This window comes from Somniosus microcephalus, chromosome 11 (assembly GCF_052327205.1).
Source record: "Somniosus microcephalus isolate GS21.2 chromosome 11, FLI_Smic_1.0, whole genome shotgun sequence".
NCBI lineage: Eukaryota > Metazoa > Chordata > Chondrichthyes > Squaliformes > Somniosidae > Somniosus > Somniosus microcephalus.
The window spans coordinates 104,226,705-104,515,062 of NC_140997.1; the positions used below are offsets into that span (position 1 = coordinate 104,226,705).

At 48.3% G+C, this 288,358-nt stretch overlaps 2 protein-coding genes across 8 annotated transcripts in view; one reads left to right on the top strand and one right to left on the bottom strand.

Annotated features, from left to right (window-relative positions):
- Nucleotides 1-26,029, top strand: part of get4 (guided entry of tail-anchored proteins factor 4) — an 83,438-nt gene extending 57,409 nt beyond the window's left edge. For 3 of the 7 annotated variants that reach the window (XM_086001176.1, XM_086001171.1, XM_086001172.1), the window contains exons 4-9: nt 688-837; nt 1,535-1,673; nt 3,706-3,846; nt 3,968-4,043; nt 11,087-11,159; nt 25,295-26,029. In XM_086001176.1, coding sequence (XP_085857302.1) covers nt 688-837; nt 1,535-1,673; nt 3,706-3,846; nt 3,968-4,043; nt 11,087-11,159; nt 25,295-25,386 — 671 coding nt within the window. In that variant the 3' untranslated portion in view covers nt 25,387-26,029. Of the gene's footprint in view, nt 1-687; nt 838-1,534; nt 1,674-3,705; nt 3,847-3,967; nt 4,044-4,380; nt 4,511-6,006; nt 6,074-7,995; nt 8,061-11,086; nt 11,160-25,294 lie in introns of those variants that run through there. The other 4 variants (XM_086001170.1, XM_086001169.1, XM_086001174.1 and 1 more) reach the window with 4 other exon arrangements.
- A 4,073-nt stretch (nt 26,030-30,102) lies between these two features.
- On the bottom strand, nt 30,103-168,169 carry LOC147110814 (arf-GAP with dual PH domain-containing protein 1-like). Its single transcript, XM_085999965.1, has 8 exons — nt 168,105-168,169; nt 162,724-162,859; nt 144,650-144,796; nt 139,985-140,068; nt 43,582-43,644; nt 36,831-36,902; nt 34,302-34,530; nt 30,103-32,366 (listed from the first exon to the last, which is right to left on the bottom strand). The coding sequence occupies exons 1-8, from the start codon at nt 168,167-168,169 to the stop codon at nt 32,338-32,340; spliced, it is 825 nt and encodes a 274-aa protein (XP_085856091.1). The 3' UTR covers nt 30,103-32,337.
- Nucleotides 168,170-288,358: the final 120,189 nt, after the last annotated feature.

A 288,358-nucleotide genomic window follows, 5' to 3' on the forward strand; every position in this document is an offset into this window, starting at 1 on the left:
TCTGTGATACTCCAGGTACGCCAGTGTTGGCCATTGCGCACCTTTTGTTATACGCAGCGCAACCTACATTATCCGCAGTATCTTGCTTTTGCTTTATTACTGTTTCTAGTCTTTAGGTGATGAGCACAAAGGGCTTTTTTTGCTCAAATGTATTTTGAATTATGTGGAATTAATACTTGGATTTGTCCAGTTAGTGTAACTATCCAGAGATTTTAAAAATGTATTTTCCCACCAACTAATATATAAATAATGTTAAAAAAATGTAGTGTTTTATTGGTTTCTCCAAACTGGATAACTGGATGGTCACAGAAGCATTTAACTTGCCATTTTCCAAACCTCATACTTTGTGTTTTATACATCCGATTTTTTTTTTGAAATTGCTTATTCCTATACTTTATGTGAGGATAATGAAAATGTTGCCAAGCCTCCACTGAAGCTCAAAGAAAATTTATTTCTTCCCTTATTTCGGCAGAGCCACATACTGGTTTTTGAAAGTGTTTAGATACTGTCACATTTTAGATCCTTTACATAACTGCATTTCCTCCTTCATCTAGAAAGGTCGGACGATTTACTTGTTTCATGTACTTGCCCAAGTGCAGATTTTGGCATGATGTAATATTTTGTCTTTATTTCCAATCACCCTGCAGAATTTAGTAAAACAGTTGCAAAACATTTTATGTCTTTCAGAAAATCTTGGTAAACTTTTTAGTCTAATGGATCCACTCTCTCCTGAGAGAGCAGCATTTGTATCCAGAGCTTTGAAGTGGTCCAGTGGAGGTTCAGCCAAACTCGGCCATGCTAAACTACATCAGCTGCTAGCAGTCACACTGTGGAAAGGTGAGGCTAGGGCGAGCAAAATCCAAGCTGCAGTCATTCTGCCATTTCTGTGTTGATCTGAAGTGGTTTCAGGTGACAGTAGAACTCTGGTGTCAGGTTTTTATCTCATACCCAAGCACGCTAAAGCCAAGCAATGAGACAGCCTGTCCAGGAGCCAGCGCACACTGCTCGCACTTCCTACTGGATGGGGTCAAACTCCCAACTAGTGTGAAGCTAGGTTTAACAATGGCTTGTGGTCTGTTTGATCTCAGGCACTTTATTATAAATTTAATCTTGAGTCTTTTTAATGTTTTTGAGAAAGTGGATGCTGCTGCCCACACTCTCCAGCCTTCACACAAAATAGCCATTATATATATCCTGCATGAATTACTTATAATGCTCATCATTGTACATTGGAAAAATTAGTGGATAGCAATTTTGGTATTTTGTCGCAGCTTATCTCTGATTCAATTTAAAAATACAATATTGGTCCCAAAGTAATGATGAAATTAGCTACCATCCTTTCTACTGCCAAAATATAGTTCTATATAAGGTTGAGTTGATAGAATCTGATGAAATCATTAAGTCTCAGTGGGAAGTAGTGCTCAAGCTGTTTACGTGTTTAGTTATCGTATACATAGACAATCAACAGAACATGCTTTAAATTATTTTGTCAAATTCATTGCTTACATACAATGATTTTACATTCTCTTTCCAGAACAAAACTATAGTGAATCTCGGTATCACTTCCTGCATTCAGCAGATGGGGATGGATGTGCAAACATGTTAATAGAATATTCTGCCTCAAAGGGCTACCGGAATGAAGTGGACATGTTTGTGGCTCAGGCAGTCTTACAGTAAGTATTTTGTAAGCAAGCAAGAAAGAAAGGTGTAAAAGATGTTTCTTCTAATTTCAATATGCTAGATTGCCCTCTTTATAGTGTAATAATAGCCCTGCGCAATTGCATTTATATTATTGAGTGATCCTAGCTGAATCTGACTCCCAGATTTCTATTGTGTGGATTTTTTTTTTGGCTTCAACTCCGTTTGGAGCTGTACAGCACAGTGGCATAGTGGTTAGCACTGTTGCCTCACAGCGCCAGGGACCCGGGTTCGAATCCAGCCTCGGGCGACTGTCTGTGTGGAGTTTGCACATTCTCCCCGTGTTTGCGTGGGTTTACTCCGGGTGCTCCGGTTTCCTCCCACAGTCCAAAGATGTGCGGGTTAGGTTGATTGGCTATGATAAATTGACCCTTAGTGTTAGGGGGATAGGGTGGGATATGTGTTGGTGTAGGGGTTACGGGGACCGGGTGGGATATGTGTCGGTGCAGGCTCGATGGGCCGAAATGGCCTCTATCTGCACTGTGTGGTTTCTGTGATTTCTGTGATCAGGCTGATTGTACTAGCTTGGTGCAAATCTTGGCTCTTTTAACCCAGGTCCACACTGGAGAGTAACATGAGAGATAATTGTACTGCAGTGCACAGTGGACTATATTCCCCTGGAGAGTTTTCTACTAGGCACTTGAAAGGATACCAGCAACAAAACAAGAATGCAGGTGGACTCGCATCATTATACAGCCAATGATCTTCATGCACTTTGTAAATTGAGTGTGTTGGGATTTAAAAATGCATTCCTTGAATGTGCTTAGACAGATTAAGTCACTAAAAATATATTAATAATGAAGAGGGGTGGGAGGAGGCTCGAGTGGAGCATAAACACCGGCATAGACCAGTTTGGCCGAATGGTCTGTTTCTGTGCTGTAAGTACTATGTACTTCTATGTACTTCATTCGAAATTCTCCGCTCAGGGCTGCCTTTTTTTAATGTATCTTACATTTTTGGAAAAATATTTAGAAAAGCCCATGGTAACCATACCACAGCTGTTTGCAGTTTTACTTGGGCTTTCACCTGTACAATTTATAAAACAACACAACAAAAAAGTACACTGAGCGTCTGGTATAAAAAAGGTAAAGTACTCTGTGTGTGTTTTCAATCAAAGCCCTCAGATCAAAGGAGTCATTTGATTGTGCCCTTTGAACAGTATCCCAATGAGAGTTGGCATGTTCAGGAGAGGAGCAGAGAAAATTGTCATTTTCAAATGAATGGAGTTAACAATCCTCTATTACTTGTTTTTGGGTGCCACATAAAAGCATACAATAATAATGATGTTTCTTTTCTCTTAGTAGACTGAGTCACAAAGTTATGGTGTGTTCTCTACAGTGTTGCAAAGGCCAACTGTATGGTTTCAGCATTGCTGATGTATTGCTTTTGTTATTAGATTGGTATCCTGACCATGTTATACACTGAATCATAGCCATGCTCCTACTGTTTATTCAGCGTGTGGTGCCATTCAGTGGAAGAGCTCCACTGAGACCGAACACTGTTTTCAGGAAAATTAAATGATGTGAATTCTAGATTTTTACTTGACACTTTTAAATGCAAATTTTGCAGTTGTCCCCTCCTTCTCCTGCCAAAGCTTCAGATTCATGTGTAATATGCTGGTAGCTCAGATTTACTACATTCAACACAGTAGTACATTTGACTGGTAACTTTTTTTTTCCAGAAAGCTCATATAGCTGCTGTTAACAGCGTTGATATTCTGTGACTTTGGAATGTAGAATATTTTTAAGTTATAAAAAGAAAGTAACATTTGCACATTCATAAATATCCAAAAACCTTTACATTTTTGAGTTGAGTTGAAATTCTTTTCTGGCCATTAAAGAGTTAATGTACTGTATAATTGAATCCGGTATGAAAGTGACACTATGCTGCATGTTTATTCAAACGTCAGTAAAACAGTCTCGGTGTCGCACATTTGTTAGTACTAATGCCACAGATGAGTAGAAATGCCTTTTCTGAATATGATTCTGATTTTTATTATTTTTTCAGATTTCTTTGCTTAAAAAATAAAAACACTGCATCACTGGTCTTCACAACTTACACAGAGAAGCATCCTTGTATAGAACAAGGACCTCCATTTGTACAGCCTTTGTTAAACTTTATTTGGTTCTTATTACTTGCTGTTGAGGGGTAGGTATTTTCTTTATATAAAAGAATGTAGTACTTAAAAAAAAAAAAAAAAAAAAAAAAATTAAAAAAATACTTAAGCTTGCCCAACATTCTAATCGTTGTACTTTGTTTTACGCTGAAGGGGGAAACTAACCGTTTTTACAGTGTTATGTGAACAGTATCAGCCATCTTTAAAGAGAGATCCAATGTACATTGAGGTGAGTTGCTAACTATTCCCATGCTGCATTTGTTCAAGTTGAGTGGAACCAAGATTAACTTTTTTAATTGTTTTGTAGGAATTATGTGAATGGAAAGCAAAATAAAAAAGCCTGAGCTTTTCAAAACACTTCATTCAGGCTCGTATCTGAATGCCTATCAGCAATACCTTAAATAGGCACTTCTGAAAATATCCTAAAAGAGTTTAGGAAAATTAAGAGATTAGCTTGGTCTGACATGCATAGCCAGTTAAATTATTACTTTCAGAGATTTAAAAATATATATTACCACCCCACCCCCCTGATTAATGTTTGTCTGTGGAATGTTTTACACCAAAAGTGGAAGAATTTACCAGTATGTTAACCATCGTAAGGACTGTGGTGCGGTTGTTGAGTTCCCCAACAAATTCAAGGCCAGTTTTTGTACAAGTTGCATATTCGCAGGTACTAAAATGCAGATAACCTTGTAGCTTGTGTGTGTTAGATTTGATGTTCTTATCTCCTTCTCAGGACTCCCCCCCCCCACCCCCCCCCCCCTCACAAATGGAAATTCACCTCCTGCTGTATGCCTGAAGAGAAAAGAGAAATTCAGGCATCCCTGATCCTCCTCATACTCGTAGCTTTTCCTTGATATAGTGAGATCATGACTGTGTACAATATAATCTTTTTATTTTTTCAGCCCTGCAGCAGTTTATTTCATGTGACACAACTTCTGCTTCATAAAGAACCTGAGAATTATTAATGGCAGATAACGGCCCATCTCTTTATCAGAGAGATACCCCACCTACCCACCTTCTTACAATATTCATCCTTTCTCTGTCCAGAAATGCATCATTGTTTTAGAATTTCCAGACTAACACGAGTGCAGTGCAGAGCAAGGCTTTTTTCTAAAACAAACCGTAGTGAATGACGGGACCTCGAGTTTCTGTTTTGGAATCTCAAGGTCAGTTGCTTTTACACACCCTTTTTAACTCTCATCACTCCCCCGCCCCGAGAGACTTTCATTGGTGTTGATGTCACTCCTCAAAATGCACTGAGGTCATAATCTAATAGGTGACTGATCAACAGAGGGGCACATGGGGCCGACTTTCCTGACCTTTGGCCCTGAGGGGTGCCTGTTTCCAGAGCGCAAAGATCAGAAAAAAGGGGGCGGGAACCAGTCTCATTGGGTCTCTGTTCTCTTTGCATTGTCCTGTAATTTCCCGGGGGGTGGGGGGGGGGGAATCGAAGCTGAGCCTGTGTCTGCAGTAGGTGCAGGCCTCAGAGGCGTGCTGTACCTACCTGGGGCATGAAAATGGCCCCATTTCCAACTAAGTCTATTAGCTGTTGCACGTCATAAGGCATAGGTAAAGACCAAAGAGCAGATTGCTTCTGTGATTGGGCCTAATTCTTTTTAATCTTGCTGTCTCCACTGATTATAGGCCAATACTGATCCAGCACCAGATACTAGAGTTTTTGTTTCTGCTCTCCACCATTCCCCATTGCTGTTTTGTGGAGGATCTACTTTCAGTATGAGTTATGTATTTTTGTTTGGAGATCTGAAAAGAAGTGATGAAAGTCGATTGCTTACCTTGCAATGCAAAGATCTTCACAAACAATTTTACGCAGTGAGTTGTTATGATGTGGAATGCGCTGCCTGAAAGGGCGGTGGAAGCAGATTCAATAGTAACTTTCAAAAGATAATTGGATAAATACTTGAAGTGGAAACATTTGCAGGGATATGGGGAAGAGCGGGGGAGTGGGACTAATTGGTAGTTCTTTCAAAGAAATGGCACGATGGGCTGAATGGCCTCCTTCTATTCTTTGATTCTATGTACACAGCCAATTCCACCTATCTCTTGCTGCAAGCTATTTGAATTCCTAAAGCTAGTAACATAAAAGTTGGATCATAATATCAATGGGGGAAAGCATAATGAAGAGGATTAGGAAGCCCTTATTTCCTCTTTCTCCCATTCACACATTTCAGGCTGCAACAGGACGCAAATGCCCATTTGAGTATGGAGGAGTCAGTCCATTTGAATGAGGATTGTAAGGTCAGTAAGCTTTAATACAACTAGTGCATAGCAATGTGCATTTTCTGTTTATAGATACATGGAAATGTTCATCGTAAAACTGATGGAAACCTCTGGTGGACTGAAATAATTGTCAGTTGCTAATAGTGTTGTGACCATGAGTGATTTCTAGAAACTATTGGGAAGATTTCCTGTGCATTGTGTGTTTAAAATGTCATCCGGCATTGCTCAATAGAAATCTTCCCCATAATTGTCTAATTGATAGGGAGGATCACTGATGAGATAACCACATTAAACTATTTTTATTGATTTGCTACAACTAGAGAAGACTTTAATAAAACTTTTTCCCCAGGTTATTTTTTCTATCATTACTGCCTTAATGGATTAAGCTCTGTACCAATAAATTGATGAGCTGACAGATGGCGGTTTTTGGTGACACTATTTGAATAAATAAAGCATAGGGGACAATCCAAAACTTAGGTTGCATTATATAAATTGACATCACTTGACCTTTAAATTATGGGGTCTATTATAGCTAAAAAAGGGTAAGTGAAATCATCTCATCGTACTCAACGTTTTGGTTAAATGGAATTGTAGGCATAACTGAAGTGAAGCCATGCTAATGGAAAATGATATAAAAACAGAAAATGCTGGAGATACTCAGCAGGTCAGGCAGCATCTGTGAAGAGAGAAATAGAGTTAACGTTTCAGGTCCTAACCTTTTGTCAGAACTGGAAAAAAGCAAGAAATGGAACAGATTTTTAAGCAACTGTAGGGGCTGGGAAAGGGGGGAGGGGATGAAAGAACAAAAGGGAAGGTCTGTGATAGGATAGAAGGCAGGAGAGGTTAAGAGACGTTAAGAGATATTCAAGGCAAAAGGAGATGGTAATGGGACAGGTTAAGAAACAAAGGATGTGTAAATTGCGCTGGCAGAATGAAAGACAGCTGCCATGTGGGAGAGAAGAACAGAAGGCACAAACAAAAAGTGGATAATAAAAAATATATATATGATAGGGGCCGAGGTTATGATCTGAAATTGTTGAACTCTATGTTGAGTCCAGAAGGCTGTAAAGTGCCTAATCGAAAGATGAGGTGCTGTTCCTCGAGCTTATGCTGAGCTTCAGTGGAACAATGCAGGAGGCCGAGGATGGTGAGATCTGAGTGGGAGTGGAGCGGAGAATTAAAGTGACAGGTGACCGGGAGCTCGGGGTCCCCCTACCGACTTAAAGGAGGTGTTCCGCAAAGTGGTCACCCAATCTGCGTTTGGTCTCCCCAATGTAGAGGAGACCACATCGTGAACAGCGAATACAGTATACTAAATTGCAAGAAATACAAGTAAATCGCTGTTTCACCTGGATGGGGTGTTTGGGGCCCTGGAGAGTGGGAAGGGGGGGAAGTATAAGGGCATGTGTTGCATCTCCTGCACTTGCACGGGAAGGTGCCGGGTGAAGGGGAAGGGGTGTTGGGGGTGATAGAGGAGTGGACCAGGGTGTCGCGGAAGGAGTGGTCCCTTCGGAATGCTGAAAGGGGAGGTGAGGGGAAGATGTGTTTGGTGGTGGGATCATGCTGGAGGTGGCGGAAATGGCGGAGGATGATCCTTTGAATGTGGAGGCTGGTGGGGTGAAAGGTGAGGACAAGGGGAACTCTATCGTGGTTCCGGGAGGGAGGGGCAGGGGTGAAGGCAGAAGTGCGGGAGATAGAACGGACACGGTCAAGGGCCGTGTCAACCACAGTAGAGGGGAATCCTCGGTTGAGGAAAAAGGAAGACATGTCGGAAGCACTGGTATGGAAGGTGGCATCGTCAGAGCAGATGCGACAGAGACAGAGAAACTGGGAGAATGGAATAGAGTCCTTACAGGAGGTTGGGTGGGAGGAAGTATAGTCCAGGTAGCTGTGGGAGTTCGTGGGCTTGTAGTGAATGTTTGTCAATAACCTATCCCCAGGGATGGAGATGGAGACGGAGAAGCCGAGGAAGGGAAGGGAAGAGTCGGAGATGGACCAAGTGAAGGTGAGGGAAGAGTGGAAATTGGAAGCAAAGTGAATGAAATTATCTAGTTCAGGGCGAGAGCAGGAAACGGCACCGATACAGTCATCAATGTACCGGAAAAAGAGGTGAGGGAGGGGACCTGAGTAGGACTGGAACAAAGAGTGTTCCACATATCCCACGAAAAGGCAGGCATAGCTAGGACCCATGCGGGTTCCCATAGCAACACCTTTGATTTGGAGGAAATGAGTGGAGTCAAAGGAGAAGTTGTTCAATGTGAGAACAAGTTCAGCCAGGCGGAGGAGGGTGGTGGTGGATGGGGACTGGTTGGGCCATTGTTCAAGGAAGAAGTGGAGCGCCCTCAGGCCATCCTGGTGGGGGATGGAGGTGTAGAGGGATTGTACGTTCATGGTGAAAAGGAGGCGGTTGGGGCCAGGAAACTGGAAACTGTTAAAGTGGCGGAGGGCATCGGAAGAGTCACGGATGTAGGTGGGAAGAGACTGGACAAGGGGAGAAAAAATAGAGCCGAGATAGGAAGCGATAAGTTCCGTGGGGCAAGAACAGGCTGAAACGATGGGTCTACCAGGGCAGTCCTGTTTGTGGATCTTGGGAAGGAGGTAGAAGCGGGCTGTGCGGGGTTGGGGAACTATGAGGTTGGCGGCCACGGGGGGAAGATCTTCAGAGGAGATGAGGTCAGTGACAGCCTTGGAAACGGTGGCTTGATATTCGGTAGTAGGGTCATGATCCAGGCGGAGGTAGGAGGAGGTGTCGGAGAGTTGGCGTTCAGCTTCCACTAGGTGGAGGTCGGTTCGCCAAATAACAACAGCACCACCCTTGTCAGCAGGTTTAATGACAATGTCGGGGTTGGATCTGAGAGAATGGAGTGCTGCAAGTTCAAAGGGAGGTAAGTTGGAGTGAGTGAGGGGAGCAGAGAAATGAAGACGGCCAATGTCACGGCAGCAGTTTGCAATGAAAAGATCTAGAGAGGTTAAGAGGCCAGAGGGAGGGGTCCAGGTAGAACGAGAATTCTGAAAGCGGGAGAAAGGGTCAGCTGTGCGGGGGGGAAGACTCCTGGTCAAGGAAGTGGGCGCGGCGACTAAGGCGGTGGAAAAAGAGCTCAGCATCGTGCCGAGCTCGAAATTCATTGAGGTGGGGGCGTAAGGGGATGAAGCTCAGGCCTTTGCTGAGGACTGATCGTTCGAGGTCAGAGAGGGGAAGGTCAGAGGGGATAGTGGAAACGTGGCAGGGGGTGAGATTGGGAGAAGGGATGGGGTCAGAGGAAAGTGAAGGGGAAGAAGGTTACGGAGTGGCGTTGGTGTCCAAGAGTTGTTGAAGCTTGCGATCCTTGACACCCGAAAGGAAGAAAAAAAGTTTTTTGTTAAAGCGCCGGATGAGGCGAAGGATGAAATGGAACTGCGGACCAGGACAGCTTTGAGATAAGTGAGTTGGTGCTGCTGAAGAGAGAGGTCGAGAGTGTTCATGTGGCTGCGCATGGCATTCAGCGTGGATCTCAGTGGTTCGAGGAAAGCTGAATACAGGAAACTTTCGATTTACCGGCACCTAAATAACCGGAAATCTCGGTTAACCGGCAAAATTCAGGAGTAGGTTTTACTTCATATTGACGCGTTCCTCCATCTGTTGCTGTGCAAGGGTGTGGCTGCAGCTGTTGCTAAGCTACAGAGATGCTTGCAACTTGTGGCCATTGTTCTGAACTTGTTGCTAAGCAACAGGGTTTGTTGCTTTATTCGGAGCTGTCAGCTCTCCGTATCTTTTACTATAGCGTTCGGTTATCCGCAATTTCTGATGAACCGGTCCCGTCCGTGCCGGATAAAAAAAAGTTTCCTGTATCTTGGAGATATCTGTAGTCCTGGGTGGATCCAAAACACAAAGGGTGGAATTTCAGTTGGAATCCACGTGGAGTAAGTCGGGGCTGGAGACAGTTGCTGAGGAAATATACGTGGCTATGAAAGCGAGTTTTGGTAGATACCTGATTAAACACGAGAAGGGAGACAGAAAGCAATGACGATGAACAAGGTAAAAGAGATAAACGGAAATCCCGTCGGAGAGAAGAGCAGAACTTCTTCAAGGTGGGCATTCCTGAAAGAGAGGTGGCAGTGAATTAAACACTAATACAAAAAGAAAATACTGCAGATGCTGGAAATCTGAAATAAAAACAAAATGCTGCCAGCATCTGCATTATTTTCTTTTTGTATTAATGAAAAATGATGATGTGGTTTTTTAATAAGCTATGAAAAATGTGTCAGGGAGCAGAGAGGCAGATGTGAATTAACAAAAGTTGTAAAACTGCTGGGAAGGAGATGCAAGATGGATGTGAAAGGGGTTAGATATGGTTGCACATTAAGTTTGAATGACTTATTGCTAGGAGAGTTTGAGACATTCAAGGGGTTCCAAGACTGGATTAATTGTATTACAATAAAATATGTTTTGCAACTTTAAGAAACGGATATGTGGCTTTCAGTGTACTCTTACTGGAGCTATATGTTATGCAACTTCCTTTGTATTCGTACAGCATGTAAATTAAAAGCAGTATATACTCCATTTTGTGCCAGACATGTGTTGATGTACCTGTTGGGCTGCAATCCAGTGAACACTAGCTGAAATGGGCATGTCATTTCAACTTGCTAGATAATATTGTATGAATTCTGTTGTTACACTGGGATATCTATAATCATTTCAGTGCATTAAAAATTAATTATTTCCAGTAGAACAAAGCATAGTACTTTTAAAACACATTCAATCAGATTAAAATTCATTTGTATAGTTTTCATTTTTTGCAGTAACAAAAGTTCCATACAGTGATGTGTATGAAGCATTTTACACGGAATCAAATTGTATATACAGTGTGTTAATCAAAAGTAAACTGTAACCATCAGGATAGCAATACTATATTAAATATGTGAAAGCGTTCATTTCGGAGAATCCCATTTGTCTGTGTAGCTACTGATTGCTTAATGCTCTTTGTTTTCTTGCCTTTCAGTTCAGTAGATTAAGTCTTCAGGTTTTGATTTTGTACTTTTTTTAAATTCTAGTACCTTGACCGAATAGGTCAGATCTTCTTTGGAGTTGCACCAAGACAGACTTCCTCATATGGGGGATTATTAGGTAAGTTAAGTATAAAGGCATTTACATTGTAAATTAAGTGATTAATTTTCTTAAGCTCTGTTTAATCCACCTGCATCCAACATGTATATGGCAACTGTAACTCATGTTCACTGAGATGTAGACAGGGCAGTTAAAGAACCAAATCATATCGTCATTAGGTCATTAGGGTCACTGTACCTACAAACTGCAACCTCTTGGAACAAAGAAAGGATTTGCATATATTTCTTTGAATTTTATGCTCATCAAGGCTGAAGGATATTACTGTCAATTTGCATTTCAGGGAAACACTGTCAGGATCAGGCAATAGCTGGTCAGGTGTAGCACAGTTAGATGGTGTTGAACTCCACCTACTCTGCCCCAGGAGTCTGTCTTAGTCCAACCTCAGTACTGCACCAGTGTGACATTTTTTAGTTTCTCACATCGGCCATCCTGTGGCACTCTTGAGTGTCATAAGGGTTTCGAGTTATCCATCCCTGCCTAATTGGGTTTGTATTCCCTTGAGTTTAGAAGGTTGAGGGATGATCTAATCGAGGTCTTTAAAATGTTAAAGTGATTCAATAGGGTAGATACAGAGAAACTATTTTCTCTAGTGGGGAATCCAGAACACGGGGACACAATGTTAAAATTAGAGCTAGACCATTTAGAAGTTAAATCAGGAAGCACTTTTTCACACAAAGGGTATTGGAAATCTCTCCCCATGTTGGGGGTCAATTGAAATTTTCAAGACTGAGATTGATAGAGTTTTGTTCGGTAAGGGTATCGAGGGATCTGGAACAAAGGCGGGTAGATGGGGTTGAGGTGAAGATCAGCCATGATCTAATTGAATGGCGGAACAGGCTCGAGGGGCTGAATGGCCTCCTCCTGTTCCTATAAGTGAGATTGCTGAAAGTTATTTTACAGCCAGAAAATAGAGGAGACTATAATCCCATCTATTAAGGGTGGATTTGAACAATCTAACACCTGTGCTCAGCCACATTCCCATGTAAATGTTTTAATTAGCCTTGATAATATTTTCTTTTATTTGTTCTTGAGATGTGGGTGACGTTGGCAAGCCTGTGTTTATTGCCCATCCTTGTTGCCTTGAGCAGGTGGTATTGGGCCATATTCTTGAACCGCTGCAGTCCTTATGGTGATAGTGCTTATACAGTCGTGTTAGGTAGGCAATATTGACCCAACAGGGATGAAGGAACAGCGCTATATGTCCAAGTCAGGATAGTGTGTGACTTGGTGATGATGGTCTCCCCAAAACATTGGTGTTCTTTTTCTTCTTGATGATCGAAGTCACAGGGAAGAGAAGTGCTGTTGAGTGACCTTGGTGAGTTGCTGCAATGACAGTACATACTGCAAACACCTCTACCAGTAATAGAGGTGATGGACATTGAGTCCAGTGGCAGCAGCACTGATCAAGTGAACTGCTTTGTCCTGGATGGTGTTGAGCCTCTTGCGTTTTGGAGCTGCGAGTTATTACTATTCCATCACACACCTGACTTGAACTTTGTAGATGGTAGAGAGGGGTCAGGAGGTGAGCCACTCATAAAGTGACCTCCCGCTTTTCCCACCAACTTTAGCAAGGTCCTCGGCAGGTGCATCCTAACACTTGTGTTGGGATGTGCCCCCTGGATCTGGGAGCATTGGTGGATTGCTCATTAAAATTGGCAGCACAGTGTGCAGCAGCAATAGGGAAAGTTAATTAGATCATGGGTGGCATAGCACAGATCCCATCAATCTGTACAAGTTACTGCCACGGCTACACTTGGAGGACTGTGAACAATCCTGGTCTCTGTATTACAGCAAGGATATTCTGGCATTGGAGGCAGTGTAGACAGTAGCAAAAGAACTGAAGGCTGATTTATGACTCTGAGGAGGGTTGATAAGCCTGGGATTGTTTACTCTGGAGAAGAGAAGACTCAGCGGAAATATTATTCAAGCATCCAAGATTTAGATAAATCCTGATATGTTCAAGAATGCCACAAACAATGCTAGCATTTTGCTGGCATTTGTGAGGTATAAATTATGTAATCATGTGTCTTATTTCCTTGTCTCCGCATGTGAGTTTTGTAAAGCCAACAACATCTTGCATTTATATAGCGCCTTTAACGTAGAAAAATATCCCATGGTGCATTACAGAAGCGTAATAGATGAGAATCAACACCGAGCCAAAGAAGGAGATATTAGCTTGGTGACTAAAAGCTTGGTCAAAGAGTTGGGTTTAAGGAAGGTCTTAAAGGAGGCGAGAGAGGTGGAGATGTATAGGGAGAGAATTCCAGAGCTTAGAGCCTAGACAGCCGAAGGCCTGGCCACCAGTGCAGGGCAAAGGGATTTTGGGATGTACAAGAGGCCAGAGTTGGAGGAACGTGGAGTTTTCAGAGTGTTGTAGGGCTGGAGAAGGTTACAGAGATAGAGGGGCGAGGCTATGAAGGGATTTAAACACAAGTGTGAGCATTTTAAACTTGAGGTGTTGGGGGAAGGGGAGCCAATGTAGGTCAAGAACACAGGAGTGATGGGTGAGCGAGACTTGTTGTTGAGGGATAGTATACGGGCATCAGAGTTTTGGATGGGCTGAAGTTTATGGAGGGTGAAGGATGGGAGGCTGGCCAGGTGAGCATTGGAATAGTCGAGTCTGGAAGTGACAAACGCGTGGATGAGGGATTTAGCAGCAGATGGGCTGAGGCAGGGGTGGAGACGGGTGATGTTACAGAGGTGGAAGTAGGCAATCTTTGTGATGGAGATGATAAGCCCAGCTCAGGATCCATTAAGATGCAACGTTGCAAACAGTTTGGTTCAGCCTGAGACAGTGCCCGGGGAGAGGGATAGAATCGGTGGCAAAGTAGGCTAAGCAGCAGGAGACAGAGTGGGGATTATGGACAGGTACTCTAATTGGCAGGATGTGACTAGTTGTGTCCCGCAGGGATCTGTCCTGGGGGCTCAACTATTTATTAACGACTTAGATGATGGCATAGAAAGCCACATAGCCAAATTTGCCGATGACACAAAGATAGGCGGCATTGTAGGCAGTGTAGATGAAAGCATAAAATTACAGAGGGATATCGATAGATGAAGTGAAGCAAAACTGTGGCAAATGGATTTCAATGTAGGCAAATGTGAGCTCATCACTTTGGCCCTAAAAAGGAGAGCACAGGGTACTTTCTAAATGGTGAAAAGCTAAAAACAATGGATGTCCAAAGAGACTTGGGGGTCCAGGTACATAGATCATTAAAATGTCATGAACAGGTACAGAAAATAATCAAAAAGGCTAATGGAATGCTGGCCTTTATATCTAGAGGACTAGAATACAAAGGAGTAGAAGTAATGCTGCAGCTATACAAAGCCCTGGTTAGACCACACCTGGAGTACTGTGAGCAGTTCTGGGCACCACACCGTAGGAAGGATATATTGGCCTTGGAGGGAGTGCAGCGTAGGTTTACCAGAATGATACCCAGACTCCAAGGATTAAATTACGAGGAGAGATTACACAAATTAGGTTTGTATTCCCTAGAATTTAGAAGGTTAAGGGGTGATGTGATCGAAGTTTTCAGGAGATTAAGGGGAACTGATAGGGTAGATAGAGAGAAACTATTTCCACTGGTTGGGGATTCTAGGACTAGGGGGGCATAGTCTAAAAATTAGAGCCAGGCCTTTCAGGAGTGAAATTAGGAAACACTTCTACACACAAAGGGTGGTAGAAGTTTGGAATTCTCTTCCGCAAATGGCAATTGATGCTAGATCAGTTGTTAATTTTAAATCTGAGATTGATAGCTTTTTGTTAACCAAAGGTATTAAGGGATATGGGCCAAAGGTGGGTACATGGAGTTAGATCACAAATCAGCCATGATCTCATTGAATGGTGGAACACGCTCGAGGGGCTCAATGGCCTACTTCTGTTCCTATGTTCTTCCTATGTAAAGTAAATCGTTTGTGGCGAGGGCTGAAGGTGATAGCTTTGGTCTTCAAAATGTTTAAATGGAGGAAATTGCAGCTCATTCAGGACAAGCATCCTGACAACACTGAGGCAATGATTTAAAAAATAACATTTAGAAGATACGCATTTTGAACCAAAACGTGCATGGATTTTGCCAATATCAGATGTCTGATGCATTGGCCTCTTATTACGGTGAAATTTTTAATTGGCTCCCAAACGTAGCACTTTTGTGATTAAAAATTCTACCATATCTTAGATCCATGGAGTTGACTTTTGTTTTGGGGGGCGGTGGTCGGGGAGCAGGTCTGCCCCAGTGCACTAAGACAATAATTGAACAATTATTAAATGTAAGCGTTACATTTGTTCTATTTTACATTGCATGGGTGCTGGAACTGTAATGGCCTTTCCCAGGAAAGAGCTGTGTCCATCAAATTTAAATGTTTAAAAAGCACGGAGAGGAGGCTCTCCGCCAACTTGAGGTTAGTTGGGTTGACAGAGTTCCTGGCGGTCCAGTGGACCACTGATCACTTTGTAAACCAGGTTTGGCACTGCCCTGAATTTACACTGCATGCAACGTCAAACAGGACTGGTGTGAGACCAGCCTCTCCAACAAGTCTCCATCCGCTTCTCTTTTGAGACAGTTGGGGGCCTGAATCTTGACACTTCCAATTTAGCACCATTGCAAAGCCAAGTTACTTTACACCAATGTTAAATTGAGAATCTATATACACCCTTAGAGAGTGTTAAGAACTAGTTGCCAACAATAGTCAAGGCATTCCAAAACTGAAAACTGGCTGTATTTGTTTTTAATAAGAATTAAAAGTATGGGCATTATCAGCATTTTTAATGTGATTTTATTTATTTGTTCTCCTTTCCCTTATCCTGCTTCTCCTGTATCAGCATATAGAAACTGGGTTTCAGTTGAACTAGATTTAGATGGGGATGGGCTAAAACATTAGCAAACAATGTAAATGATTATTGCAAATGGAAATTACATTCAGGTTACGAGAGAATGCAAATATGAGTTCAAATAAAGGTAAGGATTTGAAGGACAAGCCTTTACTTCTAGGCAAGGAACATTGGGAATAGACTGCTGGGGTTTGCTGTATACAGTGCTAGGTGAAGGTTAGTGACACTGGTGTAACAGAAACCTGACTGCAAGCGGAACATGGACAAGACATTGACCTAAGATGCTGTGGAATAATGTGTAAAGATAGTCCAATCAAGCTGCGTGACATTGTTGGTATGGGATGACATCATCTGTCGGAAGAAAACAACAGCAAGGGGAGAGATGGAAGAACAATTTGGTAATGATAAGGGTAACAAAATAGTAACTGACAATACAAAAGCAAAATACTGCAGATGCTGGAAATCTGAAATAAAAACAGAAAATGCTGGAAATACTCAGGTCGATGACCTGAAACGTCAGGTTCTGACGAAGGGTCATCGACCTGAAACGCAGGGCCCGATTTTGTGGCTTGTGTGGGAAATGGTCGGATTCCCCCGAATGTGGGGTTCTGACACACACAAAAATGTGTCAGCCAGCTCCACGCAATTTTCCCTCAAGTGGCCAATTAATTCCCAGCATGTGGGCAGCCTTGCTAATTGTCCATTTCTAGTCAGAAAGCCCCACAGTATGATGTCATCATTCGTGGTGCTTTCAAGGTCCATAGCAAGCATTGCATCCTCTGAAGGCTTCCAAACGAACCATACAGGATGGCAGAGGAGCCTGCAGCAGCTGTGGCCAGTGCCAGACCCCGAGCTGCCTCCAAATTCGACGAAGCTTCACTGCAGGCATTATTGGATGGGGTTAGGGCCCACAGGGAGGTCCTCTTCCCTAGGTCAGGAAGAGGCCTCCCACTGAGACCAAGGCTGCATGGATGCAGGTGTCAGCAGATGTCAACTCAAATGTGCATGTCGCCTTGGCATCACATCTCTTAACTCCTTCCTTTACTCCCCCACAGTACCATCCAGAGCCCCCATCCTCACTGTGGAGGAGGAAGAGGCTGTGCAGCCAGACTCCTCAGAGGAAGCTCCAACCTCTGAGGGCGCAGCGTCAGCAGAAGTAAGCACACCCAGCACCAGCGCAGACACTCGCACCTCGGGGGGACCTTCGGGACATAGAGTCGTGTTGTCACCTGGTGTTTCACAGCTCACAAGTGAGCCTCAGCAGATTCTGGAGACAGGGACAGCAGTGGAGAGTCCTCGTCGGAGGGCGCAGGACTTTGCCAGCTCAGCTCAGCTGCGCTGCATGTCGACCCTCTGCCTCTGGGTCCATCCGCAAGAGAAGAGGTGATGGATCTCCATGCACAGATGCAGGAGTCTCTGGCAGGTTTTGTCTCCAGGGTCGCTGCGAGTGTGGAGCGAATGGAGGAGTCCATAGCGACCATGAGCAGAGCCTTTGTGGAGTCATTGGCGCATGAACGCATCACCATGGAAAGGTTAGCAACCTCCATGGAGGAGATAACTCGCCAGGGTACGGAAAACATGGTGAGTGCTCATAAGAGAATGACATCTCTTGAGGAGCGTTGGCCATCTATTGAACAGAGAAACCAGATCTTCATGGAAGTCCTTCTGAGTAGGACTGCCAGTGCAGAAACGGGTCCCCATGGCCCCCTAAAGCGCAGCAAGGTGCTCTCAAGCCACTTCCAAGCGCTGGCCCCTTCTGGCCTGTGCAGCTTCAGGTGAGTGAGCAGCAGACTGGTGCTCCTGGTGCTCATCCTGCTGTTCCTGGTTCTGCTGCTGCCGCCTCTGCTGCTGGAGACCCTCTAATGGCAAGAAGGGAAGGAAAAAAAGGCGTCCCATGCTTCTCGTAGATGCCTCCGCTGAGGAAGCGCTGAGTGAGGGTGGCGAGAGGGGCTTCCCAGGAGATCACATTGTAGAAGTTTGTGAGGCTCCAACCTTCCACAGCTGTGCCTAAGCCTTGAAGAAGTAGCCCCAAGCCTTCAGCAACAAGGTACTTCAACATACAAGTGCTGTCCCTTTAAATCGCAGCTTTTCCGAATGACCTGCAGCTGACAGCAAGCAAGCCGGCAAGCTTCACGCCAGGTTTCATCAGCGGGGTTCCCCGCAGGTGTGTTTGATGTGGGCAAAGCCCCAAAATCGCAACGGCCCCTGAAAATCGACTTAAACAAGGTAATAATTGCTCATTAGTGTTCCGATGGCCAGTCCTGCCAGCGGCGGGCGGGACTGAAGCGGGTCGCAGAGAAACGGCGGTCCGAAAGTCGGACGGGACGGGGAATCAGGCGGGGGGGGGGGGGGGGGGGTGGGTCGCGACCCGCTTTTTTGGCGATTTTCGGCCCCCGGCCGCCTGAAAAGCCACCCGATGGCTGGCAGAAAATCGGGGCCGTTAACTCTGTTTCTCTCTCTACAGATGCTGCCTGACCTGCTGAGTATTTCCAGCATTTTCTGTTTTTATTAACTGATAATGGCTATTGATTCAGTTCAAGATGGGCAGATGAGTTTGGTTAATGACTGTGACAGCATTGAAGCACCATTATGTGGCATTGCGATGGGACAAGATTTGTGCCCATGATTGCCCAACACGGCCAAGCTCCCTGCCTCAGCCACATCGCTGTGGAGAAATGCCAAGAGCGGCCAGGCGCTGCCCCACAGGAGGAAAGGCAAAGCCATCTGCGGGTTGCTCTTGCACATCTCTAGGACACCGATTACAGAGAGGCATTGGCAAAGGCCTGGGACCAGGGAGCCAGCCACCCGTTGCTATTTGTGTAGTGATGGCATTCAAAGGGATTTGGATAAAATGAAATGGCCTGATGCGTTAGATGACCTTTGACCGAAAGGGAAAAAGATTTAGGTGTGATTGTCAACCATACGCTGACAATATTCAGCAAAGCTAATCAAATACTAGGATGCATTTCAAGGGCATTTGATTCTGTCAAAAAAGGTTACTCCAGTCGAGTATAGCCGTTTAGTAAGGCTACATTTTGAATATTGAGTGCAGTTTTGGACATGCTATCTTCATAGGAGACTGAGGACATTGGTGAGGGTTCCAAGAAGATTTGCCAAGGATGAACTTAGCTGCCCCTTATGATGAGTAGCTGACAGAATCAGACTTGTTTTTGATGGAGAAAAGATTAAGGGAGGCTGTTATCCAGTTCTTTAAAATGCAGAAAAGTGTGGATAAAATGCTTATCAAGTAGCTGGTTGAAAATCTGCTGAAGGGTACGACAGGTTGCCCTAGTATTCAAGCATCGTGAGGATTTAATGTCACCTGTGGAATGATGGATTGGTAATCTGGTGTTCTTACCTCAGACATATTAAAACTTTATCTCGGAAGTTTTGCTTTTGATTAATCAGCTTCAGGGGATTAAGTTTCGGGGTGGAGGGTGGGGTCGACGCCAGCATAGATTATACGTGTTCTGTAAGACGAATTATAAGTTGAATAGGCTTTTTGTTATTCCATCTATCCCTCTTAAGAGGATGACAGTGCAGCCTCTAGCCAACTGAAGAGGTATGCTCTGTGTTTCTGCTATTTCTTGCCAGAATGTATATTTGTCGCAATATTAATTAAGGAGTCAATTACTGCAGTAAGGAGGGATGATATATTAGCAGGGTCCTCTAATGAGGCCATATGGGTGGAGCTTAAAAACAAAAAGGGGGCAAGCACTTTGCTGGGAGTGTACTATAGGCCTCCAAACAGTCAGGGGGAGATAGAGGAACAGATATGTAGGCAAATCTCAGAGAAATGTGCAAATAATAGGGTAATAATAATGGGGGATTTCAACTTCCCCAATATTAACTGGGATAGTCAGAGTGTGAAAGGCTCAGAGGGTGTAGAATTCTTAAAGTGCATCCAGGAGAGCTTTTTGAGCCAGCATGTAGAAAGTCCTACAAGAGAGGGGGCGGTACTGGACCTAATTCTAGGGAATGTGGCCGGCCAAGTGGAAAAAGTGCTAGTAGGTGAGCACTTTGGTGATAGTGACCATAATATGGTAAGATTTAAGGTGGTCATGGAAAAGGACAGGGATGGGCCGGAAATAAAGGTTCTAAATTGGGGGAAGGCCGATTTTAATAGGATAAGGCAGGATCTGGCCAAAATGGACTGGGATCAGCTACTTGTAGGAAAATCCGCATCGGAGCAATGGGAGGCTTTCAGAAGGGAGATTGAGATCATACAATGGCAACATGTTCCCGTAAAGGTCAAGGGTGGTTCCAAAAACCACAGGGAACCTTGGATGTCAGGGGATATACGAGAATGGATTAGGAAAAAAAGGAGGGCTTTTGGTAGATACAAAAGGCTAAAGACGGAGGAAGCCCTAGAGGAGTACAAAAAGTGCAGGGGGATACTTAAAAAAGAAATTAGGAGATCAAGGAGGGGCCATGAAATAACACTGGCGAGCAAAATAAAGGAAAATCCGAAGATGTTTTATAAGTATATTAAGGGTAAGAGGATAACTAGGGAAAAAATAGGGCCCATTAGGGACAAAAGTGGCAATCTGTGTGTGGAGCCGGAAGATGTAGGAGGGGTTCTAAATGAATTTTTTGCATCTGTTTTCACTATGGAGAAGGACGATGTAGACATAGAAATAGGGCGGGGGGACTGTGATATGCTCGAACATATTAACATCGAGAGGGAGGAGGTATTGGCGGTTTTAGCTGGCCTAAAAATGGATAAATCCCCAGGCCCGGATGAAATGTATCCCAGGCTGCTGTGTGAGGCAAAGGAGGAGATTGCGGGGGCTCTAACACATATATTCAGGACCTCTCTGGCCACAGGGGATGTGCCAGAGGACTGGAGAACCGCTAATGTAGTACCATTATTCAAGAAGGGTAGTAGGGAAAAACCGGGGAACTACAGGCCAGTGAGCCTAACATCAGTGGTAGGAAAATTATTGGAAAAAGTCCTGAGGGACAAAATTTGTCTCCACTTGGAGAGGCAAGGATTAATCAGGGATAGTCAACATGGCTTTGTCAAGGGAAGATCATGTCTGACTAATTTGATTGAATTTTTTGAGGGGGTGACTAGGTGTGTGGATGAGGGTAACGCAGTGGATGTGGTATACATGGATTTCAGTAAGGCCTTCGATAAAGTCCCGCACAGGAGACTGGTCAAGAAGGTAAGAGCCCATGGAATCCAGGGTGCCTTGGCACATTGGATACAAAACTGGCTTAGTGGCAGAAGGCAGAGGGTGATGGTCGAAGGTTGTTTTTGTGACTGGAAGCCTGTGGCCAGTGGGGTACCACAGGGATCGGTGCTGGGTCCCTTGCTGTTTGTGGTCTACATTAATGACTTGGATATGAATGTAAAGGGTATGATCAGTAAGTTCGCGGATGATACAAAAATTGGTAGGGTGGTAAATAGCGAGGAGGGTAGCCTCAGTCTGCAGGACGATATAGATGGGTTGGTCAGATGGGCGGAACAGTGGCAAATGGAATTTAACCCGGAAAAGTGCGAGGTGATGCACTTTGGGGGGACTAACAAGGCAAAGGAATACACAATGAATGGAAAGACCCTAGGCAAGACGGAGGGTCAGAGGGATCTGGGTGTGCAAGTACACAGATCCCTGAAGGCGGCGGAACAGGTGGATAAGGTGGTAAAAAAGGCATATGGGATACTTGCCTTCATTAGCCGAGGCATTGAATATAAGAGCAAGGAGGTTATGATGGAGCTGTATAAAACACTGGTTAGGCCACAGCTGGAATACTGTGTGCAGTTCTGGTCGCCACACTACAGGAAGGATGTGATCGCGTTGGAGAGGGTGCAGAGGAGGTTCACCAGGATGTTACCAGGGCTGGAGCGCTTCAGCTATGAAGAGAGACTGGGCAGATTGGGTTTGTTTTCCTTGGAGCAGAGGAGGCTGAGGGGGGACATGACTGAGGTGTACAAAATTATGAGGGGCATAGATAGGATGGATGCTGAGGAGCTTTTTCCCTTAGTAGAGGGGTCAATAACTAGGGGGCATAGATTCAAGGTAAAGGGCGGGAGGTTTAGAGGGGATTTGAGAAAGAACTTTTTCACCCAGAGGGTGGTTGGAGTCTGGAACTCACTGCCTGAAAGGGTTGTGGAGGCAGAAACCCTCACAACATTTAAGAAGCATTTGGATGTGCACTTGAAATGCCATAGCATACAAGGCTACGGGCCAAATGCTGGAATATGGGATTAGATTAGACAGGGCTTGATGGCCGGCGCGGACACGATGGGCCGAAGGGCCTCTATCCGTGCTGTATTACTCTATGACTCTATGGGCACTATACGAAAGGATTCCCCTCCCAAGTCAGATATTCTGCCCCTCTTCCCAATGTCCTGACTGAGATTGGAAAAGCTTGACCTCTGTGGGCACACATGTACATGCGTATACACACACACACGCACATTATTTGCCATACAGAAGAGCTGGGAGTTGAAAAACGGAGGTGTTACAGTGCCATCACTGGGGGGAGGACGTGATTACAACATGAGAAATTTACATAGACAGTTTCCATTCTAAATGTGGACACAGGAATTTATAATAGAGTTGTTGACACAGGAAGTGCATGGAGATGTAAGATTTTTACATAACATAAGAATTCGGAGTAGGAGCAGGCCATACAGCCCTTCGAACCTGCTCCGCCACTCGGTATGATCATGGCTGATCCCGCCCGATCCCGATATCCCTTGATTCCTCTAGAGTCCAAAAATCTATCTATCTATACTCAATGATTCAGCATCCACAGCCCTTTGGGGTAGAGAATTCCAAAGATTCACAACCCTCCGAGTGACGAAATTCCTCCTTATCTCAGCCTTAAACGGCCTGCCCCTTATCCTGAGACTATGCCCCCTAGTTCTAGACTCTCCAGCCAGGGGAAACAACCTCTCAGCATCTACCCTGTCAATCCCCCTCAGAATCTTATATGTTTCAATGAGATCACCTCTCATTTTTCTAAACTCCAGAGAGTAAAAGACCAATCTACTCAATCTCTCCTCATAGGACAACCCTCTCATCCCAGGGATCAATCTAGTGAACCTTCATTACACCGCCTCTAAGGGAAGTATATCCTTCCTTAGATAAGGAGACCCAAACTGTGCACAGTACTCCAGGTATGGTCTCACCAAAGCCCTGTACAATTGTAGTAAGTTTTCCTTACTCTTGTACTACAACTCCCTTGCAATAAAGGCCAACATGCCATTTGCCTTCCTAATTGCTTGCTGTACCTGCAGGCTAACTTTCAGTGTTTCCTGTACGAGGACATCTAAATCTCTCTGAACACCAACATTTAATAGTTTCTCACCATTTAAAAAATATTCCGTTTTTCTATTCTTCCTACCAAATTGAATAATTGAAGGATGTTCTTGCCATGGAGGGAGTGCAGCGAAGATTCACCAGGCTGATACCTGGGATGGCAGGAATGACGTATGAAGAGAGATTGGGTCGATTGGGCTTATACTCACTGGAGTTTAGAAGAATGAGAGGGGATCTCATTGAAACTTATAAAATTCTAACAGGACTAGATGCAGGAAGGATGTTTCTGATGGTCGGGGAGTGCAGAACCAGGGGACACAGTCTAAGGATAAGGGGTAAGCCATTTAGGACAGAGATGAGGAGGAATTTCTTCACCCAGAGAGTGGTGAGCCTGTGGAATTCTCTACCACAGATGCAGTAGAGGCCAATTCATTAAATATATTCAAGAAGGAGTTGGATGTATTTCTTAAGGCTAAAGGGATCAAGGGATATGGAGAGAAGGCAGGAACAGGGTACTGAATTTGGATGATCAGCCATGATCTCATTGAATGGCGGAGCAGGCTCGAGGGGCCGAATGGCCTACTCCTGTTCCTATCTTCTATGTTTCTCCCATTTCCCCACATTATACTCCATCTGTCACCTTATTGCCCACTCACTTAACCTGTCTATATCCCTTTGCAGGCTCTTTGTGTCCTCCTCACAGCTTACTTTCCCACCTAGCTTTGTATCGTCAGCAAACTTGGATACATTGCAGTCAGTCCCCTCATCTAAGTCATTAATATAGATGATAAATAGCTGAGGCCCAAGCACTGATCCTTGCGGCACCCCACTAGTTACAGACTGCCAGTTGAAAAATGACGCATTTATCCCTACTCTCTGTTTTCTGCCCGCTAATCAATCCTCTATCCATGGTAATATATTACCCCAACCCCATGATCCCTTATCTTGCATAGCAACTTTTTATGTAGCACCTTATTGAATGCCTTTTGGAAATCCAAATATACTACATCCACTGGTTCCACTTTATCTACCCTGCTAATAAATTTGTTAAACACGATTTCCCTTTCATAAAACCATGTTGACTTTGCCTAATCATAGTATGATTTTCTAAGTGCCCTGTTACCACTTCCTTGATAATGGATTCTAGCATTTTCCGGATAACTGGCATGTAGTTCCCTGGATTTTTTTCTCCTTCCTTTCTTGAAAAGCGGTGTTACATTTGCTACCTTCCAATCCGCTGGGACCGTTCTAGAATCTAGGGAGTTTTGGAAGATCATAACCAATGCATCCACTATCTCTGCAGCCATCTCTTTTAGAACTCTAGGATATAGGCCGTCAGGTCCAGGGGATTTGTTGACTTTTAGTCCCATTAGTTTCTCAAAGTACTTTTTCTCTACTGATATTAATTACTTTAAGTTCCTCACTCTTATTTGCCCCTTGGTTCCCTGCTATTTTTGGTATGCTTTTTGTGTCTTCTACTGTGAAGACAGATACAAAATATTTGTTTAAAGTCTCTGCCTTTCCTTATTCCCCCATATAATTTCACCTGCCTCAGCTTCTAAGGGACCAACGCTTACTTTTGCCACTCTCTTCCTTTTTACATACTTGTAGAAGCCCTTACACTCTGGTTTTTATATTTCTTGCTAGTTTACTCTCATTCTATTTTCTCCCGTTATTTATCAATTTTTTGGTCGTCCTTTGCTGGTTTCTGAAACTCTCCCAATTCTCAGGCTTACTATTATTCTTCGCAACATTATAAGCTTCTTCTTTCAATCTAATACTATCCTCAACTTCTTTAGCTAGCCACGGATGGATCACTTTTCCTATGGAGTTTTTATTTCTCAATGGAATAGATTATAGATACATCTATTAATATAACATAGATGCTTTGCACCGTATTAATTTGAAGCAGTTTGTACAGTTTTGGCCATTATCCAAAGAGAAATGTCATTTTCAAAAATTACCCAAAAAGCCAGATAAACTACAATTTCTCTGCAAAGTACTGAATGTAAATAGTTTTTATATTCTCTTTGCAGGAAACCTTTTGAACAGTCTGATGGGTGCAGGGGATGAAGATGAGGTGGATGGAGAAGGACCAGAAGATGTCAATCCAATTGATCTGGACTAAGAAGAAAATGAACTTTCTGATGCAAAGGTCTAAAGACAATATTCCACTGAGGTGTCTAAAGAATGATCTGCTTATCCAAGAAAAAGAAACGGCTATACTGTGGGACATTTTACATGACAGTTTCACACCTGAGCATCTGCAAAGGGCTCTTTCCCTTTCTATTGAAGGAGGTGCAAAGGATGGTTCCTATTACTGTCTATATTGGAAATGCTGTATTATTTATGTTAGTAGATATTTCATGGTTTAAAGAACTGGTTCCAATTGGCTGTGTGTTGACTGATGTAATAAGTTTTGTCTTTCTCGATTATTTTACATAAGATATAAATACTTTACAGCTTTGTACTGGGACACTGGTCCACATGGCACTACACATGAATGGCCTCGGCCGTGTGATGTAAAACCATGCACAAGATGCTCATTACATAGCAAATTCTGCCAACAGGAGCCGAGGCGTCTCAAATTGCTAAAACTAGCTCTCGTTTAACATGTCAGAATGGTTGTCGATAGGAACAAAAGAAAAGTAAGGATCAGCAGCACTTGATTTAATTTTACACAATTGGTGTAGCTGTTGCACACAGATTACAAAGGATCATGCACAAAAATGAACTTAATTATTCTTGAACCAATAAACAACATTAAAGAAGATTGTTGTCACCCTTATTTTATTTGAGGTGGTAATTTATATCCTAATATGTGAATTGCATACAACTACCACAAGAATGCTGTGCATGTTAAAGGTTTGCATGCCAGTAACTTAAATAGTTTTTAAGCATTGGAAATTTCAAGTGCTGGAACTTGTTAAAAATGTGTACAGTGATTCCATAATCAGGAACTGGGTTTGTCATGTGGCAAAATGCTAAGACCTGATGAAATTGGAGTCAGTAACACACAAAGTTTAGAGTAATTGTACATTATGCTTTATAGATCTGGTAACCGTATCTGTTTTTCCACCAAGCGCTCTCTGTAATTCATGGCCTTTGAAATGTTCACAAAGGTTAAATCTAAAGGCAGAGTACAGAATGGCTTCCTCTAATTTAAGTGATATTTTTGTGCATAAGTTGGACTGTAGCTTTTTTTAATACCTGTATTTATAATTAAAGAAAAATAATTAGTCCCTTTGGTACAAAGTCAGAACTTTGCATCGAGATGGCATGTTTGCTCCTTTTTTTTTAACATGATGAAGCTCAGTTAACTACAGTTACGTATTCACATGGGACATTGATGTGCAAAACACAGGGCTCACCGTGGTACCTTGTGTGAAATAAGGAGCTGTAATATTTCCAAGCTTGTTGCACTTCGTTTTATTTTAAATTGAACATCTGACAAATCATTTGTTTCAAACAGACTTTGGGGGGGGGGGGGAAGGCTTTGTTAAAATTATGACCAGTGTAGAATTAACACGTCAGGTGTACAGGTCCAATCTAGCTAGCTTCCACAGAAATAGTTTCTGTATGATGCTTCCATTCCCCTGTATTAAAAGGCTGTCCTGTGCAAGCACTGTTGTGACACCTAGATTTGTTCTTCAAAGATTCAGCAGAGGGCGCTATCATTTGACACAGATACATCTTTGAGCACACCTACTGCATGAGGCAATGCATTCAACAAAATCTTTCAACTGAGCACAGGATGATATTTGTAGCTTTTTGATTTTTTTTTTGCATATTGGTCTCTGTTAAATCACACATTAGCTCTGATTTTTTTCTAAAAACATGGATCTGTTCTAAACTGTCAAACTGGAAAATGCAGATGCTGTCTTCAAACATGTTCTTAATGGAAAAATGGCAGCTTGATTGATCAGTTTGTCAAATGTGAGCTTTGGATTGAACATAAAATGATACAGCACAGAAGGGGACCCATTGTGCCTATGCTGGCTCTTTGAAAGAGCTCTCCAATTAGTCCCGCTCCTGTTATAGAATGCATCTTATGCAAATTTATTCAAATCTGCAATAAATAGCAAGTCGCAATAAATAGCAGCACCAGGGCCCTAAACAGCACTTTATTTCCAAATACACTTTACAAATTGGAAATTAGTTTTTTTTTTAAATGGACAAATAAAGAGCAAAATTGAGTGTTGCTCATTTAATGAAAATGTTTACTGGCTTATAATTATTGCAGGATTCTGACCGCATGGTATGCAGGATGTGTATTACCCTTATTTGCTGAGTCGCCCAAAAATATTTGTGTGAAGAGGAAGCAGCTTGCACAGTGGAAAGCAAACCCATCACCGCAGAGCATCACTTGTTCAGATGGTTTGATGCCAATTTGCTCAAGATGAGTCGCAAGTTCTAACCAGAGGCGGATTAGAAGCTTCTGAGCAGTTAATGACGCCCAACACTTGGTTCCATGACTACAATTTGCAGTTCCACTGAGGCAGAGGCAATTTTCAGCAAAGGGGGATTGTATTCTGAAAGCTTGAATAGATAAATGATCTTAAAAAGAGAAGGGGATTAAATGGCAGCCTTTTAAACAGTTGCTGAGCATTACGCTTCACTGTCACACTGCCTTGTTCCTTGAATTCTCTGTTTAAAGGGGGAACCTGTCAGCTAAATCCTGTGCAGCATTAACCTACACAATCTGAATGAGCTGTAGACCAGTAAATGGGAACCCAAGATAACTGGTCAACTTTTGTCCATTTAATTTCAGGGTATATATCTTTGAGAGGGCAAATGCTCCTTACCTCCTAAAGATGAGTGAGTGGCCACCAGTGTCTCTCCCCTGCCACCAGTGTCTCTCCCCTGCCACCAATGTTGCCCCCAGGAGGCAAGTGAATGTTATTCCATGAGTCCCATTTGAACTGAAAGTTGGGTCACATGCTTGTTAAGGATTGATAAAAGCAATAAAGATTTGCAGTTATACAGCACTTTATCACATCACTTTGAATTATCAGTATCTCACACATTGGATTACTGTTGGATAAGTAAATTCAGCAGTAATTTTGTGCACAGCAAAACTCCACATGAACAGCGATGAGATAAATGACGGTTCATTTATTTTTTGGGGTGTTGGTTGAGGGAGGAATGGTGGCCATAACACCAGAAGAGCTCGCTGCTCTTTAAATAGTACCATTACATCTTTAAAATCCACCCGAACAGATAGTAGGGTTTGGGTTAACATCTCATCTAAACAACGGCACTGCAATGAGAAAGTCTTTGTCCTGCATCAAGTGGGGAGGGGGTGGAATCTGTATTTGATATTACATAATTTTAAAACAACTACTGTTGAGATGGAAAAATGAAAAAAAGTCGTATTTCTATAGCACCTTTCATGACCTCAGGATATCCGAAAGCTCTTTACAGCCAATGAAATATTTTTGTAAGAAGCCACACAACACCAGGTTATAGTCCAACAGTTTATTTGAAATCACAAGCTTTCGGAGCGCTGCTCCTTCGTTGGGTGGTGTGTGACTTCTTACATTTGTCCACCCCAGTCCAACACCGGCATCTCCACACCAGAAATACTTTTGGAGTGTAGTCACTGTTGTAATATAGGAATCTGACTTCCTTAGTTAGAAAGGACTCAAATAGATGGAGTGGGTGGTACAGTGAGTTAGCACATTGCTTTTTCACCTCTGAGGACCTATATTTGAATCCAGCTCACACTGATGGGTACTGCTACACAGAAATTGTTAAGATGAAAAAAGACCCAAGGTCCATCTAGTACACCTTCTACCATTGTGGCTGTCACCCGATCGTTGACCAATTGCAGTCTACAACAGACCCAGACATGAGGTGAGGCCCCCTCCCCCAGTATGGAGAGCTTTGAGAACCATAGGAACAAAGTCACTTGTTCCTTCCAAGTATGCTGCACTTAACCACAGGCCATGTCTCAAATTACTCACATACATGATGAGTTTGGGCAGTCTCATTTTAGCTTGTAGGGGTGTGAGCCCTTAATTTGGAACAGTCTCATTTAGCATAACTGGTGTGGGGAAATACCAGAAATGTGCTGGAAATGGTGCTCGTTTGAGGTTGGTTATGAGATATATTGTTGAGGCAGACAATAGAGGATTTTGTTCTATGTACAGCCTGTGCTCTATTGTATCTGGGAGCCTGATGTTGACATTGAGTGGCTGAAATGGGAAAGGTTTCATTTCCCAGCATTAACATCCCCCATCTTGATAAGCACAAAAAAAAACTTAATAGCCATCTTCCAAGAAAACAGACCATGTCAGCCTGCAATATTTGTTTTATAGTAATGGACTACGCCCCTACATTAATGGTTTTAAAAGATGTAAATAGCCAGGAACAAGGCCAGCATTTATTGTCCATCCCTAATTGCCCTCGAGAAGGTGGTGGTGAGCCGCCTTCTTGAACCGCTGCAGTCCGTGCGGTGAAGGTACTCCCACAGTGCTGTTAGTGAGGGAGTTCCAGGACTTTGACTGAGTGACGATGAAGGAACGGCGATATATTTCCAAGTCAGGATGGTGTGTGACTTGGAGGGAAACTTGGAGGTGGTTGTGTTCCCAATTAATAAAATATTAAGCCACACATTTCTCAAAAGAAATGTTTCAGTGATACTGAAAGCAGAATAAATGTCATTGGAGCACATAGTTCTGCCTTTACTACAGTGTTCTTTCTTTAAAGACTTTCATTCCACATTGAAGAAGTTAAAATTGGCCTGAAGGGATAGCATGCAATTACTACAATACAACTTGTCTCATTTGTGCAACACGATCAAGATCTTTTTAATTGAAAGTAATCAACATACAAAGTCTGGTCTGGGACATCATGATAACTTTTTATAAGTATTTCATTTCAGCACCATTTTCTCCACTGTACATTATGCATGATTTCCATAAACCAAATGCACACCATATTAAAATAACACAAATGGAATGGACATGAACATGTTTATGCTTCAAATAATCCTATGCTTTGTATTACTCCTCGTAATCATCAGGATCTTAATGTTTGGTTATCCACTTAGTGTTTTTGCTAACATTCCTATTCAAGTATAGTGCCTGCTATTTTAAAACTTACTAGTAGTTAGTTCTGCTCCTCTATAGCTAACCAGTGCGTACTTCATTTTAATTATTGTTAGCAGCATAACGTTTAATATTTCCAAAAACCATATACAAGTTACCATAAGGACCAACTGCAAAAATACCAATGACTACAGAAAAAGAGGAACAAACCAACTGCAGGTTATGTTACTCTCAATATATTATTCTTTAGCTGCAATCCCGTTTGACATACTGGCTGCATTAAACAGGGAGGTGCAAATGAAGGAAAAAGAGGCTGAAACAGCACAAATTGCACATATAATTTCAAAGCAATATATAAATTAGATTCTGAAAACGTCATTCCGTATTTGGAATAAAGAATATAACTTAGACCATTTGTTTTCCTTCACTTAATTCACATCTGCTGGTACAGAGAAAGGACCTTTCTGCCCTGACAAATCTGCTGAGGCTCATCATGAAGTGCTGAGATACACAGTTGCCAAGTGTGCTGTCAGTGACACCTGTAGAAGCAGCTTCCCTCGATGTCAGTTGACATAATCCAATTTTCACACCATCAATCTGTTATAATGGACCCCTCACACCAACTCGCTTTCCCTCTGAAGACTGGAACAACCACATACAAGAGAATTCTTCCACTGACCTTTTTGTGAAAAAACAAATTACATCCACTACACAATCATGTTTAGTCTCAAGACCTCTGCATGTAACAAGTTGCAGTACATTAAGATTCTGTCTGTGGATGTTATTTTGTCAGGTACCTTAGGGATGGCTTAATGTTTTGGGTTGAGATTACATCTCAGAAAAGATTACTGGTCCCATCATTGAGGTACACTTTAAAGAATGCATTTAGTGTAATATTTAATGCTCCTGTACTGTCAAAGTTACTGTATACTGGTGAATGGAAATGGATAGATATGGTTGGTGGATTAATTGCAGGAGTTCATTCACAACTTTGCTTAATAAATTTCTGATTTTTTCGTCAGTTCTAAAAACAAATGCATATTAAAAAGCTGAGGATACAATTTTAGAAGAATTGTTGTAATGGAAAGGCTTTTTACATTGTTTACCATGATAATTATATATTACACTATAATCTGGCACAGACATCACAGAACACAACATAACACTAAAGTTTAACCTTAAACTGAGCAGTACGGAGTAACTAATTATCATTGAACTGTTTTACTGTAAATGGGGAACACACCCTCTGAAAACAGCTAGACACAAAATTTAATTCAAGCAGTATCTTTGTACAGAAGAAAGCGGAACCACTGTGGACAACAGACTGGCTTTTATCAAGTGACAATAATTTCAGCTTCACTAACACTGGTATGTTTCTCCCTTTGACAGTCTGGAGAAAATGCACGCATTTAGGAGAAATAGAAAGCAATTTCAAGTTTTGTAGGTGAGTGAGGACACAATCACAACGAACACAAAACATCTGTATGGACATTGGAAAAAGTTTCTCATGTGGAATCACTGCTGGTTAATGTCTGTACAGCTCATTTTAATTTTTACTTCATACACTTAAATACAGTTGTTTGAAGACTATAAGAACAATGTATATTTCTCAATGCTGACCAACAGAGAATTGGCACATGACCAGCAATGGACAGTTAGAGGCGGGTACATGAAACAAGAGACTGAATTTTAAAAAAAACTTCAGCTTTTCATGTTGTATTTATAGTGTCCTATTGCGGTGGGATTAAATATTAATGAATAAAAATACTCATGCAGTGTTGTTGTGTGAATTGAACCATAAGTTCTGGCAGTTGTCCCAAATGCCGAGGTGAAATTCATGCTCTTTTAATTTTACAGTTTAGCGACATGCACATCAGTTTCAACTTCACTTTCTGCCACAGTCCAGTGTTCTTCTGGTGGTGACACCTCATCCTGGGGGGTGGGGGAAACAGACTGCTGCGCAAACACCGAATAATTCATATTTCCAAAAGAACAGTGACGAGCGGCCTCGGGAATCCAGGGTCCTTCTACGGTTTGTGTTTAAAATGTGCTTCCACTGAAAAAAAACAAAGGGCGGAGGTCTTTGACAAATGCATCTTTGACAAAAGCTTAGTTTTTTAAAACGTTGAGTCCTTTGGTCTAAAAACAGAATACTCAGCAGGGCAGGCGGCGTCTGTGGAGAAAAATGTTTCAGGTCAATGACCTTTCTTCAGAACCGGAAGATGTTAGAGCTGAACAGCTTTTGAGCAAATACGGAGCCTGGGAAAAGGAGGGACAGGAAAGGAACAAAAGGGAGAGGGTCTGTGAAAGGGCGGAGGGCAGAAGTGATTAATTGACAAAATGCTGATGGTGCTAGGCAAAAGGGGTGGCAATAGGACTCATAGAATGGGATGTTCTTTTCCCTCAATCTGATTGGGCGAATAGCTGAACAGAGCATGTTTTTGCAGTCTAATTGGTCAACATTGAAGTTTAAATTCCTGCAAATTAATTGAGCCATATTGTTGCTTTAAATAATGTATAGTAAAGGCTAATTCTTACGAGTTCTTGAAAATTATTAAGGGGAATTAGTATGTTGGTGCACGAGATACAGCAGGGTTTTTCTCCCCTGTGTAGATTATTTCTTTAAATTTCTCAGGAAAACATTTTAAACAAATGCAGGAAATGGGAAAAGGGACAGGAGCTTGGATATTCTGCTATTAGATATCATCACAACAATCTCCAGCAGGCTGGTATCAAATTCCTCTCTTCGTTATGTTTCCCCTGGCTGGAAAGTATAGAACACAGGGTCACAGTCTCAGGATAAAAGAGGTTGGCCATTTGGGACTGAGATGAGAAATTTCTTCACTAAAAGGGTTGTGAATCTTTGAAATTTTTTACTCCAGCGGGCTGTGGATGCTCAGTAATTGAGTATTTTCAAGACAGAGATCGATAGATTTTTGGATATTAAGGGACTTAAGGGATATGGTGATAGTGGGGGAAGGTGGAGTTGAGGTAGAAGATCAGCCATGATCTCATTGAATGGCGGAGCAGGCTCAAAGGGCCGACTCCTGCTCCTAATTCTTATGTTCTTGTGTTAATGGAGGACACATAGACTAAATGAGAGGACACATTTCAGGAGAATAAAATGCTGCAGGTGCTGCAAAACAGAAACAAAAAAAGAAACTGAAAATGCAGGAAACACACAGCAGGTCCACCAGCATCTGTCAGACAGAAACAGTCAAGGTTAATGTTGTGGGTGTCGAATCTTCTTCAAAAACAAGCTTTTGTTACAAATTTGAATTTGAATACATGAAGCATTTGTACCATATAATATGACACAGCATGATGCTGAGGTGACTGTATGAATTATTTAAAAGGGGAATGTCGGTACATACACAGAAATATTCAGCACTATGCAGATATTAATCTTTATCCTGGTGGGCCAGTTTCAGAGCTATTCCATATGAATGTAGAGAGTTGGATAGCAGGCAGATTGACCCCAACTACTTGAAGCCGTATAAATGTAAAGACAGAAATATTTGTCACAACCCTTTATAGCTTTCAGAATCTAGTGAATCTAGAAAACCTTTTAAACATCACCCATGAACTCGCTGACCTACAACGCCTCAAATTTTTAAATTCTCATCCCTGTTTTCAAATTTCTCCATGGCCTCACCCTATCCTATCTCTGTAACCTCCTCCAGCCCCACAACCTCCGAGATCTCCGCGCTTCTCTAATTCTGGCCTCTTGCGCATCCCCGATTTTAATCGCTCCACTATTGGCGGCCATGCCTTCAGCTGCCTTGGTCCTAAGCTCTGGAATTCTTTCCTTAAACCTCTCTGCCTCTCTCTGCTCCTTAAAACCCACCTCTTCGACCAAGCTTTTGGTCAGCTGTCCTAATATATCCTTATGTGGCTCGGTGTCACATTTTGTCTGATAACGCTGCTGTGACCTTGGGACGTTTTACTAGGTTAGAGGTGCTATATAAATACAACATCTTTTGTTCCTTACCTGCATACTCCTGGGGCAACATTGCCCGGTCAATAACCTTCTGAAAGGCTTCCATCCAAATGCGACGTTCATTCTCTGTTTCACATGCGAACAGGAACTTCCTGTCAGGAGTCACTATAGTAATTCCATATTGCCAATGATTTCCTTGGGTTGCTGGAGGAAGACCATCTAAAACGCTATAGCTATTTTCCTTACTCCCAATGAACACTTCACCCCGAGCAAAGGCATCCTGCAATGAGAAAATGTGGATGATTTTTTCTTCTCTAGCATTGCACTGCTCCATTGTGTAAGTGCAAACATAGGCCAAGTGAATGCGATTGGGCCATTTGTGCTGGGGTACAGTCCCATGGTTACTGGCTGCCTTCCTGTGGCTTACCCAAGTTCTCAGCACCATCTATAGCATCAGCCATGGCTCAGTGGGCAGCACTCTCACCTCTGAGTCAGAAGGTTGTGGGTTCACCCCCCACTCCAGAGACTTGAGCACAAAAATCCAGGCTGACACTCCCAGTGCAGTACTGAGGGAGCGCTGCCGAGGGGCTGTCTTTCGGATGAGACGTTAAGACGTCTGCCCTCTCAGGTGGACATAAAAGATCCCAAGGCACTATTTTGAAGAGCAGGGGAGTTCTCCCCAGTGTCCTGGCCAATATTTATCCCTCAACCAACACAACTGAAACAGATTATCTGGTCATTATCACATTGCTGTTTGCGGGATCTTGCTGTGCTCAAATTGGCTGCCGTGATTCCTACATTACAACACTTCAAAAAGTACTTCATTGGCTGTAAAGCACTTTGAGACGTCCTGAGATCGTGAAAGGCGCTGGAGAAATGCAACTATTTCTTTCATGTGAGCGCCTAAATAGTGAGTGGTAGCTGGCAGTTCCGCTCCGGCTGGGAGTTGGGGAATAAGCAACACAGCTGACCCTAACCCTATCCACAGGTGTTCCATCAGTCAGTGGAAATGCGATTGGGAATCCTGCCTGGTTTTTCCCTGCACCTTCCCTTACCTCTTGGAATTAGAGCCAGGCCATTCACCAGGGGAATCAGGAAGCACTCTATCACACACAGGGTCGTGGAAATCTGGAATTCTCTCCTCAAAAGGCTGTGGGTGCTGGGGGTCAACTGAAATTTTCAAGACTGAGATTGATAGATTTTTAATTCGGTAAGGGTATCAAGGGATATGGATCATATAACCTCCTCGAACCCCCGCCCGCCATCTCCCTTCCTCTGACTCTCTCGTGAACTCCCAAACCCTTTGCTCCACCATTGGTGGCCGTGCCTTCAGCATCATAGGCCCCGCTTCCGAATCCCTCCCCTTCCACCTCACCACCTCTTTAAGACCTTCCTTAAAACTCACCAAGCTTTTGGTTTCCCCCGCCCCCCAATATCCTTTGGCTTGGCATCCTTATTGTTTTTGATTACTGTAAAGGGCCTTGGGATGTTTCTCGATGTTTAAGGCACTAAGATGGCAGCTGTTGTAGTTCCAGGGAAAGGGATAGCGAAGAGAAAGAGGAATGCTTCGTTATCTATTTAAAGAAATTAAATAATTTTGAACTCTTTCCTGAATCTTTGAGGTGGGGGGCTGGTGGGGTAGTTTTACCGTGCAAAATGTTCCTTCCATGGTACTAATGACTTTTAATAAACAGTTTCTATATTTGCATATTCAGAATATGAAAGCAATGTTATACAAACATTGCCAGCTCAGATTTTGCTTAAGGGTTGTGCTGGCACAGAGCAAAATCATTTCATTATATGCAGCCTCAATCAAAATGCAACAATAACATAGATTCCATCACACTCGGAGACTGTGCCTCTGCTGTTAAGCTCATACTGGTAGTATATAATGGGGCCATTCACCCAGATACTGGTTTTTTAAATTTATTTTTAAAAATACGCATCAACCAAACTGCTACTTATAGCATCAAGGCCTGGGAGTGAAATCCCGCCTGCTGATTGTTCTAGAGGGATGGGTATGAATGGAAAGTGGGGAGGGATGAAATTGGTCTTCGCCAGTGGCATGATACAGGCCTCAGAGCGAGTCGGCTGCCAGTGTTACACGTTGCCCATTGACCTCAATAGGGGGGAATGCTGGGCGCCGTGTAAAACAGGCTCCTGATTCGCTCCGAGCTCATTCCCTGCAACGACGAAGACCAATTTCACCCCTGGGATTTCCCATTTTGTACTTGTCGCTTAAGGATCAGTTGGAGGAAACTTGCCCTCAATGACTTTGCACACTATCAGTGCTATGAACTGTAGCACAGGAGGAGGCCATTCTGGCTCGCTGTCAATTTAGGTGCCATTTAATTCCACTTGGCCTCCTTCCGAGGTGGTTTGTACTGAAATGCTTATAGCTGTCACTCAGGTGGCAGAAAAAAGTGCATTTGTTTCATTTATTAAAAAATGACTTGTGCCAGTAATGGACTCGAGGAGGAATCCTGCGCCAGGGCCGCCTGATTATGCCCCGAGTGTTTAGTAAAAGGACCAGGCTTGCTTCTGTAACACAAGAAATGAGTATGTGTGTCCTGCTCCTACCAGTGGGTCTTTAAAATACATCAGCCTCCTGTCATCCAACGTGAACCATCGTTTCTTAAACCCTTCAGTTTGCTGAGGAAACACAGAGCAACGTTAGAAGGACTGGTGGAAGAGACGGGATGAAAATTATTTCTGTAAAATAAATATACAAAGTCATTCTGCAGTCCCTACGACAGTTATTTTACGGTTAAGAGTGTGACCACAGAGAGCTTGAAACAGGAAAGGCAAGACAGAAGAGCTTCCAGGAAGACCAAAGAATAATTAACAGCAACATTTATTTTACAGTAAAGCAAAGCAATTCTCACTGATCACCATTTATAATCTTGCTTGTACAGCTCCGACAAGTCTCCATATACTGTTTCATTAGATTCTTCGTGGTTTTTTTATTCGTTCCTGGGATGTGAGCGTCGCTGGCAATGCCAGCGTTTATTGCCCAGCCCTAATTGCCCTTGAGAAGGTGGTGGTGAGCCGTCTTCTTGAACCGCTGCAGTCCGTGTGGTGAAGGTACACTCACAGTGCTGTTAGGGAGGGAGTTCCAGGATTTTGACCCAGCGACGATGAAGGATCAGCGATATACTTCCAAGTCAGGATGGTGTGTGACTCGGAGGTGGTGGTGTTCCCATGCGCCTGCTGCCCTTGTCCTTCTAGGTGGTAGAGGTCGCAGGTTTGGGAGGTGCTGCCGAAGAAGCCTTGGTGAGTTGCTGCAGTGCATCTTGTAGATGGTACACACGGCAGCCACAGTGCGCCGGTGGTGGAGTGAGTGAATGTTTATAAGGTGGTCGATGGGGTCAATTGGTCCCTAGGTTAAAAATCCTCCCGACACCCCACCCCCAAATGTTCTTTATTTTATTCTCACTTTTACTCACATGCTCTTGCTGTCCATATTTAACCTGTCTTGAGGGCACTCTTTTCTCTCTAATCACCCTCGATCATTCGGGGACAGCCACAGACATGCCTCTGAGACTTGGAAAGGTATGGTATAACTCCAGGAAGTTAGTGAGTAAGGTTTCAGCATAAGTAGTGTGACTTGTTCAGAATTCCTCATTTTTGCCCATGGATTGCAAATCACTGGATTAATCAGACAGAGAAACAGAACTAAACACGGCCCTTCAAATCGCATTGCTGGGCAAGCAATTTCAAAAGAGACTTTTATTTAGTGTGAGTGTGAGCTTCCTGTATGGTCGCCCATTGAACAACACTATCTCCTCACTGCCACAGTAAACAACTTGAACTCTAAGTGAGGATTCAAACATTGTGTCTACTTAAAGGAGTTTTGTGGAAGTGTTTTCTCTGATAAGGAGTGGAGTTTATAAAAGAGCAGAAGCCAGGTGAGAGATGGGTGTTAAGTGACGTCTACTCTGGTTTAATTGGGGAAAATAAAGCTGGGACTCGCTGAATGGTATTGGGTTCATTCAAACTTGGGAGTCCCAGGTTTTTGGCTTATCCAGTACATTTAGATCTGGCTAATCACCAGCCATTGAATTGAGATCTGACTGTAGAAGCTGCTGCTGAATTTAAGTGCTTCAATGACACTGGCCAGCAGGCGGAGCCAATGGGCTGGAAGAGAGAGCCTGAGCTTCCTCAGTGCTGGCCAGAGCTGCTCGGGTTTGTCAGTCCATGGAGCCTGTGACCTCAGCTTTCCCTTCGAGTAAAAACTATTGGTGGTTGTCCCAAGGAGTTTCTATATCATTCTGAGAATCCTGTAATGATACAGTATGTGTGAAATGGAATAAAGCAGACATTTTTTTTGAAAGACATTGATTGATTCTTGGCCTGTGAAAAATACTGTTCTTCCTCGTGAAATAATTACTTTGTCGAAGTACAGCATCATTTATGGGTCTCATAAGTATTCTACGGGTGGTGTTGAAATAGTAACGGTTGTCCTAATATCTCCTTAGGTGGCTCAGTGTCAGATTTTGTCTGATAATCGCTACCAAGAAAGGCCCTTGTAGAAATATACAAGGTAATTGAGTGGCACATTAAGCAGTTTGAACTCTAACTGAGGATACAAACACTGATTAACCTGCCCTCGGCCATTCAATCTGGGGCACGACTCCAAGGCATCCTCAGACACTAGAACAAGCACGATGAGTTCAAACTGGCAAAAGGAATGTTTGGGACAGACAGAAGCAACAAGTTCCATTGTGCAAAGAGCAAGGGACACCTGGACTGACCATTCCGGGAGGGCAATAGAGGAGGGCACCTGGACTGACCATTCCGGGAGGGCAATAGAGGAGGGCACCTGGACTGACATTTCCGGGAGGGCAATAGAGGAGGGCACCTGGACTGACCTTTCCGGGAGGGCAATAGAGGAGGGCACCTGCACTGACCATTCCGGGAGGGCAATAGAGGAGGGCACCTGGACTGACCATTCTGGGAGGGCAATAGAGGAGGGCACCTGGACTGACCTTTCCGGGAGGGCAATAGAGGAGGACACCTGGACTGACCATTCCGGGAGGGCAATAGAGGAGGGCACCTGGACTGACCATTCCGGGAGGGCAATAGAGGAGGGCACCCGGACGGACCATTCCGGGAGGGCAATAGAGGAGGGCACCTGGACTGACCATTCCGGGAGGGCAATAGAGGAGGGCACCTGGACTGACCATTCCGGGAGGGCAATAGAGGAGGGCACCCGGACGGACCATTCCGGGAGGGCAATAGAGGAGGGCACCTGGACTGACCATTCCGGGAGGGCAATAGAGGAGGGCACCTGGACTGACCATTCCGGGAGGGTAATAGAGGAGGGCACCTGGACTGACCATTCTGGGAGGGTAATAGAGGAGGGCACCTGGACTGACCATTCTGGGAGGGTAATAGAGGAGGGCACCGGGACTGACCATTCCGGGAGGGTAATAGAGGAGGGCACCGGGACTGACCATTCTGGGAGGGTAATAGAGGAGGGCACCTGGACTGACCATTCTGGGAGGGTAATAGAGGAGGGCACCGGGACTGACCATTCTGGGAGGGTAATAGAGGAGGGCACCTGGACTGACCATTCTGGGAGGGTAATAGAGGAGGGCACCGGGACTGACCATTCTGGGAGGGTAATAGAGGAGGGCACCGGGACTGACCATTCCGGGAGGGTAATAGAGGAGGGCACCGGGACTGACCATTCTGGGAGGGTAATAGAGGAGGGCACCTGGACTGACCTTTCCGGGAGGGCAATAGAGGAGGGCACCGGGACTGACCATTCTGGGAGGGTAATAGAGGAGGGCACCTGGACTGACCATTCCGGGAGGGCAATAGAGGAGGGCACCTGGACTGACCTTTCCGGGAGGGCAATAGAGGAGGGCACCTGGACTGACCTTTCCGGGAGGGCAATAGAGGAGGGCACCTGGACTGACCATTCCGGGAGGGCAATAGAGGAGGGCACCTGGACTGACCTTTCCGGGAGGGCAATAGAGGAGGGCACCTGGACTGACCTTTCCGGGAGGGCAATAGAGGAGGACACCCGGACGGACCATTCCGGGAGGGCAATAGAGGAGGGCACCTGGACTGACCTTTCCGGGAGGGCAATAGAGGAGGGCACCTGGACTGACCTTTCCGGGAGGGCAATAGAGGAAGGCACCTGGACTGACCATTCCGGGAGGGCAATAGAGGAGGGCACCTGGACTGACCTTTCCGGGAGGGCAATAGAGGAGGGCACCTGGACTGATCATTCCGGGAGGGCAATAGAGGAGGGCACCTGGACTGATCATTCCGGGAGGGCAATAGAGGAGGGCACCGGGACTGACCTTTCCGGGAGGGCAATAGAGGAGGGCACCTGGACTGACCATTCCGGGAGGGTAATAGAGGAGGGCACCTGGACTGACCTTTCCGGGAGGGCAATAGAGGAGGGCACCTGGACTGACCTTTCCGGGAGGGCAATAGAGGAGGGCACCTGGACTGACCTTTCCGGGAGGGCAATAGAGGAAGGCACCTGGACTGACCATTCCGGGAGGGCAATAGAGGAGGGCACCTGGACTGACCTTTCCGGGAGGGCAATAGAGGAGGGCACCTGGACTGATCATTCCGGGAGGGCAATAGAGGAGGGCACCTGGACTGATCATTCCGGGAGGGCAATAGAGGAGGGCACCGGGACTGATCATTCCGGGAGGGCAATAGAGGAGGGCACCTGGACTGACCATTCCGGGAGGGTAATAGAGGAGGGCACCGGGACTGACCTTTCCGGGAGGGCAATAGAGGAGGGCACCTGGACTGACCATTCCGGGAGGGTAATAGAGGAGGGCACCTGGACTGACCTTTCCGGGAGGGCAATAGAGGAGGGCACCGGGACTGACCATTCCGGGAGGGCAATAGAGGAGGGCACCGGGAGTGATCATTCCGGGAGGGCAATAGAGGAGGTCACCGGGACTGACCTTTCCGGGAGGGCAATAGAGGAGGGCACCGGGACTGACCATTCCGGGAGGGCAATAGAGGAGGGCACCCGGACGGACCATTCCGGGAGGGCAATAGAGGAGGGCACCTGGACTGACCATTCCGGGAGGGCAATAGAGGAGGGCACCTGGACTGACCATTCCGGGAGGGCAATAGAGGAGGGCACCCGGACGGACCATTCCGGGAGGGCAATAGAGGAGGGCACCTGGACTGACCATTCCGGGAGGGCAATAGAGGAGGGCACCCGGACTGACCTTTCCAGGAGGGCAATAGAGGAGGGCACCTGGACTGACCATTCCGGGAGGGCAATAGAGGAGGGCACCTGGACTGACCTTTCCGGGAGGGCAATAGAGGAGGGCACCTGGACTGACCATTCCGGGAGGGCAATAGAGGAGGGCACCGGGACTGACCTTTCCAGGAGGGTAATAGAGGAGGGCACCTGGACTGACCATTCTGGGAGGGCAATAGCGGAGGGCACCTGGACTGACCATTCCGGGAGGGCAATAGAGGAGGGCACCTGGACTGACCATTCCGGGAGGGCAATAGAGGAGGGCACCTGGACTGATCATTCCGGGAGGGCAATAGAGGAGGGCACCTGGACTGACCATTCCGGGAGGGTAATAGAGGAGGGCACCGGGACTGACCTTTCCGGGAGGGCAATAGAGGAGGGCACCTGGACTGACCATTCCGGGAGGGTAATAGAGGAGGGCACCTGGACTGGCCTTTCCGGGAGGGCAATAGAGGAGGGCACCTGGACTGACCTTTCCGGGAGGGTAATAGAGGAGGGCACCGGGACTGACCATTCCGGGAGGGCAATAGAGGAGGGCACCGGGACTGATCATTCCGGGAGGGCAATAGAGGAGGGCACCGGGACTGACCTTTCCGGGAGGGCAATAGAGGAGGGCACCTGGACTGACCATTCCGGGAGGGCAATAGAGGAGGGCACCTGGACTGACCTTTCCGGGAGGGCAATAGAGGAGGGCACCTGGACTGACCTTTCCAGGAGGGTAATAGAGGAGGGCACCTGGACTGACCATTCTGGGAGGGCAATAGCGGAGGGCACCTGGACTGACCATTCCGGGAGGGCAATAGAGGAGGGCACCTGGACTGACCTTTCCGGGAGGGCACTAGAGGAGGGCACCTGCACTGACCTTTCCGGGAGGGCAATAGCGGAGGGCACCTGGACTGACCTTTCCGGGAGGGCAATAGCGGAGGGCACCTGGACTGACCATTCCGGGAGGGCAATAGAGGAGGGCACCTGGACTGACCTTTCCGGGAGGGCAATAGAGGAGGGCACCTGGACTGACCTTTCCGGGAGGGCACTAGAGGAGGGCACCTGCACTGACCTTTCCGGGAGGGCAATAGCGGAGGGCACCTGGACTGACCTTTCCGGGAGGGCAATAGCGGAGGGCACCTGGACTGACCATTCCGGGAGGGCAATAGAGGAGGGCACCTGGACTGACCATTCCGGGAGGGCAATAGAGGAGGGCACCTGCACTGACCTTTCCGGGAGGGCACTAGAGGAGGGCACCTGGACTGACCTTTCCGGGAGGGCAATAGAGGAGGGCACCTGGACTGATCATTCCGGGAGGGCAATAGAGGAGGGCACCTGGACTGACCTTTCCGGGAGGGCAATAGAGGAGGGCACCTGCACTGACCTTTCCGGGAGGGCAATAGAGGAGGGCACCTGGACTGACCTTTCCGGGAGGGCAATAGAGGAGGGCACCTGGACTGACCTTTCCGGGAGGGCAATAGAGGAGGGCACCTGGACTGACCATTCCGGGAGGGCAATAGAGGAGGGCACCTGGACTGACCTTTCCAGGAGGGCAATAGAGGAGGCCACCTGGACTGACCATTCCGGGAGGGCAATAGAGGAGGCCACCTGGACTGACCTTTCCGGGAGGGCAATAGAGGAGGGCACCTGGACTGACCTTTCCAGGAGGGCAATAGAGGAGGGCACCTGGACTGACCATTCCGGGAGGGCAATAGAGGAGGGCACCGGGACAGACCATTCCGGGAGGGTAATAGAGGAGGGCACCTGGACTGACCTTTCCGGGAGGGCAATAGAGGAGGGCACCGGGACTGACCTTTCCGGGAGGGCAATAGAGGAATGCACCTGGACTAACCATTCCGGGAGGGCAATAGAAGACGGCGGATAGGATGATGGGGGAGATGGAAGACAACTATTCTGGATTGATGAAGTAAGATCAGTTATCTTGTGATGTAAACATCAGACCCAACATTTCACTCCATGGAGATATGACGATAACAGAGGCATTTGAAGTACAAATATTATCTGGCTTGTGAATCTTTCTCAAGACCCAAAGATAAAATATAATATTTTCAATGATTTAAGTGCCAAAGTCTTACCGACCTTTGGACCAGTCTTCTCCATGTAACCCTCTTTCCCATAATTCCTTGTCAGTTTTGGCACCAACTGAGATATAAAGGAAAAAGTTGCCATTAACATTCTCCCAGGTCTCTCGGCAGTATTACATCTATAGCTCAGACCGTGGGCTGGAACCAACACCGGGTGACACAGCTGGATGCTTCCAGGTGTCACTTGATGCCTATCCCATTACGCAATTTGCTGGAGGCTGCATTAGAGACAAGGCTATTTATGTAGGTTGAGTTGCCTAACCCGCATAACATCTGCCCTACTTCCAGCTGCCTCCTTCTCGCCCTGGTCACCGTCACCAACGGCAAGGAATTTCTCCTTTTGTTTTACTCACGTAACCCTCCAGTGTTCCAGTCCTAACTCCCTAACTAGCTAAACCCAACTAACTCCCGAACTAGCTAAACCCAACTAACTCCCTAACCAGCTAAACCTATCTAACTGCCCAACTAGCTAAACCTAACTAACAGTCTAACTAGCTAAACATAAATAACTCCCTAACCAGATAAACCTAACTAACACCCGAACCAGCTAAACCTAACTAACTCCCTACCCAGCTAAACCTAACTAACTCCCGAACCAGCTAAACCTAACTAACTGCCCAATTAGCTTAACCTAATAGCCTAACTAGCTAAACATAACTAACTGTCTAACCAGATAAACTTACCTAACTGCCTAACCAGATATACCTAACAGCCTTACTAGCTAAACATAACTAACTCCCTAACCACCTAAACCGAACTAACTGCATAACTAGTTGAACCTAACTAATTCCCATATTAGCTAAACCTAACTAACTGACTAACTAGCTAAACATAACCAACTCCCTAACTAGGTAAACCTCACTAACTGTCTAACCAGCTAAACCTATGGGTGGCGGTTGTCCGATTTACAGCAGTTGAATGGCTCAGAGAATTGTGACATCGGTTATATATCTCAATAATTACAGCACTGAATGATATTACAGCACTGACTGATATTATAGCACTGACTGATACCACAGCACTGACTGATACCATAGCACTGACTGATATTACAGCACTGACAGATACCACAGCACTGACTGATACCACAGCACTGACTGATACCACAGCACTGACTGACATTACAGCACTGACTGATATTACAGCACTGACTGATACCACAGCACTGACTGATATCACAGCACTGACTGATATCACAGCACTGACTGATATTACAGTGCTGACTGATATGACAGCAATGACTGATAACACAGCAATGACTGATATTGCAGCACTGACTGATATTACAGCAGTGACTGATACCACAGCACTGACTGATATTACAGCACTGACTGATATTACTGGACTGACTTATATTACAGCACTGACTGATATTACAGCACTGACTGACATTACTGCACTGACTGATATTACTGCACTGACTGATATCACAGCACTGACTGATATCACAGCACTGACTGATATTACAGCACTGACTGCTACAGCAGCACTGACTGATATGACAGCATTGACTGATATTACAGCACTGACTGATATTACTGCACTGACTGATATTACTGCACTGACTGATATCACAGCACTCACTGATATCACAGCACTGACTGATATTACAGCACTGACTGCTACCGCAGCACTGACTGATATTACAGCACTGACTGATATTACAGCACTGACTGATATTACTGCAGTGACTGATACCACAGCACTGACTAATATTACAGCACTGACTGATATTACTGGACTGACTGATATTACAGCACTGACTGATATCACAGCACTGACTGATATTACAGCAATGACTGATATTACTGCACTGACTGATATCACAGCACTGACTGATATCACAGCACTGACTGATATTACAGCACTGACTGCTACCGCAGCACTGACTGATATTACAGCACTGACTGATATTACAGCACTGACTGATATTACAGCACTGACTGATATTACTGCAGTGACTGATACCACAGCACTGACTGATATTACAGCACTGACTGATATTACAGCACTGACTGATATTACTGGATTGACTGATATTACAGCACTGACTGATATTACTGCACTGACTGATACCACAGCACTGACTGGTATTACTGCACTGACTGATATTACTGCACTGACTGATATCACAGCACTGACTGATATCACAGCACTGACTGATATCACAGCACTGACTGATATCACAGCACTGACTGATATTACAGCACTGACTGATATTACAGCACTGACTGATATTACTGGATTGACTGATATTACAGCACTGACTGATATTACTGCACTGACTGATACCACAGCACTGACTGGTATTACTGCACTGACTGATATTACTGCACTGACTGATATTACAGCACTGACTGATATTACAGCACTGACTGGTATTACTGCACTGACTGATATTACTGCACTGACTGATATCACAGCACTGACTGATATCACAGCACTGACTGATATTACAGCACTGACTGCTACCGCACCACTGACTGATATTACAGCACTGACTGATATTACTGCACTGACTGATATTACAGCACTGACTGATACCACAGCACAGACTGATATTACTGCACTGACTGATATTACAGCACTGACTGGTATTACAGCAGTGACTGATACCACAGCACTGACTGATATTACAGCACTGACTGATATTACAGCATTGACTGATATTACTGGACTGACTGATATTACAGCACTGACTGATATTACTGCACTGACTGATATTACAGCACTGACTGATATTACAGCAATGACTGATACCACAGCACTGACTGACACCACGGCACTGACTGATATTACTGGACTGACTGATATTACAGCACTGACTGATATTACTGCACTGACTGATACCACAGCACTGACTGATATTACTGCACTGACTGATATTACTGCACTGACTGATATTAAAGCACTGACCGATATTACAGCACTGACTGATATTACAGCACTGACTGATAACACAGCACTGACTGATATTACAGCACTGACTGACATTACTGCACTGACTGATATTACTGCACTGACTGATATTACTGAACCGGCTGATATCACAGCACTGACTGATATTACAGCAATGACTGGTATTACAGTACTGACTGATATCACAGCACTGACTGATATTACAGCACTGACTGATATTATTGCACTGACTGATATTACTGCACTGACTGATATTACAGCACTGACTGATATTACAGCACTGACTGATATTACAGCACTGACTGATATAACTGCAGTGACTGATACCACAGCACTGACTGATATTACAGCACTGACTGATATTACTGCAGTGACGGATATTATTGCACTGACTGATATTACTGCACTGACTGATATCACAGCACTGACTAATATTACTGCACTGAATGATAATTCTGCTCTGACTGATATTGCAGCACTGACTGATATTACTGCACTGACTGATATTACTGCACTGAATGATAATTCTGCACTGACTGATATTACAGCACTGACTGATATTACTGCACTGACTGATATTACTGCACTGACTGATATTTCTGCACTGGCTGATATCACTGCATGACTGATACCACAGCACTGACTGATATTACAGGACTGACGGATACCACAGCACTGACTGATATTACAGCACTGCCTGATACCAGAGGACTGACTGATATTACAGCACTGACTGATATCACAGCACTGACTGATATTACTGCGCTGACTGATATTACAGCACTGACTGATATTACTGCAGTGCCGGATATGACTGCACCGACTGATACCACAGCACTGATTGATATTAGAGAACGGACTGATATTACAGCACTTACTGATATTACAGCACTGAGTGATACCACAGCATTGACTGATATTACAGCACTGACTGATATTACAGCACTGACTGATATTACAGCACTGACTGATATTACTGCACTGACTGATATGACAGCACTGATTGATATTACAGTACTGACTGATATTACAGCACTGATTGATACCACAGCACTGACTGATACCACAGCACTGACTGATATTACAGCACTGACTGATATTACAGCGATGACTGATACCACAACATTGACTGATATTACAGCACTGACTGATACCTCAGCACTGATTGATATTAGAGAACGGACTGATATTACAGCACTGACTGATATTACAGCACTGGCTGATATTACAGCAATGAGTGATACCACAGCATTGACTGATATTACAGCACTGACTGATATTACAGCACTGACTGATATTAATGCACTGACTGATATGACAGCACTGACTGATATTACAGTACTGACTGATATTACAGCACTGACTGATATCACAGCACTGACAGATATTATAGCACTGGCTGATATTACAGCACTGACTGATATTACAGCACTGACTGATATTACAGCACTCACTGATATTAGAGCACTGGCTGATATTACAGCAATTACTGATATCACAGCATTGACTGATATTACAGGACTGACTGATACCAGAGCACTGACTGATAATACAGGACTGACTGATATTGCAGCACTGGCTGACACTACAGCACTGACTGATACCACAGCATTGACTGATACCACAGCACTGACTGATATTACTGCACTGACTGATATTACAGCACTGACTGATATTACAGCACTGACTGATATTACTGCACTGACTGATATTACTGCACTGAATGATAATTCTGCACTGACTGATATTACAGCACTGACTGATATTACAGCACTGACTGATATTACAGCACTCACTGATATTACAGCACTGACTGATATCACAGCACTGACAGATATTACAGCACTGGCTGATATTACAGCACTGACTGATATTACAGCACTGACTGATATTACAGCACTGACTGAAAATAGAACTGACTGATATTAGAGCACTGATTGATATTGCAGCACTGACTGATATTACAGCGCTGATTGATACCACAGCACTGACTGATACCACAGCACTGACTGATACCACAGCACTGACTGATATTACAGCACTGACTGATATTACAGCACTGACTGATACCACAGCATTGACTGATATTAGAGCATGGACTGATATTACAGCACTTACTAATATTACAGCACTGGCTGATATTACAGCACTGACTGATACCACAGCATTGACTGATATTACAGCACTGACTGATACTACAGCAGTGACTGATATTACAGAACAGACTGATATTACAGCACTTACTGATATTACAGCAGTGGCTGATATTACAGCACTGACTGATACCACAGCATTGACTGATATTACAGCACTGACTGATATTACAGCACTGACTGATATTACTGCACTGACTGATATCACAGCACTGACTGATATTACAGCACTGACAGATATTACAGCACTGGCTGATATTACAGCACTGACTGATATTAGGGCACTGACTGACAATAGAACTGACTGATATTACAGCACTGATTGATATTACAGCACTGACTGGTATTGCAGCAATGATTGATACCACAGCACTGACTGATACCACAGCAGTGACTGATATTACAGCACTGACTGATATTACAGCACTGGCTGATATTACAGCAATGACTGATATCAAAGCATTGACTGATATTATAGGACTGACTGATACCAGAGCACTGACTGATATTACAGCACTGACTGATATTACAGCGCTGGCTGACACTACAGCACTGACTGATACCACAGCAGTGACTGATACCACAGCACTGACTGATATTACTGCACTGAATGATAATTCTGCACTGACTGACAGTACAGCACTGACTGATAACAGCACTGACTGATATTACAGCACTGGCTGATATTACAGCACTGACTGATATTACAGCACTGACTGATATCAACACTGACTGATATTACAGCACTGACTGACATTACTGCACGGACTGATATTACAGCACTGACTGATATCACTGCACTGACTAATATTACAGCTCTGACTGATATTACAGCACTGACAGATACCAGAGCACTGACTGATACCACAGCAATGACTGATACCACAGCATTGACTGATATTACAGCACTGACTGATACCACAGCACTGACTGATACCACAGCACTGACTGATATTACTGCACTGACTGATATTACTGCACTGAATGATAATTATGCACTGACTGATATCGTAGCACTGACTGATATTATAGCACTGACTGATACCAGAACACGGACTGATATTCCAGCACTGACTGATATTCCAACACTGACTGATATTGCAGCACTGACTGATAGCACAGCATTGACTGATATTACAGCACGGACTGATATTACAGCACTTACTGGTATTACAGCACTGGCTGTTGTTACAGCACTGACTGATGCCACAGCATTGACTGATATTACAACACTGACTGATATTACAGCACTGACTAATATTACAGCGATGGCTGATACCAGAGGATTGATTGATATTACAGCACTGACTGATATTACAACACTGACTGATATTACGGCAATGACTGATATTACAGCACTGACTGATATTACAGCACTGACTGATACCACAGCATGGACTGATATTACAGCACTGACTGATACCACAGCACTAACTGATATTACAGCACGGACTAATATTACAGCACTTACTGATATTACAGCACTGGCTGATATTACAGCACTGACTGATACCACTGCATTGACTGATATTACAGGACTGACTGATACCACAGCACTGACTGATGTTACAGAACGGACTGATGTTTCAGCACTTACTGATATTACAGCACTGGCTGATATTACAGCACTGACTGATACCACAGCATTGACTGATATTACAGCACTGACTGATATTACAGCAGTGACTGATATTACTGCACTGACTGATATCACAGCACTGACTGATATTACAGCATTGACTGATATTACAGCACTGACTGATATCACAGCACTGACTGAAATTACAGCACTGACTGATATTACAGCACTGACTGATAATAGAACTGACTTATACCACAGCACTGACTGATACCAGAGCACTGACTGATATTACAGCACTTACTGATATTACAGCACTGACTGATACCACAGCACTGGCTGATATTACAGCAATGACTGATATCACAGCATTGACTGATATTGCAGGACTGACTGATACCAGAGCACTGACTGATATTACAGCACTGACTGATACCACAGCACTGACTGATACCACAGCAGTGACTGATATTACTGCACTGACTAATATTACTGCACTGAATGATAATTCTGCTCTGACTGATATTACAGCACAGACTGATATTACTGCACTGACTGATATTACTGCACTGACTGATATTTCTGCACTGGCTGATATCACTGCACTGACTGATACCACAGCACTGACTGATACCACAGCACTGACTGATATTACAGGACTGACGGATACAAGAGCACTGACTGATATTACAGCACTGACTGATACCAGAGCACTGACTGATATTGCAGCACTGACTGATACCAGAGCACTGACTGATACCACAGCATTGACTGATATTACAGCACTGACTGATATTACAGCACTGACTGATATTACTGCACTGACTGATATGACAGCACTGACTAATATAACAGCACTGACTGATATCACAGCACTGACTGATATTATAGCACTGACTGATATTACAGCACGGACTGATATCACAGCACTGACAGATATTACAGCACTGGCTGATATTACAGCACTGATTGATATTACAGTACTGACTGATATTACAGCACTGATTGATACCACAGCACTGACTGACACTACAGCACTGACTGATACCACAGCACTGACTGACACCTCAGCACTGACTGATATTGCTGCACTGACTGATATTACTGCACTGAATGATAATTCTGCATTTACTGATATTACAGCACTGACTGATATTACAGCACTGACTGATATTACAGCACTGACTGATACCACAGCATTGACTGATATTACAGCACTGACTGATATTACAGCACTGACTGATATTACTGCACTGACTGATATAACAGCACTGACTGATATCACAGCACTGACTGATATTACAGCACTGACTGAAAGTACAGCACTGACTGATATCACAGCACTGACAGATATTACAGCACTGGCTGATATTACAGCACTGACTGATATTACAGCACTGACTGATACCACAGCACTGACTGATATTACAGCACTGTCTGATATTACAGCACTGACTGATATTACAGCACTGGCTGATATTACAGCACTGACTGATACCACAGCACTGACTGATATTACAGCAGTGACTGATATTACAGCACTGACTGATACCACAGCACTGACTGCTATTACAGCACTGACTGATATTACAGAACTCACTGATATTACAGCACTGGCTGATATTACAGCAATGACTGATACTACAACACTAACTGATATTACAGCACTGACTGATATTACAGCACTGACTGATACCACAGCATTGACTGATATTACAGCCCTGGCTGATATTACAGCAATGACTGATATCACAGCATTGACTGATATTACAGGACTGACTGATACCAGAGCACTGACTGATACCACAGCACTGACTGATACCACAGCACTGACTGATATTACTGCACTGACTGATATTACTGCACTGAATGATAATTCTGCACTGATTGATATTACAGCACTGACTGATATTACTGCACTGACTGATATTACTGCACTGACTGATATTTCTCCACTGGCTGATATCACTGCACTGACTGATATCACAGCACTGACTAATATAACAGCACTGAATGATATCACAGCACTGACTGATTTTACAGCACTGACTGATATTACAGCACTGACTGATAACACAGCACTGACAGATATCACAGCACTGGCTGATATTACAGCACTGACAGATATTACTGCACTGACTGATATTACTGCACTGACTGATATTTCTCCACTGGCTGATATCAGTGCACTGACTGATATCACAGCACTGACTAATATAACAGCACTGAATGATATGACAAAATTGACTGATATTACAGCACTGACTGATATTACAGCATTGGCTGATACCACAGAATTGACTGATATTACAGCACTGACTGATACCACAGCACTGACTGATATTACAGCACGGACTGATATTACAGCACTTACTGATATTGCAGCACTGACTGATATTACAGCACTCACTGATATTACAGCAATGGCTGATACTGCAGCAATGACTGATATCACAGCATTGACTGATATTACAGGACTAACTGATATCAGAGCACCGACTGATATTACAGCACTGACTGATCTTGCAGCAATGGCTGCCACTACAGCACTGACTGATACCACAGCACTGACTGATACCACAGCACTGACTGATATTACTGCACTGACTGATATTACTGCAATGAATGATAATTCTGAACTGACTGATATTACAGCACTGACTGATATTACTGCACTGACTGATATTGCTGCACTGACTGATATTACAGCACTGACTGATATCACAGCACTGACAGATATTACAGCACTGGCTGATATTACAGCACTGACTGAAAATAGAACTGACTGATATTACAGCACTGACTGATATCACAGCACTCACTGATATTACAGCACTGGCTGATATTACAGCAATGACTGATATCACAGCATTGACTGATATTACAGGACTGACTGATATTACAGCACTGACTGATACCACAGCACTGACTGATATTACAGCACTGACTGATATTACAGCACTCACTGATATTGCAGCACTGGCTGATATTACAGCAATGACTGATATCACAGCATTGACTGATATTACAGGACTGGCTGACAGCAGAGCACTGACTGATATTACTACACTGACTGATATTACAGGACTGATGGATAGCACAGCACTGACTGATATTACAGCACTGACTGATACCACAGCACTGACTGATATTACAGAACGGCCTGATATTACAGAATGGACTGATATTACAGCACTGGCTGATATTACAGGACTGACTGATACCACAGCTTTGACTGATATTACAGCACTGACTGATATTCCAGCACTGACTGATATTACTGTACTGACTGATATCACAGCACTGACTGATATCACAGCACTGACTGATATTACAGCATTGACTGATATTACAGCACTGACTGATATGACAGCACTGACTGACATGACTGCACGGACTGATATTACAGCACTGACTGATATCACTGCATTGACTAATATTACAGCACTGACTGATATTACTGCACTGACTGATAGCACAGCACTGACTGATATTACAGCACTGACTGACACCACTGCACTGACTGATATTACTGCACTGAATGATAATTCTGCACTGACTGATATTACAGCACTGACTGATATTACTGCACTGACTGATATTACTTCACTGACTGAAAGTACAGCACTGACTGATATCACAGCACTGACAGATATTACAGCACTGGCTGATATTACAGCACTGACTGATATTACAGCACTGACTGATACCACAGCACTGACTGATATTACAGCACTGTCTGATATTACAGCACTGACTGATATTACAGCACTGGCTGATATTACAGCACTGACTGATACCACAGCACTGACTGATATTACAGCACTGACTGATATTACAGCACTGACTGATACCACAGCATTGACTGATATTACAGCCCTGGCTGATATTACAGCACTGACTGATATTACAACATTGACTGATATTACTGCACTGACTGATATTACAGCACTGACTGATATTACAGCAATGACTGATATTACAGCACTGATTGATATTACTGCAGTGACGGATATTACTGCACTGACTGATATTACTGCACTGACTGATATTACAGCACTGACTGATATTACAGCACTGACTGATATAACTGCAGTGACTGATACCACAGCACTGACTGATATTACAGCACTGACTGATATTACTGCAGTGACGGATATTACTGCACTGACTGATATTACTGCACTGACTGATATCACAGCACTGACTGATACCAAAGCACTGACTGATATTACAGCACTGACTGATATCACAGCATTGACTGATATTACAGCACTGACTGATACCACAGCACTGACTGATATTACAGAACGGACTGATATTATAGCACTTATTGATATTACAGCACTGGCTGATATTACAGCACTGACTGATACCACAGCTTTGACTGATATTACAGCACTGACTGATATTCCAGCACTGACTGATATTTCAGCACTGACTGATATTCCATCACTGACTGATATTCCAGCACTGACTGATATTACAGCACTGACTGATAGCACAGCATTGACTGATATTACAAAATGGACTGATATTACAGCACTTACTGGTATTACAGCACTAATATTACAGCACTGGCTGATACCAGAGGACTGACTGATATTACGGCACTGACTGATACTACAACACTGATTGATATTACAGCACTGGCAGATATTACAACACTGACTGATATTACAGCATTGACTGATACCACAGCATTGACTGATATTAAAGCATTGACTGATACTACAGCACAGACTGATATTACAGCACGGACTGATATTACAGCACTTACTGATATTACAGCACTGGCTGATATTACAGCACTGACTGATACCACAGCATTGACTGATATTACAGCACTGACTGATACCACAGCACTGCCTGATATTACAGAATGGACTGATATTACAGCACTTACTGATATTACAGCACTGGCTGATATTACAGCACTGACTGATATTACAGCACTGACTGATATTACAGCACTGACTGATATTACAGCACTGACTGATACCACAGCACTGACTAATATTACAAAACGGACTGATATTACAGCACTGACTGATATTACAGCACTGACTGATATTACAGCAATGACTGATACCACAGCATTGACTGATATTACAGCACTGACTGATACCACAGCACTGACTGATATTACAAAACGGACTGATATTACAGCACTTACTGATATTACAGCACTGGCTGATATTACAGCACTGACTGACACCACAGCTTTGACTGATATTACAGCACTGACTAATATCACAGCACTGACTGATATTACAGCACTGACTGATATTACAGCACTCACTGATATTAGAGCACTGGCTGATATTACAGCAATGACTGATACTACAACACTAACTGATATTACAGCACTGACTGATATTACAGCACTGACTGATACCACAGCATTGACTGATATTACAGCCCTGGCTGATATTACAGCAATGACTGATATCACAGCATTGACTGATATTACAGGACTGACTGATACCAGAGCACTGACTGATACCACAGCACTGACTGATACCACAGCACTGACTGATATTACTGCACTGACTGATATTACTGCACTGAATGATAATTCTGCACTGATTGATATTACAGCACTGACTGATATTACTGCACTGACTGATATTACTGCACTGACTGATATTTCTCCACTGGCTGATATCACTGCACTGACTGATATCACAGCACTGACTAATATAACAGCACTGAATGATATCACAGCACTGACTGATTTTACAGCACTGACTGATATTACAGCACTGACTGATAACACAGCACTGACAGATATCACAGCACTGGCTGATATTACAGCACTGACAGATATTACTGCACTGACTGATATTACTGCACTGACTGATATTTCTCCACTGGCTGATATCAGTGCACTGACTGATATCACAGCACTGACTAATATAACAGCACTGAATGATATGACAAAACTGACTGATATTACAGCACTGACTGATATTACAGCATTGGCTGATACCACAGAATTGACTGATATTACAGCACTGACTGATACCACAGCACTGACTGATATTACAGCACGGACTGATATTACAGCACTTACTGATATTGCAGCACTGACTGATATTACAGCACTCACTGATATTACAGCAATGGCTGATACTGCAGCAATGACTGATATCACAGCATTGACTGATATTACAGGACTAACTGATATCAGAGCACCGACTGATATTACAGCACTGACTGATCTTGCAGCAATGGCTGCCACTACAGCACTGACTGATACCACAGCACTGACTGATACCACAGCACTGACTGATATTACTGCACTGACTGATATTACTGCAATGAATGATAATTCTGAACTGACTGATATTACAGCACTGACTGATATTACTGCACTGACTGATATTGCTGCACTGACTGATATTACAGCACTGACTGATATCACAGCACTGACAGATATTACAGCACTGGCTGATATTACAGCACTGACTGAAAATAGAACTGACTGATATTACAGCACTGACTGATATCACAGCACTCACTGATATTACAGCACTGGCTGATATTACAGCAATGACTGATATCACAGCATTGACTGATATTACAGGACTGACTGATATTACAGCACTGACTGATACCACAGCACTGACTGATATTACAGCACTGACTGATATTACAGCACTCACTGATATTGCAGCACTGGCTGATATTACAGCAATGACTGATATCACAGCATTGACTGATATTACAGGACTGGCTGACAGCAGAGCACTGACTGATATTACTACACTGACTGATATTACAGGACTGATGGATAGCACAGCACTGACTGATATTACAGCACTGACTGATACCACAGCACTGACTGATATTACAGAACGGCCTGATATTACAGAATGGACTGATATTACAGCACTGGCTGATATTACAGGACTGACTGATACCACAGCTTTGACTGATATTACAGCACTGACTGATATTCCAGCACTGACTGATATTACTGTACTGACTGATATCACAGCACTGACTGATATCACAGCACTGACTGATATTACAGCATTGACTGATATTACAGCACTGACTGATATGACAGCACTGACTGACATGACTGCACGGACTGATATTACAGCACTGACTGATATCACTGCATTGACTAATATTACAGCACTGACTGATATTACTGCACTGACTGATAGCACAGCACTGACTGATATTACAGCACTGACTGACACCACTGCACTGACTGATATTACTGCACTGAATGATAATTCTGCACTGACTGATATTACAGCACTGACTGATATTACTGCACTGACTGATATTACTTCACTGACTGAAAGTACAGCACTGACTGATATCACAGCACTGACAGATATTACAGCACTGGCTGATATTACAGCACTGACTGATATTACAGCACTGACTGATACCACAGCACTGACTGATATTACAGCACTGTCTGATATTACAGCACTGACTGATATTACAGCACTGGCTGATATTACAGCACTGACTGATACCACAGCACTGACTGATATTACAGCACTGACTGATATTACAGCACTGACTGATATTACAGCACTGGCTGATATTACAGCACTGACTGATATTACAGCACTGACTGATATTACAACATTGACTGATATTACTGCACTGACTGATATTACAGCACTGACTGATATTACAGCAATGACTGATATTACAGCACTGATTGATATTACTGCAGTGACGGATATTACTGCACTGACTGATATTACTGCACTGACTGATATTACAGCACTGACTGATATTACAGCACTGACTGATATAACTGCAGTGACTGATACCACAGCACTGACTGATATTACAGCACTGACTGATATTACTGCAGTGACGGATATTACTGCACTGACTGATATTACTGCACTGACTGATATCACAGCACTGACTGATACCAAAGCACTGACTGATATTACAGCACTGACTGATATCACAGCATTGACTGATATTACAGCACTGACTGATACCACAGCACTGACTGATATTACAGAACGGACTGATATTATAGCACTTATTGATATTACAGCACTGGCTGATATTACAGCACTGACTGATACCACAGCTTTGACTGATATTACAGCACTGACTGATATTCCAGCACTGACTGATATTTCAGCACTGACTGATATTCCAGCACTGACTGATATTCCAGCACTGACTGATATTACAGCACTGACTGATAGCACAGCATTGACTGATATTACAAAATGGACTGATATTACAGCACTTACTGGTATTACAGCACTAATATTACAGCACTGGCTGATACCAGAGGACTGACTGATATTACGGCACTGACTGATACTACAACACTGATTGATATTACAGCACTGGCAGATATTACAACACTGACTGATATTACAGCATTGACTGATACCACAGCATTGACTGATATTAAAGCATTGACTGATACTACAGCACAGACTGATATTACAGCACGGACTGATATTACAGCACTTACTGATATTACAGCACTGGCTGATATTACAGCACTGACTGATACCACAGCATTGACTGATATTACAGCACTGACTGATACCACAGCACTGCCTGATATTACAGAATGGACTGATATTACAGCACTTACTGATACTACAGCACTGGCTGATATTACAGCACTGACTGATATTACAGCACTGACTGATATTACAGCACTGACTGATATTACAGCACTGACTGATACCACAGCACTGACTAATATTACAAAACGGACTGATATTACAGCACTGACTGATATTACAGCACTGACTGATATTACAAAACGGACTGATATTACAAAACGGACTGATATTACAGCACTTACTGATATTACAGCACTGGCTGATATTACAGCACTGACTGACACCACAGCTTTGACTGATATTACAGCACTGACTAATATCACAGCACTGACTGATATTACAGCACTGACTGATATTACAGCACTCACTGATAGTGCAGCACTGACTGATAACAGCACTGACTGATATTACAGCACTGATTGATATTATAGCACTGACTGATACCACAGCACTGACTGACATTACTGTTTGGACTGATATTGCAGCTCTGACTGATATGACAGCACTGACAGATACCAGAGCACTGAGTGATACCACAGCACTGACTGATATTACTGCAGTGACGGATATTACTGCACAGACTGATATTACTGCACTGACTGATATCACAGCACTGACTGATACCAAAGCACTGACTGTTATTACTGCACTGACTAATATTACTGCACTGAATGATAATTCTGCATTGACTGATATTACAGCACTGACTGATATTACTGCACTGACTGATATTACAGCACTGACTGATACCACAGCACTGACTGATATTACAGCACGGACTGATATTACAGCACTTACTGATATTGCAGCACTGACTGATATTACAGCACTCACTGATATTACAGCAATGGCTGATACTACAGCAATGACTGATATCACAGCATTGACTGATATTACAGGACTGACTGATTTTACAGCACTGACTAATATTACTGCAGTTACTGATATTACTGCACTGACTGATATTACAGCACTGACTGATATTACAGCACTGACTGAAACCACAGCACTGAGTGATACCACAGCACTGACTGATATTACAGCACTGACTGATTTTACAGCACTGACTAATATTACTGCAGTTACTGATATTACTGCACTGACTGATATTACAGCACTGACTGATACAAAAGCACTCACTGATGTTACAGCACTGACTGATATTGCTGCACTGAATGATAATTCTGCACTGACTGATATTACAGCAGTGACTGATACGACAGCACTGACTGATACCACAGCACTGACTGATACCACAGCACTGACTGATATTTCTGCACTGACTGATATTACAACACTGCCTGATATTACTGCTCTGACTGATATTACAGCACTGACTGATATTACAGCACTGACTGATATTACAGCACTGACTGATATTACAGCAATGACTGATACCACAGCATTGACTGATATTACAGCACTGACTGATAGCACAGCACTGACTGATATTACAGCACTGACTGATCAGTAATCTTGTTGTACGGGGACCCTTGGGTCAGAGCGATCATAACATGATCGATTTCTCACTCGAAATGGAGAGCGAAGAAATTGACTCAGAGACTAAGGTCCTGAATTTAAACAAGGGGAATTATGATGCCATGAGACGGGAACTGAGTAGGTCTGATTGGACAACGTTCCTGGGAGGACTGGAGGTAGATAAACAATGGCAAACATTTAAAGATAGAATGACAAAATTGCAAAAATTGTTTATACCAATCTGGCATAAAAGGAAATCTAAAAAGGTGACTCAACCGTGGATAACAGGGGAAATTAGAGACAGCATAAAATCCAAAGATAGGGCGTATAAAATAGCCAAAAAAAGCACCAGAGCGGAAGATTGGGAACAGTTTAAGATAGAGCAAAGGAGGGCAAAGGGCATAATCAAGAGGGGCAAAATAGCTTACGAAAACAAGCTGGCGGAAAATATAAAAACTAACTCCAAAAGCTTTTATAAGTATATCAAAAGGAAAAGACTGGTGAAAACCAAAGTTGGTCCATTGCAGTCAGATACGGGGGAATATATAATGGGAAATAAGGAAATGGCAGATCAACTAAATGCATACTTTGGGTCAGTCTTTACGAAGGAAGACACAAAAAACCTCCCTGGGATATCGGGAAAAATAGGGACATTGGCAAAGGAGGAACTGACGCAAATCAATATCTCTAAGGATATGGTGTTAAGGAAGCTAAAGGGATTGAAGGTGGACAAATCCCCAGGGCCTGATAACATGCATCCTAGGGTACTGAAGGAGGTGGCCCTAGAGATAGCGGATGCACTAAGGATGATTTTTCAGAATTCATTAGACTCGGGAACAGTGCCGATGGATTGGAGGGTAGCTAACGTTACCCCACTATTCAAAAAGGGGGGTAGGGAAAAAGCAGGTAATTACAGACCTGTAAGCCTTACATCAGTTGTGGGCAAAATGCTGGAGTCCATCATTAAGGATGAAATAGCGGAGCACTTAGCAAATGGGGACAGGATAGGACAGAGTCAACATGGATTTACAAAGGGTAAATCGTGCTTGACTAATCTATTGGAATTTTTTGAGGGAGTAACTGGTAGAATAGATGGGGGAGAGCCAGTAGATGTGGTGTACCTGGACTTCCAAAAGGCCTTCGATAAGGTCCCACATAAAAGATTAGCATGGAAAATTGAGGCTCATGGGATAAAGGGGAAAGTTTTGGCGTGGATAGGGAACTGGCTGTCAGATAGAAAACAGAGAGTTGGAATAAACGGCTCATTTTCTGAATGGCAGGCAGTAACAAGTGGGGTACCACAGGGATCTGTCCTGGGCCCCCAGCTGTTCACAATTTACATTAATGATCTGGATCAGGGAGTCGGATGCAGCATTTCCAAATTTGCAGACGACACTAAACTAGGAGGGGGGGTGGGCTCAGAGGAAGAGACCAGGAAGCTCCAGAGCGATTTGGACAGACTGGGCGATTGGGCGGATAAATGGCAGATGCACTATAATGTGGACAAGTGCGAAGTTATCCACCTTGGGTGCAGGAACGGGAGGGCAAATTATTATTTAAATGGCAATAGATTGGGAGAGGGGGAAGTACAGAGAGACCTGGGTGTTCTTGTACACCAGTCACTGAAGGCGAGCATGCAGGTGCAACAGGCGGTCAAGAAGGCAAACGGTATGCTGGCCTTCATAGCAAAAGGGTTAGAATACAGGAACAGGGATACCTTGCTGCAGCTGTACAGGGCACTGGTGAGACCACACCTCGAGTACTGTGTACAGTTTTGGTCGCCTCATCTGAGGAAGGATGTTCTTGCCATGGAGGGGGTGCAGCGGCGATTCACCAGGCTGATACCAGGAATGGCGGGAATGACCTATGAGGAGAGACTATGTAGTTTAGGGATGTACACACTGGAGTTTAGAAGATTGAGAGGGGACCTCATAGAAGTGTATAAAATTCTGACAGGTCTAGACAGACTGGATGCAGAAGGAATGTTTCCCTTGGCGGGTGAGAACAGAACTAGAGGACATAATTTAAGGATAAGGGCTAAACCATTTAGGACAGAGATGAGGGGGAATTTCTTCACTCAGAGAGTGGTGAACCTGTGGAACTCATTGCCACAGAGGGCAGTGTACGCCAGCTCATTAAATATATTTAAGAGGGAATTAGATATATTTCTACGGGCAAAAGGGGTTAAGGGTTACGGAGAGAAGGCGGGGACGGGATACTGAATTAAAGGATCAGCCATGATCTCATCGAATGGCGGAGCAGGCACGAAGGGCCGAATGGCCTACTCCTGCTCCTATCTTCTATGTATCTATGTATCTATGTAACAGCACTGACTGATATTACAGCAATGACTGATACCACAGCATTGACTGATATTACAGCACTGACTGATACAACAGCACTGACTGATATTACAGAACGGACTGATATTATAGCACTTATTGATATTACAGCACTGGCTGATATTACAGCACTGACTGATACCACAGCTTTGACTGATATTACAGCACTGACTGATATTCCAGCACTGACTGATATTCCAGCACTGACTGATATTGCAGCACTGACTGATATCACAGCACTGACTGATAGCACAGCATTGACTGATATTACAAAATGGACTGATATTACAGCACTTACTTGTATTACAGCACTAATATTACAGCACTGGCTGATACCAGAGGACTGACTGATATTACGGCACTGACTGATACTACAACACTGACTGATATTACAGCACTGGCAGATATTACAGCACTGACTGATATTACAGCATTGACTGATACCACAGCATTGACTGATATTAAAGCATTGACTGATACTACAGCACTGACTGATATTACAGCACGGACTGATATTACAGCACTTACTGATATTACAGCACTGGCTGATATTACAGCACTGACTGATACCACAGCATTGACTGATATTACAGCAATGACTGATACCACAGCACTGCCTGATATTACAGAATGGACTGATATTACAGCACTTACTGATATTACAGCACTGGCTGATATTACAGCACTGACTGATATTACAGCACTGACTGATATTACAGCACTGACTGATATTACAGCACTGACTGATACCACAGCACTGACTGATATTACAGAACGGACTGATATTACAGCACTTACTGATATTACAGCACTGGCTGATATTACAGCACTGACTGACACCACAGCTTTGACTGATATTACAGCACTGACTAATATCACAGCACTGACTGATATCACAGCACAGACAGATATTACAGCACTGGCTGATATTACAGCACTGACTGATATTACAGCACTCACTGATAGTGCAGCACTGACTGATAACAGCACTGACTTATATTACAGCACTGATTGATATTATAGCACTGACTGATACCACAGCACTGACTGACATTACTGCATGGACTGATATTACAGCACTGACTGATATCACTGCACTGTGATATTGCAGCTCTGACTGATATGACAGCACTGACAGATACCAGAGCACTGACTGATACCACAGCACTGAATGATACCACAGCACTGACTGATATTACTGCACTGAATGATATTTCTGCACTGACTGATATTACAGCACTGACTGACACCACAGCACTGACTGATACCACAGCACTGACTGATATTACTGCACTGACTGATATAAATGCACTGAATGATATTTCTGCACTCACTGATATTACAGCAGTGACTGATATTACAGCACTGACTGATACCACAGCACTCAGTGATACCACAGCACTGACTGATATTACAGCACTGACTGATTTTACAGCACTGACTGATATTACTGCAGTTACTGATATTGCTGCACTGACTGATATTACAGCACTGACTGATACAAAAGCACTGACTGATATTACAGCACTGACTGATATTGCTGCACTGAATGATAATTCTGCACTGACTGATATTACAGCAGTGACTGATACTACAGCACTGACTGATATTACAGCACTGACTGATATTACAGCACTGACTGATACCACAGCACTGACTGATATTACAGCACTGACTGATATTACTGCAGTGACTAATGTTACAGCACTGACTGATATTACAGCACTGACTGATATTACTGCACTGATTGATATTACAACACTGCCTGATATTACTGCTCTGACTGATATTACAGCACTGACTGATATTACAGCACTGACTGATATTACAGCACTGACTGATATTACAGCAATGACTGATACCACAGCATTGACTGATATTACAGCACTGACTGATACCACAGCACTGACTGATATTACAGAACGGACTGATATTATAGCACTTATTGATATTACAGCACTGGCTGATATTCCAGCACTGACTGATACCACAGCTTTGACTGATATTACAGCACTGACTGATATTCCAGCACTGACTGATATTCCAGCACTGACTGATATTGCAGCACTGACTGATATCACAGCAGTGACTGATAGCACAGCATTGACTGATATTACAAAATGGACTGATATTACAGCACTTTCTTGTATTACAGCACTAATATTACAGCACTGGCTGATACCAGAGGACTGACTGATATTACGGCACTGACTGATACTACAACACTGACTGATATTACAGCACTGGCAGATATTACAGCACTGACTGATATTACAGCATTGACTGATACCACAGCATTGACTGATATTAAAGCATTGACTGATACTACAGCACTGACTGATATTACAGCACGGACTGATATTACAGCACTTACTGATATTACAGCACTGGCTGATATTACAGCACTGACTGATACCACAGCATTGACTGATATTACAGCAATGACTGATACCACAGCACTGCCTGATATTACAGAATGGACTGATATTACAGCACTTACTGATATTACAGCACTGGCTGATATTACAGCACTGACTGATATTACAGCACTGACTGATATTCCAGCACTGACTGATATTACAGCACTGACTGATATTACAGCACTGACTGATACCACAGCACTGACTGATATTACAGAACGGACTGATATTACAGCACTTACTGATATTACAGCACTGGCTGATATTACAGCACTGACTGACACCACAGCTTTGACTGATATTACAGCACTGACTAATATCACAGCACTGACTGATATCACAGCACAGACAGATATTACAGCACTGGCTGATATTACAGCACTGACTGATATTACAGCACTCACTGATAGTGCAGCACTGACTGATAACAGCACTGACTTATATTACAGCACTGATTGATATTATAGCACTGACTGATACCACAGCACTGACTGACATTACTGCATGGACTGATATTACAGCACTGACTGATATCACTGCACTGTGATATTGCAGCTCTGACTGATATGACAGCACTGACAGATACCAGAGCACTGACTGATACCACAGCACTGAATGATACCACAGCACTGACTGATATTACTGCACTGAATGATATTTCTGCACTGACTGATATTACAGCACTGACTGACACCACAGCACTGACTGATACCACAGCACTGACTGATATTACTGCACTGACTGATATAAATGCACTGAATGATATTTCTGCACTCACTGATATTACAGCAGTGACTGATATTACAGCACTGACTGATACCACAGCACTCAGTGATACCACAGCACTGACTGATATTACAGCACTGACTGATTTTACAGCACTGACTGATATTACTGCAGTTACTGATATTGCTGCACTGACTGATATTACAGCACTGACTGATACAAAAGCACTGACTGATATTACAGCACTGACTGATATTGCTGCACTGAATGATAATTCTGCACTGACTGATATTACAGCAGTGACTGATACTACAGCACTGACTGATATTACAGCACTGACTGATATTACAGCACTGACTGATACCACAGCACTGACTGATATTACAGCACTGACTGATATTACTGCAGTGACTAATGTTACAGCACTGACTGATATTACAGCACTGACTGATATTACTGCACTGATTGATATTACAACACTGCCTGATATTACTGCTCTGACTGATATTACAGCACTGACTGATATTACAGCACTGACTGATATTACAGCACTGACTGATATTACAGCAATGACTGATACCACAGCATTGACTGATATTACAGCACTGACTGATACCACAGCACTGACTGATATTACAGAACGGACTGATATTATAGCACTTACTGATATTACAGCACTGGCTGATATTACAGCACTGACTGATACCACAGCTTTGACTGATATTACAGCACTGACTGATATTCCAGCACTGACTGATATTACAGCACTGACTGATATCACAGCACAGACAGATATTACAGCACTGGCTGATACTACAGCACTGACTGATATTACAGCACTGACTGATAACAGCATTGACTGATATCACTGCACTGACTGATAATGCAGCTCTGACAGATATGACAGCACTGACAGATACCAGAGCACTGACTGATACCACAGCACTGACTGATACCACAGCACTGACTGATATTACTGCACTGACTGATATTACTGCACTGAATGATATTTCTGCACTGACTGATATTACAGCACTGACTGACACCACAGCACTGACTGATACCACAGCACTGACTGGTATTACTGCACTGAATGATAATTCTGCACTGACTGATATTACAGCACTGACTGATATTACTGCACTGACTGATATGAGTGCACTGACTGATATCAGAGCACTGACTGATATTACAGCACAGACAGATACCACAGCACTGACTGATATTACAGCACTGACTGATACCAGAACACTGACTGGTATTACAGCACTGACTGATATTCCAGCACTGACTGATATTACAGCACTGACTGATAGCACAGCATTGACTGATATTACAAAATGGACTGATATTACAGCACTTACTGGTATTACAGCACTGACTAATATTACAGCACTGGCTGATACCAGAGGACTGACTGATATTATGGCACTGACTGATACCACAGCATTGACTGATATTAAAGCATTGACTGATACTACAGCACTGACTGATATTACAGCACGGACTGATATTACAGCACTTACTGATATTACAGCACTGGCTGATATTACAGCACTGACTGATACCACAGCATTGACTGATATTACAAAATGGACTGATATTACAGCACTTACTGGTATTACAGCACTGACTAATATTACAGCACTGGCTGATACCAGAGGACTGACTGATATTACGGCACTGACTGATACTACAACACTGACTGATATTACAGCACTGGCAGATATTACAGCACTGACTGATATTACAGCATTGACTGATACCACAGCATTGACTGATATTAAAGCATTGACTGATACTACAGCACTGACTGATATTACAGCACGGACTGATATTACAGCACTTACTGATATTACAGCACTGGCTGATATTACAGCTCTGACTGATACCACAGCATTGACTGATATTACAGCACTGACTGATACCACAGCACTGCCTGATATTACAGAACGGACTGATATTACAGCACTTACTGATATTACAGCACTGACTGATATTACAGCACTGACTGATATTCCAGCACTGACTGATATTCCAGCACTGACTGATATTACAGCACTGACTGATATTACAGCACTGACTGATACCACAGCACTGACTGATATTACAAAACGTACTGATATTACAGCAATGACTGATACCACAGCATTGACTGATATTACAGCACTGACTGATTTTACAGCACTGACTGATATTACTGCAGTTACTGATATTACTGCACTGACTGATATTACAGCACTGACTGATACAAAAGCACTGACTGATATTACAGCACTGACTGATATTGCTGCACTGAATGATAATTCTGCACTGACTGATATTACAGCAGTGACTGATACTACAGCACTGACTGATATTACAGCACTGACTGATATTACAGCACTGGCTGATACCACAGCACTGACTGATATTACAGCACTGACTGATATTACTGCAGTGACTAATATTACAGCACTGACTGATATTACAGCACTGACTGATACCACAGCACTGACTGATACCACAGCACTGACTGATATTACTGCACTGACTGATATTACAACACTGCCTGATATTACTGCTCTGACTGATATTACAGCACTGACTGATATTACAGCACTGACTGATACAACAGCACTGACTGATATTACAGCAATGACTGATACCACAGCATTGACTGATATTACAGCACTGACTGATACCACAGCACTGACTGATATTACAGAACGGACTGATATTATAGCACTTACTGATATTACAGCACTGGCTGATATTACAGCACTGACTGATACCACAGCTTTGACTGATATTACAGCACTGACTGATATTCCAGCACTGACTGATATTACAGCACTGACTGATATCACAGCACAGACAGATATTACAGCACTGGCTGATACTACAGCACTGACTGATATTACAGCACTGACTGATAACAGCATTGACTGATATCACTGCACTGACTGATAATGCAGCTCTGACAGATATGACAGCACTGACAGATACCAGAGCACTGACTGATACCACAGCACTGACTGATACCACAGCACTGACTGATATTACTGCACTGACTGATATTACTGCACTGAATGATATTTCTGCACTGACTGATATTACAGCACTGACTGACACCACAGCACTGACTGATACCACAGCGCTGACTGGTATTACCGCACTGAATGATAATTCTGCACTGACTGATATTACAGCACTGACTGATATTACTGCACTGACTGATATGAGTGCACTGACTGATATCACAGCACTGACTGATATTACAGCACTGACAGATACCACAGCACTGACTGATATTACAGCACTGACTGATACCAGAACACTGACTGATATTCCAGCACTGACTGATATTCCAGCACTGACTGATATTACAGCACTGACTGATAGCACAGCATTGACTGATATCACAAAATGGACTGATATTACAGCACTTACTGGTATTACAGCACTGACTAATATTACAGCACTGGCTGATACCAGAGGACTGACTGATATTACGGCACTGACTGATACTACAACACTGACTGATATTACAGCACTGGCAGATATTACAGCACTGACTGATATTACAGCATTGACTGATACCACAGCATTGACTGATATTAAAGCATTGACTGATACTACAGCACTGACTGATATTACAGCACGGACTGATATTACAGCACTTACTGATATTACAGCACTGGCTGATATTACAGCACTGACTGATACCACAGCATTGACTGATATTACAGCACTGACTGATACCACAGCACTGCCTGATATTACAGAATGGACTGATATTACAGCACTTACTGATATTACAGCACTGGCTGATATTACAGCACTGACTGATATTACAGCACTGACTGATATTCCAGCACTGACTGATGTTACAGCACTGACTAATATTACAAAACGGACTGATATTACAGCACTGACTGATATTACAGCACTGACTGATATTACAGCAATGACTGATACCACAGCATTGACTGATATTACAGCACTGACTGATACCACAGCACTGACTGATATTACAGAACGGACTGATATTACAGCACTTACTGATATTACAGCACTGGCTGATATTACAGCAATGACTGACACCACAGGTTTGACTGATATTACAGCACTGACTGATATTCCAGCACTGACTGATATTACTGCACTGACTGATATCTCAGCACTGACTAATATCACAGCACTGACTGATATCACAGCACAGACAGATATTACAGCACTGGCTGATATTACAGCACTGACTGATATTACAGCACTCACTGATAGTGCAGCACTGACTGATAACAGCACTGACTGATATTACAGCACTGATTGATATTATAGCACTGACTGATACCACAGCACTGACTGACATTACTGCATGGACTGATATTACAGCACTGACTGATACCAGAGCACTGACTGATTTTGCAGCACTGCCTGACGCCAGAGGTCTGACTGATATTACAGCACTGACTGATATTACAGCACTGACTGATATTACAGCACTGACTGATACAACTGCACTGACTGATATTACAGAACTGACTGACATTACGGGACTGACTGATATTACAGCACTGACTGATATTACTGCACTGACTGATATTACTGCACTGACTGATATTAAAGCACTGACTGATATTACAGCACTGACTGATATTACAGCACTGACTGATAACACAGCACTGACTGATATTACTGCACTGACTGATATTACTGCACTGACTGATATTAAAGCACTGACTGATATTACAGCACTGACTGATATTACTGCACTGACTGATATTACTGCACTGACTGATATTACTGAACCGACTGATATCACAGCACTGACTGATATTACAGCAATGACTGATATTACAGTACTGACTGATATCACAGCACTGACTGATATTACAGCACTGATTGCTACCGCAGCACTGACTGATATTACAGCACTGACTGATATTACAGCACTGATTGATATTACTGCAGTGACGGATATTACTGCACTGACTGATATTACTGCACTGACTGATATTACAGCACTGACTGATATTACAGCACTGACTGATATTACAGCACTGACTGATATAACTGCAGTGACTGATACCACAGCACTGACTGATATTACAGCACTGACTGATATTACTGCAGTGACGGATATTACTGCACTGACTGATATTACTGCACTGACTGGTATCACAGCACTGACTGATACCAAAGCACTGACTGTTATTACTGCACTGACTAATATTACTGCACTGAATGATAATTCTGCTCTGAGTGATATTACAGCACTGACTGATATTACTGCACTGACTGATATTACAGCACTGACTGATACCACAGCACTGACTGATATTACAGCACGGACTGATATTACAGCACTTACTGATATTGCAGCACTGACTGATATTACAGCACTCACTGATATTACAGCAATGGCTGATACTACAGCAATGACTGATATCACAGCATTGACTGATATTACAGGACTAACTGATACCAGAGCACTGACTGATATTACAGCACTGACTGATCTTGCAGCAATGGCTGACACTACAGCACTGACTGATACCACAGCACTGACTGATACCACAGCACTGACTGATATCACTGCACTGACTGATATTACAACACTGCCTGATATTACTGCTCTGACTGATATTGCAGCACTGACTGATATTACAGCACTGACTGATACAACAGCACTGACTGATATTACAGCAATGACTGATACCACAGCATTGACTGATATTACAGCACTGACTGATACAACAGCACTGACTGATATTACAGAACGGACTGATATTATAGCACTTACTGATATTGCAGCACTGGCTGATATTACAGCACTGACTGATACCACAGCTTTGACTGATATTACAGCACTGACTGATATTCCAGCACTGACTGATATTACAGCACTGACTGATACCACAGCACTGACTAATATTACAAAACGGACTGATATTACAGCACTGACTGATATTACAGCACTTACTGATATTGCAGCACTGGCTGATATTACAGCACTGACTGACACCACAGCTTTGACTGATATTACAGCCCTGACTAATATCACAGCACTGACTGATATCACAGCACAGACAGATATTACAGCACTGGCTGATATTACAGCACTGACTGATATTACAGCACTCACTGATAGTGCAGCACTGACTGATAACAGCACTGACTGATATTACAGCACTGATTGATATTATAGCACTGACTGATACCACAGCACTGACTGACATTACTGCATGGACTGATATTACAGCACTGACTGATATCACTGCACTGTGATATTGCAGCTCTGACTGATGTGACAGCACTGACAGATACCAGAGCACTGACTGATACCACAGCACTAACTGATACCACAGCACTGACTGACATTACTGCACTGCATGATATTTCTGCACTGACTGATATTACAGCACTGACTGACACCACAGCACTGACTGATACCACAGCACTGACTGATATTACTGCACTGACTGATAATTCTGCACTGACTGATATTGCAGCACTGACTGACACCACAGCAGTGACTGATACCACAGCACTGACTGATATTACTGCACTGACTGATATAAATGCACTGAATGATAATTCTGTACTGACTGATATTACAGCACTGACTGATATTACAGCACTGACTGATACCACAGCGCTGACTGGTATTACTGCACTGAATGATAATTCTGCACTGACTGATATTACAGCACTGACTGATATTACTGCACTGACTGATATGAGTGCACTGACTGATATCACAGCACTGACTGATATTACAGCACTGACAGATACCACAGCACTGACTGATATTACAGCACTGACTGATACCAGAACACTGACTGATATTCCAGCACTGACTGATGTTCCAGCACTGACTGATATTACAGCACTGACTGATAGCACAGCATTGACTGATATCACAAAATGGACTGATATTGCAGCACTTACTGGTATTACAGCACTGACTAATATTACAGCACTGGCTGATACCAGAGGACTGACTGATATTACGGCACTGACTGATACTACAACACTGACTGATATTACAGCACTGGCAGATATTACAGCACTGACTGATATTACAGCATTGACTGATACCACAGCATTGACTGATATTAAAGCATTGACTGATACTACAGCACTGACTGATATTACAGCACGGACTGATATTACAGCACTTACTGATATTACAGCACTGGCTGATATTACAGCACTGACTGATACCACAGCATTGACTGATATTACAGCACTGACTGATACCACAGCACTGCCTGATATTACAGAATGGACTGATATTACAGCACTTACTGATATTACAGCACTGGCTGATATTACAGCACTGACTGATATTACAGCACTGACTGATATTCCAGCACTGACTGATGTTACAGCACTGACTAATATTACAAAACGGACTGATATTACAGCACTGACTGATATTACAGCACTGACTGATATTACAGCAATGACTGATACCACAGCATTGACTGATATTACAGCACTGACTGATACCACAGCACTGACTGATATTACAGAACGGACTGATATTACAGCACTTACTGATATTACAGCACTGGCTGATATTACAGCAATGACTGACACCACAGGTTTGACTGATATTACAGCACTGACTGATATTCCAGCACTGACTGATATTACTGCACTGACTGATATCTCAGCACTGACTAATATCACAGCACTGACTGATATCACAGCACAGACAGATATTACAGCACTGGCTGATATTACAGCACTGACTGATATTACAGCACTCACTGATAGTGCAGCACTGACTGATAACAGCACTGACTGATATTACAGCACTGATTGATATTATAGCACTGACTGATACCACAGCACTGACTGACATTACTGCATGGACTGATATTACAGCACTGACTGATACCAGAGCACTGACTGATTTTGCAGCACTGCCTGACGCCAGAGGTCTGACTGATATTACAGCACTGACTGATATTACAGCACTGACTGATATTACAGCACTGACTGATACAACTGCACTGACTGATATTACAGAACTGACTGACATTACGGGACTGACTGATATTACAGCACTGACTGATATTACTGCACTGACTGATATTACTGCACTGACTGATATTAAAGCACTGACTGATATTACAGCACTGACTGATATTACAGCACTGACTGATAACACAGCACTGACTGATACTACTGCACTGACTGATATTACTGCACTGACTGATATTAAAGCACTGACTGATATTACAGCACTGACTGATATTACTGCACTGACTGATATTACTGCACTGACTGATATTACTGAACCGACTGATATCACAGCACTGACTGATATTACAGCAATGACTGATATTACAGTACTGACTGATATCACAGCACTGACTGATATTACAGCACTGATTGCTACCGCAGCACTGACTGATATTACAGCACTGACTGATATTACAGCACTGATTGATATTACTGCAGTGACGGATATTACTGCACTGACTGATATTACTGCACTGACTGATATTACAGCACTGACTGATATTACAGCACTGACTGATATAACTGCAGTGACTGATACCACAGCACTGACTGATATTACAGCACTGACTGATATTACTGCAGTGACGGATATTACTGCACTGACTGATATTACTGCACTGACTGATATCACAGCACTGACTGATACCAAAGCACTGACTGTTATTACTGCACTGACTAATATTACTGCACTGAATGATAATTCTGCTCTGAGTGACATTACAGCACTGACTGATATTACTGCACTGACTGATATTACAGCACTGACTGATACCACAGCACTGACTGATATTACAGCACGGACTGATATTACAGCACTTACTGATATTGCAGCACTGACTGATATTACAGCACTCACTGATATTACAGCAATGGCTGATACTACAGCAATGACTGATATCACAGCATTGACTGATATTACAGGACTAACTGATACCAGAGCACTGACTGATATTACAGCACTGACTGATCTTGCAGCAATGGCTGACACTACAGCACTGACTGATACCACAGCACTGACTGATACCACAGCACTGACTGATATCACTGCACTGACTGATATTACAACACTGCCTGATATTACTGCTCTGACTGATATTGCAGCACTGACTGATATTACAGCACTGACTGATACAACAGCACTGACTGATATTACAGCAATGACTGATACCACAGCATTGACTGATATTACAGCACTGACTGATACAACAGCACTGACTGATATTACAGAACGGACTGATATTATAGCACTTACTGATATTACAGCACTGGCTGATATTACAGCACTGACTGATACCACAGCTTTGACTGATATTACAGCACTGACTGATATTCTGGCACTGACTGATATTACAGCACTGACTGATACCACAGCACTGCCTGATATTACAGAATGGACTGATATTACAGCACTTACTGATATTACAGCACTTGCTGATATAACAGCACTGACTGATATTACAGCACTGACTGATATTCCAGCACTGACTGATATTACAGCACTGACTGATACCACAGCACTGACTAATATTACAAAACGGACTGATATTACAGCACTGACTGATATTACAGCACTTACTGATATTGCAGCACTGGCTGATATTACAGCACTGACTGACACCACAGCTTTGACTGATATTACAGCACTGACTAATATCACAGCACTGACTGATATCACAGCACAGACAGATATTACAGCACTGGCTGATATTACAGCACTGACTGATATTACAGCACTGACTGATAGCACAGCATTGACTGATATTACAAAATGGACTGATATTACAGCACTTACTGGTATTACAGCACTGGCTAATATTACAGCACTGGCTGATACCAGAGGACTGACTGATATTACGGCACTGACTGATACTACAACACTGACTGATATTACAGCACTGGCAGATATTACAGCACTGACTGATATTACAGCATTGACTGATACCACAGCATTGACTGATATTAAAGCATTGACTGATACTACAGCACTGACTGATATTACAGCACGGACTGATATTACAGCACTTACTGATATTACAGCACTGGCTGATATTACAGCACTGACTGATACCACAGCATTGACTGATATTACAGCACTGACTGATACCACAGCACTGCCTGATATTACAGAACGGACTGATATTACAGCACTTACTGATATTCCAGCACTGACTGATATTCCAGCACTGACTGATATTACAGCACTGACTGATAGCACAGCATTGACTGATATCACAAAATGGACTGATATTACAGCACTTACTGGTATTACAGCACTGACTAATATTACAGCACTGGCTGATACCAGAGGACTGACTGATATTACGGCACTGACTGATACTACAACACTGACTGATATTACAGCACTGGCAGATATTACAGCACTGACTGATATTACTGCACTGACTGATATTACTGAACCGACTGATATCACAGCACTGACTGATATTACAGCAATGACTGATATTACAGTACTGACTGACATCACAGCACTGACTGATATTACAGCACTGATTGCTACCGCAGCACTGACTGATATTACAGCACTGACTGATATTACAGCACTGATTGATATTACTGCAGTGACGGATATTACTGCACTGACTGATATAACTGCAGTGACTGATACCACAGCACTGACTGATACCAAAGCACTGACTGTTATTACTGCACTGACTGATATTACAGCACTGGCAGATATTACAGCACTGACTGATATTACTGCACTGACTGATATTACTGAACCGACTGATATCACAGCACTGACTGATATTACAGCACTGACTGATATTACAGCACTGACTGATATTACAGCACTGACTGATATAACTGCAGTGACTGATACCACAGCACTGACTGATATTACAGCACTGACTGATATTACTGCAGTGACGGATATTACTGCACTGACTGATATTACTGCACTGACTGATATCACAGCACTGACTGATACCAAAGCACTGACTGTTATTACTGCACTGACTAATATTACTGCACTGAATGATAATTCTGCTCTGAGTGATATTACAGCACTGACTGATGTTACTGCACTGACTGATATTACAGCACTGACTGATACCACAGCACTGACTGATATTACAGCACGGACTGATATTACAGCACTTACTGATATTGCAGCACTGACTGATATTACAGCACTCACTGATATTACAGCAATGGCTGATACTACAGCAATGACTGATATCACAGCATTGACTGATATTACAGGACTAACTGATACCAGAGCACTGACTGATATTACAGCACTGACTGATCTTGCAGCAATGGCTGACACTACAGCACGGACTGATACCACAGCACTGACTGATACCACAGCACTGACTGATATCACTGCACTGACTGATATTACAACACTGCCTGATATTACTGCTCTGACTGATATTGCAGCACTGACTGATATTACAGCACTGACTGATACAACAGCACTGACTGATATTACAGCAATGACTGATACCACAGCATTGACTGATATTACAGCACTGACTGATACAACAGCACTGACTGATATTACAGAACGGACTGATATTATAGCACTTACTGATATTACAGCACTGGCTGATATTACAGCACTGACTGATACCACAGCTTTGACTGATATTACAGCACTGACTGATATTCCAGCACTGACTGATATTACAGCACTGACTGATACCACAGCACTGCCTGATATTACAGAATGGACTGATATTACAGCACTTACTGATATTACAGCACTTGCTGATATAACAGCACTGACTGATATTACAGCACTGACTGATATTCCAGCACTGACTGATATTACAGCACTGACTGATACCACAGCACTGACTAATATTACAAAACGGACTGATATTACAGCACTGACTGATATTACAGCACTTACTGATATTGCAGCACTGGCTGATATTACAGCACTGACTGACACCACAGCTTTGACTGATATTACAGCACTGACTAATATCACAGCACTGACTGATATCACAGCACAGACAGATATTACAGCACTGGCTGATATTACAGCACTGACTGATATTACAGCACTCACTGATAGTGCAGCACTGACTGATAACAGCACTGACTGATATTACAGCACTGATTGATATTATAGCACTGACTGATACCACAGCACTGACTGACATTACTGCATGGACTGATATTACAGCACTGACTGATATCACTGCACTGTGATATTGCAGCTCTGACTGATGTGACAGCACTGACAGATACCAGAGCACTGACTGATACCACAGCACTGACTGATACCACAGCACTGACTGACATTACTGCACTGCATGATATTTCTGCACTGACTGATATTACAGCACTGACTGACACCACAGCACTGACTGATACCACAGCACTGACTGATATTACTGCACTGACTGATAATTCTGCACTGACTGATATTGCAGCACTGACTGACACCACAGCAGTGACTGATACCACAGCACTGACTGATATTACTGCACTGACTGATATAAATGCACTGAATGATATCTCAGCACTGACTAATATCACAGCACTGACTGATATCACAGCACAGACAGATATTACAGCACTGGCTGATATCACAGCACAGACAGATATTACAGCACTGGCTGATATTACAGCACTGACTGATATTACAGCACTCACTGATAGTGCAGCACTGACTGATAACAGCACTGACTGATATTACAGCACTGATTGATATTATAGCACTGACTGATACCACAGCACTGACTGACATTACTGCATGGACTGATATTACAGCACTGACTGATACCAGAGCACTGACTGATTTTGCAGCACTGCCTGACGCCAGAGGTCTGACTGATATTACAGCACTGACTGATATTACAGCACTGACTGATATTACAGCACTGACTGATACAACTGCACTGACTGATATTACAGAACCGACTGACATTACGGGACTGACTGATATTACAGCACTGACTGATATTACTGCACTGACTGATATTACTGCACTGACTGATATTAAAGCACTGACTGATATTACAGCACTGACTGATATTACAGCACTGACTGATAACACAGCACTGACTGATATTACTGCACTGACTGATATTACTGCACTGACTGATATTAAAGCACTGACTGATATTACAGCACTGACTGATATTACTGCACTGACTGATATTACTGCACTGACTGATATTACTGAACCGACTGATATCACAGCACTGACTGATATTACAGCAATGACTGATATTACAGTACTGACTGATATCACAGCACTGACTGATATTACAGCACTGATTGCTACTGCAGCACTGACTGATATTACAGCACTGACTGATATTACAGCACTGATTGATATTACTGCAGTGACGGATATTACTGCACTGACTGATATTACTGCACTGACTGATATTACAGCACTGACTGATATTACAGCACTGACTGATATAACTGCAGTGACTGATACCACAGCACTGACTGATATTACAGCACTGACTGATATTACTGCAGTGACGGATATTACTGCACTGACTGATATTACTGCACTGACTGATATCACAGCACTGACTGATACCAAAGCACTGACTGTTATTACTGCACTGACTAATATTACTGCACTGAATGATAATTCTGCTCTGAGTGATATTACAGCACTGACTGATATTACTGCACTGACTGATATTACAGCACGGACTGATATTACAGCACTTACTGATATTGCAGCACTGACTGATATTACAGCACTCACTGATATTACAGCAATGGCTGATACTACAGCAATGACTGATATCACAGCATTGACTGATATTACAGGACTAACTGATACCAGAGCACTGACTGATATTACAGCACTGACTGATCTTGCAGCAATGGCTGACACTACAGCACTGACTGATACCACAGCACTGACTGATATCACTGCACTGACTGATATTACAACACTGCCTGATATTACTGCTCTGACTGATATTGCAGCACTGACTGATATTACAGCACTGACTGATACAACAGCAATGACTGACATTACAGCAATGACTGATACCACAGCATTGACTGATATTACAGCACTGACTGATACAACAGCACTGACTGATATTACAGAACGGACTGATATTATAGCACTTACTGATATTACAGCACTGGCTGATATTACAGCACTGACTGATACCACAGCTTTGACTGATATTACAGCACTGACTGATATTCTGGCACTGACTGATATTACAGCACTGACTGATACCACAGCACTGCCTGATATTACAGAATGGACTGATATTACAGCACTTACTGATATTACAGCACTTGCTGATATAACAGCACTGACTGATATTACAGCACTGACTGATATTCCAGCACTGACTGATATTACAGCACTGACTGATACCACAGCACTGACTAATATTACAAAACGGACTGATATTACAGCACTGACTGATATTACAGCACTTACTGATATTGCAGCACTGGCTGATATTACAGCACTGACTGACACCACAGCTTTGACTGATATTACAGCACTGACTAATATCACAGCACTGACTGATATCACAGCACAGACAGATATTACAGCACTGGCTGATATTACAGCACTGACTGATATTACAGCACTGACTGATAGCACAGCATTGACTGATATTACAAAATGGACTGATATTACAGCACTTACTGGTATTACAGCACTGGCTAATATTACAGCACTGGCTGATACCAGAGGACTGACTGATATTACGGCACTGACTGATACTACAACACTGACTGATATTACAGCACTGGCAGATATTACAGCACTGACTGATATTACAGCATTGACTGATACCACAGCATTGACTGATATTAAAGCATTGACTGATACTACAGCACTGACTGATATTACAGCACGGACTGATATTACAGCACTTACTGATATTACAGCACTGACTGATATTACAGCACTGACTGATACCACAGCATTGACTGATATTACAGCAATGACTGATACCACAGCACTGCCTGATATTACAGAACGGACTGATATTACAGCACTTACTGATATTCCAGCACTGACTGATATTCCAGCACTGACTGATATTACAGCACTGACTGATAGCACAGCATTGACTGATATCACAAAATGGACTGATATTACAGCACTTACTGGTATTACAGCACTGACTAATATTACAGCACTGGCTGATACCAGAGGACTGACTGATATTACGGCACTGACTGATACTACAACACTGACTGATATTACAGCACTGGCAGATATTACAGCACTGACTGATATTACTGCACTGACTGATATTACTGAACCGACTGATATCACAGCACTGACTGATATTACAGCAATGACTGATATTACAGTACTGACTGATATCACAGCACTGACTGATATTACAGCACTGATTGCTACCGCAGCACTGACTGATATTACAGCACTGACTGATATTACAGCACTGATTGATATTACTGCAGTGACGGATATTACTGCACTGACTGATATTACTGCACTGACTGATATTACAGCACTGACTGATATTACAGCACTGACTGATATTACAGCACTGACTGATATAACTGCAGTGACTGATACCACAGCACTGACTGATATTACAGCACTGACTGATATTACTGCAGTGACGGATATTACTGCACTGACTGATACCACTGCACTGACAGATATTACAGCACTGACTGATATTACAGCACTGACTGATATTACAGCACTGACTGATATAACTGCAGTGACTGATACCACAGCACTGACTGGTATTACTGCACTGAATGATAATTCTGCACTGACTGATATTACAGCACTGACTGATATTACTGCACTGACTGATATGAGTGCACTGACTGATATCACAGCACTGACTGATATTACAGCACTGACAGATACCACAGCACTGACTGATATTACAGCACTGACTGATACCAGAACACTGACTGGTATTACAGCACTGACTGATATTACAGCACTGACTGATAGCACAGCATTGACTGATATTACAAAATGGACTGATATTACAGCACTTACTGGTATTACAGCACTGACTAATATTACAGCACTGGCTGATACCAGAGGACTGACTGATATTATGGCACTGACTGATACTACAACACTGACTGATATTACAGCACTGGCAGATATTACAGCACTGACTGATATTACAGCATTGACTGATACCACAGCATTGACTGATATTATAGCATTGACTGATACTACAGCACTGACTGATATTACAGCACGGACTGATATTACAGCACTTACTGATATTACAGCACTGGCTGATATTACAGCACTGACTGATACCACAGCATTGACTGATATTACAGAACGGACTGATATTACAGCACTTACTGATATTACAGCACTGACTGATATTACAGCACTGACTGATATTCCAGCACTGACTGATATTCCAGCACTGACTGATATTACAGCACTGACTGATACCACAGCACTGACTGATATTACAAAACGGACTGATATTACAGCACTGACTGATATTACAGCACTGACTGACATTACAGCACTGACTGATATTACAGCAATGACTGATACCACAGCATTGACTGATATTACAGCACTGACTGATACCACAGCACTGACTGATATTACAGAACGGACTGATATTACAGCACTTACTGATATTACAGCACTGGCTGATATTACAACACTGACTGACACCACTGCTTTGACTGATATTACAGCACTGACTGATATTCCAGCACTGACTGATATTACTGCACTGACTGATATCTCAGCACTGACTAATATCACAGCACTGACTGATATCACAGCACAGACAGATATTACAGCACTGGCTGATATTACAGCACTCACTGATAGTGCAGCACTCACTGATAACAGCACTGACTGATATTACAGCACTGATTGATATTATAGCACTGACTGATACCACAGCACTGACTGACATTACTGCATGGACTGATATTACAGCACTGACTGATATCACTGCACTGTGATATTGCAGCTCTGACTGATATGACAGCACTGACAGATACCAGAGCACTGACTGATACCACAGCACTGACTGATATTACTGCACTGAATGATATTTCTGCACTGACTGATATTACAGCACTGACTGACACCACAGCACTGACTGATACCACAGCACTGACTGATATTACTGCACTGACTGATAATTCTGCACTGACTGATATTGCAGCACTGACTGATATCACAGCACTGACTGATATTACAGCACTGACTAATATTACTGCACTGAATGATAATTCTGCTCTGAGTGATATTACAGCACTGACTGATATTACTGCACTGACTGATATTACAGCACTGACTAATACCACAGCACTGACTGACATTACTGCATGGGCTGATATTACAGCACTTACTGATATTGCAGCACTGACTGATATTACAGCACTCACTGATATTACAGCAATGGCTGATACTACAGCAATGACTGATATCACAGCATTGACTGATATTACAGGACTAACTGATACCAGAGCACTGACTGATATTACAGCACTGACTGATCTTGCAGCAATGGCTGACACTACAGCACTGACTGATACCACAGCACTGACTGATACCACAGCACTGACTGATATTACTGCACTGACTGATATTACAACACTGCCTGATATTACTGCTCTGACTGATATTACAGCACTGACTGATATTACAGCACTGACTGATACAACAGCACTGACTGATATTACAGCAATGACTGATACCACAGCATTGACTGATATTACAGCACTGACTGATACAAGAGCACTGACTGATATTACAGAACGGACTGATATTATAGCACTTACTGATATTACAGCACTGTCTGATATTACAGCACTGACTGATACCACAGCTTTGACTGATATTACAGCACTGACTGATATTCGAGCACTGACTGATATTACAGCACTGACTGATATCACAGCACAGACAGATATTACAGCACTGGCTGATATTACAGCACTGACTGATATCACTGCACTGACTGATAATGTAGCTCTGACAGATATGACAGCACTGAGAGATACCAGAGCACTGACTGATACCACAGCACTGACTGATGCCACAGCACTGACTGATATTACTGCACTGACTGATATTACTGCACTGAATGATATTTCTGCACTGACTGATATTACAGCACTGACTGACACCACAGCACTGACTGATGCCACAGCACTGACTGGTATTACTGCACTGAATGATAATTCTGCACTGACTGATATTACAGCACTGACTGATATTACTGCACTGACTGATATGAGTGCACTGACTGATATCACAGCACTGACTGATATTAAAGCATTGACTGATACTACAGCACTGACTGATATTACAGCACTGACTGATACCACAGCACTGCCTGATATTACAGAAGGACTGATATTACAGCACTTACTGATATTACAGCACTGGCTGATATTACAGCACTGACTGATATTACAGCACTGACTGATATTCCAGCACTGACTGATATTACAGCACTGACTGATATTACAGCACTGACCGATACCACAGCACGGACTAATATTACAAAACGGACTGATATTACAGCACTGACTGATATTACAGCACTGACTGATATTACAGCAATGACTGATACCACAGCATTGACTGATATTACAGCACTGACTGCTACCACAGCTTTGACTGATATTACAGCACTGACTGATATTCCAGCACTGACTGATATTACTGCACTGACTGATATCTCAGCACTGACTAATATCACAGCACTGACTGATATCACAGCACAGACAGATATTACAGCACCGGCTGATATTACAGCACTGACTGATATTACAGCACTCACTGATAGTGCAGCACTCACTGATAACAGCACTGACTGATATTACAGCACTGATTGATATTATAGCACTGACTGATACCACAGCACTGACTGACATTACTGCATGGTCTGATATTACAGCACTGACTGATATCACTGCACTGTGATATTGCAGCTCTGACTGATATGACAGCACTGACAGATACCAGAGCACTGACTGATACCACAGCACTGACTGATACCACAGCACTGACTGATATTACTGCACTGAATGATATTTCTGCACTGACTGATATTACAGCACTGACTGACACCACAGCACTGACTGATACCACAGCACTGACTGATATTACTGCACTGACTGATAATTCTGCACTGACTGATATTGCAGCAATGACTGACACCACAGCAGTGACTGATACCACAGCACTGACTGATATTACTGCACTGACTGATATAAATGCACTGAATGATAATTCTGCACTGACTGATATTACAGCACTGACTGATATTACAGCACTGACTGATACCACAGCACTGAGTGATACCACAGCACTGACTGATATTACAGCACTGACTGATTTTACAGCACTGACTGATATTACTGCAGTTACTGATATTACTGCACTGACTGATATTACAGCACTGACTGATACAAAAGCAGACTGATATTACAGCACTGACTGATATTGCTGCACTGAATGATAATTCTGCACTGACTGATATTACAGCAGTGACTGATACTACAGCACTGACTGATATTACAGCACTGACTGATATTACAGCACTGACTGATACCACAGCACTGACTGATATTACAGCACTGACTGATATTACTGCAGTGACTAATATTACAGCACTGACAGATACCAGAGCACTGACTGATACCACAGCACTGACTGATACCACAGCACTGACTGATATTACTGCACTGACTGATATTACTGCACTGAATGATATTTCTGCACTGACTGATATTACAGCACTGACTGATATTACAGCACTGACTGATACAACGGCACTGACTGATATTACTGCACTGACTGATATTACAACACTGCCTGATATTACTGCTCTGACTGATATTACAGCACTGACTGATATTACAGCACTGACTGATACAACGGCACTGACTGATATTACAGCAATGACTGATGCCACAGCATTGACTGATATTACAGCACTGACTGATACCACAGCACTGACTGATATTACAGAACGGACTGATATTTTAGCACTTACTGATATTACAGCACTGGCTGATATTACAGCACTGACTGATACCAGAGCTTTGACTGATATTACAGCACTGACTGATATTCCAGCACTGACTGATATTACAGCACTGGCTGATAACAGCATTGACTGATATCACTGCACTGATTGATAATGCAGCTCTGACAGATATGACAGCACTGACAGATACCAGAGCACTGACTGATACCACAGCACTGACTGATACCACAGCACTTACTGATATTACAGCACTGGCTGATATTACAGCACTGACTGATACCACAGCTTTGACTGATATTACAGCACTGACTGATATTCCAGCACTGACTGATATTACAGCACTGGCTGATAACAGCATTGACTGATATCACTGCACTGATTGATAATGCAGCTCTGACAGATATGACAGCACTGACAGATACCAGAGCACTGACTGATACCACAGCACTGACTGATACCACAGCACTGACTGATATTACTGCACTGACTGATATTACTGCACTGAATGATATTTCTGCACTGACTGATATTACAGCACTGACTGACACCACAGCACTGACTGATACCACAGCGCTGACTGGTATTACTGCACCGAATGATAATTCTGCACTGACTGATATTACAGCACTGACTGATATTACTGCACTGACTGATATGAGTGCACTGACTGATATCACAGCACTGACTGATATTACAGCACTGACAGATACCATAGCACTGACTGATATTACAGCACTGACTGATACCAGAACACTGACTGGTATTACAGCACTGACTGATATTCCAGCACTGACTGATATTACAGCACTGACTGATAGCACAGCATTGACTGATATTACAAAATGGACTGATATTACAGCACTTACTGGTATTACAGCACTGACTAATATTACAGCACTGGCTGATACCAGAGGACTGACTGATATTACGGCACTGACTGATACTACAACACTGACTGATATTACAGCACTGACAGATATTACAGCACTGACTGATATTACAGCATTGACTGATACCACAGCATTGACTGATATTAAAGCATTGACTGATACTACAGCACTGACTGATATTACAGCACGGACTGATATTACAGCACTTACTGATATTACAGCACTGGCTGATATTACAGCACTGACTGATACCACAGCATTGACTGATATTACAGCACTGACTGATACCACAGCACTGCCTGATATTACAGAATGGACTGATATTACAGCACTTACTGATATTACAGCACTGGCGGATATTACAGCACTGACTGATAATACAGCACTGACTGATATTCCAGCACTGACTGATATTACAGCACTGACTGATATTACAGCACTGACTGATACCACAGCACTGACTAATATTACAAAACGGACTGATATTACAGCACTGACTGACATTACAGCACTGACTGATATTACAGCAATGACTGATACCACAGCATTGACTGATATTACAGCACTGACTGATACCACAGCACTGACTGATATTACAGAACGGACTGATATTACAGCACTTACTGATATTACAGCACTGGCTGATATTACAACACTGACTGACACCACTGCTTTGACTGATATTACAGCACTGACTGATATTCCAGCACTGACTGATATTACTGCACTGACTGATATCTCAGCACTGACTAATATCACAGCACTGACTGATATCACAGCACTGACTGATATTACAGCACTGATTGATATTATAGCACTGACTGATACCACAGCACTGACTGACATTACTGCATGGACTGATATTACAGCACTGACTGATATCACTGCACTGTGATATTGCAGCTCTGACTGATATGACAGCACTGACAGATACCAGAGCACTGACTGACACCACAGCACTGACTGATACCACAGCACTGACTGATATTACTGCACTGACTGATAATTCTGCACTGACTGATATTGCAGCACTGACTGACACCACAGCAGTGACTGATACCACAGCACTGACTGATATTACTGCACTGACTGATATAAATGCACTGAATGATAATTCTGCACTGACTGATATTACAGCACTGACTGATATTACAGCACTGACTGATACCACAGCACTGAGTGATACCACAGCACTGACTGATATTACAGCACTGACTGATTTTACAGCACTGACTGATATTACTGCAGTTACTGATATTACTGCACTGACTGATATTACAGCACTGACTGATACAAAAGCACTGACTGATATTACAGCACTGACTGATATTGCTGCACTGAATGATAATTCTGCACTGACTGATATTACAGCAGTGACTGGTACTACAGCACTGACTGATATTACAGCACTGACTGATATTACAGCACTGACTGATACCACAGCACTGACTGATATTACAGCACTGACTGATATTACTGCAGTGACTAATACTACAGCACTGACTGATATTACAGCACTGACTGATACCACAGCACTGACTCATACCACAGCACTGACTGATATTACTGCACTGACTGATATTACAACACTGCCTGATATTACTGCTCTGACTGATATTACAGCACTGACTGATATTACAGCACTGACTGATACAACAGCACTGACTGATATTACAGCAATGATTGATACCACAGCATTGACTGATAGTACAGCACTGACTGATACCACAGCACTGACTGATATTACAGAACGGACTGATATTATAGCACTTACTGATATTACAGCACTGGCTGATATTACAGCACTGACTGATACCACAGCTTTGACTGATATTACAGCACTGACTGATATTCCAGCACTGACTGATATTACAGCACTGACTGATATCACAGCACAGACAGATATTACAGCACTGGCTGATACTACAGCACTGACTGATATTACAGCACTGACTGATAACAGCATTGACTGATATCACTGCACTGACTGATAATGCAGCTCTGACAGATATGACAGCACTGACAGATACCAGAGCACTGACTGATACCACAGCACTGACTGATACCACAGCACTGACTGATATTACTGCACTGACTGATATTACTGCACTGAATGATATTTCTGCACTGACTGATATTACAGCACTGACTGACACCACAGCACTGACTGATACCACAGCACTGACTGGTATTACTGCACTGAATGATAATTCTGCACTGACTGATATTACAGCACTGACTGATATTACTGCACTGACTGATATGAGTGCACTGACTGATATCACAGCACTGACTGATATTACAGCACTGACAGATACCACAGCACTGACTGATATTACAGCACTGACTGATACCAGAACACTGACTGGTATTACAGCACTGACTGATATTCCAGCACTGACAGATATTACAGCACTGACTGATAGCACAGCATTGACTGATATTACAAAATGGACTGATATTACAGCACTTACTGGTATTACAGCACTGACTAATATTACAGCACTGGCTGATACCAGAGGACTGACTGATATTATGGCACTGACTGATACTACAACACTGACTGATATTACAGCACTGGCAGATATTACAGCACTGACTGATATTACAGCATTGACTGATACCACAGCATTGACTGATATTATAGCATTGACTGATACTACAGCACTGACTGATATTACAGCACGGACTGATATTACAGCACTTACTGATATTACAGTACTGGCTGATATTACAGCACTGACTGATACCACAGCATTGACTGATATTACAGAACGGACTGATATTACAGCACTTACTGATATTACAGCACTGACTGATATTCCAGCACTGACTGATATTCCAGCACTGACTGATATTCCAGCACTGACTGATATTACAGCACTGACTGATACCACAGCACTGACTGATATTACAAAACGGACTGATATTACAGCACTGACTGATATTACAGCACTGACTGATATTACAGCAATGACTGATACCACAGCATTGACTGATATTACAGCACTGACTGATTTTACAGCATTGACTGATATTACTGCAGTTACTGATATTACTGCACTGACTGATATTACAGCACTGACTGATACAAAAGCACTGACTGATATTACAGCACTGACTGATATTGCTGCACTGAATGATAATTCTGCACTGACTGATATTACAGCAGTGACTGATACTACAGCACTGACTGATATTACAGCACTGACTGATATTACAGCACTGACTGATACCACAGCACTGACTGATATTACAGCACTGACTGATATTACTGCAGTGACTAATATTACAGCACTGACTGATATTACAGCACTGACTGATACCACAGCACTGACTGACACCACAGCACTGACTGATATTACTGCACTGACTGATATTACAACACTGCCTGATATTACTGCTCTGACTGATATTACAGCACTGACTGATATTACAGCACTGACTGATACAACAGCACTGACTGATATTACAGCAATGACTGATACCACAGCATTGACTGATATTACAGCACTGACTGATACCACAGCACTGACTGATATTACAGAACGGACTGATATTTTCGCACTTACTGATATTACAGCACTGGCTGATATTACAGCACTGACTGATACCACAGCTTTGACTGATAGTACAGCACTGACTGATAACAGCATTGACTGATATCACTGCACTGACTGATAATGCAGCTCTGACAGATATGACAGCACTGACAGATACCAGAGCACTGACTGATACCACAGCACTGACTGATACCACAGCACTGACTGATATTACTGCACTGACTGATATTACTGCACTGAATGATGTTTCTGCACTGACTGATATTACTGCACTGACTGACACCACAGCACTGACTGATACCACAGCGCTGACTGGTATTACTGCACTGAATGATAATTCTGCACTGACTGATATTACAGCACTGACTGATATTACTGCACTGACTGATATGAGTGCACTGACTGATATCACAGCACTGACTGATATTACAGCACTGACAGATACCACAGCACTGACTGATATTACAGCACTGACTGATACCAGAACACTGACTGGTATTACAGCACTGACTGATATTCCAGCACTGACTGATATTACAGCACTGACTGATAGCACAGCATTGACTGATATTACAAAATGGACTGATATTACAGCACTTACTGGTATTACAGCACTGACTAATATTACAGCACTGGCTGATACCAGAGGACTGACTGATATTACGGCACTGACTGATACTACAACACTGACTGATATTACAGCACTGGCAGATATTACAGCACTGACTGATATTACAGCATTGACTGATACCACAGCATTGACTGATATTAAAGCATTGACTGATTCTACAGCACTGACTGATATTACAGCACGGACTGATATTACAGCACTTACTGATATTACAGCACTGGCTGATATTACAGCACTGACTGATACCACAGCATTGACTGATATTACAGCACTGACTGATACCACAGCACTGCCTGATATTACAGAACGGACTGATATTACAGCACTTACTGATATTACAGCACTGACTGATATTACAGCACTGACTGATATTCCAGCACTGACTGATATTACAGCACTGACTGATATTACAGCACTGACTGATACCACAGCACTGACTGATATTACAAAACGGACTGATATTACAGCACTGACTGATATTACAGCACTGACTGATATTACAGCAATGACTGATACCACAGCATTGACTGATATTACTGCACGGTGGCATAGTGGTTAGCACTGTTGCCTCACAGCGCCAGGGACCCGGGTTCGAATCCGGCCTCGGGTGACTGTCTGTGTGGAGTTTGCACATTCTCCCCGTGTTTGCGTGGGTTTCCTCCGGGTGCTCCGGTTTCCTCCCACAGTCCAAAGATGTGCGGGTTAGGTTGATTGGCTATGATAAATTGACCCTTAGTGTTAGGGGGATTAAATATGTGGGGTTACGTGTTGGTGTAGGGGTTACGGGGATCGGGTGGGATATGTGTCGGTGCAGGCTCGATGGGCCGAAATGGCCTCTATCTGCACTGTGGGGTTTCTGTGATTCTGTGATTACAGCACTGACTGATACCACAGCACTGACTGATATTACAGAACGGACTGATATTACAGCACTTACTGATATTACAGCACTGGCTGATATTACAGCACTGACTGACACCACAGCTTTGACTGATATTACAGCACTGACTGATATTCCAGCACTGACTGATATTACTGCACTGACTGATACCACAGCACTGACTGATATTACAGCACTGACTGATATTACTGCAGTGACGGATGTTACTGCACTGACTGATATTACTGCACTGACTGATATCACAGCACTGACTGATATTACAGCACTGACTGATATTACAGCACTGACTGATACCACAGCACTGACTGATATTACAAAACGGACTGATATTACAGCACTGACTGATATTACAGCACTGACTGATATTACAGCAATGACTGATACCACAGCATTGACTGATATTACTGCACGGTGGCATAGTGGTTAGCACTGTTGCCTCACAGCGCCAGGGACCCGGGTTCGAATCCGGCCTCGGGTGACTGTCTGTGTGGAGTTTGCACATTCTCCCCGTGTTTGCGTGGGTTTCCTCCGGGTGCTCCGGTTTCCTCCCACAGTCCAAAGATGTGCGGGTTAGGTTGATTGGCTATGATAAATTGACCCTTAGTGTTAGGGGGATTAAATATGTGGGGTTACGTGTTGGTGTAGGGGTTACGGGGATCGGGTGGGATATGTGTCGGTGCAGGCTCGATGGGCCGAAATGGCCTCTATCTGCACTGTGGGGTTTCTGTGATTCTGTGATTACAGCACTGACTGATACCACAGCACTGACTGATATTACAGAACGGACTGATATTACAGCACTTACTGATATTACAGCACTGGCTGATATTACAGCACTGACTGACACCACAGCTTTGACTGATATTACAGCACTGACTGATATTCCAGCACTGACTGATATTACTGCACTGACTGATACCACAGCACTGACTGATATTACAGCACTGACTGATATTACTGCAGTGACGGATGTTACTGCACTGACTGATATTACTGCACTGACTGATATCACAGCACTGACTGATACCAAAGCACTGACTGTTATTACTGCACTGACTAATATTACTGCACTGAATGATAATTCTGCTCTGAGTGATATTACAGCACTGACTGATATTACTGCACTGACTGATATTACAGCACTGACTAATACCACAGCACTGACTGACATTACTGCATGGGCTGATATTACAGCACTTACTGATATTGCAGCACTGACTGATATTACAGCACTCACTGATATTACAGCAATGGCTGATACTACAGCAATGACTGATATCACAGCATTGACTGATATTACAGGACTAACTGATACCAGAGCACTGACTGATATTACAGCACTGACTGATCTTGCAGCAATGGCTGACACTACAGCACTGACTGATACCACAGCACTGACTGATACCACAGCACTGACTGATATTACTGCACTGACTGATATTACAACACTGCCTGATATCACTGCTCTGACTGATATTACAGCACTGACTGATATTACAGCACTGACTGATACAACAGCACTGACTGATATTACAGCAATGACTGATACCACAGCATTGACTGATATTACAGCACTGACTGATACAACAGCACTGACTGATATTACAGAACGGACTGATATTATAGCACTTACTGATATTACAGCACTGTCTGATATTACAGCACTGACTGATACCACAGCTTTGACTGATATTACAGCACTGACTGATATTCGAGCACTGACTGATATTACAGCACTGACTGATATCACAGCACAGACAGATATTACAGCACTGGCTGATATTACAGCACTGACTGGTATTACAGCACTGACTGATAACAGCATTGACTGATATCACTGCACTGACTGATAATGCAGCTCTGACAGATATGACAGCACTGAGAGATACCAGAGCACTGACTGATACCACAGCACTGACTGATGCCACAGCACTGACTGATATTACTGCACTGACTGATATTACTGCACTGAATGATATTTCTGCACTGACTGATATTACAGCACTGACTGACACCACAGCACTGACTGATACCACAGCACTGACTGGTATTACTGCACTGAATGATAATTCTGCACTGACTGATATTACAGCACTAACTGATATTACTGCACTGACTGATATGAGTGCACTGACTGATATCACAGCACTGACTGATATTACAGCACTGACAGATATCACAGCACTGACTGATATTACAGCAGTGACTGATACCAGAACACTGACTGATATTCCAGCACTGACTGATATTCCAGCACTGACTGATATTACAGCACTGACTGATAGCACAGCATTGACTGATATTACAAAATGGACTGATATTACAGCACTTACTGGTATTACAGCACTGACTAATATTACAGCACTGGCTGATACCAGAGGACTGACTGATATTACGGCACTGACTGATACTACAAAACTGACTGATATTACAGCACTGGCAGATATTACAGCACTGACTGATATTACAGCATTGACTGATACCACAGCATTGACTGATATTAAAGCATTGACTGATACTACAGCACTGACTGATATTACAGCACGGACTGATATTACAGCACTTACTGATATTACAGCACTGGCTGATATTACAGCACTGACTGATACCACAGCACTGCCTGATATTACAGAAGGACTGATATTACAGCACTTACTGATATTACAGCACTGGCTGATATTACAGCACTGACTGATATTACAGCACTGACTGATATTCCAGCACTGACTGATATTACAGCACTGACTGATATTACAGCACTGACTGATACCACAGCACGGACTAATATTACAAAACGGACTGATATTACAGCACTGACTGATATTACAGCACTGACTGATATTACAGCAATGACTGATACCACAGCATTGACTGATATTACAGCACTGACTGCTACCACAGCTTTGACTGATATTACAGCACTGACTGATATTCCAGCACTGACTGATATTACTGCACTGACTGATATCTCAGCACTGACTAATATCACAGCACTGACTGATATCACAGCACAGACAGATATTACAGCACTGGCTGATATTACAGCACTGACTGATATTACAGCACTCACTGATAGTGCAGCACTCACTGATAACAGCACTGACTGATATTACAGCACTGATTGATATTATAGCACTGACTGATACCACAGCACTGACTGACATTACTGCATGGTCTGATATTACAGCACTGACTGATATCACTGCACTGTGATATTGCAGCTCTGACTGATATGACAGCACTGACAGATACCAGAGCACTGACTGATACCACAGCACTGACTGATACCACAGCACTGACTGATATTACTGCACTGAATGATATTTCTGCACTGACTGATATTACAGCACTGACTGACACCACAGCACTGACTGATACCACAGCACTGACTGATATTACTGCACTGACTGATAATTCTGCACTGACTGATATTGCAGCAATGACTGACACCACAGCAGTGACTGATACCACAGCACTGACTGATATTACTGCACTGACTGATATAAATGCACTGAATGATAATTCTGCACTGACTGATATTACAGCACTGACTGACATTACAGCACTGACTGATACCACAGCACTGAGTGATACCACAGCACTGACTGATATTACAGCACTGACTGATTTTACAGCACTGACTGATATTACTGCAGTTACTGATATTACTGCACTGACTGATATTACAGCACTGACTGATACAAAAGCACTGACTGATATTACAGCACTGACTGATATTGCTGCACTGAATGATAATTCTGCACTGACTGATATTACAGCAGTGACTGATACTACAACACTGACTGATATTCCAGCACTGACTGATATTACAGCACTGACTGATACCACAGCACTGACTGATATTACAGCACTGACTGATATTACTGCAGTGACTAATATTACAGCACTGACTGATATTACAGCACTGACTGATACCACAGCACTGACTGATACCACAGCACTGACTGATATTACTGCACTGACTGATATTACAACACTGCCTGATATTACTGCTCTGACTGATATTACAGCACTGACTGATATTACAGCACTGACTGATACAACAGCACTGACTGATATTACAGCAATGACTGATACCACAGCATTGACTGATATTACAGCACTGACTGATACCACAGCACTGACTGATATTACAGAACGGACTGATATTATAGCACTTACTGATATTACAGCACTGGCTGATATTACAGCACTGACTGATACCACAGCTTTGACTGATATTACAGCACTGACTGATATTCCAGCACTGACTGATATTACAGCACTGACTGATATCACAGCACAGACAGATATTACAGCACTGGCTGATACTACAGCACTGACTGATATTACAGCACTGACTGATAACAGCATTGACTGATATCACTGCACTGACTGATAATGCAGCTCTGACAGATATGACAGCACTGACAGATACCAGAGCACTGACTGATACCACAGCACTGACTGATACCACAGCACTGACTGATATTACTGCACTGACTGATATTACTGCACTGAATGATATTTCTGCACTGACTGATATTACAGCACTGACTGACACCACAGCACTGACTGATACCACAGCACTGACTGGTATTACTGCTCTGAATGATAATTCTGCACTGACTGATATTACAGCACTGACTGATATTACTGCACTGACTGATATGAGTGCACTGACTGATATCACAGCACTGACTGATATTACAGCACTGACAGATACCACAGCACTGACTGATATTACAGCACTGACTGATACCAGAACACTGACTGATATTACAGCACTGACAGATACCACAGCACTGACTGATATTACAGCACTGACTGATACCAGAACACTGACTGATATTCCAGCACTGACTGATATTCCAGCACTGACTGATATTACAGCACTGACTGATAGCACAGCATTGACTGATATTACAAAATGGACTGATATTACAGCACTTACTGGTATTACAGCACTGACTAATATTACAGCACTGGCTGATACCAGAGGACTGACTGATATTACGGCACTGACTGATACTACAACACTGACTGATATTACAGCACTGGCAGATATTACAGCACTGACTGATATTACAGCATTGACTGATACCACAGCATTGACTGATATTAAAGCATTGACTGATACTACAGCACTGACTGATATTACAGCACAGACTGATATTACAGCACTTACTGATATTACAGCACTGGCTGATATTACAGCACTGACTGATACCACAGCATTGACTGATATTACAGCACTGACTGATACCACAGCACTGCCTGATATTACAGAACGGACTGATATTACAGCACTTACTGATATTACAGCACTGACTGATATTACAGCACTGACTGATATTCCAGCACTGACTGATATTACAGCACTGACTGATATTACAGCACTGACTGATACCACAGCACTGACTGATATTACAAAACGGACTGATATTACAGCACTGACTGATATTACAGCACTGACTGATATTCCAGCACTGACTGATATTACAGCACTGACTGATATTACAGCACTGACTGATACCACAGCACTGACTGATATTACAAAACGGACTGATATTACAGCAATGACTGATACCACAGCATTGACTGATATTACTGCACGGTGGCATAGTGGTTAGCACTGTTGCCTCACAGCGCCAGGGACCCAGGTTCGAATCCGGCCTCGGGTGACTGTCTGTGTGGAGTTTGCACATTCTCCCCGCGTTTGCATGGGTTTCCTCCGGGTGCTCCGGTTTCCTCCCACAGTCCAAAGATGTGCGGGTTAGGTTGATTGGCTATGATAAATTGACCCTTAGTGTTAGGGGGATTAAATACGTGGGGTTACGTGTTGGTGTAGGGGTTACGGGGATCGGGTGGGATATGTGTCGGTGCAGGCTCGATGGGCCGAAATGGCCTCTATCTGCACTGTGGGGTTTCTGTGATTCTGTGATTACAGCACTGACTGATACCACAGCACTGACTGATATTACAGAACGGACTGATATTACAGCACTTACTGATATTACAGCACTGGCTGATATTACAGCACTGACTGATATTCCAGCACTGACTGATATTACTGCACTGACTGATACCACAGCACTGACTGATATTACAGCACTGACTGATATTACTGCAGTGACGGATGTTACTGCACTGACTGATATTACTGCACTGACTGATATCACAGCACTGACTGATACCAAAGCACTGACTGTTATTGCTGCACTGACTAATATTACTGCACTGAATGATAATTCTGCTCTGAGTGATATTACAGCACTGACTGATATTACTGCACTGATATTACAGCACTGACTGATACCACAGCACTGACTGACATTACTGCATGGACTGATATTACAGCACTTACTGATATTGCAGCACTGACTGATATTACAGCACTCACTGATATTACAGCAATGGCTGATACTACAGCAATGATTGATATCACAGCATTGACTGATATTACAGGACTAACTGATACCAGAGCACTGACTGATATTACAGCACTGACTGATCTTGCAGCAATGGCTGACACTACAGCACTGACTGATACCACAGCACTGACTGATACCACAGCACTGACTGATATTACTGCACTGACTGATATTACAACACTGCCTGATATTACTGCTCTGACTGATATTACAGCACTGACTGATATTACAGCACTGACTGATACAACAGCACTGACTGATATTACAGCACTGGCAGATATTACAGCACTGACTGATATTACAGCATTGACTGATACCACAGCATTGACTGATATTAAAGCATTGACTGATACTACAGCACTGACTGATATTACAGCACAGACTGATATTACAGCACTTACTGATATTACAGCACTGGCTGATATTACAGCACTGACTGATACCACAGCATTGACTGATATTACAGCACTGACTGATACCACAGCACTGCCTGATATTACAGAACGGACTGATATTACAGCACTTACTGATATTACAGCACTGACTGATATTACAGCACTGACTGATATTCCAGCACTGACTGATATTACAGCACTGATTGATATTACAGCACTGACTGATACCACAGCACTGACTGATATTACAAAACGGACTGATATTACAGCACTGACTGATATTACAGCACTGACTGATATTCCAGCACTGACTGATATTACAGCACTGACTGATATTACAGCACTGACTGATACCACAGCACTGACTGATATTACAAAACGGACCGATATTACAGCAATGACTGATACCACAGCATTGACTGATATTACTGCACGGTGGCATAGTGGTTAGCACTGTTGCCTCACAGCGCCAGGGACCCAGGTTCGAATCCGGCCTCGGGTGACTGTCTGTGTGGAGTTTGCACATTCTCCCCGCGTTTGCATGGGTTTCCTCCGGGTGCTCCGGTTTCCTCCCACAGTCCAAAGATGTGCGGGTTAGGTTGATTGGCTATGATAAATTGACCCTTAGTGTTAGGGGGATTAAATACGTGGGGTTACGTGTTGGTGTAGGGGTTACGGGGATCGGGTGGGATATGTGTCGGTGCAGGCTCGATGGGCCGAAATGGCCTCTATCTGCACTGTGGGGTTTCTGTGATTCTGTGATTACAGCACTGACTGATACCACAGCACTGACTGATATTACAGAACGGACTGATATTACAGCACTTACTGATATTACAGCACTGGCTGATATTACAGCACTGACTGATATTCCAGCACTGACTGATATTACTGCACTGACTGATACCACAGCACTGACTGATATTACAGCACTGACTGATATTACTGCAGTGACGGATGTTACTGCACTGACTGATATTACTGCACTGACTGATATCACAGCACTGACTGATACCAAAGCACTGACTGTTATTGCTGCACTGACTAATATTACTGCACTGAATGATAATTCTGCTCTGACTGATATTACAGCACTGACTGACATTACTGCATGGACTGATATTACAGCACTTACTGATATTGCAGCACTGACTGATATTACAGCACTCACTGATATTACAGCAATGGCTGATACTACAGCAATGACTGATATCACAGCATTGACTGATATTACAGGACTAACTGATACCAGAGCACTGACTGATATTACAGCACTGACTGATCTTGCAGCAATGGCTGACACTACAGCACTGACTGATACCACAGCACTGACTGATACCACAGCACTGACTGATAAATACTGCACTGACTGATATTACAACACTGCCTGATATTACTGCTCTGACTGATATTACAGCACTGACTGATATTACAGCACTGACTGATACAACAGCACTGACTGATATTACAGCAATGACTGATACCACAGCATTGACTGATATTACAGCACTGACTGATACAACAGCACTGACTGATATTACAGAACGGACTGATATTACAGCACTTACTGATATTACAGCACTGTCTGATATTACAGCACAGACTGATACCACAGCTTTGACTGATATTACAGCACTGACTGATATTCCAGCACTGACTGATATTACAGCACTGACTGATATCACAGCACAGACAGATATACAGCACTGGCTGATATTACAGCACTGACTGGTATTACAGCACTGACTGATAACAGCATTGACTGATATCACTGCACTGACTGATAATGCAGCTCTGACAGATATGACAGCACTGAGAGATACCAGAGCACTGACTGATACCACAGCACCGACTGATACCACAGCACTGACTGATATTACTGCACTGACTGATATTACTGCACTGAATGATATTTCTGCACTGACTGATATTACAGCACTGACTGACACCACAGCACTGACTGATACCACAGCACTGACTGGTATTACTGCACTGAATGATAATTCTGCACTGACTGATATTACAGCACTGACTGATATTACTGCACTGACTGATATGAGTGCACTGACTGATATCACAGCACTGACTGATATTACAGCACTGACAGATACCACAGCACTGACTGATATTACAGCAGTGACTGATACCAGAACACTGACTGATATTCCAGCACTGACTGATATTCCAGCACTGACTGATATTACAGCACTGACTGATAGCACAGCATTGACTGATATTACAAAATGGACTGATATTACAGCACTTACTGGTATTACAGCACTGACTAATATTACAGCACTGGCTGATACCAGAGGACTGACTGATATTACGGCACTGACTGATACTACAACACTGACTGATATTACAGCACTGGCAGATATTACAGCACTGACTGATATTACAGCATTGACTGATACAACAGCATTGACTGATATTAAAGCATTGACTGATACTACAGCACTGACTGATATTACAGCACGGACTGATATTACAGCACTTACTGATATTACAGCACTGGCTGATATTACAGCACTGACTGATATTACAGCACTGACTGATATTCCAGCACTGACTGATATTACAGCACTGACTGATATTACAGCACTGACTGATACCACAGCACTGACTGATATTACAGAACGGACTGATATTACAGCACTTACTGATATTACAGCACTGGCTGATATTACAGCACTGACTGACACCACAGCTTTGACTGATATTACAGCACTGACTGATATTCCAGCACTGACTGATATTACTGCACTGACTGATATCTCAGCACTGACTAATATCACAGCACTGACTGATATCACAGCACAGACAGATATTACAGCACTGGCTGATATTACAGCACTGACTGATATTACAGCACTCACTGATAGTGCAGCACTCACTGATAACAGCACTGACTGATATTACAGCACTGATTGATATTATAGCACTGACTGATACCACAGCACTGACTGACATTACTGCATGGTCTGATATTACAGCACTGACTGACATCACTGCACTGTGATATTGCAGCTCTGACTGATATGACAGCAGTGACTGATACCACAGCACTGACTGATATTACTGCACTGACTGATATAAATGCACTGAATGATAATTCTGCACTGACTGATATTACAGCACTGACTGATATTACAGCACTGACTGATACCACAGCACTGAGTGATACCACAGCACTGACTGATATTACAGCACTGACTGATTTTACAGCACTGACTGATATTACTGCAGTTACTGATATTACTGCACTGACTGATATTACAGCACTGACTGATACAAAAGCACTGACTGATATTACAGCACTGACTGATATTGCTGCACTGAATGATAATTCTGCACTGACTGATATCACAGCATTGACTGATATTACAGGACTAACTGATACCAGAGCACTGACTGATATTACAGCACTGACTGATCTTGCAGCAATGGCTGACACTACAGCACTGACTGATACCACAGCACTGACTGATACCACAGCACTGACTGATATTACTGCACTGACTGATATTACAACACTGCCTGATATTACTGCTCTGACTGATATTACAGCACTGACTGATATTACAGCACTGACTGATACAACAGCACTGACTGATATTACAGCAATGACTGATACCACAGCATTGACTGATATTACAGCACTGACTGATACAAGAGCACTGACTGATATTACAGAACGGACTGATATTATAGCACTTACTGATATTACAGCACTGTCTGATATTACAGCACTGACTGATACCACAGCTTTGACTGATATTACAGCACTGACTGATATTCGAGCACTGACTGATATTACAGCACTGACTGATATCACAGCACAGACAGATATTACAGCACTGGCTGATATTACAGCACTGACTGATATCACTGCACTGACTGATAATGTAGCTCTGACAGATATGACAGCACTGAGAGATACCAGAGCACTGACTGATACCACAGCACTGACTGATGCCACAGCACTGACTGATATTACTGCACTGACTGATATTACTGCACTGAATGATATTTCTGCACTGACTGATATTACAGCACTGACTGACACCACAGCACTGACTGATGCCACAGCACTGACTGGTATTACTGCACTGAATGATAATTCTGCACTGACTGATATTACAGCACTGACTGATATTACTGCACTGACTGATATGAGTGCACTGACTGATATCACAGCACTGACTGATATTAAAGCATTGACTGATACTACAGCACTGACTGATATTACAGCACTGACTGATACCACAGCACTGCCTGATATTACAGAAGGACTGATATTACAGCACTTACTGATATTACAGCACTGGCTGATATTACAGCACTGACTGATATTACAGCACTGACTGATATTCCAGCACTGACTGATATTACAGCACTGACTGATATTACAGCACTGACTGATACCACAGCACGGACTAATATTACAAAACGGACTGATATTACAGCACTGACTGATATTACAGCACTGACTGATATTACAGCAATGACTGATACCACAGCATTGACTGATATTACAGCACTGACTGCTACCACAGCTTTGACTGATATTACAGCACTGACTGATATTCCAGCACTGACTGATATTACTGCACTGACTGATATCTCAGCACTGACTAATATCACAGCACTGACTGATATCACAGCACAGACAGATATTACAGCACCGGCTGATATTACAGCACTGACTGATATTACAGCACTCACTGATAGTGCAGCACTCACTGATAACAGCACTGACTGATATTACAGCACTGATTGATATTATAGCACTGACTGATACCACAGCACTGACTGACATTACTGCATGGTCTGATATTACAGCACTGACTGATATCACTGCACTGTGATATTGCAGCTCTGACTGATATGACAGCACTGACAGATACCAGAGCACTGACTGATACCACAGCACTGACTGATACCACAGCACTGACTGATATTACTGCACTGAATGATATTTCTGCACTGACTGATATTACAGCACTGACTGACACCACAGCACTGACTGATACCACAGCACTGACTGATATTACTGCACTGACTGATAATTCTGCACTGACTGATATTGCAGCAATGACTGACACCACAGCAGTGACTGATACCACAGCACTGACTGATATTACTGCACTGACTGATATAAATGCACTGAATGATAATTCTGCACTGACTGATATTACAGCACTGACTGATATTACAGCACTGACTGATACCACAGCACTGAGTGATACCACAGCACTGACTGATATTACAGCACTGACTGATTTTACAGCACTGACTGATATTACTGCAGTTACTGATATTACTGCACTGACTGATATTACAGCACTGACTGATACAAAAGCAGACTGATATTACAGCACTGACTGATATTGCTGCACTGAATGATAATTCTGCACTGACTGATATTACAGCAGTGACTGATACTACAGCACTGACTGATATTACAGCACTGACTGATATTACAGCACTGACTGATACCACAGCACTGACTGATATTACAGCACTGACTGATATTACTGCAGTGACTAATATTACAGCACTGACAGATACCAGAGCACTGACTGATACCACAGCACTGACTGATACCACAGCACTGACTGATATTACTGCACTGACTGATATTACTGCACTGAATGATATTTCTGCACTGACTGATATTACAGCACTGACTGATATTACAGCACTGACTGATACAACGGCACTGACTGATATTACTGCACTGACTGATATTACAACACTGCCTGATATTACTGCTCTGACTGATATTACAGCACTGACTGATATTACAGCACTGACTGATACAACGGCACTGACTGATATTACAGCAATGACTGATGCCACAGCATTGACTGATATTACAGCACTGACTGATACCACAGCACTGACTGATATTACAGAACGGACTGATATTTTAGCACTTACTGATATTACAGCACTGGCTGATATTACAGCACTGACTGATACCAGAGCTTTGACTGATATTACAGCACTGACTGATATTCCAGCACTGACTGATATTACAGCACTGGCTGATAACAGCATTGACTGATATCACTGCACTGATTGATAATGCAGCTCTGACAGATATGACAGCACTGACAGATACCAGAGCACTGACTGATACCACAGCACTGACTGATACCACAGCACTTACTGATATTACAGCACTGGCTGATATTACAGCACTGACTGATACCACAGCTTTGACTGATATTACAGCACTGACTGATATTCCAGCACTGACTGATATTACAGCACTGGCTGATAACAGCATTGACTGATATCACTGCACTGATTGATAATGCAGCTCTGACAGATATGACAGCACTGACAGATACCAGAGCACTGACTGATACCACAGCACTGACTGATACCACAGCACTGACTGATATTACTGCACTGACTGATATTACTGCACTGAATGATATTTCTGCACTGACTGATATTACAGCACTGACTGACACCACAGCACTGACTGATACCACAGCGCTGACTGGTATTACTGCACCGAATGATAATTCTGCACTGACTGATATTACAGCACTGACTGATATTACTGCACTGACTGATATGAGTGCACTGACTGATATCACAGCACTGACTGATATTACAGCACTGACAGATACCATAGCACTGACTGATATTACAGCACTGACTGATACCAGAACACTGACTGGTATTACAGCACTGACTGATATTCCAGCACTGACTGATATTACAGCACTGACTGATAGCACAGCATTGACTGATATTACAAAATGGACTGATATTACAGCACTTACTGGTATTACAGCACTGACTAATATTACAGCACTGGCTGATACCAGAGGACTGACTGATATTACGGCACTGACTGATACTACAACACTGACTGATATTACAGCACTGACAGATATTACAGCACTGACTGATATTACAGCATTGACTGATACCACAGCATTGACTGATATTAAAGCATTGACTGATACTACAGCACTGACTGATATTACAGCACGGACTGATATTACAGCACTTACTGATATTACAGCACTGGCTGATATTACAGCACTGACTGATACCACAGCATTGACTGATATTACAGCACTGACTGATACCACAGCACTGCCTGATATTACAGAATGGACTGATATTACAGCACTTACTGATATTACAGCACTGGCGGATATTACAGCACTGACTGATAATACAGCACTGACTGATATTCCAGCACTGACTGATATTACAGCACTGACTGATATTACAGCACTGACTGATACCACAGCACTGACTAATATTACAAAACGGACTGATATTACAACACTGACTGACATTACAGCACTGACTGATATTACAGCAATGACTGATACCACAGCATTGACTGATATTACAGCACTGACTGATACCACAGCACTGACTGATATTACAGAACGGACTGATATTACAGCACTTACTGATATTACAGCACTGGCTGATATTACAACACTGACTGACACCACTGCTTTGACTGATATTACAGCACTGACTGATATTCCAGCACTGACTGATATTACTGCACTGACTGATATCTCAGCACTGACTAATATCACAGCACTGACTGATATCACAGCACAGACAGATATTACAGCACTGGCTGATATTACAGCACTCACTGATAGTGCATCACTCACTGATAACAGCACTGACTGATATTACAGCACTGATTGATATTATAGCACTGACTGATACCACAGCACTGACTGACATTACTGCATGGACTGATATTACAGCACTGACTGATATCACTGCACTGTGATATTGCAGCTCTGACTGATATGACAGCACTGACAGATACCAGAGCACTGACTGACACCACAGCACTGACTGATACCACAGCACTGACTGATATTACTGCACTGACTGATAATTCTGCACTGACTGATATTGCAGCACTGACTGACACCACAGCAGTGACTGATACCACAGCACTGACTGATATTACTGCACTGACTGATATAAATGCACTGAATGATAATTCTGCACTGACTGATATTACAGCACTGACTGATATTACAGCACTGACTGATACCACAGCACTGAGTGATACCACAGCACTGACTGATATTACAGCACTGACTGATTTTACAGCACTGACTGATATTACTGCAGTTACTGATATTACTGCACTGACTGATATTACAGCACTGACTGATACAAAAGCACTGACTGATATTACAGCACTGACTGATATTGCTGCACTGAATGATAATTCTGCACTGACTGATATTACAGCAGTGACTGGTACTACAGCACTGACTGATATTACAGCACTGACTGATATTACAGCACTGACTGATACCACAGCACTGACTGATATTACAGCACTGACTGATATTACTGCAGTGACTAATACTACAGCACTGACTGATATTACAGCACTGACTGATACCACAGCACTGACTGATACCACAGCACTGACTGATATTACTGCACTGACTGATATTACAACACTGCCTGATATTACTGCTCTGACTGATATTACAGCACTGACTGATATTACAGCACTGACTGATACAACAGCACTGACTGATATTACAGCAATGATTGATACCACAGCATTGACTGATAGTACAGCACTGACTGATACCACAGCACTGACTGATATTACAGAACGGACTGATATTATAGCACTTACTGATATTACAGCACTGGCTGATATTACAGCACTGACTGATACCACAGCTTTGACTGATATTACAGCACTGACTGATATTCCAGCACTGACTGATATTACAGCACTGACTGATATCACAGCACAGACAGATATTACAGCACTGGCTGATACTACAGCACTGACTGATATTACAGCACTGACTGATAACAGCATTGACTGATATCACTGCACTGACTGATAATGCAGCTCTGACAGATATGACAGCACTGACAGATACCAGAGCACTGACTGATACCACAGCACTGACTGATACCACAGCACTGACTGATATTACTGCACTGACTGATATTACTGCACTGAATGATATTTCTGCACTGACTGATATTACAGCACTGACTGACACCACAGCACTGACTGATACCACAGCACTGACTGGTATTACTGCACTGAATGATAATTCTGCACTGACTGATATTACAGCACTGACTGATATTACTGCACTGACTGATATGAGTGCACTGACTGATATCACAGCACTGACTGATATTACAGCACTGACAGATACCACAGCACTGACTGATATTACAGCACTGACTGATACCAGAACACTGACTGGTATTACAGCACTGACTGATATTCCAGCACTGACAGATATTACAGCACTGACTGATAGCACAGCATTGACTGATATTACAAAATGGACTGATATTACAGCACTTACTGGTATTACAGCACTGACTAATATTACAGCACTGGCTGATACCAGAGGACTGACTGATATTATGGCACTGACTGATACTACAACACTGACTGATATTACAGCACTGGCAGATATTACAGCACTGACTGATATTACAGCATTGACTGATACCACAGCATTGACTGATATTATAGCATTGACTGATACTACAGCACTGACTGATATTACAGCACGGACTGATATTACAGCACTTACTGATATTACAGTACTGGCTGATATTACAGCACTGACTGATACCACAGCATTGACTGATATTACAGAACGGACTGATATTACAGCACTTACTGATATTACAGCACTGACTGATATTACAGCACTGACTGATATTCCAGCACTGACTGATATTCCAGCACTGACTGATATTACAGCACTGACTGATACCACAGCACTGACTGATATTACAAAACGGACTGATATTACAGCACTGACTGATATTACAGCACTGACTGATATTACAGCAATGACTGATACCACAGCATTGACTGATATTACAGCACTGACTGATTTTACAGCATTGACTGATATTACTGCAGTTACTGATATTACTGCACTGACTGATATTACAGCACTGACTGATACAAAAGCACTGACTGATATTACAGCACTGACTGATATTGCTGCACTGAATGATAATTCTGCACTGACTGATATTACAGCAGTGACTGATACTACAGCACTGACTGATATTACAGCACTGACTGATATTACAGCACTGACTGATACCACAGCACTGACTGATATTACAGCACTGACTGATATTACTGCAGTGACTAATATTACAGCACTGACTGATATTACAGCACTGACTGATACCACAGCACTGACTGACACCACAGCACTGACTGATATTACTGCACTGACTGATATTACAACACTGCCTGATATTACTGCTCTGACTGATATTACAGCACTGACTGATATTACAGCACTGACTGATACAACAGCACTGACTGATATTACAGCAATGACTGATACCACAGCATTGACTGATATTACAGCACTGACTGATACCACAGCACTGACTGATATTACAGAACGGACTGATATTTTCGCACTTACTGATATTACAGCACTGGCTGATATTACAGCACTGACTGATACCACAGCTTTGACTGATATTACAGCACTGACTGATAACAGCATTGACTGATATCACTGCACTGACTGATAATGCAGCTCTGACAGATATGACAGCACTGACAGATACCAGAGCACTGACTGATACCACAGCACTGACTGATACCACAGCACTGACTGATATTACTGCACTGACTGATATTACTGCACTGAATGATGTTTCTGCACTGACTGATATTACTGCACTGACTGACACCACAGCACTGACTGATACCACAGCGCTGACTGGTATTACTGCACTGAATGATAATTCTGCACTGACTGATATTACAGCACTGACTGATATTACTGCACTGACTGATATGAGTGCACTGACTGATATCACAGCACTGACTGATATTACAGCACTGACAGATACCACAGCACTGACTGATATTACAGCACTGACTGATACCAGAACACTGACTGGTATTACAGCACTGACTGATATTCCAGCACTGACTGATATTACAGCACTGACTGATAGCACAGCATTGACTGATATTACAAAATGGACTGATATTACAGCACTTACTGGTATTACAGCACTGACTAATATTACAGCACTGGCTGATACCAGAGGACTGACTGATATTACGGCACTGACTGATACTACAACACTGACTGATATTACAGCACTGGCAGATATTACAGCACTGACTGATATTACAGCATTGACTGATACCACAGCATTGACTGATATTAAAGCATTGACTGATTCTACAGCACTGACTGATATTACAGCACGGACTGATATTACAGCACTTACTGATATTACAGCACTGGCTGATATTACAGCACTGACTGATACCACAGCATTGACTGATATTACAGCACTGACTGATACCACAGCACTGCCTGATATTACAGAACGGACTGATATTACAGCACTTACTGATATTACAGCACTGACTGATATTACAGCACTGACTGATATTCCAGCACTGACTGATATTACAGCACTGACTGATATTACAGCACTGACTGATACCACAGCACTGACTGATATTACAAAACGGACTGATATTACAGCACTGACTGATATTACAGCACTGACTGATATTACAGCAATGACTGATACCACAGCATTGACTGATATTACTGCACGGTGGCATAGTGGTTAGCACTGTTGCCTCACAGCGCCAGGGACCCGGGTTCGAATCCGGCCTCGGGTGACTGTCTGTGTGGAGTTTGCACATTCTCCCCGTGTTTGCGTGGGTTTCCTCCGGGTGCTCCGGTTTCCTCCCACAGTCCAAAGATGTGCGGGTTAGGTTGATTGGCTATGATAAATTGACCCTTAGTGTTAGGGGGATTAAATATGTGGGGTTACGTGTTGGTGTAGGGGTTACGGGGATCGGGTGGGATATGTGTCGGTGCAGGCTCGATGGGCCGAAATGGCCTCTATCTGCACTGTGGGGTTTCTGTGATTCTGTGATTACAGCACTGACTGATACCACAGCACTGACTGATATTACAGAACGGACTGATATTACAGCACTTACTGATATTACAGCACTGGCTGATATTACAGCACTGACTGACACCACAGCTTTGACTGATATTACAGCACTGACTGATATTCCAGCACTGACTGATATTACTGCACTGACTGATACCACAGCACTGACTGATATTACAGCACTGACTGATATTACTGCAGTGACGGATGTTACTGCACTGACTGATATTACTGCACTGACTGATATCACAGCACTGACTGATACCAAAGCACTGACTGTTATTACTGCACTGACTAATATTACTGCACTGAATGATAATTCTGCTCTGAGTGATATTACAGCACTGACTGATATTACTGCACTGACTGATATTACAGCACTGACTAATACCACAGCACTGACTGACATTACTGCATGGGCTGATATTACAGCACTTACTGATATTGCAGCACTGACTGATATTACAGCACTCACTGATATTACAGCAATGGCTGATACTACAGCAATGACTGATATCACAGCATTGACTGATATTACAGGACTAACTGATACCAGAGCACTGACTGATATTACAGCACTGACTGATCTTGCAGCAATGGCTGACACTACAGCACTGACTGATACCACAGCACTGACTGATACCACAGCACTGACTGATATTACTGCACTGACTGATATTACAACACTGCCTGATATTACTGCTCTGACTGATATTACAGCACTGACTGATATTACAGCACTGACTGATACAACAGCACTGACTGATATTACAGCAATGACTGATACCACAGCATTGACTGATATTACAGCACTGACTGATACAACAGCACTGACTGATATTACAGAACGGACTGATATTATAGCACTTACTGATATTACAGCACTGTCTGATATTACAGCACTGACTGATACCACAGCTTTGACTGATATTACAGCACTGACTGATATTCGAGCACTGACTGATATTACAGCACTGACTGATATCACAGCACAGACAGATATTACAGCACTGGCTGATATTACAGCACTGACTGGTATTACAGCACTGACTGATAACAGCATTGACTGATATCACTGCACTGACTGATAATGCAGCTCTGACAGATATGACAGCACTGAGAGATACCAGAGCACTGACTGATACCACAGCACTGACTGATGCCACAGCACTGACTGATATTACTGCACTGACTGATATTACTGCACTGAATGATATTTCTGCACTGACTGATATTACAGCACTGACTGACACCACAGCACTGACTGATACCACAGCACTGACTGGTATTACTGCACTGAATGATAATTCTGCACTGACTGATATTACAGCACTAACTGATATTACTGCACTGACTGATATGAGTGCACTGACTGATATCACAGCACTGACTGATATTACAGCACTGACAGATATCACAGCACTGACTGATATTACAGCAGTGACTGATACCAGAACACTGACTGATATTCCAGCACTGACTGATATTCCAGCACTGACTGATATTACAGCACTGACTGATAGCACAGCATTGACTGATATTACAAAATGGACTGATATTACAGCACTTACTGGTATTACAGCACTGACTAATATTACAGCACTGGCTGATACCAGAGGACTGACTGATATTACGGCACTGACTGATACTACAAAACTGACTGATATTACAGCACTGGCAGATATTACAGCACTGACTGATATTACAGCATTGACTGATACCACAGCATTGACTGATATTAAAGCATTGACTGATACTACAGCACTGACTGATATTACAGCACGGACTGATATTACAGCACTTACTGATATTACAGCACTGGCTGATATTACAGCACTGACTGATACCACAGCACTGCCTGATATTACAGAAGGACTGATATTACAGCACTTACTGATATTACAGCACTGGCTGATATTACAGCACTGACTGATATTACAGCACTGACTGATATTCCAGCACTGACTGATATTACAGCACTGACTGATATTACAGCACTGACTGATACCACAGCACGGACTAATATTACAAAACGGACTGATATTACAGCACTGACTGATATTACAGCACTGACTGATATTACAGCAATGACTGATACCACAGCATTGACTGATATTACAGCACTGACTGCTACCACAGCTTTGACTGATATTACAGCACTGACTGATATTCCAGCACTGACTGATATTACTGCACTGACTGATATCTCAGCACTGACTAATATCACAGCACTGACTGATATCACAGCACAGACAGATATTACAGCACTGGCTGATATTACAGCACTGACTGATATTACAGCACTCACTGATAGTGCAGCACTCACTGATAACAGCACTGACTGATATTACAGCACTGATTGATATTATAGCACTGACTGATACCACAGCACTGACTGACATTACTGCATGGTCTGATATTACAGCACTGACTGATATCACTGCACTGTGATATTGCAGCTCTGACTGATATGACAGCACTGACAGATACCAGAGCACTGACTGATACCACAGCACTGACTGATACCACAGCACTGACTGATATTACTGCACTGAATGATATTTCTGCACTGACTGATATTACAGCACTGACTGACACCACAGCACTGACTGATACCACAGCACTGACTGATATTACTGCACTGACTGATAATTCTGCACTGACTGATATTGCAGCAATGACTGACACCACAGCAGTGACTGATACCACAGCACTGACTGATATTACTGCACTGACTGATATAAATGCACTGAATGATAATTCTGCACTGACTGATATTACAGCACTGACTGACATTACAGCACTGACTGATACCACAGCACTGAGTGATACCACAGCACTGACTGATATTACAGCACTGACTGATTTTACAGCACTGACTGATATTACTGCAGTTACTGATATTACTGCACTGACTGATATTACAGCACTGACTGATACAAAAGCACTGACTGATATTACAGCACTGACTGATATTGCTGCACTGAATGATAATTCTGCACTGACTGATATTACAGCAGTGACTGATACTACAACACTGACTGATATTCCAGCACTGACTGATATTACAGCACTGACTGATACCACAGCACTGACTGATATTACAGCACTGACTGATATTACTGCAGTGACTAATATTACAGCACTGACTGATATTACAGCACTGACTGATACCACAGCACTGACTGATACCACAGCACTGACTGATATTACTGCACTGACTGATATTACAACACTGCCTGATATTACTGCTCTGACTGATATTACAGCACTGACTGATATTACAGCACTGACTGATACAACAGCACTGACTGATATTACAGCAATGACTGATACCACAGCATTGACTGATATTACAGCACTGACTGATACCACAGCACTGACTGATATTACAGAACGGACTGATATTATAGCACTTACTGATATTACAGCACTGGCTGATATTACAGCACTGACTGATACCACAGCTTTGACTGATATTACAGCACTGACTGATATTCCAGCACTGACTGATATTACAGCACTGACTGATATCACAGCACAGACAGATATTACAGCACTGGCTGATACTACAGCACTGACTGATATTACAGCACTGACTGATAACAGCATTGACTGATATCACTGCACTGACTGATAATGCAGCTCTGACAGATATGACAGCACTGACAGATACCAGAGCACTGACTGATACCACAGCACTGACTGATACCACAGCACTGACTGATATTACTGCACTGACTGATATTACTGCACTGAATGATATTTCTGCACTGACTGATATTACAGCACTGACTGACACCACAGCACTGACTGATACCACAGCACTGACTGGTATTACTGCTCTGAATGATAATTCTGCACTGACTGATATTACAGCACTGACTGATATTACTGCACTGACTGATATGAGTGCACTGACTGATATCACAGCACTGACTGATATTACAGCACTGACAGATACCACAGCACTGACTGATATTACAGCACTGACTGATACCAGAACACTGACTGATATTACAGCACTGACAGATACCACAGCACTGACTGATATTACAGCACTGACTGATACCAGAACACTGACTGATATTCCAGCACTGACTGATATTCCAGCACTGACTGATATTACAGCACTGACTGATAGCACAGCATTGACTGATATTACAAAATGGACTGATATTACAGCACTTACTGGTATTACAGCACTGACTAATATTACAGCACTGGCTGATACCAGAGGACTGACTGATATTACGGCACTGACTGATACTACAACACTGACTGATATTACAGCACTGGCAGATATTACAGCACTGACTGATATTACAGCATTGACTGATACCACAGCATTGACTGATATTAAAGCATTGACTGATACTACAGCACTGACTGATATTACAGCACAGACTGATATTACAGCACTTACTGATATTACAGCACTGGCTGATATTACAGCACTGACTGATACCACAGCATTGACTGATATTACAGCACTGACTGATACCACAGCACTGCCTGATATTACAGAACGGACTGATATTACAGCACTTACTGATATTACAGCACTGACTGATATTACAGCACTGACTGATATTCCAGCACTGACTGATATTACAGCACTGACTGATATTACAGCACTGACTGATACCACAGCACTGACTGATATTACAAAACGGACTGATATTACAGCACTGACTGATATTACAGCACTGACTGATATTCCAGCACTGACTGATATTACAGCACTGACTGATATTACAGCACTGACTGATACCACAGCACTGACTGATATTACAAAACGGACTGATATTACAGCAATGACTGATACCACAGCATTGACTGATATTACTGCACGGTGGCATAGTGGTTAGCACTGTTGCCTCACAGCGCCAGGGACCCAGGTTCGAATCCGGCCTCGGGTGACTGTCTGTGTGGAGTTTGCACATTCTCCCCGCGTTTGCATGGGTTTCCTCCGGGTGCTCCGGTTTCCTCCCACAGTCCAAAGATGTGCGGGTTAGGTTGATTGGCTATGATAAATTGACCCTTAGTGTTAGGGGGATTAAATACGTGGGGTTACGTGTTGGTGTAGGGGTTACGGGGATCGGGTGGGATATGTGTCGGTGCAGGCTCGATGGGCCGAAATGGCCTCTATCTGCACTGTGGGGTTTCTGTGATTCTGTGATTACAGCACTGACTGATACCACAGCACTGACTGATATTACAGAACGGACTGATATTACAGCACTTACTGATATTACAGCACTGGCTGATATTACAGCACTGACTGATATTCCAGCACTGACTGATATTACTGCACTGACTGATACCACAGCACTGACTGATATTACAGCACTGACTGATATTACTGCAGTGACGGATGTTACTGCACTGACTGATATTACTGCACTGACTGATATCACAGCACTGACTGATACCAAAGCACTGACTGTTATTGCTGCACTGACTAATATTACTGCACTGAATGATAATTCTGCTCTGAGTGATATTACAGCACTGACTGATATTACTGCACTGATATTACAGCACTGACTGATACCACAGCACTGACTGACATTACTGCATGGACTGATATTACAGCACTTACTGATATTGCAGCACTGACTGATATTACAGCACTCACTGATATTACAGCAATGGCTGATACTACAGCAATGACTGATATCACAGCATTGACTGATATTACAGGACTAACTGATACCAGAGCACTGACTGATATTACAGCACTGACTGATCTTGCAGCAATGGCTGACACTACAGCACTGACTGATACCACAGCACTGACTGATACCACAGCACTGACTGATATTACTGCACTGACTGATATTACAACACTGCCTGATATTACTGCTCTGACTGATATTACAGCACTGACTGATATTACAGCACTGACTGATACAACAGCACTGACTGATATTACAGCACTGGCAGATATTACAGCACTGACTGATATTACAGCATTGACTGATACCACAGCATTGACTGATATTAAAGCATTGACTGATACTACAGCACTGACTGATATTACAGCACAGACTGATATTACAGCACTTACTGATATTACAGCACTGGCTGATATTACAGCACTGACTGATACCACAGCATTGACTGATATTACAGCACTGACTGATACCACAGCACTGCCTGATATTACAGAACGGACTGATATTACAGCACTTACTGATATTACAGCACTGACTGATATTACAGCACTGACTGATATTCCAGCACTGACTGATATTACAGCACTGATTGATATTACAGCACTGACTGATACCACAGCACTGACTGATATTACAAAACGGACTGATATTACAGCACTGACTGATATTACAGCACTGACTGATATTCCAGCACTGACTGATATTACAGCACTGACTGATATTACAGCACTGACTGATACCACAGCACTGACTGATATTACAAAACGGACCGATATTACAGCAATGACTGATACCACAGCATTGACTGATATTACTGCACGGTGGCATAGTGGTTAGCACTGTTGCCTCACAGCGCCAGGGACCCAGGTTCGAATCCGGCCTCGGGTGACTGTCTGTGTGGAGTTTGCACATTCTCCCCGCGTTTGCATGGGTTTCCTCCGGGTGCTCCGGTTTCCTCCCACAGTCCAAAGATGTGCGGGTTAGGTTGATTGGCTATGATAAATTGACCCTTAGTGTTAGGGGGATTAAATACGTGGGGTTACGTGTTGGTGTAGGGGTTACGGGGATCGGGTGGGATATGTGTCGGTGCAGGCTCGATGGGCCGAAATGGCCTCTATCTGCACTGTGGGGTTTCTGTGATTCTGTGATTACAGCACTGACTGATACCACAGCACTGACTGATATTACAGAACGGACTGATATTACAGCACTTACTGATATTACAGCACTGGCTGATATTACAGCACTGACTGATATTCCAGCACTGACTGATATTACTGCACTGACTGATACCACAGCACTGACTGATATTACAGCACTGACTGATATTACTGCAGTGACGGATGTTACTGCACTGACTGATATTACTGCACTGACTGATATCACAGCACTGACTGATACCAAAGCACTGACTGTTATTGCTGCACTGACTAATATTACTGCACTGAATGATAATTCTGCTCTGACTGATATTACAGCACTGACTGACATTACTGCATGGACTGATATTACAGCACTTACTGATATTGCAGCACTGACTGATATTACAGCACTCACTGATATTACAGCAATGGCTGATACTACAGCAATGACTGATATCACAGCATTGACTGATATTACAGGACTAACTGATACCAGAGCACTGACTGATATTACAGCACTGACTGATCTTGCAGCAATGGCTGACACTACAGCACTGACTGATACCACAGCACTGACTGATACCACAGCACTGACTGATAAATACTGCACTGACTGATATTACAACACTGCCTGATATTACTGCTCTGACTGATATTACAGCACTGACTGATATTACAGCACTGACTGATACAACAGCACTGACTGATATTACAGCAATGACTGATACCACAGCATTGACTGATATTACAGCACTGACTGATACAACAGCACTGACTGATATTACAGAACGGACTGATATTATAGCACTTACTGATATTACAGCACTGTCTGATATTACAGCACAGACTGATACCACAGCTTTGACTGATATTACAGCACTGACTGATATTCCAGCACTGACTGATATTACAGCACTGACTGATATCACAGCACAGACAGATATACAGCACTGGCTGATATTACAGCACTGACTGGTATTACAGCACTGACTGATAACAGCATTGACTGATATCACTGCACTGACTGATAATGCAGCTCTGACAGATATGACAGCACTGAGAGATACCAGAGCACTGACTGATACCACAGCACCGACTGATACCACAGCACTGACTGATATTACTGCACTGACTGATATTACTGCACTGAATGATATTTCTGCACTGACTGATATTACAGCACTGACTGACACCACAGCACTGACTGATACCACAGCACTGACTGGTATTACTGCACTGAATGATAATTCTGCACTGACTGATATTACAGCACTGACTGATATTACTGCACTGACTGATATGAGTGCACTGACTGATATCACAGCACTGACTGATATTACAGCACTGACAGATACCACAGCACTGACTGATATTACAGCAGTGACTGATACCAGAACACTGACTGATATTCCAGCACTGACTGATATTCCAGCACTGACTGATATTACAGCACTGACTGATAGCACAGCATTGACTGATATTACAAAATGGACTGATATTACAGCACTTACTGGTATTACAGCACTGACTAATATTACAGCACTGGCTGATACCAGAGGACTGACTGATATTACGGCACTGACTGATACTACAACACTGACTGATATTACAGCACTGGCAGATATTACAGCACTGACTGATATTACAGCATTGACTGATACAACAGCATTGACTGATATTAAAGCATTGACTGATACTACAGCACTGACTGATATTACAGCACGGACTGATATTACAGCACTTACTGATATTACAGCACTGGCTGATATTACAGCACTGACTGATATTACAGCACTGACTGATATTCCAGCACTGACTGATATTACAGCACTGACTGATATTACAGCACTGACTGACACCACAGCACTGACTGATATTACAGAACGGACTGATATTACAGCACTTACTGATATTACAGCACTGGCTGATATTACAGCACTGACTGACACCACAGCTTTGACTGATATTACAGCACTGACTGATATTCCAGCACTGACTGATATTACTGCACTGACTGATATCTCAGCACTGACTAATATCACAGCACTGACTGATATCACAGCACAGACAGATATTACAGCACTGGCTGATATTACAGCACTGACTGATATTACAGCACTCACTGATAGTGCAGCACTCACTGATAACAGCACTGACTGATATTACAGCACTGATTGATATTATAGCACTGACTGATACCACAGCACTGACTGACATTACTGCATGGTCTGATATTACAGCACTGACTGACATCACTGCACTGTGATATTGCAGCTCTGACTGATATGACAGCAGTGACTGATACCACAGCACTGACTGATATTACTGCACTGACTGATATAAATGCACTGAATGATAATTCTGCACTGACTGATATTACAGCACTGACTGATATTACAGCACTGACTGATACCACAGCACTGAGTGATACCACAGCACTGACTGATATTACAGCACTGACTGATTTTACAGCACTGACTGATATTACTGCAGTTACTGATATTACTGCACTGACTGATATTACAGCACTGACTGATACAAAAGCACTGACTGATATTACAGCACTGACTGATATTGCTGCACTGAATGATAATTCTGCACTGACTGATATTACAGCAGTGACTGATACTACAGCACTGACTGATATTACAGCACTGACTGATATTACAGCACTGACTGATACCACATCACTGACTGATATTACAGCACTGACTGATATTACTGCAGTGACTAATATTACAGCACTGACTGATATTACAGCACTGACTGATACCACAGCACTGACTGATACCACAGCACTGACTGATATTACTGCACTGACTGATATTACAACACTGCCTGATATTACTGCTCTGACTGATATTACAGCACTGACTGATATTACAGCACTGACTGATACAACAGCACTGACTGATATTACAGCAATGACTGATACCACAGCATTGACTGATATTACAGCACTGACTGATACCACAGCACTGACTGATATTACAGAACGGACTGATATTATAGCACTTACTGATATTACAGCACTGGCTGATATTACAGCACTGACTGATACCACAGCTTTGACTGATATTACAGCACTGACTGATATTCCAGCACTGACTGATATTACAGCACTGACTGATATCACAGCACAGACAGATATTACAGCACTGGCTGATACTACAGCACTGACTGATATTACAGCACTGACTGATAACAGCATTGACTGATATCACTGCACTGACTGATAATGCAGCTCTGACAGATATGACAGCACTGACAGATACCAGAGCACTGACTGATACCACAGCACTGACTGATACCACAGCACTGACTGATATTACTGCACTGACTGGTATTACTGCACTGAATGATAATTCTGCACTGACTGATATTACAGCACTGACTGATATTACTGCACTGACTGATATGAGTGCACTGACTGATATCACAGCACTGACTGATATTACAGCACTGACAGATACCACAGCACTGACTGATATTACAGCAGTGACTGATACCAGAACACTGACTGATATTCCAGCACTGACTGATATTCCAGCACTGACTGATATTACAGCACTGACTGATAGCACAGCATTGACTGATATTACAAAATGGACTGATATTACAGCACTTACTGGTATTACAGCACTGACTAATATTACAGCACTGGCTGATACCAGAGGACTGACTGATATTACGGCACTGACTGATACTACAACACTGACTGATATTACAGCACTGGCAGATATTACAGCACTGACTGATATTACAGCATTGACTGATACAACAGCATTGACTGATATTAAAGCATTGACTGATACTACAGCACTGACTGATATTACAGCACGGACTGATATTACAGCACTTACTGATATTACAGCACTGGCTGATATTACAGCACTGACTGATATTACAGCACTGACTGATATTCCAGCACTGACTGATATTACAGCACTGACTGATATTACAGCACTGACTGATACCACAGCACTGACTGATATTACAGAACGGACTGATATTACAGCACTTACTGATATTACAGCACTGGCTGATATTACAGCACTGACTGACACCACAGCTTTGACTGATATTACAGCACTGACTGATATTCCAGCACTGACTGATATTACTGCACTGACTGATATCTCAGCACTGACTAATATCACAGCACTGACTGATATCACAGCACAGACAGATATTACAGCACTGGCTGATATTACAGCACTGACTGATATTACAGCACTCACTGATAGTGCAGCACTCACTGATAACAGCACTGACTGATATTACAGCACTGATTGATATTATAGCACTGACTGATACCACAGCACTGACTGACATTACTGCATGGTCTGATATTACAGCACTGACTGACATCACTGCACTGTGATATTGCAGCTCTGACTGATATGACAGCAGTGACTGATACCACAGCACTGACTGATATTACTGCACTGACTGATATAAATGCACTGAATGATAATTCTGCACTGACTGATATTACAGCACTGACTGATATTACAGCACTGACTGATACCACAGCACTGAGTGATACCACAGCACTGACTGATATTACAGCACTGACTGATTTTACAGCACTGACTGATATTACTGCAGTTACTGATATTACTGCACTGACTGATATTACAGCACTGACTGATACAAAAGCACTGACTGATATTACAGCACTGACTGATATTGCTGCACTGAATGATAATTCTGCACTGACTGATATTACAGCAGTGACTGATACTACAGCACTGACTGATATTACAGCACTGACTGATATTACAGCACTGACTGATACCACATCACTGACTGATATTACAGCACTGACTGATATTACTGCAGTGACTAATATTACAGCACTGACTGATATTACAGCACTGACTGATACCACAGCACTGACTGATACCACAGCACTGACTGATATTACTGCACTGACTGATATTACAACACTGCCTGATATTACTGCTCTGACTGATATTACAGCACTGACTGATATTACAGCACTGACTGATACAACAGCACTGACTGATATTACAGCAATGACTGATACCACAGCATTGACTGATATTACAGCACTGACTGATACCACAGCACTGACTGATATTACAGAACGGACTGATATTATAGCACTTACTGATATTACAGCACTGGCTGATATTACAGCACTGACTGATACCACAGCTTTGACTGATATTACAGCACTGACTGATATTCCAGCACTGACTGATATTACAGCACTGACTGATATCACAGCACAGACAGATATTACAGCACTGGCTGATACTACAGCACTGACTGATATTACAGCACTGACTGATAACAGCATTGACTGATATCACTGCACTGACTGATAATGCAGCTCTGACAGATATGACAGCACTGACAGATACCAGAGCACTGACTGATACCACAGCACTGACTGATACCACAGCACTGACTGATATTACTGCACTGACTGATATTACTGCACTGAATGATATTTCTGCACAGACTGATATTACAGCACTGACTGACACCACAGCACTGACTGATACCACAGCACTGACTGGTATTACTGCACTGAATGATAATTCTGCACTGACTGATATTACAGCACTGACTGATATTACTGCACTGACTGATATGAGTGCACTGACTGATATCACAGCACTGACTGATATTACAGCACTGACAGATACCACAGCACTGACTGATATTACAGCACTGACTGATACCAGAACACTGACTGGTATTACAGCACTGACTGATATTCCAGCACTGACTGATATTACAGCACTGACTGATAGCACAGCATTGACTGATATTACAAAATGGACTGATATTACAGCACTTACTGGTATTACAGCACTGACTAATATTACAGCACTGGCTGATACCAGAGGACTGACTGATATTACGGCACTGACTGATACTACAACACTGACTGATATTACAGCACTGGCAGATATTACAGCACTGACTGATATTACAGCATTGACTGATACCACAGCATTGACTGATATTAAAGCATTGACTGATACTACAGCACTGACTGATATTACCGCACGGACTGATATTACAGCACTTACTGATATTACAGCACTGGCTGATATTACAGCACTGACTGATACCACAGCATTGACTGATATTACAGCACTGACTGATACCACAGCACTGCCTGATATTACAGAATGGACTGATATTACAGCACTTACTGATATTACAGCACTGGCTGATATTACAGCACTGACTGATATTACAGCACTGACTGATACCAGAACACTGACTGGTATTACAGCACTGACTGATATTCCAGCACTGACTGATATTACAGCACTGACTGATAGCACAGCATTGACTGATATTACAAAATGGACTGATATTACAGCACTTACTGGTATTACAGCACTGACTAATATTACAGCACTGGCTGATACCAGAGGACTGACTGATATTACGGCACTGACTGATACTACAACACTGACTGATATTACAGCACTGGCAGATATTACAGCACTGACTGATATTACAGCATTGACTGATACCACAGCATTGACTGATATTAAAGCATTGACTGATACTACAGCACTGACTGATATTACCGCACGGACTGATATTACAGCACTTACTGATATTACAGCACTGGCTGATATTACAGCACTGACTGATACCACAGCATTGACTGATATTACAGCACTGACTGATACCACAGCACTGCCTGATATTACAGAACGGACTGATATTACAGCACTTACTGATATTACAGCACTGACTGATATTCCAGCACTGACTGATATTCCAGCACTGACTGATATTACAGCACTGACTGATATTACAGCACTGACTGATATCACAGCACTGACTGATATTACAAAACGGACTGATATTACAGCACTGACTGATATTACAGCACTGACTGATATTACAGCAATGACTGATACCACAGCATTGACTGATATTACAGCACTGACTGATTTTACAGCACTGACTGATATTACTGCAGTTACTGATATTACTGCACTGACTGATATTCCAGCACTGACTGATACAAAAGCACCGACTGATATTACAGCACTGACTGATATTGCTGCACTGAATGATAATTCTGCACTGACTGATATTACAGCAGTGACTGATACTACAGCACTGACTGATATTACAGCACTGACTGATATTACAGCACTGACTGATACCACAGCACTGACTGATATTACTGCAGTGACTAATATTACAGCACTGACTGATATTACAGCACTGACTGATACCACAGCACTGACTGATATTACTGCACTGACTGATATTACAACACTGCCTGATATTACTGCTCTGACTGATATTTCAGCACTGACTGATATTACAGCACTGACTGATACAACAGCACTGACTAATATTACAGCAATGACTGATACCACAGCATTGACTGATGTTACAGCACTGGCTGATACCACAGCACTGACTGATATTACAGAACAGACTGATATTATAGCACTTACTGATATTACAGCACTGGCTGATATTACAGCACTGACTGATACCACAGCTTTGACTGATATTACAGCACTAACTGATATTACAGCACTGACTGATATCACAGCACAGACAGCTATTACAGCACTGGCTGATACTACAGCACTGACTGATATTACAGCACTGACTGATAACAGCATTGACTGATATCACTGCACTGACTGATAATGCAGCTCTGACAGATATGAAAGCACTGACAGATACCAGAGCACTGACTGATACCACAGCACTGACTGATATTACTGCACTGAATGATATTTCTGCACTGACTGATATTACAGCACTGACTGACACCACAGCACTGACTGATACCACAGCACTGACTGGTATTACTGCACTGAATGATAATTTTGCACTGACTGATATTACAGCACTGACTGATATTACTGCACTGGCAGATACCACAGCACTGACTGATATTACAGCACTGACTGATACCAGAACACTGACTGGTATTACAGCACTGACTGATATTCCAGCACTGACTGATATTACAGCACTGACTGATCGCACAGCATTGACTGATATTACAAAATGGACTGATATTACAGCACTTACTGGTATTACAGCACTGACTAATATAACAGCACTGGCTGATACCAGAGGACTGACTGATATTACGGCACTGACTGATACTACAACACTGACTGATATTACAGCACTGGCAGATATTACAGCACTGACTGATATTACAGCATTGACTGATACCACAGCATTGACTGATATTAAAGCATTGACTGATACTACAGCACTGACTGATATTACAGCACGGACTGATATTACAGCACTTACTGATATTACAGCACTGGCTGATATTACAGCACTGACTGATACCACAGCATTGACTGATATTACAGCACTGACTGATACCACAGCACTGCCTGATATTACAGAACGGACTGATATTACAGCACTTACTGATATTACTGCACTGACTGATATTACTGCACTGACTGATATCACAGCACTGACTGATATTACTGCGCTGACTGATACCACAGCACTGACCGGTATTACAGCAGTGACTGATATTACAGCACTGACTGATATCACAGCACTGACAGAGATTACAACACTGACTGATACACTGACTGATACAGCACTGACGGATATTACAGCACTGACTGATATTACAGCACTGACTGATATTGCAGCACTAACTGATATGAGAGCACTGACTGATATTACACCACTGCCTGATATTACTGCTCTGACTGATATTACAGCACTGACTGATATTACAGCACTGACTGATACAAAAGCACTGACTGATATTACAGCACCGACTGATATTACTGCACTGAATGATAATTCTGCACTGACTGATATTACAGCAGTGACTGATACTACAGCACTGACTGATATTACAGCACTGACTGATATTACAGCACTGACTGATACCACAGCACTGACTGATATTACAGCACTGACTGATATTACTGCAGTGACTAATATTACAGCACTGACTGATATTACAGCACTGACTGATACCACAGCACTGACTGATACCACAGCACTGACTGATATTACTGCACTGACTGATATTACAACACTGCCTGATATTACTGCTCTGACTGATATTACGGCACTGACTGATATTACAGCACTGACTGATACAACAGCACTGACTGATATTACAGCAATGACTGATACCACAGCATTGACTGATATTACAGCACTGACTGATACCACAGCACTGCTGATATTACAGAACGGACTGATATTACAGCACTGGCTGATATTACAGCAATGATTGATATCACAGCATTGACTGATATTACAGGACTGACTGATACCAGAGCACTGACTGATAATACAGCACTGACTGATATTACAGCACTGGCTGACACTACAGCACTGACTGATAGCACAGCACTGACTGATACCACAGCACTGACTAATATTACTGCACTGACAGATATTACTGCACTGAATGATAATTCTGCACTGACTGATATTACAGCACTGAATGATAATTCTGCACTGACTGATATTACTGCACTGACTGATATTACTTCACTGACTGATATTTCTACATTGGCTGATAATACTGCACTGACTGATAGCACAGCATTGACTGATATTACAGAATGGACTGATATTACAGCACTTACTGGTATTACAGCACTGACTAATATTACAGCACTGGCTAATACCAGAGGACTGACTGATATTACAGCACTGACTGATATTACAACACTGACTGGTACCACAGCATTGATTGATATTACAGCATTGACTGATACTACAGCCCTGACTGCTATTACAGCACGGACTGATATTACAGCACTTACTGATATTACAGCACTGACAGATACCACAGCATTGACTGATATTACAGCACTAACTGACACCTCAGCACTGATTGATATTACAGAACGGACTGATATTACAGCATTTACTGATATTACAGCACTGGCTGATATTACAGCACTGACTGATACCACAACATTGACTGATATTACAGCACTGACTGACATTACAGCACTGACTGATATTACTGCAGTGACTGATATCACAGCACTGACTAATATAACAGCACTGACTGATATCAGAGCACTGACTGATATTACAGCACTGACTGATATTACAGCACTGACTGATATCACAGCACTGACAAATATTACAGCACTGGCTGATATTACAGTACTGACTGATATTACAGCACTGACTGATATTACAGCACTGACTGATAATAGAACATACTGATATTAGAGCACTGATTGATATTACAGCACTGACTGATATTACAGCACTGATTGATACCACAGCACTGACTGATACCACAGCACTGACTGATACCACAGCACTGACTGATATTACAGCACTGCCTGATATTACAGCACTGACTCATACCACAGCACTGACTGATGTTACAGCACTGACTGATATTACAGCACTGACTGATATTACAGCACTGGCTGATATTAGAGCAATGACTGATATCACAGCATTGACTGATATTACAGCACTGGCTGATATTACAGCACTGACTGATATTACAGCACTGACTGATATTACAGCACTGACTGATATCACAGCACTGACAGATGTTACAGCACTGGCTGATATTACAGCACTGACTGATATTACAGCACTGACTGATATTACAGCACTGACAGATAATAGAACTGACTGATATTACAGCACTGATTGATATTACAGCACTGATTGATACCACAGCACTGACTGATACCACAGCACTGACTGATACCACAGCACTGACTGATATTACAGCACTGACTGATATTACAGCAGTGACTGATACCACAGCACTGCATGATATTACAGCACTGACTGATATTACAGCACTCACTGATATTGCAGCACTAGCTGATATTACAGCAATGACTGATATCACAGCATTGACTGATATTACAGGACTGACTGATACCAGAGCACTGACTGATATTACAGCACTGACTGATATTACAGCACTGACTGATATCACAGCACTGACAAATATTACAGCACTGGCTGATATTACAGTACTGACTGATATTACAGCACTGACTGATATTACAGCACTGACTGATAATAGAACATACTGATATTAGAGCACTGATTGATATTACAGCACTGACTGATATTACAGCACTGATTGATACCACAGCACTGACTGATACCACAGCACTGACTGATACCACAGCACTGACTGATATTACAGCACTGCCTGATATTACAGCACTGACTCATACCACAGCACTGACTGATGTTACAGCACTGCCTGATATTACAGCACTGACTGATATTACAGCGCTGGCTGATATTAGAGCAATGACTGATATCACAGCATTGACTGATATTACAGCACTGGCTGATATTACAGCACTGACTGATATTACAGCACTGACTGATATTACAGCACTGACTGATATTACAGCACTGACTGATATCACAGCACTGACAGATGTTACAGCACTGGCTGATATTACAGCACTGACTGATATTACAGCACTGACTGATATTACAGCACTGACAGATAATAGAACTGACTGATATTACAGCACTGATTGATATTACAGCACTGATTGATACCACAGCACTGACTGATACCACAGCACTGACTGATACCACAGCACTGACTGATATTACAGCACTGACTGATATTACAGCACTGACTGATATTGCAGCACTCACTGATATTACAGCACTAGCTGATATTACAGCAATGACTGATATCACAGCATTGACTGATATTACAGGACTGACTGATACCAGAGCACTGACTGATAATACAGCACTGACTGATATTACAGCACTGGCTGACACTACAGCACTGACTGATAGCACAGCACTGACTGATACCACAGCACTGACTAATATTACTGCACTGACAGATATTGCTGCACTGAATGATAATTCTGCACTGACTGATATTACAGCACTGACTGATGTTACTGCACTGACTGATATTACTGCACTGACTGATATTACAGCACTGACTGATACCACAGCACTGACTGATATTACAGGACTGACGGATACCACAGCACTGGCTGATATTACAGCACTGATTGATACCAGAGCACTGACTGATATTACAGCACTGCCTGACGCAAGAGGACTGACTGATATCACAGCACTGGCTGATATTACTGCACTGACTGATATTACTGCAGTGACTGATATTACTGTACTGACTGATATTACTGCACTGACTGATATCACAGCACTGACTGATATTACTGCACTGACTGATACCACAGCACTGACTGATATTACTGCACTGACTGATATGACAGCACTGACTGATATTACAGCACTGACTGATATTACAGCACTGACTGATATCACAGCACTGACAGATATTACAGCACTGGCTGATACATTGACTGATATTACAGTACTGGCTGATATTACAGCACTGACTGATACTACAGCACTGACTGATATTACAGCACTGACTGATATTACAGCACTGACTGATATTACAGCACTGACCGATATTGCAGCACCAACTGATACGAGAGCACTGACTGATATTACAGCACTGTCTGATACCACAGCACTAACTGATATTACTGCACTGACTGATATTACAACACTGCCTGATATTACTGCTCTGATATTACAGCACTGACTGATATTACAGCACTGACTGATACAACAGCACTGACTGATATTACAGCACTGACTGATATTACTGCACTGAATGATAATTCTGCACTGACTGATATTGTAACGGGTCGTTTTAACGAGCTTATGGTGTGCTAAATCGGTTTTGATTTTCGCACTACTCGTGAGCGGTTTCGAAGCGCTCCCCCCTCACGGTTCTAGACACTGGGCTTATTGCCAGACAACCTTTGTGTGTTGGCCCAACTCGTGACTCGGAAGACAAATGGTCAGATGAGACAGATTGAGTTTTAAATCAAAACGATCTTTATTTTTGAAAGAGAATGTACACAGGGACAAATGGCAAGAATAAATGCAGACGAAAAATAACGTTTCTCACAGAGGACTAAATTATACACTGAGAAAAATAACTTTAAAGCATATAAACAGTTCTAAAATAGCGATAAGCTAAAAGCGGGGGTGAGGGAAGCGCACGGACACATCGAGGGATAAATCACACTCCTGACTTACAAATACCCTTAATGTTACAAACCCTCCCGTTACTGAATATACCTCAATTATGTCAGTTAGGTAGAATTGAGTCTTTATGCTCACCAGAATTTCAAAACCCTTCTGGACCTTGGTACTTCTTGTTACATCTGGAATTTCCGATCTTCCTTATGGGTCCGGCTCCTGGACCCTGTTATTTGGTGTCGTCCGGGACCTCCGACCTGCCTTATGGGACCGGCTCCTGGACTCGCTCTCCTGTACAAACTTTGGAAGTCCTCCGAAATCCTCGAGCCGTTTTCTGTTCTGCACGGTCCTCGAACTCCTGATGGTAACTGGACTTGGACTTCACGGTGTGAACCGTCTCCGGAGGAGTCTTCCTTACTCTGGTTGAATCTTAGACTGACTTGCTGACGATTTACCTGAACGGTTATACTCTTTTCTGGCCCTAATCTTGGCGCCAAATCAACCGTTTTCCTTTGTTAAGGTTGCTTTAACAAAAGCAAGCACATTAATTTTAACTGCTCGCAAATCGAACTAATGGGAATCCGATTAGTGTCCCTTCGTTTGTGTGTGCTCAGCGGTTTCTGAGATCGGTTACCGCTCTGCCAGCGATTAGCGCACCTCCAGGTGCTAATAGTTTTGTTTACTGCTGTAACCACATTACAATATCAAAAACAGTAAGGTTCTGGATTCTTCTAATCGATGATGACTCAGACTGCTGTTAGGTACTGTGTGTGTGTCCTTTTGAACTGGGCGATGAGAACTGCCAACTCCATTCTGTTATCTCACAGTGTGGCCACTTCAGGGGCCCTACCCATATACTGTATTTCATGGATTTTTGCGAATCCTACAGCCCTCCCTGTGATACAATGAGCATCTTCAATCGTCTTTGTATCATAAAATGTCTTTGGGTGAGCACAAATCCGTTCCCTCCCCAACTGACCTTCCCCGTAATTTACCTTGCTAAGGAGTGTACCTCGCCCGCACTTTCCTCATTCCGAACAACGAAGTTTGAGAAAACATTTCCTATTGGAGACAAACCTTTAAGCAATATACAGACTCACCTAGAGTCGTAACATAATCTTATTTCAATAATACAAAACCATCCAATGTACAAAACAATCCAATGGAATACCTTATACGTTCATTCTAAAATAACAATAACTAAACCTTATTCTCCAAAACTATATATATCTATGTACATCTGCCGCCCGTCTCCGGACGGCCAGCTTATAATCTGCGGGGACTGTCGCAGGCCTCCCCCTGCGGCGTTCCCACATCAGTCTCAGCTGCTAGTCCCAGGCAGCCCGTGGCTGCTGGCTGTGGACTGTTTAAACTTCCCACAGCTTTCTTACGGGGGTTTCCTTTTGTGAAAACCGGCGACCAGACCTTCTTCGGTTGCGGTTTTCTATCTGACCGTCTGACGGTCACCACATATGAGGTTTCCTCATGGGTCGGACCCTTGGCTGGAGTTTTGGCCCTGGCTGCAGTTCGTGGCTTCCCCACGGCTGCCGGCTGTGGGCTTCCTCCCGCAGGCTCCGCCTCCCTAGGCTCTGGGTCAGCGGCAGGCACCTCTTTGCTACCTGGGACTCCAGGTTGAGAGTCCCCGCCCCCAGATGCCACCTCTCTAATGCTACACTGAGGGGCAAGACCTAAAACCTCCGGCTCCTCCCCTTCGCCGCAGTTATGGGGCGGGACCTTCGTCCTCCGACTCGGCTTCATTATGACCAGGGACAGGGCCTGGGACCTCCGGCTCCTCCCCTTCTGGGTGATCGGGGACAGGACCTGGGACCTCCGGCTCCTCTCCTTCTGGGTAACCAGGGACAGGACCTAAGACCTCCGGCTCCTCCCCTTCTGGGTCCCAGAACAATGGGGGAGTCTCCTGTTTAGATGAGACCACTCCTCCCCTCACGCAGGCTGCACGTCCAGCCTGTGTCACCTGTGGCTGCAGCTCCCCTACAGCGTTTAACTCTTTACTGGCCTTTTCAGCCCCTGCTGTCTGTTTCCCTGCCTCCGGCTTAAACAGCTTGCACTGTTTAATATACCTGGCAGCTAGCCAGTAATCTAGTTTTATCTCCTCTTCCCTACCCACTCCTGTACTGGGGGCAGGTATCCCCTCACCACCCGCTGCTGGTGGCTGAAAATCTTCATGAACCATTTTAAAAACCTTTAGCTGACCCTCTAAACTGCCAGCCCTCGCTGTTAACATTGCATTCTCCTCCCTTAAAGCCTGCTCAACTAACTTAGCCTCCGCAACCTGGCACTGCAGGTATTCCTCCATTTTACTGGAGGTCTTTTCCTGTGCATGTCTTTCTGGGGGACACAGGTCGACAGACTACGCTGGCTCTAGTCATTGTGGGGGGGCAGAGGTGGGGGAGGGAACTACAGCAGCTGTACTTCCCTGGCCAGTCAGAAGAGACCGCATGGCCTCTAAAAATGACTCAATCCCAGCGGGAGCAATTTCTGTCTCTGCCTTTTGGACTGGGGCTGTGGGAACTTTTTCCCTTGTGTCCTTCCAGGGATTCTTACAGTCCCTGCGCCAATGCCCCTCCTTCCTGCAACCGTAGCACGTTTGCCTGCTTTGGTTGGGACGGCTCCCTTCCTGGCGCCACTCTTTACGGGGCTGGTCACCAGGCCTGACCTCACAAACCTCCCCTTTTTGCTGGGGTGTCTCACTATCCCTCCCGTTTCTAAAGGTGACAGTGAGTTGGCGGATTACCGTCGCCTCCGTGGTCAGAGGGTTTCGGGGGTCGAACCAGGCCATTGCCTGCATTCCAATGCGGGGCAGGGAGTTGTTCATAAGGCACCTTAGCCAGTGAACTAACGGTTCCCCGTCCAGGTGCGCTCGCGCCGGCATTCCCGGGCACGCACCCTGGTAGACTGGCCACAGCCTGTCCGCGAACGCCTGCGGGAATTCCCCGGGGAGCTGGACTGTTCTCTCTACCCGGGAGAACGGACTCCCCTCGTTCATCCCCATGGCCTCCAGGATCTCTTCCTTGAGCTTGCCATAATTCTCCTGACCCCTCTTACACTCATCGGGTAGCGTCTGGAGGAGATCGCTACCCAGGGAGAACAGCATAATTTTGGCCTTTTCTGCCTCATCGCAGTCATTTACACAGGCCGCCTGCTCTATCTCCCTAAAGTGCAGGGAAGGGTCCCCCCTCATGGTGAGCTTGGGGATGTAGCTCACCATGGCACGCAATTGTTGCGTACCGTGTGGAATCTGGAATTGGTTCTGGATGTCCCCAGTTTCCCCGTCGTTACCGGGTGGTCCGTACCTCCGCTGTATAACGGGATACACCGGTCCCGGTCCCTGACTCTCTCTTGGGCTAGCCTGGTCTACCTGGGGTTCTTCATCCCCCACCTGCTCCTGTTCCCAGACCTCTGGAAAACTAGGGGCTAGGGGTGGTGGCTGTGCAACCTCAGGTTCCCTAACCCGTTTAGTTCTAGGGGCTGCCTGCGGGACTGCCCTGACTGGGTTGCCGGTAAATTCGACCTGGCCGATTTTTGGGCTAATGAGACATATCATCCCCTTTGCTTTGGCCAACTCCATACATAGGCTTTCAATTTCCTGCCTACAGGGGCCGTGGTCTGCTTCCTCAAACCCCTGAGCGCAAGCCACTTTATAAGCTGCTTTTACCTGGGCTACTTTCTCCTCCTGTGCCTTAAGTTCCTCTGTGAGACTGCTAATTTCCGCCTTTAACTTCCTTTCTCTTTCCCTAGATTCTCTTGCTTGGTACTCAACATGTTCTACCCTAAAGCTAGCACTCCCCTCTAACTCAGCTATCTTGCCCTTTAGCCTTTCTACCCTGGCTTGGTGCTCACGTTGTACTTCAGCGGCCTGGCTTTCCATGTGCTCTACTTTCCCCCGATGATCCCGGACCATCGCTGCCCTCTCTTGGCTTATTGCCTCCAGGGCCACTAGCACTTTCCCTTCTGCTGCAACCTTTTCCTGCAGCTCTTGGGACAAATACCTAATCTTAGATTCTTTATTGGCCACCGCGTGGTCCAGTACCAGAACCTGCTTTTTATAACACATGAGCCATACCGCTTTCTCAATGCCCTTGCGGTGCTTTTTACTAGCCGTCCACTGAGCGGCTGCCTTTAGGGGACGCTCGGCTCCTAACATGTCATACACCCATTTTTTCGCTACATTGACTTTCCCACACACGTAGGAAGCTAACTTACCTTCCATCACATCTGTCTCACCCGAGTCTTTGTCCACCACACAAGGTTTCTGTAGCCAGTGTCCTGCCACGGTCGCCATTCTGTAAGAGGTCGTTTTAACGAGCTTATGGTGTGCTAAATCGGTTTTGATTTTCGCACTACTCGTGAGCGGTTTCGAAGCGCTCCCTCCTCACGGTTCTAGACACTGGGCTTATTGCCAGACAACCTTTGTGTGTTGGCCCAACTCGTGACTCGGAAGACAAATGGTCAGATGAGACAGATTGAGTTTTAAATCAAAACGATCTTTATTTTTGAAAGAGAATGTACACAGGGAAAAATGGCAAGAATAAATGCAGACGAAAAATAACGTTTCTCACAGAGGACTAAATTATACACTGAGAAAAATAACTTTAAAGCATATAAACAGTTCTAAAATAGCGATAAGCTAAAAGCGGGGCTGAGGGAAGCGCACGGACACATCGAGGGATAAATCACACTCCTGACTTACAAATACCCTTAACGTTACAAACCCTCCCGTTACTGAATATACCTCAATTATGTCAGTTAGGTAGAGTTGGGCCTTTATGCTCACCAGAATTTCAAAACCCTTCTGCACCTTGGTACTTCTTGTTACGTCTGGAATTTCCGATCTTCCTTATGGGACCGGCTCCTGGACCCTGTTACTTGGTGTCGTCCGGGACCTCCGACCTTCCTTATGGGACCGGCTCCTGGACTCGCTCTCCTGTACAAACTTTGGAAGTCCTCCGAAATCCTCGAGCCGTTTTCTGTTCCGCACGGTCCTCGGACTCCTGATGGTAACTGGACTTGGACTTCACGGTGTGAACCGTCTCCGGAGGAGTCTTCCTTACTCTGGTCGAATCTTAGACTGACTTGCTGACGATTTACCTGAACGGTTATACTCTTTTCTGGCCCTAATCTTGGCGCCAAATCAACCGCTTTCCTTTGTTAAGGTTGCTTTAACAAAAGCAAGCACATTAATTTTAACTGCTCGCAAATCGAACTAATGGGAATCCGATTAGTGTCCCTTCGTTTGTGTGTGCTCAGCAGTTTCTGAGATCGGTTACCGCTCTGCCAGCGATTAGCGCACCTCCAGGTGCTAATAGTTTTGTTTACTGCTGTAACCACATTACAATATCAAAAACAGTAAGATTTTGGATTCTTCTAATCGATGATGACTCAGACTGCTGTTAGGTACTCTGTGTGTGTCCTTTTGAACTGGGCCATGAGAACTGCCAACTCCATTCTGTGTTCTCACAATGTGGCCACTTCAGGGGCCCTACCCGTATACTGTATTTCATGGATTTTTGCGAATCCTACAATATTACAGCACTGACTGATACTACAGCACTGACTGATATTACAGCACTGACTGATATTACAGCACTGACTGATACCACAGCACTGACTGATATTACTGCAGTGACTAATATTATAGCACTGACTGATATTACAGCACTGACTGATACCACAGCACTGACTGATACCACAGCACTGACTGATATTACTGCACTGTCTGATATTACAACACTGCCTGATATTACTGCTCTGACTGATATTACAGCACTGACTGATATTACAGCACTGACTGATACAACAGCACTGACTGATATTACAGCACTGACTGATATTACTGCACTGACTGATATTACTGCACTGACTGATATTTCTGCACTGGCTGATGTTACTGCACTGATATTGCAGCACTGACTGATATTACTGCACTGACTGATATTACTGCACTGACTGATATCACTGCACTGACTGATATTACTGCACTGACTGATACCACACCACTGACTGATATTACAGCACTGATGGATACCACAGCACTGACTGATATTTGTGTACTGACTAATATCACAGCACTGACTGACACCACAGCACTGACTGATATTACAGCACTGACTGATCTTCTTCTTCTTAGGCAGTCCCTCGGAACCAAGGATGACTTGCTTCCACATTAAAAATGAGTTCACAGGTGACTGATTAGTCCAATGCGGGACCTACAGTCGTTGTCACAGGTGGGGCAGACGGTGGTTGAAGGGATGGGTCGGTGGGGTACTTGGGCTGACGTGCGCTCCTTGCGCTGCCTGCGCTTGGCTTCCGCTTGCTCTCGGCGAAGAGACTCGAGGTGTTCGGCGCCTTCCCGGATGCTTCTCCTGCACTTTGTGCGGTCTTGGGCCAGGGATTCCCAGGTGTCAGTGGGGATGTTACACGTTTTCAAGGAGGCTTTGAGGGTGTCCTTGAAGCATTTCCTCCGCCCACCTGGGTCTCTCTTGACATGCCAGAGCTCCGAGTAGAACGCTTGTTTTGGGAGTCTCATATCGGGCATGCGGACAATGTGACCCATCCATCGGAGCTGATCGGGCGTGGTCAAAGCTTCGATGCTGGGGATGTTGGCCTGAGCAAGAACACTGACGTTGGTGCGCCTATTCTGCCAATGGATTTGCAGGATCTTGCGGCAGCAGCATTGGTGGTACCTCTCCAGTGCTTTGAGGTGCCTGCTGTACATGGTCCATGTCTCTGAGGCATACAGCAGGGCGGGTATCACTGCTGCTCTGTAGACCATGAGCTTAGTGCCGGGTTTGAGGTCCTGGTCTTCAAACACTCTCTTCCTCAGGCGACTGAAGGCTGCCCTTGTTGACAGTAGGCTCCCGAGGTATGGAAAGTGGTCCTCGTTGTCCATGGCTTTGTCGTGGATTTTGATAATCGGGGGGCAATACTGTGTGGCGGGGGCAGGTTGGTAGAGGACCTTTGTCTTACGGATGTTTAGTGCAAGGCCCATGCTCTCGTATGCTTCGGTGAAGGTGTTGACGATGGTTTGGAGTTCGACCTCCGAGTGAGCGCAGACGCAAGCATCATCTGCATACTGTAATTCGACGACCTTGGATCTGGACTGGAGGGGACGTAGGTTGAACAGTTTCCCGATTGTTCTGTAAATTAGCTCCACTCCAGTGGGGAGCTTACTGAGGGAGAGATGGAACATTGCAGCAAGGAAGATCGAGAAGAGCATTGGTGCGATGACACAGCCTTGCTTGACCCCGGTTCGAACGTGAATTGGGTCTGTGGTAGAACCATTGGTCAGGATCACGGCTTGCATGTCGTCGTGAAGCAGGCGGAGGATAGTGACAAACTTTTGAGGGCAGCCGAATTTGAGGAATCTCAGCACAACCCCAGCCCGGCATGAGGTTGAAATGGCCATCCGACAACTGAAGAACAACAAGGCCTCAGGAACAGATGGAATCCCCGCCGAGGCACTAAAGCATGGCGGAGAAGCACTACTGGCTCGAATTCATGAACTCATTTCTCTTATCTGGAAGGAGGAGAGCATGCCAGGGGATCTCAGAGATGCCGTAATTGTGACCATCTTCAAGACAATTCCGATTGCAGTAATTACTGAGGAGTTTCCCTGCTGTCTGTCACAGGGAAAGTCATCACAAGAATCCTCCTCAATTGCCTTCTCCCAGTGGCCGAAGAGCTCCTCCCAGAGTCGCAATGCGGATTCCGTCCACTAAGGGGCACAATGGACATGATCTTCACCGCACGTCAATTACTGCACTGATATTACAGCACTGACTGATATCACAGCACTGACTGATATCACTGCACTGAGCGATATCACAGCACTGACTGATATCACAGCACTGACTGATTCCACAGCACTGACTGATATTACAGCACTGACATATGACAGCACTGACTGATATCACAGCACTGACTGATATTACTGCACTGACTGATATTACAGCACTGCCTGATATTACTGCTCTGACTGATATTACAACACTGACTGATATTACAGCACTGACTGATACAACAGCACTGACTGATATTACAGCACTGACTGATATTACTGCACTGACTGATATTACTGCACTGACTGATATTTCTGCACTGGCTGATATTACTGCACTGATATTGCAGCACTGACTGATATTACTGCACTGTCTGATATTACAACACTGCCTGATATTACTGCTCTGACTGATATTACAGCACTGACTGATATTACAGCACTGACTGATACAACAGCACTGACTGATATTACAGCACTGACTGATATTACTGCACTGACTGATATTACTGCACTGACTGATATCACTGCACTGACTGATATTACTGCACTGACTGATACCACACCACTGACTGATATTACAGCACTGATGGATACCACAGCACTGACTGATATTTGTGCACTGACTGATATCACAGCACTGACTGATTCCACAGCACTGACTGATATTACAGCACTGACATATGACAGCACTGACTGATATCACAGCACTGACTGATATTACTGCACTGACTGATATTACAGCACTGACTGATATTACAGCACTGACTGATATCACAGCACTGACTGATATTACTGCAATGACTGATATTACAGCACTGACTGATATTACAGCTCTGACTGATATCACAGCACTGACTGATATTACTGCAGTGACTGATATTACAGCACTGACTGATACCACAGCACTGACTGATATTACAGCACTGACATATGACAGCACTGACTGATATCACAGCACTGACTGATATTACAGCACTGACTGATATTACTGCACTGATTGATATTACAGCACTGACTGATATTACAGTACTGACTGATATTACAGCACTGACTGATATTACAGCACTGACTGATATTACAGCACTGACTGATATTACAGCACTGTCTGATACCACAGCACTGACTGATATTACAGCACTGACTGATATTATAGCTCTGGAAAACCTGGCACTTGCAGGAACATGTCAAGGTTAATTGATCTCCACGGCACCGCGATTACCCAAGTGACATAATTTTCAACCAGCGCAGTCACAGCATGGAGTCACGCTGAATATTCCCCATTACAGTTCTCTCTGGTACGGTGGGACCTCCAGGAGATTGTGACACTTCACAGGGTGAAATCACTGCCCTGGTGCCATCCATTTATTCCCTCCAAGTAAATTCGTGATCAAGAAAAGCTTTATTTCATCAGGAACTGTGAAACAGGATGAATAGACGGGACAACATCTGATTTAAATTGATTAAAGATCCAATTTTGTAAAAAACATAATTGAAAATTACAGAATGTACAGCACAGAAACAGGCCATTCGACCCAACTGGTCCATGCCAGGAGCCTCCTCCCACCCCTCTTTAGCTAACCCCATCAACATATCCTTCGATTCCTTTCTCCCTCATGTGTTTATCTAGTTTCCCCTTAAATACATCTATACTATTCGCCTCAACCACTCCGTGTGGTAGCGAGTTCCACATTCTCACCACCCTCTGGGTAAAGAAGTTAAATGTATAATGGGACTTACATCAGCGTCACTCGCTCCGGGGAACGCCACTTGTAAGTAATGGAAACGAGCTGCTCGGATTGCATTGAACCAGTCAACTATTTCCTGTTTACAAGGAGAAAGAAGTAGCAAATATATCCTTTAAATACAACCACTGCTGACCAATCCAGTGACCCACACTGCCCACACTGGTCCAGTGACCCACACTGCCCACCGGCTGGTCCAGTGACCCACACAGTCCACCCACTGGTTCAGTGACCCACACTGTCCATCCACTGTTCCAGTGACCCACACTGCCCACACTGGTCCAGTGACCCACACTGCCCACCCACTGGTCCAGTGACCCACACTGCCCACACTAGTCTAGTGACCCACACTGTCCATCCACTGATCCAGTGACCCACACTGTCCACACTGGTCCAGTGACCCACACTGGTCCAGTGACCCACACTGTCCACCCACTGGTCCAGTGGCCCACACTGTCCACACTGGTCCAGTGACCCACACTGTCCATCCATTGGTCCAGTGACCCACACTATCCACACTGGTCCAGTGACCCACACTGTCCACTCACTGGTTCAGTGACCCACACTGCCCACATTGGTCCAGTGACCCACACTGTCCACCCACTCTCCAGTGACCCACACTGTCCACACTGGTCAAGTGACCCACACTGTCCATCCACTGGTCCACTGACCCTCACTGTCCACATTGGTCCAGTGACCCACACTGCCCACCCACTGGTCCAGTGACACACACTGTCCACCCGCTGGTCCAGTGACCCACACTGCCCACCCGCTGGTCCAGTGACATACACTGCCCACCCTCTGGTCCAGTGATCCACACTGTCCACACTGGTACAGTGGCCCACACTGTCCACCCACTGGTCCAGTGACCCACACTGTCCACCCATTGGTCCAGTGACCTACACTGTGCACACTGGTCCAGTGACCCACACTGTCCACACTGGTCCAGTGACCCACACTGTCCACACCGGTCCATCGACCCACATTGCCCACCCGCTGGTCCAGTGACCCACACTGTCTGCCCTGGTCCAGTGACCCACACTGTCCACCCACTGGTCCAGTGACCCACATTGTCCACACTGGTCCAGTGACCCACTCTGTCCACCCATGGTCCAGTGATCCACACTGTCCACACTGGTACAGTGACCCACACTGTCCACCCGCTGGTCCAGTGACCCACACTGTCCATCCATTGGTCCAGTGACCCACACTGTCCACACTGGTCCAGCGACCCACACTGCCCACCCGCTGGTCCAGTGACCCACACTGTCCGCCCTGGTCCAGTGACCCACACTGTCCACCCACTCGTCCAGTGACCCACAGTGTTCACACTGGTCCAGTGACCCACACTGTCCACCCATGGTCCAGTGACCCACACTGTCCACACTGGTCCAGTGACCCACACTGCCCACCCACTGGTACAGTGACCCACACTGTCCATCCGCTGGTCCAGTGACCCACACTGCCCACCCACTGGTTCAGTGACCCACACTGGTCCAGTGACCCACACTGTCCACCCACTGGTCCAGTGACCCACACTGTCCACACTGGTCCAGTGACCCACACTGTCCACTCACTGGTTCAGTGACCCACACTGCCCACACTGGTCCAGTGACCCACACTGTCCACCCACTCTCCAGTGACCCACACTGTCCACACTGGTCAAGTGACCCACACTGTCCATCCACTGGTCCACTGACCCACACTGTCCACATTGGTCCAGTGACCCACACTGTCCACCCACTGGTCCAGTGACCCACACTGTCCACCCGCTGGTCCAGTGACCCACACTGCCCACCCGCTGGTCCAGTGACGTACACTGCCCACCCTCTGGTCCAGTATTCCACACTGTCCACACTGGTACAGTGGCCCACACTGTCCACCCACTGGTCCAGTGACCCACACTGTCCACCCATTGGTCCAGTGACCTACACTGTGCACACTGGTCCAGTGACCCACGCTGTCCACACTGGTCCAGTGACCCACACTGTCCACACTGGTCCATCGACCCACACTGCCCACCCGCTGGTCCAGTGACCCACACTGTCTGCCCTGGTCCAGTGACCCACACTGTCCACCCACTGGTCCAGTGACCCACATTGTCCACACTGGTCCAGTGACCCACACTGTCCACCCATGGTCCAGTGATCCACACTGTCCACACTGGTACAGTGACCCACACTGTCCACCCGCTGGCCCAGTGACCCACACTGTCCATCCATTGGTCCAGTGACCCACACTGTCCACACTGGTCCAGTGACCCACACTGTCCACACTGGTCCAGCGACCCACACTGCCTACCCGCTGGTCCAGTGACCCACACTGTCCGCCCTGGTCCAGTGACCCACACTGTCCACCCACTCGTCCAGTGACCCACATTGTTCACACTGGTCCAGTGACCCACACTGTCCACCCATGGTCCAGTGACCCACACTGTCCACACTGGTCCAGTGACTCACACTGCCCACCCACTGGTACAGTGACCCACACTGTCCATCCGCTGGTCCAGTGACCCACACTGCCCACCCACTGGTTCAGTGACCCACACTGGTCCTGTGACCCACACTGTCCACCCACTGGTCCAGTGACCCACACTGTCCACACTGGTCCAGTGACCCACACTGTCCATCCATTGGTCCAGTGACCCACATTATCCACACTGGTCCAGTGACCCACACTGTCCACTCACTGGTTCAGTGACCCACACTGCCCACACTGGTCCAGTGACCCACACTGTCCACCCACTCTCCAGTGACCCACACTGTCCACACTGGTCAAGTGACCCACACTGTCCATCCACTGGTCCACTGACCCACACTGTCCACATTGGTCCAGTGACCCACACTGCCCACCCACTGGTCCAGTGACCCACACTGTCCACCCGCTGGTCCAGTGACCCACACTGCCCATCCGCTGGTCCAGTGATGTACACTGCCCACCCTCTGGTCCAGTGATCCACACTGTCCACACTGGTACAGTGGCCCACACTGTCCACCCACTGGTCCAGTGACCCACACTGTCCACCCATTGGTCCAGTAACCTACACTGTGCACACTGGTCCAGTGACCCACGCTGTCCACACTGGTCCAGTGACCCACACTGTCCACACTGGTCCATCGACCCACACTGCCCACCCGCTGGTCCAGTGACCCACACTGTCTGCCCTGGTCCAGTGACCCACACTGTCCACCCACTGGTCCAGTGACCCACATTGTCCACACTGGTCCAGTGACCCACACTGTCCACCCATGGTCCAGTGATCCACACTGTCCACACTGGTACAGTGACCCACACTGTCCATCCGCTGGTCCAGTGACCCACACTGTCCATCCATTGGTCCAGTGACCCACACTGTCCACACTGGTCCAGTGACCCACACTGTCCACACTGGTCCAGCGACCCACACTGCCCACCCGCTGGTCCAGTGACCCACACTGTCCGCCCTGGTCCAGTGGCCCACACTGTCCACCCACTCGTCCAGTAACCCACATTGTTCACACTGGTCCAGTGACCCACACTGTCCACCCATGGTCCAGTGACCCACACTGTCCACACTGGTCCAGTGACCCACACTGCCCACCCACTGGTACAGTGACCCAAAGTATCCATCCGCTGGTCCAGTGACCCACACTGCCCACCCACTGGTCCAGTGATCCACAGTGTCCACACTGGTACAGTGACCCACACTGTCCACCCACTGGCCCAGTGACCCACACTGTCCACCCGCTGGTCCAGTGACCCACACTGCCCACCCGCTGGTCAATCCAGTGACCCACACTGTCCACCCACTGGTCAAGCCAGTGACCCACACTGTGCACCTGATACCGTGTGTTTAAACCATTACTGTAATTTCAAGTAAGTATAGATGATACATTTTGGACTTGGCGCGGAGATGGCACTGGACGACTCTGGGTTTTTACTTCAAGGAACCGAATGCGACGCCATATTATCAGGTGCCTGTGTGAGGAGGAGAAGTAGGGATGTGTTATCTGATCGTACGGGCTCCAGAAAGTTCTGAGAAGACATGGACCATAATGAAAGGCAGAGTGGATTATATGTGGTGTAAATGTGTTCGGTGCCACAGATCCCACCGCACTATTTCAAAAGAAGAAATTGGGGGTTGTTGAAGTCCCACTTGGGAGACCTGAGCAGATATTCTAGGCTGGGTTCCAGTGCTGTGTGGAGGGCGCACTGTATATTCAAAATGGCAGGGCTGCACCACCAGTGTTAACAGGATGGTAAAGTGCCCGATCTCACTTTGAGAAAGTCCTGTTAACACAGGCGACGGCAGTGAAAACCGACCCAGGTGTGGCTTCCCGGCCGCCGGTTATGGAAAATCTGGCAAGTGTACTTTGGAGTTTCTCAAAACCAACATTTAAAACAGCACCAAATCAACACAAAAATAGCAGCTCTCAAGAAACCTGCTCGTGGGTCACTGCACTGAGACCTGGAACACAACCAAAGTGACCGCTGACCACTAGCGGTCTGCCTATTGCGGTCGGCTAGACTGAGCGCAGTGGGCTGTAACCATTTGCAAAAACCCCAGGACCACAATTTATAAAAGATAAGGGTGCACGATCTTCTTCCAACAACCCCCCGCATAAATTCTCCTGATCCATTTTTATATAGCTATTCAATTTGCATAATGCATTTACCTCACCTTTCCATCTTCGTGATACACAAAGATATTCCTTGTGCTGTTATCTTTTAAATATGTAATTTGCAGTCCGTTAGGGTTCCCTATTTTCGCCGGTTGAAAGGTGGCGTTGATTTGTTCGAGCCTCAGAATGGCTTTCGGATCTTTTGCCTGAAAAATGGAGGAAGCAAAATGTGAGCAGAACTGATGGGGGTAGAGCTGCCAACTCTGGTTGCACGTATTCCTGGAGGTATCGGCAAAAGTCCCCCACCCGCCTCGCCCGGTCAAACAACCTTTATTCCCCCATCTCCAATATTTTTGTAACTAATAAACGCCAGGTGTTCAAAGTAAATTAAAATGCCCGTTTGATTTCTCTCCCGGGTGTTGCTCCCAGCCGTGTCCTGGAAACATAGAAACATAGAAGATAGGAGCAGGAGTATGCCATTTGGACCCTCGAGCCTGCTCCGCCATTCAATGAGATCATGGCTGATCATCCAAATTCAGTACCCTGTCCCTGCCTTCTCCCCATATCCCTTGATCCCTTTAGCATTAAGAAATAAATCCAACTCCTTCTTGAATATATTTAATGAACTGGCCTCCACCGCCCTCTGTGGCAGAGAATTCCACAGGTTCACCACTCTCTGGGTGAAGAAATTCCTCCTCATCTCAGTCCTAAATGGCTTACCCCTTATCCTTAGACTATGACCCCTGGTTCAGGACTCCCTGGCCATCGGGAACATCTAGTCTGTCCAGGCCTGACAGAATTTTATAGGTTTCGAAGAGATCGGGGACAGGGTACTATCTCCAGTTAGTCCTGTTAGAATTTTATAAGTTTCAATGAGGTCCCCTCTCATTCTTCTAAACTCCAGTGAATATAAGCCCAATCAACCCAATCTCTCCTCATACGTCATTCCTGCCATCCCAGGTATCAGTCTGGTGAATCTTCGCTGCACTCTCTCCATGGCAAGAACATCCTTCCTCAGATAAGGTGACCAAAATTGCACACAATACTCAAGGTGTGGTCTCACCAAGGCCCTGTACAACTGCAGCAAGACATCCTTGCTCCTGTACTCGAACCCTCTCGCTATGAAGGCCAACATACCATTTGCCTTCTTAACTGCCTGCTGTACCTGCATGTTTACCTTCAGTGACTGGTGCACAAGGACACCCAGGTCTCGTTGCACTTCCCCTTCTCCCAATATATTGCCATTCAGATAATAATCTGCCTTCCTGTTTTTGCCACCAAAGTGGATAACCTTGCATTTATTCACATTATACTGCAACTGCCATGCATCTGCCCAATCACCCAACCTGTCCAAATGATACTGGAGTTTCTCTGCATCCTCCTCACAGCACACACGTCCACCCAGCTTTGTGTCGTCTGCAAACTTGGAGATATTACATCTAGTTCCCTCGTCTAGATCATTTATATATATTGTGAATAGCTGGGGTCCTAGCACCGATCCCTGCGGTACCCCACTAGTCACTGCCTGCCACTCGGAAAAAAAACCATTTATTCCAACTCTTTGCCTCCTGTCTGCCAACCAGTTCTCTATCCAAGTCAGTACCTTACCCCCAATCCCATGTGCTTTACCTTTACACGCTAATCTCTTATGCGGGACCTTATCGAAAGCCTTCTGAAAGTCCAAATACACCACAGCCACTGGTTCTCCCTCATCTATTCTACCAGTTACATCCTCAAAAAATTCCAGTAGATTAGTCAAGCACGATTTACCTTTTGTATATCCATGTTGACTTTGTCCGATCCTGTCACTGTTTTCCAAGTGCTCTGCTATTACATCTTTTATAATAGACTCTAGCATTTTCCCCACTACTGATGTCAGGCTTACCGGTCTATAATTCCCTGTTTTCTCTCTACCACCTTTTTTGAATAGTGGGGTAACATTAACTACCCTCCAATCCATGGGAACTGCTCCAGAATCTATAGAATTTTGGAAGATGATCAGCAATGCATCTAATATTTCTAGGGCCACTTCCTTAAGTACCCTAGGATGTAGATTATCAGACCCTGGGGATTTATCGGCCTTCAATCCCATCAATTTCCCTAACACCATTTCCCTACAAATACTGATTTCATTCAGTTCCTCCCTCTCATTAGACCCAATGTTCCCCGACATCTCTGGGAGGTTATTTGTGTCCTCCTTTGTGAAGACAGAACCAAAGTATGTATTTAATTGGTCAGCCATTTCTTTGTTCCCCATTATAAATTCCCCTGATTCTGACTGCAAGGGGCCTACGCTTGACTTCACCAATCTTTTTCTCTTCACATATCTATAGAAGCTTTTACAGTCAGTTTTTATGTTCCCTACAAGCTTACTCTCATAATCTATTTTCCCCCTCTTAATTAATCCTTTTGTCCTCCTTTGCTGAATCCTAAACTGCTCCCAATCCTCAGGTTTGCTGCTTTTTTTTGACAATTTATATATCCTCTCCTTGGATCTTATGCTATCCCTAATTTCCCATGTTAGCCACGGTTGTGTCACCTTTTTTGTATTATTTTTATGCCAGACAGGGATGAACAAATTCTGTAGTTCATCCATGTGATCTTTAACTGTTTGCCATTGCCTATCCACCGTCAACCCTTTAAGTAACATTCCCCAATCCATCCTAGCCAACTCGCGCCTCATACCATCATAGTTTCCTTTATTTAAATTCAGGACCCTAGTCTCTTGAGTCAACTACTTCACTCTCCATCTTAATGAAGAATTCTATCATGTTATGATCGCTCCTCCTCAAGGGGCCTCGCACAGCAAGATTGCTAATCAATCCTTTCCCATTACATAATACCCAGTCTAAGATGGCCTGATACGTTGGTTCCTCAACATATTTGTCTAGTAAACCATCCCGTATACACTCTAGGAATTCCTCCTCCACAGTATTGTTACTAATTTGGTTAGCCCAATCTATGTGTAGATTAAAGTCACCCATGATAACTGCTGTGCCCTTATTGCACGCATCTCTAATTTCCTGTTTACTGCCATCCCCAACCTCAGCATTACTGTTTGGGGGTCTGCATACAACTCCCACTAACATTTTCTGCCCCATGGTATTTCTCAGCTCTACCCATACAGATTCCAGATCATCAGAGTTAATATCCTTCCTTACTATTGTGTTAATCTCCTCTTTAACAAGCAATGCTACCCCACCTCCTTTTCCTTTTTGCCTGTCCTTCCTGAATATTGAATACCCCTGGATGTTGAATTCCCAGCCGTGATCACCCTGGAGCCATGTCTCCGTAATCCCAATTATATCATCTCCGTTTACATCTATTTGCGCAGCTAATTCATCCACCTTATTAGAATGCTCCTCGCATTAAGACACAAAACCTTCAGGCGTGTTTTTTTAACACTCTTATTCCTTTTAGAATTATTATTTACTGTGGCCCTGTTTGATTTACACACTTGATTTCTCTGCCTTTCACTTTTGCTTTTCTCCTTCCTGTCTTGCTTCTATCCTTGCTTCTCTTTCCTCTGTCTCCCTGCACTGGTTCCCAACCCCCTGCCATTTTCGTTTAAACCCTCCCCAACAGCACTAGCAAACACTCCCCCTAGGACATCGATCCCGGTCCTGCCCAGGTGCAAACCGTCCAGTTTGTACTGGTCCCACCTCCCCCAGAACCGGTTCCAATGTCTCAGGAATTTGAATCCCTCTCCCTTGCACCATTCCTCTAGCCACATATTCATCTGAAATATCCTTCTATTTCTACTCTGACTAGCACGTGGCACAGGTAGCAATCCTGAGATTACTACCTTTGAGGTCCTATTTTTTAATTTACCCTCTAACTCCCTATATTCAGCTTTTAGGACCTCATCCCATTTTTTACCTATATTGTTGATACCTATATGCACCACGACAGCTGGCTGTTCACCCTCCCTCTCCAGAATGCCCTGCAGCCGCTCCGAGGCAACATACCATCTTGGAGTCTCGTTTGCGGCCGCAGAAACGCCTATCTATTCTCCATGGAGAATGATCTTTAATTCCTGGGGACTCCAGGCCAATCCTGGAGAGTTGGCAACCCCCGAAGGAGGCCTTTTGCTGTTCACAATTTGTCTTCCACTGTCGCGGCCTCCTAATCCTTGACGTTAATTTCCCCGAGTGCTTCTCTCCTGCATTGATATCATATCCCAATGCAGTTTCTATTCTTCCCATTGAGGGATGTCCATGAATCTGGGCCCAGAACTGATCTGATCTGCCCTTTGACAGGGAGTGAACCAATCTCGAGTGGGCTCAATCTCGTATAAACTTGTTTTCTTTTGACAGTGTCCCAGTGGAAACTGGAAGCTGCCTCAAGTTGTCCCTCTTCAGTGGACTGTTACAAGGAACCATTTCAGACTTGACCTGTGTGTATTTGGTTCGTATTTGACATGTCCTTGCTTTCCATTAACCATTAGATTATTAATTTTTTTTACATACGAACATTTGAAAATAATCAATAGACACCATATTTCCATTTTGAAATCTAGTGTAGTGAAAAGCAAAGGCTTCAGAAGAAGATAATGCATGAGAAGGGAGAGTGGAGGGTCTGTAAGATTCGAAAATTTTCATTGATATAATCACACAAGATAACAGGATTAATTATACAGCTTTATTGACCAAAAGAAGCTTGTACAGATAAAACCTTTGAAAAAAGGGCATACAAAATGGCCGCCGGACCTCGCGATCAGTTTCTGGGACCATTTGATTGCTGTTACTGCAAGCCAGACAGGCTTGTGGATTGAGAACAGTAAGCCCGCGAAAGCCAGTATCGGGAAACCGAAACTCAGGGAAATGGGCATACATATTCAATTGGATTCTAAGTACAAGACAGTTTCAGGCAACAGGATGGGGCCCATCAAGATATGGGCGGACAATGAATGAACACTTAAACCCATTTAATGTACAAAGGAAAAACCGTTTAACAGCCATCAAGGGAAATCTCCAGACCGATCAATATGCGAACCGAGTTACGGTGACAAAGTAAAAGACATTATCGGCCAGGAAGGCCAGTTAAGCTATCACCGGCTCCCGTTACAAGACAAAGCGCCCCTGCAGAGATTTCTGCCCGCCAAAAATATTACAAAGACTGGACTATGATCTGGCGGGAGATAAGACTGTCCCAAAAGAGTATAATTATGGATTTGAAAGTCCATCAAAAAACACACACACGGGAGGCAACGCTTCACCTCGACGGCTACGTTTCATTCGTAGGACGATTCACTTCTTCGGTACAATTCGTAACTTTCGGCGACGACGAGAAGACTTTGGCTGGGAAGTCAGCTCGGCCAGGCAAGGCTCGACTACGACGGGAAGACGAAGGAGGGTGGCCCGGGTACTTTTGTCGGGAGATCATCGACGACCCAGGCCGAAGGAGAAGACACCCTCTGGAAAACCGCCGAACCAGATGGGAGCGAGAAATAAAAAGGACACTCCGGGCCTAGCACTTCCGTGCCTCAACATCCCATTCGCAGTTTTTCCGTACTGGACTCTCCCTGTGCATCCAGTTATTCAACATCACATCAGTGGCAGAGACTCCCCCATGTATCCAAATCCACAACAGTTTTAACTGATCCATCCTTGACGAGTGCTCATCAAGGCTGTGTCCACTGCCTCATCGCCTGAGAGAGAGAGAAAAACAAGCTGCGCCAGAAGTTTCCAAATCCACGTGACGACGGAAAGCTGTGCCAAAAAGGCTGCGAACCCCCTCTTTTTGCGAATCTGAAAGTGGTGAGCATGATCCCGAGTTCCTCAAGTCGAAACTTAGTTTAGGTCTAGGGGAGGGAGAGGGTAAGGGTAATCGTAATGTGTTTCCCCTTTCTCGATGTGCCGTGTGTTTCCCATTTCCATGGAATCAAGTTTATAGATATGTGCATGCTTGTAGTCGCTCTAATTTATGCTTATGATATGTATTTTATAATGCTGCAAACTGTTTAATAATAAAAGCCTCCATTTCGTGCTATTCAACCTGGTCTATTGAGTCTTTCTCTGCACTACATTTCCCTGCACCTAAGTCCAAGGTCTAGAGCCGTAGGGGAGAGTGGGTCGAACCACTCAAGGGTAATTATTGCACGAAGCCTGGTAGGAGACCAGAACGAGCAAGAGAAACCCCCTACAGAAATGGCGACCGCGGCAGGACCTTGGCAGCAGGAATGTAGCATGTTAGATCAAGGTTTAAATAAACGAAATGTGATGGATGAGAGGATAGCGGATTATGTTTTTGGGAAGGTGAACCTTACAAAACAGTGGATATCTGACCTGTTAAGAGATAGGCGTCCGCTAGACGCAGCCATCAAGTGGACTGAAAACAAAGAGCATAAGAAATCGGTAGAAAAGGCGGTCTGGCTGATGTGTTACAAGAAGCAAGTCCAGCTTTTGGACCAGGTCGTTGTAGCACAGACAGCCCAGATAAAAGGGCTGCTCACAGAAGTAGAGGAAAAGGTTGCGGGAGGTCAGAAACTGATTGAATCGCTTAACGCGCTGAATCAGGAACGCCAATCCGTAACTCACCGCCATGAGACCCGGATAGAGTATTTGGAATGTCAGGTCATTGAGGCCAAGGCCAGTGAAGGTAGAATGAAAGAGAGGTGTTTCCGCCTAGCCAAGCAGGTAGCGACACAGGAGGAAAGCATCTTGGGGGCCAGGGCAGCCTATAAGATGGCCATGCAGGATAGGTCTGAGAACACCGACCATAGCGCTTGCCACCGGGAGCTAGAGGGCCTGAGAACGGCCCTAGCAAAGGCAACCGGCTTGGTGTGTCTCATAAACCCGCCAGCAAGCCAGCTACTGTTAGCCAAGGAATCAACAAGGCCAATTCCACAGGAGACAGTTAGGGTACCAACCCCCGAGCCCTCAGCACCTCCCGCCTATACCGAGTCTTGGACTCCAGGGGAGGAAACGGAGAAGTCAGACACAGGGGTTCTTGAGGTAGAGCAACACCAGGTAGTAGGGTCGGGACCGGCGCCGATGTGTCCCACGCGACACCAGAGGCTCGGTCCGAACGAAGACAATGGCGATGGCGGACCCCTCGTGAATCAGATCATAATGCCCCATAGCGCATGACAGCTAAGGGAAATGATAAGTCACATCCCAAAACTCTCCGAGTCAGGAGATCACTCCGTCCATTTTAGGGACGTGGAGCAGACCGCAGCAGTTAATGACTGCGACGGGGTTGAACAGTCCAAAATGCTGCTGTTCTCCCTGGACAGCTCGCTCCTCCAGTGTCTCCCTGACGAGAGCAAGAGAGGGCACAAGGCGTATGAGGAGTTACGGGATGAGATCCTGGAGATTATGGGGGAGGGTGACGGAACTCTGTTCCTCCGATTGGAAAGGACGGTGCAGCTAGAGGGAGAGCCCCCACGGGTTTTCGCCGGAAGGTTGTGGCCAGTGTATCGGCGCAGCTGCCCGGGCGGGCCGGACCGGAACGGGCTGAATGATAACCAAAGGGCTCATTGGCTCCGGTGTCTGGTCGCCAATTGCTTGCCGCCGGTAAGGGAGCAGGCCAAAGCATGGTTTGACCCCACTAACCCCCGCTCCACGGAGGAAGTAGTACTTGATCAGCTCACGATAAGTTACAGGAACAACAAGAGTAGGGATGCGTCTTCCTCAAAAGGAAAGGTGCATGAGGCGAGGCCTGCAGCTCCTGCTAAAAAAGAATGGCATCAGGAGGGGAATCGCGCCCCCCAAGCCAAAAGCAGTTGTTACGGGTGTGGAAAGGAGGGTCATTGGCGCCGGGACTGTAAAAATCTGTGGAAGGATTTAAAGGGAAATTTCCCGCAGTCCAAGCCCAAGCCCAGACCGTTGCCTCAGCACCAGCTCAAAACCAAACTGTAGCTCCTGCCCCAGCCGCAGGAGGTGGTGCGGTTGTGGATCCCGCTGCGATTGAGTCAATCATACAAACAATGCGGTCTCTAATGACCTCGCAGGGGAAAATAGCTGTCACCACCGGCCTTCCTGCTCCCGAAACTCCGATCACTGTACCCAAGTGACTAGAGTCGGCGCAGCCCGTCTACCTGTGTCCGCTCCACTACGATGCATGGAGACGACCCCTCGTAGAGATGGAGGTAGAGGAGGTGAAGGAAACTTATCTGTTGGACACGGGAGCATCGTGCACCCTAATCCACGCAGATAACCCCACCACCTCGCCCCTGTCCACCGGGGTCCCATATCGTCTGTTGGGCTTCACGGGCGAAGAACAGGCTGGCGCACATTCCCTTCCCCTCTCCATTCATTTAGGGCCACTCCACACCACGTGGAAGTGTATCCTGATGAAGTGGGAAGAGGGAGGTGGAACGGGAGTCCTGGGGTCTGATTTCTTGGTGGCCCACGGGATCCACGTGGACCTAAGAAATCATTGTCTCTGGGGAGAGGGTACGAGTGCGAGGAAGGTGGAGAGTGTTAAGGAAACCCCTACGAAGGCGCGGGTTGGCCGGCGAGAAGTAAAATTCTTGGGTCTAACCCTATGCGCTGGCGAGAGGACAGTAAACCAGGAGGATGAGCCGGAATCGGTGCAAAATCCGCCGGTCTGCGACACTCGTACAGTAGAGGTGTCCCGAAAAAAAAAAAGGTGGTTTAGCATGAAGCGGTGTAAACTGTTTAAGGCGGGTGCACAAGGGCCAACAACAGTGGCCAGGTCTGAGGACAAAAATCCTCAGCCTGCGACAGAGTCACAGACCACACAGGCTGGAACAGTGGCCTGCGTGAAGGGAGGAGTCATCCCATTGGAGTGGGAGGTCTCCCCTCTGATTTGGGATTCGGACGGGGAGGAGGCCGAACAGCTCGACCCCGCCCTTGACCCGATCACGGAGGAGGATGAGTCAGAGGACGAAGATCCCGCCCTCGACTCAAGCTCAGGGGAGGTAGGGATTGGGGGAGGAGACTCACTACCTGTAGGGACAGGTGAGGTGGAGTCGGATACCACAGATCCCGGCCCCGGGGGGGCGGAGCCAGAGGGAAGGGAGCCAGAGCCGGCAGCTGTGGTGGAACCACAGACTGTGACGGTGAAAGTCCCAACCCCCGGTCCGTCAGGCCTGGGAGCCTCACCCAAGGCAGCCCCTCGTAGGTCGACTCGAACGCCCCAGCCCAGAAGGCAATGGTCCAACTCTCCCTATCTTCCCCAACCTCGATACAGAGTAGCCCGAGAAAGGCACGATTCCCATCCAGCAGCGACAGGCTGCGGGGGATCAAAGCAAAAGGTCAGTGCAGCCCCGCCACAGGAAGCGGCGCGCTGCAGCCCTCACAGGAATTAGGTAGGCCGCCCGAAGGAGGGCGGCGCTGTACATAGGTGTTAGGTAATGATAAGTTAAGTAATTTTAATGTTAGGTTAAGATGACGGGATGTTTAAAGGATATTTTTCAAAGTCTGCCCAGTATGTGTGGTTGTTTGGAAGCGGGGTCAAGGGACCCGCGCGTCCGTTTAATTAAGCCAGCACCTGTTGGGAGCCTGGCTACATCATCTTGTCGATTACAAAAACCAGGGATACAATGGAAAGGATTCTCGTAGGGATCGCGGTGATCGGGTGCGGGCTGGCCTACCGGGGCCGCACCAAGGACGTCATCATATTCGGGTGTTCCGGGGACACAGCCCCCATCGCGACGGATGGGACGGGGAAGCGAGAGGTTGAGGAAACTGCCACCTATTTCCACCAAGGGAGATGGCCAGGATGGCTGGGGACGAATTCTACGGAATACTCCAGCAATTTCGGTTTCGCCTACCAAGAGACTTCGTTAATGTGCCCTCGGGTGAGGATCCTTGCACCCAGAGTCAGCGTTACCGTGGGAAAGAGGATCTGTTTGGTATGTAATGGGAACGTACCACTAAGTCGATGGTGGTGGCTGCAAAAGCTGGGAAAGGACATGAAAAACTCTACTATCGAGTGGGAGCGACTGGGTAACAATACCCATCGGACAATTATGGGGACTCACGGACAATTACGTGTGTGTTGGGACAAATGGTGGGAACCAGATGAAGGAATATATGTCTGTATGTGGGGTTCGAAACGCGTCTGCCCCAAGGGCGTGTCCATCTTTTTCCAGAGGCAGTGGCAGGACGAAGGAAAGGGGATGAGATGGGATGTCAGCACTCGGGCGTGCGGAGCCCCATACTCCCCGATTCCGGTAAACGCCACTGAACTCATCACCCGCCCACGCAAGCCCCTGCCCACGATCCCGGTAGCACTAGCCCAGAAGGAAGGGTGCCCCCCCACCACAAAGGGACCCGGGAACGGGTTAGTATTGGTACCCACCGGTCAGGTGCTGTACCAAGGGGTACACTACGCGGTGGCCTCAGTGATTTTAAACCTCACTGAGGTACGATTGCCGGAGTGGTGTCCCAGGGAGACGGAACAGTTGTACCAGGTACTGTTAACCCGAATGTTCAGACAATTTTACGAGTTTGACTTTGCCGACATCGACAAGGCCAGATTATACACCACACCACAGGAAGTTTTGGATCGGGTAGGGAGGCAAAGGGGTACTGTAAATGACATTTTCACTGCTTTTAACACCGGAACGTCTGTTGTCAATGCTCTAGACAACGTGGAGCTGCAGACACAGATCAGTGGTTTAAAAACCCAGTTGAGGAACATACTGACAAGTGAAAATAAGGTAGTGGGTTCTGAGCTGCATGAAGATCAAGCCATGACACTACACTCAAAGGAAATAATTGCTGAGCTGGAGAAGCATGCTAGGACAGTAAATGCGCTCATTAAGGAGGATCGGAATGCGTCCGATCAGGCTGCGCAGAACGAGGCTTGTGTGCTATACGGGGCGTGGTTACTGGGCGAGGGCCGCAGTAATCTGGAGGATTTAAAACAAGGTTTGGTCCCGTCCTGGATCAGCAACAAGCACTTGCAAGCGCTCCACCCTTTCGAGAACGCATTAAGTCCGTGCCAGCTCAGACAAGCTGCAGAGGCGTACCCAGTCCCAGTGGACTGCGGACGCTCGAATCACACTATCATGGGAATTGAAATAAGGATGCCGGTGTTGGGTCCCGCAGCAAGGCCCGCCCCGGTATACAGGGTGGAGAACATTGGAGTCATTCAGGGGGGTGCACACATTCGTTACGCAGTGGTCCCGCCTTATGTCATCAGATGGGAGCGTACGATGACAGGCACCGACCTCTCGGGGTGTCGTAGCCGGGGAGCACACATCATCCTGTGCCCCCAGCATTTGAATGCCTTTTTGAAACCACAGTGTGGGTTCAGAGCCGCTAGCGCGAAGCCGATAAATTGCACCATGGAGGCAATGGCAAAGGACCATGTGCCCCCGCAGGTGGCGTATATCGGAGGTGGGACATACTGTGTCACCACTGCAGCGCCTCACTACCGTCATGGACAGCACGAGTGGTGTCCGGTCAGTGACAGCAGTTTCTGTTTCAAACCCAGGGCTGAAGTTCAAGTGGCACAACAACGGATTGTCCCCATTCCTGCACCCTCCACCGTTCACCTCACTGTAAAAGAGAATTTCACGGACTTGCAGCGATTCGTCGCGCATTTTGGTTATGTCATTCCCCCTCTCCCCGAACACCTCACCAAGATTTTAAATGCCGTTATAGTTTCACAGAAACATTTTTACACACTGGAGCAGAAGACAATAGAGATAGGAAAAGACATATTGGATATAGTCACCCCACCATGGTGGAACCTGTTCACCAATATAGAGATCCCGGCCTGGATTAGAATAGCATCCCACATCCTAGTAGTGTGTCAGGTTTTAATTGTAATATTTTTATTGTTCGTGCATTGCAAGAGAGGCAAACGCCTCCAGAGGCACGAGAACACAGGAGAATGGAGAGAACGCTATGTACAAGTGGGGGAAGAGGACACCCCAGTGTAAGCAGCTAGCGTTAAAAGTTAAAAGCGTCCCTCCATTTTTAGATTTTTAGCCACTGCATGACTTAAGTGTGTGAATATTGTAATGTTATAGCCGTTTGGTGAAGTTTGGTTTTTTTGATTAATAAAAGGTGTATGCAGGTGGTGCAAGGAGCATTGGGCCCTTCACATCTGAAAGATTAATGTGTTATAGTTTAAGGTAATACTGCCTATGATTGTCCAATTGTACACAAGGTAATTTTCTGAAATGGGAACTGCATGTGTCATGGGGGTCATAGATAGTTAATTACCGGGAATGTTTGGACGTGAGGAATCGGGAAAAATTTGCTCACCAAGGATTATTGATACTGTAAGCAAGCTATCAGTATCACAGGGGGGACTGTAAGATTCGAAAATTTTCATTGATATAATCACACAAGATAACAGGATTAATTATACAGCTTTATTGACCAAAAGAAGCTTGTACAGATAAAACCTTTGAAAAAAGGGCATACAAAATGGCCGCCGGACCTCGTGATCAGTTTCTTGGACCATTTGATTTCTGTTACTGCAAGCCAGACAGGCTTGTGGATTGAGAACAGTAAGCCCGCGAAAGCCAGTATCGGGAAACCGAAACTCAGGGAAATGGGCATACATATTCAATTGGATTCTAAGTACAAGACAGTTTCAGGCAACAGGATGGGGCCCATCAAGATATGGGCGGACAATGAATGAACACTTAAACCCATTTAATGTACAAAGGAAAAACCGTTTAACAGCCATCAAGGGAAATCTCCAGACCGATCAATATGCGAACCGAGTTACGGTGACAAAGTAAAAGACATTATCGGCCAGGAAGGCCAGTTAAGCTATCACCGGCTCCCGTTACAAGACAAAGCGCCCCTGCAGAGATTTCTGCCCGCCAAAAATATTACAAAGACTGGACTATGATCTGGCGGGAGATAAGACTGTCCCAAAAGAGTATAATTATGGATTTGAAAGTCCATCAAAAAACACACACACGGGAGGCAACGCTTCACCTCGACGGCTACGTTTCATTCGTAGGACGATTCACTTCTTCGGTACAATTCGTAACTTTCGGCGACGACGAGAAGACTTTGGCTGGGAAGTCAGCTCGGCCAGGCAAGGCTCGACTACGACGGGAAGACGAAGGAGGGTGGCCCGGGTACTTTTGTCGGGAGATCATCGATGACCCAGGCCGAAGGAGAAGACACCCTCTGGAAAACCGCCGAGCCAGACGGGAGCGAGAAATAAAAAGGACACTCCGGGCCTAGCACTTCCGTGCCTCAACATCCCATTCGCAGTTTTTCCGTACTGGACTCTCCCTGTGCATCCAGTTATTCAACATCACATCAGTGGCAGAGACTCCCCCATGTATCCAAATCCACAACAGTTTTAACTGATCCATCCTTGACGAGTGCTCATCAAGGCTGTGTCCACTGCCTCATCGCCTGAGAGAGAGAGAGAAACAAGCTGCGCCAGAAGTTTCCAGATCCACGTGACGACGGAAAGCTGTGCCAAAAAGGCTGCGAACCCCCTCTTTTTGCGAATCTGAAAGTGGTGAGCATGATCCCGAGTTCCTCAAGTCGAAACTTAGTTTAGGTCTAGGGGAGGGAGAGGGTAAGGGTAATCGTAATGTGTTTCCCCTTTCTCGATGTGCCGTGTGTTTCCCATTTCCATGGAATCAAGTTTATAGATATGTGCATGCTTGTAGTCGCTCTAATTTATGCTTATGATATGTATTTTATAATGCTGCAAACTGTTTAATAATAAAAGCCTCCATTTCGTGCTATTCAACCTGGTCTATTGAGTCTTTCTCTGCACTACATTTCCCTGCACCTAAGTCCAAGGTCTAGAACCGTAGGGAACAGTGGGTCGAACCACTCAAGGGTAATTATTGCACGAAGCCTGGTAGGAGACCAGAACGAGCAAGAGAAACCCCCTACAGTCAGCACGTGGCAGGAACAGTGACAGCCTCACAAACCCACTGTAAAGTAACGTGCATATAGACACAACTTGCTGAAATTATCTTCTGGGAGTGTAGGTACTGACATAAGCTCTTTCCAGGAACAATACATTGGTAGTTTTATTTAGGCCAATCTTAGATCAGTGGGTCTTGGGTTATTGGGCTTGGTTAACAGAAAGCGTTTAGATACTGTAAAGAAACACATGGTTTTCACAGTCACATTGTAATATTTTTAAGTGTCAATTAAAAAAAAGCTGCCCTATTTGACCTCACAGCAACAAAGAGCAAAAAACCCTCGTCCTCCCAATATTACCACAGATAAACTTCAGGAATACAGAATACATGGGAACGGTAGCATAGTGGTTATGTTACTGGGCTAGTAATCCATGCAGCTGGGACTGATGATCTATGCAGACGTGAGTTCAAATCCCACCACGGCAGCTGGGGAATTTAAATTCAGTTAATTAAATAAATCTGGAATATAATCTAATATCAGTGATGGTAACCATGAACCCATCTGGTTCACGAATGTCCTTTCAGAAAGAAATCTTCTGGCCTATATGTGACTCCAGGCCCACAGCAATGTGGTTGACTCTTAACCTCCCTCTGAAATGGCCAAGCAGTTGTGAAAAACAATAAGAATAAAACCAGACGGTCAACCCGGCATTGACCTCGGCACCGGCTACAGACATGACACCAGCACACCCAGACCCAATCGACCCTGTAAAGTCCTCCTCACCAACATCTTGGGACTTGTGCCAAAATTATCAAGCAACAGCCTGACATAGTCATACTCACAGAATCATACCTTTCAGCCAATGTCCTGAACTCCTCCATCACCATCCCACTGGCAGGACAGACCCACCAGGGGTGGCAGCACAGTGGTATACAGTGGGGAAGGAGCCTGGGAGTCCTCAACATTGACTCTGGACCCCATGAAGTCTCATGGCTTCAGGTCAAGCATGGGCAAGGAAACCACCTACTGCCCTCCTTCAGCTGATGAATGTTGAACACCACTTGGAAGAAGCACTGAGAGTAGCAAGAGCATAGAATGTACTCTGGGTGGGGGACTTCAATGTTCATCACCAAGAGTGACTTGATAGCACCACTGCTGGCCGAGTCCTAGGCCTGCAACAGGGAACCAACATGAGGGAAAAACCTACTTGACCTCGTCCTCACCAATCTACCTGTCGCAGAGGCATCTGTCCATGACAGTATTGGTAGCAGTGACCACCGCACAGTCCTTGTGGAGACGAAGTCCCGTCTTCACACTGAGGACACCCTCCGTTGTGTGGCACTACCACCGTTCTAAATGGGATAAACTCAGAACAGATCTAGCAGCTCAAAACGAGGCATCCATGAGGCACTGTGGGCCATCAGCAGCAGCAAAATTGTATTCCACCACAATCAATAACCTCATGGCCGGGCATATCCCTCACTCTACCATTACCATCAACCCTGGTTCAATGAGGAGTGTAGAAGGAGCAGCACCAGGCGTACCTAAAAATGAGGTGCCAACCCGGGGAAGCTGCAACACAGGACTACATGCATGCTAAACAGTGGAAGCAGCATGCTATACACAGAGCTAAGCATCCCACAAACAACGGATCAGATCAAAGTCCTGCCACATCCAGTCATGAATGGTGGTGGACCATTAAACAACCAAGGGGAGGAGGAGGCTCCATGAATATCCCCATCCTCAATGATGGTGAAGCTCAGCACGTGAGTGCAAAAGACAAAGCTGAAGCGTTTGCAACCATCTTCAGCCAGAAGTGACAAGTGGATGATCCATATTGGCCTCCTCCTGAGGTCCCCAGCATCACAGAAACCAGTCTTCAGCCAATTCGATTCACTCCACATGATATCAAGAAATGGCTAAGCGCACTGGATACAGCAAAGGCTATGGGCCCCGATAACATCCCGGCTGTCGTGCTGAAGACTTGTGTCCAGAACTAGCTGTGCCTCTAGCCAAGCTGTTTCAGTACAGCTACAACACTGGCATCTATCTGACAATGTGGAAAACTGCCCAGGTATGTCCTGTCCACAAAAAGGACAAATCCAATCCAGTCAATTGCCGCTCCATCAGTCTACTATCAATCATCAGCAAAGTGATAGAAGGTGTCATCGGCACTTACTCACGAACAACCTTCTCACCGATGCTCAGTTTGGGTTCTGCCAGGAGCACTCATCTCCAGACCTCATTACAGCCTTGGTCCAAACATGGACAAAAGAGCTGAATTCCAGAGGTGAGGTGAGAGTGACTGCAGCATGAAGGCAGCATTTGACCGAGTGTGACATCAAGGAGCCCTAGTAAAACTGAAGTCAATGGAAATCGGAAGGAAAACTCTCCACTGGCTGGAGTCATACCTAGCACAAAGGAAGATGGTTTTGGTGATTGAAGGTCAATCATCACAGCCCCAGGACATCGCTGCAAGAGTTCCTCAGGGCAGTGTCCTAGGCCCAACCATCTTCAGCTGCTTCATCAGTGACCTTCCCTCCATCATAAGGTCAGAAGTGGGGATGTTCGCTGATGACTGCACAGCGTTCAGTGCCATTTGCAACTACTCAGATAGTGAAGCAGTCCATGCCCGAATGCAGCAAGACCTGGACGACATTCAGGCTTGGGCTGATAAATGGCAGGTAACATTCGCACCACACAAGTGACTATCTCCAACAAGCGAGAGTCTAACCACCGCCCCTTGACATTCAATGGCATTACCATCGCTGAATCCCCCACCATCAACATCCTGGGGGTAACCATTGACCAGAAACTTAACTGGACCAGCCACATTAATACTGTGGCAACAAGAGCAGGCCAGAGGCTGGGTATTCTGTGGTGAGTGTCTCACCGCCTCACTCCCCAAAGCCTTTCCATCATCTATAAGGCACAGGTAAGGAGGGTGATGGAATACTCTCCACTTGCCTGGATGAGTGCAGCTCCAACACTCAAGAAGCTCGACACAATCCAAGGCAAAGCAGCCCACTTGATTGGCACCCCATTCACCACCTTAAACATTCACTCCCTCCACCACCGGTGTACCGTGGCTGCAGTGTGTACCATCTACAAGAGGGCAGCACGGTGGCATAGTGGTTAGCACTGTTGCCTCACAGCGCCAGGGACCCGGGTTCGAATCTGGCCTCGGGTGACTGTCTGTGTGGAGTTTGCACATTCTCCCCGTGTTTGCGTGGGTTTTCTCCGGGTGCTCCGGTTTCCTCCCACAGTCCAAAGATGTGCGGGTTAGGTTGATTGGCTATGATAAATTGACCCTTAGTGTTAGGGGGATTAAATACATGGGGTTACGGGGATAGGGTGGGATATGTGTTGGTGTAGGGGTTGCGGGGAATTGGGTGGGATATGTGTCGGTGCAGGCTCGATGGGCCGAAATGGCCTCTATCTGCACTGTGGGGTTTCTGTGATTCTGTGAAGATGCACTGCAGCAACTCACCAAGGCTTCTTTGGCAGCACCTCTCAAACCCACGACCTCTTCCACCTAGAAGGACAAGGGCAGCAGGCACATGGGAACACCACCACCTCCATGTTCCCCTCCAAGTCACACACCATCCTGACTTAGAAGTATATTGCCGTTCCTTCATCGTTGCTGGGTCAAAATCCTAGAACTCCCTCCCTAACAGCACTGTGGGAGTACCTTCACCACACAGACTGCAGCGGTTCAAGAAGGCGGCCCACCAACTTCTCAAGGGTAACGCAGGAGGAGAACACAGATTCCACTGCCTTTCCTCCTGCAGTACCTCCCATTATTATCCTCCCCTTTCCCCGCTCGACCCTTCCAATGGCGCTAAGTCCAACTGTTCCATCCCTACCAGTTTTTCCATTGAGATCAACGAGCTCAGCACAGACCGGGAACTGAACCCCCCACCCCGGGAATCCCGGTCCTGCATGATTCCCTTCTGCACCAGGAAGCAGCTCACGGAGGGGAGAGGGTTAAAAAAAAATTGAGTTTACTACTTAAACTCGTGCGGAATTTGAGAGCGCTGATGGGGAACTGCCATCCATAGTTGTGTCTACTTGAGAGAATGAGTCAGTGATTAGATCAGATGTGAGCCGGAGGCCGATGCACGGTGTGGTACACAAGTAATCCTTTTCACAGATTTTGATAGTTACTGGAGGGATGAGTTACTTCCAGAAATGTCGATGCTTGGTGCCTAGTTTAGTAGAAAACTATTTCAAACATTTTTTTATAAATTACAAACTGTAACTTAAATCTAAGTTTTATACAAGCTTCAGATTTGGCCACATTAGTGAACAGACGAGAGTATTTAGCACAGGCGACGAGCTTGTCTACTTACATCATGTTTGTTGAAATATTTCAGCACACCTTCTCGCTCCGATAATATGAACTTCCTGCTTAAAAACTGACCATTGTCACGCCCTCGTTTCCACAGAAAGCCTTCTCTGTAACCTGGAATGAAATGTAACAGGTGACTGAAACACAAAAAACAGATCCATTGGGATAACAGCTGTCGTCAGCGTCAGCAAACAAATTATTCCAAAGAGATATTTTGTTCTTAAAGATGGTCTTCCTTTATTGTAAAACTCGTTACCACAGGGAGTGGTTGAGGTGAATAGCAGGGATACATTTAAGGGGAAGCTGGATAAGCACATGGGGGAGGAAGGAATAGAAGGTTATGCTGATAGGGTGAGAGGAAGTAGGGTGGGAGGAGGCTCGTGTGGAGCATAAACCCCGGCATGGACCAGTTTCTGTAAAATTCTATGTACCTTACTGAGTTGAAGACATTTTATTTTCCACCTTTACTTTTTTCCCACAATTAATGATTGGAAAGTGAGTGTTGACTTTTGGAGAATGCAACAATGGGAGAGAACTTAATGTTGGCACGAATACAGCCATTAACCCTCGATGCCACAGTCAACTTCAAGCACCAGTATTCCAGTGTCACACTTTGAGTACATAACTACTCAACTACTTATGGATAAAACATTAGGAGATAGGTTGGGATTTGAAGGCCCGCAGCCCATTTGATCCCGTCCATCCAGAAGAGCAACCCTTCCCATTACAGCTGTTAATGTCCACCTGGCCAGGCAGACAATTTAACACCTCATTGGAATCTTCCTGTGCCTCCTTCATGATTCAATGTAATTGTGCTGTTGGAATTCGCCAGGAAGCCCTGTGCATTTGTCTCACAGTACAGATCACCCAGAGTGCGGACGGCATCGAAGGTTGCATGACCTAAGTCCTTTATTACAGCAATTGAATGACCAACTACGTGGCCTTGGGAGAGGTTGAACTTCTATGAATTACTGTTCTGCGAAGTTCTAATTAATGAGAGAATTTTCAGCACTACACATAATGCAAACAGGCTGGGTGGGCGTGAAGCCCGCCTTTCCTACATTACAACAGTGACTGCACTTCAAATGTACTTTATTGGCTGTAAAGCACTTTGGGACATCCTGAGGTTGTGAAAGATGCTGTAGAAAGGCAAATTATTTCTTTCTTTATAATTGGGTGACAGTAAATGTATACCAAACTTCACTCCACAGTTGCCTCGCACCAAGCCCTGTTCGCCCATCACCCCTGTGCTCACTGACCTACATTGGCTCCTGGTTAAACAACGCTTCGATTTTAAAAATTCTCACCCTTGTATTCAAATCCTTCCATGACCTTGCCCCTCCCTATCTCTGTAACCTCCTCCAACCCTTTAAGATCTCTGCCTTCCTTCAATTCTGGCCTCTTGAGCATTCCCGATTTCCTTCACTCCACCATTGGCGGCCGAGCCTTCAGCTGCCTGGGCCCTAAGCTCTGGAATTCCCGCCCTAAACCTCTCCACCTCTCTCTCCTTTAAGACGCTCCTTAAAACCGACCTCTTTGACCAAGCTTTTGGTCACTTGCCCTAATATATCCTTATGTGGCTCGGTGTCAAATTTTGTTTGATAATCGCTCCTGTGAAGGGCCTTGGGACGTTTTACTATGTTAACGGCGCTGTATAAATACAAGTTGTTGTTGTTGGAGTGACTGATGGCCTGGAGCTGAAGCTGCCGTCAGTCGCTGGTGGAATGGTACAAGGACCAAACCTCTTGGTCAAATTTTAATTTTTTCCTCTGCCTCTCCAGAAAATGCAGGAGGATGGTTTCGCTGGTGCCCTTCACTCAAGGAGCCATCTTTTCTTGTGTGTTGGACCGGATGGAGCGTGATGGTAGACTAGTGACCATGGCAGAGGGGCAAACACAGCCCAGTCCATTGGGTGAGATACAAGAGGACTGCTGGGCCTGTGGGGAACAAATCATCTCACCAGGCGGGGGAGAGAGCTATACTGAAAGCTGGTGATTTGAATCTAGTGCCTTTGTTACATTAAGATATTTGAGCAGCAGTCTTAATAGAATCATACAGCACAGAAGGAGCCCATTCGGCCCATTGTGCCTGTGCCAGAATCTTGGTTGTAAATGTAGCCTGAAAATCCCATGATAGTGTGAATAAAAAGCACCTCACACTGCTGTAAGATTTTTAGGAACGGGAAAAGCCTCTCAGGCCCAACAAGTACTTCCCTTTCTGATCATTCTCAATTCCACCTGCTTATCATCTCATGGTATCAGTCAATCCAGAAACACATCCCATTGTTTCTTACTCCCATCTCCCCGTTTCCTTCAATGGTCTTTTCCTGGAAACTCAGGAATGTTCAGCCTGGCTTCCTTTTTTTAAACAAGTGCTAATTTCCCAATTTTTGCAAAAGGGAAGTCCCAAAACGGCAACACTCCGCAGGGTCAAAAAAAAATGAAAGTGAAAATATTTAGAGATAACGCTCCCGGACTGAAAAACTGCCCGAAAATCCATCTCTGACCCCCTCCGACCCCCTACTCGAACCGATCGCCTGAGGGGGGTTGGAGAGGAATTTCCCAGAATAATGTTTCCCCGCTTGGCCCTGGGTCTTTCCTCGGTTTTCTCTTGCCTCCCCTGGAGATTACATGGCTGTGGGGAGGGGTGGATTGTTTAGTCGCGATGCTGTGTGGGGCAGGCTTAATGGCCCAGCTGGTCACTACTGCAGCCATGTGCTCTATATTAGTGTAAACTGCTATCCCTGTATATGTAAAATCTACTGATAATAGTCATTTTATGCACTATAAAAAATTTAACTTTCCAATAATTCGAACTGAGCAAAATAAATAACAGCAAAGTGGAAATTTAGTGTTTTTTTAAAAAATCTGATAATTTGAATTAAGCGACTTTGAATTGAGAGGAATAGACTGTATACTATATAAACAAAAGATGTTTAAAATGAATTTAGTGAAACATTAAACATGTTTAAACTTAATTAAAATGCAAAAGTCTTCTGACTGATTCATTTTGGAATAAAGCAAAGAAGCATTTTTTAGCTTGTGGGCTGTTATTTCTCGGAGATATTCAGTGTGTTCCCACTTTACTACTGGGGTGGAGATTTCACAACCGCTGGTGTCAACCTCCGATGCCTGTACTCGATGATATCCCCTCCCACCCGAGTGCAGCTGTTGGACATTTCTGGGATCTTTCGATCTCTGTTCTGGGTCCTAATTGCTGCGACCAGCAGAGCTCCCACTCAGGATTGTCCTCTCGCCATCTCAAAAATAAAACTTGTCCTGCGCACTGAGTGAGCTCAGTTTTGAATGGTAAACAAGCGGGCTGCGCTTGTAGTTGGTTGCTTGCCATATGGTGAGCTTGTGAGATTGAGGTTCTTATTGTTTTGCTTTAGTAGCAGATTGTGAGAAGATACCAACCTGCAGCTTTGTTAATGGCATCAGTAGTTGATCGGCTGACTACACAACATATCTAAACTCAGACTGTGAAGGAGTGGGTGTTGAGATTCATTGCTTGGGGCTACTCCCTTCTAAAAGGTTGAAAGTCTCATATTTATCAACCAGAAGCCTACAAAATCTTACCAGACCAACCATTTTGATTCCAAAAGATGTGTTAAATATCTATACTTCACAAGAAGGATTACATAGAATCACATAGGATATACAGCACAGAAATTTATGCTCCACTCGAGCCTCCTTCTGTCTATCAGCATAACCCTCTCTTCCCTTCTCCCTCATATGCTTGTCTAGCCTCCCCTTAAATGTATCTATACTATTCGCTTCAACCACTCCCTGTGGTAGCAAGTTCCACATTCTCACCACTCTCTGGCTAAAGAAGTTTCTTCTGAATTCCCTATTTGATTTCTTGGTGACTATCTTATATTGATGGCCTCTAGTTTTGTTCTTCCCCACAAGTGGAAACATTCTGTATCCACGCTATCAAAACCTTTCATAATTTTAAAGACCTCTATTAGATCACCCCTCAGACTTCCTTTTTCAAGAGAAAAGAGACCCAGCCTGTTCATCCTTTCCTGATAGGTATACCCTTGTGGATCAGTCTTGTATCTTGACTTAATTGGAGACCCTTCGTGCTTTCCCTCCGAGGCTGCACATTCCCCAAATAAATGGGATGTTCTGCCATTGTCCAGATTTTCGTCACAGCCTGTGTACAACATACAATCGAATTCCAAAAGTCAGAATTGGCTATAATTAATAAGTCAATGGACACTAATTATTCCAGTTAATGAGCAACTTCATGAGCTGAACTCTTAAATGGAAGATTGTTTCTTGCAATGATGCAGCAATTCCATTTCCTAAATGCTTCAATTAACCCTTTGGCTGCTGATGGACCTGCTCTGTGTTTCTCAGTTTTTCACCTGTCATTTCATTGATCTGTTTTTTCCTCGATCTTATTTACCATCTTTGATAAAAATGCATTTTTGAGTCTTGCCTTTAGCAGCCAGTTAAATATTTGGATGTTGCCGTTTCCTACATTACAACAGTGACTACACTTCAAAAGCACTTCATTGGCTGCAAAGCGCCCCGGGACGTCCCGAGGTTGTGAAAGGTGCTACACAAAGGTAAGTCTTTATTCTTTGGCTAAAACTCATGTTCTCAACACCACCAATCAATATTTGAATGGAAATTCTGAAATTGATCCCTTTCCTTGTCTGGCTCACATTTGTAATGAGCAGTAATTTTTTGAATGATATTTTCTGTCTATCAGACTATCTTCATATAGCTTGAAGTATTCTGCAGTCTGATAGCTAGCCCAGTTACAGTGAGTGAAGCCTGTCTTTGGCAGCCAGTCTGTAATGGTTTACTATCAGTGAGGAGGCTATGTAAAATCCACTTTCTATCAACAACACAACAATACAGTGCCTTTAACATAGTAAAACGACCCAAGGTGCTTCACAGGAACACCATCAAACAAAATTTGACACTGAGCCACATAAGGAGATATTAGGACCAGTTTTAAGGAGTGTCTTAAAGGAGGAGAAAGAGGTAGAGAGGCGGAGAGGTTTAGGGAGGGAATTCCAGGGCTTAGTGCCAGGCAGCTGAAGGCATGGCCGCCAATGGTGGAGCGATGAAAATCGGGGATGCACACGAGGCCAGAATTGGAGGAGTGCAGATATCTCAGGGGGTTGTAAGGCTGGAGGAGTTTACAGAGATAGGGAGGGGCAAGGCCATTGAGGGATTTGAAAATGAGGATGAGAATTTTAAAAATCGAGGCATTGCCGGACCGGGAGCCAATGTCAGCGAGCACAGGGGTGGTGGGTGAACGGGACTTGGTGCGAGTTAGGACACGGGCAGCCAAGTTTTGGATGAGCTGAAGTTTATGGAGCATGGAAGGTTTGGAGGCGTGTGTTGGAATATCAGAGCTTACTGTATAGGAGCATCTTGCGATAGGGGAACTTGCTGTTCGATACTAGGAGAAAGGAAGCCTGACATTTTCCAACTGACTGACTGGAGAAGTTGCTATTTAAAGGGGATGATAATTAATTTAGCTGTTACTTCTCCAGCAGCACACCATAATATGCTGTAGCCCTTTCATCCAGTTGGTGTTCATGTCACGTTTCAGTTTAATGAATGCGCATGAACCCGTGTCTGATGGAGTTTTTAATATTCACTCGGGCTGGTGAGCATGGATCATTATCCAGTTAATTACTGCTCCCTGTGCAATCGCCAGTCCAGGGCTCAGCGCCTTGATACAAGCTGCATCGTAGAATGGACGATCTCTGGCAGTGTGACAGCAAGGGAACATGTTCAAGAAATGTTTCTATACTTTGGCCATTTATTGCCCATCCCTAGTTGCTCTAAGAGTGAATTCTGATGAAGGGTCACCGACCTGAAACAATGGCCCAGAAATTCGGGTCTCCACGGGTGAGTACGCACGGGGTACTCACCCGTAAGCCCAATGGAAGTGCCGGTTTTGTGCATGCACTGTGCATGCGCGGGAAACCGGCACTTCTGTTCCCCTGAAAGAAGGGGTTCAGAAGTTGAACGCGTGCGCAGGAGAGGCAGCGCGTGCGCATCGAACTTGCGTTTTTTTTGCAGGTTTTCCTGGGAGGGTAAGTCTCCAGAAGTTAGACATGTAAAAAGCAGTCGCAAGGCCTGCTTTTTACAAGGTAAGTGGTGAATTAATTAAAATTAAAACATTTTTTCCACAGGTTTATTATTTTTAAATACTTTAAAGAAAGGTAAGTTTATTTTTAGCCCCGTTAGAAAATGTAATTAATTTTTTCAAAAATTTAAATTATTGTTTAAAATAGTTATTTAATGTAATTTATAGTTTATTTTAAAAATGTGATGGTTTTTTAAAATGTATTTGAAGATTTAGTGATGTTTTGGGGCTTATAGTATTTATAGGTTTGCTTATGCATGAAGCATTCCCTGCTATCATTGGCTCTCCATGGCCCACGTGATCCCAGGGCACGCATCAAACTAACTGCGCCCCTGGGATACGCAAGCACTGCGCGCTGGCAGTTGGAGGAGGCCCAGGATTGGAATTCCACGGGGGCCCGCAGCTCAACGGCCGGCGCGCAATGTAAGTGCAGGTCGGGGGCTTGCACCCGTGGGAAGCCCCCGACCCGAATTTCTGGGCTGTTAACTTTGTTTCTCTCGCCACAGATGCTGCCTGACCTGCTGAGTATTTCCAGCATTTTCTGTTTTTATTTGCTCAAAGAGTGAATTGTTATAGCAACAACTTGTATTTCTATAGCATCTTTAATGTAGTAAAATGTCCCAAGGTGCTTCATAGAAGCGATTATCAAACAAAATTTGTCACCGAGCCACATAAAGATATATTAGGGCAGATGACCAAAAGCTTGGTCAAAGAGGTAGGTTTAAGGAGCATCATAAAAGAGGAAAGAGAGGTAGCAAGGTTTAATTGTTAAGTGATTAAAATCAGGGATGCTCAAGAGGCCAGAATTAGATGAGCGCAGATATCTCGGGGGGGGTTAACATAAGAACATAAGAATTAGGAGCAGGAGTTGGTCATTCGGCCCCTCGAGCCTGCTCCGCCATTCAATAAGATCATGGCTGATCATCAACCTTAACTCCACTTTCCTGCCCGATCCCCATATCCCTTGATTCCCCTAGAGTCCAAAAATCTATCGATCTCAGCCTTGAATATACTCAGCATCCACAGCCCTCTGGAGCAGAGAATTCCAAAGATTCACAAGAAATTCCTCCTCATCCCAGTCTTAAATGGCCGACCCCTTATCCTGAGACTATGCCCCCAAGTTCTAGACTCTCCAGCCAGGGGAAACAACCTCTCAGCATCTACCCTGTCAAGCCCTCTCAGAATCTTATATGTTTCAATGAGATCACCTCTCATTCTTTGAAACTCCAGAGAGTATAGGACCAATCTACTCAATCCCTCCTCATAGGACACCCTCTCATCCCAGGGATCAATCTAGTGAACCTTCGTTGCACCGCCTCTAAGGCAGATCTGTCCTTCCTCAGATAAGGAGACCAAAACTGTGCACAGGGTGTGATCTCACCAAAACCCTGTACAATTGTAGTAAGACTTCCTTACTTTTGTACTCCAACCCCCTTACAATAAAGGCCAACATGCCATTTGCCTTCCTAATTGCTTGATGTACCTGCATGCTAACTTTCTGTGTTTCCTGTACGAGGACAACTGGATCTCTGTGTTATAGGGCTGGAGGAGATTACAGAGTTAGAGAGGGGTGAGGCCATGTAAGGATTTGAAAATGAGGATGAGAATTTTAAAATTGAGATGTTGCCTAACTGGTAGCCAATGTAGGTCAGCGAGCACAGGGGTGATGGGTGAACGGGACTTGGTGCCAGTTAGGACACGGGCAGCAGAGTTTTGGATGACTTCAAGTTTACGTAGGGTAGAACGTGGGAGGCCGGCCAGGAGTGAGTTGGAATAGTCAAGTCTAGAGGTAACAAAGGCATGGATGAGAGTTTCAGCAGCAGATGAGCTGAGGCAGGGGCAGAGTCAGGCAATGTTACGGAGGTGGAAATAGGCGGTCTTAGTTAATGTAGCAAAAACAACCCAAGGTGCTTCACAGGAGTGATTATCAGACAAAATTTGACACCAAGCCACATAAGGAGATTTTAGGACAGGTGACTAAAAGCTGGGTCAAAGTGGTTGGTTTTAAGGAGGAGAGAGAGGTAGTGAGGTTTAGGGAGGGAATTCCAGAGCTACAACTGAGTGGCTTTCTAGAGTCAACCAAATTCTTTCTCTCTGTCCCTGCTTCCCCTCCCCTACAACCCCTTCGCCCCAATAGACATATACTTCAACAAAATGAAGAGACAATACTTCCATTCCCCACTCCCTTGGGACAACCTTCCAAGTCGAGCAGACCTGCCCTCCACTTGCAGTACGAGTCTGAATGTCACTGAAGGGCAGGATATACTCATTCTGGAGTCCTGTGCTCCAACCTGTGTTCAGAGACTTGTCTTATGCAATCTTACTTTTATTGAAATGCTGCTGTAGTCTTCAGAATCATTTTTTAATAAAAGATGGTTAATTTAAAAAATCCCCACATAGTTCTGTGCCATAAAAATCCTGAACATTGCATTAAACCTGACTAATTCATTGATTAAGGTTAATCAAAAACTCATTGCAAGGCCCAACCATTGGCTTAGTATTAAATAGGAATTACAATGAGGTACTGTAATCCAATACATGCAGATCTCCAAGTACAGGGAATAGTGCCATGGGATCGTTTACATCCACCTGAGAGGGCAGGCGAGGCCTCGGTTTAACATCTCATCCGAAAGACGGCACTTCCGACAGTGCAGCACTCCCTCAGTACTGCTCCTCTGACAGTGCGGCGTTCCCTCAGTACTGCCCCTCCGACAGTGCAGAGCTCCCTCAGTACTGCCCCTCTGACAGTGCAGCGCTCCCTCAGTACTGCCCCCTGACAGTGCAGAGCTCCCTCAGTACTGCCTCTCTGAAAGTGCAGCGCTCCCTCAGTACTGCCCCTCCGACAGTGCAGTGCTCCCTCAGTACTGCCCCTCCGACAGTGCAGTGCTCCCTCAGTACTGCCCTTCCGACAGTGCAGCGCTCCCTCAGTACTGCCCTTCCGACAGTGCAGTGCTCCCTCAGTACTGCCCCTCCGACAGTGCAGTGCTCCCTCAGTACTGCCCTTCCGACAGTGCAGCGCTCCCTCAGTACTGCCCCTCCGACAATGCAGAGCTCCCTCAATACTGCCCCTCCGACAGTGCAGAGATCCCTCAGTACTGCCCCTCCGACAGTGCAGAGCTCCCTCAGTACTGCCCCTCCAACAGTGCAGCGATCCCTCAATACTGTCCCTCCGACAGTGCAGCGCTCCCTCAGTACTGACCCTCCGACAGTGCAGAGCTCCCTCAGCACTGTCCCTCCGACAGTGCAGCACTCCCTCAGTACTGCCCCTCTGACAGTGCAGAGCTCTTTCAGTACTGCCCCTCCGACAGTGCAGAGCTCCCTCAGTACTGCCCCTCCGACAGTGCAGCGCTCCCTCAGTACTGCCCCTCCGACAGTGCAGAGCTCCCTCAGTACTGCCCCCCTACAGTGCAGTGCTCCCTCAGTACTGACCCTCCGACAGTGCAGCTCTCCCTCAGTACTGACCCTCCGACAGTGCAGCGCTCCCTCAGTACTGTCCCTCTGACAGTGCAGCACTCCCTTAGTACTGCCCCTCCGACAGTGCAGCACTCCCTCAGTACTGCCCCTCCGACAGTGCAGCACTCCCTCAGTACTGCCCCTCTGACAGTGCAGCGTTCCCTCAGTACTGCCCCTCCAACAGTGCAGCACTCCCTCAGTACTGCCCCTCCGACAGTGCAGCGCTCCCTCAGTACCGCCCCTCCGACAGTGCAGTCCGACAGTGCAGCACTCCCTCAGTACTGCACTGGGAGTTTCAGCCTGGATTGTGGGCTCAAGTCTCTGGATTAGGAGTTAAACCAACAAACTTCTACTCAGAGGCGAGAATGCTACCACTGAGCCATGGCTGACATTGTGATGGGTGCACATTTTAGCAAAACGCACCTAAGTGTGCACCCAGCAACAGGTCCCAGTGATACAAAAACCGAGGAATAAGTATTTCCACTTTCAAGACTGAGGCCTATGAAACAAGCTGACTTGCAAATAGATATTTTAAATTACCCTTAAATTTACGGAAGCTTTCTAAATCAAAAGCGACGGCTTCCAATTCGAACCTGAATGCCTGTTTCTCTTTAGAAGGTAAAGGTTTGTTCTTCAATTTCTAGAAATGACTTAACATTAGCCCACTTCTGTTTTGCTCTATTACACTTCAATACACATTTCTTCACCACAGCACAACTTTATTTAATCCAGAATTTGTTTTCAAACATATCCTGAAATTGCACTGATTTCCAGGTACTGTGGAGATGCTGCGACTCACCAAGGTGGGGCACTGTAAGGACAAATTTGCAGCAGAGCTAACTCGCACGGTCACTGCCTGGACTGGTGCAGATGCATTTTAAGGTGGTCATTAAACAGATATTCTGAATTGTTTTTAATCACTCCACCATTGGCGGCCATACCTTCAGCTGCCTGGGCCCTAAGCTATGGAATTCCCTCCATAAACCTCGCTACCTCTCTCTCCTCCTTTAAGACGCTCCTTAAAACCTACCTCTTTGACCAAGCTTTTGGTCACCTGTCCTAATATATCCTTATGTGGCTGTTATGTCTTCTAGCGCTCATAGTGCTTTGTAAAGACGACTCTGGACTCAGTAGTTTGTAATTATAACTACTGTTTTAGTTGTGTTGTAATGGCTGCCTGCTGCATGGTGCGGGGTGATAGTTCCAAGTGCTGTGCGGCGCCTGCGCACTACTTTCCCAGCATCGTAGTGTTGCTACATTTGATTTGAGTGTTAGTACACTTGTACAATGTAGTCCCAACATAACTATGTAACAGTGGCTCAGAGTCAAATTTTGTTTGATAATCGCTCCTGTGAAGCACCTTGGGACATTTTACGTTAAAGGCACTGTATAAATGCTATTCTTTTTCACTGACACTGCAATCTTGCGCATTTTAATGAAGTGGGTCACAATTTTAGATTGCACCCTGGGTTTATTGTCATTGCGGGTCAGGAAGGGTCGTGGATTTGATGATTTAGTGATGGGGTTCGAGGAAGAAGGGAAGGAGGAGGCTCGTGTGGAGCAGAAACACTGGCATAGACCAGTTGGGCCGAATGGCCTGTTTCTATGCTATAAATTCTATGTAAATCTATGTAACCAGGGCCTGCATCTGTAAATGTGTTTGGCACAGAGGGAAAAGCTGCCACTGAAGGTCGCAGTGCCCCACAATTGAATAGAGTATTGCCTTGCCCTTATATCGAAGGAGAAACGTGCACACCAGGATTGGCTGCAGAATTTGATGCACTATAAGCAGTTGTCTGACTCATGACTCACGAAAGCCAGACATAGTGCAAAGTATCAGACACATACTAATGCTGCCATATCAATAAAAGCCCCCAAACTAAGGGCATTAAACGCAAGATCCCAAATCAGCAGCAGTAGCAATTCCCCGTCACTGTTTCAATACAACTAACACCGAGTTCGCAGCCGTAATTATTTTATTTCTTCTACTTTGCTCATCTCTTGTAAAAACAATCAGGTCTCAATTAGAGCCCTGCGCATTACACAGACTGGCACCTCGCATCAGATGTGAAGGGTAAAGTGCGACATGGAAATTTCTCTCGAGATAGGTGAAGAAAGAAAAAACGAACCTGCATTTCTATAGCGCCGTTTACAACCTCAGGACATCCCAAAGTGCTTTACAGCCAATTAATTATTTTGAAGTGGAGTCACTGTTGTAATGTGGGAAACGTGGCAGCCAATTTGCGCACAGCAAGCTCCCACAAACAGCAATATTATAATGACCAGATAATCTGTTTTAGTGATGTTGGTTCAGAGATAAATATTGGCCAGAACTCCGCTGCTCTTCTTCGAAATAATGCCAGGGGATCTTTTATGTCCACCTGAGAGAGCAGACGGGGCCTCGGCTTAACGTCCAGATGGATTGAAAATTGGTTAACAGACAGGAAACAGAGAGTAGGAATAAATGGGTCTTTTTCGGGGTGGCAGGCGGTGACTAGTGGGGTACCGCAGGGATCAGTGCTTGGGCCCCAGCTATTCACAATATATATCAATGATTTGAATGAGGGATCCAAATGTAATATTTCCAAGTTTGCTGAAGAACAAAACTAGGTGGGATTGTGAGCTGTGAGGAGGATGCAAAGAGGCTTCAAGGCGATTTAGACAAGTTCAGTGAGTGGGCAAATACATGGCAGATGCAGTATAACGTGGATAAATGTGAAGTTATCCACTTCGGTAGGAAAAACAGAAAGGCAGAGTATTATTTAAATGGTGATCGATTGGGAAATGTTGATGTACAGAGGGACTTGGGTGTCCTTGTACACCAGTCACTGAAAGCAAACATGCAGGTGCAGCAAACAGTTAGGAAGGCAAATGGTATGTTGGCCTTCATTGCAAGAGGATTTGAGTACAGGAGCAAGGATGTCTTACTAGTTATACAGGGTCGTGGTGAGACCACACCTGGAGCACTGTGTGCAGTTTTGGTCTCCTTACCTAAGAAAGGATATACTTGCCATAGAGGGAGTGCAGCGAAGGTTCATAGACTGATTCCTGGGATGGCAGGACTGTCGTATGAGGAGAGATTGGGTCGACTAGGCCTGTATTCACTAGAGTTTAGAAGAATGGGAGGGGATCTCATTGAAATGTATAAAATTCTGACAGGGCTAGACAGACTGGATGCAGGGAGGATGTTTCCCTTGGCTGGGGGGTGGGAGGGCAGGGGTCGAGAACGAGGGGTTACAGTCTCAGGATACAGGGTAGCACATTTAGGACTGAGATGAGGAGAAATTTCTTCAATCAGAGGGTGGTGAACCTGTGGAATTCTCTACCACAGAAGGCTGTGGAGGCCAAGTCACTGAATATATTTAAGGAGATAGATTTCTAGACACAAAAGGCATCAAGGGGTAGGCCATTCGGCCCCTCGAGCCTGTTCCGCCATTTAATGAGATCATGGCTGATCATCCAAATTCAGTACCCTGTCCCTGCTTTCTCCCCATATCTCTTGATCCCTTTAGCCTTAAGAAATATATCTAACTCCTTGAATATATTTAATAAGTTGGCCTCAACTGCCTTCTCTGGTAGAGAATTCCACAGGTTCACCACTCTCTGGGTGAAGAAATTCTTCCTCATCTCAGTCCTAAATGGCTTACCCCTTATCCTTAGACTGTGACCCCTGGTTCTGGACTCCCCCGCCATCGGGAACATCCTTCCTGCATCTAATCTGTCTAGTCCTGTTAGAATTTTATAAGTTTCAATAAGATCCCCTCTCATTCTTCTAAACTCTAGCGAATATAAGCCTAATCGACCCAATCTCTCCTCATACGTCATTCCTGCCATCCCAGGTATCAGTCTGGTGAATCTTCGCTGCACTCCCTCCATGGCAAGAACATCCTTCCTCAGATAAGGCGACCAAAACTGCACACAATACTCAAGGTGTGGTCTCACCAAGGCCCTGTACTCGCTATGAAGGCCAACATACCATTTGCCTTCTTAACCACCTGCTGCACCTACTTGCTTACCTTCAGTGACTGGTGCACAAGGACACCAAGGTCTCGTTGCACTTCCCCTTTTCCCAATCTATTGCCGTTCAGATCTGTCTTCCTGTTTTTGCTACAAAAGTGGATAACCTTGCATTTATCCACATTATACAGGAAACTTTGTGTTATCCGGAGCTCGAGCCACCGGCAAAAATCAGGAGCCGTTTCGTTAGTTTTTTTTTCTTTTCGTTGCTTTTTTCTCAACAGTCAAGCTCTGCAAGGTCTCGCTGAAGCTGTTGCTAAGCTACAGAGATCCTACAGAGACGCTTGCAAGGTACGGCCGACTGTTTAGAAGCTGTTGCTAAGCAGCAGGGTTTGTTGCCAGATATGGAGCTCAAAATCTCCGTATGTTTCAACATTAGTGCTGGTTTGTCCGGCAGTTTTGATGGGACGGCAACAGCTCGGTCCCGTCGGTGCCGGATAGCACAAAGTTTCCTGTACTGCATCTGCCCAATCACCCAACCTGTCCAAATCATACTGGAGTTTCTCTGCATCCTCACAGCACACACGCCCACCCAGGAGAGCGGGAATATGGTACTGAGAAAGAGGATCAGCCATGATCATATTGAATGGTGGAACAAGCTTGAAGGGCCGAATGACCTACTCCTGCTCCTATTTTTCTATGTTTCTATGTTTCTATCCGAAAGACAGCACCTCCGACAGTGCAGCCTCCCTCAGTACCGCAATGAAAAATGTGCTCAAGTCTCTGGAGGGGAACTTCTACCCACAACCTTCTAACTCAGAGGCAAGAGTGCTACCCACTGAGTCAAGGCTGACAAAGCTACAGAGGACACAGCAATCCACAGAAAAGTCAAGCGCAGTGTTACCCTCTCTCTCCTTAATCTCCTCAACCTCTCCGCCAGCACTGTCTGTAATAGCTTCTTCCAATGTCTTTCCCTTACATGGCAGTGTTCTCTCCCAATTCCCCTCATACCTGTCATGACTCAGTATAGACGGGGGAATCGACCCCGAGACCTTAATGTCCTGTAAGACTCGGTGTTACAGTGGGCAGTGCTTTCAATCACGGAGTCACTGAGGTCACTAAACAATAGACTATGCAAGTGGGAGAAAGAGCATGGTGGAGCAGCAACAGACAGTAATTTAACTATCAAGTATGTGAAATAAGCACGAAACTGCCTTTATTGTCCAGTTGTATAATAAAGGCATACTTAGCAAGCCATCCAGGGGGATCCCAGATCAATTGTACCAGCCCCCGATTGTTGACATGGCAGGTTCCCACTTGACTGCACTGTGCCCAACAGGGAATTAATATAAGTGCCATGGGGAATGTCGGGAGAAGGCACAGGGCTTTGGAAATTCCCAGTTGACTGGAAGACTTGCAGCAAGTGTCCGTCCACCCAGCCAAACAAACATTCCTATTCGGGAAGGTTTTAATTCCAGAGTCAGGAATTGCATTGATCCCAGAGTCCAGGGTCTGCTGTTCCTTCCATCAGCAGCAGTGGAAAATATGGCCCGGAAAAGGGGCACAACAAGGACCAACTTCTACCCCAGTTGGTTCCCTATGGGGGCTATTTCCTGTGAAGTTTAAATAGCCTCCAATCAACAACGAATAAGGCTTTGGTTAAGATTTGTTTATGCATTTGGTTCCAGACTGGCATCTACTTGATCCAAACATGGAATGCCAAGGCACCAACCCACATCACATTCACCCTTGCTATCCCCATCCAAGCACAACACTTAAGAGACTGCTCCTTCCTGGATCTGCGAAAAATACATAAAAATAAATATTGCCTCACATTCCCCACTGACTAGGTTCATGTGAAGAAAAGAGGGGGAGAATAATAAATCTTGCAGTTCCGGAGGTCTTGCAGCCCTGTCCCATGAAACATGGAGAGATAGTGGGTGAGTTATGGTCTGCGGAGATTAAGCTTCATGCCAGACTCAAATGAAGATTGTGAAGAAACTCCGTGGCATTGTTTAAATGCTTCAGAACAGACCAAGGGTCAAACGTGGGAGTATAGAACCACAGAGTTTACAGCACAATAGGAGGTCATTCGCCGTATCATGTCCGTGCTGTCTCTTTGTGGGAGAAATCCAAACCCAAAATCCACAGTCCTGTATCTTCCTCTGCTTCAAATGTTTATCCACTTTTCCCTTAAAACATGCCTGGTCTCTGCCTCAACTACTCCCTGTGGCAAAGTGTTACTTGGTCTAACAACACCCTGCGCAAAGAAATTAGGATCATTTATACTTTCTACCTCCCGTACTTATAGATGCAAAAACAATCTTAAAATGTTTCATCTCTCTCTCTTCCACAACATCAATCTGACCTGTCAATCAAACAATGTCAGAGTTTCTGATCTGTAAACCAGTCTCTAAATGATCCCAGCATTCATTTCAAGCATGCAACACCAACTTGACTTTTTACAGTGCCTTTAAGGTAGTAAAATTGTCCCAAAGCGCTTCACAGGAACGGTTATCAGACAACATTTGACTCAGCCACTTGAGGAGATATCAGGACAGGTGACCAAAAGCTTGATCAGACAGGGAGGTTTTAAGGAGGATCTTAAAGGAGGAGAGAGAGGCAGGGAGGGAATTCCAGAACCGAGGGCCCAGGCAGCTGAAGGCACGGCCGCCATTGGTGGAGCGAAGGAAATCGGGGATGCGGAAGAGGCCAGAATTGGAGGAGCGCAGAGATCTGACTGTTGTAGGGCTGGGGGAGGTTAGAGAGATAGGAAGGGATTACATGTTCTGACCATAAAGAGACGAACACATACATTCATTCAGGTATCATCTCTTGTCCTAATAAAACACCAAGGGGGAGAAATTCGGTATCGCCAAACTTCAAGACAAACAGGGTTCTGACTGGCTGGAACCTGACCTGCTGCAACTACTGGTCTCAGGCTGGTAGCTGCACTGTAAACACACCCTTAAAAAATAGTTATATTGAGACTGTGTGTGAAGGCTTGGATGCAATACTCGCAGATGGAATAGAAGGAGGCGATCTAAAAACAGAAAACCTGTCTTATAACTCTGTAGACCAATTTAACGCGAGGTATTTTGATAGGAACCATATTGTTGTCACTCCTGGTAGAAACTAGATAACAAAGTCCAGCCTACACAAACATTCTGCTGTACAATACACGAGTATGTGTAGACCAGGGCTGAGCTTGATAACAGCTCTACACTGTAACAGGCCAGTTCTGTTTATGCTGGGAACACAATTGGTACCTGCGCTGCCCAGAGGATCAATACTTGATGTTTATTAAAAATAAGTCACATGTGTGAAATAAAAACTCAGGAGCAACGTTCATTTACTCCTCGCATCAAATTGGATCTGTTGTGTCGGTACCTTTCTACCTAGACACAATTTAGGACTCAGAACTCAGAGATTCAAACATGAAGTGCTTTATTAGAAGGAAAGGAAGTTCTGGAAAGTTCCGAACAAAGAGAGCTAAACTTAACCGAGAACACCCAACCATTTATCTACTGTGACAGTGCCACCACAGGTGGGAGGAGAACACACAATAGAACACACAATACATAACATTTCCTCCCCTCTTAAATGGAAGGTCCACATTATTCCTCAACAGGTAAGTTACTTTCAATGCACTCAACTAACCAAGGGTAGAGGTAGACTGCCTCAAACCCTGACTTTACCCTGGGGTTTATTCTGCCCCGGTCTTGTGGGTAAGTCACTAAGCCTACAGATCCAAGCGTCTTGGAGGCCGCCGCTCTCTGACAGGATACCGACGGTCATCGCTGGCTTCCACAGCAGTAGGCATTGACACAGGCCTAGATGGAGAAGGTGCCTGTGTCAGTTGAAAGTCAGGAGTTTGCACAGGTGGAACAGTCTCTTTGACTTCCTGTGTTGGAGAAGAGCACTGTGGCAAGAGATGCTGGTTTGCGGTATCATCCGGAAACAGTTCAGGCCAACCAGCCGTTGGAGCCTCTGTGGCTGTCTCTGCTCCTAGCAACAGTTGATCTGTGTGTCTTCTCCAGACGACGTCCTCAGCAGTCTCAACCGTGTAAGACACAGGGCCCGTCTGCGCGATCACCACAGCAGGAACCCATTTTGGTCCAGTGTTGTAGTTTTGAGCTAGGACGTGCTCTCCAGGATGAAACCGTCTCTCCTTGGCTCTTTTCTCTCTCTTTTCAACTTGAGCTTGTTGTTGACGATGGACAACCTGCTCTGCCCTTGGAGGTTTGAGTAAGTCAAGACTTGTCCGCAACTGCCTCTTCATCATGAGCGAAGTGGGGGAAGTTTTGGTTGTGGCATGCGGCTCGTTCCTGTAGGACAACAGGAAGCTGTTCAGACGTTGGTGGATTGAGCCCTGACCTTGCGATGCCTTCAAGGCGTGCTTCAAAGTTTGCACGAACCTTTCTGCCTGGCCATTAGTAGAGGGATGATAGGGCACAGACCTGATGTGTTGGATACCATTCACATGCAGGAAGGTTGCAAACTCCTGTGATACAAATTGTGGACCGTTGTCACTTACGAGTTGTTCCGGTGAGCCATAACGGCTGAACATCTCACCAAGTTTCTCAATTGTTTTCTCTGCCGTGGTTAGACCTCATCACAGCGACCTCCGGCCACTTGCTACGAGCATCTACAACCACCATAAACATCTTCTCTTCGAAAGGACCGGCGAAGTCCACATGTACTCGCTGCCACACTTCTGCAGGCCAATCCAGGGGTGTAGGGTTGCCAGCTGTGGAACATTCCGGACCCTTTGACATGGGGAACAGTTTTGGCTTTCTCCTCAATATTCCCATTGAGACCTGGCCACCAGAAGTAGCTTCTTGCCACTTCCTTCATCCGAACCATCCCACTGTGGCCTGTATGAAGTTGTTGCAGTATAGGTTTCCTCAGAGGTGGCGGAATGATGACACAGCGTCCCCAAAGAAGACAACCTGCCTGGACGGAGAGCTCATTTCTTTTTGAAACGTAAGGTTTCAAACTAGGAGAATCTCCTATAGCTCTCCCTCGAATGACATCGTCCATTACCTCAGACAGGACTGGATCGTTGCGGGTGTACCTTTGCACCTGAACTGCAGTGACAGGTGCTCCCTCCACTTGTCTAAAGTAGAAGATGTTGATCTGACGAGGCTCTGGGGGAGTAACAGGCAAGGGTAGCCTCGAGAGACCGTCTGCGTTGCCGTGCAAGTCTGATTTGCAATATTTGATGTCGTATGTGTGTCCTGACAACAGTAAAGCCCACCTTTGCATCCTGCTTGCAGCGAGAGACGGAATTCCGGTGTGGGGCCCGAAGATTGAAGTCAATGGACGGTGGTCCGTCAGGAGTGTGAACCTTCTCCCAAACAGGTACTGATGAAATTTTCGAATTCCAAAAACGATTCCCAAGGCCTCGCGCTCGATCTGCGCATAGTTACTCTCGGCCTTGTTCAAGGTGCGTGATGCGAAGGCGATAGGTTTCTCTTCACCCGAAGGCATGATGTGGGATATGACTGCTCCCACACCATATGGTGATGCATCACATGCTAGCTGCACGGGTAGCTTTGGGTCGAAGTGTGTCAGGACCTCCGATTTCAGCAATGCTTTCTTTGCTTGGGCGAAAGCTTCGTTGCACAGTTCAGTCCATTTCCATGTTTTGCCTTGACATAGCAACTGATGTAACGGCTTCAGCAATGTTGCTAAGTCTGGAATAAACTTCCCATAGTAGTTAAGTAGCCCCAGAAATGAACGTAACTGGCTCACATTCTGGGGTGCTGGGACCTCCACGATCGCCTTGACCTTTGACGGCGCCTTATGCAGGCCAGTAGCGTCAATCACATGCCCCAGGTACTCAACTGAAGACTGAAAGAATTCACATTTGTCTTTACGAACTCTGAGTCCGTACTCTTTCAGTCGTTGTAGTGTCGCATCCAAGTTCAGAAGATGATCCTCCTCATTTGTCCCAGTGACAAGGATGTCGTCCAGGTAGCACTGGACTCCTGGCAGTCCACTTAAAATCTGATCCATTGCCCTTTGGAATAGAGCAGGGGCCGACGTAATTCCAAACGGAAGGCGGCAGTACCTGTATAGCCCCTTGTGCGTCACAATTGTCAACAGCTCCTTTGATTTGTCATCGACATGCCTTTGTAGATAAGCCTGGTATAAGTCTATTTTGCTGAACTTTTGCCCTCCGGCCAGGCCCGTAAAAAGATCATCAATGAGGGGAAGAGGGTACTGTTCCGCAGACAGCACCGGGTTAATAGTCACTTTAAAATCCCCGCAGATTCGAACAGATCCATCCTTTTTCAGGACAGGAACAATGGGTGTGGCCCATTTGCTCACGCTCACAGGCTCCAGGACTCCATTCTCGACTAAGGCCTCCAAGTTAGCCTCAACTTTTGGCCTAATTGCATAGGGTACAGGTCGGGCTTTGTGAAACTTCGGCTTTCTGTCAGGTTTAATGTCCAGTCTCACGCTGCTCTTTTTCATGCTCCCAAGTTCCCCATTGAAGAGTTCTGCATGTTTGTTTAACACTGCAGTCAGACCTGACTCCCCTTTTGACATCATGCGGACTGCAGGCCAGTCCAGCGTGATTTTCTCTAGCCACGCACGTCCCAGTAGCAATGGGTAATTTCCCTTTACCACATGTAGTGGCAGTTTTGCAGTCTAATAATAATAATAATAATCAACTTTATTGTCATTGTTAGTGCACAAGTGCAGTACAACGAAATGTAGACTTGCGGCTCCCGAGAGTGTACATTTAGATTAAGACATTTAAACATTCAACATTCATTTGGCTTGTAATACATTAACATAAACATAATAAAGTGCATTGACAGATGTGCAGGCCTTAGAGTTTATTTGTGGAGTTCAGTAGGATGACAGCCCTGGGAAAGAAGCTGTTCCTAAATCTGGTCGTTCGGGTGCGAATGCATCTGTAGCGTCTCCCAGATGGCAGGGGGGCGAACAGACTGTGGCTGGGGTGGGTAGGGTCTTTGCTGATGGTCCGTGACCTCCGTAAACAGCGTTTCTGGTATATGTGCTCTATGGTCGGTAGCCGGGTGCCGGTAATGCGTTGGGCAGTTTTGACTACCCGCTGCAGGGCTTTCCGGTCATAGTAGCTACAGCTGCCATACCATACTGTGATACAGTTCGTCAGGATGCTCTCTATTGTGCAGCGGTAAAAGTTAGAGAGGATCAATTTAACTGTCACCTCAATGGCGCCTCTCATGGCCACAGGTTCGCCGGTATACGTCTTTAGCACAATGTTTGTTGGCTGAAGGGTAAGATGCTTTAGCATTTTGTTGTAGACAGTGTCTGAAACAAGGGACACAGCCTGTGTCCACCTCCATCCGCACTGATTGTCCCTCCACCAGTGGTGACACCCAGTAGCCATTTGAATCACCTGCAACCGTCAGTATGTGTACCTCTTCCTCCTCAGAGGTGTCGCTCCCCTCTGTTTTGCTTGTTCCATCATACTGCACTGAATGAACACTCTTTTTCCTCTCTTGTCCAAATACAGACATTTTGCCTCCATGCTTCCCAGCTCTGTCTGTTCTTTTTTTACCTCTACAGGCGCGTTCAATGTGACCCTTTTTGCCACAATTTTGGCATTCCAGCTCCGTACACCAGCAGTCATTAGCGTGATGGCCCGTTTTCCCACAACGGTAACATGTGCCGTTCCGCGCACCTTTAGGCTCAGACGACACCTTGTGAACTCTCCCCGTTGAACTCAACTGGTGAGCCTCCTTTTCCGCCATCTCCATGGAGACACTAACTTCAATGGCCTTTTCAAGAGTAAGGTTGTCCTCATTAAGAAGGCGCTTCTGTGTGGCTGCATTTTGCAGAGCACACACGAGTCTGTCTCTAATGGTGTCCTTCAGCACCTCCTTGAACTCGCAGTGTTCTGATAACCTTTTTAAAGCAGCAATAAACATCGTCACTGATTCCTCCTCCTCTTGATTCCGTTTGTGAAATCTAAATCTCTCAGCAATAACCAGAGGTTTTGGTGAAAAATGTGCTCCAAGAATTTCCACTAGTTGCTTATATGTTTTAGTTCCTGGCTTATCTGGTTGCACGAGGCTGCGAAGTAAATTGAATGTCTTCGGCCCGATTACACTCAAAAAGGTAGGCACGACCTTTTCATTTGCCACCGCATTCGCCAATACAAAATAGTCAAAACGTTCCGTATATGCGCTCCATTGCTCCACATTTTCATCAAAATCACCGATGTTTCCTAATATAGTAGCCATCTCACGTTTCAAATTAAAATTTCTGTTTACTCACTGCCGCAATGTTAATGTGATGCTGCAATCTCTGTTCCGAGTGTTTTGCAGTCGAAAACAAGAAAGTTCCCACAACACAGATTCATCCGATCCTCGTCGCCACTTGTTGTGTCGGTACCTTTCTACCTAGACACAATTTAGGACTCAGAACTCAGAGATTCAAACATGAAGTGCTTTATTGGAAGGAAAGGAAGTTCTGGAAAGTTCCGAACAAAGAGAGCTAAACTTGACCGAGAACACCCAACCATTTATCTCCTGTGACAGCGCCACCACAGGTGGGAGGAGAACACACAATAGAACACACAATACATAACAGGATCGGCAGGAGAGGGGATTGGGATTTGGGTGGTCTTGAAAGAACCTTTCATTGTACCTCATGTCGATGCATCATTTAAAATGTCAGTGTAGTCCCGAGGGGAAGGCCTCAATATTCCCAGTGTAGAACATACTGCAGGCTGCTGGGCCTGTACCATCCACATTTTAACTTCAACCCATTTAGAATCACTTCACTGATGCTCCAGAGTGGGACAGGCCAACAGTGAAGTCTTGGACTGACTTTTACTAATAACATTGCCCTGGGAAAGGAGGAAGGAAAATCAAATAAATCACAATTGCTGAGATTCTAGGCTCTACAATTCTTCTGCAGGCTTCACATTTTTCTGGGACAGTACAGGACTTGTTCTGTGTGTCAGTGATTTTATTTCAATGTTGGAATATTTAACTATAGCTGTCGGCAGACTAAGCAGGGTGGTGTCTATAGGAAGTTTTCCTGTGAATGCAGGTTTTCTCTAATAACTGATTTTATAATATTTACAGAACTGATAATCTGAATATTATAAACTGGAATTAAAGAAACTTATGGAACCATAAACAAATTCAATTCCCACAATCACCTGATTACATTATTTTCCTATTAAGATGTTACTGTAATTCTGCAGGAACAAGGCCTCGGTCATTCCAGTCTACAATACAAAGCAGGCCTGCCAAGTCTCTGCAATCTTCGTATTAACTCCAACCCATTTAGAAGCTGGAGGAATGACTTCTCTGCAGTGCATGAGTTCTCTTTCCTGTACAATTTGATGATGTCAAGAATGAGATAACATGAGATCCCTCCTGAGCTCATCCACCGACAGCCTGCAGCTAATCAATAATACATGATCTGCCAGACACTACCTGACTGCAGCGTGATGTGCATAAAACTAGACCTACATTTAATTCATTGCTACACAGCTAAAATTGAGCATCGTATTTCACCTTCAGTGGAGCTAACAAACAGGCAGCTTACACAGAGAGCAGTGAGAGCTCGCTACCGCAGGGAGTGCTTGGAGCGGAGAGCAGAGATGCATCTAAGGAGAGGCTTGCTGCTTACAGGAGGGAACAGGGAAGAGAGCGATACGGGGAGGGCAGGGTGGGAAGAGGCACTTAGAGTGGGAGGAGGCTCGTGTGGAGTATAGACACCGGCATAGACCAGTGGAGCCGAATGGCCCGTTTCTGTGCTGCAGTTTCTAAGTAATTCTATGCCACATTACGGATGGTAACAGCTTACGAAAATTGTTTCTGTCTCTACATTGTTTAATTGCTCAGCTGAATAATGAGGTAGAGGAGTTGGTGTGCGCCAATACATAAATCATATAAATGTCCTTTGAAGGTTCCCTGTGCAATCCTTCTACTTGTTTCATTACTCCAAAGCTTCTCTGGTATGATGCAGATGCACTGTTTATACAGCTGAGTGACTGAGCTCTCGGGATAACTAGAACTGGTGGCTGACACCCATCAATCCTGCCCTTGCTGACCTACATTGGCTCTCAGCCCTCCAACACCTTCAATTTAAAATTCTAATCCTTGTGTTCTCTGCCCCCACCCCCAACCCACCCTGAAACACAGACTTGTTCTAGAAAGGCAACTGTAAAGCCTTGTACTGACTTTAACTAATAACACTGGGAAAGAAGGAAGGAAAGAAAAACAGAAAGAAGGAAGGAGAGAATCTTTGTAACCTCCTCCAGCTCTACAATCCCCCACCAAACTCTCCATTCTGACCCTCTTGTGCAAACTCCACCCCTCTTCCTTCACCCCACCATTGGTGCCAGGCCTTCAGCTGCCTAGGCCTTACACACTGGAAATCCCTCCCTAAACCCCACTCCCTCACCTTCTTAAAACCCATCTCTTTAATCAAGCTTCTGGTCGCCCTCTGGGCTTGGCTAGTTATGCCTTTGTGAAGCGCCTTGGGACATTTTTCTATGTTAAGGAGCAACTCGCTGATGTTGATGATGATCTGGCTCAGTGTGAATTGTTTCTTTCAGTTAATTAGGGGCCCAATGGATTTGTTTCCTTGACTCTTTTCTCTCACCCATTCCAGACTATCTCTCTCTCTCTAGCGCACAGCAGGTATTAAGAGAATATGATGATTTGACAGCTGACACAGTTCCAGGTTGCTGCTGGATGCCTATTGATTCTGAATTCAGCGAAGTCGGGTTCATAATTCAGTGGAGAACCAAGCTGAATACAACAAGGACAGGGAAGAACTGAAAAAGGAAATGAGAGAGGCAAAGAAGGGTATGAGAATAGATTAATGGCTGACATAAAAGGGAACCCAAAAGTCTTTTATAAACATATAAACAGTAACAGGGTAGTGAAAGGAAGGGTGGAACCGATTAGGGACCAAAAAGGAAATCTTCTTGTGGAGGTGGAGGGCATGGCGGAGGTACTAAACGAGTACTTTGCATCTGTCTTCACTAGAGAAGATGCTGCCAATGTCACAGTAAAGGAGGAGGTAGTAGAGAAATTGGATAGGATAAAAATAGATAAAGTAGAGGTACTTAAAAGGTTGGCAGCGCTCAAAGTAGAAAAGACACCTGGTCCGGATGGGATGCATCCTAGGTTGCTGAGGCCAGTAAGGGTGGAAATCGCGGAGGCTCTGGCCACAATCTTCCAATCCTCCTTGAATATAAGAATGGTGGCAGAGGACTGGAGGATTGGAAATGTTACACCTTGTTCAAAAAATGGGAGGGAAATAAACCCAGCAACTACAGGCCAGTCAGCCTAAGGTTAGTGCTGGAGAAACTTTCAGACATTAATCTGGAACAAAATTAATTGGCACTTGGAAAAATATGGGTTAATAAATGAAAGCCAGCGTAGATTTCTTAAAGGCAAATTGTGTTTGACTAACTTGATCGAGTTCTTTGATGAAGTAACGGAGGGGGTTGATGAGGGTAGAGCGGTTGATGTGTATGCGGACTTTCAAAAGGCGATTGGTAAAGTGCCACATAATAGACTTGTTAGCAAAATTGAAGCCCATGGGATTAAAGGGGTAGTGGCTGCATGTATACAAAATTAGTTAAGGGACATAAAACAGAGTAGTGGTGAAGGGTTGTTTCTCAGACTGGAGGGAAGTGTGCAGTGGTGTCCCCCAGGCATCAGTGATGGGACCACTGCTCTTTTTAATATATATTAATGACCTGGACTTGTGTATACAGGGTATAATTTCAAAGTTTGTAGATGACATGAAACTCGGAGTTGTAGTAGATGGGTGCTAAATAACCCTGTCTTAATATGGAGATATTGCACACATATGGATACTGTTAAGTCTGTGTGTTCTAGTTGTATTTAAGATTAATTACTGACACAGACTACAAGAATAACGTTTCAACAGGTCTTTACTAGTTGGAGGTCAGGGCTATACTAACAGCAATATCACTACACAGTACTTATATACCGGTGGTCACCACCGGTATTACGTATACAGCAGCCAGAGAAAGTAGTACATCTCTTAAGGTGGAACAGGCTTAAGTTCTCTTAAGGTGGAACAGGTTACATACACCACAATCCTCCCTTTTTAGCTTAACAGTCATATCCCCATTTAACATAACATAATAACATATATACATATATAACTTCAGGTATAAACAATTCAAAGGTTCAGTCTCTCAGGAGGCCTTCTGATTCGGGTTGGATAACGCCTTTCAGTGGTCTCTGATTCTTGTTGCTGAGGTGACTCCTCTAGTTGGTTTCCTATGTATTGGACGTCATCATCAGGTACATTCCCTGCCGAGGTAGATGCTTCAGGTTCATTAACGTCTTCCACAGTTGTCTCTGTCGCAACCATGGGTTCGACCCTTGCTCTCGATTCTACCAGTTGATCCGCATGACGCCTTATCACATTGTTACCAATATCTACTGTGTACATCAGAGGTCCTTGTCTGGCCCGAATTGTTCCGGACTGCCATTTTTCGTTTCCATAGTCCCTTGCCAACACTGGTTGTCCTACGTCGAAACTTAGAGTGGTCTTGTTATTAATATGCCGGAACTGTTTGTTTTCCACTTCCCTCCGCACATTTGGTTTTAACAAGTCCAACCTGTTATAAAACATCATGGCAGGACTTTGGTTAGTTACTGCATGAGCGGCGTTTCGATATGCCATTAGGAAATTGTCCACCTTGTGTTGTAGCAGAATCTGATCATCGTTCATGGCTTTTATTGCCTTTTTGAATGTTTGGACGGCCAACCCGTTTGTCGCCGGATGATATGGGGCAGAGGTATAATGTTTCACCCCATTCTTCTTTAAGAATTTTTGGAATTCTTCCGACACGAACTGTGGTCCGTTGTCCGAACATATCTGTTCTGGCAATCCGTTCCTAGCGAATATTGTTCTTAACACCGCAATTGTCTTTTCTGAAGTAGTGGTATTCATCTTGATCACTTCTGGCCATTTGGAATGTGCGTCCACCGCAATTAGGAACATGGAGTCCATGAATGGACCAGCAAAGTCAATATGTACGCGTTGCCATGGGGCTGAAGGCCATTCCCATGGGTGTAGCGGTGCGATCGGAGGTGCATTGTGCACTTTTTGGCACCCAGCGCAGCTTTTCGTCAACTCCTCTATCTGTTGGTCAATACCCGGCCACCATACATAAGCCCTAGCAAGACTTTTCATCTTAACTCCCCCCAGATGACCTTCATGCAGTTCCTTTAGAACTCTTTCCCTTAACTTGGGAGGAATAATCACTCTTGTCCCGTACATCAAAGTACCATGGCAGACGGACAGCTGGTCTCGCCTTGCCGAGAATGCCGGTAACAGAGGATCACCATGTGTTGGCCATCCCTTCACTGTCACCTCGTAGACTCGGGACAGTGTCGGGTCGTTCCTGGTTTCTCTTTCAATACTTGCATTGGTGACTGGTAAACACTCGATGATGGTCGAATGAAATAACTCAACAGGGTCAACTTTCGTCGTCTCTTCTTCTTCAGGTAGTGGCAGGCGCGACAGCCCATCAGCATTGCCATGCTGCTTTGTACCTTTGAATTCTATTTGATATTGATGTGCCCCTAGGAAAAGGGACCATCTCTGGAGTCTCTGTGCTGTCATCACCGAAACACCCTTCTTAGGGTTAAAAATGGATACCAACGGCTGATGGTCTGTCAGAAGTGTGAATTTTTGGCCCTGCAGGTAATGATTAAACTTCTTCACTCCCCATACAAGGCTGAGAGCCTCCCTATCGATCTGCGCATAGTTGCGCTCAGCGGAGGTCAATGATCTGGATGCAAACGCAACTGGCCTTTCCGTGCCATTTGGCAACTTGTGTGAGAGTACTGCCCCAATACCATATGGAGAAGCATCACAAGCCAACCGAATAGGCAGTGTCGGGTTGAAGTGAGCCAACACTTCCTCTGAGGCGATCAATTCTTTGCTTTTGCGAAATGCCTTCTGACAGTTTTCGCTCCATTCCCATGGTACCCCCTTCTGTAAAAGAACGTTCAGCGGGTGCAGTACCGTGGATAGATTCGGTAGAAACTTATGGTAATAGTTAATCAATCCTAGAAACGACCTCAACTGAGAGACATTATCCGGAGCGGGAGCCTTTGCAACTGCCTCTATCTTGTCAGGAGACTTATGAAGCCCCTTCCGGTCAATGACATGACCACAGTACGAGATCCGCTTCTGAAAGAACTCACATTTCTGCCGATTAACTCGAAGTCCATACTCTTTCAGTCTGTTGAGCACCAGTTCCAAGTTTGCGAGGTGTTCTTCATCACCATCTCCTGTAATCAGAATATCGTCCAGGTAACATTGTGTGCCTGGAATTCCCTGTAATACCTGCTCCATGGCCCTCTGCCAAATTGCTGGAGCCGATGCCACTCCAAAAACCAGCCTATTATACTGGTACAAACCTCTATGCGTGTTGATCGTGAGGTACTGGCGTGACTCTTCTTCAACCTCCATCTGCAAGTACGCCTGCGCCAGGTCTATCTTGGTGAAGTGTTTCCCGCCAGACAACGAAGCAAAAATATCCTCAATCTGCGGAAGCGGATACTGCACCGTGTGAAGCACCGGATTAACGGTGATCTTGAAGTCTCCACAGATGCGAACCTTCCCTGGTTCTCCTGGCTTGTTGCTCGAAGGACGTTTCATAACGGGAACAATGGGCGTAGCCCACTCACTCCAATCTACCTTAGACAGTACACCTGAACGTTCTAGCGCTTCCAGTTCCGCTTCTACAGCAGGTCGTATTGCATAAGGTACCGGTCTGGCTTTGAAAAATTTTGGGTGTGCATGTTCATCAATCTTGATGTTTGCCGTAATTCCTCTCAGTGTTCCCAGTCCCTGCTGGAACACCTCTTTAGCATCATCCAATATTCTGGACAATCGTTTAGGTTTGACATCTGTTTCCCCGGAATCTACCATTAGTGCCTTTAAGGAGTGCCAGTCCATATTCATTTTCCTAATCCACTCCCGTCCCAGTAGTGGTGGACCTCCTTCAGGTAGCACATATAAGTCCATTACTTGGCTTTCTTTGCCCTTGTGGACCACTTTTACCTCTATCTTTCCGATGGGGTACACTCTTTGCCCCGTGTATGTTTTCAATATAATCTCCGTATCCCGTAGGGGAATATGTTGGAATAACCTTTTGTAATCTTTCTTATTCATGACCGTCAATGCCGATCCAGTGTCCAATTCCATCTTTACTTGGACTCCTGCTATCTGAAGTGACCCAAATTGTCTGGAGATCTGCATCCTTACCAACGTTGTGTACTCTTAAGCTACCCAGTTCATTACTGCTGGCGTCTGAATCTGACTTCTGTTCGTTCGAACTGTTCTTTGTCACCTTGTGTACCTTTATGTATTTTCCTTGCGGTGACTTTTTGTTGCTGGTCTTCTTTCCTGACCGGCATACTTTAGCTATGTGGCCAAGCCTGCCACACGTTCTGCATTCTTGGTTTTTAAACCAACACTGGTTCTGATCGTGCGTTGTCTTTCCACAACGATAACATTTTACAGTACTCAAAACCAATTGATTTGTACTGAGTTCCGGTGACCGTAGCTGCATTACTGCCGTGCCTCTCGCTGCGGCTTCGTGTGATGCTGCCATAGTGACCGCTTTCTCAAGCGTCAGCTCATTCTCCTCGAGCAGTCGCTTTTGTGTATCTTCTTTTAATAATCCACACACAAATTTATCTCTTAGCGCATCTGTTAGTCCCGTTCCAAACTGACAGTACTTTGCTAGCTTACGCAATTCCATTAAATATTCAGCATTGCTTTCATCTTTCAGCTGCTTTCTGCTGTAAAATTTAAATCGTTCCGCTAGCATCAGCGGCGTGGGGTTTAGATGATTTCTCAGGACAGTAACAATCTCCTCGAACGTCTTCTCCGCCGGTTCATCTGGTGATAAAAGGTGTTTCAATTGCCCGTATGTCTTCGCACCCATTAAGTTTAATAAAGTTAGTGCTTTCTCATCATCTGGGATTTTATTTGCTTTACAATAATTTTGTATGCGTTCTACATACGTGGCCCAATCTTCGATGTCGCTATCAAAGGTATTAATGTTCCCATGTTTAGGCATCGTTGCAATTTTTTTTTTTTTTAGTGATTTCCCTTTTTCCAAGATGGCGGCTTCCCGCTCTTGTCTTCGTCCTCCGCCTACAAAATGGCGGTTTCCCACGCTTGGCGGTCTTTCCCGTGCTCGCCTTCTTCACCCGCTGGCTGCAATGGCGTTTGGCGTGCCGCTGCTGCTCCCCTTTCCCAGCGGTTAGTAACTCCCCCGACGCTGTCTCCACTTCACCGCGGCTCCCTCAGGCATTCGCGCTTCCCCGATGTCACGCCTCGCAGCCCTTCTTGGGGTTATTAGCACCGGCTGCGTTCGCCTTCATCACGGCTCTCGCGCCTTCAGTCGCCCCAGACGCTGCGCCTTTTTGGCCCGAATGCGGCCCGGCCCTTATCTCCGGTCGCGATCGATCTCACCGCCCTTATTCCTCCGTCTTCCCTCCCCGTCTGTACAGCCAACGTGGCCGACTTTCTGCTCGCGTCGCTGACCGGCTTACCCACCACCGAGGTAGAAGGAAGATAGCTGACTGCCGCTGATGGAGGCTTCGAGTTCAGGATATCTTCTGCACTCCGGGTTCTCGATGCCTGCCGCGCGACGTGTCTTCCAGCAGGGTGATGAAGGTGGATGCCTCTCTTCGACGCCCGTTCAGTGGACGAAGCCGCCGTGGATATAAACTGCCGCAGGGTAAGAATCGAACTCATCGCCACTGTTAAGTCTGTGTGTTCTAGTTGTATTTAAGATTAATTACTGACACAGACTACAAGAATAATGTTTCAACAGGTCTTTACTAGTTGGAGGTCAGGGCTATACTAACAGCAATATCACTACACAGTACTTATATACCGGTGGTCACCACCAGTATTACGTATACAGCAGCCAGAGAAAGTAGTACATCTCTCAAGGTGGAACAGGCTTAAGTTCTCTTAAGGTGGAACAGGTTACATACACCACAGATACGAGGTCAAATCTCAACTCTAAATGGCACAATTTTCAAGGGGGTGCAGGAACATAGAGACCTGGGGGTGGGGCGGGGGGGGGTTCACATACAGAAATCTTTGATGGTGGGAAGACAAGTTGATTAGGCTATTAAAAAAGTATATGGGATCCTGTGCTTTATAGATTAAAAAAGCAAAGAGGTTATGCTGAACCTTTATAAATCACTGGTTAGGCCTCAACTGGATTGTTACTCAATGTTGTTATGATCTGAAATGCGCTGCCTGAAAGGGTGGTGGAAGCAGATTCAATAGTCATTTTCAAAAGGGAATTGGATAAATACTTGAAAAGGAAAATTTTCAGGGCTATGGGGAAAGAGCAGGGGAGTGGGACTAATTGGAGAGCTCTTTCAAAGAGCCGGCACAGGCACGATGGGCTGAATGGCCTCCTTCTATTCTCTATTATTCACATTCAAGTGGGGGGAGTGAAAGGGAATGTAGTTGTAGTAGGAGACAGTATAGTCAGGGGGATAGAGACTGTTCTCAGCAGCCGCGACCCAGAGTTCCGAAAGTTGTGTTGCCTGCCCGGTGCTAGGCTTAAAGACATCTCCCCGCAGTTGGAGAAGAACTTGGAGTGGGAGGGGGAGGATCCAGTTGTTGTGGTCCATGTAGGAACCAGCCACATAGGTAGAACTAGGAATGAGGTTCTGCTGAGGGAGTTTGAGGAGCTAGGATCCAAATTAAAAAGAAGAACCTCAAAGGTAATTGACGTAAGAAAACTACTAGGCACTTGGTCTGAGTATTAAACAAGGCTTTAATCAACTGTTTTTCAACATGGAGATTTAATTGTGTCCTTCACTAGTTCCTGTTAAAGAATGTCCTGAGCAAGCTGGGCCCATGCCCGAGTATTTAATCTCTCCCTGGACAGCACCACCAGCAGGCCGCCCAGTATTACTTCATAAATCATTTCCACATGAATGACAAGATTCATGTCAGTAATAATCTCTGGATTGTTACCTGAGCCACGCGCAAATTGGCATAGGGACAAACAGATTAGAGGTTTAAATGCGTGGCTCAAAGAGTGGTGTGGGAGGAAGGGGTTTCAGTTCATGGGGCACTGGCACCAGTACTTAAAGGGTTGACGGTGGATAGGCAATGGCAAACATTTAAAGATCGCATGGATGAACTACAGAATTTGTTCATCCCTGTTTGGCATAAAAATAAAACAAAAAAGGTGACTCAACTGTGGCTAACAAGGGAAATTAGGGATAGCATAAGATCCAAGGAGAGGACATATAATTTGGCCAGAAAAAGCAGCAAACCTGAGGATTGGGAGTTTAGGATTCAGCAAACATAGAAACATAGAGATAGGAACAGGAGTAGGCCATTCGGCCCTTCGAGCCTGCTCCGCCATTCAATGAGATCATGGCTGATCTTCGTCTGAGATCATAGCTGATCTTACCAGTTCAGTACCCCGTCCCCGCCTTTTCTCCGTAACCCTTAATCCCCTTAGCCTTCAGAAATATATCCAATTCTCTCTTGAAAATATTTATTGAATTAGCCTTCACAGCCCTCTGTGGCAGGGAATTCCACAGGCTCACCACTCTTTGAGTGAAGAAATTCTTCCTCATCGCTGTTTTAAATGATTTGCCCGCTATTTTTAGACTGTGGCCCCTGGTTCTGTGCTCCCCGGCCATTGGAAACATTCTCTCTGAATTCAGCCTGTCCAGGCCTGCCATAATTTTATATGTTTCGATGAGATCCCCTCTCAATCTTCTAAACTCCAGTGAGTACAAGCCCAAACTATTTAATCTCTCTTCGTAGGTCATTCCCGCCATTCCAGGTATCAGCCTGGTGAATCGCCGTTGCACTCTTTCCATGGCAAGAACATCCTTCCGCAGATGGGGCGACCAAAACTGTACACAATACTCCAGATGCGGTCTCACCAGCACCTTGTACAGCTGTAGTAAGGTATCCCTATTCCTATACTCGAACCCCCTTGATATGAAGGCCAACATACCATTTGCCTTCTTAATCGCCTGTTGCACCTGCATGCTCTCCTTCAGTGACTGGTGCACAAGAACACCCAGGTCCCTCTGCACTTCCCCATCTCCCAATCTATTGCCATTTAGATAATAATCTACCCTCCTGTTTTTACCCCCAAAGTGGATAACCTCGCATTTATCCACATTATAGTGCATCTGCCACGTATCCGCCCATTCCCCCAACCTGTCCAAATCGCACTGTAGCCTCCTGACATCCTCATCAGAGCCCACCCCTCCTCCTAGTTTAGTGTCGTCAGCGAATTTGGAAATATTGCATCCAATTCCCTGATCCAGATCATTTATATATATTGTGAACAGCTGGGGTCCCAGGACAGATCCTTGCGGCACCCCGCTGGTCACTGCCTGCCACTCCGAAAACGAGCCGTTTATTCCAACTCTCTGTTTTCTATCCGCCAGCCAGTTCTCTATCCACGTTAATACTTTGCCCCCAATCCCATGAGCCTTAATTTTGCATGATAATCTTTTGTGTGGAACCTTATCGAAGGCTTTCTGGAAGTCAAGGTACACCACATCCACTGGCTCTCCCCCATCTATTTTACCAGTTACTTCCTCAAAAAATTCCAGCAGATTAGTCAAACACGATTTACCCTTTGTAAATCCATGTTGACTCTGTCCGATCCTTTCCCCATTTGTCAAGTGCTCCGCTATTTTATCCTTAATAATGGACTCTAGCATTTTGCCCACAACCGACGTAAGGCTTACTGGTCTATAATTCCCTGCTTTCTCTCTACCCCCCTTTTTAAATATTGGGGTAACATTAGCTACCCTCCAATCCACGGGTACTGTTCCCGAGTCAATGGAGTTCCGGAAGATGATCCTTAGAGCATCTGCTATCTCCAGGGCCACCTCCTTAAGTACCCTAGGATGTAGTTTATCAGGCCCCGGGGATTTGTCGGCCTTCAGTCCCCTCAACTTACCCAACACCATATCCCTAGAGATACTAATTTCTGTCAGCTCCTCCCTCTCATTAGTCCCTATGTTTGCCGATATTCCTGGGAGGTTATTTGTGTCCTCCTTTGTGAATACAGAACCAAAGTATGAGTTTAATTGGTCTGCCATTTCCTTATTCTCCATTATATATTCTCCCGAATCGGACTGCAAGGGACCGACTTGGGATTTTACCAGTCTTTTCCTCCTGATATACCGATAAAAGCTTTTGCAGTCTGTCTTTATGTTTGCTGCAAGTTTACTTTCGTATTCTATTTTCCCCTTCCTGATTAATCCCTTTGTCCTCTTTTGCTGTATCCTGTACTGCCCCCAATCTTCCGGTCTGGTGCTTTTTTTTGCCAGTTGGTATGCCCTTTTTTTTGATTTTATGCTGTCCCTAATTTCCCTCGTTATCCACGGTTGAGTCACCTTTTTAGGTTTATTTTTATGCCAAACCGGTATAAACATGTTCTGGAATTCTTCCATTCTATCTTTGAATGCTTGCCATTGTCTATCCACTGTCAATCCCCCCAGAAACATCACCCAATCAATCTTACCCAATTCCCGTCTCATACCCTCGTAATTCCCTTTATTTAAGTTCTGGACCTTAGTCTCTGATTCAATTTCCTCACTCTCCATCTCGACTGAGAGCTCGATCATATTATGATCGCTCTGACCCAAGGGGCCTCGTACAAGAAGATTGCTGATAAGTCCCTTCTCATTGCACAATACCCAGTCTAAAACGGCCTGATCTCGAGTCGGCTCCTCGACATATTGGTCCAGATAACCGTCCCGAAAACATTCCAGGAATTCCTCCTCCTCAGAATTTTTACTAATTTGGGTAGTCCAATCAATATGTAAATTAAAGTCACCCATGATGACAGCTGTGCTCTTATCGCACGCTTCTCTAATTTCCCTTTTTATGCCTTCCCTCACCTCCATATTACTATTTGGAGGCCTATATATCACACCCACTAACGTTTTCCTCCCCTTGCTATTTCTCATTTCTACCCATACAGATTCCGTTTCATCCGAGTTAATATCCTTCCTTTCCATTGCATTAATCCCCTCCTTTACCAGCAATGCTACCCCACCTCCCCTACCTTTTTGCCGATCCTTCCTAAATATTGTATATCCCTGGATGTTAAGTTCCCAGCCTTGCCCACCCTGCAGCCACGTTTCTGTAATCCCAATCAAATCATACTTGTTTACCTCTATTTCCACAACTAATTCATCCACCTTGTTCCTAATGCTTCTAGCATTAAGATACAAAGCCTTCAGGCTTGCTTTTTTCACACTCTCATTATGAATTAGTTTGGCCCTTTGTGTTTCTCTCCTTTGCTTATTGCTTCTCACCTTTCTACCATCTATTTCTGACTTCATATGACTTCCCTCTTTTCCACTACCTAGCAAAGGAGGACAAAGGGATTAATTAAGAGGGGGAAAATAGATTATGAGAGTAAGCTTGCAGGGAACATAAAAACTGACGAGAAAAAGATTGGTGAAATCAAGCGTAGGTCCCTTGCAGTCAGAATCAGGGGAATTTATAATGGGGAACAAATAAATGGCAGACCAATTAAATACATACTTTGGTTCTGTCTTCACAAAGGAGGACACAACTAACCTCCCAGAGATGTCGGGGAACATAGGGTCTAATGAGAGGGAGGAACTGAATGAAATCAATATTTGTAGGGAAATGATGTTAGGGAAATTGACGGCATTGAAGGCCGATAAATCCCCAGGGCCTGATAATCTACATCCTAGGGTACTTAAGGAAGTGGCCCGAGAAATAGTAGATGCATTGCTGGTCATCTTCCAAAATTCTATAGACTCTGGAACAGTTCCCATGGATTGGAGGATAGCTAATGTAACCCCACAATTTAAAAAGGGTGGTAGAGAGAAAACAGGGAATTATAGACCGGTAAGCCTGACATCGGTAGTGGGGAAAATGCTAGAGTCCATTATAAAAGATGTAATAGCAGAGCACTTGGAAAACAGTGACAGAATCGGACAAAGTCAACATGGATTTACAAAAGGTAAATCATGCTAGGCGCAGGCAGGTAGTGCAGGGATCCCCTGTGGACATCCCCCTCTCAAACAGATACACCACTTTGAGTACTGTTGGGGGGGATGGCTTATCAGAGGAAGGCAGCAGCAGCCAACTTCCTGGCACCAGGGGTGGTTCTGCTGCACAGGACGGGAGGAAAAAGAGGGGTAGAGCTATAATAATAGGGGATTCTATTGTAAGGAGAATAGATAGGCGTTTCTGCGGCCGCAAACGAGACTCCAGGATGGTGTGTTGCCTCCCTGGTGCAAGGGTCAAGGATGTCTCAGAGCGCCTGCAGAACATTTTGGAAGGGGAGGGTGAACAGCCAGTTGTCGTGGTGCATATAGGTACCAACGATATAGGTAAAAAACGGGATGAGGTCCTAAAAGCTGAATATAGGGAGTTAGGAGGTAAATTAAAAAATAGGACCTCAAAGGTAGTAATCTCAGGATTGCTACCAGTGCCACGTGCTAGTCAGAGTAGAAATAGAAGGATATTTCAGATGAATACGCGGCTAGAGGAATGGTCTGAGGGGGTGGGATTCAAATTCCTGAGATATTGGAACCGGTTCTGGGGGAGGTGGGACCAGTTCAAACCGGACGGGGGAGTGTTTGCTAGTGCTCTGGGGGAGGGTTTAAACTAAAATGGCAGGGGGTTGGGAACCTGAGCAGGGGGACAGAGGAAAGGGAAACAAGGATAAAAGAAAAAGATAGGAAGGAGAAAAACAACAGTGGCAGTCAGAGAAATCAACGGTTTAAATCAAACATGGCCACAGTAAATAATAATTCTAATAGGTCTAAGAGCGTTAAAAAAACAAGCTTGAAGGCTTTGTGTCTTAATGCGAGGAGCATTTGTAATAAGGTGGATGAATTAGCTGCGCAAATAGAGGTAAACGCTTAAGATTTGATTGGGATTATGGAACATGGCTCCAGGGTGGCCAAGGCTGGGAACTCAACATCCAGGGGTATTCAATATTCAGGAAAGATAGGCAAAAAGGAAAGGGAGGTGGGGTAGCATTGCTGGTTAAAGAAGGGATTAACACAATTATAAGGAAGGATATTAGCTCTGATGATGTGGAATCTGTATGGGTAGAACTGAGAAATACCAAGGGGCAGAAAACGTTAGTGAGAGTGGTATATAGACCTCCAAACAGTAATGCAGAGGTTGGGGATGGCATTAAAAGGGAAATTAGAGAAGCATGCAATAAGGGCACAGCAGTCATCATGGGTGACTTTAATCTACATATAAATTGGGCCAACCAAATTAGTAACAATATTGTGGAGGAGGAATTCCTGGAGTGTTTACGGGAAGGTTTCCTGGACCAATATGTCAAGGAACCAACCAGAGGTCAGGCCATCTTAGACTGGGTATTATCTAACGAGAAAGGATTAATTAACAATCTTGTTGTACGAGGCCCCTTGGGTCGGAGCGATCATAATATGATCGAATTCTTCATTAAGATGGAGAATGAAGTTGTTGACTTCTGACTAGGGTCCTGAATTTAAACAAAGGAAACTACGATGGTCTGAGGCGTGAGTTGGGTAGGATTGATTGGGGAATGTCACTCAAAGGGTTGACGGTGGATAGGTAATGGCAAACATTCAAAGACCGCATGGATGAACTACAGAATTTGTTCATCCCAGCTTGGCTTAAAATAAAACAAAAAAGGTGACTCAACCGTGGCTAACAAGGTCCCGCATAAGAGATTAGCGTGTAAAGTTAAGGCACATGGGATTGGGGGCAAGGTACTCATTTGGATAGAGAACTGGTTGGCAGACAGAAAGCAAAGAGTTGGAATAAACGGGTCTTTTTCCGAGTGGCAGGCAGTGACTAGTGGGGTACCGCAGGGATCGGTCCTTGGACCCCAACTATTGACAATATATATTAATGATCTAGACAAGGGAACTAGATGTAATATCTCCAAATTTGCAGACGACACAAAGCTGGGTGGGCGTGTGTGCTGTGAGGAGGATGCCGAGAAACTCCAGGATGATTTAGACAGGTTGGGTGATTGGGCAGAAGCATGGCAGATGCAATATAACTTGGATAAATGTGAGGTTATCCACTTTGGTAGCAAAAACAAGAAGGCAGATTATTATCTGAATGGCAATAGATTGGGAGAAGGGGAAGTGCAACGAGACCTGGGTGTCCTTGTGCACCAGTCGCTGAAGGTAAGCATGCAGGTGCAGCAGGCAGTTAAGAAGGCAAATGGTATGCTGGCCTTCGTAGCGAGAGGGTTCGAGTACAGGAGCAAGGATGTCTTGCTGCAGTTGTACAGGGCCTTGGTGAGACCACACCTTAAGTATTGTGTGCAGTTTTGGTCACCTTATCTGAGGAAGGATGTTCTTGCCATGGAGAGAGTGCAGCGAAGATTCACCAGACTGATACCTGGGATGGCAGGAATGACGTATGAGGAGAGATTGGGTTGATTGGGCTTATATTCACTGGAGTTTAGAAGAATGAGAGGGGATTTCATTGAAACTGATAAAATTCCAACCAGTTCTCTATCCAAGTCAATACCTTGCCCCCAATCCCATGTGCCTTAATTTTGCACGCTAATCTCTTATGCGGGACCTTATCGAAAGCCTTCTGAAAATCCAAATGCACCACATCCACTGGTTCTCCCTTATCTATTTTACCAGTTACATCCTCAAAAAATTCCAGTAGATTAGTCAAGCATGATTTTCCTTTTGTAAATCCATGTTGACTTTGTCCGATCCAGTCACTGCTTTCCAAGTGCTCTGCTATTACATCTTTTATAATGGACTCTAGCATTTTCCCCACTACCGATGTCAAGCTTACCGGTCTATAATTCCCCGCCTTTTCTCGAACACCTTTTTTGAATAGTGGTGTAACATTAGCTGCCCGCCAATCCATGGGTACCGTTCCAGAGTCTATCGAGTTCTGGAAGATGACCAGCAATGCATCTACTATTTCTAGGGCCACTTCCTTAAGTGCCTTGGGATGTAGATTATCAGGCCCTGGGGATTTATCGGCCTTCAGTCCCATCAATTTTCCTAACACCATTTCCCTACAAATACTGATTTCTTTCAGTTCCTCCCTTTCATCAGACCCTATGTCCCCCGGCATCTCTGGGAGGTTATTTGTGTCCTCCTTTGTGAAGACAGAACCAAAATATGTGTTTAGTTGGTCTGCCATTTCTTTGTTCCCCATTATAAATTCCCCCGATTCTGACTGCAAGGGACCTACGCTTGACTTCACCAATCTTTTTCTCTTCACATATCTATAAAAGCTTTTACAGTCAGTTTTTATGTTCCCTGCAAGCTTACTCTCATATTCTATTTTCCCTTTCTTAATTAATCCCTTTGTCCTCCTTTGTTGAATCCTAAACTGCTCCCAATCCTCAGGATTATTGCTTTTTCTGGCCAATTTATATGCCCTCTCCTTGGACCTTATGCTATCCCTAATTTCCCTTGTTAGCCACGGTTGGGTCACCTTTTTTGTTTTATTTTTATGCCAAACTGGGATGAACAAATTCTGTAGTTCATCCATTTGGTCTTTGAATGTTTGCCATTGCCTATCCACTGTCAACCCTTTGAGTGCCATTCCCCAATCAATCCTACCCAACTCGCTCCTCAGACCATCGTAGTTTCCTTTATTTAAATTGAGGACCCTAGTCTCCGAGTCAACTGCTTCATTCTCCTTCTTAATGAAGAATTCGATCATATTATGATCGCTCCGACCCAAGGGGCCTCGTACAACAAGATTGCTAATTAATCCTTTCTCGTTACATAATGAGGAGGAATTTCTTCACCCAGAGAGTGGTGAACCTGTGGAATTCTCTACCACAGAAGGCAGTAGAGGCCAATTCATTAAATATATTCAAGAAGGAGTAGGATATATTTCTCAAGGCTAAAGGGATCAAGGGGTATGGGGAGAAAGCAGGGACCGGGTACTGAATTTGGATGATCAGCCATGATCGCATTGAATGGCGGAGCAGGCTCGAGGGGCCGAATGGCCTACTCCTGCTCCTATCTTCTATGTTTCTATGCTTGACTAATCTACTGGAATTTTTGAGGATGTAACTGGTAGAATAGATAAGGGAGAACCAGTGGATGTGGTGTATTTGGACTTTTAGAAGGCTTTCAATAAGGTCCCGCATAAGAGATTAGCGTGCAATGTTAAAGCACATGGGATTGGGGGTAAGGTACTGACTTGGATAGAGAACTGGTTGGCAGACAGGAAGCAAAGATTTGGAATAAATGGGTCTTTTTCTCAGTGGCAGGCAGTGAATAGTGGGGTACCGCAGGGATCGGTCCTTGGACCCCAGCTATTCACAATATATATTAATGATCTGGACGAGGGAACTAGATGTAATATCTTCAAGGTTGCAGATGACACAAAGCTGGGTGGGCGTGTGTGCTGTGAGGAGGATGCAGAGAAACTCCAGTATGATTTGGACAGGTTGGGTGATTGGGCAAATGCAGTATAATGTGGATAAATGCAAGGTTATCCACTTCGGTGGCAAAAACAGGAAGACAGATTAATATCTGAACGGCAATAGATTGGGAAAAGGGGAAGTGCAATGAGACCTGGGTGTCCTTGTTTACCACTCGCTGAAGGTAAGCATGCAGGTGCAGCAGGCGGTTAAGAAGGCAAATGGTATGTGGGCCTTCATAGCGAGAGGATTCGAGTACAGGAGCAAGGATGTCTTGCTGCAGTTGTACAGGGCCTTGGTGAGACCACACCTTGAGTATTGTGTGCAGTTTTGGTCACCTTATCTGAGGAAGGATGTTCTTGCCATGGAGAGAGTGCAGCGAAGATTCACCAGACTGATACCTGGGATGGCAGGAATGACGTATGAGGAGAGATTGAGTCGATTAGGCTTATATTCGCTAGAGTTTAGAAGAATGAGAGGGGATCTCATTGAAACTTATAACATTCCAACAGGACTAGACAGACTAGATGCAGGAAAGATGTTCCCGATGGCGGGGGAGTTCAGAACCAGGGGTCACAGTCTAAGGATAAGGGGTAAGCCATTCAGGACTGAGATGAGGAGGAATTTCTTCACCCAGAGAGTGGTGAACCTGTGGAATTCTCTGCCACACAAGGCTGTTGAGGCCAATTCGTTCAATATATTCAAGAAGGAGTTGGATATATTTCTTGAGGCTAAAGGGATCAAGGGATATGGGGAGAAAGCAAGGACAGGGTACTGAATTTGGATGATCAGCCATGATCTCATTAAATGGCGGAGCGGGCTCGAGGGGCCGAATGGCCTACTCCTGCTCCTATCTTCTATGTTTCTATGTAAGTACTGGGAAAAGAGGGAGCTGTTCCATTGGGATGGGCTCCACTTGGAGCTGTACAAAATGCTAGTTAGGCCACAGCTGGAATACTGTGTGCAGTTCTGGTCACCACACTATAGGAAGGATGTGGTTGCACTGGGGAGGGTGCAGAGGAGATTCACCAGGATGTTACCTGGGCTGGAATGCTTCAGCTCTGAAGAGAGACTGGACAGGCTGGGGTTGTTTTCCTTAGAGCAGAGAAGGCTGAGGGTGGACCTGATTGGAGTGTATAAAATTATGAGGGGCATAGATAGGGTAGATAGAAAGGAACTCTTCCCCTTAGTAGTGGGCTCAATAACCAGGGGGCATAGTTTCAAGGTAAGGGGCAGGAGGTTTAGAGGGGTTTTGAGGAAAAACTTTTTCACCTAGACGGTGGTTGGAATCTGGAACTCACTGCCTGAAAGGGTGGTAGAGGCAGGAACCCTCACAACATTCAAGAAGCATTTAGATGAGCACTTGAAATGCCATAGCATACAAGGCTACGGACCAAGTGCTGGAAAATGGGATTAGAATAGACAGGGCTTGATGGCCGGCGCGGGCACGATGGGCCGAAGGGCCTCTTTCTGTGCTGTATAACTCTATGACACTGTCCTGGTGAACCAAATAACTAGGGCAGTAGACAGGGCTTTAAGCTAATGGTGGGGGGGGGAGGCGGGGGAGGATTCAGGAAAGAGTAAATTTAAAAGCAGCAAGAGAAATGTCAAGGCTCTAGAGCAGAGTAGTGTTTTGGGTAAAAATAAGCAGACTGGGTCAGGAAGGGACAGAGAGAGGAACAAAGGTAATAAGGCATCAGTGACTAAGGTGACATCAGGGAAAAATAGAAATAAGTCAAAGCTAAAGGCACTATATCCGAATGCATGAAGCATTCGCAACAAAAGAGATGAATTAATAGCGCAGGTAGAAATTAACAGATTTGATCAAATAGCCATAACGGCGATGTGGTTGCAAAGTAGCCAAGGTTGGGAACTAAATATTCCAGGATACATAACTTTTAGAAGAGATAGGCAAAATGGAGAAGGAGGAGGGGGAGCCCTGATAATAAAGGATGGGATAAAGACAGTAGAGAGAAAGGATCTTAGCTTCGAAAATCAAGAAGTAGAATCAGTTTGGGTGGAGCTAAGAAATAGCAAGGGGCAGAAAACATTGGTGGGAGTTGTTTATAGGCCCCCAAACAGTAGTTGTAATGTAGGGCAGAGTATAAATCAGGAAATTAGAGGTGCATTCAACAAGGGTAATACAGTAATCATGGGGGACTTTAATCTACATATAGACTGGGCAAACCAAATTTGCAGTAATAGTGTGGAGGACGAATTCATGGAATGTATGCAAGATAATTTTCTAGATCAGTATGTTGAGGAACCAACGAGGGAACAGGCTAATTTAGATCTAGTATTGTGCAATGAGAAAGGGTTAATGAATAACCTCGTCATAAAGGGGCCTTTAGGGAAGAGTGACCATAATATGATAGAATTTTTTATTGCGTTTGAAAGTGATTTAGTTAAATCTGAAACTAGGGTCTTAAATCTAAACGAGGTAGGTATGAGGGCGATTTGGCTAAGGTAGAATGGGAAACTACATTAAAATGTATGATGGTAGACAAGCAATGGCTAGCATTTAAAGAACGAATACATAATTTACAACAAATATACATTCCTTTAAGGCACAAAAACCCCACAGGAAAAGTGGTCCAACCGTGGCTAACAAGAGAAGTTAAAGATAGTATTAGATTAAAGGAAGAGGCTGATAATGTTGCCAAAAAGAGTAGTAAGCCTGAGGATTGGGAGGATTTTAGAATTCAGCAAAGGAGGACCAAGAAGTTGATAAAGAAAGGGAAAATACAATGAGAGTAAACTAGCGAGAGACATAAAAACAGACTGTAAAAGCTTCTATAGGTATGTAAAAAGGAAAAGATTAGCGAAAGTAAATGTGGGTCCCTTACAGGCTGAGACAGGAGAAATTATAATGGGGAATAAGGAAATGGCAGCGAAATTAAACAAATACTTTGTCTGTCTTCACGGAAGAAGACGGAAAGAAATTCCTGGAAATAATGGAGAATCAAGGCTCTAGCGAGAATGAGGAACTGAAAGAAATTAGCATTAGTAAAAAAAAAAAGTACTGTAGAAATTAATGGGATTGAAAGCCGATAAATCCCCTGGACCTGATGGCCTACATCTTCGGGTTTTGAAAGAGGTGGCTACAGAGATAGTGGATGCATTGGTTGTCATTTTTCAAAATTCCATAGATTCCAGAATGGTTCCTGCAGATTGGAAGCTAGCAAATGTAACCCCACTATTTAAGAAAGGAAGGAGAGAGAAAACGGGGAACTACAGACCAGTTAGCCTGACATCAGTAGTAGGGACAATGCTAGAATCTATTATTATGGACGTGGTAACAGGACACTTAGAAAATAATAATAAGATTGGGCAGAGTCAACATGGATTTATGAAAGGGAAATCATGTTTGACAAATCTATTAGAGTTTTTTGAGGTTGTAACTAGCAGAATAGCTAAGGGGGAACCAGTAGATGTGGTGTATTTGGATTTTCAGAAGGCATTCGAAAAGGTGCCACACAAGAGGTTATTAAACAAAATTAGGGCTGATGGGATTGGGGGTAATACACTAGCATGGATTGAGGATTGGTTAACAGACAGAAAACAGAGAGTAGGAATAAACGGGTCATTTTCGGGTTGGCAGGCTGTAACTAGTAGGGTACCGCAAGTATCGGTGCTTGGGCCTCAGCTATTCACAATCTACATCAATGATTTGGATGAGGGGACAAAATGTAATATATCCAAATTTGCTGATGATACAAAGCTGGGTGGGAATGTAAGTTGTGAGGAGGATGCAAGGAGGCTTCAAGGGGATATAGACAGGCTAAGTGAGTGGGCAAGGACATGGCAAATGGAATATAATGTGGAGAAATGTGAAGTTATCCACTTTGGTAGGAAAAATAGAAAAGTAGAGTTCTGATGAAGGGTCATTGACCTGAAACGTTAACTCTGTTTCGCTCTCCACAGATGCTGCCTGAACTGCTGAGTGTACCCAGCATTTTCTGTTGTTATTTCAGATTTCCAGCATCGGCAGTATTTTGCTATTGTCTTTATTGTCATTACTTTTAATTTAACAAATTAATGTAATAGGAGAACAAGGAGTATAACAGATAGTGGGGACTCCCTGGAGGAACTGCTAACTTCAGCCAACAAAGAGTTGTGGATTAAATAGCGAGGAATGGCCTTTTAGGCACAGGTCTGATGGGATTGAATGGGTACACAGGCCAGCTGGTATTTACCATGTTAATTATAGATTCCGTGCTTCTCCCATATGCTGCACCAAGCCATAAACACCGGTCTCATGTAATGACAATACAATAGCCAAATGGGTAAACAGATAAACCCTTCCATCTGCTCTCTCCATGGTGTAAGGAGAACTCACTGCTCTGCCCCACGTGCTCTCTCCATGGTGTAAGAACTCACTGCTCTGCCCCACGTGGTCTCTCCATGGTGTAAGGAGAACTCACTGCTCTGCCCCACGTGCTATCTCCATGGTGTAAGGAGAACCCACTGCTCTGCCCCACGTGCTCTCTCCAAGGTGTAAGAACTCACTGCTCTGCCCCACGTGCTCTCTCCATGGTGTAAGGAGAACTCACTGCTCTGCCCCACGTGCTCTCTCCATGGTGTAAGGAGAACCCACTGCTCTGCCCCACGTGCTCTCTCCATGGTGTAAGGAGAACCCACTGCTCTGCCCCACGTGCTCTCTCCATGGTGTAAGGAGAACCCACTGCTCTGCCCCACGTGCTCTCTCCATGGTGTAAGGAGAACTCACTGCTCTGCCCCACGTGCTCTCTCCAAGGTGTAAGAACTCACTGCTCTGCCCCACGTGCTCTCTCCATGGTGTAAGGAGAACCCACTGCTCTGCCCCACGTGCTCTCTCCATGGGGTAAGGAGAACTCACTGCTCTGCCCCACGTGCTCTCTCCATGGTGTAAGGAGAACTCACTGCTCTGCCCCACGTGCTCTCTCCAAGGTGTAAGGAGAACCCACTGCTCTGCCCCACGTGCTCTCTCCATGGTGTAAGGAGAACCCACTGCTCTGCCCCACGTGGTCTCTCCATGGTGTAAGAACTTACTGCTCTGCCCCACGTGCTCTCTCCATGGTGTAAGGAGAACCCACTGCTCTGCCCCACGTGCTCTCTCCAAGGTGTAAGAACTCACTGCTCTGCCCCACGTGCTCTCTCCATGGTGCAAGGAGAACCCACTGCTCTGCCCCACGTGCTCTCTCCATGGGGTAAGGAGAACCCACTGCTCTGCCCCACGTGCTCTCTCCATGGTGTAAGGAGAACTCACTGCTCTGCCCCATGTGCTCTCTCCACGGTGTAAGGAGAACCCACTGCTCTGCCCCACGTGCTCTCTCCATGGTGTAAGGAGAACCCACTGCTCTGCCCCACGTGCTCTCTCCATGGTGTAAGAACCCACTGCTCTGCCCCACGTGCTCTCTCCATGGTGTAAGGAGAACTCACTGCTCTGCCCCATGTGCTCTCTCCATGGTGTAAGGAGAACCCACTGCTCTCCCCACGTCCTCTCTCCATGGGGTAAGGAGAACCCACTGCTCTGCCCCACGGGCTCTCTCCAAGGTGTAAGGAGAACTCACTGCTCTGCCCCACGTGCTCTCTCCATGGTGTAAGGAGAACCCACTGCTCTGCCCCACGTGCTCTCTCCATGGTGTAAGGAGAACCCACTGCTCCGCCCCACGTGCTCTCTCCATGGTGTAAGGAGAACTCACTGCTCTGCCCCACGTGCTCTCTCCATGGTGTAAGGAGAACCCACTGCTCTGCGCCACGTCCTCTCTCCATGGGGTAAGGAGAACCCACTGCTCTGCCCCACGGGCTCTCTCCAAGGTGTAAGGAGAACTCACTGCTCTGCCCCACGTGCTCTCTCCATGGTGTAAGGAGAACCCACTGCTCTGCCCCACGTGCTCTCTCCATGGTGTAAGGAGAACCCACTGCTCTGCCCCACGTGCTCTCTGCAAGGTGTAAGGAGAACCCACTGCTCTGCCCCACGTGCTCTCTCCATGGTGTAAGGAGAACTCACTGCTCTGCCCCACGTGCTCTCTCCATGGTGTAAGGAGAACTCACTGCTCTGCCCCACGTGCTCTCTCCATGGTGTAAGAACTCACTGCTCTGCCCCACGTGCTCTCTCCATGGTGTAAGGAGAACCCACTGCTCTGCCCCACGTGCTCTCTCCATGGTGTAAGGAGAACCCACTGCTCTGCCCCACGTGCTCTCTCCATGGGGTAAGGAGAACCCACTGCTCTGCCCCATGTGCTCTCTCCATGGTGTAAGGAGAACCCACTGCTCTGCCCCACGTGCTCTCTCCATGGTGTAAGGAGAACTCACTGCTCTGCCCCACGTGCTCTCTCCATGGTGTAAGGAGAACTCACTGCTCTGCGCCACGTGCTCTCTCCATGGTGTAAGAACTCACTGCTCTGCCCCACGTGCTCTCTCCAAGGTGTAAGGAGAACCCACTGCTCTGCCCCACGTGCTCTCTCCATGGTGTAAGGAGAACCCACTGCTCTGCCCCACGTGCTCTCTCCATGGTGTAAGAACTCACTGCTCTGCCCCACGTGCTCTCTCCATGGTGTAAGGAGAACTCACTGCTCTGCCCCACGTGCTCTCTCCAAGGTGTAAGGAGAACCCACTGCTCTGCCCCACGTCCTCTCTCCATGGTGTAAGGAGAACCCACTGCTCTGCCCCACGTGCTCTCTCCATGGTGTAAGGAGAACCCACTGCTCTGCCCCACGTGCTCTCTCCATGGTGTAAGAACCCACTGCTCTGCCCCACGTGCTCTCTCCAAGGTGTAAGGAGAACCCACTGCTCTGCCCCACGTGCTCTCTCCATGGGGTAAGGAGAACCCACTGCTCTGCCCCACGTGCTCTCTCCATGGGGTAAGGAGAACCCACTGCTCTGCCCCACGTGCTCTCTCCATGGTGTAAGGAGAACTCACTGCTCTGCCCCACGTGCTCTCTCCATGGTGTAAGGAGAACTCACTGCTCTGCCCCACGTGCTCTCTCCATGGTGTAAGGAGAACCCACTGCTCTGCCCCACGTGCTCTCTCCAAGGTGTAAGGAGAACTCACTGCTCTGCCCCACGTGCTCTCTCCATGGTGTAAGGAGAACTCACTGCTCTGCCCCACGTGCTCTCTCCATGGGGTAAGGAGAACCCACTGCTCTGCCCCACGTGCTCTCTGCAAGGTGTAAGGAGAACCCACTGCTCTGCCCCACGTGCTCTCTCCATGGTGTAAGGAGAATCCACTGCTCTGCCCCACGTCCTCTCTCCATGGTGTAAGGAGAACCCACTGCTCTGCCCCACGTGCTCTCTCCATGGTGTAAGGAGAACTCACTGCTCTGCCCCACGTGCTCTCTCCGTGGTGTAAGGAGAACTCACTGCTCTGCCCCACGTGCTCTCTCCATGGTGTAAGGAGAACTCACTGCTCTGCCCCACGTGCTCTCTCCATGGTGTAAGGAGAACCCACTGCTCTGCCCCACGTGCTCTCTCCAAGGTGTAAGGAGAACCCACTGCTCTGCCCCACGTGCTCTCTCCATGGTGTAAGGAGAACCCACTGCTCTGCCCCACGTGCTCTCTCCATGGTGTAAGGAGAACTCACTGCTCTGCCCCACGTGCTCTCTCCATGGTGTAAGGAGAACCCACTGCTCTGCCCCACGTGCTCTCTCCATGGTGTAAGGAGAACCCACTGCTCTGCCCCACGTGCTCTCTCCATGGTGTAAGGAGAACCCACTGCTCTGCCCCACGTGCTCTCTCCATGGTGTAAGGAGAACTCACTGCTCTGCCCCACGTGCTCTCTCCATGGTGTAAGAAATCACTGCTCTGCCCCACGTGCTCTCTCCATGGTGTAAGGAGAACCCACTGCTCTGCCCCACGTGCTCTCTCCATGGTGTAAGGAGAACCCACTGCTCTGCCCCACGTGCTCTCTCCATGGGGTAAGGAGAACTCACTGCTCTGCCCCACGTGCTCTCTCCATGGGGTAAGGAGAACTCACTGCTCTGCCCCACGTGCTCTCTCCAAGGTGTAAGGAGAACCCACTGCTCTGCCCCACGTGCTCTCTCCATGGTGTAAGGAGAACCCACTGCTCTGCCCCACGTGGTCTCTCCATGGTGTAAGAACTCACTGCTCTGCCCCACGTGCTCTCTCCATGGTGTAAGGAGAACCCACTGCTCTGCCCCACGTGCTCTCTCCATGGTGTAAGAACGCACTGCTCTGCCCCACGTGCTCTCTCCATGGTGTAAGGAGAACCCACTGCTCTGCCCCACGTGCTCTCTCCATGGGGTAAGGAGAACCCACTGCTCTGCCCCACGTGGTCTCTCCATGGTGTAAGAACTCACTGCTCTGCCCCACGTGCTCTCTCCATGGTGTAAGGAGAACCCACTGCTCTGCCCCACGTGGTCTCTCCATGGTGTAAGAACTCACTGCTCTGCCCCACGTGCTCTCTCCATGGTGTAAGGAGAACCCACTGCTCTGCCCCACGTGCTCTCTCCATGGGGTAAGGAGAACCCACTGCTCTGCCCCACGTGCTCTCTCCATGGTGTAAGGAGAACTCACTGCTCTGCCCCATGTGCTCTCTCCATGGTGTAAGAACCCACTGCTCTGCCCCACGTGCTCTCTCCATGGTGTAAGGAGAACCCACTGCTCTGCCCCACGTGCTCTCTCCATGGTGTAAGGAGAACCCACTGCTCTGCCCCACGGGCTCTCTCCAAGGTGTAAGGAGAACCCACTGCTCTGCCCCACGTGCTCTCTCCATGGTGTAAGAACCCACTGCTCTGCCCCACGTGCTCTCTCCATGGTGTAAGGAGAACTCACTGCTCTGCCCCATGTGCTCTCTCCATGGTGTAAGGAGAACCCACTGCTCTCCCCACGTGCTCTCTCCATGGTGTAAGGAGAACCCACTGCTCTGCGCCACGTCCTCTCTCCATGGGGTAAGGAGAACCCACTGCTCTGCCCCACGGGCTCTCTCCAAGGTGTAAGGAGAACTCACTGCTCTGCCCCACGTGCTCTCTCCATGGTGTAAGGAGAACCCACTGCTCTGCCCCACGTGCTCTCTCCATGGTGTAAGGAGAACCCACTGCTCTGCGCCACGTCCTCTCTCCATGGGGTAAGGAGAACCCACTGCTCTGCCCCACGGGCTCTCTCCAAGGTGTAAGGAGAACTCACTGCTCTGCCCCACGTGCTCTCTCCATGGTGTAAGGAGAACCCACTGCTCTGCCCCACGTGCTCTCTCCATGGTGTAAGGAGAACCCACTGCTCTGCCCCACGTGCTCTCTCCAAGGTGTAAGGAGAACCCACTGCTCTGCCCCACGTGCTCTCTCCATGGTGTAAGGAGAATTCACTGCTCTGCCCCACGTGCTCTCTCCATGGTGTAAGAACTCACTGCTCTGCCCCACGTGCTCTCTCCATGGTGCAAGGAGAACCCACTGCTCTGCCTCACGTGCTCTCTCCATGGTGTAAGGAGAACCCACTGCTCTGCCCCATGTGCTCTCTCCATGGTGTAAGGAGAACCCACTGCTCTGCCCCACGTGCTCTCTCCATGGTGTAAGGAGAACGCACTGCTCTGCCGCACGTGCTCTCTCCGTGGTGTAAGGAGAACTCACTGCTCTGCCCCACGTGCTCTCTCCATGGTGTAAGGAGAACTCACTGCTCTGCCCCACGTGCTCTCTCCATGGTGTAAGGAGAACCCACTGCTCTGCGCCATGTCCTCCCTCCATGGGGTAAGGAGAACCCACTGCTCTGCCCCACGTGCTCTCTCCATGGTGTAAGGAGAACTCACTGCTCTGCCCCACGTGCTCTCTCCATGGTATAAGGAGAACCCACTGCTCTGCCCCACGTGCTCTCTCCATGGTGTAAGGAGAACCCACTGCTCTGCCCCACGTGCTCTCTCCATGGTGTAAGGAGAACCCACTGCTCTGCCCCACGTGCTCTCTCCAAGGTGTAAGGAGAACCCACTGCTCTGCCCCACGTGCTCTCTCCATGGTGTAAGGAGAACCCACTGCTCTGCCCCACGTGCTCTCTCCATGGTGTAAGGAGAACCCACTGCTCTGCCCCACGTGCTCTCTCCATGGTGTAAGGAGAACCCACTGCTCTGCCCCACGTGCTCTCTCCAAGGTGTAAGGAGAACTCACTGCTCTGCCCCACGGGCTCTCTCCAAGGTGTAAGGAGAACTCACTGCTCTGCCCCACGTGCTCTCTCCATGGTATAAGGAGAACCCACTGCTCTGCCCCACGTGCTCTCTCCATGGTGTAAGGAGAACCCACTGCTCTGCCCCACGTGCTCTCTCCAAGGTGTAAGGAGAACCCACTGCTCTGCCCCACGTGCTCTCTCCATGGTGTAAGGAGAACTCACTGCTCTGCCCCACGTGCTCTCTCCATGGTGTAAGGAGAACTCACTGCTCTGCCCCACGTGCTCTCTCCATGGTGTAAGAACTCACTGCTCTGCCCCACGTGCTCTCTCCATGGTGTAAGGAGAACCCACTGCTCTGCCCCACGTGCTCTCTCCATGGTGTAAGGAGAACCCACTGCTCTGCCCCACGGGCTCTCTCCATGGTGTAAGGAGAACCTACTGCTCTGCCCCACGTGCTCTCTCCATGGTGTAAGGAGAACCCACTGCTCTGCCCCACGTGCTCTCTCCGTGGTGTAAGGAGAACTCACTGCTCTGCCCCACGTGCTCTCTCCATGGTGTAAGGAGAACTCACTGCTCTGCCCCACGTGCTCTCTCCATGGTGTAAGGAGAACTCACTGCTCTGCCCCACGTGCTCTCTCCAAGGTGTAAGGAGAACCCACTGCTCTGCCCCACGTGCTCTCTCCAAGGTGTAAGGAGAACCCACTGCTCTGCCCCACGTGCTCTCTCCATGGTGTAAGGAGAACTCACTGCTCTGCCCCACGTGCTCTCTCCAAGGTGTAAGGAGAACCCACTGCTCTGCCCCACGTGCTCTCTCCATGGTGCAAGGAGAACCCACTGCTCTGCCCCACGTGCTCTCTCCATGGTGTAAGGAGAACTCACTGCTCTGCCCCACGTGCTCTCTCCATGGTGTAAGAACCCACTGCTCTGCCCCACGTGCTCTCTCCATGGTGTAAGGAGAACTCACTGCTCTGCCCCATGTGCTCTCTCCATGGTGTAAGGAGAACTCACTGCTCTGCCCCACGGGCTCTCTCCAAGGTGTAAGGAGAACTCACTGCTCTGCCCCACGTGCTCTCTCCATGGTGTAAGGAGAACCCACTGCTCTGCCCCACGTGCTCTCTCCATGGTGTAAGGAGAACCCACTGCTCTGCGCCACGTCCTCTCTCCATGGGGTAAGGAGAACCCACTGCTCTGCCCCAGGTGCTCTCTCCAAGGTGTAAGGAGAACTCACTGCTCTGCCCCACGTGCTCTCTCCAAGGTGTAAGGAGAACTCACTGCTCTGCCCCACGTGCTCTCTCCATGGTGTAAGGAGAACCCACTGCTCTGCCCCACGTGCTCTCTCCATGGTGTAAGGAGAACCCACTGCTCTGCCCCACGTGCTCTCTCCATGGTGTAAGGAGAACCCACTGCTCTGCCCCACGTGCTCTCTCCGTGGTGTAAGGAGAACTCACTGCTCTGCCCCACGTGCTCTCTCCATGGTGTAAGGAGAACTCACTGCTCTGCCCAACGTGCTCTCTCCATGGTGTAAGGAGAACTCAGTGCTCTGCCCCACGTGCTCTCTCCAAGGTGTAAGGAGAACCCACTGCTCTGCCCCACGTGCTCTCTCCAAGGTGGAAGGAGAACCCACTGCTCTGCCCCACGTGCTCTCTCCATGGTGTAAGGAGAACTCACTGCTCTGCCCCACGTGCTCTCTCCAAGGTGTAAGGAGAACCCACTGCTCTGCCCCACGTGCTCTCTCCATGGTGTAAGGAGAACCCACTGCTCTGCCCCACGTGCTCTCTCCATGGTGTAAGGAGAACTCACTGCTCTGCCCCACGTGCTCTCTCCATGGTGTAAGAACTCACTGCTCTGCCCCACGTGCTCTCTCCATGGTGTAAGGAGAACCCACTGCTCTGCCCCACGTGCTCTCTCCATGGTGTAAGGAGAACCCACTGCTCTGCCCCACGTGCTCTCTCCATGGGGTAAGGAGAACTCACTGCTCTGCCCCACGTGCTCTCTCCATGGGGTAAGGAGAACTCACTGCTCTGCCCCACGTGCTCTCTCCATGGTGTAAGGAGAACTCACTGCTCTGCCCCACGTGCTCTCTCCAAGGTGCAAGGAGAACCCACTGCTCTGCCCCACGTGCTCTCTCCATGGTGTGAGGAGAACCCACTGCTCTGCCCCACGTGGTCTCTCCATGGTGTAAGAACTCACTGTTCTGCCCCACGTGCTCTCTACATGGTGTAAGGAGAACCCACTGCTCTGCCCCACGTGCTCTCTCCAAGGTGTAAGAACGCACTGCTCTGCCCCACGTGCTCTCTCCATGGTGTAAGGAGAACCCACTGCTCTGCCCCACGTGCTCTCTCCATGGGGTAAGGAGAACCCACTGCTCTGCCCCACGTGCTCTCTCCATGGGGTAAGGAGAACCCACTGCTCTGCCCCACGTGCTCTCTCCATGGTGTAAGGAGAACTCACTGCTCTGCCCCATGTGCTCTCTCCATGGTGTAAGGAGAACCCACTGCTCTGCCCCACGTGCTCTCTCCATGGTGTAAGGAGAACCCACTGCTCTGCCCCACGTGCTCTCTCCAAGGTGTAAGGAGAACCCACTGCTCTGCCCCACGTGCTCTCTCCATGGTGTAAGAACCCACTGCTCTGCCCCACGTGCTCTCTCCATGGTGTAAGGAGAACTCACTGCTCTGCCCCATGTGCTCTCTCCATGGTGTAAGGAGAACTCACTGCTCTGCCCCACGTGCTCTCTCCATGGTGTAAGGAGAACCCACTGCTCTCCCCACGTCCTCTCTCCATGGGGTAAGGAGAACTCACTGCTCTGCCCCACGGGCTCTCTCCAAGGTGTAAGGAGAACTCACTGCTCTGCCCCACGTGCTCTCTCCATGGTGTAAGGAGAACCCACTGCTCTGCCCCACGTGCTCTCTCCATGGTGTAAGGAGAACCCACTGCTCTGCGCCACGTCCTCTCTCCATGGGGTAAGGAGAACCCACTGCTCTGCCCCACGGGCTCTCTCCAAGGTGTAAGGAGAACTCACTGCTCTGCCCCACGTGCTCTCTCCATGGTGTAAGGAGAACCCACTGCTCTGCCCCACGTGCTCTCTCCATGGTGTAAGGAGAACCCACTGCTCTGCCCCACGTGCTCTCTCCAAGGTGTAAGGAGAACCCACTGCTCTGCCCCACGTGCTCTCTCCATGGTGTAAGGAGAACTCACTGCTCTGCCCCACGTGCTCTCTCCATGGTGTAAGGAGAACTCACTGCTCTGCCCCACGTGCTCTCTCCATGGTGTAAGAACTCACTGCTCTGCCCCACGTACTCTCTCCATGGTGTAAGGAGAACCCACTGCTCTGCCCCACGTGCTCTCTCCATGGTGTAAGGAGAACCCACTGCTCTGCCCCACGTGCTCTCTCCATGGTGTAAGGAGAACCCACTGCTCTGCCCCACGTGCTCTCTCCATGGTGTAAGGAGAACCCACTGCTCTGCCCCACGTGCTCTCTCCGTGGTGTAAGGAGAACTCACTGCTCTGCCCCACGTGCTCTCTCCATGGTGTAAGGAGAACTCACTGCTCTGCCCCACGTGCTCTCTCCATGGTGTAAGGAGAACTCACTGCTCTGCCCCACATGCTCTCTCCAAGGTGTCAGGAGAACCCACTGCTCTGCCCCACGTGCTCTCTCCAAGGTGTAAGGAGAACCCACTGCTCTGCCCCACGTGCTCTCTCCATGGTGTAAGGAGAACTCACTGCTCTGCCCCACGTGCTCTCTCCAAGGTGTAAGGAGAACCCACTGCTCTGCCCCACGTGCTCTCTCCATGGTGTAAGGAGAACCCACTGCTCTGCCCCACGTGCTCTCTCCATGGTGTAAGGAGAACTCACTGCTCTGCCCCACGTGCTCTCTCCATGGTGTAAGAACTCACTGCTCTGCCCCACGTGCTCTCTCCATGGTGTAAGGAGAACCCACTGCTCTGCCCCATGTGCTCTCTCCATGGTGTAAGGAGAACCCACTGCTCTGCCCCACGTGCTCTCTCCATGGGGTAAGGAGAACTCACTGCTCTGCCCCACGTGCTCTCTCCATGGGGTAAGGAGAACTCACTGCTCTGCCCCACGTGCTCTCTCCATGGTGTAAGGAGAACTCACTGCTCTGCCCCACGTGCTCTCTCCAAGGTGTAAGGAGAACCCACTGCTCTGCCCCACGTGCTCTCTCCATGGTGTAAGGAGAACCCACTGCTCTGCCCCACGTGGTCTCTCCATGGTGTAAGAACTCACTGCTCTGCCCCACGTGCTCTCTCCATGGTGTAAGGAGAACCCACTGCTCTGCCCCACGTGCTCTCTCCATGGTGTAAGGAGAACTCACTGCTCTGCCCCACGTGCTCTCTCCATGGTGTAAGGAGAACCCACTGCTCTGCCCCACGTGCTCTCTCCATGGTGTAAGGAGAACCCACTGCTCTGCCCCACGTGCTCTCTCCAAGGTGTAAGGAGAACCCACTGCTCTGCCGCACGTGCTCTCTCCATGGTGTAAGGAGAACTCACTGCTCTGCCCCACGTGCTCTCTCCATGGTGTAAGGAGAACTCACTGCTCTGCCCCACGTGCTCTCTCCATGGTGTAAGAACTCACTGCTCTGCCCCACGTGCTCTCTCCATGGTGTAAGGGGAACCCACTGCTCTGCCCCACGTGCTCTCTCCATGGTGTAAGGAGAACCCACTGCTCTGCCCCACGTGCTCTCTCCATGGTGTAAGGAGAACCCACTGCTCTGCCCCACGTGCTCTCTCCATGGTGTAAGGAGAACTCACTGCTCTGCCCCACGTGGTCTCTCCATGGTGTAAGAACTCACTGCTCTGCCCCACGTGCTCTCTCCATGGTGTAAGGAGAACCCACTGCTCTGCCCCACGTGCTCTCTCCGTGGTGTAAGGAGAACCCACTGCTCTGCCCCACGTGCTCTCTCCATGGTGTAAGGAGAACTCACTGCTCTGCCCCACGTGCTCTCTCCATGGTGTAAGGAGAACTCACTGCTCTGCCCCACGTGCTCTCTCGAAGGTGTAAGGAGAACCCACTGCTCTGCCCCACGTGCTCTCTCCAAGTTGTAAGGAGAACCCACTGCTCTGCCCCACGTGCTCTCTTCATGGTGTAAGGAGAGCTCACTGCTCTGCCCCACGTGCTCTCTCCAAGGTGTAAGGAGAACCCACTGCTCTGCCCCACGTGCTCTCCCAATGGTGTAAGGAGAACCCACTGCTCTGCCCCACGGGCTCTCTCCAAGGTGTAAGGAGAACCCACTGCTCTGCCCCACGTGCTCTCTCCATGGTGTAAGAACTCACTGCTCTGCCCCACGTGCTCTCTCCATGGTGTAAGGAGAACTCACTGCTCTGCCCCACGTGCTCTCTCCATGGTGTAAGGAGAACCCACTGCTCTGCCCCACGTGCTCTCTCCATGGGGTAAGGAGAACCCACTGCTCTGCCCCACGTGCTCTCTCCAAGGTGTAAGAACTCACTGCTCTGCCCCACGTGCTCTCTCCATGGTGTAAGGAGAACCCACTGCTCTGCCCCACGTGCTCTCTCCATGGTGTAAGGAGAACCCACTGCTCTGCCCCACGTGCTCTCTCCATGGTGTAAGGAGAACCCACTGCTCTGCGCCACGTCCTCTCTCCATGGGGTAAGGAGAACCCACTGCTCTGCCCCACGTGCTCTCTCCATGGTGTAAGGAGAACCCACTGCTCTGCCCCACGTGCTCTCTCCAAGGTGTAAGGAGAACCCACTGCTCCGCCCCACGTGCTCTCTCGATGGTGTAAGGAGAACTCACTGCTCTGCCCCACGTGCTCTCTCCATGGTGCAAGGAGAACTCAGTGCTCTGCCCCACGTGCTCTCTCCAAGGTGTAAGGAGAACCCACTGCTCTGCCCCACGTGCTCTCTCCATGGTGTAAGGAGAACCCACTGCTCTGCCCCACGTGCTCTCTCCAAGGTGTAAGGAGAACCCACTGCTCTGCCCCACGTGCTCTCTCCATGGTGTAAGGAGAACTCACTGCTCTGCCCCACGTGCTCTCTCCAAGGTGTAAGGAGAACCCACTGCTCTGCCCCACGTGCTCTCTCCATGGTGTAAGAACTCACTGCTTTGCCCCACGTGCTCTCTCCATGGTGTAAGGAGAACTCACTGCTCTGCACCACGTGCTCTCTCCATGGTGTAAGGAGAACTCACTGCTCTGCCCCACGTGCTCTCTCCATGGTGTAAGAACCCACTGCTCTGCCCCACGTGCTCTCTCCATGGTGTAAGGAGAACCCACTGCTCTGCCCCATGTGCTCTCTTCATGGTGTAAGGAGAACTCACTGCTCTGCCCCACGTGGTCTCTCCATGGTGTAAGGAGAACTCACTGCTCTGCCCCACGTGCTCTCTCCATGGTGTAAGAACTCACTGCTCTGCCCCACGTGCTCTCTCCATGGTGTAAGGAGAACCCACTGCTCTGCCCCACGTGCTCTCTCCATGGTGTAAGGAGAACCCACTGCTCTGCCCCACGTGCTCTCTCCGTGGTGTAAGGAGAACTCACTGCTCTGCCCCACGTGCTCTCTCCATGGTGTAAGGAGAACTCACTGCTCTGCCCCACGTGCTCTCTCCATGGTGTAAGGAGAACTCACTGCTCTGCCCCACGTGCTCTCTCCAAGGTGTCAGGAGAACCCACTGCTCTGCCCCACGTGCTCTCTCCAAGGTGTAAGGAGAACCCACTGCTCTGCCCCACGTGCTCTCTCCATGGTGTAAGGAGAACTCACTGCTCTGCCCCACGTGCTCTCTCCAAGGTGTAAGGAGAACCCACTGCTCTGCCCCACGTGCTCTCTCCATGGTGTAAGGAGAACCCACTGCTCTGCCCCACGTGCTCTCTCCATGGTGTAAGGAGAACTCACTGCTCTGCCCCACGTGCTCTCTCCATGGTGTAAGAACTCACTGCTCTGCCCCACGTGCTCTCTCCATGGTGTAAGGAGAACCCACTGCTCTGCCCCACGTGCTCTCTCCATGGTGTAAGGAGAACCCACTGCTCTGCCCCACGTGCTCTCTCCATGGGGTAAGGAGAACTCACTGCTCTGCCCCACATGCTCTCTCCATGGGGTAAGGAGAACTCACTGCTCTGCCCCACGTGCTCTCTCCATGGTGTAAGGAGAACTCACTGCTCTGCCCCACGTGCTCTCTCCAAGGTGTAAGGAGAACCCACTGCTCTGCCCCACGTGCTCTCTCCATGGTGTAAGGAGAACCCACTGCTCTGCCCCACGTGGTCTCTCCATGGTGTAAGAACTCACTGCTCTGCCCCACGTGCTCTCTCCATGGTGTAAGGAGAACCCACTGCTCTGCCCCACGTGCTCTCTCCAAGGTGTAAGAACGCACTGCTCTGCCCCACGTGCTCTCTCCATGGTGTAAGGAGAACCCACTGCTCTGCCCCACGTGCTCTCTCCATGGGGTAAGGAGAACCCACTGCTCTGCCCCACGTGCTCTCTCCATGGTGTAAGGAGAACTCACTGCTCTGCCCCATGTGCTCTCTCCATGGTGTAAGGAGAACCCACTGCTCTGCCCCACGTGCTCTCTCCATGGTGTAAGGAGTACCCACTGCTCTGCCCCACGGGCTCTCTCCAAGGTGTAAGGAGAACCCACTGCTCTGCCCCACGTGCTCTCTCCATGGTGTAAGAACCCACTGCTCTGCCCCACGTGCTCTCTCCATGGTGTAAGGAGAACTCACTGCTCTGCCCCATGTGCTCTCTCCATGGTGTAAGGAGAACTCACTGCTCTGCCCCACGTGCTCTCTCCATGGTGTAAGGAGAACCCACTGCTCTGCCCCACGTGCTCTCTCCATGGTGTAAGGAGAACCCACTGCTCTGCGCCACGTCCTCTCTCCATGGGGTAAGGAGAACCCACTGCTCTGCCCCACGGGCTCTCTCCAAGGTGTAAGGAGAACTCACTGCTCTGCCCCACGTTCTCTCTCCATGGTGTAAGGAGAACCCACTGCTCTGCCCCACGTGCTCTCTCCATGGTGTAAGAACTCACTGCTCTGCCCCACGTGCTCTCTCCATGGTGTAAGGAGAACCCACTGCTCTGCCCCACGTGCTCTCTCCATGGTGTAAGGAGAACCCACTGCTCTGCCCCACGTGCTCTCTCCAAGGTGTAAGGAGAACCCACTGCTCTGCCGCACGTGCTCTCTCCATGGTGTAAGGAGAACTCACTGCTCTGCCCCACGTGCTCTCTCCATGGTGTAAGGAGAACTCACTGCTCTGCCCCACATGCTCTCTCCATGGTGTAAGAACTCACTGCTCTGCCCCACGTGCTCTCTCCATGGTGTAAGGAGAACCCACTGCTCTGCCCCACGTGCTCTCTCCATGGTGTAAGGAGAACCCACTGCTCTGCCCCACGTGCTCTCTCCATGGTGTAAGGAGAACCCACTGCTCTGCCCCACGTGCTCTCTCCATGGTGTAAGGAGAACCCACTGCTCTGCCCCACGTGCTCTCTCCATGGTGTAAGGAGAACCCACTGCTCTGCCCCACGTGCTCTCTCCAAGGTGTAAGGAGAACCCACTGCTCTGCCCCACGTGCTCTCCCAATGGTGTAAGGAGAACCCACTGCTCTGCCCCACGGGCTCTCTCCAAGGTGTAAGGAGAACCCACTGCTCTGCCCCACGTGCTCTCTCCATGGTGTAAGAACTCACTGCTCTGCCCCACGTGCTCTCTCCATGGTGTAAGGAGAACTCACTGCTCTGCCCCACGTGCTCTCTCCATGGTGTAAGGAGAACCCACTGCTCTGCCCCACGTGCTCTCTCCATGGGGTAAGGAGAACCCACTGCTCTGCCCCACGTGCTCTCTCCAAGGTGTAAGAACTCACTGCTCTGCCCCACGTGCTCTCTCCATGGTGTAAGGAGAACCCACTGCTCTGCCCCACGTGCTCTCTCCATGGTGTAAGGAGAACCCACTGCTCTGCCCCACGTGCTCTCTCCATGGTGTAAGGAGAACCCACTGCTCTGCGCCACGTCCTCTCTCCATGGGGTAAGGAGAACCCACTGCTCTGCCCCACGTGCTCTCTCCATGGTGTAAGGAGAACCCACTGCTCTGCCCCACGTGCTCTCTCCAAGGTGTAAGGAGAACCCACTGCTCCGCCCCACGTGCTCTCTCGATGGTGTAAGGAGAACTCACTGCTCTGCCCCACGTGCTCTCTCCATGGTGCAAGGAGAACTCAGTGCTCTGCCCCACGTGCTCTCTCCAAGGTGTAAGGAGAACCCACTGCTCTGCCCCACGTGCTCTCTCCATGGTGTAAGGAGAACCCACTGCTCTGCCCCACGTGCTCTCTCCAAGGTGTAAGGAGAACCCACTGCTCTGCCCCACGTGCTCTCTCCATGGTGTAAGGAGAACTCACTGCTCTGCCCCACGTGCTCTCTCCAAGGTGTAAGGAGAACCCACTGCTCTGCCCCACGTGCTCTCTCCATGGTGTAAGAACTCACTGCTTTGCCCCACGTGCTCTCTCCATGGTGTAAGGAGAACTCACTGCTCTGCACCACGTGCTCTCTCCATGGTGTAAGGAGAACTCACTGCTCTGCCCCACGTGCTCTCTCCATGGTGTAAGAACCCACTGCTCTGCCCCACGTGCTCTCTCCATGGTGTAAGGAGAACCCACTGCTCTGCCCCATGTGCTCTCTTCATGGTGTAAGGAGAACTCACTGCTCTGCCCCACGTGGTCTCTCCATGGTGTAAGGAGAACTCACTGCTCTGCCCCACGTGCTCTCTCCATGGTGTAAGAACTCACTGCTCTGCCCCACGTGCTCTCTCCATGGTGTAAGGAGAACCCACTGCTCTGCCCCACGTGCTCTCTCCATGGTGTAAGGAGAACCCACTGCTCTGCCCCACGTGCTCTCTCCGTGGTGTAAGGAGAACTCACTGCTCTGCCCCACGTGCTCTCTCCATGGTGTAAGGAGAACTCACTGCTCTGCCCCACGTGCTCTCTCCATGGTGTAAGGAGAACTCACTGCTCTGCCCCACGTGCTCTCTCCAAGGTGTCAGGAGAACCCACTGCTCTGCCCCACGTGCTCTCTCCAAGGTGTAAGGAGAACCCACTGCTCTGCCCCACGTGCTCTCTCCATGGTGTAAGGAGAACTCACTGCTCTGCCCCACGTGCTCTCTCCAAGGTGTAAGGAGAACCCACTGCTCTGCCCCACGTGCTCTCTCCATGGTGTAAGGAGAACCCACTGCTCTGCCCCACGTGCTCTCTCCATGGTGTAAGGAGAACTCACTGCTCTGCCCCACGTGCTCTCTCCATGGTGTAAGAACTCACTGCTCTGCCCCACGTGCTCTCTCCATGGTGTAAGGAGAACCCACTGCTCTGCCCCACGTGCTCTCTCCATGGTGTAAGGAGAACCCACTGCTCTGCCCCACGTGCTCTCTCCATGGGGTAAGGAGAACTCACTGCTCTGCCCCACATGCTCTCTCCATGGGGTAAGGAGAACTCACTGCTCTGCCCCACGTGCTCTCTCCATGGTGTAAGGAGAACTCACTGCTCTGCCCCACGTGCTCTCTCCAAGGTGTAAGGAGAACCCACTGCTCTGCCCCACGTGCTCTCTCCATGGTGTAAGGAGAACCCACTGCTCTGCCCCACGTGGTCTCTCCATGGTGTAAGAACTCACTGCTCTGCCCCACGTGCTCTCTCCATGGTGTAAGGAGAACCCACTGCTCTGCCCCACGTGCTCTCTCCAAGGTGTAAGAACGCACTGCTCTGCCCCACGTGCTCTCTCCATGGTGTAAGGAGAACCCACTGCTCTGCCCCACGTGCTCTCTCCATGGGGTAAGGAGAACCCACTGCTCTGCCCCACGTGCTCTCTCCATGGTGTAAGGAGAACTCACTGCTCTGCCCCATGTGCTCTCTCCATGGTGTAAGGAGAACCCACTGCTCTGCCCCACGTGCTCTCTCCATGGTGTAAGGAGTACCCACTGCTCTGCCCCACGGGCTCTCTCCAAGGTGTAAGGAGAACCCACTGCTCTGCCCCACGTGCTCTCTCCATGGTGTAAGAACCCACTGCTCTGCCCCACGTGCTCTCTCCATGGTGTAAGGAGAACTCACTGCTCTGCCCCATGTGCTCTCTCCATGGTGTAAGGAGAACTCACTGCTCTGCCCCACGTGCTCTCTCCATGGTGTAAGGAGAACCCACTGCTCTGCCCCACGTGCTCTCTCCATGGTGTAAGGAGAACCCACTGCTCTGCGCCACGTCCTCTCTCCATGGGGTAAGGAGAACCCACTGCTCTGCCCCACGGGCTCTCTCCAAGGTGTAAGGAGAACTCACTGCTCTGCCCCACGTTCTCTCTCCATGGTGTAAGGAGAACCCACTGCTCTGCCCCACGTGCTCTCTCCATGGTGTAAGAACTCACTGCTCTGCCCCACGTGCTCTCTCCATGGTGTAAGGAGAACCCACTGCTCTGCCCCACGTGCTCTCTCCATGGTGTAAGGAGAACCCACTGCTCTGCCCCACGTGCTCTCTCCAAGGTGTAAGGAGAACCCACTGCTCTGCCGCACGTGCTCTCTCCATGGTGTAAGGAGAACTCACTGCTCTGCCCCACGTGCTCTCTCCATGGTGTAAGGAGAACTCACTGCTCTGCCCCACGTGCTCTCTCCATGGTGTAAGAACTCACTGCTCTGCCCCACGTGCTCTCTCCATGGTGTAAGGAGAACCCACTGCTCTGCCCCACGTGCTCTCTCCATGGTGTAAGGAGAACCCACTGCTCTGCCCCACGTGCTCTCTCCATGGTGTAAGGAGAACCCACTGCTCTGCCCCACGTGCTCTCTCCATGGTGTAAGGAGAACCCACTGCTCTGCCCCACGTGCTCTCTCCGTGGTGTAAGGAGAACCCACTGCTCTGCCCCACGTGCTCTCTCCATGGTGTAAGGAGAACTCACTGCTCTGCCCCACGTGCTCTCTCCATGGTGTAAGGAGAACTCACTGCTCTGCCCCACGTGCTCTCTCCAAGGTGTAAGGAGAACCCACTGCTCTGCCCCACGTGCTCTCTCCAAGTTGTAAGGAGAACCCACTGCTCTGCCCCACGTGCTCTCTTCATGGTGTAAGGAGAGCTCACTGCTCTGCCCCACGTGCTCTCTCCAAGGTGTAAGGAGAACCCACTGCTCTGCCCCACGTGCTCTCCCAATGGTGTAAGGAGAACCCACTGCTCTGCCCCACGGGCTCTCTCCAAGGTGTAAGGAGAACCCACTGCTCTGCCCCACGTGCTCTCTCCATGGTGTAAGAACTCACTGCTCTGCCCCACGTGCTCTCTCCATGGTGTAAGGAGAACTCACTGCTCTGCCCCACGTGCTCTCTCCATGGTGTAAGGAGAACCCACTGCTCTGCCCCACGTGCTCTCTCCATGGGGTAAGGAGAACCCACTGCTCTGCCCCACGTGCTCTCTCCAAGGTGTAAGAACTCACTGCTCTGCCCCACGTGCTCTCTCCATGGTGTAAGGAGAACCCACTGCTCTGCCCCACGTGCTCTCTCCATGGTGTAAGGAGAACCCACTGCTCTGCGCCACGTCCTCTCTCCATGGGGTAAGGAGAACCCACTGCTCTGCCCCACGTGCTCTCTCCATGGTGTAAGGAGAACCCACTGCTCTGCCCCACGTGCTCTCTCCAAGGTGTAAGGAGAACCCACTGCTCCGCCCCACGTGCTCTCTCGATGGTGTAAGGAGAACTCACTGCTCTGCCCCACGTGCTCTCTCCATGGTGCAAGGAGAACTCAGTGCTCTGCCCCACGTGCTCTCTCCAAGGTGTAAGGAGAACCCACTGCTCTGCCCCACGTGCTCTCTCCATGGTGTAAGGAGAACCCACTGCTCTGCCCCACGTGCTCTCTCCAAGGTGTAAGGAGAACCCACTGCTCTGCCCCACGTGCTCTCTCCATGGTGTAAGGAGAACTCACTGCTCTGCCCCACGTGCTCTCTCCAAGGTGTAAGGAGAACCCACTGCTCTGCCCCACGTGCTCTCTCCATGGTGTAAGAACTCACTGCTTTGCCCCACGTGCTCTCTCCATGGTGTAAGGAGAACTCACTGCTCTGCACCACGTGCTCTCTCCATGGTGTAAGGAGAACTCACTGCTCTGCCCCACGTGCTCTCTCCATGGTGTAAGAACCCACTGCTCTGCCCCACGTGCTCTCTCCATGGTGTAAGGAGAACCCACTGCTCTGCCCCATGTGCTCTCTTCATGGTGTAAGGAGAACTCACTGCTCTGCCCCACGTGGTCTCTCCATGGTGTAAGGAGAACTCACTGCTCTGCCCCACGTGCTCTCTCCATGGTGTAAGGAGAACTCACTGCTCTGCCCCACGTGCTCTCTCCATGGTGTAAGGAGAACCCACTGCTCTGCCCCACGTGCTCTCTCCATGGTGTAAGAACTCACTGCTCTGCCCCACGTGCTCTCTCCATGGTGTAAGGAGAACTCACTGCTCTGCCCCACGTGCTCTCTCCATGGTGTAAGGAGAACCCACTGCTCTGCCCCACGTGCTCTCTCCATGGGGTAAGGAGAACCCACTGCTCTGCCCCACGTGCTCTCTCCAAGGTGTAAGAACTCACTGCTCTGCCCCACGTGCTCTCTCCATGGTGTAAGGAGAACCCACTGCTCTGCCCCACGTGCTCTCTCCAAGGTGTAAGAACTCACTGCTCTGCCCCACGTGCTCTCTCCAAGGTGTAAGAACTCACTGCTCTGCCCCACGTGCTCTCTCCATGGTGTAAGGAGAACTCACTGCTCTGCCCCACGTGCTCTCTCCATGGTGTAAGGAGAACCCACTGCTCTGCCCCACGTGCTCTCTCCAAGGTGTAAGGAGAACCCACTGCTCTGCCCCACGTGCTCTCTCCATGGTGTAAGGAGAACCCACTGCTCTGCCCCACGTGCTCTCTCCATGGTGTAAGGAGAACTCACTGCTCTGCCCCACGTGCTCTCTCCATGGTGTAAGAACTCACTGCTCTGCCCCACGTGCTCTCTCCATGGTGTAAGGAGAACCCACTGCTCTGCCCCACGTGCTCTCTCCATGGTGTAAGGAGAACTCACTGCTCTGCCCCACGTGCTCTCTCCATGGTGTAAGGAGAACCCACTGCTCTGCCCCACGTGCTCTCTCCATGGTGTAAGGAGAACTCACTGCTCTGCCCCACGTGCTCTCTCCAAGGTGTAAGGAGAACCCACTGCTCTGACCCACGTGCTCTCTCCATGGTGTAAGGAGAACTCACTGCTCTGCCCCACGTGCTCTCTCCAAGGTGTAAGGAGAACCCACTGCTCTGCCCCACGTGCTCTCTCCATGGTGTAAGGAGAACCCACTGCTCTGCCCCACGTGGTCTCTCCATGGTGTAAGAACTCACTGCTCTGCCCCACGTGCTCTCTCCATGGTGTAAGGAGAACCCACTGCTCTGCCCCACGTGCTCTCTCCATGGTGTAAGGAGAACTCACTGCTCTGCCCCACGTGCTCTCTCCATGGTGTAAGGAGAACCCACTGCTCTGCCCCACGTGCTCTCTCCATGGTGTAAGGAGAACTCACTCCTCTGCCCCACATGCTCTCTCCATGGTGTAAGGAGAACCCACTGCTCTGCCCCACGTGCTCTCTCCATGGGGTAAGGAGAACCCACTGCTCTGCCCCACGTGCTCTCTCCATGGTGTAAGGAGAACCCACTGCTCTGCCCCACGTGCTCTCTCCATGGTGTAAGGAGAACCCACTGCTCTGCGCCACGTCCTCTCTCCATGGGGTAAGGAGAACCCACTGCTCTGCCCCACGTGCTCTCTCCAAGGTGTAAGGAGAACCCACTGCTCTGCCCCACGTGCTCTCTCCATGGTGTAAGGAGAACTCACTGCTCTGCCCCACGTGCTCTCTCCATGGTGTAAGGAGAACCCACTGCTCTGCCCCACGTGCTCTCTCCATGGTGTAAGGAGAACCCACTGCTCTGCCCCACGTGCTCTCTCCATGGTGTAAGGAGAACCCACTGCTCTGCCCCACGTGCTCTCTCCAAGGTGTAAGAACTCACTGCTCTGCCCCACGTGCTCTCTCCAAGGTGTAAGAACTCACTGCTCTGCCCCACGTGCTCTCTCCATGGTGTAAGGAGAACTCACTGCTCTGCCCCACGTGCTCGCTCCATGGTGTAAGGAGAACCCACTGCTCTGCCCCACGTGCTCTCTCCAAGGTGTAAGGAGAACCCACTGCTCTGCCCCACGTGCTCTCTCCATGGTGTAAGGAGAACCCACTGCTCTGCCCCACGTGCTCTCTCCATGGTGTAAGGAGAACCCACTGCTCTGCCCCACGTGCTCTCTCCATGGTGTAAGGAGAACTCACTGCTCTGCGCCACGTGCTCTCTCCATGGTGTAAGAACTCACTGCTCTGCCCCACGTGCTCTCTCCATGGTGTAAGGAGAGCCCACTGCTCTGCCCCACGTGCTCTCTCCATGGTGTAAGGAGAACCCACTGCTCTGCCCCACGTGATCTCTCCAAGGTGTAAGAACTCACTGCTCTGCCCCACGTGCTCTCTCCATGGTGTAAGGAGAACCCACTGCTCTGCCCCACGTGCTCTCTCCATGGTGTAAGGAGAACCCACTGCTCTGCCCCACGTGCTCTCTCCATGGTGTAAGGAGAACCCACTGCTCTGCCCCACGTGCTCTCTCCATGGTGTAAGGAGAACCCACTGCTCTGCCCCACGTGCTCTCTCCATGGTGTAAGGAGAATCCACTGCTCTGCGCCACGTCCTCTCTCCATGGGGTAAGGAGAACCCACTGCTCTGCCCCACGTGCTCTCTCCATGTTGTAAGGAGAACCCACTGCTCTGCCCCACGTGCTCTCTCCAAGGTGTAAGGAGAACCCACTGCTCTGCCCCACGTGCTCTCTCCATGGTGTAAGGAGGACTCACTGCTCTGCCCCACGTGCTCTCTCCATGGTGTAAAGAGAACCCACTGCTCTGCCCCACGTGCTCTCTCCATGGTGTAAGGAGAACCCACTGCTCTGCCCCACGTGCTCTCTCCATGGTGCAAAGAGAACCCACTGCTCTGCCCCACGTGCTCTCTCCATGGTGTAAGGACAACCCACTGCTCTGCCCCACGTGCTCTCTCCATGGTGTAAGGAGAACCCACTGCTCTGCCCCACGTGCTCTCTCGATGGTGTAAGGAGAACTCACTGCTCTGCCCCACGTGCTCTCTCCATGGTGTAAGGAGAACCCGCTGCTCTGCCCCACGTGCTCTCTCCATGGTGTAAGGAGAACTCACTGCTCTGCCCCACGTGCTCTCTCCAAGGTGGGGCAGCACGGTGGCATAGTGGTTAGCACTGTTGCCTCGCAGCGCCAGGGACCCGGGTTCGAATCCAGCCTCGGGTGACTGCCTGTGTGGAGTTTGCACATTCTCCCCGTGTTTGCGTGGGTTTCCTCCGGGTGCTCCGGTTTCCTCCCACAGTCCAAAGATGTGCGGTTAGGTTGATTGGCTATGATAAAAATTGACCCTTAGTGTTAGGGGGATTAAATACGTGGGGTTACAGGGATAGGGTGGGATATGTGTTGGTGTAGGGGTTACGGGGATCGGGTGGGATAAGTGTCGGTGCAGGCTCGATGGGCTGAAATGGCCTCTATCTGCACTGTGGGGTTTCTGTGATTTCTGTGTAAGGAGAACCCACTGCTCTGCCCCACGTGCTCTCCCAATGGTGTAAGGAGAACCCACTGCTCTGCCCCACGGGCTCTCTCCAAGGTGTAAGGAGAACCCACTGCTCTGCCCCACGTGCTCTCTCCATGGTGTAAGAACTCACTGCTCTGCCCCACGTGCTCTCTCCATGGTGTAAGGAGAACCCACTGCTCTGCCCCACGTGCTCTCTCCATGGTGTAAGGAGAACCCACTGCTCTGCCCCACGTGCTCTCTCCATGGTGTAAGGAGCACCCACTGCTCTGCGCCACGTCCTCTCTCCATGGGGTAAGGAGAACCCACTGCTCTGCCCCACGTGCTCTCTCCATGGTGTAAGGAGAACCCACTGCTCTGCCCCACGTGCTCTCTCCAAGGTGTAAGGAGAACCCACTGCTCCGCCCCACGTGCTCTCTCGATGGTGTAAGGAGAACTCACTGCTCTGCCCCACGTGCTCTCTCCATGGTGCAAGGAGAACTCAGTGCTCTGCCCCACGTGATCTCTCCAAGGTGTAAGGAGAACCCACTGCTCTGCCCCACGTGCTCTCTCCATGGTGTAAGGAGAACCCACTGCTCTGCCCCACGTGCTCTCTCCAAGGTGTAAGGAGAACCCACTGCTCTGCCCCACCTGCTCTCTCCATGGTGTAAGGAGAACTCACTGCTCTGCCCCACGTGCTCTCTCCAAGGTGTAAGGAGAACCCACTGCTCTGCCCCACGTGCTCTCTCCATGGTGTAAGAACTCACTGCTTTGCCCCACGTGCTCTCTCCATGGTGTAAGGAGAACTCACTGCTCTGCACCACGTGCTCTCTCCATGGTGTAAGGAGAACTCACTGCTCTGCCCCACGTGCTCTCTCCATGGTGTAAGAACCCACTGCTCTGCCCCACGTGCTCTCTCCATGGTGTAAGGAGAACCCACTGCTCTGCCCCATGTGCTCTCTTCATGGTGTAAGGAGAACTCACTGCTCTGCCCCACGTGGTCTCTCCATGGTGTAAGGAGAACTCACTGCTCTGCCCCACGTGCTCTCTCCATGGTGTAAGGAGAATTCACTGCTCTGCCCCACGTGCTCTCTCCATGGTGTAAGGAGAACCCACTGCTCTGCCCCACGTGCTCTCTCCATGGTGTAAGAACTCACTGCTCTGCCCCACGTGCTCTCTCCATGGTGTAAGGAGAACTCACTGCTCTGCCCCACGTGCTCTCTCCATGGTGTAAGGAGAACCCACTGCTCTGCCCCACGTGCTCTCTCCATGGGGTAAGGAGAACCCACTGCTCTGCCCCACGTGCTCTCTCCAAGGTGTAAGAACTCACTGCTCTGCCCCACGTGCTCTCTCCATGGTGTAAGGAGAACCCACTGCTCTGCCCCACGTGCTCTCTCCAAGGTGTAAGAACTCACTGCTCTGCCCCACGTGCTCTCTCCAAGGTGTAAGAACTCACTGCTCTGCCCCACGTGCTCTCTCCATGGTGTAAGGAGAACTCACTGCTCTGCCCCACGTGCTCTCTCCATGGTGTAAGGAGAACCCACTGCTCTGCCCCACGTGCTCTCTCCAAGGTGTAAGGAGAAGCCACTGCTCTGCCCCACGTGCTCTCTCCATGGTGTAAGGAGAACCCACTGCTCTGCCCCACGTGCTCTCTCCATGGTGTAAGGAGAACTCACTGCTCTGCCCCATGTGCTCTCTCCATGGTGTAAGAACTCACTGCTCTGCCCCACGTGCTCTCTCCATGGTGTAAGGAGAACCCACTGCTCTGCCCCACGTGCTCTCTCCATGGTGTAAGGAGAACCCACTGCTCTGCCCCACGTGCTCTCTCCATGGTGTAAGGAGAACTCACTGCTCTGCCCCACGTGCTCTCTCCAAGGTGTAAGGAGAACCCACTGCTCTGCCCCACGTGCTCTCTCCATGGTGTAAGGAGAACTCACTGCTCTGCCCCACGTGCTCTCTCCAAGGTGTAAGGAGAACCCACTGCTCTGCCCCACGTGCTCTCTCCATGGTGTAAGGAGAACCCACTGCTCTGCCCCACGTGGTCTCTCCATGGTGTAAGAACTCACTCCTCTGCCCCACATGCTCTCTCCATGGTGTAAGGAGAACCCACTGCTCTGCCCCACGTGCTCTCTCCATGGGGTAAGGAGAACCCACTGCTCTGCCCCATGTGCTCTCTCCATGGTGTAAGGAGAACCCACTGCTCTGCCCCACGTGCTCTCTCCATGGTGTAAGGAGAACCCACTGCTCTGCCCCACGTGCTCTCTGCATGGTGTAAGGAGAACCCACTGCTCTGCCCCACGTGCTCTCTCCATGGTGTAAGGAGAACCCACTGCTCTGCGCCACGTCCTCTCTCCATGGGGTAAGGAGAACCCACTGCTCTGCCCCACGTGCTCTCTCCAAGGTGTAAGGAGAACCCACTGCTCTGCCCCACGTGCTCTCTCCATGGTGTAAGGAGAACTCACTGCTCTGCCCCACGTGCTCTCTCCATGGTGTAAGGAGAACCCACTGCTCTGCCCCACGTGCTCTCTCCATGGTGTAAGGAGAACCCACTGCTCTGCCCCACGTGCTCTCTCCATGGTGTAAGGAGAACCCACTGCTCTGCCCCACGTGCTCTCTCCATGGTGTAAGGAGAACCCACTGCTCTGCCCCACGTGCTCTCTCCAAGGTGTAAGAACTCACTGCTCTGCCCCACGTGCTCTCTCCAAGGTGTAAGAACTCACTGCTCTGCCCCACGTGCTCTCTCCATGGTGTAAGGAGAACTCACTGCTCTGCCCCACGTGCTCGCTCCATGGTGTAAGGAGAACCCACTGCTCTGCCCCACGTGCTCTCTCCAAGGTGTAAGGAGAACCCACTGCTCTGCCCCACGTGCTCTCTCCATGGTGTAAGGAGAACCCACTGCTCTGCCCCACGTGCTCTCTCCATGGTGTAAGGAGAACCCACTGCTCTGCCCCACGTGCTCTCTCCATGGTGTAAGGAGAACTCACTGCTCTGCGCCACGTGCTCTCTCCATGGTGTAAGAACTCACTGCTCTGCCCCACGTGCTCTCTCCATGGTGTAAGGAGAGCCCACTGCTCTGCCCCACGTGCTCTCTCCATGGTGTAAGGAGAACCCACTGCTCTGCCCCACGTGATCTCTCCAAGGTGTAAGAACTCACTGCTCTGCCCCACGTGCTCTCTCCATGGTGTAAGGAGAACCCACTGCTCTGCCCCACGTGCTCTCTCCATGGTGTAAGGAGAACCCACTGCTCTGCCCCACGTGCTCTCTCCATGGTGTAAGGAGAACCCACTGCTCTGCCCCACGTGCTCTCTCCATGGTGTAAGGAGAACCCACTGCTCTGCCCCACGTGCTCTCTCCATGGTGTAAGGAGAATCCACTGCTCTGCGCCACGTCCTCTCTCCATGGGGTAAGGAGAACCCACTGCTCTGCCCCACGTGCTCTCTCCAAGGTGTAAGGAGAACCCACTGCTCTGCCCCACGTGCTCTCTCCATGGTGTAAGGAGGACTCACTGCTCTGCCCCACGTGCTCTCTCCATGGTGTAAAGAGAACCCACTGCTCTGCCCCACGTGCTCTCTCCATGGTGTAAGGAGAACTCACTGCTCTGCCCCACGTGCTCTCTCCATGGTGTAAGAACACACTGCTCTGCCCCACGTGCTCTCTCCATGGTGTAAGGAGAACCCACTGCTCTGCCCCACGTGCTCTCTCCATGGTGCAAAGAGAACCCACTGCTCTGCCCCACGTGCTCTCTCCATGGTGTAAGGAGAACCCACTGCTCTGCCCCACGTGCTCTCTCCATGGTGTAAGGAGAACCCACTGCTCTGCCCCACGTGCTCTCTCGATGGTGTAAGGAGAACTCACTGCTCTGCCCCACGTGCTCTCTCCATGGTGTAAGGAGAACCCGCTGCTCTGCCCCACGTGCTCTCTCCATGGTGTAAGGAGAACTCACTGCTCTGCCCCACGTGCTCTCTCCAAGGTGTCAGGAGAACCCACTGCTCTGCCCCACGTGCTCTCTCCGTGGTGTAAGGAGAACCCACTGCTCTGCCCCACGTGCTCTCTCCATGGTGTAAGGAGAACTCACTGCTCTGCCCCACGTGCTCTCTCCATGGTGTAAGGAGAACTCACTGCTCTGCCCCACGTGCTCTCTCCAAGGTGTAAGGAGAACCCACTGCTCTGCCCCACGTGCTCTCTCCAAGTTGTAAGGAGAACCCACTGCTCTGCCCCACGTGCTCTCTTCATGGTGTAAGGAGAGCTCACTGCTCTGCCCCACGTGCTCTCTCCAAGGTGTAAGGAGAACCCACTGCTCTGCCCCACGTGCTCTCCCAATGGTGTAAGGAGAACCCACTGCTCTGCCCCACGGGCTCTCTCCAAGGTGTAAGGAGAACCCACTGCTCTGCCCCACGTGCTCTCTCCATGGTGTAAGAACTCACTGCTCTGCCCCACGTGCTCTCTCCATGGTGTAAGGAGAACTCACTGCTCTGCCCCACGTGCTCTCTCCATGGTGTAAGGAGAACCCACTGCTCTGCCCCACGTGCTCTCTCCATGGGGTAAGGAGAACCCACTGCTCTGCCCCACGTGCTCTCTCCAAGGTGTAAGAACTCACTGCTCTGCCCCACGTGCTCTCTCCATGGTGTAAGGAGAACCCACTGCTCTGCCCCACGTGCTCTCTCCATGGTGTAAGGAGAACCCACTGCTCTGCCCCACGTGCTCTCTCCATGGTGTAAGGAGAACCCACTGCTCTGCGCCACGTCCTCTCTCCATGGGGTAAGGAGAACCCACTGCTCTGCCCCACGTGCTCTCTCCATGGTGTAAGGAGAACCCACTGCTCTGCCCCACGTGCTCTCTCCAAGGTGTAAGGAGAACCCACTGCTCCGCCCCACGTGCTCTCTCGATTGTGTAAGGAGAACTCACTGCTCTGCCCCACGTGCTCTCTCCATGGTGCAAGGAGAACTCAGTGCTCTGCCCCACGTGCTCTCTCCAAGGTGTAAGGAGAACCCACTGCTCTGCCCCACGTGCTCTCTCCATGGTGTAAGGAGAACCCACTGCTCTGCCCCACGTGCTCTCTCCAAGGTGTAAGGAGAACCCACTGCTCTGCCCCACGTGCTCTCTCCATGGTGTAAGGAGAACTCACTGCTCTGCCCCACGTGCTCTCTCCAAGGTGTAAGGAGAACCCACTGCTCTGCCCCACGTGCTCTCTCCATGGTGTAAGAACTCACTGCTTTGCCCCACGTGCTCTCTCCATGGTGTAAGGAGAACCCACTGCTCTGCCCCACGTGCTCTCTCCAAGGTGTAAGAACTCACTGCTCTGCCCCACGTGCTCTCTCCAAGGTGTAAGAACTCACTGCTCTGCCCCACGTGCTCTCTCCATGGTGTAAGGAGAACTCACTGCTCTGCCCCACGTGCTCGCTCCATGGTGTAAGGAGAACCCACTGCTCTGCCCCACGTGCTCTCTCCAAGGTGTAAGGAGAACCCACTGCTCTGCCCCACGTGCTCTCTCCATGGTGTAAGGAGAACCCACTGCTCTGCCCCACGTGCTCTCTCCATGGTGTAAGGAGAACCCACTGCTCTGCCCCACGTGCTCTCTCCATGGTGTAAGGAGAACTCACTGCTCTGCGCCACGTGCTCTCTCCATGGTGTAAGAACTCACTGCTCTGCCCCACGTGCTCTCTCCATGGTGTAAGGAGAGCCCACTGCTCTGCCCCACGTGCTCTCTCCATGGTGTAAGGAGAACCCACTGCTCTGCCCCACGTGATCTCTCCAAGGTGTAAGAACTCACTGCTCTGCCCCACGTGCTCTCTCCATGGTGTAAGGAGAACCCACTGCTCTGCCCCACGTGCTCTCTCCATGGTGTAAGGAGAACCCACTGCTCTGCCCCACGTGCTCTCTCCATGGTGTAAGGAGAACCCACTGCTCTGCCCCACGTGCTCTCTCCATGGTGTAAGGAGAATCCACTGCTCTGCGCCACGTCCTCTCTCCATGGGGTAAGGAGAACCCACTGCTCTGCCCCACGTGCTCTCTCCATGGTGTAAGGAGAACCCACTGCTCTGCCCCACGTGCTCTCTCCAAGGTGTAAGGAGAACCCACTGCTCTGCCCCACGTGCTCTCTCCATGGTGTAAGGAGGACTCACTGCTCTGCCCCACGTGCTCTCTCCATGGTGTAAAGAGAACCCACTGCTCTGCCCCACGTGCTCTCTCCATGGTGTAAGGAGAACTCACTGCTCTGCCCCACGTGCTCTCTCCATGGTGTAAGAACACACTGCTCTGCCCCACGTGCTCTCTCCATGGTGTAAGGAGAACCCACTGCTCTGCCCCACGTGCTCTCTCCATGGTGCAAAGAGAACCCACTGCTCTGCCCCACGTGCTCTCTCCATGGTGTAAGGACAACCCACTGCTCTGCCCCACGTGCTCTCTCCATGGTGTAAGGAGAACCCACTGCTCTGCCCCACGTGCTCTCTCGATGGTGTAAGGAGAACTCACTGCTCTGCCCCACGTGCTCTCTCCATGGTGTAAGGAGAACCCGCTGCTCTGCCCCACGTGCTCTCTCCATGGTGTAAGGAGAGCCCACTGCTCTGCCCCACGTGCTCTCTCCATGGTGTAAGGAGAACCCACTGCTCTGCCCCACGTGATCTCTCCAAGGTGTAAGAACTCACTGCTCTGCCCCACGTGCTCTCTCCATGGTGTAAGGAGAACCCACTGCTCTGCCCCACGTGCTCTCTCCATGGTGTAAGGAGAACCCACTGCTCTGCCCCACGTGCTCTCTCCATGGTGTAAGGAGAACCCACTGCTCTGCCCCACGTGCTCTCTCCATGGTGTAAGGAGAACCCACTGCTCTGCCCCACGTGCTCTCTCCATGGTGTAAGGAGAATCCACTGCTCTGCGCCACGTCCTCTCTCCATGGGGTAAGGAGAACCCACTGCTCTGCCCCACGTGCTCTCTCCATGGTGTAAGGAGAACCCACTGCTCTGCCCCACGTGCTCTCTCCAAGGTGTAAGGAGAACCCACTGCTCTGCCCCACGTGCTCTCTCCATGGTGTAAGGAGGACTCACTGCTCTGCCCCACGTGCTCTCTCCATGGTGTAAAGAGAACCCACTGCTCTGCCCCACGTGCTCTCTCCATGGTGTAAGGAGAACTCACTGCTCTGCCCCACGTGCTCTCTCCATGGTGTAAGAACACACTGCTCTGCCCCACGTGCTCTCTCCATGGTGTAAGGAGAACCCACTGCTCTGCCCCACGTGCTCTCTCCATGGTGCAAAGAGAACCCACTGCTCTGCCCCACGTGCTCTCTCCATGGTGTAAGGAGAACCCACTGCTCTGCCCCACGTGCTCTCTCCATGGTGTAAGGAGAACCCACTGCTCTGCCCCACGTGCTCTCTCGATGGTGTAAGGAGAACTCACTGCTCTGCCCCACGTGCTCTCTCCATGGTGTAAGGAGAACCCGCTGCTCTGCCCCACGTGCTCTCTCCATGGTGTAAGGAGAACTCACTGCTCTGCCCCACGTGCTCTCTCCAAGGTGTCAGGAGAACCCACTGCTCTGCCCCACGTGCTCTCTCCGTGGTGTAAGGAGAACCCACTGCTCTGCCCCACGTGCTCTCTCCATGGTGTAAGGAGAACTCACTGCTCTGCCCCACGTGCTCTCTCCATGGTGTAAGGAGAACTCACTGCTCTGCCCCACGTGCTCTCTCCAAGGTGTAAGGAGAACCCACTGCTCTGCCCCACGTGCTCTCTCCAAGTTGTAAGGAGAACCCACTGCTCTGCCCCACGTGCTCTCTTCATGGTGTAAGGAGAGCTCACTGCTCTGCCCCACGTGCTCTCTCCAAGGTGTAAGGAGAACCCACTGCTCTGCCCCACGTGCTCTCCCAATGGTGTAAGGAGAACCCACTGCTCTGCCCCACGGGCTCTCTCCAAGGTGTAAGGAGAACCCACTGCTCTGCCCCACGTGCTCTCTCCATGGTGTAAGAACTCACTGCTCTGCCCCACGTGCTCTCTCCATGGTGTAAGGAGAACTCACTGCTCTGCCCCACGTGCTCTCTCCATGGTGTAAGGAGAACCCACTGCTCTGCCCCACGTGCTCTCTCCAAGGTGTAAGGAGAACCCACTGCTCCGCCCCACGTGCTCTCTCGATGGTGTAAGGAGAACTCACTGCTCTGCCCCACGTGCTCTCTCCATGGTGCAAGGAGAACTCAGTGCTCTGCCCCACGTGCTCTCTCCAAGGTGTAAGGAGAACCCACTGCTCTGCCCCACGTGCTCTCTCCATGGTGTAAGGAGAACCCACTGCTCTGCCCCACGTGCTCTCTCCAAGGTGTAAGGAGAACCCACTGCTCTGCCCCACGTGCTCTCTCCATGGTGTAAGGAGAACTCACTGCTCTGCCCCACGTGCTCTCTCCAAGGTGTAAGGAGAACCCACTGCTCTGCCCCACGTGCTCTCTCCATGGTGTAAGAACTCACTGCTTTGCCCCACGTGCTCTCTCCATGGTGTAAGGAGAACCCACTGCTCTGCCCCACGTGCTCTCTCCAAGGTGTAAGAACTCACTGCTCTGCCCCACGTGCTCTCTCCAAGGTGTAAGAACTCACTGCTCTGCCCCACGTGCTCTCTCCATGGTGTAAGGAGAACTCACTGCTCTGCCCCACGTGCTCGCTCCATGGTGTAAGGAGAACCCACTGCTCTGCCCCACGTGCTCTCTCCAAGGTGTAAGGAGAACCCACTGCTCTGCCCCACGTGCTCTCTCCATGGTGTAAGGAGAACCCACTGCTCTGCCCCACGTGCTCTCTCCATGGTGTAAGGAGAACCCACTGCTCTGCCCCACGTGCTCTCTCCATGGTGTAAGGAGAACTCACTGCTCTGCGCCACGTGCTCTCTCCATGGTGTAAGAACTCACTGCTCTGCCCCACGTGCTCTCTCCATGGTGTAAGGAGAGCCCACTGCTCTGCCCCACGTGCTCTCTCCATGGTGTAAGGAGAACCCACTGCTCTGCCCCACGTGATCTCTCCAAGGTGTAAGAACTCACTGCTCTGCCCCACGTGCTCTCTCCATGGTGTAAGGAGAACCCACTGCTCTGCCCCACGTGCTCTCTCCATGGTGTAAGGAGAACCCACTGCTCTGCCCCACGTGCTCTCTCCATGGTGTAAGGAGAACCCACTGCTCTGCCCCACGTGCTCTCTCCATGGTGTAAGGAGAATCCACTGCTCTGCGCCACGTCCTCTCTCCATGGGGTAAGGAGAACCCACTGCTCTGCCCCACGTGCTCTCTCCATGGTGTAAGGAGAACCCACTGCTCTGCCCCACGTGCTCTCTCCAAGGTGTAAGGAGAACCCACTGCTCTGCCCCACGTGCTCTCTCCATGGTGTAAGGAGGACTCACTGCTCTGCCCCACGTGCTCTCTCCATGGTGTAAAGAGAACCCACTGCTCTGCCCCACGTGCTCTCTCCATGGTGTAAGGAGAACTCACTGCTCTGCCCCACGTGCTCTCTCCATGGTGTAAGAACACACTGCTCTGCCCCACGTGCTCTCTCCATGGTGTAAGGAGAACCCACTGCTCTGCCCCACGTGCTCTCTCCATGGTGCAAAGAGAACCCACTGCTCTGCCCCACGTGCTCTCTCCATGGTGTAAGGACAACCCACTGCTCTGCCCCACGTGCTCTCTCCATGGTGTAAGGAGAACCCACTGCTCTGCCCCACGTGCTCTCTCGATGGTGTAAGGAGAACTCACTGCTCTGCCCCACGTGCTCTCTCCATGGTGTAAGGAGAACCCGCTGCTCTGCCCCACGTGCTCTCTCCATGGTGTAAGGAGAGCCCACTGCTCTGCCCCACGTGCTCTCTCCATGGTGTAAGGAGAACCCACTGCTCTGCCCCACGTGATCTCTCCAAGGTGTAAGAACTCACTGCTCTGCCCCACGTGCTCTCTCCATGGTGTAAGGAGAACCCACTGCTCTGCCCCACGTGCTCTCTCCATGGTGTAAGGAGAACCCACTGCTCTGCCCCACGTGCTCTCTCCATGGTGTAAGGAGAACCCACTGCTCTGCCCCACGTGCTCTCTCCATGGTGTAAGGAGAACCCACTGCTCTGCCCCACGTGCTCTCTCCATGGTGTAAGGAGAATCCACTGCTCTGCGCCACGTCCTCTCTCCATGGGGTAAGGAGAACCCACTGCTCTGCCCCACGTGCTCTCTCCATGGTGTAAGGAGAACCCACTGCTCTGCCCCACGTGCTCTCTCCAAGGTGTAAGGAGAACCCACTGCTCTGCCCCACGTGCTCTCTCCATGGTGTAAGGAGGACTCACTGCTCTGCCCCACGTGCTCTCTCCATGGTGTAAAGAGAACCCACTGCTCTGCCCCACGTGCTCTCTCCATGGTGTAAGGAGAACTCACTGCTCTGCCCCACGTGCTCTCTCCATGGTGTAAGAACACACTGCTCTGCCCCACGTGCTCTCTCCATGGTGTAAGGAGAACCCACTGCTCTGCCCCACGTGCTCTCTCCATGGTGCAAAGAGAACCCACTGCTCTGCCCCACGTGCTCTCTCCATGGTGTAAGGAGAACCCACTGCTCTGCCCCACGTGCTCTCTCCATGGTGTAAGGAGAACCCACTGCTCTGCCCCACGTGCTCTCTCGATGGTGTAAGGAGAACTCACTGCTCTGCCCCACGTGCTCTCTCCATGGTGTAAGGAGAACCCGCTGCTCTGCCCCACGTGCTCTCTCCATGGTGTAAGGAGAACTCACTGCTCTGCCCCACGTGCTCTCTCCAAGGTGTCAGGAGAACCCACTGCTCTGCCCCACGTGCTCTCTCCGTGGTGTAAGGAGAACCCACTGCTCTGCCCCACGTGCTCTCTCCATGGTGTAAGGAGAACTCACTGCTCTGCCCCACGTGCTCTCTCCATGGTGTAAGGAGAACTCACTGCTCTGCCCCACGTGCTCTCTCCAAGGTGTAAGGAGAACCCACTGCTCTGCCCCACGTGCTCTCTCCAAGTTGTAAGGAGAACCCACTGCTCTGCCCCACGTGCTCTCTTCATGGTGTAAGGAGAGCTCACTGCTCTGCCCCACGTGCTCTCTCCAAGGTGTAAGGAGAACCCACTGCTCTGCCCCACGTGCTCTCCCAATGGTGTAAGGAGAACCCACTGCTCTGCCCCACGGGCTCTCTCCAAGGTGTAAGGAGAACCCACTGCTCTGCCCCACGTGCTCTCTCCATGGTGTAAGAACTCACTGCTCTGCCCCACGTGCTCTCTCCATGGTGTAAGGAGAACTCACTGCTCTGCCCCACGTGCTCTCTCCATGGTGTAAGGAGAACCCACTGCTCTGCCCCACGTGCTCTCTCCAAGGTGTAAGGAGAACCCACTGCTCCGCCCCACGTGCTCTCTCGATGGTGTAAGGAGAACTCACTGCTCTGCCCCACGTGCTCTCTCCATGGTGCAAGGAGAACTCAGTGCTCTGCCCCACGTGCTCTCTCCAAGGTGTAAGGAGAACCCACTGCTCTGCCCCACGTGCTCTCTCCATGGTGTAAGGAGAACCCACTGCTCTGCCCCACGTGCTCTCTCCAAGGTGTAAGGAGAACCCACTGCTCTGCCCCACGTGCTCTCTCCATGGTGTAAGGAGAACTCACTGCTCTGCCCCACGTGCTCTCTCCAAGGTGTAAGGAGAACCCACTGCTCTGCCCCACGTGCTCTCTCCATGGTGTAAGAACTCACTGCTTTGCCCCACGTGCTCTCTCCATGGTGTAAGGAGAACTCACTGCTCTGCACCACGTGCTCTCTCCATGGTGTAAGGAGAACTCACTGCTCTGCCCCACGTGCTCTCTCCATGGTGTAAGAACCCACTGCTCTGCCCCACGTGCTCTCTCCATGGTGTAAGGAGAACCCACTGCTCTGCCCCATGTGCTCTCTTCATGGTGTAAGGAGAACTCACTGCTCTGCCCCACGTGGTCTCTCCATGGTGTAAGGAGAACTCACTGCTCTGCCCCACGTGCTCTCTCCATGGTGTAAGAACTCACTGCTCTGCCCCACGTGCTCTCTCCATGGTGTAAGGAGAACCCACTGCTCTGCCCCACGTGCTCTCTCCATGGTGTAAGGAGAACCCACTGCTCTGCCCCACGTGCTCTCTCCGTGGTGTAAGGAGAACTCACTGCTCTGCCCCACGTGCTCTCTCCATGGTGTAAGGAGAACTCACTGCTCTGCCCCACGTGCTCTCTCCATGGTGTAAGGAGAACTCACTGCTCTGCCCCACGTGCTCTCTCCAAGGTGTCAGGAGAACCCACTGCTCTGCCCCACGTGCTCTCTCCAAGGTGTAAGGAGAACCCACTGCTCTGCCCCACGTGCTCTCTCCATGGTGTAAGGAGAACTCACTGCTCTGCCCCACGTGCTCTCTCCAAGGTGTAAGGAGAACCCACTGCTCTGCCCCACGTGCTCTCTCCATGGTGTAAGGAGAACCCACTGCTCTGCCCCACGTGCTCTCTCCATGGTGTAAGGAGAACTCACTGCTCTGCCCCACGTGCTCTCTCCATGGTGTAAGAACTCACTGCTCTGCCCCACGTGCTCTCTCCATGGTGTAAGGAGAACCCACTGCTCTGCCCCACGTGCTCTCTCCATGGTGTAAGGAGAACCCACTGCTCTGCCCCACGTGCTCTCTCCATGGGGTAAGGAGAACTCACTGCTCTGCCCCACATGCTCTCTCCATGGGGTAAGGAGAACTCACTGCTCTGCCCCACGTGCTCTCTCCATGGTGTAAGGAGAACTCACTGCTCTGCCCCACGTGCTCTCTCCAAGGTGTAAGGAGAACCCACTGCTCTGCCCCACGTGCTCTCTCCATGGTGTAAGGAGAACCCACTGCTCTGCCCCACGTGGTCTCTCCATGGTGTAAGAACTCACTGCTCTGCCCCACGTGCTCTCTCCATGGTGTAAGGAGAACCCACTGCTCTGCCCCACGTGCTCTCTCCAAGGTGTAAGAACGCACTGCTCTGCCCCACGTGCTCTCTCCATGGTGTAAGGAGAACCCACTGCTCTGCCCCACGTGCTCTCTCCATGGGGTAAGGAGAACCCACTGCTCTGCCCCACGTGCTCTCTCCATGGTGTAAGGAGAACTCACTGCTCTGCCCCATGTGCTCTCTCCATGGTGTAAGGAGAACCCACTGCTCTGCCCCACGTGCTCTCTCCATGGTGTAAGGAGTACCCACTGCTCTGCCCCACGGGCTCTCTCCAAGGTGTAAGGAGAACCCACTGCTCTGCCCCACGTGCTCTCTCCATGGTGTAAGAACCCACTGCTCTGCCCCACGTGCTCTCTCCATGGTGTAAGGAGAACTCACTGCTCTGCCCCATGTGCTCTCTCCATGGTGTAAGGAGAACTCACTGCTCTGCCCCACGTGCTCTCTCCATGGTGTAAGGAGAACCCACTGCTCTGCCCCACGTGCTCTCTCCATGGTGTAAGGAGAACCCACTGCTCTGCGCCACGTCCTCTCTCCATGGGGTAAGGAGAACCCACTGCTCTGCCCCACGGGCTCTCTCCAAGGTGTAAGGAGAACTCACTGCTCTGCCCCACGTTCTCTCTCCATGGTGTAAGGAGAACCCACTGCTCTGCCCCACGTGCTCTCTCCATGGTGTAAGAACTCACTGCTCTGCCCCACGTGCTCTCTCCATGGTGTAAGGAGAACCCACTGCTCTGCCCCACGTGCTCTCTCCATGGTGTAAGGAGAACCCACTGCTCTGCCCCACGTGCTCTCTCCAAGGTGTAAGGAGAACCCACTGCTCTGCCGCACGTGCTCTCTCCATGGTGTAAGGAGAACTCACTGCTCTGCCCCACGTGCTCTCTCCATGGTGTAAGGAGAACTCACTGCTCTGCCCCACATGCTCTCTCCATGGTGTAAGAACTCACTGCTCTGCCCCACGTGCTCTCTCCATGGTGTAAGGAGAACCCACTGCTCTGCCCCACGTGCTCTCTCCATGGTGTAAGGAGAACCCACTGCTCTGCCCCACGTGCTCTCTCCATGGTGTAAGGAGAACCCACTGCTCTGCCCCACGTGCTCTCTCCATGGTGTAAGGAGAACCCACTGCTCTGCCCCACGTGCTCTCTCCATGGTGTAAGGAGAACCCACTGCTCTGCCCCACGTGCTCTCTCCAAGGTGTAAGGAGAACCCACTGCTCTGCCCCACGTGCTCTCCCAATGGTGTAAGGAGAACCCACTGCTCTGCCCCACGGGCTCTCTCCAAGGTGTAAGGAGAACCCACTGCTCTGCCCCACGTGCTCTCTCCATGGTGTAAGAACTCACTGCTCTGCCCCACGTGCTCTCTCCATGGTGTAAGGAGAACTCACTGCTCTGCCCCACGTGCTCTCTCCATGGTGTAAGGAGAACCCACTGCTCTGCCCCACGTGCTCTCTCCATGGGGTAAGGAGAACCCACTGCTCTGCCCCACGTGCTCTCTCCAAGGTGTAAGAACTCACTGCTCTGCCCCACGTGCTCTCTCCATGGTGTAAGGAGAACCCACTGCTCTGCCCCACGTGCTCTCTCCATGGTGTAAGGAGAACCCACTGCTCTGCCCCACGTGCTCTCTCCATGGTGTAAGGAGAACCCACTGCTCTGCGCCACGTCCTCTCTCCATGGGGTAAGGAGAACCCACTGCTCTGCCCCACGTGCTCTCTCCATGGTGTAAGGAGAACCCACTGCTCTGCCCCACGTGCTCTCTCCAAGGTGTAAGGAGAACCCACTGCTCCGCCCCACGTGCTCTCTCGATGGTGTAAGGAGAACTCACTGCTCTGCCCCACGTGCTCTCTCCATGGTGCAAGGAGAACTCAGTGCTCTGCCCCACGTGCTCTCTCCAAGGTGTAAGGAGAACCCACTGCTCTGCCCCACGTGCTCTCTCCATGGTGTAAGGAGAACCCACTGCTCTGCCCCACGTGCTCTCTCCAAGGTGTAAGGAGAACCCACTGCTCTGCCCCACGTGCTCTCTCCATGGTGTAAGGAGAACTCACTGCTCTGCCCCACGTGCTCTCTCCAAGGTGTAAGGAGAACCCACTGCTCTGCCCCACGTGCTCTCTCCATGGTGTAAGAACTCACTGCTTTGCCCCACGTGCTCTCTCCATGGTGTAAGGAGAACTCACTGCTCTGCACCACGTGCTCTCTCCATGGTGTAAGGAGAACTCACTGCTCTGCCCCACGTGCTCTCTCCATGGTGTAAGAACCCACTGCTCTGCCCCACGTGCTCTCTCCATGGTGTAAGGAGAACCCACTGCTCTGCCCCATGTGCTCTCTTCATGGTGTAAGGAGAACTCACTGCTCTGCCCCACGTGGTCTCTCCATGGTGTAAGGAGAACTCACTGCTCTGCCCCACGTGCTCTCTCCATGGTGTAAGAACTCACTGCTCTGCCCCACGTGCTCTCTCCATGGTGTAAGGAGAACCCACTGCTCTGCCCCACGTGCTCTCTCCATGGTGTAAGGAGAACCCACTGCTCTGCCCCACGTGCTCTCTCCGTGGTGTAAGGAGAACTCACTGCTCTGCCCCACGTGCTCTCTCCATGGTGTAAGGAGAACTCACTGCTCTGCCCCACGTGCTCTCTCCATGGTGTAAGGAGAACTCACTGCTCTGCCCCACGTGCTCTCTCCAAGGTGTCAGGAGAACCCACTGCTCTGCCCCACGTGCTCTCTCCAAGGTGTAAGGAGAACCCACTGCTCTGCCCCACGTGCTCTCTCCATGGTGTAAGGAGAACTCACTGCTCTGCCCCACGTGCTCTCTCCAAGGTGTAAGGAGAACCCACTGCTCTGCCCCACGTGCTCTCTCCATGGTGTAAGGAGAACCCACTGCTCTGCCCCACGTGCTCTCTCCATGGTGTAAGGAGAACTCACTGCTCTGCCCCACGTGCTCTCTCCATGGTGTAAGAACTCACTGCTCTGCCCCACGTGCTCTCTCCATGGTGTAAGAAGAACCCACTGCTCTGCCCCACGTGCTCTCTCCATGGTGTAAGGAGAACCCACTGCTCTGCCCCACGTGCTCTCTCCATGGGGTAAGGAGAACTCACTGCTCTGCCCCACATGCTCTCTCCATGGGGTAAGGAGAACTCACTGCTCTGCCCCACGTGCTCTCTCCATGGTGTAAGGAGAACTCACTGCTCTGCCCCACGTGCTCTCTCCAAGGTGTAAGGAGAACCCACTGCTCTGCCCCACGTGCTCTCTCCATGGTGTAAGGAGAACCCACTGCTCTGCCCCACGTGGTCTCTCCATGGTGTAAGAACTCACTGCTCTGCCCCACGTGCTCTCTCCATGGTGTAAGGAGAACCCACTGCTCTGCCCCATGTGCTCTCTCCAAGGTGTAAGAACGCACTGCTCTGCCCCACGTGCTCTCTCCATGGTGTAAGGAGAACCCACTGCTCTGCCCCACGTGCTCTCTCCATGGGGTAAGGAGAACCCACTGCTCTGCCCCACGTGCTCTCTCCATGGTGTAAGGAGAACTCACTGCTCTGCCCCACGTGCTCTCTCCATGGTGTAAGGAGAACTCACTGCTCTGCCCCACGGGCTCTCTCCAAGGTGTAAGGAGAACTCACTGCTCTGCCCCACGTTCTCTCTCCATGGTGTAAGGAGAACCCACTGCTCTGCCCCACGTGCTCTCTCCATGGTGTAAGAACTCACTGCTCTGCCCCACGTGCTCTCTCCATGGTGTAAGGAGAACCCACTGCTCTGCCCCACGTGCTCTCTCCATGGTGTAAGGAGAACCCACTGCTCTGCCCCACGTGCTCTCTCCAAGGTGTAAGGAGAACCCACTGCTCTGCCGCACGTGCTCTCTCCATGGTGTAAGGAGAACTCACTGCTCTGCCCCACGTGCTCTCTCCATGGTGTAAGGAGAACTCACTGCTCTGCCCCACGTGCTCTCTCCATGGTGTAAGAACTCACTGCTCTGCCCCACGTGCTCTCTCCATGGTGTAAGGAGAACCCACTGCTCTGCCCCACGTGCTCTCTCCATGGTGTAAGGAGAACCCACTGCTCTGCCCCACGTGCTCTCTCCATGGTGTAAGGAGAACCCACTGCTCTGCCCCACGTGCTCTCTCCATGGTGTAAGGAGAACCCACTGCTCTGCCCCACGTGCTCTCTCCGTGGTGTAAGGAGAACCCACTGCTCTGCCCCACGTGCTCTCTCCATGGTGTAAGGAGAACTCACTGCTCTGCCCCACGTGCTCTCTCCATGGTGTAAGGAGAACTCACTGCTCTCCCCACGTGCTCTCTCCAAGGTGTAAGGAGAACCCACTGCTCTGCCCCACGTGCTCTCTCCAAGTTGTAAGGAGAACCCACTGCTCTGCCCCACGTGCTCTCTTCATGGTGTAAGGAGAGCTCACTGCTCTGCCCCACGTGCTCTCTCCAAGGTGTAAGGAGAACCCACTGCTCTGCCCCACGTGCTCTCCCAATGGTGTAAGGAGAACCCACTGCTCTGCCCCACGGGCTCTCTCCAAGGTGTAAGGAGAACCCACTGCTCTGCCCCACGTGCTCTCTCCATGGTGTAAGAACTCACTGCTCTGCCCCACGTGCTCTCTCCATGGTGTAAGGAGAACTCACTGCTCTGCCCCACGTGCTCTCTCCATGGTGTAAGGAGAACCCACTGCTCTGCCCCACGTGCTCTCTCCATGGGGTAAGGAGAACCCACTGCTCTGCCCCACGTGCTCTCTCCAAGGTGTAAGAACTCACTGCTCTGCCCCACGTGCTCTCTCCATGGTGTAAGGAGAACCCACTGCTCTGCCCCACGTGCTCTCTCCATGGTGTAAGGAGAACCCACTGCTCTGCGCCACGTCCTCTCTCCATGGGGTAAGGAGAACCCACTGCTCTGCCCCACGTGCTCTCTCCATGGTGTAAGGAGAACCCACTGCTCTGCCCCACGTGCTCTCTCCAAGGTGTAAGGAGAACCCACTGCTCCGCCCCACGTGCTCTCTCGATGGTGTAAGGAGAACTCACTGCTCTGCCCCACGTGCTCTCTCCATGGTGCAAGGAGAACTCAGTGCTCTGCCCCACGTGCTCTCTCCAAGGTGTAAGGAGAACCCACTGCTCTGCCCCACGTGCTCTCTCCATGGTGTAAGGAGAACCCACTGCTCTGCCCCACGTGCTCTCTCCAAGGTGTAAGGAGAACCCACTGCTCTGCCCCACGTGCTCTCTCCATGGTGTAAGGAGAACTCACTGCTCTGCCCCACGTGCTCTCTCCAAGGTGTAAGGAGAACCCACTGCTCTGCCCCACGTGCTCTCTCCATGGTGTAAGAACTCACTGCTTTGCCCCACGTGCTCTCTCCATGGTGTAAGGAGAACTCACTGCTCTGCACCACGTGCTCTCTCCATGGTGTAAGGAGAACTCACTGCTCTGCCCCACGTGCTCTCTCCATGGTGTAAGAACCCACTGCTCTGCCCCACGTGCTCTCTCCATGGTGTAAGGAGAACCCACTGCTCTGCCCCATGTGCTCTCTTCATGGTGTAAGGAGAACTCACTGCTCTGCCCCACGTGGTCTCTCCATGGTGTAAGGAGAACTCACTGCTCTGCCCCACGTGCTCTCTCCATGGTGTAAGGAGAACTCACTGCTCTGCCCCACGTGCTCTCTCCATGGTGTAAGGAGAACCCACTGCTCTGCCCCACGTGCTCTCTCCATGGTGTAAGAACTCACTGCTCTGCCCCACGTGCTCTCTCCATGGTGTAAGGAGAACTCACTGCTCTGCCCCACGTGCTCTCTCCATGGTGTAAGGAGAACCCACTGCTCTGCCCCACGTGCTCTCTCCATGGGGTAAGGAGAACCCACTGCTCTGCCCCACGTGCTCTCTCCAAGGTGTAAGAACTCACTGCTCTGCCCCACGTGCTCTCTCCATGGTGTAAGGAGAACCCACTGCTCTGCCCCACGTGCTCTCTCCAAGGTGTAAGAACTCACTGCTCTGCCCCACGTGCTCTCTCCAAGGTGTAAGAACTCACTGCTCTGCCCCACGTGCTCTCTCCATGGTGTAAGGAGAACTCACTGCTCTGCCCCACGTGCTCTCTCCATGGTGTAAGGAGAACCCACTGCTCTGCCCCACGTGCTCTCTCCAAGGTGTAAGGAGAACCCACTGCTCTGCCCCACGTGCTCTCTCCATGGTGTAAGGAGAACCCACTGCTCTGCCCCACGTGCTCTCTCCATGGTGTAAGGAGAACTCACTGCTCTGCCCCACGTGCTCTCTCCATGGTGTAAATACTCACTGCTCTGCCCCACGTGCTCTCTCCATGGTGTAAGGAGAACCCACTGCTCTGCCCCACGTGCTCTCTCCATGGTGTAAGGAGAACCCACTGCTCTGCCCCACGTGCTCTCTCCATGGTGTAAGGAGAACCCACTGCTCTGCCCCACGTGCTCTCTCCATGGTGTAAGGAGAACTCACTGCTCTGCCCCACGTGCTCTCTCCAAGGTGTAAGGAGAACCCACTGCTCTGACCCACGTGCTCTCTCCATGGTGTAAGGAGAACTCACTGCTCTGCCCCACGTGCTCTCTCCAAGGTGTAAGGAGAACCCACTGCTCTGCCCCACGTGCTCTCTCCATGGTGTAAGGAGAACCCACTGCTCTGCCCCACGTGGTCTCTCCATGGTGTAAGAACTCACTGCTCTGCCTCACGTGCTCTCTCCATGGTGTAAGGAGAACCCACTGCTCTGCCCCACGTGCTCTCTCCATGGTGTAAGGAGAACTCACTGCTCTGCCCCACGTGCTCTCTCCATGGTGTAAGGAGAACCCACTGCTCTGCCCCACGTGCTCTCTCCATGGTGTAAGGAGAACTCACTCCTCTGCCCCACATGCTCTCTCCATGGTGTAAGGAGAACCCACTGCTCTGCCCCACGTGCTCTCTCCATGGGGTAAGGAGAACCCACTGCTCTGCCCCACGTGCTCTCTCCATGGTGTAAGGAGAACCCACTGCTCTGCCCCACGTGCTCTCTCCATGGTGTAAGGAGAACCCACTGCTCTGCGCCACGTCCTCTCTCCATGGGGTAAGGAGAACCCACTGCTCTGCCCCACGTGCTCTCTCCAAGGTGTAAGGAGAACCCACTGCTCTGCCCCACGTGCTCTCTCCATGGTGTAAGGAGAACTCACTGCTCTGCCCCACGTGCTCTCTCCATGGTGTAAGGAGAACCCACTGCTCTGCCCCACGTGCTCTCTCCATGGTGTAAGGAGAACCCACTGCTCTGCCCCACGTGCTCTCTCCATGGTGTAAGGAGAACCCACTGCTCTGCCCCACGTGCTCTCTCCAAGGTGTAAGAACTCACTGCTCTGCCCCACGTGCTCTCTCCAAGGTGTAAGAACTCACTGCTCTGCCCCACGTGCTCTCTCCATGGTGTAAGGAGAACTCACTGCTCTGCCCCACGTGCTCGCTCCATGGTGTAAGGAGAACCCACTGCTCTGCCCCACGTGCTCTCTCCAAGGTGTAAGGAGAACCCACTGCTCTGCCCCACGTGCTCTCTCCATGGTGTAAGGAGAACCCACTGCTCTGCCCCACGTGCTCTCTCCATGGTGTAAGGAGAACCCACTGCTCTGCCCCACGTGCTCTCTCCATGGTGTAAGGAGAACTCACTGCTCTGCGCCACGTGCTCTCTCCATGGTGTAAGAACTCACTGCTCTGCCCCACGTGCTCTCTCCATGGTGTAAGGAGAGCCCACTGCTCTGCCCCACGTGCTCTCTCCATGGTGTAAGGAGAACCCACTGCTCTGCCCCACGTGATCTCTCCAAGGTGTAAGAACTCACTGCTCTGCCCCACGTGCTCTCTCCATGGTGTAAGGAGAACCCACTGCTCTGCCCCACGTGCTCTCTCCATGGTGTAAGGAGAACCCACTGCTCTGCCCCACGTGCTCTCTCCATGGTGTAAGGAGAACCCACTGCTCTGCCCCACGTGATCTCTCCAAGGTGTAAGAACTCACTGCTCTGCCCCACGTGCTCTCTCCAAGGTGTAAGGAGAACCCACTGCTCTGCCCCACGTGCTCTCTCCATGGTGTAAGGAGAACCCACTGCTCTGCCCCACGTGCTCTCTCCATGGTGTAAGGAGAATCCACTGCTCTGCGCCACGTCCTCTCTCCATGGGGTAAGGAGAACCCACTGCTCTGCCCCACGTGCTCTCTCCATGGTGTAAGGAGAACCCACTGCTCTGCCCCACGTGCTCTCTCCAAGGTGTAAGGAGAACCCACTGCTCTGCCCCACGTGCTCTCTCCATGGTGTAAGGAGGACTCACTGCTCTGCCCCACGTGCTCTCTCCATGGTGTAAAGAGAACCCACTGCTCTGCCCCACGTGCTCTCTCCATGGTGTAAGGAGAACCCACTGCTCTGCCCCACGTGCTCTCTCCATGGTGCAAAGAGAACCCACTGCTCTGCCCCACGTGCTCTCTCCATGGTGTAAGGACAACCCACTGCTCTGCCCCACGTGCTCTCTCCATGGTGTAAGGAGAACCCACTGCTCTGCCCCACGTGCTCTCTCGATGGTGTAAGGAGAACTCACTGCTCTGCCCCACGTGCTCTCTCCATGGTGTAAGGAGAACCCGCTGCTCTGCCCCACGTGCTCTCTCCATGGTGTAAGGAGAACTCACTGCTCTGCCCCACGTGCTCTCTCCAAGGTGGGGCAGCACGGTGGCATAGTGGTTAGCACTGTTGCCTCGCAGCGCCAGGGACCCGGGTTCGAATCCAGCCTCGGGTGACTGCCTGTGTGGAGTTTGCACATTCTCCCCGTGTTTGCGTGGGTTTCCTCCGGGTGCTCCGGTTTCCTCCCACAGTCCAAAGATGTGCGGTTAGGTTGATTGGCTATGATAAAAATTGACCCTTAGTGTTAGGGGGATTAAATACGTGGGGTTACAGGGATAGGGTGGGATATGTGTTGGTGTAGGGGTTACGGGGATCGGGTGGGATAAGTGTCGGTGCAGGCTCGATGGGCTGAAATGGCCTCTATCTGCACTGTGGGGTTTCTGTGATTTCTGTGTAAGGAGAACCCACTGCTCTGCCCCACGTGCTCTCCCAATGGTGTAAGGAGAACCCACTGCTCTGCCCCACGGGCTCTCTCCAAGGTGTAAGGAGAACCCACTGCTCTGCCCCACGTGCTCTCTCCATGGTGTAAGAACTCACTGCTCTGCCCCACGTGCTCTCTCCATGGTGTAAGGAGAACCCACTGCTCTGCCCCACGTGCTCTCTCCATGGTGTAAGGAGAACCCACTGCTCTGCCCCACGTGCTCTCTCCATGGTGTAAGGAGCACCCACTGCTCTGCGCCACGTCCTCTCTCCATGGGGTAAGGAGAACCCACTGCTCTGCCCCACGTGCTCTCTCCATGGTGTAAGGAGAACCCACTGCTCTGCCCCACGTGCTCTCTCCAAGGTGTAAGGAGAACCCACTGCTCCGCCCCACGTGCTCTCTCGATGGTGTAAGGAGAACTCACTGCTCTGCCCCACGTGCTCTCTCCATGGTGCAAGGAGAACTCAGTGCTCTGCCCCACGTGATCTCTCCAAGGTGTAAGGAGAACCCACTGCTCTGCCCCACGTGCTCTCTCCATGGTGTAAGGAGAACCCACTGCTCTGCCCCACGTGCTCTCTCCAAGGTGTAAGGAGAACCCACTGCTCTGCCCCACCTGCTCTCTCCATGGTGTAAGGAGAACTCACTGCTCTGCCCCACGTGCTCTCTCCAAGGTGTAAGGAGAACCCACTGCTCTGCCCCACGTGCTCTCTCCACGGTGTAAGAACTCACTGCTTTGCCCCACGTGCTCTCTCCATGGTGTAAGGAGAACTCACTGCTCTGCACCACGTGCTCTCTCCATGGTGTAAGGAGAACTCACTGCTCTGCCCCACGTGCTCTCTCCATGGTGTAAGAACCCACTGCTCTGCCCCACGTGCTCTCTCCATGGTGTAAGGAGAACCCACTGCTCTGCCCCATGTGCTCTCTTCATGGTGTAAGGAGAACTCACTGCTCTGCCCCACGTGGTCTCTCCATGGTGTAAGGAGAACTCACTGCTCTGCCCCACGTGCTCTCTCCATGGTGTAAGGAGAATTCACTGCTCTGCCCCACGTGCTCTCTCCATGGTGTAAGGAGAACCCACTGCTCTGCCCCACGTGCTCTCTCCATGGTGTAAGAACTCACTGCTCTGCCCCACGTGCTCTCTCCATGGTGTAAGGAGAACTCACTGCTCTGCCCCACGTGCTCTCTCCATGGTGTAAGGAGAACCCACTGCTCTGCCCCACGTGCTCTCTCCATGGGGTAAGGAGAACCCACTGCTCTGCCCCACGTGCTCTCTCCAAGGTGTAAGAACTCACTGCTCTGCCCCACGTGCTCTCTCCATGGTGTAAGGAGAACCCACTGCTCTGCCCCACGTGCTCTCTCCAAGGTGTAAGAACTCACTGCTCTGCCCCACGTGCTCTCTCCAAGGTGTAAGAACTCACTGCTCTGCCCCACGTGCTCTCTCCATGGTGTAAGGAGAACTCACTGCTCTGCCCCACGTGCTCTCTCCATGGTGTAAGGAGAACCCACTGCTCTGCCCCACGTGCTCTCTCCAAGGTGTAAGGAGAAGCCACTGCTCTGCCCCACGTGCTCTCTCCATGGTGTAAGGAGAACCCACTGCTCTGCCCCACGTGCTCTCTCCATGGTGTAAGGAGAACTCACTGCTCTGCCCCATGTGCTCTCTCCATGGTGTAAGAACTCACTGCTCTGCCCCACGTGCTCTCTCCATGGTGTAAGGAGAACCCACTGCTCTGCCCCACGTGCTCTCTCCATGGTGTAAGGAGAACCCACTGCTCTGCCCCACGTGCTCTCTCCATGGTGTAAGGAGAACTCACTGCTCTGCCCCACGTGCTCTCTCCAAGGTGTAAGGAGAACCCACTGCTCTGCCCCACGTGCTCTCTCCATGGTGTAAGGAGAACTCACTGCTCTGCCCCACGTGCTCTCTCCAAGGTGTAAGGAGAACCCACTGCTCTGCCCCACGTGCTCTCTCCATGGTGTAAGGAGAACCCACTGCTCTGCCCCACGTGGTCTCTCCATGGTGTAAGAACTCACTCCTCTGCCCCACATGCTCTCTCCATGGTGTAAGGAGAACCCACTGCTCTGCCCCACGTCCTCTCTCCATGGGGTAAGGAGAACCCACTGCTCTGCCCCACGTGCTCTCTCCAAGGTGTAAGGAGAACCCACTGCTCTGCCCCACGTGCTCTCTCCATGGTGTAAGGAGAACTCACTGCTCTGCCCCACGTGCTCTCTCCATGGTGTAAGGAGAACCCACTGCTCTGCCCCACGTGCTCTCTCCATGGTGTAAGGAGAACCCACTGCTCTGCCCCACGTGCTCTCTCCATGGTGTAAGGAGAACCCACTGCTCTGCCCCACGTGCTCTCTCCATGGTGTAAGGAGAACCCACTGCTCTGCCCCACGTGCTCTCTCCAAGGTGTAAGAACTCACTGCTCTGCCCCACGTGCTCTCTCCAAGGTGTAAGAACTCACTGCTCTGCCCCACGTGCTCTCTCCATGGTGTAAGGAGAACTCACTGCTCTGCCCCACGTGCTCGCTCCATGGTGTAAGGAGAACCCACTGCTCTGCCCCACGTGCTCTCTCCAAGGTGTAAGGAGAACCCACTGCTCTGCCCCACGTGCTCTCTCCATGGTGTAAGGAGAACCCACTGCTCTGCCCCACGTGCTCTCTCCATGGTGTAAGGAGAACCCACTGCTCTGCCCCACGTGCTCTCTCCATGGTGTAAGGAGAACTCACTGCTCTGCGCCACGTGCTCTCTCCATGGTGTAAGAACTCACTGCTCTGCCCCACGTGCTCTCTCCATGGTGTAAGGAGAGCCCACTGCTCTGCCCCACGTGCTCTCTCCATGGTGTAAGGAGAACCCACTGCTCTGCCCCACGTGATCTCTCCAAGGTGTAAGAACTCACTGCTCTGCCCCACGTGCTCTCTCCATGGTGTAAGGAGAACCCACTGCTCTGCCCCACGTGCTCTCTCCATGGTGTAAGGAGAACCCACTGCTCTGCCCCACGTGCTCTCTCCATGGTGTAAGGAGAACCCACTGCTCTGCCCCACGTGCTCTCTCCATGGTGTAAGGAGAACCCACTGCTCTGCCCCACGTGCTCTCTCCATGGTGTAAGGAGAATCCACTGCTCTGCGCCACGTCCTCTCTCCATGGGGTAAGGAGAACCCACTGCTCTGCCCCACGTGCTCTCTCCATGGTGTAAGGAGAACCCACTGCTCTGCCCCACGTGCTCTCTCCAAGGTGTAAGGAGAACCCACTGCTCTGCCCCACGTGCTCTCTCCATGGTGTAAGGAGGACTCACTGCTCTGCCCCACGTGCTCTCTCCATGGTGTAAAGAGAACCCACTGCTCTGCCCCACGTGCTCTCTCCATGGTGTAAGGAGAACTCACTGCTCTGCCCCACGTGCTCTCTCCATGGTGTAAGAACACACTGCTCTGCCCCACGTGCTCTCTCCATGGTGTAAGGAGAACCCACTGCTCTGCCCCACGTGCTCTCTCCATGGTGCAAAGAGAACCCACTGCTCTGCCCCACGTGCTCTCTCCATGGTGTAAGGAGAACCCACTGCTCTGCCCCACGTGCTCTCTCCATGGTGTAAGGAGAACCCACTGCTCTGCCCCACGTGCTCTCTCGATGGTGTAAGGAGAACTCACTGCTCTGCCCCACGTGCTCTCTCCATGGTGTAAGGAGAACCCGCTGCTCTGCCCCACGTGCTCTCTCCATGGTGTAAGGAGAACTCACTGCTCTGCCCCACGTGCTCTCTCCAAGGTGTCAGGAGAACCCACTGCTCTGCCCCACGTGCTCTCTCCGTGGTGTAAGGAGAACCCACTGCTCTGCCCCACGTGCTCTCTCCATGGTGTAAGGAGAACTCACTGCTCTGCCCCACGTGCTCTCTCCATGGTGTAAGGAGAACTCACTGCTCTGCCCCACGTGCTCTCTCCAAGGTGTAAGGAGAACCCACTGCTCTGCCCCACGTGCTCTCTCCAAGTTGTAAGGAGAACCCACTGCTCTGCCCCACGTGCTCTCTTCATGGTGTAAGGAGAGCTCACTGCTCTGCCCCACGTGCTCTCTCCAAGGTGTAAGGAGAACCCACTGCTCTGCCCCACGTGCTCTCCCAATGGTGTAAGGAGAACCCACTGCTCTGCCCCACGGGCTCTCTCCAAGGTGTAAGGAGAACCCACTGCTCTGCCCCACGTGCTCTCTCCATGGTGTAAGAACTCACTGCTCTGCCCCACGTGCTCTCTCCATGGTGTAAGGAGAACTCACTGCTCTGCCCCACGTGCTCTCTCCATGGTGTAAGGAGAACCCACTGCTGTGCCCCACGTGCTCTCTCCATGGGGTAAGGAGAACCCACTGCTCTGCCCCACGTGCTCTCTCCAAGGTGTAAGAACTCACTGCTCTGCCCCACGTGCTCTCTCCATGGTGTAAGGAGAACCCACTGCTCTGCCCCACGTGCTCTCTCCATGGTGTAAGGAGAACCCACTGCTCTGCCCCACGTGCTCTCTCCATGGTGTAAGGAGAACCCACTGCTCTGCGCCACGTCCTCTCTCCATGGGGTAAGGAGAACCCACTGCTCTGCCCCACGTGCTCTCTCCATGGTGTAAGGAGAACCCACTGCTCTGCCCCACGTGCTCTCTCCAAGGTGTAAGGAGAACCCACTGCTCCGCCCCACGTGCTCTCTCGATTGTGTAAGGAGAACCCACTGCTCTGCCCCACGTGCTCTCTCCAAGGTGTAAGGAGAACCCACTGCTCTGCCCCACGTGCTCTCTCCATGGTGTAAGGAGAACTCACTGCTCTGCCCCACGTGCTCTCTCCAAGGTGTAAGGAGAAACCACTGCTCTGCCCCACGTGCTCTCTCCATGGTGTAAGAACTCACTGCTTTGCCCCACGTGCTCTCTCCATGGTGTAAGGAGAACCCACTGCTCTGCCCCACGTGCTCTCTCCAAGGTGTAAGAACTCACTGCTCTGCCCCACGTGCTCTCTCCAAGGTGTAAGAACTCACTGCTCTGCCCCACGTGCTCTCTCCATGGTGTAAGGAGAACTCACTGCTCTGCCCCACGTGCTCGCTCCATGGTGTAAGGAGAACCCACTGCTCTGCCCCACGTGCTCTCTCCAAGGTGTAAGGAGAACCCACTGCTCTGCCCCACGTGCTCTCTCCATGGTGTAAGGAGAACCCACTGCTCTGCCCCACGTGCTCTCTCCATGGTGTAAGGAGAACCCACTGCTCTGCCCCACGTGCTCTCTCCATGGTGTAAGGAGAACTCACTGCTCTGCGCCACGTGCTCTCTCCATGGTGTAAGAACTCACTGCTCTGCCCCACGTGCTCTCTCCATGGTGTAAGGAGAGCCCACTGCTCTGCCCCACGTGCTCTCTCCATGGTGTAAGGAGAACCCACTGCTCTGCCCCACGTGATCTCTCCAAGGTGTAAGAACTCACTGCTCTGCCCCACGTGCTCTCTCCATGGTGTAAGGAGAACCCACTGCTCTGCCCCACGTGCTCTCTCCATGGTGTAAGGAGAACCCACTGCTCTGCCCCACGTGCTCTCTCCATGGTGTAAGGAGAACCCACTGCTCTGCCCCACGTGCTCTCTCCATGGTGTAAGGAGAATCCACTGCTCTGCGCCACGTCCTCTCTCCATGGGGTAAGGAGAACCCACTGCTCTGCCCCACGTGCTCTCTCCATGGTGTAAGGAGAACCCACTGCTCTGCCCCACGTGCTCTCTCCAAGGTGTAAGGAGAACCCACTGCTCTGCCCCACGTGCTCTCTCCATGGTGTAAGGAGGACTCACTGCTCTGCCCCACGTGCTCTCTCCATGGTGTAAAGAGAACCCACTGCTCTGCCCCACGTGCTCTCTCCATGGTGTAAGGAGAACTCACTGCTCTGCCCCACGTGCTCTCTCCATGGTGTAAGAACACACTGCTCTGCCCCACGTGCTCTCTCCATGGTGTAAGGAGAACCCACTGCTCTGCCCCACGTGCTCTCTCCATGGTGCAAAGAGAACCCACTGCTCTGCCCCACGTGCTCTCTCCATGGTGTAAGGACAACCCACTGCTCTGCCCCACGTGCTCTCTCCATGGTGTAAGGAGAACCCACTGCTCTGCCCCACGTGCTCTCTCGATGGTGTAAGGAGAACTCACTGCTCTGCCCCACGTGCTCTCTCCATGGTGTAAGGAGAACCCGCTGCTCTGCCCCACGTGCTCTCTCCATGGTGTAAGGAGAGCCCACTGCTCTGCCCCACGTGCTCTCTCCATGGTATAAGGAGAACCCACTGCTCTGCCCCACGTGATCTCTCCAAGGTGTAAGAACTCACTGCTCTGCCCCACGTGCTCTCTCCATGGTGTAAGGAGAACCCACTGCTCTGCCCCACGTGCTCTCTCCATGGTGTAAGGAGAACCCACTGCTCTGCCCCACGTGCTCTCTCCATGGTGTAAGGAGAACCCACTGCTCTGCCCCACGTGCTCTCTCCATGGTGTAAGGAGAACCCACTGCTCTGCCCCACGTGCTCTCTCCATGGTGTAAGGAGAATCCACTGCTCTGCGCCACGTCCTCTCTCCATGGGGTAAGGAGAACCCACTGCTCTGCCCCACGTGCTCTCTCCATGGTGTAAGGAGAACCCACTGCTCTGCCCCACGTGCTCTCTCCAAGGTGTAAGGAGAACCCACTGCTCTGCCCCACGTGCTCTCTCCATGGTGTAAGGAGGACTCACTGCTCTGCCCCACGTGCTCTCTCCATGGTGTAAAGAGAACCCACTGCTCTGCCCCACGTGCTCTCTCCATGGTGTAAGGAGAACTCACTGCTCTGCCCCACGTGCTCTCTCCATGGTGTAAGAACACACTGCTCTGCCCCACGTGCTCTCTCCATGGTGTAAGGAGAACCCACTGCTCTGCCCCACGTGCTCTCTCCATGGTGCAAAGAGAACCCACTGCTCTGCCCCACGTGCTCTCTCCATGGTGTAAGGAGAACCCACTGCTCTGCCCCACGTGCTCTCTCCATGGTGTAAGGAGAACCCACTGCTCTGCCCCACGTGCTCTCTCGATGGTGTAAGGAGAACTCACTGCTCTGCCCCACGTGCTCTCTCCATGGTGTAAGGAGAACCCGCTGCTCTGCCCCACGTGCTCTCTCCATGGTGTAAGGAGAACTCACTGCTCTGCCCCACGTGCTCTCTCCAAGGTGTCAGGAGAACCCACTGCTCTGCCCCACGTGCTCTCTCCGTGGTGTAAGGAGAACCCACTGCTCTGCCCCACGTGCTCTCTCCATGGTGTAAGGAGAACTCACTGCTCTGCCCCACGTGCTCTCTCCATGGTGTAAGGAGAACTCACTGCTCTGCCCCACGTGCTCTCTCCAAGGTGTAAGGAGAACCCACTGCTCTGCCCCACGTGCTCTCTCCAAGTTGTAAGGAGAACCCACTGCTCTGCCCCACGTGCTCTCTTCATGGTGTAAGGAGAGCTCACTGCTCTGCCCCACGTGCTCTCTCCAAGGTGTAAGGAGAACCCACTGCTCTGCCCCACGTGCTCTCCCAATGGTGTAAGGAGAACCCACTGCTCTGCCCCACGGGCTCTCTCCAAGGTGTAAGGAGAACCCACTGCTCTGCCCCACGTGCTCTCTCCATGGTGTAAGAACTCACTGCTCTGCCCCACGTGCTCTCTCCATGGTGTAAGGAGAACTCACTGCTCTGCCCCACGTGCTCTCTCCATGGTGTAAGGAGAACCCACTGCTCTGCCCCACGTGCTCTCTCCATGGTGTAAGGAGAACCCACTGCTCTGCCCCACGTGCTCTCTCCATGGTGTAAGGAGAACCCACTGCTCTGCCCCACGTGCTCTCTCCATGGGGTAAGGAGAACCCACTGCTCTGCCCCACGTGCTCTCTCCAAGGTGTAAGAACTCACTGCTCTGCCCCACGTGCTCTCTCCATGGTGTAAGGAGAACCCACTGCTCTGCCCCACGTGCTCTCTCCATGGTGTAAGGAGAACCCACTGCTCTGCCCCACGTGCTCTCTCCATGGTGTAAGGAGAACCCACTGCTCTGCGCCACGTCCTCTCTCCATGGGGTAAGGAGAACCCACTGCTCTGCCCCACGTGCTCTCTCCATGGTGTAAGGAGAACCCACTGCTCTGCCCCACGTGCTCTCTCCAAGGTGTAAGGAGAACCCACTGCTCCGCCCCACGTGCTCTCTCGATTGTGTAAGGAGAACTCACTGCTCTGCCCCACGTGCTCTCTCCATGGTGCAAGGAGAACTCAGTGCTCTGCCCCACGTGCTCTCTCCAAGGTGTAAGGAGAACCCACTGCTCTGCCCCACGTGCTCTCTCCATGGTGTAAGGAGAACCCACTGCTCTGCCCCACGTGCTCTCTCCAAGGTGTAAGGAGAACCCACTGCTCTGCCCCACGTGCTCTCTCCATGGTGTAAGGAGAACTCACTGCTCTGCCCCACGTGCTCTCTCCAAGGTGTAAGGAGAACCCACTGCTCTGCCCCACGTGCTCTCTCCATGGTGTAAGAACTCACTGCTTTGCCCCACGTGCTCTCTCCATGGTGTAAGGAGAACCCACTGCTCTGCCCCACGTGCTCTCTCCAAGGTGTAAGAACTCACTGCTCTGCCCCACGTGCTCTCTCCAAGGTGTAAGAACTCACTGCTCTGCCCCACGTGCTCTCTCCATGGTGTAAGGAGAACTCACTGCTCTGCCCCACGTGCTCGCTCCATGGTGTAAGGAGAACCCACTGCTCTGCCCCACGTGCTCTCTCCAAGGTGTAAGGAGAACCCACTGCTCTGCCCCACGTGCTCTCTCCATGGTGTAAGGAGAACCCACTGCTCTGCCCCACGTGCTCTCTCCATGGTGTAAGGAGAACCCACTGCTCTGCCCCACGTGCTCTCTCCATGGTGTAAGGAGAACTCACTGCTCTGCGCCACGTGCTCTCTCCATGGTGTAAGAACTCACTGCTCTGCCCCACGTGCTCTCTCCATGGTGTAAGGAGAGCCCACTGCTCTGCCCCACGTGCTCTCTCCATGGTGTAAGGAGAACCCACTGCTCTGCCCCACGTGATCTCTCCAAGGTGTAAGAACTCACTGCTCTGCCCCACGTGCTCTCTCCATGGTGTAAGGAGAACCCACTGCTCTGCCCCACGTGCTCTCTCCATGGTGTAAGGAGAACCCACTGCTCTGCCCCACGTGCTCTCTCCATGGTGTAAGGAGAACCCACTGCTCTGCCCCACGTGCTCTCTCCATGGTGTAAGGAGAATCCACTGCTCTGCGCCACGTCCTCTCTCCATGGGGTAAGGAGAACCCACTGCTCTGCCCCACGTGCTCTCTCCATGGTGTAAGGAGAACCCACTGCTCTGCCCCACGTGCTCTCTCCAAGGTGTAAGGAGAACCCACTGCTCTGCCCCACGTGCTCTCTCCATGGTGTAAGGAGGACTCACTGCTCTGCCGCACGTGCTCTCTCCATGGTGTAAAGAGAACCCACTGCTCTGCCCCACGTGCTCTCTCCATGGTGTAAGGAGAACTCACTGCTCTGCCCCACGTGCTCTCCCCATGGTGTAAGAACAGACTGCTCTGCCCCACGTGCTCTCTCCATGGTGTAAGGAGAACCCACTGCTCTGCCCCACGTGCTCTCTCCATGGTGCAAAGAGAACCCACTGCTCTGCCCCACGTGCTCTCTCCATGGTGTAAGGACAACCCACTGCTCTGCCCCACGTGCTCTCTCCATGGTGTAAGGAGAACCCACTGCTCTGCCCCACGTGCTCTCTCGATGGTGTAAGGAGAACTCACTGCTCTGCCCCACGTGCTCTCTCCATGGTGTAAGGAGAACCCGCTGCTCTGCCCCACGTGCTCTCTCCATGGTGTAAGGAGAACTCACTGCTCTGCCCCACGTGCTCTCTCCAAGGTGTCAGGAGAACCCACTGCTCTGCCCCCCGTGCTCTCTCCATGGTGTAAGGAGAACCCACTGCTCTGCCCCACATGCTCTCTCCATGGTGTAAGAGCTCACTGCTCTGCCCCACGTGCTCTCTCCATGGTGTAAGGAGAACTCACTGCTCTGCCCCACGTGCTCTCTCCATGGTGTAAGGAGAACTCACTGCTCTGCCCCACGTGCTCTCTCCATGGTGTAAGAACTCACTGCTCTGCCCCACGTGCTCTCTCCATGGTGTAAGGAGAACCCACTGCTCTGCCCCATGTGCTCTCTTCATGGTGTAAGGAGAACTCACTGCTCTGCCCCACGTGCTCTCTCCATGGTGTAAGGAGAACTCACTGCTCTGCCCCACGTGCTCTCTCCATGGTGTAAGGAGAACTCACTGCTCTGCCCCACGTGCTCTCTCCATGGTGTAAGGAGAACCCACTGCTCTGCCCCACGTGCTCTCTCCATGGTGTAAGAACTCACTGCTCTGCCCCACGTGCTCTCTCCATGGTGTAAGGAGAACTCACTGCTCTGCCCCACGTGCTCTCTCCATGGTGTAAGGAGAACCCACTGCTCTGCCCCACGTGCTCTCTCCATGGGGTAAGGAGAACCCACTGCTCTGCCCCACGTGCTCTCTCCAAGGTGTAAGAACTCACTGCTCTGCCCCACGTGCTCTCTCCATGGTGTAAGGAGAACCCACTGCTCTGCCCCACGTGCTCTCTCCAAGGTGTAAGAACTCACTGCTCTGCCCCACGTGCTCTCTCCAAGGTGTAAGAACTCACTGCTCTGCCCCACGTGCTCTCTCCATGGTGTAAGAACTCACTGCTCTGCCCCACGTGCTCTCTCCATGGTGTAAGGAGAACCCACTGCTCTGCCCCACGTGCTCTCTCCAAGGTGTAAGGAGAACCCACTGCTCTGCCCCACGTGCTCTCTCCATGGTGTAAGGAGAACCCACTGCTCTGCCCCACGTGCTCTCTCCATGGTGTAAGGAGAACTCACTGCTCTGCCCCACGTGCTCTCTCCATGGTGTAAGAACTCACTGCTCTGCCCCACGTGCTCTCTCCATGGTGTAAGGAGAACCCACTGCTCTGCCCCACGTGCTCTCTCCATGGTGTAAGGAGAACCCACTGCTCTGCCCCACGTGCTCTCTCCATGGTGTAAGGAGAACTCACTGCTCTGCCCCACGTGCTCTCTCCATGGTGTAAGGAGAACCCACTGCTCTGCCCCACGTGGTCTCTCCATGGTGTAAGAACTCACTCCTCTGCCCCACGTGCTCTCTCCATGGTGTAAGGAGAACCCACTGCTCTGCCCCACGTGCTCTCTCCATGGGGTAAGGAGAACCCACTGCTCTGCCCCACGTGCTCTCTCCATGGTGTAAGGAGAACCCACTGCTCTGCCCCACGTGCTCTCTCCATGGTGTAAGGAGAACCCACTGCTCTGCCCCACGTGCTCTCTCCATGGTGTAAGGAGAACCCACTGCTCTGCGCCACGTCCTCTCTCCATGGGGTAAGGAGAACCCACTGCTCTGCCCCACGTGCTCTCTCCAACGTGTAAGGAGAACCCACTGCTCTGCCCCACGTGCTCTCTCCATGGTGTAAGGAGAACTCACTGCTCTGCCCCACGTGCTCTCTCCATGGTGTAAGGAGAACTCACTGCTCTGCCCCACGTGCTCTCTCCATGGTGTAAGGAGAACCCACTGCTCTGCCCCACGTGCTCTCTCCATGGTGTAAGGGGAACTCACTGCTCTGCCCCACGTGCTCTCTCCATGGTGTAAGAACTCACTGCTCTGCCCCACGTGCTCTCTCCATGGTGTAAGGAGAACCCACTGCTCTGCCCCACGTGCTCTCTCCATGGTGTAAGGAGAACCCACTGCTCTGCCCCACGTGCTCTCTCCATGGTGTAAGGAGAACCCACTGCTCTGCCCCACGTGCTCTCTCCATGGTGTAAGGAGAACTCACTGCTCTGCCCCACGTGCTCTCTCCATGGTGTAAGAACTCACTGCTCTGCCCCACGTGCTCTCTCCATGGTGTAAGGAGAACCCACTGCTCTGCCCCACGTGCTCTCTCCATGGTGTAAGGAGAACCCACTGCTCTGCCCCACGTGCTCTCTCCATGGTGTAAGGAGAACTCACTGCTCTGCCCCACGTGCTCTCTCCAAGGTGTAAGGAGAACCCACTGCTCTGCCCCACGTGCTCTCTCCATGGTGTAAGGAGAACTCACTGCTCTGCCCCACGTGCTCTCTCCAAGGTGTAAGGAGAACCCACTGCTCTGCCCCACGTGCTCTCTCCATGGTGTAAGGAGAACCCACTGCTTTGCCCCACGTGGTCTCTCCATGGTGTAAGAACTCACTCCTCTGCCCCACGTGCTCTCTCCATGGTGTAAGGAGAACCCACTGCTCTGCCCCACGTGCTCTCTCCATGGGGTAAGGAGAACCCACTGCTCTGCCCCATGTGCTCTCTCCATGGTGTAAGGAGAACCCACTGCTCTGCCCCACGTGCTCTCTCCATGGTGTAAGGAGAACCCACTGCTCTGCCCCACGTGCTCTCTCCATGGTGTAAGGAGAACCCACTGCTCTGCCCCACGTGCTCTCTCCATGGTGTAAGGAGAACCCACTGCTCTGCGCCACGTCCTCTCTCCATGGGGTAAGGAGAACCCACTGCTCTGCCCCACGTGCTCTCTCCAAGGTGTAAGGAGATCCCACTGCTCTGCCCCACGTGCTCTCTCCAAGGTGTAAGGAGAACCCACTGCTCTGCCCCACGTGCTCTCTCCATGGTGTAAGGAGAACTCACTGCTCTGCCCCACGTGCTCTCTCCATGGTGTAAGGGGAACTCACTGCTCTGCCCCACGTGCTCTCTCTATGGTGTAAGAACTCACTGCTCTGCCCCACGTGCTCTCTCCATGGTGTAAGGAGAACCCACTGCTCTGCCCCACGTGCTCTCTCCATGGTGTAAGGAGAACCCACTGCTCTGCCCCACGTGCTCTCTCCATGGTGTAAGGAGAACTCACTGCTCTGCCCCACGTGCTCTCTCCGTGGTGTAAGGAGAACTCACTGCTCTGCCCCACGTGCTCTCTCCATGGTGTAAGGAGAACTCACTGCTCTGCCCCACATGCTCTCTCCAAGGTGTAAGGAGAACCCACTGCTCTGCCACACGTGCTCTCTCCATGGTGTAAGGAGAACCCACTGCTCTGCCCCACGTGCTCTCTCCAAGGTGTAAGGAGAACCCACTGCTCTGCCCCACGTGCTCTCTCCATGGTGTAAGGAGAACTCACTGCTCTGCCCCACGTGCTCTCTCCAAGGTGTAAGGAGAACCCACTGCTCTGCCCCACGTGCTCTCTCCATGGTGTAAGGAGAACCCACTGCTCTGCCCCACGTGCTCTCTCCATGGTGTAAGAACTCACTGCTCTGCCCCACGTGCTCTCTCCATGGTGTAAGGAGAACTCACTGCTCTGCCCCACGTGCTCTCTCCATGTTGTAAGGAGAACCCACTGCTCTGCCCCACGTGCTCTCTCCATGGTGTCAGAACTCACTGCTCTGCCCCACGTGCTCTCTCCATGGTGTAAGAACTCACTGCTCTGCCTCACGTGCTCTCTCCATGGTGTAAGGAGAACCCACTGCTCTGCCCCACGTGCTCTCTCCATGGTGTAAGGAGAACTCACTGCTCTGCCCCACGTGCTCTCTCCAAGGTGTAAGGAGAACCCACTGCTCTGCCCCACGTGCTCTCTCCATGGTGTAAGGAGAACCCACTGCTCTGCCCCACGTGCTCTCTCCATGGTATCAGAACTCACTGCTCTGCCCCACGTGCTCTCTCCATGGTGTAAGGAGAACTCACTGCTCTGCCCCACGTGCTCTCTCCATGGTGTAAGGAGAACCCACTGCTCTGCCCAACGTGCTCTCTCCATGGTGTAAGAACTCACTGCTCTGCCCCACGTGCTCTCTCCATGGTGTAAGGAGAACCCACTGCTCTGCCCCACGTGCTCTCTCCATGGTGTAAGATCCCACTGCTCTGCCCCACGTGCTCTCTCCATGGTGCAAGGAGAACTCACTGCTCTGCCCCACGTGCTCTCTCCATGGTATAAGGAGAACTCACTGCTCTGCCCCACGTGCTCTCTCCATGGTGTAAGGAGAACCCACTGCTCTGCCCCACGTGCTCTCTCCATGGTGTAAGAACCCACTGCTCTGCCCCACGTGCTCTCTCCATGGTGTAAGGAGAACCCACTGCTCTTCCCCACGTGCTCTCTCCATGGTGTAAGAACTCACTGCTCTGCCCCACGTGCTCTCTCCATGGGGTAAGGAGAACCCACTGCTCTGCCCCACGTGCTCTCTCCATGGTGTAAGAACCCACTGCTCTGCCCCACGTGCTCTCTCCATGGTGTAAGGAGAACTCACTGCTCTGCCGCACGTGCTCTATCCATGGTGTAAGGAGAACCCACTGCTCTGCCCCACGTGCTCTCTCCATGGTGTAAGGAGAACCCACTGCTCTGCCCCACGTTCTCTCTCCAAGGTGTAAGAACCCACTGCTCTGCCCCACGTGCTCTCTCCATGGTGTAAGGAGAACTCACTGCTCTGCCCCACGTGCTCTCTCCATGGTGTAAGGAGAACCCACTGCTCTGCCCCACGTGCTCTCTCCATGGTGTAAGGAGAACCCACTGCTCTGCCCCACGTGCTCTCTCCATGGTGTAAGGAGAACTCACTGCTCTGCCCCACGTGCGCTCTCCATGGTGTAAGGAGAACCCACTGCTCTGCCCCACGTGCTCTCTCCATGGTGTAAGAACCCACTGCTCTGCCCCACGTGCTCTCTCCATGGTGTAAGGAGAACCCACTGCTCTGCCCCACGTGCTCTCTCCAAGGTGTAAGGAGAACTCACTGCTCTGCCCCACGTGTTCTCTCCATGGTGTAAGGAGAACCCACTGCTCTGCCCCACGTGCTCTCTCCATGGTGTAAGGAGAACCCACTGCTCTGCCCCAGGTGCTCTCTCCATGGTGTAAGGAGAACCCACTGCTCTGCCCCAGGTGCTCTCTCCAAGGTGTAAGGAGAACCCACTGCTCTGCCCCACGTGCTCTCTCCATGGTGTAAGGAGAACCCACTGCTCTGCCCCACGTGCTCTCTCCATGGTGTAAGGAGAACCCACTGCTCTGCCCCACGTGCTCTCTCCATGGTGTAAGGAGAACTCACTGCTCTGCCCCACGTGCTCTCTCCATGGTGTAAGGAGAACCCACTGCTCTGCCCCACGTGCTCTCTCCATGGTGTAAGGAGAACCCACTGCTCTGCCCCACGTGCTCTCTCCAAGGTGTAAGAACTCACTGCTCTGCCCCACGTGCTCTCTCCAAGGTGTAAGAACTCACTGCTCTGCCCCACGTGCTCTCTCCATGGTGTAAGGAGAACTCACTGCTCTGCCCCACGTGCTCGCTCCATGGTGTAAGGAGAACCCACTGCTCTGCCCCACGTGCTCTCTCCAAGGTGTAAGGAGAACCCACTGCTCTGCCCCAAGTGCTCTCTCCATGGTGTAAGGAGAACCCACTGCTCTGCCCCACGTGCTCTCTCCATGGTGTAAGGAGAACCCACTGCTCTGCCCCACGTGCTCTCTCCATGGTGTAAGGAGAACTCACTGCTCTGCCCCACGTGCTCTCTCCATGGTGTAAGAACTCACTGCTCTGCCCCACGTGCTCTCTCCATGGTGTAAGGAGAACCCACTGCTCTGCCCCACGTGCTCTCTCCATGGTGTAAGGAGAACCCACTGCTCTGCCCCGCGTGCTCTCTCCATGGTGTAAGGAGAACTCACTGCTCTGCCCCACGTGCTCTCTCCATGGTGTAAGGAGAACTCACTGCTCTGCCTCACGTGCTCTCTCCAAGGTGTAACGAGAACCCACTGCTCTGCCCCACGTGCTCTCTCCATGGTGTAAGGAGAACCCACTGCTCTGCCCCACGTGGTCTCTCCATGGTGTAAGGAGAACCCACTGCTCTGCCCCACGTGCTCTCTCCATGGTGTAAGGAGAACCCACTGCTCTGCCCCACGTGCTCTCTCCAAGGTGTAAGAACTCACTGCTCTGCCCCACGTGCTCTCTCCATGGTGTAAGGAGAACCCACTGCTCTGCCCCACGTGCTCTCTCCATGGGGTAAGGAGAACCCACTGCTCTGCCCCACGTGCTCTCTCCATGGTGTAAGGAGAACCCACTGCTCTGCCCCACGTGCTCTCTCCATGGTGTAAGGAGAACCCACTGCTCTGCCCCACGTGCTCTCTCCATGGTGTAAGGAGAACCCACTGCTCTGCGCCACGTCCTCTCTCCATGGGGTAAGGAGAACCCACTGCTCTGCCCCACGTGCTCTCTCCATGGTGTCAGGAGAACCCACTGCTCTGCCCCACGTGCTCTCTCCATGGTGTAAGGAGAACCCACTGCTCTGCCCCACGTGCTCTCTCCAAGGTGTAAGGAGAACTCACTGCTCTGCCCCACGTGTTCTCTCCATGGTGTAAGGAGAACCCACTGCTCTGCCCCACGTGCTCTCTCCATGGTGTAAGGAGAACCCACTGCTCTGCCCCAGGTGCTCTCTCCATGGTGTAAGGAGAACCCACTGCTCTGCCCCAGGTGCTCTCTCCAAGGTGTAAGGAGAACTCACTGCTCTGCCCCACGTGCTCTCTCCATGGTGTAAGGAGAACCCACTGCTCTGCCCCACGTGCTCTCTCCATGGTGTAAGGAGAACCCACTGCTCTGCCCCACGTGCTCTCTCCATGGTGTAAGAACTCACTGCTCTGCCCCACGTGCTCTCTCCATGGTGTAAGGAGAACCCACTGCTCTGCCCCACGTGCTCTCTCCATGGTGTAAAGAGAACCCACTGCTCTGCCCCACGTGCTCTCTCCATGGTGTAAGGAGAACGCACTGCTCTGCCCCACGTGCTCTCTCCATGGTGTAAGGAGAACTCACTGCTCTGCCCCACGTGCTCTCTCCATGGTGTAAGGAGAACTCACTGCTCTGCCCCACGTGCTCTCTCCAAGGTGTAAGGAGAACCCACTGCTCTGCCCCACGTGTTCTCTCCATGGTGTAAGGAGAACCCACTGCTCTGCCCCACGTGCTCTCTCCAAGGTGTAAGGAGAACCCACTGCTCTGCCCCAAGTGCTCTCTTCATGGTGTAAGGAGAACTCACTGCTCTGCCCCACGTGCTCTCTCCATGGTGTAAGGAGAACCCACTGCTCTGCCCCACGTGCTCTCTCCATGGTGTAAGGAGAAGCCACTGCTCTGCCCCACGTGCTCTCTCCATGGTGTAAGAGCTCACTGCTCTGCCCCGCGTGCTCTCTCCATGGTGTAAGGAGAACTCACTGCTCTGCCCCACGTGCTCTCTCCATGGTGTAAGGAGAACTCACTGCTCTGCCCCACGTGCTCTCTCCATGGTGTAAGAACCCACTGCTCTGCCCCACGTGCTCTCTCCATGGTGTAAGGAGAACCCACTGCTCTGCCCCATGTGCTCTCTTCATGGTGTAAGGAGAACTCACTGCTCTGCCCCACGTGCTCTCTCCATGGTGTAAGGAGAACTCACTGCTCTGGCCCACGTGCTCTCTCCATGGTGTAAGGAGAACTCACTGCTCTGCCCCACGTGCTCTCTCCATGGTGTAAGGAGAACCCACTGCTCTGCCCCACGTGCTCTCTCCATGGTGTAAGAACTCACTGCTCTGCCCCACGTGCTCTCTCCATGGTGTAAGGAGAACTCACTGCTCTGCCCCACGTGCTCTCTCCATGGTGTAAGGAGAACCCACTGCTCTGCCCCACGTGCTCTCTCCATGGGGTAAGGAGAACCCACTGCTCTGCCCCACGTGCTCTCTCCAAGGTGTAAGAACTCACTGCTCTGCCCCACGTGCTCTCTCCATGGTGTAAGGAGAACCCACTGCTCTGCCCCACGTGCTCTCTCCAAGGTGTAAGAACTCACTGCTCTGCCCCACGTGCTCTCTCCAAGGTGTAAGAACTCACTGCTCTGCCCCACGTGCTCTCTCCATGGTGCAAGGAGAACTCACTGCTCTGCCCCACGTGCTCTCTCCATGGTGTAAGGAGAACCCACTGCTCTGCCCCACGTGCTCTCTCCAAGGTGTAAGGAGAACCCACTGCTCTGCCCCACGTGCTCTCTCCATGGTGTAAGGAGAACCCACTGCTCTGCCCCACGTGCTCTCTCCATGGTGTAAGGAGAACTCACTGCTCTGCCCCACGTGCTCTCTCCATGGTGTAAGTACTCACTGCTCTGCCCCACGTGCTCTCTCCATGGTGTAAGGAGAACCCACTGCTCTGCCCCACGTGCTCTCTCCATGGTGTAAGGAGAACCCACTGCTCTGCCCCACGTGCTCTCTCCATGGTGTAAGGAGAACTCACTGCTCTGCCCCACGTGCTCTCTCCATGGTGTAAGGAGAACTCACTGCTCTGCCCCACGTGCTCTCTCCAAGGTGTAAGGAGAACCAACTGCTCTGCCCCACGTGCTCTCTCCATGGTGTAAGGAGAACTCACTGCTCTGCCCCACGTGCTCTCTCCAAGGTGTAAGGAGAACCCACTGCTCTGCCCCACGTGCTCTCTCCATGGTGTAAGGGGAACCCACTGCTCTGCCCCACGTGGTCTCTCCATGGTGTAAGGAGAACCCACTGCTCTGCCCACGTGCTCTCTCCATGGTGTAAGGAGAACCCACTGCTCTGCGCCACGTCCTCTCTCCATCGGGTAAGGAGAACCCACTGCTCTGCCCCACGTGCTCTCTCCAAGGTGTAAGGAGAACCCACTGCTCTGCCCCACGTGCTCTCTCCATGGTGTAAGGAGAACTCACTGCTCTGCCCCACGTGCTCTCTCCATGGTGTAAGGAGAACTCACTGCTCTGCCCCACGTGCTCTCTCCATGGTGCAAGGAGAACCCACTGCTCTGCCCCACGTGCTCTCTCCATGGTGTAAGGGGAACTCACTGCTCTGCCCCACGTGCTCTCTCCATGGTGTAAGAACTCACTGCTCTGCCCCACGTGCTCTCTCCATGGTGTAAGGAGAACCCACTGCTCTGCCCCACGTGCTCTCTCCATGGTGTAAGGAGAACCCACTGCTCTGCCCCACGTGCTCTCTCCATGGTGTAAGGAGAACCCACTGCTCTGCCCCACGTGCTCTCTCCATGGTGTAAGGAGAACCCACTGCTCTGCCCCACGTGCTCTCTCCGTGGTGTAAGGAGAACTCACTGCTCTGCCCCACGTGCTCTCTCCATGGTGTAAGGAGAACTCACTGCTCTGCCCCACGTGCTCTCTCCAAGGTGTAAGGAGAACCCACTGCTCTGCCACACGTGCTCTCTCCATGGTGTAAGGAGAACCCACTGCTCTGCCCCACGTGCTCTCTCCAAGGTGTAAGGAGAACCCACTGCTCTGCCCCACGTGCTCTCTCCATGGTGTAAGGAGAACTCACTGCTCTGCCCCATGTGCTCTCTCCAAGGTGTAAGGAGAACCCACTGCTCTGCCCCACGTGCTCTCTCCATGGTGTAAGGAGAACCCACTGCTCTGCCCCACGTGCTCTCTCCATGGTGTAAGAACTCACTGCTCTGCCCCACGTGCTCTCTCCATGGTGTAAGGAGAACTCATTGCTCTGCCCCACGTGCTCTCTCCATGTTGTAAGGAGAACCCACTGCTCTGCCCCACGTGCTCTCTCCATGGTGTCAGAACTCACTGCTCTGCCCCACGTGCTCTCTCCATGGTGTAAGAACTCACTGCTCTGCCTCACGTGCTCTCTCCATGGTGTAAGGAGAACCCACTGCTCTGCCCCACGTGCTCTCTCCATGGTGTAAGGAGAACTCACTGCTCTGCCCCACGTGCTCTCTCCAAGGTGTAAGGAGAATCCACTGCTCTGCCCCACGTGCTCTCTCCATGGTGTAAGGAGAACCCACTGCTCTGCCCCACGTGCTCTCTCCATGGTATCAGAACTCACTGCTCTGCCCCACGTGCTCTCTCCATGGTGTAAGGAGAACTCACTGCTCTGCCCCACGTGCTCTCTCCATGGTATCAGAACTCACTGCTCTGCCCCACGTGCTCTCTCCATGGTGTAAGGAGAACCCACTGCTCTGCCCCACGTGCTCTCTCCATGGTGTAAGGAGAACTCACTGCTCTGCCGCACGTGCTCTCTCCATGGTGTAAGGAGAACCCACTGCTCTGCCCAACGTGCTCTCTCCATGGTGTAAGAACTCACTGCTCTGCCCCACGTGCTCTCTCCATGGTGTAAGGAGAACCCACTGCTCTGCCCCACGTGCTCTCTCCATGGTGTAAGATCCCACTGCTCTGCCCCACGTGCTCTCTCCATGGTGCAAGGAGAACTCACTGCTCTGCCCCACGTGCTCTCTCCATGGTATAAGGAGAACTCACTGCTCTGCCCCACGTGCTCTCTCCATGGTGTAAGGAGAACCCACTGCTCTGCCCCACGTGCTCTCTCCATGGTGTAAGGAGAACCCACTGCTCTGCCCCACGTGCTCTCTCCATGGTGTAAGAACTCACTGCTCTGCCCCACGTGGTCTCTCCATAGTGTAAGGAGAACCCACTGCTCTGCCCCACGTGCTCTCTCCATGGGGTAAGGAGAACCCACTGCTCTGCCCCACGTGCTCTCTCCATGGTGTAAGAACCCAGTGCTCTGCCCCACGTGCTCTCTCCATGGTGTAAGGAGAACTCACTGCTCTGCCGCACGTGCTCTCTCCATGGTGTAAGGAGAACCCACTGCTCTGCCCCACGTGCTCTCTCCAAGGTGCAAGGAGCACTCACTGCTCTGCCCCACGTGCTCTCTCCAAGGTGTAAGGAGAACCCACTGCTCTGCCCCACGTGCTCTCTCCATGGTGTAAGGAGAACTCACTGCTCTGCCCCACGTGCTCTCTCCATGGTGTAAGGAGAACCCACTGCTCTGCCCCACGTGCTCTCTCCATGGTGTAAGAACCCACTGCTCTGCCCCACGTGCTCTCTCCATGGTGTAAGGAGAACCCACTGCTCTGCCCCACGTGCTCTCTCCAAGGTGTAAGGAGAACTCACTGCTCTGCCCCACGTGCTCTCTCCATGGTGTAAGGAGAACCCACTGCTCTGCCCCACGTGCTCTCTCCATGGTGTAAGGAGAACCCACTGCTCTGCCCCAGGTGCTCTCTCCATGGTGTAAGGAGAACCCACTGCTCTGCCCCAGGTGCTCTCTCCATGGTGTAAGGAGAACCCACTGCTCTGCCCCACGTGCTCTCTCCATGGTGTAAGGAGAACCCACTGCTCTGCCCCACGTGCTCTCTCCATGGTGTAAGGAGAACTCACTGCTCTGCCCCACGTGCTCTCTCCATGGTGTAAGAACTCACTGCTCTGCCCCACGTGCTCTCTCCATGGTGTAAGGAGAACTCACTGCTCTGCCCCACGTGCTCTCTCCATGGTGTAAGGAGAACCCACTGCTCTGCCCCACATGCTCTCTCCATGGTGTAAGAATCCACTGCTCTGCCCCACGTGCTCTCTCCATGGTGTAAGGAGAACCCACTGCTCTGCCCCACGTGCTCTCTCCATGGTGTAAGAACTCACTGCTCTGCCCCACGTGCTCTCTCCATGGTGTAAGGAGAACTCACTGCTCTGCCCCACGTGCTCTCTCCATGGTGTAAGGAGAACCCACTGCTCTGCCCCACGTGCTCTCTCCATGGGGTAAGGAGAACCCACTGCTCTGCCCCACGTGCTCTCTCCAAGGTGTAAGAACTCACTGCTCTGCCCCACGTGCTCTCTCCATGGTGTAAGGAGAACCCACTGCTCTGCCCCACGTGCTCTCTCCAAGGTGTAAGAACTCACTGCTCCGCCCCACGTGCTCTCTCCAAGGTGTAAGAACTCACTGCTCTGCCCCACGTGCTCTCTCCATGGTGTAAGGAGAACTCACTGCTCTGCCCCACGTGCTCTCTCCATGGTGTAAGGAGAACCCACTGCTCTGCCCCACGTGCTCTCTCCAAGGTGTAAGGAGAACCCACTGCTCTGCCCCACGTGCTCTCTCCATGGTGTAAGGAGAACCCACTGCTCTGCCCCACGTGCTCTCTCCATGGTGTAAGGAGAACCCACTGCTCTGCCCCACGTGCTCTCTCCGTGGTGTAAGGAGAACTCACTGCTCTGCCCCACGTGCTCTCTCCATGGTGTAAGGAGAACTCACTGCTCTGCCCCACGTGCTCTCTCCAAGGTGTAAGGAGAACCCACTGCTCTGCCACACGTGCTCTCTCCATGGTGTAAGGAGAACCCACTGCTCTGCCCCACGTGCTCTCTCCAAGGTGTAAGGAGAACCCACTGCTCTGCCCCACGTGCTCTCTCCATGGTGTAAGGAGAACTCACTGCTCTGCCCCATGTGCTCTCTCCAAGGTGTAAGGAGAACCCACTGCTCTGCCCCACGTGCTCTCTCCATGGTGTAAGAAGAACCCACTGCTCTGCCCCACGTGCTCTCTCCATGGTGTAAGAACTCACTGCTCTGCCCCACGTGCTCTCTCCATGGTGTAAGGAGAACTCATTGCTCTGCCCCACGTGCTCTCTCCATGTTGTAAGGAGAACCCACTGCTCTGCCCCACGTGCTCTCTCCATGGTGTCAGAACTCACTGCTCTGCCCCACGTGCTCTCTCCATGGTGTAAGAACTCACTGCTCTGCCTCACGTGCTCTCTCCATGGTGTAAGGAGAACCCACTGCTCTGCCCCACGTGCTCTCTCCATGGTGTAAGGAGAACTCACTGCTCTGCCCCACGTGCTCTCTCCAAGGTGTAAGGAGAACCCACTGCTCTGCCCCACGTGCTCTCTCCATGGTGTAAGGAGAACCCACTGCTCTGCCCCACGTGCTCTCTCCATGGTATCAGAACTCACTGCTCTGCCCCACGTGCTCTCTCCATGGTGTAAGGAGAACTCACTGCTCTGCCCCACGTGCTCTCTCCATGGTATCAGAACTCACTGCTCTGCCCCACGTGCTCTCTCCATGGTGTAAGGAGAACCCACTGCTCTGCCCCACGTGCTCTCTCCATGGTGTAAGGAGAACTCACTGCTCTGCCGCACGTGCTCTCTCCATGGTGTAAGGAGAACCCACTGCTCTGCCCAACGTGCTCTCTCCATGGTGTAAGAACTCACTGCTCTGCCCCACGTGCTCTCTCCATGGTGTAAGGAGAACCCACTGCTCTGCCCCACGTGCTCTCTCCATGGTGTAAGATCCCACTGCTCTGCCCCACGTGCTCTCTCCATGGTGCAAGGAGAACTCACTGCTCTGCCCCACGTGCTCTCTCCATGGTATAAGGAGAACTCACTGCTCTGCCCCACGTGCTCTCTCCATGGTGTAAGGAGAACCCACTGCTCTGCCCCACGTGCTCTCTCCATGGTGTAAGGAGAACCCACTGCTCTGCCCCACGTGCTCTCTCCATGGTGTAAGAACTCACTGCTCTGCCCCACGTGGTCTCTCCATAGTGTAAGGAGAACCCACTGCTCTGCCCCACGTGCTCTCTCCATGGGGTAAGGAGAACCCACTGCTCTGCCCCACGTGCTCTCTCCATGGTGTAAGAACCCAGTGCTCTGCCCCACGTGCTCTCTCCATGGTGTAAGGAGAACTCACTGCTCTGCCGCACGTGCTCTGTCCATGGTGTAAGGAGAACCCACTGCTCTGCCCCACGTGCTCTCTCCATGGTGTAAGGAGAACCCACTGCTCTGCCCCACGTGCTCTCTCCAAGGTGCAAGGAGCACTCACTGCTCTGCCCCACGTGCTCTCTCCAAGGTGTAAGGAGAACCCACTGCTCTGCCCCACGTGCTCTCTCCATGGTGTAAGGAGAACTCACTGCTCTGCCCCACGTGCTCTCTCCATGGTGTAAGGAGAACCCACTGCTCTGCCCCACGTGCTCTCTCCATGGTGTAAGAACCCACTGCTCTGCCCCACGTGCTCTCTCCATGGTGTAAGGAGAACCCACTGCTCTGCCCCACGTGCTCTCTCCAAGGTGTAAGGAGAACTCACTGCTCTGCCCCACGTGCTCTCTCCATGGTGTAAGGAGAACCCACTGCTCTGCCCCACGTGCTCTCTCCATGGTGTAAGGAGAACCCACTGCTCTGCCCCAGGTGCTCTCTCCATGGTGTAAGGAGAACCCACTGCTCTGCCCCAGGTGCTCTCTCCATGGTGTAAGGAGAACCCACTGCTCTGCCCCACGTGCTCTCTCCATGGTGTAAGGAGAACCCACTGCTCTGCCCCACGTGCTCTCTCCATGGTGTAAGGAGAACTCACTGCTCTGCCCCACGTGCTCTCTCCATGGTGTAAGAACTCACTGCTCTGCCCCACGTGCTCTCTCCATGGTGTAAGGAGAACTCACTGCTCTGCCCCACGTGCTCTCTCCATGGTGTAAGGAGAACCCACTGCTCTGCCCCACATGCTCTCTCCATGGTGTAAGAATCCACTGCTCTGCCCCACGTGCTCTCTCCATGGTGTAAGGAGAACCCACTGCTCTGCCCCACGTGCTCTCTCCATGGTGTAAGAACTCACTGCTCTGCCCCACGTGCTCTCTCCATGGTGTAAGGAGAACTCACTGCTCTGCCCCACGTGCTCTCTCCATGGTGTAAGGAGAACCCACTGCTCTGCCCCACGTGCTCTCTCCATGGGGTAAGGAGAACCCACTGCTCTGCCCCACGTGCTCTCTCCAAGGTGTAAGAACTCACTGCTCTGCCCCACGTGCTCTCTCCATGGTGTAAGGAGAACCCACTGCTCTGCCCCACGTGCTCTCTCCAAGGTGTAAGATCCCACTGCTCTGCCCCACGTGCTCTCTCCATGGTGCAAGGAGAACTCACTGCTCTGCCCCACGTGCTCTCTCCATGGTATAAGGAGAACTCACTGCTCTGCCCCACGTGCTCTCTCCATGGTGTAAGGAGAACCCACTGCTCTGCCCCACGTGCTCTCTCCATGGTGTAAGGAGAACCCACTGCTCTGCCCCACGTGCTCTCTCCATGGTGTAAGAACTCACTGCTCTGCCCCACGTGGTCTCTCCATAGTGTAAGGAGAACCCACTGCTCTGCCCCACGTGCTCTCTCCATGGGGTAAGGAGAACCCACTGCTCTGCCCCACGTGCTCTCTCCATGGTGTAAGAACCCAGTGCTCTGCCCCACGTGCTCTCTCCATGGTGTAAGGAGAACTCACTGCTCTGCCGCACGTGCTCTGTCCATGGTGTAAGGAGAACCCACTGCTCTGCCCCACGTGCTCTCTCCATGGTGTAAGGAGAACCCACTGCTCTGCCCCACGTGCTCTCTCCATGGGGTAAGGAGAACCCACTGCTCTGCCCCACGTGCTCTCTCCAAGGTGTAAGAACTCACTGCTCTGCCCCACGTGCTCTCTCCATGGTGTAAGAACTCACTGCTCTGCCTCACGTGCTCTCTCCATGGTGTAAGGAGAACCCACTGCTCTGCCCCACGTGCTCTCTCCATGGTGTAAGGAGAACTCACTGCTCTGCCCCACGTGCTCTCTCCAAGGTGTAAGGAGAACCCACTGCTCTGCCCCACGTGCTCTCTCCATGGTGTAAGGAGAACCCACTGCTCTGCCCCACGTGCTCTCTCCATGGTATCAGAACTCACTGCTCTGCCCCACGTGCTCTCTCCATGGTGTAAGGAGAACTCACTGCTCTGCCCCACGTGCTCTCTCCATGGTATCAGAACTCACTGCTCTGCCCCACGTGCTCTCTCCATGGTGTAAGGAGAACCCACTGCTCTGCCCCACGTGCTCTCTCCATGGTGTAAGGAGAACTCACTGCTCTGCCGCACGTGCTCTCTCCATGGTGTAAGGAGAACCCACTGCTCTGCCCAACGTGCTCTCTCCATGGTGTAAGAACTCACTGCTCTGCCCCACGTGCTCTCTCCATGGTGTAAGGAGAACCCACTGCTCTGCCCCACGTGCTCTCTCCATGGTGTAAGATCCCACTGCTCTGCCCCACGTGCTCTCTCCATGGTGCAAGGAGAACTCACTGCTCTGCCCCACGTGCTCTCTCCATGGTATAAGGAGAACTCACTGCTCTGCCCCACGTGCTCTCTCCATGGTGTAAGGAGAACCCACTGCTCTGCCCCACGTGCTCTCTCCATGGTGTAAGGAGAACCCACTGCTCTGCCCCACGTGCTCTCTCCATGGTGTAAGAACTCACTGCTCTGCCCCACGTGGTCTCTCCATAGTGTAAGGAGAACCCACTGCTCTGCCCCACGTGCTCTCTCCATGGGGTAAGGAGAACCCACTGCTCTGCCCCACGTGCTCTCTCCATGGTGTAAGAACCCAGTGCTCTGCCCCACGTGCTCTCTCCATGGTGTAAGGAGAACTCACTGCTCTGCCGCACGTGCTCTGTCCATGGTGTAAGGAGAACCCACTGCTCTGCCCCACGTGCTCTCTCCATGGTGTAAGGAGAACCCACTGCTCTGCCCCACGTGCTCTCTCCAAGGTGCAAGGAGCACTCACTGCTCTGCCCCACGTGCTCTCTCCAAGGTGTAAGGAGAACCCACTGCTCTGCCCCACGTGCTCTCTCCATGGTGTAAGGAGAACTCACTGCTCTGCCCCACGTGCTCTCTCCATGGTGTAAGGAGAACCCACTGCTCTGCCCCACGTGCTCTCTCCATGGTGTAAGAACCCACTGCTCTGCCCCACGTGCTCTCTCCATGGTGTAAGGAGAACCCACTGCTCTGCCCCACGTGCTCTCTCCAAGGTGTAAGGAGAACTCACTGCTCTGCCCCACGTGCTCTCTCCATGGTGTAAGGAGAACCCACTGCTCTGCCCCACGTGCTCTCTCCATGGTGTAAGGAGAACCCACTGCTCTGCCCCAGGTTCTCTCTCCATGGTGTAAGGAGAACCCACTGCTCTGCCCCAGGTGCTCTCTCCATGCTGTAAAGAGAACCCACTGCTCTGCCCCACGTGCTCTCTCCATGGTGTAAGGAGAACCCACTGCTCTGCCCCACGTGCTCTCTCCATGGTGTAAGGAGAACCCACTGCTCTGCCCCACGTGCTCTCTCCATGGTGTAAGGAGAACCCACTGCTCTGCCCCACGTGCTCTCTCCATGGTGTAAGGAGAACTCACTGCTCTGCCCCACGTGCTCTCTCCATGGTGTAAGAACTCACTGCTCTGCCCCACGTGCTCTCTCCATGGTGTAAGGAGAACTCACTGCTCTGCCCCACGTGCTCTCTCCATGGTGTAAGGAGAACCCACTGCTCTGCCCCACATGCTCTCTCCATGGTGTAAGAATCCACTGCTCTGCCCCACGTGCTCTCTCCATGGTGTAAGGAGAACCCACTGCTCTGCCCCACGTGCTCTCTCCATGGTGTAAGAACTCACTGCTCTGCCCCACGTGCTCTCTCCATGGTGTAAGGAGAACTCACTGCTCTGCCCCACGTGCTCTCTCCATGGTGTAAGGAGAACCCACTGCTCTGCCCCACGTGCTCTCTCCATGGGGTAAGGAGAACCCACTGCTCTGCCCCACGTGCTCTCTCCAAGGTGTAAGAACTCACTGCTCTGCCCCACGTGCTCTCTCCATGGTGTAAGGAGAACCCACTGCTCTGCCCCACGTGCTCTCTCCAAGGTGTAAGAACTCACTGCTCCGCCCCACGTGCTCTCTCCAAGGTGTAAGAACTCACTGCTCTGCCCCACGTGCTCTCTCCATGGTGTAAGGAGAACTCACTGCTCTGCCCCACGTGCTCTCTCCATGGTGTAAGGAGAACCCACTGCTCTGCCCCACGTGCTCTCTCCAAGGTGTAAGGAGAACCCACTGCTCTGCCCCACGTGCTCTCTCCATGGTGTAAGGAGAACCCACTGCTCTGCCCCACGTGCTCTCTCCATGGTGTAAGGAGAACTCACTGCTCTGCCCCACGTGCTCTCTCCATGGTGTAAGTACTCACTGCTCTGCCCCACGTGCTCTCTCCATGGTGTAAGGAGAACCCACTGCTCTGCCCCACGTGCTCTCTCCATGGTGTAAGGAGAACCCACTGCTCTGCCCCACGTGCTCTCTCCATGGTGTAAGGAGAACTCACTGCTCTGCCCCACGTGCTCTCTCCATGGTGTAAGGAGAACTCACTGCTCTGCCCCACGTGCTCTCTCCAAGGTGTAAGGAGAACCCACTGCTCTGCCCCACGTGCTCTCTCCATGGTGTAAGGAGAACTCACTGCTCTGCCCCACGTGCTCTCTCCAAGGTGTAAGGAGAACCCACTGCTCTGCCCCACGTGCTCTCTCCATGGTGTAAGGGGAACCCACTGCTCTGCCCCACGTGGTCTCTCCATGGTGTAAGAACTCACTCCTCTGCCCCACGTGCTCTCTCCATGGTGTAAGGAGAACCCACTGCTCTGCCCCACGTGCTCTCTCCATGGGGTAAGGAGAACCCACTGCTCTGCCCCACGTGCTCTCTCCATGGTGTACGGAGAACCCACTGCTCTGCCCCAAGTGCTCTCTCCATGGTGTACGGAGAACCCACTGCTCTGCCCCACGTGCTCTCTCCATGGTGTACGGAGAACCCACTGCTCTGCCCCAAGTGCTCTCTCCAAGGTGTAAGGAGAACCCACTGCTCTGCCCCACGTGCTCTCTCCATGGTGTACGGAGAACCCACTGCTCTGCCCCAAGTGCTCTCTCCATGGTGTAAGGAGAACCCACTGCTCTGCACCACGTGCTCTCTTCATGGTGTAAGGAGAACCCACTGCTCTGCCCCACGTGCTCTCTCCATGGTGTAAGGAGAACCCACTGCTCTGCCCCACGTGCTCTCTCCATGGTGTAAGAACTCACTGCTCTGCCCCACGTGCTCTCTCCATGGTGTAAGAACTCACTGCTCTGCCCCACGTGCTCTCTCCATGGTGTAAGGAGAACTCACTGCTCTGCCCCACGTGCTCTCTCCATGGGGTAAGGAGAACCCACTGCTCTGCGCCACGTCCTCTCTCCATGGGGTAAGGAGAACCCACTGCTCTGCCGCACGTGCTCTCTCCATGGGGTAAGGAGAACCCACTGCTCTGCCCCACGTGCTCTCTCCATGGTGTAAGGAGAACCCACTGCTCTGCCGCACGTGCTCTCTCCATGGTGTAAGGAGAACCCACTGCTCTGCCCCACGTGCTCTCTCGATGGTGTAAGGAGAACCCACTGCTCTGCCGCACGTGCTCTCTCCATGGTGTAAGGAGAACCCACTGCTCTGCCGCACGTGCTCTCTCCATGGGGTAAGGAGAACCCACTGCTCTGCCCCACGTGCTCTCTCCATGGTGTAAGGAGAACTCACTGCTCTGCCCCACGTGCTCTCTCCATGGTGTAAGGAGAACCCACTGCTCTGCCCCAGGTGCTCTCTCCATGGTGCAAAGAGAACCCACTGCTCTGCCCCACGTGCTCTCTCCATGGGGTAAGGAGAACCCACTGCTCTGCCCCACGTGCTCTCTCCATGGGGTAAGGAGAACCCACTGCTCTGCCCCACGTGCTCTCTCCATGGTGTAAGGAGAACCCACTGCTCTGCCGCACGTGCTCTCTCCATGGTGTAAGGAGAACTCACTGCTCTGCCCCACGTGCTCTCTCCATGGTGTAAGAACTCACTGCTCTGCCCCACGTGCTCTCTCCATGGTGTAAGAACTCACTGCTCTGCCCCACGTGCTCTCTCCATGGTGTAAGGAGAACTCACTGCTCTGCCCCACGTGCTCTCTCCATGGTGTAAGAACTCACTGCTCTGCCCCATGTGCTCTCTCCATGGTGTAAGGAGAACCCACTGCTCTGCCCCACGTGCTCTCTCCATGGTGTAAGGAGAACCCACTGCTCTGCCCCACGTGCTCTCTCCGTGGTGTAAGGAGAACTCACTGCTCTGCCCCACGTGCTCTCTCCATGGTGTAAGAACTCACTGCTCTGCCCCACGTGCTCTCTCCATGGTGTAAGGAGAACTCACTGCTCTGCCCCACGTGCTCTCTCCATGGGGTAAGGAGAACCCACTGCTCTGCCCCACGTGCTCTCTCCATGGTGTAAGGAGAACTCACTGCTCTGCCCCACGGGCTCTCTCCATGGTGTAAGGAGAACCCACTGCTCTGCCCCACGTGCTCTCTCCATGGTGTAAGGAGAACTCACTGCTCTGCCCCACGTGCTCTCTCCAAGGTGTAAGGAGAACCCACTGCTCTGCCCCACGTGCTCTCTCCATGGTGTAAGGAGAACCCACTGCTCTGCCCCACGTGCTCTCTCCATGGTGTAAGGAGAACTCACTGCTCTGCCCCACGTGCTCTCTCCAAGGTGTAAGGAGAACTCACTGCTCTGCCCCACGTGCTCTCTCCATGGTGTAAGGAGAACCCACTGCTCTGCCGCACGTGCTCTCTCCATGGTGTAAGGAGAACTCACTGCTCTGCCCCACGTGCTCTCTCCATGGTGTAAGAACCCACTGCTCTGCCCCATGTGCTCTCTCCATGGTGTAAGGAGAACTCACTGCTCTGCCCCACGTGCTCTCTCCATGGTGTAAGGAGAACCCACTGCTCTGCCCCACGTGCTCTCTCCGTGGTGTAAGAACTCACTGCTCTGCCCCACGTGCTCTCTCCATGGTGTAAGGAGAACCCACTGCTCTGCCCCACGTGCTCTCTCCATGGTGTAAGGGGAACTCACTGCTCTGCCCCACGTGCTCTCTCCATGGTGTAAGAACTCACTGCTCTGCCCCACGTGCTCTCTCCATGGTGTAAGGAGAACCCACTGCTCTGCCCCACGTGCTCTCTCCATGGTGTAAGGAGAACCCACTGCTCTGCCCCACGTGCTCTCTCCATGGGGTAAGGAGAACCCACTGCTCTGCCCCACGTGCTCTCTCCATGGTGTAAGGAGAACCCACTGCTCTGCCCCACGTGCTCTCTCCATGGTGTCAGGAGAACCCACTGCTCTGCCCCACGTGCTCTCTCCGTGGTGTAAGGAGAACTCACTGCTCTGCCCCACGTGCTCTCTCCATGGTGTAAGGAGAACTCACTGCTCTGCCCCACGTGCTCTCTCCAAGGTGTAAGGAGAACCCACTGCTCTGCCACACGTGCTCTCTCCATGGTGTAAGGAGAACCCACTGCTCTGCCCCACGTGCTCTCTCCAAGGTGTAAGGAGAACCCACTGCTCTGCCCCACGTGCTCTCTCCATGGTGTAAGGAGAACTCACTGCTCTGCCCCATGTGCTCTCTCCAAGGTGTAAGGAGAACCCACTGCTCTGCCCCACGTGCTCTCTCCATGGTGTAAGGAGAACCCACTGCTCTGCCCCACGTGCTCTCTCCATGGTGTAAGAACTCACTGCTCTGCCCCACGTGCTCTCTCCATGGTGTAAGGAGAACTCATTGCTCTGCCCCACGTGCTCTCTCCATGTTGTAAGGAGAACCCACTGCTCTGCCCCACGTGCTCTCTCCATGGTGTCAGAACTCACTGCTCTGCCCCACGTGCTCTCTCCATGGTGTAAGAACTCACTGCTCTGCCTCACGTGCTCTCTCCATGGTGTAAGGAGAACCCACTGCTCTGCCCCACGTGCTCTCTCCATGGTGTAAGGAGAACCCACTGCTCTGCCCCATGTGCTCTCTCCATGGTGTACGGAGAACCCACTGCTCTGCCCCACGTGCTCTCTCCATGGTGTAAGGAGAACCCACTGCTCTGCCCCACATGCTCTCTTCATGGTGTAAGGAGAACCCACTGCTCTGCCCCACGTGCTCTCTCCATGGTGTAAGGAGAACCCACTGCTCTGCCCCACGTGCTCTCTCCATGGTGTAAGGAGAACTCACTGCTCTGCCCCACGTGCTCTCTCCATGGTGTAAGGAGAACTCACTGCTCTGCCCCACGTGCTCTCTCCATGGTGTAAGGGGAACTCACTGCTCTGCCCCACGTGCTCTCTCCATGGTGTAAGAACTCACTGCTCTGCCCCACGTGCTCTCTCCATGGTGTAAGGAGAACCCACTGCTCTGCCCCACGTGCTCTCTCCATGGTGTAAGGAGAACCCACTGCTCTGCCCCACGTGCTCTCTCCATGGGGTAAGGAGAACTCACTGCTCTGCCCCACGTGCTCTCTCCATGGTGTAAGGAGAACCCACTGCTCTGCCCCACGTGCTCTCTCCATGGTGTCAGGAGAACCCACTGCTCTGCCCCACGTGCTCTCTCCGTGGTGTAAGGAGAACTCACTGCTCTGCCCCACGTGCTCTCTCCATGGTGTAAGGAGAACTCACTGCTCTGCCCCACGTGCTCTCTCCAAGGTGTAAGGAGAACCCACTGCTCTGCCACACGTGCTCTCTCCATGGTGTAAGGAGAACCCACTGCTCTGCCCCACGTGCTCTCTCCAAGGTGTAAGGAGAACCCACTGCTCTGCCCCACGTGCTCTCTCCATGGTGTAAGGAGAACTCACTGCTCTGCCCCATGTGCTCTCTCCAAGGTGTAAGGAGAACCCACTGCTCTGCCCCACGTGCTCTCTCCATGGTGTAAGGAGAACCCACTGCTCTGCCCCACGTGCTCTCTCCATGGTGTAAGAACTCACTGCTCTGCCCCACGTGCTCTCTCCATGGTGTAAGGAGAACTCATTGCTCTGCCCCACGTGCTCTCTCCATGTTGTAAGGAGAACCCACTGCTCTGCCCCACGTGCTCTCTCCATGGTGTCAGAACTCACTGCTCTGCCCCACGTGCTCTCTCCATGGTGTAAGAACTCACTGCTCTGCCTCACGTGCTCTCTCCATGGTGTAAGGAGAACCCACTGCTCTGCCCCACGTGCTCTCTCCATGGTGTAAGGAGAACTCACTGCTCTGCCCCACGTGCTCTCTCCAAGGTGTAAGGAGAACCCACTGCTCTGCCCCACGTGCTCTCTCCATGGTGTAAGGAGAACCCACTGCTCTGCCCCACGTGCTCTCTCCATGGTATCAGAACTCACTGCTCTGCCCCACGTGCTCTCTCCATGGTGTAAGGAGAACTCACTGCTCTGCCCCACGTGCTCTCTCCATGGTATCAGAACTCACTGCTCTGCCCCACGTGCTCTCTCCATGGTGTAAGGAGAACCCACTGCTCTGCCCCACGTGCTCTCTCCATGGTGTAAGGAGAACTCACTGCTCTGCCCCACGTGCTCTCTCCATGGTGTAAGGAGAACCCACTGCTCTGCCCAACGTGCTCTCTCCATGGTGTAAGAACTCACTGCTCTGCCCCACGTGCTCTCTCCATGGTGTAAGGAGAACCCACTGCTCTGCCCCACGTGCTCTCTCCATGGTGTAAGATCCCACTGCTCTGCCCCACGTGCTCTCTCCATGGTGTAAGGAGAACCCACTGCTCTGCCCCACGTGCTCTCTCCATGGTGTAAGGAGAACCCACTGCTCTGCCCCACGTGCTCTCTCCATGGTGTAAGAACTCACTGCTCTGCCCCACGTGGTCTCTCCATAGTGTAAGGAGAACCCACTGCTCTGCCCCACGTGCTCTCTCCATGGGGTAAGGAGAACCCACTGCTCTGCCCCACGTGCTCTCTCCATGGTGTAAGAACCCACTGCTCTGCCCCACGTGCTCTCTCCATGGTGTAAGGAGAACTCACTGCTCTGCCGCACGTGCTCTGTCCATGGTGTAAGGAGAACCCACTGCTCTGCCCCACGTGCTCTCTCCATGGTGTAAGGAGAACCCACTGCTCTGCCCCACGTGCTCTCTCCAAGGTGCAAGGAGCACTCACTGCTCTGCCCCACGTGCTCTCTCCAAGGTGTAAGGAGAACCCACTGCTCTGCCCCACGTGCTCTCTCCATGGTGTAAGGAGAACTCACTGCTCTGCCCCACGTGCTCTCTCCATGGTGTAAGGAGAACCCACTGCTCTGCCCCACGTGCTCTCTCCATGGTGTAAGAACCCACTGCTCTGCCCCACGTGCTCTCTCCATGGTGTAAGGAGAACCCACTGCTCTGCCCCACGTGCTCTCTCCAAGGTGTAAGGAGAACTCACTGCTCTGCCCCACGTGCTCTCTCCATGGTGTAAGGAGAACCCACTGCTCTGCCCCACGTGCTCTCTCCATGGTGTAAGGAGAACCCACTGCTCTGCCCCAGGTGCTCTCTCCATGGTGTAAGGAGAACCCACTGCTCTGCCCCAGGTGCTCTCTCCATGCTGTAAAGAGAACCCACTGCTCTGCCCCACGTGCTCTCTCCATGGTGTAAGGAGAACCCACTGCTCTGCCCCACGTGCTCTCTCCATGGTGTAAGGAGAACCCACTGCTCTGCCCCACGTGCTCTCTCCATGGTGTAAGGAGAACCCACTGCTCTGCCCCACGTGCTCTCTCCATGGTGTAAGGAGAACTCACTGCTCTGCCCCACGTGCTCTCTCCATGGTGTAAGAACTCACTGCTCTGCCCCACGTGCTCTCTCCATGGTGTAAGGAGAACTCACTGCTCTGCCCCACGTGCTCTCTCCATGGTGTAAGGAGAACCCACTGCTCTGCCCCACATGCTCTCTCCATGGTGTAAGAATCCACTGCTCTGCCCCACGTGCTCTCTCCATGGTGTAAGGAGAACCCACTGCTCTGCCCCACGTGCTCTCTCCATGGTGTAAGAACCCACTGCTCTGCCCCACGTGATCTCTCCAAGGTGTAAGAACTCACTGCTCTGCCCCACGTGCTCTCTCCATGGTGTAAGGAGAACCCACTGCTCTGCCCCACGTGCTCTCTCCATGGTGTAAGGAGAACCCACTGCTCTGCCCCACGTGCTCTCTCCATGGTGTAAGGAGAACCCACTGCTCTGCCCCACGTGCTCTCTCCATGGTGTAAGGAGAATCCACTGCTCTGCGCCACGTCCTCTCTCCATGGGGTAAGGAGAACCCACTGCTCTGCCCCACGTGCTCTCTCCATGGTGTAAGGAGAACCCACTGCTCTGCCCCACGTGCTCTCTCCAAGGTGTAAGGAGAACCCACTGCTCTGCCCCACGTGCTCTCTCCATGGTGTAAGGGGAACCCACTGCTCTGCCCCACGTGCTCTCTCCATGGTGTAAGGAGGACTCACTGCTCTGCCCCACGTGCTCTCTCCATGGTGTAAAGAGAACCCACTGCTCTGCCCCACGTGCTCTCTCCATGGTGTAAGGAGAACTCACTGCTCTGCCCCACGTGCTCTCTCCATGGTGTAAGAACACACTGCTCTGCCCCACGTGCTCTCTCCATGGTGTAAGGAGAACCCACTGCTCTGCCCCACGTGCTCTCTCCATGGTGCAAAGAGAACCCACTGCTCTGCCCCACGTGCTCTCTCCATGGTGTAAGGACAACCCACTGCTCTGCCCCACGTGCTCTCTCCATGGTGTAAGGAGAACCCACTGCTCTGCCCCACGTGCTCTCTCGATGGTGTAAGGAGAACTCACTGCTCTGCCCCACGTGCTCTCTCCATGGTGTAAGGAGAACCCGCTGCTCTGCCCCACGTGCTCTCTCCGTGGTGTAAGGAGAACTCACTGCTCTGCCCCACGTGCTCTCTCCATGGTGTAAGGAGAACTCACTGCTCTGCCCCACGTGCTCTCTCCAAGGTGTAAGGAGAACCCACTGCTCTGCCACACGTGCTCTCTCCATGGTGTAAGGAGAACCCACTGCTCTGCCCCACGTGCTCTCTCCAAGGTGTAAGGAGAACCCACTGCTCTGCCCCACGTGCTCTCTCCATGGTGTAAGGAGAACTCACTGCTCTGCCCCATGTGCTCTCTCCAAGGTGTAAGGAGAACCCACTGCTCTGCCCCACGTGCTCTCTCCATGGTGTAAGGAGAACCCACTGCTCTGCCCCACGTGCTCTCTCCATGGTGTAAGAACTCACTGCTCTGCCCCACGTGCTCTCTCCATGGTGTAAGGAGAACTCATTGCTCTGCCCCACGTGCTCTCTCCATGTTGTAAGGAGAACCCACTGCTCTGCCCCACGTGCTCTCTCCATGGTGTCAGAACTCACTGCTCTGCCCCACGTGCTCTCTCCATGGTGTAAGAACTCACTGCTCTGCCTCACGTGCTCTCTCCATGGTGTAAGGAGAACCCACTGCTCTGCCCCACGTGCTCTCTCCATGGTGTAAGGAGAACTCACTGCTCTGCCCCACGTGCTCTCTCCAAGGTGTAAGGAGAACCCACTGCTCTGCCCCACGTGCTCTCTCCATGGTGTAAGGAGAACCCACTGCTCTGCCCCACGTGCTCTCTCCATGGTATCAGAACTCACTGCTCTGCCCCACGTGCTCTCTCCATGGTGTAAGGAGAACTCACTGCTCTGCCCCACGTGCTCTCTCCATGGTATCAGAACTCACTGCTCTGCCCCACGTGCTCTCTCCATGGTGTAAGGAGAACCCACTGCTCTGCCCCACGTGCTCTCTCCATGGTGTAAGGAGAACTCACTGCTCTGCCCCACGTGCTCTCTCCATGGTGTAAGGAGAACCCACTGCTCTGCCCAACGTGCTCTCTCCATGGTGTAAGAACTCACTGCTCTGCCCCACGTGCTCTCTCCATGGTGTAAGGAGAACCCACTGCTCTGCCCCACGTGCTCTCTCCATGGTGTAAGATCCCACTGCTCTGCCCCACGTGCTCTCTCCATGGTGTAAGGAGAACCCACTGCTCTGCCCCACGTGCTCTCTCCATGGGGTAAGGAGAACCCACTGCTCTGCCCCACGTGCTCTCTCCATGGTGTAAGAACCCACTGCTCTGCCCCACGTGCTCTCTCCATGGTGTAAGGAGAACTCACTGCTCTGCCGCACGTGCTCTGTCCATGGTGTAAGGAGAACCCACTGCTCTGCCCCACGTGCTCTCTCCATGGTGTAAGGAGAACCCACTGCTCTGCCCCACGTGCTCTCTCCAAGGTGCAAGGAGCACTCACTGCTCTGCCCCACGTGCTCTCTCCAAGGTGTAAGGAGAACCCACTGCTCTGCCCCACGTGCTCTCTCCATGGTGTAAGGAGAACTCACTGCTCTGCCCCACGTGCTCTCTCCATGGTGTAAGGAGAACCCACTGCTCTGCCCCACGTGCTCTCTCCATGGTGTAAGAACCCACTGCTCTGCCCCACGTGCTCTCTCCATGGTGTAAGGAGAACCCACTGCTCTGCCCCACGTGCTCTCTCCAAGGTGTAAGGAGAACTCACTGCTCTGCCCCACGTGCTCTCTCCATGGTGTAAGGAGAACCCACTGCTCTGCCCCACGTGCTCTCTCCATGGTGTAAGGAGAACCCACTGCTCTGCCCCAGGTGCTCTCTCCATGGTGTAAGGAGAACCCACTGCTCTGCCCCAGGTGCTCTCTCCATGCTGTAAAGAGAACCCACTGCTCTGCCCCACGTGCTCTCTCCATGGTGTAAGGAGAACCCACTGCTCTGCCCCACGTG

Excerpts from the sequence above, each read along its gene's own strand:
- LOC147110814 (XM_085999965.1), bottom strand. The coding sequence starts at position 168,169 with ATGTCAGGCTTCCTTTCTCCTAGTATCGAACAGCAAGTTCCCCTATCG. Across the intron at positions 144,797-162,723 it reads AATATTTCAACAAACATGAT|GCAAAAGATCCGAAAGCCAT; the intron begins GTAAGTAGACAA and ends TCCATTTTTCAG. Across the intron at positions 36,903-43,581 it reads TGGAGAAGACTGGTCCAAAG|CAAACTGAAGGGTTTAAGAA; the intron begins GTCGGTAAGACT and ends GTGTTTCCTCAG.